The 216,232-nt window shown below is 36.9% G+C and overlaps 3 protein-coding genes across 4 annotated transcripts; 2 read left to right on the plus strand and 1 right to left on the minus strand.

Annotated features, from left to right (window-relative positions):
- Positions 1-3,579: 3,579 nt before the first annotated feature.
- Positions 3,580-50,700, plus strand: jakmip2 (janus kinase and microtubule interacting protein 2). 2 transcript variants are annotated; one of them, XM_038302211.1, is made up of 24 exons: positions 3,580-3,707; positions 19,465-19,701; positions 19,828-20,082; positions 21,593-21,835; positions 22,189-22,398; positions 27,803-27,901; positions 30,396-30,542; positions 30,632-30,772; positions 30,893-30,949; positions 32,163-32,285; positions 32,391-32,519; positions 37,194-37,277; positions 40,489-40,551; positions 40,689-40,787; positions 42,602-42,703; positions 42,802-42,855; positions 42,938-43,003; positions 43,119-43,187; positions 43,598-43,675; positions 45,079-45,129; positions 45,579-45,731; positions 45,819-45,884; positions 47,039-47,112; positions 49,328-49,465. In XM_038302211.1, the coding sequence occupies exons 2-23, from the start codon at positions 19,573-19,575 to the stop codon at positions 47,087-47,089; spliced, it is 2,469 nt and encodes an 822-aa protein (XP_038158139.1). In that variant the 5' UTR covers positions 3,580-3,707; positions 19,465-19,572; the 3' UTR covers positions 47,090-47,112; positions 49,328-49,465. The 2 variants fall into 2 exon arrangements, with proteins under 2 accessions (XP_038158139.1, XP_038158138.1); XM_038302210.1 differs by lacking the exon at positions 47,039-47,112 and having other exon boundaries at positions 49,328-50,700.
- Positions 50,701-69,399: 18,699 nt separating this feature from the next.
- Positions 69,400-120,190, plus strand: dpysl3 (dihydropyrimidinase like 3). Its single transcript, XM_038302216.1, has 14 exons — positions 69,400-69,598; positions 83,038-83,126; positions 84,002-84,186; positions 87,049-87,213; positions 88,537-88,598; positions 89,520-89,600; positions 92,390-92,458; positions 93,993-94,113; positions 100,350-100,506; positions 104,035-104,176; positions 104,860-105,030; positions 107,609-107,788; positions 113,079-113,232; positions 118,692-120,190. Exons 1-14 carry the CDS (start codon positions 69,560-69,562, stop codon positions 118,784-118,786), a joined length of 1,710 nt encoding a protein of 569 aa, XP_038158144.1. The 5' UTR covers positions 69,400-69,559; the 3' UTR covers positions 118,787-120,190.
- Positions 120,191-121,707: 1,517 nt separating this feature from the next.
- On the minus strand, positions 121,708-197,356 carry stk32a (serine/threonine kinase 32A). Its single transcript, XM_038302230.1, has 11 exons — positions 197,297-197,356; positions 195,464-195,615; positions 174,760-174,933; positions 152,211-152,248; positions 146,063-146,152; positions 143,224-143,327; positions 139,972-140,088; positions 138,845-138,970; positions 136,741-136,869; positions 125,325-125,389; positions 121,708-124,424 (listed from the first exon to the last, which is right to left on the minus strand). Exons 2-11 carry the CDS (start codon positions 195,580-195,582, stop codon positions 124,313-124,315), a joined length of 1,074 nt encoding a protein of 357 aa, XP_038158158.1. The 5' UTR covers positions 195,583-195,615; positions 197,297-197,356; the 3' UTR covers positions 121,708-124,312.
- Between the last annotated feature and the right edge of the window lie 18,876 nt (positions 197,357-216,232).

The raw sequence follows: 216,232 nt of genomic DNA on the forward strand, positions 1-216,232 counted from the left end.
TAACCATGACCCTAATGAGGAATAAGCGGTATCGATAATAGATGGATGGATGGATGGATGGATGTAAGTTAGCTAAAAAGCACAGTGGAAAGACTCCAGAGTCATCTAACTAAGAAAGTTTTCAATTCTGTAATGTAATCTACAGTCTAGAAAAAATTCACAGAGGACCCTCTTTACTCGATTGATTTTAACTAATGAAAATTTCAGATGAACATAAGTAATCGTAAATGATTTGACTGGTGTTATAGTGTGCCTGTGTTGCTGTATCTAGAGGCAACTTGCAAACCATTTTGGGAATCCACAATGTATCTTAAATACAATTGACCTCAAAGGCAATTCATGTTTGTCAGAATAATCACACATTTTTGAAAGATTTGAATATTTTTTTTTCCCATTTTGGTAGGAGATGCACTTGATATTGATGACACCAGTCTGTCCTCATCTACTGAGAATGACAATGAGACCATCAATAAAGAGATGATGCAGTATGTTGATAATGATGCACCATCTGCTCCCATGGATAAAGTTAAAGATGCCAAGCAGACACATCCACACCAAGAAGACACAATATCAAATGATGATGGCGATGATGGTGATGATGTCATCCAAGATCCGGACTATACCCCAACCTGTGATGAGTCCTCTTCTCCTGAAGATGAAAACAGCCTATCTATGGTGGCAACAACTTTAGAACAGCAGGATGAGGATGTTGAATTAAAAGATGTAGGCAAAAAGAAAAGAAATAAACACCTCAGTCCAAGAACATGGAAGCAAAATGAATCCAAGCAGAAACGTCTAAAAGGAATTTCATACAAGAGCAAAAGTGGCAAAGAAATAAGTGCAAAGACTATGGGTCCTCCCTGCAACTCCAAGTTCTGTCAGCGAGTCTCAACTCGAGACTGCCAAGTCCTTACAGAAGAGCAGCGGCAGTGGGTATTTGACAAGATTTGGGCAATGAACACCTGGGAAGAACGTCGGTTATACGTCACCACTTTGGTCACAAAGACTAGCATAAAGCAAAAAAAAGTTACGGAGGGATCCCGACGCAATTCATCATTTACCTACCAACTGAAGCTTGAAGATGGAACAAGAGTTAAAGTGTGCAAGGCACTTTTTTCTTCTACAATTGGTCTCCCTGAAAGAACCATTACAAAATGGCTGGATGACCCCATCAACCCTGAAAAACAAGCAGAAGTGCCATCAAAATCTGGACCCAAAAGTGGCAGGCACAGAAAGGTTGAAACTGATGTCAAGGATTTCCTTAAGAACTGGTTGAGGGACCTGCCCAGTGTTGACTCACACTACTGCAGAAGCACAGCTACCTACAAAGACAAGAAGTTCCTTTACCAAGGCACAACCATCTCCCAACTACATCGTGAATATGGACAGGCAGCTGCAACTGCTGGAGTGAGAGCTGTTGGAATCCAATATTTCACAGCTGTGTTCCATGAGGAGAACTACTCCGTATTTATTCCAAGAAAAGATCAGTGTGATGTTTGTGTTTCATTCAAACATGGAAATATCAGTAAGGCTGCATACAACGCACATGTCACCAAGAAGGATGAAGCGAGGCAAGAGAAATCTAGGGACAAGGATTCTGCTGATAAAGAGAAGTCCGTTTGGACAATGGACTTGCAAGCTGTGCTACTGTGTCCAAAAACCCAAGCCAGCAGCCTGTATTACAAAACAAAACTGCAGGTCCACAACTTTACCCTTTTCAACTTGAGATCAAAGGAAGGCTACTGCTATGTTTGGGATGAATCAGAAGGTGACCTCTGTAGCGAGGTATTTGCACATCTTCAGTATCATCATTTTGAAGGTGTGATCAAAGGCCATCCAGACCTCAAGGAGATCATAGTGTGGAGCGACGGTTGCGGTTATCAGAATCGCAATACATGTGTAGCAAATGCATACTCTGAGCTTGCAAGGAAATATGGGGTGCTAATAACCCAGAAATACCTTCTTGCAGGTCATACACAAATGGAGTGTGACAGTATGCATAGTACTATTGAACGAAAATTAGTTGCAGATATCTTCACCCCAAGAGACTATGTCGTTGTACTCCAGACTGCAAGAATCAGGCCATCACCTTACTATGTGAAAGAGCTCAAGCACGATGAGTTCCTGAAGCTGAATGGATCTTACTTCTTCAGCATCAGACCAGGCAAAAAAGTTGGAGACCCGACTGTGCATGACTTGCGGGGTCTTCAGTTTAGCAGTGACGGCAAGGTCCATTTCAAGCTGTCCTTTTCAGAAGACTCTGTGTGGGAAGAACTGCCATAAAGAGTGCAGGTGCCAAATGGGCCAATGGCATGGATAAGTTTGTTTCCATGTGCTCTGCCAATCAAAGAGAGAAAGTTCCAGGACCTCCAGTCAATGAAACCCATCATGCCTGTCGAGTGTCATCACTTCTTTGACAATTTGCCACACTAATAGGCATCAGACAAAAACTCAGCAAAGAAGAGCTGGAAGGAGAAGTGGAAAAAATGCACATGCCTCCTCAGCATTATGTTTTGTTAGTTTGTGCTGTAAAATTGCCTAGGTCACAAAGGCATGTTCAGAAATTTGCCTAAGTCATTTAATTCTGTCATGTTCCATGTTTGACTGACCTTGCTGTTTGTATGTCAAAAGACATCTGTTGTTACAACTTTTTTGATTAAAATTGTTCGTAAATATCATTTATTCAACAAATGGTTCAGTTTTTTGTGTTTCCTGAAAAATTGCAAAAAATGACTTAGGCAATTATTTTAAGAAGGTGACGATATGATGAATTTGAGATTTTCATTTGTTGTCATTTGTAATCATCAAAATTAAACAAAATAAACATCTGAAATATATGAGTTTGTATGTAATGTATGAATATAATATACAAGTTTCACTTTTTAAATGGAATTACTGAAATCAATCTACTTTTTCATGATATTCTAATTTTATGACCAGCACCTGTAGTGATAAACTGAATTTTCCAATTTGCTTGCTTTTAAGTCATAACAGTCAAAATTAATATTGTACGGAAGAGGATTAGGGCCACTGAAAAAAAAAAGTTAACTGATTTTTAAATCTTATTTATTTAATATGGGAAAAAGGTCAGAATTCTGAGAAAAAAGTCAGAATTGTGATAGTAAAGTCAGAATTCTGATATTAAAGTCAAAATTCTAAGATAAAAGTCAGAATTCTGAGATTAAAGACAGAATTCTGAGATTAAAGTCCGAATTCCGAGATTGAAGCTGAAATTCTGACTTTTTTTCCCATATTAAACTGAAATAATTTTTTTCTAAAATCAGTTATCTTTTTAAAAAAAAAATTTCAGCGACCCTAATCCTCTTCCGTAATACAGGCCTAAGCGTTTGATGTGATTATTTTTTTCCTAATGGAACTATTGAAATGAACCAGCTTGATGAATCACTACACTTTAAAAGCTTTCCAAATGAAAAATACATAGAGTGTGAGGATGCTCTGAAGAAGGACGTTTCTATGGAGGAGAAGCGCCTCTTTGCACCGTGAGCTCATTGTGGCTGCATGCAGAGGAGGGCGGGGCTCCCAGCATCATCGCCACCGGCCATCACTGCTTCATTGTAGGCTGCTGCTGCTCCTGCTGCTACTCATCCAGACGGTGGAAGCCGATTTGAATTTATATAAAGATAAGATGGCATCTACAGGCTTTGATTGTCGTTAGGATCCCACAGCTGATGAGGAGTCGCTCCGAGGTAAGTGCGTGGAAGCGCTGCGTTATTCTCGCTGTTTGTATTATCATCGTGGGAGTAAACAGTCAGGATAGCGGGCCTAGATGGAGATATAGCAGCGGGGATGTTATTCACAGAGAAAGCTTCGGCAATATCCGGGTAGTTGTCAATGCCATGCATCGTAACATAAGCGGTGTTATTTGGCCCTGCAGCGGCTGCTGATCGGAGCCTGGCCTACACCGGCTGGGCTTTAAAGATGCTGCTGGGATCCATCCTCTGTGCTTCTGGGTTGTTTTTTTTTTTGGCAAACAACTGAAGCTCAGGCTTCGATCCTGTTTCCATATTTGCATGCATTTGATGATAACATCAGAATCTGTCGTGCAGGTAGGATGTTGGACTGTTATCAGGTGTCTGATATTAAAATAATCCGGATTAACGTCAGTGTGAGTTGTGATTTGTAACATCCTGTGCGCTCGGTGCTTCTGTTACAACACATTAGTGACCATCATTGTAGAAGATGCTGCAGTGATGCTGCAAGACGTGATGGTCCACAGTGGGTTGGCAGGGCCTGCGCTCTCAGCTGAGCCTTCATCAAAATCTAGGTGCTATGAGAGGGGAGAGATTATAATTTATTTATTAAAATTTTTGATAAAGTTTCATCAGAAATATGGGCTGCAATTAATTTAAACCTTATAGATCATACTGAACCCTGTTTGATTAGAAAGTAGCATTAATATTATATACAGTATAGTTGATAACTCCATATGTTTTTTTTTTTTTCAATTGCCCCCTGAATTACTTCCTGTTTCTATCTGAAAAACTCACACTGAGAGAAAAGACAATTAGAAGAAATTAATTGATACAATTACTTTGACCTCGGCAGGAAACATTGCGCTGGATTTTGATAGATATGCAAGAAAAGGAGTAAAGAATAGGGCTGTTATTACCCCAGGCCTGATACTGATGGTGGAGTGGAGATAGATGAAGTTGGTCAGTTTGTAAGCAAGCATTAGGCAACAGTGGAGAGAAAAAACTCCCTGTTTGGAAGAAACCTCTGGCAGAACCAGGCTCAACATGGCCGGTTTAAATGAGACGCAGTAAGAGTCCGGGAGGAATTATACTCTGAGGAAGTTTTAGCTACGATGGTGGAGGAGGGGCTGGAGGTGGGTTGAAATGGGGTCATCTGAATGAAGTCACACAGTGCTACCACCGCCTGCGCACTAGTAGCAGACAAGTTGCAATTCGGAGGCCTTTTAAGATGAACTTTGGATACCGATTGGCTTTCGTTAAGGTGTGGTTCAAAGGTGATTGGATGTCGTAGGCGGATGAAGGCGAGTAATCCGTTTTTTCAGTTGAAGTTCCGCCTAGGCTCCATTTTGAGTCACAGTTAAATGATTCGAGTTTTTACCTTCTGATATTTTTACTATTGATTTTTCAATATATTCTTGACCATTTTAAGTATTTAATATTTTGAAGTAAAAATAAGCAAACGCAGTCCAGGATTCCGAAAGAAATAGTGAAATAACCCATATGGGGCAAAATTTAGTTTGTATTATTATTATGAGTAGCATTTTGTACCTCATTAAAAACAACAAATTTAGAGTGACTCAAAAATAGATAAAAATGAACAATTAACGCTCTTTTTACTTGGATTTCTACCCTGTGTGGGATTTCCATTGATTTCGATTGTAGGATTTATATTGATTTTATTACTATATTGTTGTGTGTCACTTCAGATAAATAAATTTTTTCAGAGCAATTCTTAAAAATAAACATTAATAAATGCACAGTATTAAAACCGTAATAAACTGGTGATAAAAACATATAATTTGGAACAACCAGACAGATACATCACACAATATAACTTTAATTCTCTACTTACTTATGTCCTGGAATTAATATTTCACACATAGGTGGTTGAATATAACAATGCATTGTGATCAGAAGCTTAGCGGCAGTTGACCGAAACCTTTTTCTCTGTAAGAGCTAATGCTGCCATCAGACAGAATGGCACCCTGGATGGTGAACCATACGCTCACATAGGGCTCATAGGGAAAAACAAGTTGCCTTGCAAAAGTCGTCATTGGATGGAAGGTAAGACACCAGATGAGTTATATAAATCCATGTCATTTAAATTTTAAAAAGTGCCTCTGCTTACGTTTATCATGAAAGGCAGTTACACTTGATTAATTTTATTAATGAAGCATTTGCTATTTCTAATGCTATAAGCATTTTGTTGCTGATGTTATGAAAACCATACATTCCTTTCCATTTATCTGTATCCAAAAGAATTGGATGGAGGGATAGATGGATCGATATAAAAAAAGTGAAATTTACGTTAAAAAGCACGTTACGTTAGAAATTTATGTTAAAAAGCACTTCTATAGAATACACAACATCTACCAGTGAAAAGAGGGATAATGTTGTGATGCAGCTTTCAGCAACTAGTGGGGGACAGGCTAGACGGGACTACTTTAAGCAGTGGGATAATGTTTAGGGTCACTTTGAGGGACACATCGTTTCACTGCATTTTTCTTAATTGGACCTTGATGTTAAATTTCAGCTGTTTTTCTTCCATACCTGCTTCAACTTTGGTTTATAACATACTTTAATACAGGTTACCAACCAGAGTCATTTAAATTAGTCAGAACTTGTCCTGTAATTTTCTTTCAAAATTTTTGTCCTTTTTTTTGTGCCCGTTTTTGATTGAATTTGTAACGTTCATATGTTCTAATTATAAATGTGATACTTTTTCTTCAGGGACAATCATCTTTTGTGTGCGTTTCATTTTAGTTTCTGTCAAATACATGTGAAACACTCCATATAGAATCCAATGAGAGATAAATAAATATTTTTCATTCCAGCTTTACTGTAATGGTTATAAACAAAGGAAATTGGAATGGAAAGAATAATGGTGGATAAAATTATATTGAAAACTTTTACATGAAATTAAACATAAACTATTTTGTAATTAATATTTCTGAACACTGATGAGCCACAGGATTTGAACCCCCACTACATCTTTTGCACATTAGATTAAAGATGCATTTAAAGTTTTATTGACAATTAACAGCTGCAAAATGTAAGAGTGACCAAAAATAAGGCAAATTCAAACTTTAAAGCATTTATTTAACCCAAGGACTTTTTATGCCCAATCCTGTTATGTTAACTGAGCTCTGCTTAAACACTGTTTTAAAAATGTGATGGCAAATGATTACAAAAGTCCTTCTTGGCTCGAACTAAAAAGTAATTCAAAAATCAAATCGCTGACTGTGGATGAGTGTGTTATAAGCTGCTGAGGTGGCTCGGGCATCTGATTAGGATGCCTCCTGGGCATCTCTCTGGTGAGGTGTTCCAGGCTCCTCCCACTGGGGGGAGGCCCAGGGTGTGACCCAGGACATGCTGGAGGGACTATGTTTCTCCCCGGAGGGGCTGGCCAAATTGGCTGAGGAGAGGGACGTCTGGGCCCCCCTACTGAAGCTGCTACCCCCGCGACCCGACCGGAAGAAGATGGATGGATGGATGGATGGATGGATGGATGGATGGATGGATGGATGGATGGATGGATGGATGGATGGATGGATGTTTAGCACAGGCATAATGAATTCCACAAAAATAAAAAAAGATTATATTGCATTGTTGAATTTGTCATATGTCAAACATCAATAGACAATTTAAAAGAACAACAATATTTACCTACAGTAGATGAATATTATATGATATACAAAACTGCAAAAAGATGCTTTACAATTAGATTTTTTTTTTTATGTTTACACCTTGTATCTGTCATGATGATTTTTAAAGATCTCACCCACATGCAGAGATTCACTCAGAGAGCCTGGGGAAATGTTAACAGGTTTATTAAGAGGTTGACAAAAAACAGAGAGAGAGATTGTATGCAGGGTTATCGCAGTGGGACTTCAGCGGTCTGGTGAACCGGAACCGGAAACTGTTAGGGGAGATCACAAAGATCAGTTCAAGGTCCGTAGGGAAAATAACTGATGAATTGCTGGATAAGACTAATGTTAGGGAGATTATGGGTTTCCCTTGGGTCCAGTTTGTGGGGGGTTTAATCCAGAGATGAATGAACTCGTTGGAGGACGGACAGGCAGACTTGCGTTGGGTCCAGAGGAGCAATGGAACGGACTGTCACCGGGTTTTCCTGAAGTGGGCTTGAACAGATCTGGTAAAGGTTTCCCCTTGCTCAGTGTGACTCGAATTAATCCTTCCAAGGGGGGTAGAAGGACCAGGCTTATCCAGTGGATCAGGAGGGCCTCCTACCGGAGAACAAAGACAAAGGCAAGGCTTAGACTCAGAGAGACAAAGCAAAGGTTAGACTCAGCTAATCTCAGTTAGGCTAGAGTACCCAATACTGGCAAACACTCTGGCATCGAGGTGGTGACAGTCTGCAGCTCAAGTACTCCTCTGGTAATGACCCAACGAGTCGCAGGTGTGCAGGGAGGCCCAACGAGAACAGGGCACCGCCTGGTGGTGGGGAGAGGAAAAACACAGAAAAACAACCCACACAAACTGGAACCCTAACAGTATCTGCATGCGGGCAGTGCTGCCCTCTTTACCTGGCCAAATTCGCGTACATTTATGTACCATTACATTATTGGTATTATAGGCTTTTAAACATTTTTAAAACAACTATAGAAACCTGACAGCTAATTTTTAAAGAGCATTTGATTATACAGCAGTTTTTGTGATCATTTTTAATTTATATTTTACCTGATTACACAAACATTTTGGATAAAAGAATGAGTTTACTGTCTCTAATGTGGAATCCAGAAAATTGGAAATGGAAATGAATGGAGTCAATACACCATAAGATTATTTTTGTTATCTAATTCAACATGTCTTTGCTTTCTTTAAGGGTGACAGTGGCGTTGGATGTAGGAGTTTGCCCTGAAATCGAAGGGTTGATGGTTCAAGCCCCGACTCCGACTATCAGTGTCGTTGTGTCCTTGGGCAAGACACTTCACCTGCATTGTCTACTGATGGTGGTCAGAGGGCCTGGTGGTGCCAGTGTATGGCAGCCCCGCCTCTGTCAGTGAGCCCCAGGGCAGCTGTGGCTACAATGTAGCTTGCCACTATCAGTGTGTGAGTGTGTGAATGGGTGAATGTATTTAGTGTAAAGTGCTTTGTTCAAGTCTCCTAACTTGAATAAAGGTGCTATATAAGTACATGCCATTCATCCATTTTATGACACGCTTTATCCCAAGCGGGGTCGCAAGGGCTGCTGGTGCCTATCTTTAATGACACTTATTAGCATAATACTGAAGTTTAAGTTAGTTGGGTCAGACATGTACAATTTCATGATGCTTACCTCTTCAATAAAGCAGAAGGAGAGGAAAGAAGTAAGGGGAGAGCCCAAGTAGATAATGTTTTGTCAGAGACCAGGTTACCTCAGGGAGTTTTTGGCGCATTCCTGAGTGACTTCCAGCCAAGTCAAATTGGCTGGATGTCGCAATGTTTTTTTTTCCACCCCATGAAACACAGCACGTTATAGCAAGCATTAAAGGGAGTTACAACAGTTAAGTAATAAAAGATGCTAAAAACGGCTGCTCAGTGGCGCAGGAGTAGCCCTGCCGCCTGTCAGCAAGAAGATCCGGGTTTAAGTCCCAGCCTGGCTCTTTCTGCATGGAGTTTGCATGTTCTGAGCATGCATGGGTTCTCTCCAGGTACAAAGACACAGTCCAAAAAATATGACGGGTTAATTGGTTTCTCTAAATTGCCTTTGGATGTGAGTGTGCATGAATGGTTGCTTGTCCTGTTTGTCTCCATTCATCTCATCAAGTAATCATGTTAAGACTGGACTTACTTGATGACTGGAGTCTGGTGTGCTATTGCTTGGTAAGAAAGAAAACCTGCAGCCGCATGGCCCTTTCTGGAACCAGTTTGAGAGGCCTGCATCTAGCCAAACTGAGCGTCATTATGATTAAAGGTTAGTTAGCCAAGGTGCTTAGGGCAATGCTCGTCTGCAAGCAAGCTGCTCAATGTGAAATTGATTTCCTAAATGGAACCTTGTATTATTATCAATAAATAGACCTGTATCTGTTCAGAGAATCAAATATAACTAGAATAAAAAGAAGTTATCTACTCTTCAGTGAGATTTTGGACTAATCATACTATTAATTATATTATTATTCCTTTATGAAGTATATTCAAGCTTTATTTTAAAAGAAAGGTGGTAAGTATAAACTCAGTTTGAACTGGCATTGCATTCTGTAAAATTACCAGTTAGCCATTTAGTATTGCCTATATAGTCATGCACCGGTGCTAAAATTAATCTGTACATTCAGAACTGGGTCATGGTGTCAGTGTGCTTCTTGATTATTTCAGATAAACATCTCATACTAATGTGCTACTGCTGCATTGCAATGCATGTACACTCAACTTACATTGACAGGGGAGAGAGAGAGAGAGAGAGAGAGAGAGAGAGAGAGAGAGAGAGAGAGAGAGTGAGAGAGAGAGTTCAGGAAATTTCTGTCCTCTCTTGACTGTGAATTTTCCCAGAATTTAATGAGCCTACTGAGCGAATGGCTGTTATTTCAGAACCAACTTTAGTTACAGCATAACTCAGGCAATAAAGTCATCAATGAATGGTCTCATTTATGGCTTTATTTTTTTCCCTTGCATTTTAGAACAGAGTAACTGAAAGAACAGGTCGTCCAAATGCAATTTATGTGAGTTTACGTGCTTGAATTTGCTTGAAAGTCACCCCATGCTCCGAAAATGTATTCTGTTTATTGAATTTGGTCAGCCACAGTAAATAGCTATCCATCTAAAGAGTTATCTATTGTGAAATTGAATAGGTAAAATTGTCTTTTAAACAAAAGCTAAATTAACACATGTAATTTAACATCACTTTCATACTATACAAAACAAAGCAACAAATCCTTTCATAGTTGTGGGGGGCACTTTTTGTACTTTTTGTCATTCATACTTGTAATTTCTGTTGCCCTTTTGTGAATATAAAAATATAACGATAAGTGCAAAAAATGATTAATGCATGGAGTAGGTGCCTGCAAAGAAGTGAGATTTTGGCATCCGTTTAAAAAGTTGGTCAGTGGAACTATAAACTGCAGAAACTATAGTTTATACAGAAGATCAGCCCACAGTTCAGAAAGCATTTTATTTCTTTTCTTTTTTTTTAAATGCTCAAACTTTAGATATAGAGCTCTAAATACCTTATATGCTTGCTTAAGAACATAATACTGTCAGAAATGTATAGGGGGAGTGGTGGCCTAGTGGTTAGGGCATTGCCCTTGGATCCCAGAGGTTCTGAGTTCAAGCCCCACTCTCACGGACTGCCACTTTGGGTCCCTGGGCAAGACCCTTAACCAAGACCCAATGGAAGCCCACTGCTCCCCAAAAGGATGGGTTAAATAAAGAGAAAGATTTTTGTTGCTTTGTACTTTTTACAATGTAATGACAAACTTACATTTGATTCTATTCAATGACAATTTTATCTAAAAACTAAGCAGTGTAGTTTTTAGTTTTCACCATAAATACCATTTAATAAAAAGGAATATAATATAGTTCTAATAACACAGGCACATGGAGAGAGTAAGATACAAATTACACCTCCCTAGGTTAAAAGTCAAGAAGAAAATGTGTGTTTTTAAGTAAGTTTTATTGTCAGTTGAAGAGTTGAGCCTCCCTGACCTCCAGCGGGAGCTCATTCCACATTTTTATGAGCCAAAACTTTGAAGTCTGTTTCCTCTGGATTTATGGAAAGACATTGGGACGGTCAAAAACATCTGTTCTGCTGATCTAAGAGCATGCAAAGGCATGTAAAGAAGAAAAAGCTTAGACAAATAAGAAGGGGCCAGACCACTAAGACAACTCACAACTAATTAAATGTTTTTAAAGTGGATTGTCAACTTGTAACTTGTGTGAGAATACAGTATACTCTGAAAAACCTTGGAGAACCTTACAGACCAGCTGTCTATATACTGCAACAAAACTGGAACCACCTGGGCTTTATTAAGCTTTTCATTAATGTGCGGAAGAGTAAAAGAAGGCGAATATACATGCATATTAGGGATGCGACGGTTTATGAAAACCGTCCGAACTGTTCGGTTCGACTGTCTCGGTTCGATTCGCGTGTGTTGCGTTCGGTTCATGCGCTGCTCCTTTTTCTCATAGGCGAAGCGTGTACACTCCAGAGCAGAAGGTGGCGGTACTGTGACCAAAGCCAACCACCAGTAGTAAACAAGAAGAAGAAGAAGCGAAGCGGCATAGCCGGGTGTAGCAGAAAAAAATCAGTTGTTGTGGAGAATTGTGTGGGTATGGCGAGTGGGAAAGAACAGGAGTTGGAAGATGCGCCAGCAGCACTTTATAGGTCTGCTGTATGGGACCACTTTGCACTTAGAGTGACCTACGATGACGGCGGAAAGAAAGTTGTGGATAAAAGTGCAACAGTGTGCAAGCATTGTGCAACACGTTTTGTTTATGCTAACAGCAACATGACCAACATGTCATGCTAACCCCGAAATCCCACATACTCCGTCAGTGCTCCGCTCCGCCCCGCTGCGCCCCAGACCGCCTGCACAAAGCAAAGCATTCATTCTCCACTGTGGCTCCCGTCCGCTCCGCTCTGAGTTCCTTGGAGATCGTAGAGGGCATGCGCGAGATGATTAAATTCAAAGCTGCAAAACATGCGGAAATGATCCAGGGTTTCCGCAGATCATTGAAAATAATTACAATTCATTAATTTTTTTGGATTTTTTCATTAATTTTTTATGGGATTTCGTTGTAACAATCAACATATACCGTACCGAACCGAAAACTGTGACCACGAAACTGTGAACCGAACCGAACCGTGGATTTTGTGAACCGTTCCACCCCTAATGCATATTGCACTTCACAGATTTCTGTGGACAGATCAAACAATGTGTCTTGTTTTTAAGTAATATACTGTTATGCAGTGTAAATCTTTTAGGCCAAATCCCAATAAAAACATTGAATTTTGTAGTTGTTAAAGGACAAATTGAGAAAATATTCATCGCTGGGAGTCAGATTTCAACTAGTTTTGCTTCAGATTTAATATTTATATAAATATGAGTTAATAAAAATAGTGTTTTAATACATTGTATGACATGAAATGATAGTTATCACAAGTTCAGGTTGTGTACCTTTTCACATTAATGATGAGATTAATTATGTTTCATGACACAAATTAAGCTATGTTTAATTATAAGCGTGATACTTTCAAACTCAGACTGACTCCCCTGAACCGTACATAGTGTGTATGAGCCTGGAAAGGAGCTAGTAGAGAGCAGTTTCAAACATGGGACAAGGACAAGACTAACAGAGTCAGCAAAAACAGATTACAACCAGTCAGATAACTATGGATGCTATGCAGAAACATATTTTTAAAAAGAGAAGCGCTTACAGTGGCAAGTTGCTGACATTTTATAGATGTATCCAGCTCATTCGAGATATATAAAGGGCATAATTTAGATTTTGCTGCGATGCGGCATTATTGTGGCTGAAACCCTTAATGTTACAGAGAAGAGCTATTGCATTATGGGTAATTTGTAAAGTCCCACCTCCAACATGATCTTGTCTGTTTTAGACTGTAGAGTATGAGCCTTTGCAAACTGACTTACATTGGTATAAGTCAGTGTGGCCGCCAAGGCTACATATCTACTATAGGCCGACCATGGTATTCAGTTAAATTTCTATAGAAATGCAAGATATTGACCAGTATATAGTTAGGGCTGAAAGTTTTTGCGACAAAACAAATTTGCAATTGCAATTTTATCACAATTTTCTTTTGCAATAAGTACAAACATATAGATGTTCTACTCCAGGTGAGCATTTTTTTTTCAGGACCTTAAAAGCTTGCTATCCAAGAGTCGTTGCAGGGACTTTAGTTTGATCTTTGCATGAAAAGTTTCTTAGTTCTACTATCATAAAGGGATCAGCGTGCTAGCTGCAACTCTCTCATCCATTCTGTTTTGCAGCAAACCCACTGATTTATTATTTTGTATTGCTTCCACTTAAAGGGCAGAAGGGAGAAATTAAGCGTCTTTCTCTTGTTAAATGTAATCTGACAAAAAATTTGTTCCTCTATGATTTGAAAATTGTGTTTTGCTAAATTGCAATTATATTACAAAAGCCGATAATTGCCAGACCATAGACTAGTATAATTTCAGACCTACATCCGGTCTTATCTTCGTTGTGTTATATAAATTCTGGTAACAACAGATATCCTTATTTCATGTTTAATGGAAAACCAACTATTTTCATTTAAATCATCATCTGGTTATAAACAAAAGCTTTCTGTTGTATTGAGGATGGAATTCCTTTAGGCAAGCAAAATGTTACCATGTGAGTTTTAGTTTCTCCATAGCATTAAATCAATTTTTGTTCTTCCTCTGTCCTAAATTTTTTTACAATGAGCTGTCTACAATTAGTCGTGGAAGGGTCAGGAGACCAATGTGTAATATCTGAATTTTGGTCTGACTTTATGGTGAATAGATGATGTATGTGCCTTTGGCTTTATTGGGGGTTGGGGGGGGGGGGGGGGGGGGTATCGGGCTGCAGTTATGAACTAATAAAACAAACAGGACCTTTGAGTGTTTTTTTTGTTTTTTTTTGGAAATATGAAGGTTTTTCTGTATACTATATTACCAGATGAAAAATAAGCTGAAAGTTTTTTCAAATTTATTTAAGTTGTCATTTGAGTTTTTGATGTGTCCGTCTTCATCAATGTCAAGAAACAGCTCAAGACCCATGAGTTTAAGCCCAACTTTGCATGGATCAAGTTGACTAATCAAATCTATGATGAGTTGAGTGTCAATCCATGGTAAAGGTGATATCACACTGATCAACATACTGGAAAATAACAAAATCCGAAAGAGTGATGGAGAGAGCACGTTGAGGATTTAGAACTCCAAAAATTGTACATTTTGCTCCATATCCAAGGAAATATATCTGAAACCTTTTCTCCAGGGTACCTGTTTAACATAGGTAACTTTATCCTAATGTTTATTGGTAATTTTTTTTAGATACCCTCATAAATACAGAATCTCCATTTTGCCTCCGGAACCCTTAAGTTTGAGAATATTGCATAATAGCAAGACAATTTCTCCCATGCCACCCCACCAGCTAAACTGTTTAAAAATAGCAGGATACATAGTTGCTTTATTATTTATGTGCCAAAATCCAACTCTACTGTCTGAATGTGGCTACAAGAATAAATGTTTTCCTATTTTGAAGCTCAGTTTAAAATCCAGCAAGTCCCCTTCACCACATGCCTTTTTGCCAAAAACCAGTGAATATCTGTCATGTGATTGTTGATTAGTGTCACAAGCAGTAGGGATATCTCCACTCTTCTGGAATATTTGCACATTAAAAGAAAACTTCAGACCACCTTAAATTATTGTCGTATTGTGTTTTGTTTGGATTACTTCCTTGCATTTATTTGCACAGTCATTTAACTACCATCTGTTATTTAATCGAAAAAGCATATCCTATGTTATTATTAAGTAAGGTGTTTTTTATGCTAATAGAATATTTTCCAAGGCTAATTATTTACCATGTTTTAGCTTAGCGTTAATGAAACCTGCAAATATGTACATCTAAATATGTATGTATTCGGCTAAATATGCACTACCACTCTTTGAAAATTAAATAGTTAAACATTATATCTTTTTTTCTCCACATTTTATTTGAAAGGAGAAAGGAAAACACAAATTATTTTAAAATGAATCGACACTAAATCTGAGGAAAGGGTTTTGCTGAAACTTGGTGAAGCAGAGGCTAGATAAAACAGTTTCTTCAAAGTGTGCTCCTGTGTGGAACAAATATCGTTATTTCACTAATCAGCAGGTGGTTTCCAGCTCCAATCCTAAAAGTGACTGTAATGCTAATCAGATTGACTTATGCTTCTGCCATATTTCTATCCAACCAGGCCATCAGAGCAAAATCTGGCATTAGTGGGCCAAATGTAGGTTAATGCAGCATTAGTGTTAACGGTGAACTATGTTTGGCTTTGCATTATTATGTTATCATCTGGTCAGGGTTGGTGGTCTTGTCCTTGTCTTTCAGTGATCAACTCATTCTTTCTTGTAGATATACTATAGACACAGTAATAGCTAAGCCAATAGCTAACTGTATGTGCTCTTTCATCCTTGACTTGAAAACTACTAAAAATTTCATGAAAGTTTTACAATTTGAATACAATTATTTTTGTTTGTTCCGCACTAGATTCATAAAGCAACCATGAAGAATGTAGTGATGGAGATATGTGCTTGTTTTTCTTGAGATGCTCAATGTGTTTTAACATACTGCTCTGATTTTATAATGAAAAAAGTAATATGTTGTAAATATGTATGAACTTCCTGTGGTTTGGCTGCTACCTTGGTCAGGTCTCTGTTGAAAAAGAGATTCTGAATCTCAAAGGGACTTCCTGCTTAAATAAAGGTTAAAAAATAAAAATAAAAAAATATAGTAGAACTAAATGAGCTGACAGAATCTGTTTTCATCCAGTTTCTTTTTTAGTAATGATGTCATTCAATAAATTGTTGGTTGACTTTAAAAAATACCCCCAGGTGTATTGACAAAGTTTCTCCGTGGCTGCTTGGCATTACCGTTGCCTAGGTTTTTGCAAACATGATGTACCTAAACTTTAAATAACAAAAATGGCAAAAGCCAAAAAACTTATGGAAAATGATGGTTTCCCTATTCCTTTTCTTGTCCAGCAGTGCAAGTTTGTCTACAATTAGTTGCAATATTCTACATAAAGAAGGTTTGTTTTTCACACTACACCCACATACCACAACTGAGCTTAAATTGTCTGTAATGTTGTCCTAATAGTTTATTGTTGTTGTCCATGTATAGTTATACTGCTATATAGTACTTGTAAATAATGCGGACCTCCTGTTCAGTAGGCCTGTCAAGATAACACATTTTACTGGACAATAAACTGTTGCAGACGTTAGTGCGATAAATTATACTGCTGTTGTTCCGTTTGAATCCAAAGTGCTTATACACTTCAGCTGTCATGTTTAGCTTTGAAACCGATTTCTTTTGTGTTTTTCCAAATCCCAGGAAACATTATTCTGGCTTGCTACTCTTTAGTCATGAGCCTGTCATGCTGCACTCACAGTGCTAAAGAAACAATTAGGGGAGGGGTGGTACTGATGCACCAGAATGAAGCCTTTTGTCATCTAGACTCTTTACCAAAAATGTATGGGTTTTTTTACCTTCTACATGGAAATAAATAGTCAGAAAATGGCAGAAGAGACTAGAAATGTGTCATTTTATGCCATTTGGAATATTCAGACATAGCATCTAGCCACTCACAGAGGAAATACGTTGATGTGGGGTCCAGAGGGGGAGAGGCAGAAGCCAGATTGAAGGTTCAGGCTTGTGTCATACACAGTAGACAGAACAATCCAAACAGGGACAGTGGCAAAGAAACTTGCTTTGAGCAGCAAAGAAGCGTCTGCTGTTTCATCTTTGATAGTGTCCACATTGAAGGTCTGATGAGTGTCTAGAGCATCAAAGATGCTCCATCTCCAATGTGCATTCAATAATGGTCAGATGCAAGTTAGGAGGAGCTACCCCTTCTTCTTTCCAGTTTCTTGTACAGTGCCGGATAAAATTGAAATAAAAAAAAAATAAAGGTAGAGAGTACAATTCTTGGAACAAACATTGCTGAATTTCCGACTCACAAAAGCAGTTTTCAAAAATCTGTTATTTACCTACTGAGAGCCAGAAATATAAAGTTCTCGTTCAGCTGCAGTTACTTTGGGTAATTGAAGCTGCCGCAGTTGTAACTGCTCAAACCTGATTGCTAATGCAACAAATGGAGAGGGAAGTGACATCTTGGCAGCAGCTTTACAGGGAGGAACAGGAATCATAAAAAGTTGAGTTTGGAATGTGACCTTTTGAGACTGTGAAGATACGTATTTTATGCAGATTACAAGTTTAATTAGGTGCCATTAGTCATGGTAACTAGTGGAGGATAAAAAAGCTTCTAGAAGAACAAGTTACAGGTCTGTGAGGGTCAAAAGTTGCTTGTTCGTGGATGACCAATTACTTAGTTGAGTTTTATAAATATATTTAAAAAAATCTTAGAATGTCATATGTTGGATCTCTTCCCTCATTTTGTCTCTCATATTGAAAGATGCGTATGACTTCAAACTACAGACCTCTTTCATATTTCTAAGTTGGAGAACTTGCACAATCAGTGGCTGACCATCCTTTTTTTTTGCCCCATTGTAGGTTAACTTTTGAGTAAATGACATATGCATAGCAGGCAGTGTCAACAGTGGCCGTCAGGTGCAAAAACACAGCAAAAGACTAAATGAGCTGCAAAAATGTGTGACAGAAACTCAGAAACATCTATCCATCCATTTTCTTTCGCTTATCTGGGGCCGGGTCGCGGAGGCAGCAGTCTAAGCAAAGATGCCCAGACTTCCCGATACACGCACACTTCCTCCAGCTGCTCTGGGGGGACCCCGAGGCCACACCAGGCCAGCTCAGAGACATAGTCCCTCCAGCATGTCCTGGGCCTTCCAGCATAACTATGAGATAGCTCAGGATAACCTGAGCCAATTTAACTGTAAACTTTATCGTAAAGCAAATTTTCAAGCATTGCCTTAAAAGTAGACAGGGGGTCTTCTTCACAAACTAAAACTTAGACTTATTGTCTTTTTTTATACACAGTGTATACAAAATGAAATTTTGATGCATACAGCTTTCAAACAGTGAATGAGCAGCTTAGCAGTGAAATGGACATTTCCATTTATAAAGTGCAGCAGTGATCAAAATGTAAACAGTGTAGGAGAGAGGGTGCAAAAAGGATTGATGTGGAAGGTTCAGAGCAGTGCAAAAATGAATAAATGATTAAGGAGCAAAACTGGTAGTTGTTTGGACAGGAGAGGAGCCTGATAATTAAAAGACCTGCTTCCTATTCTAATTTTAGAAATTCTGGGAACCTCTAGTAAACCTGCAGCATTCTATTCTGGATTTTACAGGAATTCAATGAAGAGAAGCCAAGATAGGAGAGATATGATCTCTCTTTTTAATTTTCATCAAAGCTCTGGCCACAGTATTTTGGATCAGCTGAAGGCTTTTAACTACAGTTTGTGTACTTCCTGATAGAAAAAATTGCAATAGTCAAACCTTGAAGTAACAAATGCATGGACAAGTTTCTCTACTGTTCTGTACTTTAAGAAATATCTCTATAGTGTTTTGTTTTTATTTTTTTGCAAGCATTCTGCAGTTCTTTTGTGATCCATGAAGTTTCAGGATATTTATAATTTTTCATCAATTTTATTATTAGACAGTGTTTATCAAATCATCTCTTAAAAATATATAGGAACATTATGTAAAGTCCAAATCTGATAATTCTTTTCGTCTTTCATCTAAAATTCTTAGATTTTTTCATTCCTTTTAGGTGAATGTACTTGGTGCCATTTTTGAAAGCAGACTGTCCTTCATGTCACACATCTAAATGAATGTCACCCACTCTACATATTTTCACCTTTGCAATATTAACCGTCTCCGTCCATCTCGCACCCAGTGTACTACTGATATACGCTTTTGATCTGTAATATGATCCATGCTAACATTTGATTGATTTTATGTTAAGAATGATTTTATGCAATGTATGCGGCTGAAAGTAACCAATAGTACTACAAGGCCTGAGCTGAAAACTCCTAGGTGAACACAAACTGAAAGTGCATAATTCTCTATAAAGTTCTTTCCATACATCTTACACAATGTCCCTTCTGTTTACCTTCCACTCCCTAAGCCCTTGAGTCTAACAGGAGAATGAGGAGGAGGAGGAACGGGAAAGACTTGGAAGGTTTCTTTAAAGTCTCAATGAAAGCCTCTGGAGTGCTTCTTCAATGATATACTGATGGCTAAGAAAGGCCGCACGAAAGGCGAGAAGCCTGAAGCCCTCATTTCTGCCTTACAAGCAGCCAATGAAGATCTCAGGTCCAAGCTAACTGACATCCAGATAGAGCTGCACCAGGAAAAATGCAAGGTAGAGTCAACAAGAGGCTGAAGTCTTTACTTTATTGTGGCTTCAATCACTGTATAATTAGAATCAGAAAGAAAAATGTTAGTCTTTTAAAATAAAGGTTTTCATTCTCCCCTTAATCTCCCAAAGGTGAGCAAGCTGGAACGAGACAAGGTGCAAGAAGTGAAGCGAGTGCGAGAGCAGGAGCAGCACCGTCACACTGCCATGTTAACAGAGCAACGGGCCAAGTGGCATGAAGAAAAGCAGAAAGAGCTACAGGCTCTGCGGGAAAACCTTACCCGGCAGCATGAGCAGGAACTGGCACGTCACGCCAAGATCAAGGACCAAGAAAATCAGCGCCTCAAAACTGCCCTGAATGCAATGCGAGATGGTAGTGGAGAAAAGGTGAGTTTTGATCAGGATGTTTCACCTTCACCAAAGTTTTTCTTTTCAGTTGTGTTTAGGCTTGTGTATCTGGTGTAAAACGGGTATTGATTATATGATAAGTCATATTAAAAGGGAAATCAGTTGGGTTTTTTTCTGACATGCAATAGAAACATATGATATGGTGCCCAGACTGCAAACTCCTACAACGTTTAAATATCACTTTTCACGGATCTTGTCTAAAAAGGTATATATTTGAAGCCTTGTGACCAGCATGGTCACTCTGATGTTTATGGGTGTGTGTCTGACCGTTTTTCCTAACAGCTCTGTCTCCACTGAAGCCTGCTTGACATTTGCCATGCGTTCACTTTTTTCCACATTATAAGTCCTTTTTATACTCATTTGACTTGGGTCTGTCAAAATGATTATACAAAAAATAACAAGTTACTCCTGATGCTAAATGTAATGCAACCTAAATGCAATGTAACCATGCAACAGTTAGTTATTGGTTTATTTAGTTAGAAAAGATATATTTTGCAAAATTATCCCCTGCAAGAAACGTTATGCTCACAAACAACATTCCTGCTACTGACTCAAGAGGAATCAAACATATAGCGTGTACAGTACTGTTGTATTTCTGTTGTTTATCTTTACTCCTTCTTTTGTATTTAATTTTTTACTTTTTTCCTAATTATGTTTCCAGACAAGTTTGTTTTAAAGGGTGAGGACAAATACATTCTCATCACTTCCTCAATCCACTCATTCTTCCTGCAAAGATAGGAAAGGTCAGAGTGCTCACTAGGGTATTTCTTTGCGACAGGACATCCATTTTACGTACTCCAGTCAGAATTGTATCTTATATTTTGTTTTTTTTGCCAAGAAAAATATTTTTTTGTTTAAAGCTGCAACAAATGATTATTTTGCAAATTGATTAATCTATTGATTTTTTTTTTGTTTAACCGATTAATAATCAGACAGCCAAAGGTTTCTTACAGAAGATTTATTATAAAATGAAATGAGGTGAAACAAAAAAAAAATCCACTTGATAAGTTCTGAATAGAGCATATTGACAGAAGAAAAATATTTTTATTTTTTTTAACTTCCCGCTTTCCCGCTTTCAGCTAGAGTCACATTTTAGAGTCTCTGTACTCCAGTTAACGATTAACCGATTACTAAATTATTTGATAATTATTTCAATAATCCATTCATCATGATTATTCTGATTAATTGTGTTCAGACCTGTTTGTTTTTACACACTAGGATACAGTCACATTATCCGAATACAATGGTGCCTCTTTTTTGCATGTACGTAAGTTCAAGTTTTTTTGGGTGCATCTAAAATTAAATGTACATTTTAAAATGAATCTGCTTGGAAACAACAGAATATGTGGCTTTTGGCAGAAAAAAATGTCTATTTGGACAAAAAAAAAATAAGTAAAGTGGATGATTGCTGTACTGTAGATGTAAAGAAAAAAACAAGATGCAATTGTTTTTTGTTTTTTTTTATAATACGTTTCCGATGCCTCTTCAGGTACGCACAGCACTGACCCTGGAAGCTAAAGAGGAGGCAAGGCGTTTCTTTGACCAGGAGAGAGTGAAGCTCCTGCAGGAAATAGTTGAGCTGAAGGCTTCCAAGAAACAGACTGACGAGGCTCTGAGCAACATGATCCAGGCGGACAAAATGAAGGCTGGAGATCTGCGGGTCGAACATAGACAGCATCAGGAAGAAATCTCTAAGATCAAGTGGGACTGTGAGAAGGACATCCGCAGACTGGTATGCACAGACACAGTAGCTAAAAACATGGGAAGCCAGACAAAAGCAAACTGATTCTGTTTAGGTCAATTTATTTAAGTGGCTCCAGTTCAGATGAAAAGCCATCTCTGGGCTTAAGGTTTCCTGGAACAATAATTTTTCTCTTTTTTGGGAATCTTGCATAGCTTTAGACAAATAATATTTTGGAGGATTTAAAAAAATATTCAGTATCATGCAAAGTTTTATTGATATGTATTTTATTATTATTTTTTTTATATTGTAGCTGAGCTATGATGTTTGGAACAAGAACCTCTTCCGTCAATTTTTCACACGGTAGTTTTTTTATATTGCTATTCCATTTTCTCTTTCAATAGGTGGATGAAATCAAATCCAAGGACCGCACCATTTTCTCTTTGGAGAAGGAGCTGGAGTCAACAGCTGGGTGCCTACAGAAGCTCCAGCTGCAGAAGGATGCTTTGGATGAACAACTTTTCCTTGTAAAAGAGTCAGAGTGTGGCCTGGGAAGTCCAAAAAGGGAAATTCCAGGAAGAGCCGGCGATGGTGCAGAGCACTGTGGAAGCCCTGTAAGCAAAAAAGCTCATTATTAGAATTTAACAAAAAAGGTGACTTTTCATGAGTCAAATTAAAAGCATCCCAAAGTTCAATTCCTAAATTTCCAGGTTCTCCCTTTTTGTACCAGTGAAATCATTTTGTTTAGATCTTCCCTGTTACACCATTCTTTTGTTTTTTTTAAAAAAAACTTATATTTCAGTTCAGTTCTATTTCTTTTCATTCATTTTCCCTCATCAGCTTTTCTGCTTTTGTTCTCACCTCCTCCAAATCTCCTTTAATTAGATCACATGGTCCCTTCCACTTCTGGCTCAGTATATAAGCTCCTGATTTGTCATTGCTCACTGCTGTTCCTCTGTTAGTAACACACCAGTTTCTCCTGTGATTCCCCTTAAGTGAAATGAGTTCAGTCAGCTGAACTAAGCAAAGCTGGTTTCACAAGAGCTTTATGATGAGCTGTACCTCTGTTTACTAGCCCTGACTGAGGGTGGGCTCAGACGTCTTACATTAACCAGGGTTTGATGTTGGAGGAGGTTAAACGGGGCCACAAGCTACCACTGTCTCACCCACAGCTCCATTACTTTGTAATCCTTTTGTACTTTGTAATCCTGTCGCAGAAAGTGTGGCGTCTTCCACTCTCCCTATTACTATAGCGTCACCTTCAGGGAAAAAGGAAAAAGGTTGAAGCCTGGAAGGTTCAGGGCAAACTACAATCTTGTCCAAAGTACCTGAGCCTGGTTGTCAACGATGGGAGTACTAGTACCCATTCACGAGGCCTGACAATCAAAGACTGTAAATAATGACTTGTGCTGTAGGTGATTGACAAAGAACTTTACTAAAACATGCCGCAATATTTAAGTTCACCCATTTGATTGATGATTTGTCAGTTAATACATGTTTCTTTTGTGGCCATGACAATGGAAATTTTTACCAGACTTACAAACATGCGAAATATAGATGCAAAAACTGTGCCCAAAATCAAATTCAGGTTTAAAAATTGGTGTGCAGGTAGTAAGTATTTGAATTTCACATATGCCATGGTTGTAATTTTTCTTGCCGCTTCTGTATAACAAGAAGCAGAATAGTGACCTGTGTCGGTTACTAATGGCGCTCAGGTCAGATGAATGCAACCTAATCATTCACACACAGGTCGCATTAGAAAAGATCAGATTCGGATCGGATTCAGGACCACATAGCCAAGTGGTCTGGGTCGCATTGGAAAAAATCGGATGTGTGTTATTTAGACAGCCATGAAAAGATCAGATCCAGGTCGCATATGGGCAAAAAAATCGGATTTGGGTCACTTCAGGCTGCAGTGTGAACGTAGCCAAAGTGTTTCTAAACAATCTGTACTGTAATGACTCATGGCCTGTAGCCCCCATCATTACACCCACAGCAATGAACCAAGTATATCCATCATCTGTCACTTGATCCAGTTTTATCACGTGTTCTTCAGCACCTACTGTTCCATTATCATCTCTGACGTGGACTGCACCTCCTTATCAGCAGTAATGGTGTTACTTAAGCCTCATATTCCTGATCCAAAGCTTTTCAGGGAGGTTGGGAAGCCTCTCTCATTTATCTGATTCCTAACTCTCAGATGGGGGGGCAAAGTCCCGTTTTATGATATTTTAAAAAATGTGTATGACAAAATCTCCCTGTGGTGACAATGTTTTTATAAACGATTGCCATGTCGTGTTGGCCTTTTGTTTATTTATGTGCTTTATACTTTTTTTTTCACTTTGGTAGTAAATAAAGCACACTGTGTGTATTTACATTAACAACAGAGCTTGCCTGGAAGTGCGATACTGTACAGCCTCATATTCCTGATCCGAAGCTTTTGAGGGAGGTTGGGAAGCTTCTCTCATTTATCTGATTGCTAACACACAGATGGGGGTCATTTATAATCTTTACATACCTCATTCAAAGGTCTCCGAGGGATCCAGGAGGGATCTGGTCCCATGTTCTCCGTGGGGGTTGAGGATGATGGGTATCAAGTTTGATTTTAGTTAGAAAACATTGGATAAAAAAAACATTCTAAATTAAGTTTGTAAAGGAAATTGGGGATTGCATGAGATTTGGCTATTCATGGAAATATGGCAAGATATGGCCGATAAGGCATAAAATTCAAAGAAATTCCATGGTGAATATTTGTTTAGTTTTGTTGATCTAATAAAGTTAAGCCTAAAATGATTGATATCTTTGGCATACTTAGATTTGCAGTAAGCACCCCTGGCTGGAGGTAATATTCTTTTTATGAGACTCAAGTCTCCACTTGAATCTGAAAGAGAGTCTTTTTAAGTATCTAAAGATAACTTAAAGGTTGAAAAGAGGTCTTCCAGTTTCAAACACTTTAAGCTCCTCACCAAATACAATTAATCATATTAACAGTAGAAACATGCACAGAGCTGGTCAAATTAGAAAAAAAGGTTAGACTTCTGTCAAACTTAAAAAGACTTTCAATTGATTATGCCAAGGCTATGGATAATTCAATACGCAATTGTTTATTTGAATAATAAGCAGGAGAAATTGGCTTTTTGCTTCTATATATTTTATTTGTTCTCTGAGATGTCCGTTATCTTTTATATCTAGTTCATCCTTTGTTTAATCATTCTAATATCAAACAAAACTTAACAGGGTTAGAAGGATTTTTGACCTCTGAACTGTGTTAGGCATGTACACCAATGGAGGCAAAAATTTAGAGGATTAAGATTTCTGAGGATTTTTTTTTTCTGTCTTGATTAGGATTGTTGCAACTTTATCTTATTCTACTGTACAATTTTGACTTTAATTTGGTATCTCAAGCAGAAGCGTGCACAGACTTTTTAAGGGCAGAGGAAGGGAGAGAAGGATACATATAGCACTTCCTTATCAATGTGGGGGACACTTTAGCATCCCTCCCAGTGCACACTACTGTATCTTTCTGAAGTATGGGGCAGTAGTGCTGGGAATGTAACTAAAAATGTAACTATCTAATTTCTGGAGTCTGTAGATACTGTAGAACAACTTCTCATGATTTTGCCCTTTGTGGACCTCTGTTTCTGTTTATTTTTGAGTTTTCAGATATTTATGTCATTCTGTTTTTTTTCTGTTCCATTGTCTGTTAGATTTAAGCTATGTTGCATTTTTTGAGTTACTCTCTGTTTCCCCTTTGTGCCTGTCTCTTTCCCCTAGCTCCCTTCTACTCACATCTATACATACCTGCTCCATATCAGCTGATTAGCCAGTTCTTTGTTCCTCCCTCCATATATACACCTCCTGTGCAGTTCCTCACTGCTAGATCCTCTCCATTGCTTTGCTCCTCATGCATGTTTCTCCCTGACGTCTCTCTCTTTTTTTTTTTTTTTTTTTTTTTTTTTACGGTTCCTTGATTTGTGCTTCTGTTGCCATCTGCATTTAAATTAAATCTCTTATCAATGCATTTGGGTCCTCAAAAAACTCCCCCCAAACCTGACACAAGTTTAATAAATATCACAGGTACCCACAACTACAGTAATATAAAAAAAGGAAAACATGAAAAAAGTTGCACTGTAAAAGATATTCAAGATAAACATGTCTCAAAAAATAAACGTTGTGTTTATTACTGTAGAAGTTAAATTTAGGTAAAAGTTTGAAACTACAAGTATAAAAAAAAGGAAAGCAACAGATAAACAGCAGATGAAATTATACAGTAAGCATGATTGTGGAAACACTGCTCAAATATCTTGTTTAAAAAAAACTTCTAGATGGTCAAAAATTAGTCAAACTTCAGTTAAATATCTATGCAAATAGTAGGAAGGATGTACAAAACAATTATCAGAAACTGTTCAAATCATGCTTGCAAAAAGGGTTAGATACACTATATTGCCAAAAGTATTTGCTCACCTGCCTTGACTCACATATGAGCTTAAGTGACATCCCGTTCCTAATCCATAGGGTTCAATATGACGTCGGTCCACCCTTTGCAGCTAGAACAGCTTCAACTCTTCTGGGAAGGCTGTCCACAAGGTTTAGGAGTGTGTTTATGGGAATTTTTGACCATTCTTCCAGAAGCGCATTTGTGAGGTCGCACACTGATGTTGGACGAGAAGGCCTGGCTCTCAGTCTCCGCTCTAATTCATCCCAAAGGTGTTCTATCGGGTTGAGGTCAGGACTCTGTGCAGGCCAGTCAAGTTCATCCACACCAGACTCTGTCATCCATGTCTTTATGGACCTTGCTTTGTGCACTGGTGCACAGTCATGTTGGAAGAGGAAGGGGCCAGCTCCAAACTGTTCCCACAAAGTTGGGAGCATGGAATTGTCCAAAATGTCTTGGTATGCTGAAGCATTCAGAGTTCCTTTCACTGGAACTAAGGGGCCAAGCCCAGCTCCTGAAAAACAACCCCACACCATAATCCCCCCTCCACCAAACTTTACACTTGGCACAATGCAGTCAGACAAGTACCGTTCTCCTGGCAACCGCCAAACTCAGACCCGTCCATCAGATTGCCAGATGGAGAAGCGCGATTCGTCACTCCAGAGAACGCGTCTCCACTGCTCTAGAGTCCAGTGGCGGCGTGCTTTACACCACCGCATCCGACGCTTTGCATTGCACTTGGTGATGTATGGCTTGGATGCAGCTGCTCGACCATGGAAACCCATTCCATGAAGCTCTCTGCGCACTGTTCTTGAGCTAATCTGAAGGCCACATGAAGTTTGGAGGTCTGTAGTGATTGACTCTGCAGAAAGTTTGCGACCTCTTCGCACTATGCGCGTCAGCATCCGCTGACCCCGCTCCGTCAGTTTACGTGGCCTACCACTTCGTGGCTGAGTTGCTGTCGTTCCCAAACACTTCCATTTTCTTATAATACAGCTGACAGTTGACTGTGGAATATTTAGGAGCGAGGAAATTTCACGACTGGATTTGTTGCACAGGTGGCATCCTATCACAGTTCCACGCTGGAATTCACTGAGCTCCTGAGAGCGACCCATTCTTTCACAAATGTTTGTAAAAACAGTCTGCATGCCTAGGTGCTTGAATTTATACACCTGTGGCCATGGAAGTGATTGGAACACCTGATTCCAATAATTTGGATGGGTGAGCAAATACTTTTGGCAATATAGTGTATTTATGGCTTTTAAACCTTTTAGAATTTTATTTTCATGAAGTATGTCTTTTCCATTTCTTCACCATTTCATTACCTTGAAATATATTAATAAAACTTGTTGAAAGAAAAGGTTATATGGGGACAAGATGTGAAAAAATTAAAGGACTGTAAAAGCCTCTGAAAATCACTGTACTGTATGTATTTGTGTTGCTTATTCTGTATTTATTTTCCTACATGTATCGGAATCTGAGCTTTAGTTTTCTCCAATGTGGAAGTTTTCTTACATGATAAAAGTGAAAGGTATACTTTACTAAATTATAGAAATATAACGTCTATTCTCTGTTTGTTTCAGGACCTAAGGAGAAATCAGCGGCGTGTTGCCGAACTTAATTCAACCATACGCAAGTTGGAAGATCGCAACTCATTGCTGGTTGACGAGAGAAATGAATTGGTATCAACAAATAATGTTTTTCATATTTATACACTTTATTAATGGTGCCAGATATTTGAATGCACTGTAAAGCAATTCAAATAAATACGTCACAATCCATCATTAAATCATACTAAACTTTTCCTGTTAGTGCTAAGATTACAGAATTATTTCCATTTTTAAATGCCAGAAAAAATAGGCAGGAATAAACTGGAATCCTTTTTTATTACTGTATTTTAAGGAAAGAAACTTAATTTACAACATATGACTGAAACAAGGTAAAATCATGAATTCATTTAAGGGTAAAACCATATGCACATTTATAAACTGTGTGATATTCAGAAGATATATTATATTAGAAATACATTTGTAGATCCCCTCATGTATGATTCACTCTCAGATTTAGTTTCCAGTTTTCTAAGGCTGTTGAATGTATTTGTTCTATTATTATGGTGTATTTAAGGGATTGATTTACTTTGTAAAAATGATTGGGGCATTTATAAAAAAAACATTAAGGGGTAGTATTCAGAAAATCATCTAAATTATTTGCAAAGTTATTCTGTAAGATTGCCATATCCTGTTGGCCTATTTGTAACATGTAATTTACACTTTTTGGGAGTTCAGTTTTGTAGTAAATAAAGCACTTCGTCATATTTCCAATAAAACAGTGCTTGATTGGAGATACGATAACACACAGGTAAGGGTAAGCAAGGAAGCAACAGGCTAAATTAGTTATCATCTCCCAGCAGAGTTGTAAAGAAAATGAAGATTATTGTTATACAAACAATGAATAATGAAGACGACTCAAGATCAGATATAATTCATGGCTGTCCTTAGTGGAAAATTGCTGTTAAATACATTTTATTTAATTAAAATAAACAAATTTTGATGATATGACCTGGTTTATTTTTGGCAGGAATGGGAATGTTATTTTTCCTAGATGCCCTAATTGATAGGAGTCTTTTGGAACGATACACTAGATCTTAAACTTGCTACTGATTGGTCTGTTTATTCAACGCAGTCTTCAAATATGCCAAGCTGTCACTTTTCCTGTGGCGTTGCTGGACGCTGGGTCTGTTATTTAATGGGATTGTGGAGGATTTTTGAGTACTCGCCCTCTCCACTGAAAAAAAAAAAAAGCACATGTACAGTCCTCCACCTGCTCCTGAGATGGAACGCCTATTCAACGTGTGGGAGAGCATGTACGAGCCCATTTCTTCTCATGCAGGCTCTGTTGAAAAGTTGGCTGATTAATACTCAGAAACCAGCGTGTGTCCTAGTGAATGCAAATGTGCCTCCGCCCCTCTGCTGCACCTCTCCCAAATTGTAGGTGACCGAAAACATAGCCGCAGATAGGAGGCCTCTGATTGGTCAAATCTCGAATACAAACTTATTTTGTTTGTATGACCGCCATTGTGGAAAACGACTTGTAAAGTTGGACCAACTAGAAGAATGAGGTGCGCGAGAACACTGGGACTCTTTTTTCCACCCGGATCCCCACTCTTTTCCGCCCTCATGTCCCTCCGTTGTCGCACAAACTTGCCCCCACTGCCTCGGCGGTATCTAGACCCACAGCTAATTCCTGATTGTCCTTCTTGTGTTGTGGCGTGGAATAACACGCAAAACTATCTGTGACAAGTTCACTGCAACACACTGCTTCGCGGAGTATAACCAGCCCGTTACTGTGTCCGAATGTCCACTCTAACCCCTAAATCCTTCAATCACTGGATAGAGCAGGGACTATATAGTGGACTTTATAGTGAACTCTGTTAACTGGCTTTTCAGACAGATAATCACCGCTCTTTGCTCCCCGTTGGTCACGTAACTCCTTCTTCACCGTGCGGTTCCTGTGCCATCTTTGTTATTAAACGGGCCGATGTAATAGCAAGTCCCATAATGCTTTGCGAGGAGAGCTCTCTGCTCAAAGCATTCCGGGATACATCTGCCTCTTCTGAGGCCTTTCTTTTCTTCTCATACACTTCATAGACACTTTTTCTCTTATGACTCTCGCCATTTTCAGAGAACCAAGGTGAGAAAGGTGAGCTTCAAGGACTGTCTGAAACCGTAGCTATATACGGCTGAAAGTGCGCATGCGCAGAAAAAGATAGCTAACCGGGGGCAAGCACGTAGGACGGCCTTACGTAAACATATCACAAGAATGAGTGACAATTAGGAGGACAAATTATTTAGATGATCCACCTGGAAATAAAAATACCTCTATACCTTAGCTCAAAAAGAACTATACCTCCAAAGATTATCAGGACTGATGCTTGATGTATATAGACTTATTTGATCACAATCAAATGTTTTTTGTTTGTTTTTTGACTGGTGGTTTGAAAATATAAATAAGAAAGAAGCCAAAAACAAAATCTCTTACCAATTATAGCACAAATCAAATTTTGGTAACTGGCAGACAGCAGGAAACGTTTAGTGTAACTTAATGATTATTTAGTTAAAATATGCTATGCTTTTATTTTCACCTTTTTACATGCCCCTGTGCTTTTTTTCTCAATAGCTAAAGCGAGTTAGAGAATCCGAAAAGCAGTGCAAGCCCCTGTTGGACAAGAATAAGCTGCTGAACAAGAGGAACGATGACTTAACTCAGACCATCCAGAAACTAGAGGAGAAGCTGAAAAGCCTGACAAAAGAAAACAATGAAATGGTTGGCAAGCTAACATCCTAATCACAGTGTTTATAGTCTCTAAATCAGCTGCTACATGTGGTGAAATCTATTTTCTTGTGCGTTCGCAGAAGGAGAGGATAGGTTCCCATCCACCTCTAAAGAAACTGAAGTCCTTAAATGACCTGGACCAGGCACATGATGACCAGGAAATAGCCTTTCTCAAACTTCAAGTGCTGGAACAACAAAGCATGATTGATGAATTAACAAGAGTAGGTTTCCTGTTAAAACACTTTTACGCTACGCACAAACAATCATAGGTAGATAGACTGGTGGACAGATCAGTATCTTGTGTGTTTATTTGTTCTTTATATCTGTCTACTTACTTTTAGGATCGTGAAAAACTACTGAGGAAGAAGAGACATAAAAGAAGTTCAAGGCCTGTGAAGGTACAAAAAATATTTGTTTTCTTAATAAAAAAGAAGGCATACGTATTTTTTTGAATTTGTATTTTGCTTTTAATACCAAATGTTCAAAACTCAAAGGGCCTGATCTTTAAAAAGTTTGCCCGTATTAAAAGATTTGCAAACTTGTTTGCATTTGCAGAGCAGATCTTTAAAGAAGGTGCAAAGTAATATTGCTATTGCATGTTCAGTTCAGCAGGCGACACAAACCTTTTTTGACTGGTTGCCTTCTTTAATATGCATATCATATTCTAATGTCCAAATTTATGTAGAAAATACAACTGTAAATATTTACCTTCTGTAATGCAATGTTCAACATTTGAAAATGAACTGCTGCAGGTGATTGCGCACTTCGAAAGGACAGGTGCAAAATCACATTTAGAATAATGAGCAGTTATATTTTATGGCAGCTAGTTAAATTTTTTTTCCCATCAAATAGATTACTGAACTAGAAATCTTCAATGAAAGAGTTTTTGTTTTCCTTTTCTGACAGTTGCTACATAGTTTAGTATCGACTCTGTTAGATTATGCTATTGGAGAAGATTGAGAAAATAATCTTCAGTGAGATTTTGCCCAAACCGGCCCCTGAACACTAACCCTGAGCACTAACCCTCCGTTTTCGGGTTCCCGCGGAGGGTGCACCACATTAAGTGTCGTCCCAAACCAGGTAGTGGGTAGGGCGAGTGGACTCATATATATATGCCTGGGAAGGGCTATTTTGAAAGGCTGCTATTGTAAATACAGGGAAAATCCAGGATAGAATCATGCAAGACACAAAACAGACCACAGATTAAGGTGGAGCTTCTAGTTTCAGCAGATAGATGACAGAAATCATGCAGCTAGAGCCTCAACAGTTGGTTTATATCCAGAAAACCTTCTCATATAGATATTTACAATTTTATTCTAAATGGTATTAAATTCAATTATTAGCATTTTTGATGTGTAAAATTATCTACCAAGGCCAAATTATGATAATGAAACAGTTAAAGTTTTGTGTGAGGCATTATTTTATAAATTCCTGAGGGGGAAAAAAAGGTATTTCCATTGCAGATTAAATCCATATATTAAAGAAGCGTTAATCAACCCTAAAGTGGTGTACTTGTTGATGGCATTAAAAGTATTTCTAAGAGCATTAAAAGAGCATTAAAAAGCATTAAATTAGAACTACTCAAAATATGTTTACTTAATTTATCTCCAGAGACACATTGTAGTAGACACCTTCTTTGGCTATGATGAAGAATCAATGGATTCTGAGTCTTCCTCAGTGGCATCATTTCGCATGGACAGAACCCCAGCCACTCCAGATGAAGACCTGGGTGATGTAAGACCTTGTTTTCAGTTATCAATGCAATTGATATATAAACATTACCTTTAAAAAGTGTGATATAAATCCAGTTAATTTCTTTCTTACTGTGTGTCATACCAGGGTCTTGCAAATGAGGAATCCGAGTTACGTTTTCGCCAGCTGACCCGGGAGTATCAGGCACTACAACGAGCCTATGCCTTGCTGCAGGAACAGAAAGGAGGCCTTCTGGATGCTGAGATGGAAGCAAAGGTACTATGTTTCAAGCAATCTTTATGTTGTCTTATGTTGCCTTGTGGTCAGCTGACTTGGATGCTACTAAGGAGTACCATTCAATAATACAGCTCAGGCATAGTGCACTGATTTACAACATTTTGGATTTCAAAGCACTTCATATAGGGCCAAATTTAATAAAAGTCTGTTAAATGCATATCCTGTTTTACTGCTTCCTGTTTTTGTCAGCTAAAAATCAGGGGCTGGGAAACGTCATGGAATAGTAACAGCTGCTGTATAAAATAAGTAAATAATGGCACTCTGAGCATATCATTAGAAGTTTTAGCAGCAAAGCAACGTTCATCCCAGAAGGCTCCATGGCGGCAGTCCTAAATAAAAGCTTAAAGTCTTTGGAACACTAATAAAAATCTGTTTTCTTGGATGCATTAAAAGTCCACTTTCTTTCCTTTAGTTTCTCAACAGTTACTGCAGCACCAAGGGAAATGGCTTAGTGGAAACTGTATGAAAATAAACATATTTTTGTTCAAAATAGACCTTAATCTTTAGGGCTTTTAACAAGGAACCAGTGCAGGTCATGTGAGTTTAGAGAATTTAATGATGATCTTGTCTTCAGATTTTATCACGTGTTTAATATTATGAGCTTTTACTGTAGATAATAATTGGGTTCAGTATTACCAAGTTTTTCTGGTCTTGAACTTGTTTTTTATTCTTATATCCCTTTGGAAAATATTTTTGCAATATTGTAGATGAGGTGAAACATGGGGGAACAGATTAAAAAATAAAAATAAACACTATACTGTAACATTGTGATTTTAATTTGCCTTACTAAAATGGAGTAGCTCTGCTAGTTTCACTACATACATTATGACTCAAAACGATTCCAAGTGAGGGGTGCTAAATTGTACATGAAATAGTTTTTTTTTAGTATGTGCAATAAGTTGGCATGTTGCGGGTGATCTACAAAGATTGATGTGCAAATATTAAGATGTGCAAACCGATTTCCTTCCACCCATTAAAATTTGAACTTGATGTGTTTTACTGGCAGTTTGAAAGTGGCCCTTAAAGAAAGATCAGGTTCTAAGCTATGAGGTTGGATGTAAAAGTTATTTTTAGAGCATGTTACTTATGGAGCACTTTACGTAGGTATCTTATCTCTAAGTGCTATGAACCAAAGTAAACAATGTAAATGATAAAAATAACTAAAGCTAAATTTAGAAAATTATGTATCATAAAACATGAAAAAGTTTTCTTTGTGTTTTATTAAAAAAAATAACTGGGCTTCGTGCATGTCCAGGATTTCTTAAAATAAGGGAGAAAAAAATTTCTGTTGCGATGACTTAGAGAAGCGCACTTTTTCTTTACGTGCATTGTCTAGTCTGCCCTACTCAAAAACCCAGCTATGTAATGTGAGGGTCGGGTCCATGATTAAATAAGTCATGTGACTTAGAGGATTGCTTTCAAAAGGCCATTAGAGACTGTTAAATCTTGCGACAATACAGTATTGACAGTTGAGGGGGGCTTAAACTCAGTCACATGTGTAGCACTCGGAGTGGCTAAAAGTTACACAGTACTGCTTTAAAAATACTTCAGTTTCTCCAGTTAAGGATGAAATTTTCTATTTCTGTTTTTTTTGTTTTTGTTTAATGCTTTTAAAGTAATTTAGCTAATAATCTTTTTATTTTAGAATATTGTTTATGATACATAACTATAGCAGTTATTGTAACTTGTTTTAACAGCCAGGAACAGCTTACTAAAATATCGAAAGTACAGTAAAAATAAAAAAAATACTTTACACATTCTCTCTAAGTCTTGGATAAGTGCAAAAGGAGACATTTAAATTACTGAGCAGGGTCAAAGAGAAGAGAGAGAAGAAAGAAATGCAAGCTATCACTTCCTTCAGTTATATTAAACAATATGGAATCATTAGGAAACAAGGTCGATCAATACCAGCCAGAATACTGGTAATGCAGTATTGTGTTCCACTGAAACATGGCACCAGTGTGTGTCTACATGGCTTTCAGACCACAAAAGCAGACATTCAAAAAGCATAAGTGCACGTGAACAGGGGTCCGTTTCACGAAGTAAGTTTCATAAACTCAGATTCAAATCCAAAACTCTAAACTGCTTTAGCCTAAAGTAGGGAACTCTGAGTTTTCGGTTTCACAACGGCTGCTATGAATTAGTTTAATCAACTCCAAGTAGAACCTCTCAGAGTTAGTCGTGGGGAGCGAATAAAGTGAATGTGATTGGTCGTTTATCAAGGGGGTGGGATTGTTGTGGCGGAAGGTTCGCAAGCAAGTTTGATTGTGACCGGTCTCTCAGAAGCATCGTGCTAACCAGTTAGCAACTTCGTGCCAGTAGGTTACCAATGGGAAATTACATTGGGAACAAGTAGCACTAAATTGGTGACTTTGCAATTGGTGACACTGTCAAGGAACGCTATGGAATATGAAAACATAAAAGAGGAGGAGAGTTTCGGAGGTTGTGGATGAGTCTCCTCCATCATACATTTTGTATTTAGAGGAGGAAAGCGGGGACGAATTTGTTGCGGAAGAGGACGCCAGGGCGGCAGAAACTTTGTTTGGTGTAGAAGGCTTACAGCCGTACATGTTTGAGGCCTTGCCTCGCACTCTGCCAGTTCTGTTAGCTCTAGGCCTGCCAAAGACAGAGACGTCCATCTCCATGAACACTGGGACGGAACTCAATGGTAAAATAAATTATTCTTATTTCAAACATTGCGTATATTAGCTCCATATGAATGAAAAAAAAAGAATGAAGAAGCTATGACCGAAAAAATTAGATTGACAGATGACCATTGATATATGATTGGCCGAATTTAGGTGTACAAGCTGACGTATAACTAACTGGCCTGCATAAGATAAAGGGAAAAAAAACACAGAATTTAAGACAGGATTTTTCTAACTTTTGGGACAATATCGTCTGATAAAGAGTCTAAAAGAGTCATTATTACAACAGGCAACAGGAAATTCCTTTTTACTGGAACTAGAGATTTTAATGCAGAAATGAAAAAATAAAAAAAGGAGAGCAACAGAGCTACAGCTGCAAAGGAGAGGAAGATGGCAGGCTGTTTTATCATTTATTAAAAGCACTCTGCTTTCCATTGTTCCATTTATAGATAACTAAAATAAGATTCTTCCTGATAAAAATCACACTCCTACACCGAACTGTAATAATTCATTTTCTAAATTACATTTTTTGTAGCAAAAATAAAAAAAAATCTACTAGTAAGAATTAATTTTTATATATCTAGAACTTTTTACACATTTTAATTGGCCGTTCTGATATTTATCAGCTTGACTGAAAATGTATTTATCATATCTGAAATACATTTCTTCATAATCAAATTAGTATAAATGCTGAGCAGTAATATTAGGAAAATGGAGATCTGAAATTAATTTCTAGACATCCAGAATGTTTATTCTAGATGTGGAGAATGTCATTCTGTTTGAAATGGTCATTTAGACAAAGAAAAAAAGTTTTTTTCAGATATTAGAAATAAATATTCAGTAAAACTAGTACATATCAAAACCTCTTGCCATGGATGTTGTTACCGCAGTTATATTACAGATTGTTTCTTTAATGATAGTAGATCAATGTATCTATTCAGGTCAAATCTTCTGGCAGCAGCAAAAATGAAGTCTGAAAACATTGTTCTATTATATATAGAACCTGTGCATAATCTCAGGGTCCCTTCTCATGTTATTGACTTTAAATACTAAGTGGCTGTTTGCAGAACCAGGCTCAGTGTGAGCGGCCATCTGCCGAGGCCGACTGGGGTTAAAGGAGAGTGAAGCAGGGATAGATAAAGAAGCAGAGATGCAAAATGTAACTGTTAACCAGCTCCACAAACAGGAAAGACATCAAGGCAAGACACAGCCAGGCAGACAAGTTCCGACGCAGCTCGCAGGTCAGAGGATGAAAAGAGCACACCCAGTTAGTCACAGCCAAAAAAACAGGACTACACTGAAAAAAAGGGCAAACTTCAACATCTACAGTATAAGCAGCACAGCTGATATTTCTATCCAGGATGGAGTCACAGCTACTATGATGAGAACAAGGAAAGGGAGCATAACAGAGGTTGAAATAACAAATACTTTAGAAAGGGAGAATAAAATGTAGGAGAATGATGAAAAAGGGTCCCTATGTCCTCCAGCAGTCTAAGCCTAAGCCTTAAAGCTCAACAATGCAATAAGAAAGACCAACTCTGTTCTGAGAGCTCCTCTGGAGATGATTTTACAAAGAAGAATTATTCATGAAATAAAAAAGGAAGAAAATCCTGTGTATCCTCTTCGTCTGACTGTTGTACAACAGCCAAGCGTCTTCGTCAGAGGCTTCTCTTGACCCTTTGTAAGAAAGTCTGGTACAGGAGATCTTAATAGTCTATAGCTATTAACATCTACATATCATTAAACAAAAAAACTTGTTACAACATTTACTCACCATTTGGGATCAATAAAATATTGTTTTATTGAATTGAACTGTACAAATGTATTGTTTATTTTCTCTTCCCCACTTCTACACATACCAATTACAAAATGTTGATGCACCAAAGAAATGTAAGCAGAGGCACAGCTCCAGATTCTAGCAATGTCAACTTGAGAATAGATGAAATCACTATTGGTAAAAATGTAATTTACTACATAATTGAGTTTGGCTTTGCTGATGTTTCAGGCTCAAGAGCAACTGCAAGCAGATGTGCTCCGGTACAAAGCCAAAATAGAGGATCTGGAGAAGGAACTAGCCTTCAAAGGACAGGTGAGAACAAAATGATTAATGCTTCTTTAATATATGGATTTAATCTGCAATGGAAATACCTTTTTTTCCCCCTCAGGAATTTATAAAATAATGCCTCACACAAAACTTTAACTGTTTCATTATCATAATTTGGCCTTGGTAGATAATTTCACACATCAAAAATGCTAATAATTGAATTTAATACCATTTAGAATAAAATTGTAAATATCTATATGAGAAGGTTTTCTGGATATAAACCAACTGTTGAGGCTCTAGCTGCATGATTTCTGTCATCTATCTGCTGAAACTAGAAGCTCCACCTTAATCTGTGGTCTGTTTTGTGTCTTGCATGATTCTATCCTGGATTTTCCCTGTATTTAAAATAGCAGCCTTTCAAAATAGCCCTTCCCAGGCACAAGACAGCCAAATGGCAGCAAAATCCCCTCCAAATTCCAGCCACCGGAGCGACCCCCTCCTTCTTCTGGGAATGCATATTTTTTTTACTCTGACTCCACCCTTTCACTGAATTACAGATTCTGACCAGGAGATAACGCTTCCCTTTAGATCTAATGTCCACAAATCATGACCGAAAGAATATTTTAGATGTTTACAAAGGAATTGTAGGGGACTAGCCAAGAGCCCATCAAGGAAAGTGGGGACATTTTAAATGGCTACTACTGTACCTCCATTTACTTTCGAATGACCTTTTACTAGCTTTGCTCTCTCTGTTGGGAAATAGTAATTCCAAAGCACAATGCGTGTATTTGGAGTAACGTGTACTGCTACTGTCTCCACACACGTTTTACAAACCTTAAAGGGCAGACTGTTTCACTTACTTTCTTTTTGCCACCTGGCCAACAAGGCTACTTTTGTGAGGACTAAAAGACACAGATTTTCTGCCAGAGCTTTGGATCTATGTAACATCTACAGGTTCAATATATTGGATATTTAAGATTGCATGTTGGTATTTTACAAAAAATAGGACAAAGGTTCCCAACAAAAAAAAGGGTGGCTTGCCATCTTCAGGTTTGAGGAGGATTCCTGCCTCAAGTGGAGGAATTCAAGTGTTTTGGGTTCCGGTTCAGGAGCGAGGGGAAAATGGAGAAGGAGACACCAAATGGATTGGTGTGGTTGCTGTCGTAATGTGGAGACTGCAACTGTCTGTGACCGTGAAGACATAGCTGAAAGGAAATCCCTCAGTATACCCATCTGTCCACATTCCTACCCTCACATAAGGTCTCTAAATCTTAGTCTTGACCCCAAAAATATAGATTTTGGACAAGAATAGCCAAAATGAGCTTTCTCTGCACCATGCAATTTTGGCATTCAAATAAGACATGGAATGATACCCTATATGAATTATTAATCTTTGGCACATCAAATTTGATGTGTTAACATTGTATAATCACTGTTTACCTTTAAATAATTCATGACGCATAATTCAGCAAATTCATTAGCAGGCCTAAATGCCAGTTTAGGATATGACATCCATCTGTGCTACTAGAGACATTAAAATATCTCTGATAAAAAAAAAGAATTTGGACTAGTTGTGGCTGGAAAAAAGAGATTAACCTTGGATGCTGGTTACAATTTGAGGGGTACAATAACTCCCTCTATGGGTGATTACAAATACATCAGCCTACTGGATTAGACATGCAATGAAGCAAGCAAAATCAGCTGTTCAGCTGCATCTTCAATCTCAAATCCTCCTAAAGCATAGGCACAATAAAATAAGCTCATTAGTAATTAGAGCTCTGTAGGATTTTAGAGTAATTTGAGCTCTGTTGGATGAATATGTCCTCAATGTCCTTTCATAAATACATATTAAATTAAAGTTAATCAAATTGTCTTTCAATATTCAGCACATTACAGTCCGCTACAGACACATACAGAAATAAATAGGGAAAATATTGTCTTTCTTGATATAAAGTAGGTCTTCAACAGCGGGTCCGCGACCCCTAGGGGGTTCACGGAGGTACTGCATGGGGGTCGTGAAAGTTTTGGTTGATTAGACATTTTTTTATAATTAAATTTAAATGTCTTTAAATAAACATTAACATGAATTCAACACACTGTACAGTAGTAAACAGACAAATGGAGGCAGAAGATGTCTTTCAGTTATCAATGCACACATTCAGCGACTAACAGGAGCTCTTTCAAGCTGGACACCGTTTCATTCACAACACCTGTCCCATCAACGAGGAATCAGAATCAGAAATATGTTAATAATCCCAGGGAGAAATTACTTTTGTTACATTACTCCATATGTAATAGAGTGACTATAGGACCAGTTTGATATAACATAATTTCATACACTATATATAATTAGGGGGTCCCCGCTCCATCTCGCCATCAGTTTGGGGGTCCTTGGCTTGGAAAACGTTGAAGACCCTTGCAGTAGGCTATAGTTAGAGAACAGGCAGGGTCTTTAAATGCTGTCATTGGTTTGTGACTGAACCCTAAAGTCACCTTAAAGTACAGAAACGAAATAATAAAGAATGCCGGTTCTGTTCTAGGAACCCTTCTAGAACCTCTAGAGATAATTTCACAACGAAGAATTCTTCAGAAGATGATCATGGACAACAGTGACCCTCCTCTTCAGAAGATTATTAAACAACAAAATTACTGTGAGCAAACACTGGCATTCAAACGTAACTTCTGCTGGTTTGCTGCGTCATTGTCACACAGAAAATCTTATGAAAAACATCATTAATTCCAACAGGGAAGTTCCTCTTTCAAATTGATTGCATGTCAACATGCGCCATAGAGCTAAAAACATGTACACGGCGTCACCGTGTTGCCATAGCAATGACTGCTTTCCTTTTCCGTTGGAGGGAAGAGGCCATCCCATGCTTATTTAAACCCCTCCATGCCCACCCCCCATTAAGGCGTGTTCCGCAGCTGCCAGTGTGACTTCATTAGGAGTCATACTTGATAGTTAAGGGTTAGTGTTTAGGTGGCTTTTTGGGATTGGGCCCAGCTGTGCAAAAAACACCTCTCTAGAGGGTCCAAAGCCCTAGGTCGGTAGATTTACCCCCTTAAATGTGTTTGTAAATGTTACCCAGGCTCCAATCCTTCAGGCTTTTGAGTGGCAATGGAAAAAGGTCTTATGTTTAAATTAAACATTTCGGGCTCATTAGACGTTTCTGTGTAAGTCATTGGACATTCTGTTAAGCTTTATCACTTCACCTCTTATTCGTCTTTTAAGCGGATTGTTATTCATGTCTTTTAGGACTCCAAATGGGTAGAGGAAAAGCAGCTTTTCTTAAGAAGAAACCAGGAGCTGCTGGATAAGGTTGAACTTCAACTTCTTTTGTTTGTAAAAAGTTTAGAAATATGTTTTTATTGTTGTCATAACAAATGACTCATAAATATTAGGAAAAATATTGTAAGTTAACTTGTCCTTAATCTATAAATGTGACTGTTTTTTAGGTGGAAAAGTTGGAGTCAGAATGCAGTCGGCTTGAGGAGGAGCTCCAAGACTCCAGGGACCAAAATGAGCTGTTGGAGTTTAGGATACTGGAGCTGGAGGTAAGTCATGTTGTTTTCCAGATGAATGTTTTTTTTCCTACACTACAATGATCAAAGTTTCCCAGAGTTTAGCCTGAAGAGACTTACACAGACATTGCTCAATAAAAAAGTCCTACATGCTCCAATTTGGTAAAACTGTCAGTCTTAGGATGTTTTTGGGCCATCAATTTGAGCATTATTAATGATCTAACTCTTAAAATGCAGTTTTTCTCAGAAGTCCTGTGAGTGTAACTAATGTTTTATCTACTGCAGATAATTGAATTTGACATTGCTCAGTTTTTTTTTTATTTCTCTTTTATTCATGCGGCATTTTTTCATTTTTAAGAATAATTATATTAGTAAGTGGTTCAAAAATGTTTCCCTGTAAAAAGGTCAGCTTTGGTGCTTGTACTTGGTAGAGATGTTTACTACTGGTCAGCAAAGTAAAATGAAGACTTTAAAAGTAATTGACATTAAAAAGAATTGACACCATTCAATGAAATAGTTTTTGACAGGAACAGGGAAAAAAAAGGGGATTTGTAATTATTTGCTTGTGGTTTTTATCAAATTTAAAACTAAAGGGAAAAAAAACTAGGTTTAAAGGTATTTTTGTTTAATGTGATAGAAGCTTATGAAGATATATGTACCATCTCATTATTAAAGAGGAAAGAACCAGAATTATTGGTGATTTATTTATTTGGTGTATTTTGATTAAATTAAAATGCTGTTGGGAAAAGAAATGATTCAGGGAAACCTGCTAAGAAGATGTTTATTTTTGTCAAATTTTGCTGGCTTGATTTTAGCTTAAACTAATAGGTATATATTTATGCTTTTACAATCTCTTTTGCAATTAATTTGAATCAGATATGATGGATCAAAAAAAGAAATACAGAAAGAAGCAAGTCCTGAGAATGGTGTGCAGTCTCTAAAGTATTTTGCTACTTAAAGCCATCAGAAATCGCCTAATCAGTAAATACAGTCCATGAAGGTATAATTCAGAGAATGTTAGTAACCATAGAGCATAAAATAAAATAAAAGAACACAATTAAGCCAGAAAATAAGTTCGAGAGAGGTTACACCATAAATAAACAACCATGTTTTAAATTTTTCATGAAGCATTGGTCAATCCATGATCTTTAAACTGAAATAATTTAATACACCTGCAAGATAATAATTACTATCAAACCTAAGGAATGCCTTAATCAGAGCAGCCAAGAGGATAATGGTAGCTCTAAAGAAATTGTTGAGAAAATTTGCAACAAGCCATGTAGGAGAACACAGAAAACATGTGGAAGAGGGGTCTTTTGGATAGGAGAGACCATACAGTAGGTCAACTTTTGGGTTCAGATGTAAAAGATTATGTGTGGCAGAAACTAATGCTACACATCAACATAGTGGTGGTATAATTTGATTTATTTCATTAACTTTTATGTGGTTCATATTTACTACATTTGAAACAAAAATTCATAAAAATCTTTAACAAGACTCAAACTGAGATCAAACTGTTCTACTGTAGAGTTACTTTACATATTTGAATAAGCAGAGGAGATTCTAGTAACTCAAAGGTGTGGAAAAAATACAGCTGTAACTGAAACAGATTTCTCTGAAGCTCTGACTGAAATACACAAGCTGAACACCAATTCATGCCACACAATTTTAGATTTGAATATTAAAAACGTGTTTACATACTACATATCTTTGTCCATCCTTCTGTAAATTTGTAGCCTTTGCGTTGTCATGGAAAATCCCGTAAGAAAATATTAGAGTTTCTGGTTATAACCTGAGAAAATGTGATGAAGTACAATTACATTTTAAATTTAAATGTTTCTTTGTAGGAACGTGAAAGGAGGTCTCCACCTTTTAACCATTTGCGGATGCATCCGTTCTCTGAGGGAGTCAGCGCGCTGCAGATTTACTGCATGAAGGAAGGGGTCAAGGTGCATATTAAGAAGAGCAACCAGAAGTGATAAATATGTATCATTACAAATTCAGCACATTTACGCATTCCTGTGATCATATTTGCTTTTCTTCACAGGATGTGTGCATACCAGATCTTATCAAGCTACTGGATATCCTCGGGGACAATGGGGTAATTATTATATATCTAACTTAAGTGTGCGGCATGCAGTTGTAAATTAGGAATATTAACATAAACTTAATCTTTTTTGCAGAACTTGAGGAATGAGGAGCAAGTGGCAATAATTCAGGCTAGCACTGTTTTGTCACTGGCAGAAAAGGTAAAAAAAAAAAATATATATTTTTTTTTAGTCTAGATAATGAAGCAACTTCCATTAGGTACATACAGTTTTCTGTGTTAGACGTACTTAACTTTGGCTAAATGTCGTCCTCTAGTGGATTCAGCAGATAGAAGGGACAGAGGCAGCACTACATCAGAAGATGATGGACCTCGAGATAGAAATGGTGGGTCTTAAAAGATTTTATTTAACTAAATGACTAAATATGCTGGAAAAATTGTTACAATAATGAGAGATACCAACATTTTATCCAATGAGAGAAGCTGATTCAAAAGCATTTCAAGGGTTTTTAGATTTTTAGACTTACATTGTATTTATTTTGCTTTAATATCACATTAGATATCAAAGCAACCCTTATTTGAAAAGTTGCAAATATCTAATACCTTCAAAGGCAACGTGTCCAGTTGCCTTTGAAGAAATGCAACTGAACTAGTGACATTATTAACAAATATCTAAAATATGTTTCTTACATTGAGCACTGTCTGTTGTTACTGTTTATCTTTAATAGATTAAGGTAGCTTGAATTGCAACATCAGTTCAATCTCATTTGTGTGATAACATCATCTGTGTGTACAGGACATGTTCTGTAAACAGAAAGGATATCTAGAAGAGGAGCTAGACTACAGAAAGCAGGCCCTGGACCAGGCTTACATGGTAAATCTAATTTGGTGCTTTATGGATACTTTGTCACTTTTTTAAAGAATGTACAGTATGTTTTTCATACTTAGCCATACTTCCTTGCAAATCTCTAAAGTATCTTGGATTTAAAATTCTCTGGGATTCTGAGAGATTATCAAAAGACTTTTTTGGCCTTTAGATGAAATTATCACCCAGTTTCTTTCTAGTAGATTTTACAAATTCTTCTGGAATAAACAGACTTAAACTTAGGTGAGTTTTTGAAAACAGCAGCCTGCACAGAGCATCAATACTGTACATACCAAGTAGTTTTTATTAAATCATTTTATAGATCTCAAATTACATATAGTACTTTGGGAAAATCAGCTGATTGCATTGACTCGAATACAATCCCTCACACTAAGCATGCTTGTAGCGACAGTGGAGAGGAAAAACTCCCTTTTAACAGGAAGAAACCTCCAGCAGAATCAAGCTCAGTGTGAGCGGCCATCTGCCGAGGCTGACTGGGGTTCAAGGAGACAGAAGCAAAGATGCAGAAAGCAGCTGTAAAAGGCAGCCCTGTCCAGGATACACAGTCACAGTCAGAGAAACGGGACTACACTGAAAAACAAGGCAATCTCCAGCATCTATAAACAGAGGGGTTGATGGCAGCAGCACAGCTGATATTTCTCTCCAGGATGGAGTCACAGCCACACGGGAACAGACGAGACGAAGCTACTATGAGAAAAAGCAGAGAGAGCATAACGTTAGAGATTAAACTAACAGATTCTGCACAGTGGGAGAATACTTTCTTTAAAGAGACCCTTAGACAATAGAAAAACACCCTTAGAGGAAAATGACTAAATCACAATTTATAGAATGAAATTTGAATTAAAAAAAAGAATAAAAACCTGAAACCTTAAAAAAAAAAGATTTTCTACTTTAACTACCATAGGACCTTCCATTACATTTGAGTGTTTCCTTTGAAATTACTTCCTTTTGCTTTTGTTCTCCTACTGGACGGTGGACCTTTTTTCCAACCTTAAATCACAGGCAGACTTCTACAGATTCTGATCAAGAATATTAGCTTTCAATTTGAAATGTAAAAAGATGTTTCTGAACTGACTTTAATATTTTTGTTATTTATAGTTTTGTTCTTTCATGTTAGAGAGCTAGTTATTTGACTTTTGAAGGCGGTTTTTAGTGGCTACTATATGATGCATTCTCATTTAACAACAATATGTGTAATAAAGGGAAAGGGGGAAAGTATTGTTAAACGATTGCAAGAAAGTCTGGCTCTAAGAAGCAAAGCCTTTAAGAAATTAAAAGTAATCAATGAATAATGTCAATAAATAATTCCTTTTTAAATACAGGTATTTTTTAAATGTTTAGATTTGCTTGTGTTCGTATGATGAGTAAATTTACAACCGTTTTCTCAACAGCAAATCCAGGAGTTGGAAGCAACCCTATACAACGCCCTGCAGCAGGACAAGGTGTTTGATTTGATTTTTTTAAATGTTTTAATGCATCACATCCTCATGCTATGAGAAAAAAATATAAATGTTTAGAAAACTCCAAGGCGTGCATTATTAAAAACAGTAGCTAATTCATTCAGTAAATCTGAACACATGCTTGCGATCATCCCGTTCTCATTAAGGAGGAGATTTAAAGCTATTTGAAATGGTTCTCCTAAAAAGATAAAAGCATTCATTGTCAAAACTTTAAATCACTTGAAGTAGTTTCACAGAGAATGAAATTAAGAGATGCAAGATCCCTGCAGGGCTCTTAAAATGTTCTCAGAATCTTGTGATTTCTTGAAACCCTTTTTTACATGGAAAGAGTTACTTATCTAAAATAAGTAAAAATTCATCTTGAAATGATTAGCGGCGATTTTTCTAATGCCAGAGGATTTTTCTAATGCTAGCTGATGCCTTTGCACCAGGTGATAAAGTACGGCGAGCCTCTGAACGAGCTTCAGAAGGACGAGCTGAGAATGGCGGTGGAGAAGCTGAGGAGGCAGATGCTGAGAAAGAGTCGCGAGTACGACTGCCAGATCCTCCAGGAGAGGATGGAGCTGCTACACCAGGCCCACCAGGTTCTTAATATATACTGAAACCTTAACAAAAAAAAGGTTTTCTAGCTGACTGGTTGTATTCATACATTTGTCTCTAAATAACAACAGAGAATCCGTGATCTTGAAGACAAGACAGAAATCCAAAGGCGGCAGATTAAAGATCTAGAGGAAAAGGTAATTGCTGATACACCTGTGTCTTAAAGCAGTACTTACTAAGGATGTTGCTCACAGATTAAAAAGTTCAAAGTAATAGTTTAGATAGCCTAAATGCTGAACACATACTGACATCTAGTGGTTACAATGGTGCTAGCACCCTTGTGAAATGACTTTCTGTGACTGAAGTGCTTCCAGATCTTATGACAATATGTAAGATGGTGTATTATTTATCAGGAATTAAAGGCTTACATCCAGGGTAAAAAAATCTAGCGTATAAGATGCATATAATCCGCATAAAAGATAAATCTTATTGCTAACATCACTTTGCATCTCTAAACCCCAGTTTGATTTGCAATGGCGTTCACTGTAAATCATCATTCAAGTTAGAATGTCACATAGGTTATTATTTTCATTTAGTTTAATAAATACACTGTGATAATATTTCAAAGATTTCTCTGTGAGATTTTTTAGATCCTGTATTTGAAGCACATGGATGGGAAATGGGGTTGAGGTAAAGGGGTGTCAAAGACGGAAGCTCCCAATATATCCCTGAGTTACATCTATCCCCCTCTTTGATCATTTTATCACTTTTTGATCACAGCAGTTAAAAGAAAGCTACATTCCTTTAAAAAACTGGACTATGTAAAAAAACTTTAAAAAAGAAAAAAAAAACACAAATTCTTACACAAATATTGTCCATGTACTGTTAAGTAGATACACTTAGTATGTAGTTGGTGAAGGTTTTTATAAGAACTGCTGCCGTGTTAAAAGGGAGCCTGGGATCCAGGAGCCTTCAACATAGCGGACATTGTGTGTTCTGCTTTTTTAGTTTCTCTTCAAATATGAATGTATAAAGGAACAATGAATGTGAAAGAGAACATCTAGGATGTGGTATCTATGACTACAGATTTCAAGTTTATTAAAAGCAAACGAGCAGCTATTGAGCAACCCAGACAAATTGACGCATTGCGTCTTTGTTTAGAAATAAACACAGAAAGTTCTGAAGACCTCAAAACTTTTGGACGGAAGGACACAAATAAAATATTTATAATAAACAGAGATATAATATCATGAAGTTACCTCAATATAATTAGTCTTTTTTGGCACAAATATGTTAAGTGTTCCTCTAATTCTCTGTCTTTCTTTCATTCTCTTGTTCTTTCATGCTGCAGTTTCTCTTTCTTTTCTTGTTCTTTTCTCTTGCCTTTATCCTTTGGCCTTGAAGTCTTTGGTGGCTGTAGCTGAGGTGAGTCCTGCTCTCTTTGTGTTCGAGCTAAGAGCATCTCTTCTCTCAACCTTTCAAAAGGAAAAGTGTTTGGAACAGCCGAAACAGTTTTATAGAGCAACACCCTGACATGGGAAATTGGCATTTTGCAACGTCAGTGCTAAATGATTAGATAAAACAGTTTTCTGTTGTTCACTGTAATGAAACAAAGTATAAACAGTTGTAGGTAACGCTGCACTGATAGACAAACTGAGTAGAAAAGCTAAACTAAATCATTCAGTTGATAAAACATGACAATAATTATTAACACTTTCATCCTTGCTGCAGGAAATGTCAACATAATTAGTGTTTTGTACTTTAATAAAAGCAAAAATCTGCAGAATAATGCTTTTAACTTCATTAGAAGCTTCATCCCTTCTAACAATAATAACTTTATACAACCTTGGTTACGTTAATTCTTCCTATTTATCCTTACTTCATTTTTCTTTTCATTTTTCTTACTTTGATATTGTTTTCATCTAGTATTTTCATGCAGTTTTTGTTGTTTTTATAAAATATCTGTACCCGTCATCTACCACATTGAGGGGGGGCAGCAGTCTCTGCTCTAAGAGACTCACAGACTTTCCTCAACCCAGACACCTCCTTCAGCTCCTCTGGGGGAAGACTGAAACATTCCAGAAAGATAAAGTTCCCCCAGCGTGTCCTTGCCTGTACCTCGACACCCCCCCCCCCCCCCCCCCCCCCCCAAGGCCTGAAAGGAGGCGTCCAGGGGGCATCAGAAACAAACATCTGAGCAACGAAAGTGCTCTCGATGTGGAGAAGCGGCTCCACTCCTGTCTCACCCCATCTCTAAATGAGTGACCAGCCAACCTGCAGGAGAAAAAGAAGAATCTTTTTTGCAACATTAAGATCAGATATTTTGGGGAAAATATTATCTGCATTATTTATTTTAATTGCCACCTATTTCAATCGGGTTCCATGACTGAATTTTATCATTTATTACAGCCATGTCATGATCTTTGGGCTGACGACTGGCTTGATTACTCATTTCATTTACTTGCCTCACTCTTTTACTCATAAGCACCCTCTCTTTCACCTGCTCTTGCCTCTATTTAACCTGCCAGTCATAACTGCCAGATTATTAAAGCCCTTGGTGAGAGTTTTCTAGTGAAACTAAGTGGATTCTGATTGCCTGACAGCAGAAAAGGGAAATCATCCTTTTGTTTATTGAATAATGTGATATCAACCAAAATTGGTAGAAATACTTAATTGAGCTCTAAGTAAAATTAGGATTATTCCTTTTACTGTTTAACTACTTATTTCATTGCCCATAAGACCATCAATGGTCATCTATGTCTTGTCTGTATCAGAAAAGAAAATTCTTTTTTTATTTACCTAATAATTACCAATTTTTTTTATTTTTTTTTATAGATCTTTTTGGTATTAGAATTATGTAATTGTTTTCAAGTGGTGCATCAGGGGCCTTCCTTGATTATTAGTAAAATTTGCTTTTAGAGCAATGTTTTGGTTTGTGGGACATGGCTGGTATTTAGTCACAGATGATAATAAGTATGATGATAATGGAGGTAACTTATTTTAAAAACATTGTTTTGTTTTTTTACCAATACTGAAACAAATTCCACAACATTTCCAAATAAAAGTCCGTACTGCCTAGTCCTGACACATTACCTTCAAAATACATGAAAAATAAGATTGAGAAACTAAAACAATTTTTTTTAACCTTTTAAAATTTTATAAGGGTTCAATCCCTCCCTCTCTTTATCCACCCATCCATCCATCAATCACTCACTCACTCACTCACTCACTCACTCACTCACTCACTCACTCACTCACTCACTCACTCACTCACTCACTCACTCACTCACTCACTCACTCATTCCCTTCCTTTCACTATCCCTTCCTCCCTCCCTTCCTCACTGCACATCCATCCATCCATCCATCCATCCATGGTGATATTGTCGGCTTTTTTGGAAGGTATAACTTGGATTTACGGAGGGTTTGTTCATTCCATTCTTTCAATTTCACTAAACTTGATGAATAAAAATGTTTGTAGCTAATCCATGTAATTAACTAGACTGAGTGAATTGACCTTCAGCGAATTCGAAAGGCTTAATATATTATAAAATATATATTTGTTTTTGTTTGTTTCTGCTTTGTAAAACTGTACGTTTTTACCTCCTGTTAAGCTTTTTCTTTTTTTTCCCTTTCTTTCCAGGTGCTGCGTCAGCTCAGAGGTCTTGTTTGGGTCTCCAATGTTGATTATGTGTTGGACAAGCTGAAAACAGTGTGTGTAGCAGTGGCTGTTGAAAGATCAGTGATTCCAGATGTTGGTGGATTCAGCCTGTGCGCACTTCAAACTTTACTAAAAATGTTGTTGATTTGGTTTTGTTTTATTGACTGGACTGGAGTTAAGATCTTCGAGATTCCGCCCAGGACTGTTTATTTTTCTAGCAAAGTAACACCCAATGAGACCTTCAGAGGCTTGCAAAGAAATCTATAAACACATAAATAATCTGACATACATAGTTTACAGAGACGCATGCATATGTAAATGCAACACACGCACACACACACACGTTTTGCTAGTTCAAAACCAAAGCCTGGAAGATGTTCTCTCTGCCATGCAGGGTTATAATATGTCCACGGCCATAAGGGGAACATAAACAGACTGAAAACTCAAACAGTGAAAAATACAAACCACAGGACCACAGCTTTCCCTCTTTCATGTGCTGCCCAAAGCTGTAAGAACATTCTTTTGGGATTCAAGTCATCGATGAGTAGAAACAAGCCAACTCAGGGCCCATGAGTGCAGAAGCTGTCGGAGCAGAGCTGACCTCAGGCCAGATAATAATAAGGAACATTTGGGACACGCTGCCTTACTTTCTAGCCTGTGGTTGCTGCTTCCAGAATGGTGCTTAAACTGACTGCTTGCACTTCCCCCAGAAGGTTATACCTGCTATAAGGCAAAGCTGTCCTGTAAACAGTGGATTCTGAAGAGGAACACTCAGGTTCATCACTGAAAAAAAAGGTCAAAAGTGAAAGAGATGGCTCCCTTACATCCAGCTCCAGTCAGCACCAATTTTCCATGAGGAAACCTGTAGATTGTGGAACTGCTGTGAAATTTTTTTTAAAGCCAGAAGAGTAAAAAGGCGCAACTGTCCAGATTTCTTTGTAGTGTTCCAACCAATCAATGTTTCCAAGAGTTCCAAAAACACCTGTTATGTAATATATATATACTGTTGATATGTACATGACTCTCAATTATTTTATGTAGTCTTATTATTTTTTTGTGATAAGCTGTCATTTTTTTACTCTCTGAAGCAGCTTGAACAGTTAATGTACTTAGCAGTTTTCAAATTATTTAAAAAGGATATAAACTGCTCTGGTCTATTGTGGTGATGGCTGCAACGATGAACTTTATACCCCATAGATGGTTATAACTGAAAAGCTAAATGAATGTGGATATAAAATGAATTTTGGTCTTTTCTTCCCCATTTTTCTCCTTCCTACATATTGTTCTAGATATATCAGGCTCCAGGTCAGTTTGCATCTTTGGTTAAAATAAACCCTAATTTCATGCCTAAGTGATATCATTTTGTACCCATAAACAAACCTTTTTCTACCTATGTACCAAAGAGTACATTCGATTTATTTTGGTTATTAATTGGAGTATAATGAAATGTCCTCCTCAGGAAAGATGCGATTTTAAGAACACTAAGGAAATCTTATTTTTAATTATTGGAAACTGAATTAGGGCTTCATAAATCAAAAAACGCCCCTTTAAGAATTTTTATTTTTTTTAAAGAATGTTGCTGTCCAGGTTAACTAGTCCATAAATTGGGGTTTACATGCTTATCTTATTTCAATGCAGTGTTTGCAAATAATAAGAATGCAAAATCATCCAATTCTTTCCAAACTAAAATCCAAAACTGTTATAAAGAATATTTGATAAATTGTGACGCAAAACCGGTCTGTCTAAATCCTTGGTGTCCAAAGTCAGTGTTTATACCCCTGAATCTGAACACAACAGAACAATTTAAGAACAAATAAATTTAGTATTCCAAAACATGAACCAGTTCATGTTTTAAGAAATACTGAAGGTTTTCAGCATTTTTTACCATTTAGAAAATGGATTTGACTTTGTGCATGACAATGAACCTAAAGGTACCAGTATTGTTTGTTAGTGTGGGTGCAACAATTGCGCCTTAAAAAAATTGACATCAATGAAACAAGAAGTACTGAACTGCCCGAAATATAACACTCAAATTAAAACAAAAAGCAACGACAACTCTTTCATATCCATGTTTCCACTGACCAGCGATCTCCCAAAATTAAGGAAATCAAGGCCAAAATAGCTGCCAATCGATCAATTGGTGCCCTTCCCTATTTTTCAGTGACCTATTTCTCATTTCGTTAGGTTGGAAACAATATCTTTCACTACACCTTTTTCCATGAATACAAACATCCCATAGAAAAAAATATTTATTTTTTTGTGAAAAAGTGCTACCCACCCATCTATCCATCTGGCCATTTGTCCATCCATCCACCCATTCGTCCTTCCATCCACCCATCTTCTCCTATATTGTTGGCTATTTTGGAAGTTAAAGCTTGGATTTATGGAGGGTTTGTTAAATCCATTCTTTTAATTTCACTAAAGGAGATGCATGTATTTTTTACCGAATTGAAAAAAAAAAAAAAATTATTTAATCCATGCTATCAACTACACAGAGTGAATTGACCTTCAGTGAATTGGAAAGGATTAATATATGGTTTAAAAAGTTTTTATTTTTATTTAGTAGACCCCTGTTCTAGAAAAACTGTCAAACATAATGTCACATTTAATTTATTCAGTTGTTATATAGTTGATACTATAATTGCACTTCCTTTGCAAAATGAACAGCTTATAATGGAGATTTAATACTAGGAGATCTTGTGCCACAAGATCTCATTACCCTTACACTGATGACCTCATTGCATTATGTGGATAAACAATCATAGAAAAGCTCAAACATCATCCTTAGAACACGTTGCTTTCATTGATTGTGGATAAGAATCAAATTAAAATAACTGACTTAACTTTGCAGATATTCAAATTAATATAAATTTCCATTAAGCAAATTGCAGAAGAAATCTTTTCATCGTAGGTCATAAAACATCTCAAAAGTGGAGGAAAATTTTTTTCCTTTTTTTTCTTTTACTGTTCTTTAAGAAAAAACAAATCTGCAAATCAAAGTATGAAATTGTGAAGTAATGAAATGACCAGCCACTGATTTTGCATGTACTTAAAACCTGTTACCCCTCCAAACATGTTGGGGGGGTGTTCTCAACATACCCTTTAAAGTTGTAAATATGTTAATACTTCTTTGCAAAAATATGCATATAAAAATATCTTCTGATTTGAATCTAGCTTTAATTCATTCTGTACTACAGGATTATTTATATTTTATATTTTTTTCTGGGAAGAAAAGGCTTTATTTCCCACTTGAAATATTGAAGTTTTCTTGCTCTGATGTGATTCCAATCAAAAGTTTGTTTTTTTTATACTACAAACTTTATTGACTAAGACCTTATAGACATACAGTATAAAGGTCTGCCTATGCAGGTTGAAAGAAGAGAAAGTGAATGCAACACTACACCCACATTATTCTCTGAAGTTTCCTCTGACCATAGACTGAAATATTCACTAGCTGAAGGCTCCTGTTCTCCATTTACCTGAACAGGAGTAAAGGGATCTGCCATCACTTAAACCTCCTAGCTTCATTAACTGGTCATGCTTCACAATGTTAACTAATTACAATCCAGGCCAGTAACTACTTCCTTACCTTTTTTGTTATTTTTGGGGACAATTTTTTGTCAACTCATCTGGCACTTGCATTGAATACATTATAACCCTTTATCTTTTTTTATTTTCATAAAGTCACATGTGATGTAACATTTGTCAAATTTAAGATATGCTCGGTCTCTTGGTTGTCTTCCATTAAATGATAAAACCCTTCAAGATTTTCTTTTTAAGAGCAAAGAAAGGAAATAGAGTTGAGGTCTTTAGAATAAGAATGATTATTTATATGACTGCCAGTTTTTACACCTTCATGGTTTTATGTTAAAGGGGAATATTTTTATTACACTTTTTCACTACGGTGATACAGAATATGATGTCATTTCAAATTTGCCATATAAACAGATTTTTTTCAGTTTATATCTTCAATTCCTTGCAAATATAATCATTCTAATTGGGGCGTTTTATTTTTATATTTCAGCTAAAATATTAATATTTTTATTGTTTTTTTTATGTGATAGATAAACACAACACCTTGACCTTTGTGTTCCCATTTGGTGTTTCCCTTATTCAGGGTTTGCCACAGGAAGTCATTATAAATGTCACACAGGAGTTTTACTACGGACGCCATGTCTGATGAAACTTGGATTTAAAATCAGGTTCTCTTCATCAAAACCTGGAATGACCCTGCTACTGTACACCACATAGGAACTAGAACAGCTTTACCCACACAGGCATGGGTCATACACACTGAAGACAGTTGGTATTACTGGATTATTTCTCAAAAGGATGTCATGTTTTTCAGATTATTAGTCGTAAATAAAGAACAAAACTAGGTTTCATTTAAATTCCATACCTGGATTGAAAACTGTTTTATGTAACCTGACATGTTTCGATAAAACAAAATTGTTTTGCTGAGACAAAATGTAAAGATGTTTTACATTTCTGCTTATTTAACTGGATTTAAGACACGGAGAAGGTCATTCACGTAAACATATGTTTTATTTCTTTATTTTATAAGAATAAGTCACATATATTTGAGAAATTTGGCTTATCACAATTAGTTTTAGATCATACACCTATTTTTATCTGGCTTTATTTTGAAGCACATTTTATTGTTTATTGTTAATAGAAACTATCATTAGTATCTCCCATGGTAGAAAAGTCTGTTTTTTTACCTTTGAGAGACCCAAATTGATGACTCAATTTGTTCTTATGCTCCACTGATATTGAGGAAATAAAATTTGTACCTCCTTCAGACAAGGGCCAAATTTTTACCCACTGTAACTGATTAATTCTACATAAAATGTTGTTCTGGGGAGGTTGTTTAAGCACTCATGCTTAACAATGTCCTTTTCCATATTTTGGCCTCTAAATTGCCATCCTTTCAGGGTAAGACTCTGTCTTTCCACCTATTTACAGTCCTTGCCAAGAAGGACAGAAATGGGAAGGTTGAAACTGGTTTTGGGCTGCAGACCAGCCCTGCTAAAGGATGTCTATCCTTACAAAAAATACACCCTTTTGTTTCTTATTCTCTCACCATTCATGCAAAGGGCAATCTGTGGACTAATTTAATAACTGCCTTCTAAAACTAGTTCAAAACCGGAAATAAAGTTTCAAGTGAAACCCATCTGTATGTATCCACCTTTTTTTCCTACAGTCTCCACTGATTCTGTATTTTCATCAGGTCTCATAGATATGTAGTTTTGTATTGTGAGGCTTTCTTGAAGGTTCGCTTACCTCCTCAAATATTGTAAACATACACTACATAATTTAGATGGATGCCATCCTAAATTAAGTTAATGCAACCCTTCGTTAAAGGTCGGATTTGATCTGAGTGAGAGATCAGACTGACATGACAACATCTACATCCTGAAAGGCAATGAAACTTCATTTGGGGAGCAGCTGGTCAGCAGCTAAACCATCCCAGGCGGATGCAGCTGCCCAATCCACCGTGTTCAGCCACCGGATGCAGTTCCCAAACTGGCAACTTACAAGAGCAATGTTGTTTTATATTGAATGCAAGTCATTCTAGATTATTAAAACAGCCCTGTGTCCATAAAACAATCAGTTGACTGAAACCATGGTTTAAAATCTATCTTGTGTCCTTTGAGTTCAGCATCCAACACTAACTCTATAGACATTTAATGAGTACAGCTGGTATCTGGCTGGACCTCATTTTTTCGTTCTTGAATTATTAATTATCACAAAAAAAGCTAAATATTTCTTGTCAATACTTTCATTAAGCAATTCATTTTTTTTTTACTTGATGATTATGGCTTATAAGTAATGAGAAACCAAGTCAACAATAATGTGCAATTATTCTTATTTGATTATTAATGTTATTTATTCATGTAATATATTATAATTAATAATCTATCCTTCTAATAAAGGGTAATAATGAAAAAGATATATTTTAGATGATTTGAATTAACAGTAACCAGCTCTTAACGATTACAATTAACCTATTTTTAACCTGTTTTGGACCCAGAATTGAAATAACCACTTTTAAATGTTTTTTTTAAATAATAACTAACTAATTAACTAACCCAAAAGAAATGTCTCTATATAATCAAACTGTTAACTGTCAACACTGGTCAACTGAGACAATAGATCACTGATATAAGATAACAATAATCTCAGTTTATATTACTAACAGTTATTAAATAAATCATTTTCTGTCAAAAAATTACACTGTTCAATAATATTCCTAGAACTCGCTAAGCTACCGAAACAAGAAGATGGCACCACCAGATGATGCCACCTTCTCAGAGCATGGTGTGCACCGTGTAGACAGACAGTAGGCTAACAGGCTAGCTCAGACAATAGGCTAAAAGAGCAAAGGATGGCTACCTTTTATAGACAAACAACACAAGATTCAAAATTAGAGAAAATGAAGCAAAAAGAGGAATTTAGCTTATTTTTTCACAGGAATGATAAAGAAGTAGTCGCATACCTCTGCCAGCAAAGATGCTGGACCACAAGCTGTTCCGTTTTATCGTTTTTAAAGGTATAGTGGAGGATGCTCTTTTTCTGGGTGGATCATCTAAATAAGTGGTTCTTCTAATTGTCAATCATTCTGCTGATATGTTTACATAAGGCCGTCCAACTTGCTTGTCCCCATTTTTACTGACAGGTGTTATACTGAGAAATGCCTGCCTGCTGAGAATTACCTCCCCTCTCGCACATTGATGAGAAAACGGATTCAAATATGAACAGAAAGGGAACTTTTAAACATATTCTTAGTGTTTTCATACTTCAAATGCATGGATGCTCTAAAATCAATAGTGGGTAGACAAATAAATTCGAATAAATATGGTTTTTACTTAGACATGTTTTAGTCGATTTGCTGCAGTCAGTGTCCAATGAATATATTTTCTACTCAGTGGATGCATTTCCCTCTTTTGCTATCAACGTCATTCTTTAGCATTTTTGAGAAAACATTGAGAATATGTTTAAAAGTTCCCTTTTGGTTCATATTTCAATCCATTTTCTCATCAATGTGCGAGAATTTAGTGAAAAGCATGCTCCCGTTACTGGGGAGGAAATTCTCGGCAGGCAGGCATTTCTTGGCATTTATCTGTCCTCCAAAACTCTAAATATTAGAGCATTCATGCATAAGAAATATTAAACCTTTAAGAATATGTTTTAAAGTTCCCTTTTTGTTTATTTTTTAACTCGTTTTCTCATGAGTGCATGAGATGGGAGGTAATTCTGGGCAGGCAGGTATTTGTCGATGGTAAGTCTGACAGTGGAAAAATTGCAAATCCTGTTTACGAAAGCAAGCTTGTATGAGCGATGCAAACAGCAACTTGTAAACAGAGCGAGCATGAGGAGAAATGGGCTTGTGCACGCTCTCACGCATTTAATAGTTATACCTTTTTTTGTATTTTCCTTTTACAAAACAGATGAAAAAAAAACCTTTTAGCTCATTCTCTAACATTTACAGATAGTTAATTGAAGTGCATCATCACTACCATAGAAATAAATCCTGTAACTTTATCCATTATAACTAGGTACTGTTATCAATTTATACAATTCTCAACACAAATTGTGAAAAAAAAGAAACAGGACGAACCAATGGGGTTTTATTTTATTTAGCTTTCTGAGCTTTTCTGCCTTGTGATCATAAATTACTTTATATCTCTTAAGTCTTTCAAATTTGTTATTTATTATCTTTACGTTTAACCGCTTATTGTATGATTCAAGCCTACTTGCTGCTTGTCAGACTTCCTTCATTCCTCTTACATTTGAAGTAATTTTCATTGACTTGTCTGTGGAAGGGTGGCCTACTTACCTCCTCTAAAGGTCTCAGCCGCCGTGAGGCTTCTTGTGCCAAATCTGTGAAGACCAGTGGGGGTGAATTTGCCAAACTCTGTCCTATCTGCCATCAATCCATCATGCATGAATGTGCATCCACTTAATCCAGTGGAACATGAAAGCTTTTCTTTATAGGACATCAGTTTTACTAGCTGGCCCACCTTGCATTCATCTTTAATAGGAACATAGGGGATAGTATCCTGCCCTGTTAGAGCAAGACAGTCACTGTTTAAAAGCCTCATTAGCCAGAGCAATATCTACTGTACAGTAGTTAAGGTTTTTTTTTTTTTGATGTACTGAGCACATCCCTGTGTCATGGGGTTTGTTTGTGGGAAAGTGCAAAGCCGGTAAAGTTTCTTTCTGATGATGAAAAGGGATTTACTTTGACAGCGTCCTACAAAAATTAAATAAACAACTAAGTCATGACATCTCCAAAAAAAGTCGATGTGGGCTGCTTTCCCCTGCCTCCCTGTCGACAGCTCTGCCCTAACAGCAGAAAAACAAACTAGGCCTTGGGAAAGACACCCTTTGTATGCCCTCCAAGCCCTGGAATTTTTCTTTCACATCATATTTAAATCTTTAGGGGCAACAACTGAGCTTGAGTCCCTTCATTTTGCAGAGGGTAAGCCTGCATCTTTTAAAGGGGGAAGGAAAGGGTATAGGTCATAGTCTGGGATGAAGACATCAGGAAGGGTATCCAGTGTTCTAAGGACTTTCTGTGGTATAATCTGAATGTGGGAGCAGCTGAAAGGACTTGCAGTGGCAGCTTGACTTGATAGTGTCAACATGTAAATGTTAGCCTTATTTATTTACTCTATAAAATATGTATCACACTGGAAAGAAAGGAGTCTGCAAAGCAGAAAGACATCTTGGCTTTATCTCAACAGGAACTGATCATATGTAACTTAAAGGAAAATTCCGGTTTTTAACACTTTTAGCCCATTTTCTGTAGTGTCCAGGATGCATTCAAATGATCGACACCAAAACTTTGACAATTGGTCCTGTCTCTGCTATTTGGCTCATGCAGAATCCCCCCCTGGCTGCTTCAGAATGGCTTCCATAGTGCATGTCCGATAATGTCCTTAAAACAACCTTAAACGTTCTTTTTTTTAAATATGCTACTCACCGGGTCGTCAGCGCTGTTCAATGACGTTCCAAAAAAAGTTTCGTGAAGAAAAACCGTTCCTGTCTTGTTTTATTTAGCATTTTGTAAATCCCAGAACTATTTTTTCCGATACATCACAACCGCTTATAAACTTCCGCTTCCCGTTCGAATCTGAAGCGTTGCACACTCCAGACCACTAGTTGGCGACAATGTCTCTATATACTCCTCCTCAGTATATTCCGGTTCAAAACGGTATCCTCTACCGTCAAACTCAAAGTCCAATATGTCCTCCTCAAGAATCCACCTTTCGTATTCCATTTTCAGAGTTTTTTAAAGTGTTTAACAGAGACGTTAGCACCTCAACGTCGGAGTACACAGAGTGAAGCAAAAAGACTACAACTAAGTGTAAACAGGCCCCATTTCCGTTTCCGGTGGCGGAGGGATATTGACTATTCCAACAGAACTCAATGGGATTTACAAAATGGTAAATAAAACACTACAGGAACGTTTTTTCTTTACGAAACTTTTTTTGGAATGTCATTGAACAGCGCTGACGACCCGGTGAGTAGCATATTTTAAAAAAAGAACGTTTAAGGTTGTTTTAAGGACATTATCGGACATGCACTATGGAAGCCATTCTGAAGCAGCCAGGGGGGGATTCTGCATGAGCCAAATAGCAGAAACAGGACCAATTGTCAAAATTTTGGTGTCGATCATTCGATTTCATCCTGGACACTACAGAAAATGGGCTAAAAGTGTTAAAAACCGGAATTTTCCTTTAAAATAATTGGTGATGTTTATCATTTATCACATCTTTCACTTCTTTTTACTGCACCAGTTGGCCTGTAAAAGTAATTTCATGTCACATCACAAACAGGAGCAAACCAATTTTCTCATTTATTTTGTAATCTTAAGATCACTAAAAAAGCTCATTTCACATGTCATTCTAAAATCATTATTAATGCCTAACCCGACAATCCTAACACATTTTTTAAAAGCTGTTACTCTGTTTCAATCAAAAATTTGTTACATTTTACAGTTATAAAAATGTACATTACCCTTATTAAATTAAACACCAACTAAACCCATTTTGCTTTAAAGAAATAACTCATCAAGAACTAAAAGATATTGATCGTAAGTAAAAATAGCCTCATAGTTACTTCACACGTGTCTCACTATCAGTAAGTTTTAATGGAAAGTACTGAAAATTCTTTTTTTCATGATTATACAAAAGGTTTATAAAGCTAAACTTAGGTTTTAAATAATCCCTGTTCCCTTAAATCTTCTTTAAGGTACAACCAACCTAAATAATTGTTAAACCCAACAAAATAAAATCTGAAAACCCTCCAATATAGATAGAAGATTAATATTTCCTGATAGAAATAGTAATGTTTCATCCCAATGTACATGGTAGTTGGAAAGGCTAGGAGTTAGTGAGTTATTTTTCTACTTCCCCCACCACATGGACATACCACCCTGGGTAAAAAGCCATCCCACCTTTGTTTAAAAACTGAAAAATGAAATTAGGGACGCACCTTTAATTGTCTGCCACCCTACAGAGATTTTTGTCAGCATTTAAATAAAATTTCAAATAAATCAGACATCCAATTTTGTTTCTCAATAAAGGGACACTTCCTTTTCGTAAAGGAAAGTTGGCAACCTTAAATTTGCCACAATGTTTTCATAAACAAAGTGTTGCAGGAGATATAGTCTATTTTGAAGTTTAAAGTCTCCCCCACAGCACCACCTCTTTACCTTACTTCAACTCCTGTCTTCTCTACTCTTGGTTTCTGCCACACAAGCGCATCCTCTCATCACTTCAGCGCTACTTTCCGCCTTCCTCCTCCTCGCACTGCAGCGTCAGCGATGGCAGATCGCAGAGGTAACCGAGTAAAAGTGGAGGAAGACCTGCCGGTGTATCTCGCTCGTCCCGGAACGGCCGATCAGATCCCCCGACAAAAAAGCGGCGGCTTGTTTTGCAGCGTGGAGGACGCGTTTGACAGTAAAACCATTGATTTCGAAGCTCTCAGCGTCGGACAGAGAGGCTGCCGCACGGAGAGGAGGGAAGCCGGTCAGGGGGAGAGTGGGAACCCGGCGAGCAGCCCGGCAGGTGCTGAAAACCCCGCGGGGGTCAGGCATGAAGGGGAAGACGCTCATCCAGAGGGGACCGAAGAAAAAGGTGCGCCTCACAACCCGGAACCTGCAAAGGTTAGGAACTTTTATTCTGAACAAATAGATGTTTAGAAACCAATGGAAAGGTTACTTATTTTTTTATTTTTTGGTAACATGCCCACAGTGCTGTATTTTAGGTAACTGAAATAAAACAAAAACATTCGGTTTTAGTTGTAAAGACAAGCAGAAGTGAACTAAAAATAAATAAATAAATGAATTAATTAATAAGATAAAAAAAATCCACCAGTTTGAGGGGGTTGGGTTTATTCCATTAGTAGCCTACATAAAAACACCATGTTATGACACTACATTCCACCAATAGGGTGATCATTTCTAATTTTCCCCTTAATCAGCTCCGATTAATGCAAGACAAATATTTGGGTGTTCATAAAAAAAAAAAAAAAAGTGTAACTTGTCAAAACAAACTTTAAAGATGGAAAACACAGGTGTTAGCATCGGAGGCAAAACCTCCAACCATTAGACAAGTTTCACTTGGCCTGCAAAGAATTATTTTTTTTTTATACATCTTTATATTTCCCTTTAAGGCCATTAATCTTGTTATAAGACCGTTGTCAAAATAACATCTATTCCATTTATAGCGATTAATCCTGCGTAGGCGGTTTCATAACTCTATAAAGAAAATTCAAATAAAAAAACATGAAACAGTTCAGTACACTTATGTTGGATACTATGTTTTACGATGATATGCATGAATTTAAATTATTAATTTGAACTATTACAGATCTGCTGCTTTTTGTATTTGATTATTTGTGAGTAAAACTTCTAGCTGCATCCAGTGTGTTCTTTACCTGATATAGTATTTAGTATTTTGGGTTGTTCTTGATGTTTTATTGTTGTCTTATTTGTGCGGGACATAATACAATATAAAATATATATTATTTTTGTGATGCATGTGCCTATATACAGGGAACTGGGATATACACTATATTGCCAAAAGTATTTGCTCACCTGCCTTGACTCACATATGAGCTTAAGTGACATCCCGTTCCTAATCCATAGGGTTCAATATGACGTCGGTCCACCCTTTGCAGCTAGAACAGCTTCAACTCTTCTGGGAAGGCTGTCCACAAGGTTTAGGAGTGTGTTTATGGGAATTTTTGACCATTCTTCCAGAAGCGCATTTGTGAGGTTGCACACTGATGTTGGACGAGAAGGCCTGGCTCTCAGTCTCCGCTCTAATTCATCCCAAAGGTGTTCTATCGGGTTGAGGTCAGGACTCTGTGCAGGCCAGTCAAGTTCATCCACACCAGACTCTGTCATCCATGTCTTTATGGACCTTGCTTTGTGCACTGGTGCACAGTCATGTTGGAAGAGGAAGGGGCCAGCTCCAAACTGTTCCCACAAAGTTGGGAGCATGGAATTGTCCAAAATGTCTTGGTATGCTGAAGCATTCAGAGTTCCTTTCACTGGAACTAAGGGGCCAAGCCCAGCTCCTGAAAAACAACCCCACACCATAATCCCCCCTCCAACAAACTTTACACTTGGCACAATGCAGTCAGACAAGTACCGTTCTCCTGGCAACCCCCAAACCCAGACCCGTCCATCAGATTGCCAGATGGAGAAGCGCGATTCGTCACTCCAGAGAACGCGTCTCCACTGCTCTAGAGTCCAGTGGCGGCGTGCTTTACACCACCGCATCCGACGCTTTGCATTGCACTTGGTGATGTATGGCTTGGATGCAGCTGCTCGACCATGGAAACCCATTCCATGAAGCTCTCTGCGCACTGTTCTTGAGCTAATCTGAAGGCCACATGAAGTTTGGAGGTCTGTAGTGATTGACTCTGCAGAAAGTTGGCGACCTCTTCGCACTATGCGCGTCAGCATCCGCTGACCCCGCTCCGTCAGTTTACGTGGCCTACCACTTCGTGGCTGAGTTGCTGTCGTTCCCAAACACTTCCATTTTCTTATAATACAGCTGACAGTTGACTGTGGAATATTTAGGAGCGAGGAAATTTCACGACTGGATTTGTTGCACAGGTGGCATCCTATCACAGTTCCACGCTGGAATTCACTGAGCTCCTGAGAGCGACCCATTCTTTCACAAATGTTTGTAAAAACAGTCTGCATGCCTAGGTGCTTGAATTTATACACCTGTGGCCATGGAAGTGATTGGAACACCTGATTCCAATAATTTGGATGGGTGAGCAAATACTTTTGGCAATATAGTGTATATCTGCATACAGGTAATGGAAATACTTGCCAGATATTAAAATTTGTACAGATAATCTGTAATACACTGAGGTGCAGCTGGTCAGTTTCATATCTTAGCATAAAAGTAGCATATTGTCAATGAATCACAATAGAAAATGTGTGAATAAAATGCCAAGACATAACTATGGAAAACCTCCCAAAAAGTAAAATTACAGGACAACTTTTCCAGCTTCAGCACCATGGATAGAGACACAAATTAAGGTAGGTCGTGAACTCTTTGCATGACACTAAGTAACTATTTTTTCAAAAGAGAAATTCTGAAGCAATGGTTAGTAAAGTGTTTACCTGTTCAGGTTCTGGTATTTCAAACTTCACACAACTGCATTTCTTTTGCAATTTAGAATTTTTCCCTCAGCGGATCCAGAAGGTGTTTTTATTGTATTTTCAAACCATCTCTTTTGTGAATTTCCTTTCAGGCGATCAATCTCCTTAAAAATACATTTTCAAAATAAAGTCTCTAGGTCAGTCTAACATATTTATTATTTAATTTATGTTTTAATTTAGCCATCTAGTCACATCTGAATGACTAGACAAGCAAACAAACAAACAAAAAACAAAACAGCAGCATTAATAACTTATAATAATAATAATAATAAAACTAAATATTAATGCAAATAATTTATGGTCAACTAAGCAAGGTTTTGAGAGACAAAAATCTGTTTTAGTACATCTACATACAAAGACCATGTAGTTTAAATTGCATTTGTGTCTGCAGTGTATTTGCATCAAAAATGTAAAGGAAGCAGTACTTCCACAATGGTTTAAAAAGGAGGAACTAAAAGTAAAAAGTTTGTGTTTTTTCCTTAGCAGGTATTCCATGTATTTAGTATCTTAAAGATTTACTCACCTGCTATAGACAAGAAATTTCACTCTTCTATATCACGGTGAGATCACTGTTGGCACCAAAACTGATGACTCATATTTTCTGTCTCTCGTCTCTCTTCGTCTGATTGACTCAACACAAACACAACCCTACCCCACCCACCACCACCCCACACATATTTGTTCTGCTGACTCCCATTGTCTTCCATTGATTTTCAGTCATTTTCAACCCTTTATATGCCCTAACCCTAAAACTAACCCTAAACCTAACCACTACCATTTCATACCTCACTCTAAACCTAACCCAATTGATACCTTAGACCTAAACCTAACCATAAGCAAAATGGCTTCTGAGGACCAGTAAAATGTCCTCACTTTGCAACAACTGGTCCCCAATCTGATGGTGAAATTGGAGAAATGGTCCTCACTCTGAGGCCTAGATAGGTACACACACACATACAAACATTCTGCTATATGTAGTGAAGACCATGTGTTTACTCTCATTGACTTCCATTGAGTTTCAATCATTTTCCACCTCTCCTATACCCTAACCCTAAATCTAATGTTACCAGTGGAGACCTCATCCTAAACCTAACCCAAATGACACCTTAGCGCCAGGTAAATAGCTTGTGAGGAAAGACAAATGTCCTCACTTCACTCTTATTATAAAACAGGAGCACTACCCCCCCACACACACACACTCAGAAATACTCTATAATTTACCTCTGATAATTTTAAAACAGTTCTTCAAAGCAAAATTTGGTTATTTTTTATGTGGAATTGCCTGTCTAATACACAGGTAAAGCAGATATTAATGACAGATACCAGTACTAGCAGGATTGTAGGGTCTAAGGCACATACACAACACTACCCAAACATTTAAAATCATTCATCATCAACCTTAACAGTCTATTATAGTGTTAAACGAAGCATAATCAGAATGTTATCTATGAAAAAGTGTCTACTTTACTGTGTATCTAAAAGTAAACTACAATAATGTTATAAATAAAATATCAGGATTTATTACTTCAAGACTCATAAACTGTTTTAAAATAAAACTGATAAATCACCTTTACAGAGCAATGTCTTATATTGAAGTCAAACTTGGGTTGAAATTCCACTGTGTATGAAGTACATTTTATACAAAGTGGCACAGAAAAACAATTGTTAAAAAGTTTATTTCATATATTTTTTTGGTATTATTTTTTAGTTTGTCTGGTTTATTACCAATAATTGCATGCTTCAGATTGCATACAGCTAGTAGTGCTTTTCTTATTGTTTAACTTGACTCTTTGTGATGATCTGTCTTAAGTTTTAGATGTAGTAAACTTTTTAAGAACACCCATAAATCTGCTGTTTAAAATCAGTTCAAGGACTAAATACAGTATATCAATATATTTAGATTTGTATTGTTGATTGCTGCTGTTTCATGTATTTTATTGATAACACCAAGCTTAATTGAGAGAAGGTTTGCCTTGATTACACTCTCAGGTTTTGTGCTGCTGTTTCCATAATGGTTGATGATAATAATTATAATTATAGATTTTCCTGCTTCCTCCTGTCTGGTGAAACTAATAAGCTGCTGTGGTAAAGTGAATTAAGTAGGATGATCAGCCTCATGTCTGGGGTAGTTAGTTCAGAGCAGGAACATTTTGTTCATGGGGACGCAAGTAAGAGTACTCTGATACGCAGATCAGAGTTAACAACATCTATTTTTTTCTGAATTATATGTAGAATTTATTTGATTTTTTAAAAGTTTGATGTTATTTACTGCATGAATAGATCAATATGGATTTATAGAATTTCGTTCTTGAAAAATAATGGGGGAAAAAAATCACAATTTGATTCCAATTATTTCATAAAACATAATTTATTGTTGTGTCTGATCAAAAGTGTTAGAAGTTTATGACATTGTAACTGCAAACGTCCATGTTGATTGAATGGATTCTATGTATTAGTCCACCACGAGGAACATAACACATAACACTTTTGTTTTGCAAACAACACAAAATAAAAGTACAAAATCATGAAAAAGCAAAACAAAAATTATAAGATACATTGCTGTATAAAGTAACTTTTAAAGCTATATTAAAATACAATAACAACTTGACAGAAAATAGAAATATTTATATATATATATATATAAAAAAAAAAAAAACTGTTTTCTCACCCCTCGTGGGGTGGTATGTGTCATCCTCAAGCTCGGGTCCTCTACCAGAGGCCTGGGAGTTTGAGGGTTCTGCGCAGTATCTTAGCTGTTCCTAGGACTGCGCTCTTCTGGACAGAGACCTCTGATGTTTTACCTGGAATCTGCTGTAGCCACTCTCCCAGTTTGGGGGTCACAGCCCCCAGTGCTCCAATTACCACTGGCACCACTGCTGCTCTTACTTTCCACATCTTTTCTAGCTCCTCTTTCAGCCCTTGGTATTTCTCAAGCTTCTCGTGTTCTTTCTTCTTGATGTTGCTGTCGCTTGGGATTGCCACATCTATCACTACTGCCTTCTTGTGCTGTTTGTCGATCAACACGATGTCTGGTTGGTTAGCCATCACCTGTTTGTCAGTCTGGATCTTGAAGTCCCATAGGATCTTAGCTCGGTCATTCTCAACTACCTTAGGAGGTGTCTTCCATTTTGACCTTGGGACTTCCAGCCCATACTCATGGCAGATGTTCCTGTACACTATGACAGCTACCTGGTTGTGGCGTTCCATGTATGCACTTCCTGCCTGCATTTTACACCCTGCTGTTATGTGCTGTATTGTTTCAGAGGCATCTTTGCACAGTCTGCATCGGGGGTCCTGCCTGGTGTGGTAGACCCTGGCCTCTATTGATCTTGTACTGAGTATATATATATATATATATATATATATATATATATATATATATATATATATATATATATATATATATATATATATATATATATATATATATATATATTGATGAAGACTTAGCCGCCCAATACTTATTTTTTTTTCTGTCTCCATCCTAGATCTGCCTCCCTCCTGTCTGTCTGTCAATGTCAGGTGCTTTATGTGGTCTGCAGAGATAGCAGGATTGCGAACAGAACAATGCATGGCTAATGTATTCTCCAGGGTGTAAAACTGCTGATGTAATGCCTCCTTTCCTGCTTCACTGCCATGGAACAGCATGTCAGTTTGCAAGTGATGTGTTTTCTAGTTTTAAATGAGGATGCAAGTAATAAGTAACTCTTTTTGAAGTAAAATTAGTGTAAAATGAATCTTATTTTACTCTCCTTTAAGAAGTGGTAATGCCACATCACTTTTTCTTCAATTTTGTCACAATGCAACTGCAAACTTCTATGTATTTACAATCTAATGCATAATTATTAAATAGAAAGTACGTGATACACGCTTTGATATTTTAAAAAAATGCAAAATGTCTGTTTCCGGTCCCCCTGAATGTCTTTGGCAGCTTTACAGACATAGACAAGCCTGCTCTGGGCCAGGGTAGCTGTCAAGAATGATCAGAATTCTAGAAAAACATCCAACCACCAGCCAGTCAGCTCTATGGTCGGGAAACAATGACGTACACTTTCATTGATGATCCAATAGAACTTAAACAACACAACATCACAATATAAGAACTTGAAAACCCAAAAGCAGTTAAAACATTTTCTTTCCTCCTTTTTGACATACCAACCTTTTACTGTTCTGCATTTCGTGGGGGGTGTTGGTTACAGCACTGTGCTTATACTCTGAAAAGGATGCAAGTACCTGGTTTAATCCCCACAGCCAGCACTCTGGGTCTCTGAGCAAGACTCTTAACCCCACACTGCTCCCTGGGTGCCATACAGTGGCAGTCCACTACTCGCGTCTTGTATAATGCCCTTTTACACTGGTATTCACTTGTTTCTTGTATAACTGATATATGAGGCTAAATGAATAAAAAACATAATAAAAATCACAGCGCAAATTTTGAAAATGACCTTTGGTTCATGATGACAATTACTTATATAAATAAAAAATATAAATGATCCAGGTCCAACATATGTCAGAGATCCTGATGTACTACTTTCTCCCATAAATGTAGGCTAATTGTTCTCAGGGCTACTTAAAATTAAATTGGGGGATAGGACTTTTAGTTTCAGGCTGAATTTCTGTGGAACAAAACTTTCTACTTTAAATTGTAAGCTTAAAAGTGTCATATTGGAAAAGGTGTATCAATCAAATAGCTTATCCAGATCTATTTCTGTAGTTAGGATATTAAGGATTACTGCGAAATAAACAACAGAAATATACAAGCAACTGTTTATTGCCTTTACATGCTCAGTCAGGACTGGAATAACTTCAGCAAATCAGTAACTAGATGCAACCTGCTGTGCTACCTTAAGATTTTTTTAAACCATTTTTCTGTATGATTTGAAGGAATTGACTCTGTAAAGTACATTTCTATCTATTTGTCCTATATAAAAACTCTGAATTGATTGGATTAAACTGCCTGGTGTGTTTCTTTGTCTTCGTAATGTCAATAATTAAAAAAAGTTAAAGTATCAACTTGACCATCTTTACTCAAGTAAAAGTGAAAAAGTATGTGCTCCAAAAACTACTTAAATAATAAAAGTATAAAGTAACCTTAAAAAAAAGCTAAATTTTTCAACTATTTTGAAGAATTCTTTGAGATAGGGCCAAGGATGAGGGAGGTCTTGTTGGTTTCCGTCTCCCGATACGCTCTCGCCTGTGTCCGACCTTTCAGACATTTCAACATCTTTTTCTGAATCCAACATTGTAGCATGGCATAGACAATTCACAGTTTGAAGAACACCTGCTTGCTTCTGACGATTTCCTTTAGCTAACCAATGATTGTTTGCGTTATATGACTCATCCAATTACACTAGTTTTCACTAGATGTGGATGGTGCCAATGATCTGCATTGGATGGTGCACATGACATGAAATAAATATTTTAAAACATAAAACCAAAGCCAAGAGTAAGGAGTAATGTTTTTTTTTTTTTGCAAATGTAAGTAATAGAAAGTACAGATACTTGTGTGAAAATGTAATGAGTAGAAGTCAGAAGAAGAAAGAAAAATAAGTAATGGAGTAAAGTATAGATACCTAAAAAGTGTACAGTACAGTAAAGAAGTATCTGTTCTTCGTTACTTGACACCTCTGCATTTCTTTGAAGGGAGTCGGTTGTATTTAGGGTAATAGAGCAAAGGGTGCTGAAGTGGAATTACATTTGATCTCTTTTCCATTTGTCCTCATAAATTATGCAAGCTATGTAAAATAAATTAATTTTAATGTCACATCTAAACATTTGAAGGAAAAGAAAGCTTTTCTTTGTACCTTTGATATTAGTTAATTACTAGAGGTACTGGATGAAATATTCTGGGTTATAAAGGTTTTTTTTTTCATTTGAGTGTCTGCTCTCACATGGACATCAGAAGCTCATTATAGCTGCATTAGTGCAGAGCAGGAGAGTGGTGAGTGAAGGAGGGGTCCATTTTAGGTTCAAACAATAAGGACAGAGGGCTGGGAGGGGACATGCAGAAAGGGAGGGGGTAGCATGTATGTGTGTGCTGGTCAGGCTCTTTAACAGCTGCCACATCACAATATTAATTGTAAAGTAGACATCCATGTTCCTAAATGCAGATATTTTATTCAAACTCACCAACAGGAGTTTTTAAGCAGCTATGGGATAAAGATGAAAGTGAAAAGCTTAGAATAGATTCCTACCTACTCTCTGTGAAACAAACATGCAAAAACTGCTGTCATGAGAATGTTAGTGGCCATGAGCTCTGGCGCGCCCTCTGGCGGAAAGATCGCGACACTGTAGCTTCTGTAGTCGATCATCCGGAGGGAGGGGCCGCTGATCGGGAGTACAGACGCTCCTATAGCGCTTTGCTGAGGCACTGACTGAACAGCGCACTGTCAGGAGGGGCCACCATTCCTTGAAGCTCCCATCCGGACCAGAGGGCCGCTGCAGCATCCGCAAAGAGAGGGAAATACCGCTTTGTTAGGGTCGTTTTTTGTTTGAATAAAGGTGGAATCGGAGAGAACATGTCTTATCAAGGCAAAAAGAACATCCCAAAGATCACCGTAAGTAAAGATATTAATAAAAGAGTTATTTCTGCTTCAATGGCTGCTGGAACTTTGATGCGCGCTCCTGCAAATCACTGCGTTTCATTTCATTTAGGCTCTAACTGGGGGAAACAAATAATGAACAGCTTCGCTCTGATGTTTAAGATGGAAGAAATAGAAGAAGGAAAATATAATGTAGGTTATGCGCACAGAGAAATGACTGGCTGCCATAGTGACAGACAGGCAGAGGGAGTTAAGGCGTTTTCTTAAAGGTGTCCTGCATCTCCTTTGTTGAGCGGAAATGTGGCTTAATGCTGGAGAGTCTGGACAGTAAAATTCACATTTTTCTCTTTTTTTCTTCGCATTGACATATTTCACAGGAACACAATTTAAAAACATTTTTATATGCATTCTTGTTTTTAGCTCAGCATCAGAGTGATCCAATAAGGTGGATGATAGTGCCATTTAAAATATTGTCTCTTAGAATGAAAATATGTTAAATTATTAGCTTGAAACAAATTTAATTTTTATAATTTTTATAATAACATATATGTATTTCTTTATTTTTCACACTTATTGATCTCTGCACTGCAAAAACAATCCAGAAATCAGTAAAAAATGGCTTAAATTAAGTATATTTAGCCTTAATTTGAGCAGGTAAATAAGATGATTTGCCAATGGAATGAGTATTTCTACTCTTAAAATAAGATAGTTAGATAATATTTACTTGAAATAAGACGATAAAATAGTTTTTTCTTATTTTAAAAGGAAATTGTCTTGTTCCATTGGCAAAGTGTCTTACTTACCTCCTCAAATCAAGGAAAAACACACTTATTTTAAGAAAAAATAACTTATTGAGATTTCTATTTTTTGCAGTGTGGGATGATATTGATTGACCAGAATCCTCTGGTCTCGTTTGCTGTTTTTATCCAGTTTGTGCCTGTGAGATAAAAAAAAAGAAAAGGAAAATGTGATTTTCATTTTAATGGGATCTTTATTTTAATTAAAAATGTTCTTTAAAAAATCGAATAAGCCCACCCTGCCCACCTCCCTTTTGGCAGGCTGACATGGGGCTTGTGTTGCAGGCTGGTGCTGCAGAGAAAGTGAGAGGGCAGAGCATAGGAGGAGGGGGAAAACATGCACGCCCATTTGAGATGAGCTCTGATTATCTGGCCTTGTGGTGTAGCCCCTTGTTTTTCTGCATCCCCGAAGACGAGACGGATTCAGGCTCTTGTCACAGAGAACAGGGTGGGGGGTTGAATTCAGAGGAGGGCTGGCGTTGCTCAGCAAGGCAGCTGGGTGCTGGTGGGGTGTTGCAGCAGTGGAGAAACCTCTCCCACTCCCACTGCCTCCCCGTCTGCATGTGCATGTGTGCATGGATGTGTGCGTGAGTCTGAAATGTCTGCCTTCCAGTTTTCATTGTTGGAGCTCAGGCTGCAGTCAGGGGTGTGTTTGCTTTGCCTTTGTCTAAGCTTCTCAGCTGATTTTACACCACATGCATGCTCTCTGGAAAGAGCTAATCAATCAGATTTTGACTCTTATTCTGTCAAAAGCCTTTTAAAGGTACCCTTTGATTAAAAAAAAAATGTTCTCATTAATGTGCTAAGATCACCGCTAGATCAGCATTTAAAGTTGGCATTGCTGTAGAATTATTTTTAAAAATCTTTCATTGCACAGATTATACCAAAATTGACATATAAGGATATTATAAATGATCTGAAGTTGACTGCAATTATCTAATTAGATTAACTCATATCACTTATATTAGATTAACTCATCTAGATAAAACCCTCCTCTTGAAAAATAAATCTTAGTTGTATAAGTAGGGGTGTGACAATCCATCCTGCTGATGGGGGAGACAATACTGGGTTTATGGGAATGAGATAAGATAGTTTTTCACTGTATTTTTGGAAAACAATGACATTTTGTTTTCATTGACTCATTTAGTACAAATATATTTCAAACTCAGTTTTTGTTTTAGAATTACTATTCACGCAGAAACAGTCCAAGCTTATTGCCATAGTATTTTAGAGGTTGAGGTTGAATTAGATAATTAAATCTTTTTTTCTTATCATTTTAACTTTTTTTTGTTGTAATAACCATATTGTTTGGACAAAGACAGTTTTTATTTTTGAACAAGCAATTTAGATAATACTGCTAAATATGATGAGTCGATGACATACATGAGTTATCTTCCAGCCTTATTTTAAATTGTATCAAAAATCTATATCCTCAACATTCTGCAAGCAGTACACCATTCTGTGGAAAATAGTAGTTTTTATTGTTGCAAAATGTTTAAGAACTAGATAGCTAAGAAATTACATTCAGGAAGTATTAACACCTTTTATCATCAAGCTCAAGATTACACTTTTTCTTCTGCTCATCATTTAGATGTTCTGACAGTTTATATTGGAGTCCACCTTTGGTAAGTTTGGTTAATTGGGCATTGCCATGAAAGCCTTAAACTGACCTTTATAACCTCTGACACGTGAAAGTAAAGATTAAAGCACAAACACCAAGCATGAAGCAAAAGGAACTGTCTGTAGACCTTCAAGACCAGATTGTCTTAAGTCACTATTTAGGGAAGGATACTGTAGCATTTCTGCTGCTTTGAAGTTCCCAATGAGTCCAGTGGCCTCAATCAATGGATAAGGTTTGGAGCCACTAAGACTCTTCTTTGGGTCAGTAGCCTAAACTGAGTGAATAGTAGGAAAAGAACCAAAGCCAAGGAGATGACCAAAAACCCCATGTTTACTAAATCAGATCTCCAGCCTTCTTTTGTGGTGAGAGAAGGATCCTCAAGAAGTAGAACCATCCCTATAGCAACCCACCCGTTAGACCTGTATGGTCGTGTGGCCAGATGATAGGCGCAACTTAATAAAAGGCACATGGCAGCCATCTGGAGTTTACCAAAGGAAGAACTCTCAGACCATGAGGAAGAACATTCTCTGGTCTGATGACACAAAGATGAACTCTTTAGTTGGACTGCTTGGTTTTATGTTTTAATGAAAACAGACATCAGCAGAACCATACCACCCCTACAGTAAAGAGTGGTTATTGCAGATTCAAGGGGATGTTCACTCAAAAAAGGATTCATGTATCTGCTGGATTTATTTAAGCATCTTTAGTTTCTTTAAAACTATTGTTTCATCTCAGCATGATAGGACATGAAATAATAGTTTTAAAGTAACTAAAGATGCTTAAATATATAACACAGATGCTTCACTTTCTTTTCTTAGAAGTTTCTGAAAAGTTTATCTTTGACTCAAAATAAGTTTGATTCTCTGCATAGCTGTGACTTTTTTGAGCATAACACCCCATTATGCTGAAATATGCTGGCAAGACCCCCACCCAACTGACTACTGATAAATCCAAACTAAGTTTGAGCAACGTTTAATTTGTAGGTGAATTTCACTGGTCTCCTTTACCCACAATACCTTATCATAGGTTATAGAATATTTTTTTTATCACTGGTTCTCAAAGCTAGAATAAATGGTCTGAAAAGCAATGCTGGTCCAAAACATTCAGTTGTAAGTGGCCTCTGAAAAGTCACAGGTATGAAAAAGACCAAACAACTGGCATCTTGACTGGTCCAAAAGGAGATTAGAAATGAAAGCCTCAAATTTTAGATGCTACATAAAATAATTCCTAAATAAATGTGTATTTATAGAGTAGGTCTGATATTGAGGGAAATTTCACATTCTTTTCTCCGTCCTAAGTCCTAAAAAAATGTAACCACTAACAGAACGGTAAACAATCAACTTCTCCTTTGGTCACAGAGATCACAAAAATCATTAATCCTGGCCTATAATTTCAATTTCTTATAAACAAGTTCTTTTGGAAATGTAATCTTCAGTAAAAATCCCAGCTGACATGACTATACCTTTGGGAGAAAATTTGTATTTTATCTGAAAGTCTCAAACTACATTCTGCGTATGTTAGAAAAATGTTTTAGAAAGATGTTCGTTTCTGTTCTCAGTTCCTCGTAGGCAACAGAGATTTGTCACATAATGAGGAAAAATCACTCAGGTCTATAATAATAATATTTCTCAGTTTAGAGATATTTTAAGTCAATAATTGAAAAGATAAAAATAATTTTCTTTCACTTCAGGTGGAAGCTCTTCATAATTCACATTAATGACCCATATTGCAATCTCTGACCCCATCAGGGTTGCCTTCTAACCCAACTGTGCACCCAGATTTTCTCTTTATTTCCTCTTCTCTCCATTCTGGTCCAGCTGTTTTCATGTGTCAGCGCTCTACCCAAGCAGCTCTGTCAGAGTTTTAGGTGTGGTTCTTCCTTTCCTCTCACTGCCATTCACAGTAGTCTCAGTGTTATTCCAGGCTGGTACGTTTTACCAGTAATCCCACCCAGCTGGAATGAGCATTTGTGGGCACCAACCAATCCCAGTAAACAGCAGCAGGGTCCAAAACAACTATCCTTCCTGTTGAGGCACCCCAGATAAGCTCATACCATCAGTGAGAGAAGACACAATACCCCCAGCCCACCTAGAAGCTGCAGCATGAGTTACCGTGGTAACAAGTGTACACTTGTGACAGCAGAAGAATGGTGACCTGGAGATCCATTAATACGCATACAGACATTTCTTAGGCCGGTGGGCTTAGTTTCATGGTGCAGACACGTTTGTTTCTTCTCCTTGCTATCTTTACAAGGATACATTACACCACCGTATCATCCGATCAGCATTCCAGACAGACAGGATCTCTCCCTGACCATGACTGGCGGTGGCCACCATAATTAATTTATACGGAATAACGTCTTGTTTTCTCTTTTCCAAAAATGAGAAAAAAAAAGATGTAAATATTTTCGATTGCTAGGCAACTAGACTTAACAGAGGCATGGTGCATATTCAAGATGACTTTCCTCTTCCAGTGATTCCAGTCTGCCTGCCTCTGTGCAGCTCCCTCCACCCACACAGGGGGCTTTCATTCTCTCTGTTGAAGCTAATGGTGGTCTCCTCTCTCATATCCACACACAACCCCTCACCCTCCTTGTCCTCTTATGCGGCCTTGGGGTTTTCCAGAACCATTCCTGCTAATTAACCGCAGAGTGACCATTTAGCAATTTGCATCCATGCTTATGAGCGCTTTCCCCTTCAGTCAGGGGAAAATGGAAAAACCTTGTCAGTAGACATCAGCGTTGTATTACAAGAACAACATCCTGTCGTCTATTTTTGATCTCAGCTGGCTTGTGTACAGAAAAGACAATTTCCTGTGATATGAAAGACACTTCACTTCAGGATAATTGTTTGTTTAAGGAGTTTAATGACTTTTTAGATGAACTTTGCTCCAATTTGTTGACAGAAATTTAGCAGATGAGCCTATTAGCACTTGCTTAAAGAGGAAGTATAATTGTTTGAATATAGACTTAAAGCAAAAATAAAACAGACAGAAACACATTTGACAAAAAAAAAAAAATCTTGACTCTATATGGCTGTTTTGTTTCACTTAAGGCCCATGCATTTGTTCTGCTGGCTGGTCAGTTTGATTTTCATGTTTTATTTCATATTTGCAGAGCTTATATCTTAGAATATTTTGGGCTCAGAAATTTTAACTGTATTCAACTACAAATAGCCTTTTTTATTTTGTTTTGTCACATAGCTTGAGCTTAAAGATTAGACACAATAGACACAGGTGAGTGTGAGAACTAGTTAAAAATCTAGCTAAAAAGTGTTTTTTTCCCCATCTTTCTGTTTTTTTTTAGTTCATACTGGAATTATTTAATTTGCCTTCATTTACAATATTTTAAAGGATTTATTCCCACATGTTTTTTAAAGGAGAAGTCTGTTCAGCAAGGAATGATCAAATGATCATTATCTATACCTGAAACTAATACATTTGCGGTCACTTATTGGTTTTAGCGTTGATTAGTAAAAAAATTAAAACAATAATTTTCATTGCGATTACTGAGTCTGGGAACGGCCATTTTTGCCCAAGAATAGTAACACCTCACTCCTGACATCTTCTGGCAGTGACGTCACTGTGCGGTAAGACGAAGGCTATTCTCCCCGCTTTACAAGCAAATTTAATGGGAACTACTAGACACGCCTGCAATCAACAAAAATTATTTAAGATTTCCAGAGGACTTAACAATTGAAATTCACGAGAGCTATAGTTAAATTGACAATGCCCACATGCATGGCAGTTGTGAAAAAAAAAGAGTTATTTCACCTTTCCGATTCCTGATCCTCCACGGACGTGTTCGTCGTTGGATTGCCAACTTGAAGAAGAAGGATTTGCCATCGAACTTCTGGCCAGAGAAAAAACACGTAATATGTAGCTAACATTTAGAAGAAAAATGTTTTCAGGATGACTTGGATAATAGTGCGTTGTGACAAACACCAGATACAGCATTGGGACTTGATCAACAGCCAATACCGCACCATAACAAACCAGTAGGTGGCAGTAGTTTTCTTTGACAAACATGGATGCCTCCAGTAAAGCACATTCAAATGAAAATTACATAAAAACATGTATCAGTTATTGAACAGTATGTAAAATTTCATATTTAAAGTACTTTCATAAGTGTGAATTCTGAATATGACCGGACTTCTCCTTTAATGATGAATGATACAGTGTAGCTGGATATCCATTGATGTTTATAAATGAACATAGGTTTTATCCCATGATTATCAGCCTGGGTTTACGATGATATTCGGGCTGAATGTGAATGAGTGATTAGAACACTGGAAATCTCAATCCAGCAAACTCTGCACATATATTCAATATATTCACAGCTTTAGTTCGGACTAAATCTGACCAAAATACTTTATTAACATTGATCAACTCAACTAATACAACTAACAAGGCCAGTGATATTTAACTAAAGTGATAAGCAAAATTTATATGATTAAACAAAAACTGATGAACATGTAAAAAGGGACAAATAAAAAGGTTGAAAATTATTATCAATAAAGAGTATGAACATTATGTACAGTTTAAAAAAAAATTAAGTGTATACAGTATATATATATATATATATATATATATATATATATATATATATATATATATATATATATATATATATATATATATATATATATATATATATATATATATATATATATATATATATATAGTCCAAATAAAACAAGACACTTGAAATACTGTTGATAAAACTAAGAATCCTAAGAAATAAGAACTAAGAAGAAACTAAGTACTATGTATTTGGTGACAGACACATTCATGTTTTCACAAATCCAAACTTTAATATGTTGTAGTGTTTCTGTAGAATGCTTTAGAGATTGTCTGACTGGTTGAATTATTGCCGTTGCTTGTCTCAATGTCACAATGCTTGAATACCAATGAAGACAGTTGCATTAATCGAAATTTTGTCACAGATATTGTTTGTATAAAGTTTTGAGCTTTCTACAGCAATCACAGTCTAAGAGCTCCTTCTGTTTAAAAATAGACCAAGCAGATATAACCTAGTATATTTAAATCATTGCCTTTACTGAGATTTTAAGCTTATATTCAGCAGGTTTTGTCTATCAGACAATTTTTCTGTACCAAAGTTGAAGAAAATATTTAAAATATTGTGTTTTCACAAATCTTATCTTTTTATACGCCACAGTTAATCAATAGCTACTCTTAGCAGGGATTCAACAAATGCAGTTTAAATTGCATAAAAACAGTTTGGATGCCAATGTCAGTTCCTAAATGTGGTTTATGGATATAATTACTAAAAAATGCTTGAAAACCAATCTGTTCCACAATTTAAATGAGATCCAATACCTCCACATAGGATGAATTAAAAGTAATGGGGCTTCCATAGTACCTCTTGTACTTGTGCCAGCTATCTTAGCAATCCAATAATTTGTAACCATATGTTCTGGCAGTTGACAACCAATTGGTTTGATAAAGGTCGACTTTGTCAGCTTATAAAGTTGACAAACTTGACCAAAGACATTTCAATGGCTACAAGCCAGGCAGTGCAAGCTTACACTAGAGGTAACCCTCATGCAAAGTAGGTGGTGATATTCTGGTGGAGAGATGCAGGTTTAAATAGGCAAAATAATAGCTGTTAGGAATGAGGATAATTACAAGGGTTGCAGGTGCATCTTCTTGCACCAATCAGCAGAGAGTGGAGAAATGGAGAGGATTATTTCAGGAAAAAAAAGGATGTTTTGACCTAGTAGTAGTAGTAGTAAGCAATTACTCTGAGTAGTGCTCCTCCATACTCTCTCCTCCATACTCAGAGAAAAAGTAGTAATTACACTAAGAGGTGTGTAAAATATATATATTTTTTTGCTATATTTTTGCATTCTGCGCACCGTAATTTTTTGGTGCATGCATTGTACTTGTCTCTACTGTAGGCACAAAAATGTTTAGCAATTAAGGATACGAGCCCCCTGAGAATGTGTAGCAGCCCTGTTAATAATTTATAATCTACATGTAATAGTAACTTGAAACACATTGTTGTGCAGATCTCAGCTCAAAATTAGAAAAAATTATCATGCATAGTCCAAACAAACCTGCTGTTTCTGATCAGGGTTGTCTCAGAAAGTAATTTGTTGTCACACCCTTACTCAGGGTAATGACTTCTTAGTTTTCTGAAATGGAAAAGCTAGGCTGTGTGGGAATTAACCCAAAAACTTACTCTGGATTGTCACGAACCCTGCTTTGAAAAATGGGGGTGGAGGCAAGCAGCCAGTCAGCGCAAAAAACAAGTAACAGAACAGAGTCATGACAGAACATTGATTCTAGAGAATTCCAAACCAGACATTTGTTTTTAATAAAAATCACAAGTTGGTTAATAGTCCTCAAATGGATTGACAGGAAAGGCTGCAGTATATACATACCTGGATATATCCATTTAGAAATAAGTAAAAAAAAAAAGGTAAATGTCAGCACTATACAGTGGCAAAGATGTATGCATGTTAACCTTTGGTTTGCAACAATATCAGATCAAAGTCCTTTATGTAGAAAACTAAGCCATTGTCCTACAAACAGCTGTGCCCCAGTCTCAAACTTTGGACATGCACAATAAGCTGCACAGCAGTGAGTCAAAGGCATTAAATGTCCAAACTGGAGCTGTAGTAAAAATTCAGATGAAGGCCTGTGCTGATAATGAGGATAGTGGTGTCTCGTTAATGTTGTAACAAATGGTCAGGGGTATTCCCATGACCACATAATAGCACATATGGTTTAACTCCAGCAGTGTGAGTGTTGCAAAACCACAGTATTCATGTTACATAGAGAGAGAAAAGTTGTCCATTGTCCATCATAGTGTTCATAAAATGAAAAATACTACAGAAGTCATGTGTATGAAATAATTGCTAGTAATATGAATTACTCTTTAAGCAGCCTTCTGACATCAAAATGGCAACCTGCCGATGTATGGACACAGCAGAATTTCACAGCTAACATTTATCATCTGTGTGCAAAAAGGATCAGTGCAGCATATAGCTGCCTGTGGTTGGATAACAAAGGTCTCAGCTGGTGAAGGAGTTTGAAACTCTTTTCAGTAGGTTATCTGGCAAAGCCACAGTAAATGTTAAGTCTTCTTTTATGATTTGTGTGCTGAAATTTAGAAATGTAAGTAAATGTGGTTTCAAGGGTAGTTTCTAACAAGGTCTGACAAATGGCAGAGTCAATGAGTTGTTGCAATCAACTGGGATTATTTAGATAAAAAAAATTGAATCAATTTGACTGTACAGTATGATCTGGTGAATTGTAAAGTGCCTTGAGATGACATTGTTGTGAATTGGTGCTATGTAAATAAACTGAATTGAATTGAAACAAAGAATCAACAAGGGTAATGTGCTCTTAATGTTCCTTTAAGTTTAGAAGATATTACTTGCTGTTGATCTCCATTTCTGTTTTTATCATTCAGGGTTTTTCCCTCTGTGGTTCAACTTACTGAGGTCAGCCCAGAAATACAGTTGGTTAATGGAAAGCTATTGATTTCTAAGTTTATATGGCTCTCCCTCAATGTTGTCCTCAGCCAGTGGGCAGAAATGAAAATAATCAATAGGTGTGCTTTCCCTGATGCATGAGGCTGCACCCTTGATTGCAGTGTTATACATATTCTCTATAGAGAAAAGTTCATTAGGGAAAACCCCTATTGCTCCAAATTATCCACCAGTTTAACCTTCAACAGAAATGGTGACACAACTGTATTTGATTGCACAACTTGTAGAATTTTGGTGACTATAGACCAATGCAACAATACTGCTGCGTTTAATGGGATAGTAAGCCATGAGTATCCCATTTATGGGATAGTAACCCATCTGATGGTTACGCTTGTTTTCAGCTTTCAATTGTTTGGACATCCTTCAGAACCATCTTATGACTACTTCTCCACTCTATTCAAAGGTTGTGCTCTGTAGCTGCTGGAAAAGCATATGTATTCACCTGCCTGTGAAGAAAAGTGACTGTGTATTATTCTGCGTCAGTGGTTTATGAAGTATGAAGTGCGTTTTTATCATGAGTTTGTCAAGTTTGGCGTTCGATTAAAAGAGGTTTAAATTAGATAAGTGACCACAGTAATAGCTCACAATGGGATTTGGTGGTAGGCCCACTTAAGGGGGCTAATAAATGTATTACTTTATCCAAAAATATTGACAATTACTGCATGATTTCATTGGGTGCTGGTCTCATTGGGTTTGCGACGAGTGTGGAGCAGCGCAACTATAGAGGAAATGCTAAACCTTAAGCTAGAAGGACACCTTAACACATTTCTCAAGGTCCTCCAACAGACAGGATTTTATGTAGATCATACATTCAGATTGATTCAAAGTTTCCTATCAAATGAAAACAAGCTGATTGCATCGACTCATTGACCCTTCAGCAATCCCTTAAACCAATACTGTGTAATAATGTGTGATAAAATCTGTCTGATTACCTTTACCCTCCATTTTCACCATCTGTTGAATGCAAAATAAAATATATTTGTCCTGCTGTTGTATGAGAAATTGCATGTTGGGGACAATAAAAACTCTTTAACCTTAACCTTGAAATGCCTGATACTACGATTGCTCTGGTGTTGACCTAATGTGAACCCTGGTGTTCTTGATATGCTTACTCACTAACCTGCTTATTTTTTGCAAATCAAATAATTGACACCCGTTTTGGTAATCTGACTGTAGCTCAAGTTATGTTGTAAGTAGAAAAAAGTAGCTTTTTACATTTAATACATAAAGAAGTGTTACTCAGCTGTCTAAGTGAGAAAATATGTTTAAGCTTCCATCACTATTGTACTTTGGAGTAACTTAAGTAGCATGTAGTTTATTCTTTTGAGCAAAGCTTTGCATTGGAAGAAAATGTCACAGAGTTTTAGGGCATGGAGCTCTGAATTCTAATGAGTGCTGGTGCTCTGTTACAGCCACAGATTTGTGTGATGTTATGTGCTGTTCGGGGTGTGGTTGCTTACAGGCTTACAGGCAACACTGTTGGATCACCACATACATCACCATTCACAATTTCCAGGACATACACTTACGCACACTTAAGGAAACAAGAGCATTCACTATGAGCAAACCTTGCTTATGACCTTGGAACAAGATTATTTTTTTAATTGTATTTGTGGAGCTACGGCTGCAGTTTATTACCATGATCAAGCCATTGGTGTTCTGCCAAGGGTGTAAATCGACTTGCACATACAGTATGCTGACGGAAAAATATTGAAGTAATTTCTTCTCATCAGGCCTAAAGTCTTTTTTTGTTTTACACATGGGGGAATTTCAGATTAAATTAAATGATAAATTTCTATCTATCTATCTATCTATCTATCTATCTATCTATCTATCTATCTATCTATCTATCTATCTATCTATCTATCTATCTATCTATCTATCTATCTATCTATCTATCTATCTATCTATCTATCTATCTATCTATCTATCTATCTATGTTGTTTTCACTGGGATTATCTTGCTCCTCACTTCTGACCTTAAAATTGTAAAGAATTTTCATATCTTAAAGTTAACAAGAACTTCTCCTAAATTGATTAGTTTCAACAAGTATGCTGCATATTTGAAATAAATTATGTTACTCCATGTCTGGGGAGCCTTTTCATCAGTGGTGTTTTTTCCTCATAATATCCTGGATTAGGCATCAGCTTAACTTGACAGTTTGCTTAGAGCCCTCCCAACCAGCTGTCCAGTTCTCCAACTATCCTCTAATGGGCCCCACCCTGTTCCACAGGCAGCTTTAAACTTGACCAAACCTACTGCATCAGCAAAACCTGGCACTTATTCTTCCTTCCTGTCCAGGATATTTTCTTGTCACAATCTGCTTGTAAGATGACTATCGGATGCACTGCTAAGGAAGCATCACAACAATGTACAAGGAATATTTTCAACACAACTGGTGTAGTTTGAGATTTCTTTTATTTATTTTTGATGCTCTTTATGTTAGCAATGTTTATCTTGGACTAGATTTAGTGTGTGGGATTTATAGATTATAGTGAGAGTAAAAAATCCAGAGCCTGCTATGTTGCATGACAGCTTCTGATAAAAGTGGCTTGGAAGTTATTATAGCATAAGAAGCTTAAGCAATGGCTAAAATCCAAATGACCATTTGCTGGCAATGAAAAATTTCAGCGTATGGTATCAAGTAGACATTTGATTGATTGATTGATTGATTGATTGATTGATTGATTGATTGATTGATTGATTGATTGATTGATTGATTGATTGATTGATTGGTTGGTTGGTTGGTTGGTTTACATTCATTAGGTCATCAAATAATTAGTTGTCAATGCAACTGAAAATACAACAAATAATATCAAGACAATAATGACTAATTGTTGCAGGCAGAAGCACAATGCAAACACAAACCATCTAACCACACACCCCTAACCATCAAAATGCAAAATATAGAAATATGAGCACTTATTATCACTTAAATATAAGAACCAATAAGATGATTTGGAGAAAGTTAAATTAAATATAGTGGAAACTATTGTATTGCTACCAGACTAGATCTAAGCATTAAAAACATGAGTAAAATACATACTTTTGTTAATATACATTTGAGCCAATTTCTATTTCTGTATTAAAACAGACCAAATTCTTCATATGGACCAGGTTTTAATTATCTCCCTTTTGATTCTTAGCATATAACACTTGCTATTCCGCAAATCAGCTTCTGAGGACATGAATTGTTATATTTGGCAGGCAACACACAGGGTGGGCTTTAGTGAACTGTGAACGTTTGTATGGGAAAGTAATGAATGAGTGAATGAAACATTTTTCATATCCTCTGGGTGGAAAAAGGAGAGACAAAATTCAGCAACAGAGAACTAAAGAGGCACTGTCTATCTCTAAATATAGGATTGTAATGATCTTGTACAGCGACCATTTCTCATGTTGATATTTGCTTGACAGTGTTTTTAGTCAAACTGTGTCTTTCTTGGAAAGGAAGTCCATTAAAGTCTAACATTCTCCCTCCTTCTTGTGTCTCTTTCTCTCATCTTACTCCTCCTGCAGAGCGACAGGCTTTTGATCAAAGGTGGGAGGATTGTGAACGATGACCAGTCCTTCCATGCTGATATCTACATGGAGGATGGCCTTATTAAGTAAGTCCACTGCACTTTTTCCCCCCCATTTACTTTGATCTGCGTAATACATTTTTATTACATTTTTTCTGTCGAAATGTAGTTTTTTTAAAGGTTATCTTTAACCTTTCATTTATAACTAGGGGGGATATAGAACATACAATTTAAATAAGCTAGATGTGTTTTTATTCATAAATAAAGAAACAGCTTCTAAAAGTATCTCCTTGCATATAGTTGCCTATAAATTACAAAGAAGACATAATTTGTGTTGTCTATGAAATCTTGCCTGGATACTTATGAAGGATGATGGTTCAAGATGTAAAGCCACTGCAGCCAAAACGGAGGCTATGTTAAGTGTACTTCAATAAGATTTAACAACCACTCAAACATCCAATTTTTACCTTGGTTAACTTGAAAGATGAAAGTTAGAGAAGATTTGCCTTTTATTTTTAGGTTGTAAATGTTTTGTTCTCATTGCCATGGAGTTTAGTGAGAGAGTCTGCTAGGAAACCCTGGTGTTGCATTATAAACACCCTGTTGCTTCAAGCACAAGTTAGCTGCTGGCATAGAAACACTTGCTTCTTCCCACATGGATGTCTGGCTTGTCTCGTCTGCAAAGTTTGACCCACAGGAGGTTTCTTACGTTACGTTAAATAAAACATTGACATGACAACAAGTTTGTTCGTTGAAATTTGCCGACTTCACTTTTGATTTATTTGTAGAAGTAAATTATTTTTAATATATATTTTAATGTTTTCTCTTCTCAAATGGCAGATTGATCTATGTACAGAAATACAGTATAATGTTAAGGAAACTGTTTTTATACTTCAAATTAGGACACATTTTCAATAGAAGTATCCTCCCTCATGTGTGACTCTAATTGATCCTTTTCACAGGCAGATTGGCGACAACCTGATTGTTCCAGGAGGTGTTAAGACCATCGATGCCAACGGGAAGATGGTGATCCCCGGCGGCATTGACATCCACACCCACTTCCAGATGCCATATCGTGGAACCACAACCGTGGATGACTTTGCTCAAGGATCAAAGGCTGCCCTCGCCGGAGGCACAACCATGATTGGTACGAGAGTTTTGGAACAGTCCTCTGCACGCTGTGACACTGACTGCAAGCAAATCCTTAATTATTATTCAGAAAGTGGGAGTAAATGCTTCTTGTTTACCTTTTGTATGTTATATACATTATATATGCTTTATTTACATAATTTGTTTTTATCAATTATTTCTTGTTGAAAAGTTACTTAAAGGTTATGGTGACAGGAACTCAGTGCTGTGGCCAGTATTAACAATGCGTTGTTTACTGTTATGTGTATTAGTGATGGTCAGGTTTAGTTATATCCAATTGCAATAAAGAGATTAAAGTGTCTATAATAAGATTTAAAAAAGCTAGCCAGTTGCTGAGCCTGCAGAAGGAAATCTTTTAGTATTGCTTAGATGAGTTAGGAAGCTCACTCAGTGACACTGTAACACAAAGGAAAGCATTGATAATTAAAGGCACACTATGCAACATTTTTCAGTTAATTAATGTGTTCCATAACGTTTTGGATGATTAAATGAGTCATTTCAGGTTGAACAAAGGTATTCTCGGCCGCCCTGGTGGTCTGTGGGGGAAATACCGCACTTGCAATTGCAGGAGCCCTCGGCCAGCACCCACAGGCTCAGAAGTCTCGCGAGAGTCGGTCTTGCTTTACGGCGAGAACTGCTACACGCCCCCAGTTAAAAGCATGCTCGTTGCTAGCACAGTGGCGATCTTTGTGCAGTTATGCTACGTTCACGCAGCAAAAGCAGCAAAATCGCGTCTGCTGCTTCATTTTTGCTGCTTGTACCAGTTAGTTCTGACGCGCGGCTGAAGCAGCTTTGCTGCTCTGGCTGCGCGGTGCAAAAGTGTGTCTGACGCACGTTGGGCGGAGCTTCACTATCCTTTCTCTGCCTTGCAGCTATATTTGCTGTGATCAGTGGGAATAAAGTAGTTTTAATATGTTTTTAAGTGAGAAAATACACCTGAAAACGTAATCAGTGCAGTCAGTTCATTTAGATTATCATCCTGCCTTCCAATATTTTTTCTGTCGGTGCCGCTCAGACCCCCACATACCATTGGTGTGCCGACAGAAGGAATCCCTTCATCAGCAGCCTCTGGCCGGGTCGCCTCCTCGCGGTTCACCGCGGCAGCTGGTAGGTGTTTTTCATCTAAATAATCCAAACTGCAGGCAGCAGGATAATAAAAGCCAACATATTCTGCCGGCAGATTTCTGCATTTTAAGTTAATTTAGGCGTCAATAAACTGTTTAAGAGGAGTGATCATAGCGCTCTGATCATCAGCGCTGTGTCTCTCTCCCTGCCAGCTCCCAGATCAGCTTCTCTGATTGGTTGACGCGGCGCATCGAGCAGCAAAAATTAAAATTTTCCATCTCGAGCAGCAGCGCGTTTGCGGAGCGTCACGCGCGTCAGATGCTTAAACGCGCCCGACGCGCTGCTTCAGCTGCTCAGACGCGCTGCGCCTGCTGCTCAAAACGTGCCGCGGGACCTTTTGCTGCACTTTTACTTTCGCCCTCTGGGGGGAGCCTCGCTGGAAAATCAACACCGGTTGCATAGTGTACCTTTAATATTTTCAATGGATAACCCTTGCAAAAATAAACCCAAAAACTAATTTAAAAAAGTATTATGTTTAAATACTTCACTTGTTAATAAGAAAATTAAATGATAAATGTATAATTAATTTCCTGTTTGAATTTGCTGGTTCTTCTATGCTCCTATCACTTCTAAATTTAGGGTGTTATAATTTATCTTCAGGAGCTAAAATTACCAAGGTCCTAAAAATATTTCTCTGGCTTTTCTGCCGGCATTAATTATATGTTCCATTTATTTTTGACAATTATTTACAAAAAAAATTTCAGCTAAAAGAAAAATGGAAAAAATCAATGAATCAATTTAAATTCAGCATCAGCCATGTGATCTTTTTGGGAGGACATGTCCCCTGCACTTTTTCAAATGTCCGCTTTGGTGGCCTGCACATTTTACTGCCAAAAAACAACGTTACGCTACATTACACGGACATTTGTCGAGCACTAGGACCAAGCCGAAAACTGCAGCTCAAGTCCGCTTCCCTGAGTTTAGACCGCCCACAAGCTCCTCTTTGGCCCACCGTCTTTTCTTGTGTGATTGGCTGTCACTGCTGTCACTCCTGAGATCCTGAGAAGTTCACTTTACAAACTTTACAAATCTAATGCGCCACTGAACTGGGTCTGTGGTTGCGTCCCCCACTTCTGAAATCAAAATTTCATTAATGATGTCAGCTGAAAATTAGGTCAAGTTAGCTTCAACAGAAAAACAGGGAAACGAACTAGAGCAAATAGAGGAATAAACATTTGATGAATTCAAACTGCATTATTTAGAAAAGATTACCTCAATAACATAAGTGGTTAGTGCTCCTTTAGTTATAATACTGTTTCAAAACAGAGTAAGTTTAAGAGAATGCCAGTGCATTCAATCTGGATATGGTGTTTTAACTAATAAGAACAATTTATAAAAAAAAAAAAATCTAAAAATCATCCAATTATGATCAAGAACAGAGAATTAGGTGACCAGTGCCGCCAAAAGATCATGCAAAAAGTATTAATCATGGTGACATAACTAAACACAACAGGCCTCAAAATTTGCAAGGACATGTCCGCCCTAATCGGCAGAACTCACTGTGATATGTATTCATCCCAGCTGACAGTGTCTGAGTGCCGCAGGAATCCAGACAGCTGATTATGCAATGTAAACAACTTACAGGGAAAGTAACACAGCCAGCAGGAACGTTCACCTCACCTCAAACTTTCACTCATCTTTCTGTCTATTTTCATTAAAACTGTTGCCATCATCCCATTATTTTTGTGTATGATATTCTGCTTTCCAACCATCTGTATCCCTTTTCAATCAATAGTGGATCATGTGATCCCAGAGCCGGGCAGCAGCCTGATAGAGGCCTACGACCAATGGAGGCAGTGGGCAGACGAGAAGGCCTGCTGCGACTACTCTCTCCATGTGGACGTCACCCACTGGGATGACAGCGTAAAGCAGGAGTTGGATAACCTCATGAAGGAGAAAGGTAGGTCATAGTGGCACCAAATTACATCTGCAGTGTCCTCAATTCATACCACTTTTTCACATGTTACCTCTTTGTTCCAATTTCTGATTTCACTCTTCTTTATCAGGATTAAATGCAGCAAATAAACACCAACTAATGCATCATTGAGAAGATAAATCTTTTATATGGCTTTTAGTTTTTCTTTTAATTTCCACAGCATCAGAAAACTAATATTGGAGCATCATTGTGTCCCGAGGGTGATGTTTATAATGTACAGGAAAGGAGGCTAAATATGAAGGGAAGATGGATGAAGCTAAATAAAGGCTGAAGCTTGCTCTCACTACCCTATTCGTCCCGGAAGCACGATCCTTACCATCAGCACATTTGCGCATGCACAATCAGATATACATCCACGTTTCAATATATAATGTAATTATGGTATTAAGGTTTTTAGGATTTTTCTGAGACAATGTTGATGCTTTTTACATTTTCTCCGTTAGAACGCTTGTATGATGTCATCATCAGACATGCAAAATATGATTAAACCATGTTTATCTGCATTTTAGTTGTTTTTTTCTTTAGGTTGGACATTATATACCATAATCCTAAACCAGAAAAAAAAAGGTATAAATCAAAAACACTATATTTATGTTTAAATCCGAAGCCGAAAAAGTTAGCTCCCGGAAGTAGTGTAGGATTCCATTTCTGGTACAGATCGGGTACAGACGACTGATAAAACAGAAAGTATTTTAAGGCATTTATTTTCTCAGAAAATAAATTTTTAACCTTCAAAACATTATAGTTTAATACACATACTATTTTTGGGGTGAGAAAAATATAATTTTGGTCTTTTTACAAAATAATATTGAGGGCGACCTGGATGTATATCTGGCTGCGCATGCGCAAATGAGCTGATGGTACCGATTGTGCTCCCGGGGCATATCGGGTCGTGACATTGGCCAAAGACTTTGGGTGGAGGTTCAGTTTCAAGCAGAAAATTAAACTAAACATACGGTTTAATGTGTTTAAAGAAATGCTCATTCATGTATCTGTGGTAACCTTTTGAAATACCTTTATAAAGACTTTGCTGCTTTGGACTTTCTGTAGTAGAATGTGCAAAACTCAAGCAGAGACATACTGTACCACATCCAGAGACAAGTTTGTGGTTGTAATGGGAAAAAATATATAGAGTAAAGAACCTTTAGGGTGTATGAATACTTCTATAAGCCACTCTCTGCTTATGATATTCCAAGTTGGATATTTCTAATAAGAACACAGTGATAAGAAGTTGCACCTTTAGAAGTAAAGAACTGATTTTTTTCTACTATATTGGTGTATTTGCAGGTGTGAACTCATTCCAAGTTTACATGGCCTACAAGGATTATTACCAGATGAGCAACAGTGAGGTAAGAATTCTTATTAAAAATGAAAAAAAAAAAATAACTCCAAAGTTCAGAAAGAAGTCCAGTGATTTCTCTTGGTGATTAAAGAGCCTCTCGTTTTGATCTTGTTTCTTTCCCTAAAACACAAATATTTACATTTTATTTTTAAATATGAAATAGTTTCAGTTCTCTGAAACAATGAGGATTGGGTCTTTTATTTACTGTTGTGATTAAAAGATACAATCCTGCATAACAACAAAATCTTGTTTCTTTTTTGCGTTTGAAAAATTTCTTAACTGGAATCAGTTATAACCTCAGTTTTTGTCGAAATATGGAGACGTTTTCCTACAAATTTATGATTCAAACATTACAAGAGCAAAATCCCACATGCTTCACTACATATCTATTTCATGCAGTCAACTTGTTCAAGTAGGATAGCAAAAAAAAAAAGATATGATAATGATAGTCTTATAATTATTGATAACTTAACCCCGACAGAAAACTCATCTGTGAAACATCCCTTGTTTGTCCAAACTGTGGTCATGAGTACTATGACCCCTTTTGTCTGTATAAAAAAAGATCCAGACAGTCTGAGCATGGACTCTGTGTTTCTCATGCACCCATGCAGCTAATTTTGTTTTCGGAATAGAGCAAGAGGGAATCTAAATAGCAGAGTTTGAAAAACTGATGTCATGCACCTCTCTGAGGGACTGTGGTACAACAGTTTATATATAAACCATAGCTCATTCCACTCCAGATTTGCCATTTCTAAGACCACACATGATAATTGCAGTGTAGGTCCTGGTGACTTCAAGTAAATTGTTGGCCTCTTTGTAATTGGGGCTTATAAGCAGCCACTGAGTTACAAAGTCCTGTCTTCATCTTGTCTTAATAGCTCAGCTTCATTTCAACAGTTCAAAGAAAAGTATTTTCTTTTCCATGCAGCTCTATGAGGTCTTTACCTTTCTGGCAGAGAGGGGAGGGATCGCCCAGATCCATGCTGAAAATGGCGAGATCATTGCTAAGGTAACAATAAAAAAATCTTGATCTTCTTCTTAAAACTTGTGACATCTTCACCTGTGTGATCTGTTTAAGTTTAAAGAGATTTATTCTGTTTAACTTATCATCACTGACCTTTCTTAACCTTCCCACACTCTAAATTCGGACTAAAAGCACTGCCTTTGATGACTGCATTTCCTGTTGGATAGTAATGTGTAGGTGTAGTTTATAGAAGAGTGTACTGCATGAGGTCAAAAGATAGTGAATCAACTGTTATACTTGATGGATTTAGGTAGTCGCTATTATTCAGAACTACGGGCCGAGCCTGGATTCTATCACTATAAGTGCATTTTGGATCTGATTCATGATAAATCTTAGCCGCTGTTTGAAACTTGGACTTGAAAGGAGTCTGATTTTCATCAGCTGTAAGACCACAACCCGGTTGAACTAAAATACTATATCTCGGCCTGTCGTTCCATGCATAACAACAGATATACATTTTATACTGATTCAATGACTGGATAGATTTTATGCTTGTTTTATTAAGACTTCAATTTTAGAGAAGAGAAAGGAGTAAAAAAAATCCCCCAAACAGCGGAAAGCTAAGAGTACTTTATATAAACCCCATATAGACATTTTTAATTCAAATCACCATCCATCCATCAGTCCACTTTCTATACCAACATTTCTGCCAGGGTCATACACCCTGCAGATCCCCAGCATATCGCATAAACTGATAATTCTAGGATTCAAGGATTTTTGTCATACTAAGTCATCCACTGCAAAATTTGAAATCTAAGTCAGTTTTACTGAAAATAGGTGCATTTTTCGTGGAAGGTAAGTTAAACCCTTAGCGGATGGAATAAAAAAATTTACATTTAAAATAAGAGAAAAACAACTGCTGTCTCTTATTTCAAGAGCATAATATCTAATTATCTTGTTTTAAGGCAAAAAATTCTCATTTCACAGGCAGATTATCATATTTACATTCTCAAATTAACTTTCTTTTAACAATTTTTTATATCATTTTTGCACGTCTGAGGTACAAAGGTTGGACTCAACTCCCTGTTCAATAAGCTTAGTGTTTCAGAAAAGAAAGAAATAGATGAAGCTGAGTTAAGTGTAGCTGAAATTCAGTAGTCTAATGCTGCGTTCACACCGGGGGCAGCTGGCGCGACAGAAGCAGCGAGTTTACATGCAAAGTCAATGGTTGACGTGCGTCAAGGCGCAGCAAAAGGTCCCGCGGCGCGTTTTGAGCAGCAGGCGCAGCGCGTCTGAGCAGCTGAAGCAGCGCGTCGGGCGCGTTTAAGCATCTGGCGCGCGTGACGCGCCGCAAACGCGTTGCTGCTCGAGATGGAAAAATTGAATTTTTGCTGCTCGACGTGCCGCGTCAACCAATCAGAGAAGCTGAACTGGGAGCTGGCTGGGAGAGAGACACAGCGCTGATGACACAGACCGCTCTGATTACTCCTCTTAAACATTTTATTAACGCATAATTAACTTAAAATATATACATCTGCCGGCAGAATATGTTCGCTTTTATTATTCTGGTGCCTGCAGACCGGATTATTTAGATGAAAAACACCTACGAGCCGCCGCGGTAAACCGCGAGGAGGCGACCCGGCCAGAGGCTGCTGATGAAGGGATTCCTTCTGTCGGCGCACCGCTGGTATGTGGGGGTCTGAGCGGCTTCGACAGAAATAACATTGGGAGGCAGGATTGTAATCTGGATGAACTGACTGCACTGATGAAGTTTTCAGGTGTATTTTCTCACTTAAAAACATATTAAAACTACTTTATTCCCACTGATCACAGCAAATATAGCTGCAAGGCAGAGAAAGGATATTGAAGCTCCGCCCAACGCGCGTCAGACACACTTTTGCACCGCGCAGCCAGAGCAGCAAAGCTGCTTCAGCCGCGCGTCAGAACTAACTGGTACAAGCAGCAAAAATGAAGCAGCAGACGCGATTTTGCTGCTTTTGCAGGGTCCGGTCTGAACGTAGCATAACAGCTGCAGCGCTGAAAGTGTTTTTGAGCTCGTTAGTACCGTTCTGGATCCTCCTCAGCCGCCTTCCTAAGCCCTTTAACTGGGCTCATTTCTGTGAGATGCACTACTTTATTTTTGTGAGTTAATATTTGGAACTAAGGCCTTGCCATGTATCTAAATAGACGTTAGGATTTTGTATTAAGATACATCATTCATGCTTTTTATTAACTCTGTTTTCTCTAGAAAAAGAATTCCAGCTGACTCATTGCCAAATGAGCAGGCAGATTCGTACTACATTGATACTCCCAAATTCAGACTACTTATGTGAATGCTTCAGTGTTAAATGCTTATTTTAAATATGCCTCCAAATTTCACCAATTAGAGCTCAAGTACTTAATGAATTTCTCCCTATTAACCCAAACATTAAATATTAAAGTTTTCAATGTGTCTTTATTTCAAAATACCCATTTGAAAACATCAGGCTTTCCAATATCTATTATCTCTGCATTCCTAAAAAAAAAAAATCAGCAGTACAGACATTATAAACATGTCTAAAGTTTCATGCATTGCAAAGCAAAACTCCTGCATGTGTGGAGGCCCTCAGGGGCAGATTCCTATAGATAAAAGCATTTAGCCTGACTGAGAAAAAGGAAAAAAAACCTTGTCCGTGAGCTTAATGAAAAAAGACACAGTGAGAAGTAGATTATTATTCATGAGTGTGACCACAAACCTACATCTGCTGAAGCTTTCACAACACTGAAAAGGAGAGATTAAGCATGCGATGGAGGATATCACTGAACTGTGTTGCTTTTTTTTGGGTGTTCAACAGGAGCAGGCCCGGATGCTGCAGACGGGTATCACTGGACCGGAGGGGCATGTGCTGAGCAGGCCAGAGGAGGTACATGCTTCACTTTACCACCTGATAACAATTAATCAAAAATAATCAGATTGTCAAATGAAAAAATGCTGTTTGTTGTATTAAAATGTGTTTAAGCACATTGTCTCATGAGCTGGCATCATGCATATTGTTTTTGGGGGTTTTTTAACGCACATTTGGTTTCAGTCACATTAGAGCTCCCAGGGGAAGATTTTTTTTAATTTTCACCAGTTATTGCCTCTAAACCATTGTGCTAAATCAAAAGGCCACAGTTTCAGCTGAAGGGCTTTTGGCTGTCTTGTTTTTTCACTTACTGAGATTAAAATCTTGGTAAACTTGATTTTAGGACAACCGAAGCCAAGCCGGATCATATCTGTCAACACTGTTCGAATGAGTCAGATGACATTTTTTTGTTGTCATATTTTGGTTAGTGTATCCAAACTGAGCTTGCTGACAGGAACACAATAAACAGCTGAAGTGTTTACAGCCCTGTTTTAGAGTACACAACAGCTGTAGGATAGATCTACTGCTTTTTTTACCATTCTGACCCAAAGCTTATTGTCACAGGAGTGAAGATAAAAATAGATATAAAGACAAACAACCATTGGATAAAAAAAAATAAAAAAATTGTGTTCTACTTTTAGGTGACGTTGCTTTTGAAGTCTTCGATGTGGCATAATAGAAGAACGTGGTGCTCAACTGATTCTATTTAACTACGTTTCAACATTTGTTTGCTGCTTTTATTAAGTTAGTTTCTAAGAAATTCAATTTGGTTCTGAGAAAGCATCAACAACGTTTCCAGAAAATATTGTGCAGTTCAGGCGTTTTCTGCTCCAATCCTTACAAGTTGATATCCTTCATGTTTTAGAGGTTTGGTCTGACACAACAGAAAGAAGTCAGACAAATAATCCTTTGAAAGGCTCATTTGAATCACCTTTGCTGGAGGGAATAAGCTCGTGTTGGCAACCACTGGTTAGAGGATTAAAATCTCTTAACCTCTATATTTTGTCAACCTTTATATTTTGTCACAGAACTGTGTCAGGAAGTTAGGTTACCAGGAGAAAACCCACTCATGCATCAAGGATTTTTGCAGTAAGGCAGCATGACAACCAGCTTACACTCTGCCAACACTTTTTTTAATGTTTAATTGAACCCATTTACACTTGTACACTGATTTATTAGCAGAAATCCATGTTCTGTAAAGGCATACCAGTTTTATTGTGTAAAGGAAGGAACATTGCTACTTGTTCAGGTGGTAAACCTATTATCTGAAAATGTCCGTCTATTTAAACTGACAGGCAAGGGAAGGAGAGCATTAATCTAAGTGGAAGTCAAGTATATGTGAGAAAGGTCAAGTCAAATTCCAGACTCAATTGCAATGGTACATTAAGGTTATGTATACATAAATGCAATTCCAAGCCACTGCCTGCGCTCCTGCTATGGTTTTCTTAGAGGGTAATAATTCAAATAATCTTGTCTTGACAGACAGTACATCTTTTGATATTTCCAGTAATCTGTCTTTTTCTATCGCCTTGTGCTTTTACTTCCTCTGCAGCTGGAAGCTGAGGCCGTGTTCCGAGCCGTAACCATTGCCAGCCAGACCAACTGTCCTCTCTACGTAACCCGTGTCATGAGCAAGAGTGCTGCTGACATAATCTCCCAGGCCCGAAAAAAAGGTATTGAGAAGAGTTTGAAACAAAATGGGGAATTTGCATTGAATAAACAGCAGGTTGATGGCAAAAGGCATTTAAACTGTTGCTGTTTATTTAAGGGTATAGTGTAGGATGTTCTGGTATTCTGGTTATATGTTTACATAAAGCCGTCCTACGTGCTTGTCCCCATTTTCACCTACCGGTGGTGAGTCTGACATTGTGGAAAAATTGCAAATCCTCTTTTAGAAAGTAAGCTTGTATGAGCGATACAAACAGCAACATTTAAACAGAGCGGGCACAAGGAGAAATGGGTTTGTGCATGTTCTCACCCGCTTTTAATCCGCATTCCCTCTCGGGGGGCGGGTACAGGGTTGTGCACGACATTTTTTTTACAAGTGGAGAGAGTGGATCTTTTTTTTAAAAATTCGCAAAAATCCTATCCTCCATTATACCTTTGAGGACTGAGTTTTTGTTTTAATCGTAAATTGAAAAATAACAGATTATCAGAGTGGGATGTGAAAATCTGTGGGGACGCAAAAGAGGAAGGCTCATTTGTTTTGTTTGGCTAAATGAGATAAAGCTATGCTAATATTGTGTTGCATTCTTTCATGTTTATATGCATTCCCTGGCTGGTTTCATAGATGAAAACCTTTTGTTTGGATCTATTCCACTGCATGAAAAGTGGGATTTTCGTCAATATGCGGCACTGTAGATTTTCGTGGAACTTCAGGTTAGCGGCAGTTTACGACAATTTGCAGGCTTCGCCGAAAACTCCCGTAAATTGTCAGAAATTGACGTGGACTCTCTTAGGCAGTGTTCCCCCCATGCCTCCCCCCCATGGAATTCTAGGGGAGACTTTAACATGTAAATGAACATGCTGTGAGCTATACAAATGCAAACCAGGGTTGCAGGGAGGGGTTTACCCCAAGTGACATCTTTCTGGGTAAGAAAATCTCTGATACAAAGAGATCAGGCTCAGTATAGACTCTTACATTTTAGCTTGAATTGATTTATTTAATTAAAGTATAGAGACCAAAACAGATCTTTAGCTGACAGAGCAATACATTTAGAGCAGTAATTATAAAAAAAAAATTGCATTTAAGATAAAAAATAAAATGTCTATCAATAAGTGGAAAAGTTTCAAGAAATGATTCTGAGATGATTCACTTTATAACATGGCGCATTATCCTGTTGGAAGTAGCCATCAGAAGCAGGGCCGTGCAGAGACCGCTAAAGGGGCAGGTGCTCAAAAAAAAAAAAGGGCACATCTTATCGCATTTTAGGACAGAATATTAACAAAGTCACATAGCTTTCAGAGTTTAATGAACAATGATAAATTACAAAATTGTGAGACATACAATCAAAGCTAAGGGAAATCTCTACATATAACATAGAACTATGCATATGTAAAATATTTTATTAGTAATTTCGTTCTGCAGGTCTATTTTGTTATAGGAAAGTATTACAATATTCAAACCTGCAATTTAGCCAAAGATGTAAATCAGAGCTGGACCACCAGACATATTTTGTCTTTACAGAATTAAACTGTTAAAAATGCATACAAGGGCACAATGCAACCTTTCAGTGTACTGTAATCTATAAAAAAGAATGTCTGCCTGGTTTGCTGTACTGACAGTGGAGATGGAGACGGTCCATTCAGAAAAGCAGAGCTGCTGCATCAAACTTTAACGTGGAACTGCAGAAAAAAAAGAACAAAACAAACATTTTATTAATGCATGTCACCATGAGAAAAGCCTACTCTGTTTGTGTCTTAGTGTATTTTGTAAGTACCTATATACATTTTCTTCAATCTTTCCCCTTCGTTTTTTCTTGTCAGTTTCTCTTTTCTTTTTTTCCTCATTGTCTCATCTTTTCTGTGTTGAGTGAAGGTCAATGTCTTATTTATTTCAGTCTCTTGCCTTTCTTTTTCCCCCAAACTAAATCCAAGATTATGATCCAAAAACTTATTTTCCGTCATGGTGATTTAACTGTTTAAAAACAAATTTCCAACTTTTAAGTATTTTTGCTATTTTTGTTCTCTTTTGTTCACAGCAGCAGTTTTCTGTTAGCCATGTCTTTAAAAATGTTAACCTCACTGTGAATGATTGGCACATCCTTCTCGATTGCCAACAAAAGAAGGTCTGACAACCGATCCTCCTTGCATAAGCTGCGCAGTTTTGTTTTCACCAGCTTCATACATTATATCTATCATATATCTATCATGGTAGTTCTGGATGAGTTCTCCTTTAAGATACATTTACCTAACGCTAGAATAAATGAAATTTACATCATGCAGCAAAGGAAATGAGAAAATCAGACATATATCCATTATGGAGATAATAGGTTTTTGACGGGCGATGTGCCCCTATTGCATAAGTAATACTGAAGAATGTCCTACTATCATTACCGATACAGGGAAGCTTTTTAGTTATCTTGCTTTGCTAGCAAAGTCATTAGCTAGCAGCTAGCTCATAGCACAAGAACAACAGCCTAATGTCTGTATGATAAAAATACTGAATCGATAGATAAGAACAGCTTTTCCTCACCTGGCTGTCTCCTCCCGTTCAGTAGTTCTTCAGAGAAAGGCGCGCCACGTCCTATACTTTCCTCCGTTTAAACCGCTACTCTTTGCTAAAGTAGAGAAATTATACAAAGTTCAAAGTTTTCCGTTGTCTGACAAGTAGCAAGCCTACTCCAGTATTTTCACCAAAAATTATGTTTTTTAATTCACAAAAAAACTGTTCTGTAATCATTACAGAACAGTTTTTTGTGAATTAAAAAACATAATTTTCAATGTAAAAGACTAAAAGCACAGAGTAAACAGTGTTTTAGATCAAACAATACTGCATCATCCACGGGGCTCATTTGGTTTCACTTACATCTCTATTCAGGTTGACATTGGAGAGGCGGTGCAGACTGAAGACATAGCCATCCGTCCGATCATGGTTGATCTTGCTTAGGGCCAAATGAGCAGCGGCCACAGTGTAATGTGGAATATTCGCTACCTTTAGCTCCGCAGTTAGCCGCCTTATCTGACTGTGCGAGAGGCAAGTGCGTCGTCACCGGCAAAAGGTCAAAGGTAACAATGTGACCGGAGGGCTTATTGTATTGTTTTTCTTGCCAAAAAAAAAAAAAGATAATAATAATAATTTCAGTACATGTGTCAAATAAAAAAAATAAATAAATAAATAAAAAAAAAAAAAAAAAAAAAAAAAAAAAAAGGGACCAAAAGGGCACATTGGGATCATGGAGCAAAAGGGGCAGGTGCTCAAGCCCCCTTAGCCCCCCCCTCTGCACGTGCCTGATCAGAAGATTGGTACACTGTGGTCATAAGGTCCGGCCAGGTCAAGATCCGCAATTGCAATCGCACCAAACAGGAAAAAGAACATCGATAAATTCCGGTTCGTCAAATTAAATATAGCAGCAACAGATCGGTGACTAGAAATTATAGCACAATTCTTATATATATATATATATAAAAAAAAAAAAACTAACACCGTTTATTTAAATGATTGGATCCAAACTATTGGTTATTCACCAACGAGGAAGCAGATTTCTCATCTCCATCAAAATATTTATTTTATACCGAGGGACTTAAACTTTAATCAAATCCATTCAAAAGAAACTTCTTATTACAGGAATGAAAAGAGATGATGAGTTTGGAAGTAGTGAACAAGTTCATTAAAAAAAAAAGCAGTTTTGAATTATCCTTATCCCCGTTACAAAAATCTACAAAAATATATATATATATTTGGGCAGAAACTGAACATATGCTGGATGATGGTGGGATTTTTTTAATATGTCATATTAAATTAAGCGTTCACAGGGTTCATACAGGAATGAGTGACTCTAATTTAATGCTATTTTAATGCTATTTGAAATGATTTTAATGCCATCATCAAGAACCATGTACACAAGTTATTAGTGTACATGAAATATGAAGAAGCTGCAAGCAGAGTTCCATGACTCCTGTATGTATGTAAACACACACACATATACGTATATATATATCCTCTAGCTTTTTCTCCGCCTGGAGCGATATAATATATCTGACGAAATTGTTTTTATAAGCATTTTTTATTAAAGAATTATAAATACTTCGATAAACATATTTAAATAATTTTAGTGCCAATTAAGGCCTTGATAAAAAAAAAAAAAAAAGAATGATTTTTTAATTATTTTTATTGATCCGCGGACACCCTGGTTCATCTCGCGCATGCTCTGTACGATCTCCAAGAAACTCAGAGCGGCGGGGTCTGGATCCACAGTGGAGGATGTATGCTTTGCTTTGTGCAGGCGGTCTGGAGCGTCCGGATTTCGGGGTAAAACTCCTCTTGGACGCGATGGCGACTCTGCATCGAAAAAGACGAACTCAAAGAAGAGATGCTAGCGGTAAATATATGTTCGATTACTGCCTGCTAAGCTAAAAGCGGCCTAGCCTGAGCTACGGCTAATAGCGGCCTAGCCTGAAGCTACGGCTAATAACGGCTAATAGTAGCCTTGCAAGAACAAGCTTTATTAAAGTGTATTTTTTGTGATTTACAGGAAGCAGTACGCCGTCTTAACAACTCGGAGACTAATTGCAGGCGCTATGAACCGGAGCAAGGGTAAGATTTAAAGAATATGCTTTCATTCTGCGGTAAAAGGCAATGGATACGGATAGATACCGATCATAGCTCTACATTTTGTTTTCACAGACCTCCTATTTGCTCGATGTTGATAAAGACGACATTGTGTGTAAGTGACTTGTTTTAATGTTTTCTCCTTCCTTGTTACTGTGACTTGCGTTTGATTTTTTATTTATACCACTCTCATTTAATTGTTTTCTAGCTGCCTGTAAGACGTATTTTCAGACGGTACGCAGGAGCTTCAGATATATGCAGCCAGCCAACACGCTGCGTGCGGAGGCAATCTGCTCGGAGTCGGGCCAGAAGAAAGAGGGTAAGACTTTATTTGGTGACTATTTTTCAGGTGCATTAATAGATGCGTTGTGTCCATACGCAGTGCGCTGATTCATTGTTTTTTTTTTTCAGCTGCTGAAAGCGAGGCAGAGTGTGCTAGCAGATGAGGAAGTGGAACCCTGGAAGTCCGCCTTCCTCGGCGGTGTCTCTGGATGGATTGTACGGTCGCCGCCATTTCGTAGGCCGGATCTCAATGAACTCTGTGTTAAGCTGCAGTCCCGGTTAGAAGCGATGCCGAAGTACAGGGCCGCGCACAGTAGGCGTCTGCACATCGGACCTGCCTCGGAGGGAATGCTGCCAGTTACCTCCAACCCCGAGGAAGCAAACGGACAGATCACGGAGTTTTAATTTTTAGAAACGCATGTGTTTGGATACGCGTTGTATATAGTTGTGTGTGTTTCAATAAAGCTCTTTCTTTGCATAAACAGCTTCCTGGCAAATCTTCATTTCCTGTATAAATTCATTCATGTCCTTGATGGTAGCCTAATAATTGTGTAGTAGTGTAGGATAACATAAATACACACCATATGAATGAATAAATATATGAATGAATTAATATATATATATATGAATAAATATATATATGTAAATTTATATGTAAATATATATATATATGCCAACCAATCACGAGCGACTTTACTTGTTTAAAAAGAAGTGGTTCCGTCCAATACTCGGTAAGAAAATTAAAGCCTGGCGTGGCCACGTGTGGTTTTGCTGCCAATCACGAGCGATTTCACTTGTTTGAGAATAGTGGTTTCAGCCAATACTGAGAAGGTTATTCAAGCCAGACCTGGCCAGCCGCGCGGGTTTGCTGCATTCATATGCTAATTAGGGCCATTAGTACAGCTGATCGCTCTCCACATACGTCATGGTCCGTTTCCGACAATTTGTGGCACGACAAACGCGGACAAGCACGGGTTGCAAATTGTCGGAAACTGACGAAAATCAGGCAGATCTGCGGGAGTTTACGGGGGTTTACGGGGACGAAAATCTCACTTTTCATGCAGTGTTCCCAACCTCCTTTTGTATAAATCAGAAAAACCTGAATCATTAACATTTGCATCAAAAGCAAAGGACTGGAAAAAAATCCGAGAGAAAAAACTATTTATAAGAATCAATTCTCCATCATCATTCAAACTTAACAAAAAGTACAATTTTAAGATAGTAGGAAAAATACCTAAATCCTTATTAATTGAGATTATTAAGTAAAGTGTATCTGTAAAAATCATAATCGTAATAGTCAGAATCGTAAAGATATTCTGAAGGTGTTTTAATCATTTTTATGGTGATCTCTTTCAGGAAATGTGGTGTTTGGGGAGCCAATCACAGCCAGTCTGGGGACTGATGGAACACATTACTGGAGCAAGAACTGGGCCAAGGCTGCTTCTTTTGTTACATCACCTCCTCTTAGCCCTGATCCTACTACCCCAGACTATTTGAACACACTGCTGGCAAGGTGAGTCACACAGCAAGACTCTCTGGTTTACGAGTGCATCTCAAAAGAATTATATTACCAAATGTTAATATTTTGTATTAATTCAGTTCCTACTTTGAGGATTTATTGCAGAAGTGTAAAAAAAATTCAACAGCTTATGTCTGTTTCTGTTTATGGTTTAGAGTTACTTAGCACTAAGTAACAGTCCAGTCTTTTTTTACTAATAGACCACATATAGTTTTTGTGAATGGCTACAGTTGTTCTGTGTGAAGGAGCTCCTGAAACATTGACTCCAGCTGCAGTTCTACAACTGCTGATTCATCATCTGTTGCAATCCTCTAAAGTTAAACTTTTTTAACTTTTTATTAATGTTCACTTATACAGCACTCCTCTAGCCAATCCTTTTACCAGTTAAATGTGTGCCCCAGTCTCCTTATCTGCTGGATAATAGTCAAATCAACTTTGCAACAAGACATAACATTTTTGTATTAAAAATCATCCGTATTCAGTCTATTGAAAAAGTGAATTTCAGGTTTTTATTTGGACACATCAAATTTAGAACTTCAAAAAATATCACTTCAGAGATAATTAATTTATTATAATGAATTGCATTATTTTGTTAAATCTTAATGCTGCTTAATATTTTGAGCTGGATCTGAAATTGGTGATTTTCCTTAGAACTTTGCAAGGAACATTTGTCTTTGTTATTTTCCATGTTGGATACTTATATTTTACCAGACTGATAATTCTTAAAAGAAAATGAGTTAAATTCTCTGACAACGTGTCTTCCTCTGCTCCTTGTATTGCGATGTCCTGCAGATCGCAGCTCTTTATTTTTATCCCACTTGTTATAATTAGAAAACATGGACTCGGATTTTACTTTTATGCATTACTTATAGATCTAAATCTCTTCAGAAAAAAAGAAAAACCTTACTGTCTGTCCTAATGTCTTGAATACCTTTAGGGATTAATGGTGCTAAACCTTCTCAAATCTGATAAAACATTATAAGAATATGGTTTTTGGTAACCTGAGACCCCATTTGTTTTTAGACTCCTTGACCCAGGATAAATAATCTTCAATGCCTTCAGCGTGCTTGTCGACTCTTTCGCCAAGTATAGTGAGCCAGTTGTCACTAACCTGGGGGTTAAAGTAGACCCTGATTTTAGATTTGTTAGATTAAGGCATTTATTTCATTAAGACTTCCAGAAGAAACACCTTGCTAGAATGGAGCCATTTATTTTCTTAAGCATCTGTTTAAAACAGTAATAACACAGTTGTTACCATTTGGCTGGATTGCAAATTGAACTCTTTCAATGAGCACTTTTCTTTTGGAATTAATTTTAAACTTATTGTAGTAGTTGCAGCCCTATACACTTAGCCTGCTCTCCTAGCAGCAAGTTAGCAGCTCTTAGTGTACATGGGAATAATTGTACATTTAAAGGAGACCATGCCTTTGCTGTAGCAGCCAAATGTGGAATCATCTGCCCTCGATTTTGGGAGCTCTAGCTAGATTATCACTCTTTTGGGAGCTGTTTTCGGCAGGGGCAAACCGGGCAGCAAATCAGGGTGGGAGTTTTCTCATGACTCATAATAGGGGAAATAACCTAAAAATGATCTTGCCCAAAAACACGATTTACTATTATTATATTATAATGTGGGGAGTAGGCACTCTTTGCAGCTGCTGGTGCCCTCCTTGCTTTGAGAAGATGCTGCAGCCATGCATACTGCAAATAGGTTAACAGGCTGTAGACATTAATGTAAAAAAATGCGTATGCACTATGCGTCTCTTAGGGGCACGGTGCTAAAGTTGGTAAAAAGTGATAGTGGGAAAATGCAGAGAGAATGAAGAGGGTGAAGCATCAGTATGTATAAAGCAATACACTTTACAATTTTTTTTGCCCTTTTTGGGCCGATTCTCCAGTCGTGCGAGAAATTCTTAGGTCGGGCCAAGTTTCAGCCTCATCATTTATCCTGCGTCGTGTGGTATACAGGAGGCAATGAGGGATGATCAGCTTCTCACAACCTCCCCCAGATCAGGAATCATAAGGTTGGGAGACAATCAAACATGCTTGAACTTAGGTTGACCGTCGTAAGGTGTTTTTGGGCAAATTTTGCTGTTGAAGCAGAGCAACAGTACGAGCGTCTGAGCAGATTTACCAGAACCTCGAGCACTGTGCATGGGCAAAAATGGGAGTTCTTCTTCTTCCAGATTGACCAGTCTGACCAGCGTCATTTCTCTGCGCTGAGTCCAGCCTGTGGTTTTTGGATGTGCAGTATGAGAAGGTAGATCACATCAGAGCGTAGGGCCGTACACAGTGTACGAACATACATCGTGAGCCATGAACTTTTAAACCCTACGGTTTTGTCGCACAGTTTGACCTGTAGCTGTGTGTAGCAATTGAAAATATCGCACAGTGTATGCCCGGCTTAAGAGATAAAAAAGAAAAAAAAATTGAAGTGGTTGAAAGACAGCAGGTAAGATACTGTATGTTAGTGTGTTAAGATGAGGCTTCTTTATACTTTGCATAAAGCTACAAGTATAATGACTGTTAGTCTTGCAGCTGTGCACTGTTTGTATAAAGTAACAGATTATGACAATCATTTATGTAAATGTAAATATATTAAGAGGATGTATAAAATATGTAAAAGTACAATGCTTGTTTAAAAAGGCAAAAGGCTGCAGATTGCACAGATGAAGTCAGCATGGGCATCTGCTATAGATGAGACCAGAGATGACAATGGGTAGGAAGAATGAATCTAGTGAGAATACAAAATGCCTATTAGAGTTGCCCAGTATAGTTTAAATTTAAACTGACCAACACTTTACTGTGTCTGTTATGGGACAATAATTGTGAGCAGACATAGCAAGTAAAAGTAAGTCTGCTGAACTAAAAAAAGGTTTTTCATGTACATGCTCTCACCACTAGAACCACCTCTGCACCCTTTGATACGTCATAGGTGCTGGTTTACTCATTTTTCTTTCTTTCTTTCTTGAATTTATGCTGATTTATATTGCTCTCTTATATCACTTTCATTTTGTGTATTCTGTTTTTTTTCATTTCATAATTTTGCATTCTTGTTTCTAACTTGTTTCAACCGTAAAACAATTGGTTGTTTTGAAATCCTTTGCAAAACAATGCCGATTTTGATGATTTACCAAAAACCAAAAATCAACCAATGTCAATTTTAAAGCTTCTAAATTCCAACAAAACATCATCTATATGTAAGTCCTGTGACTGGCCTTGGTTTTCATTACTGTCTCAGTATTAATATTTCTCAGTGTCAGCAGGCTGCATGGGTACTTGCATTTTAACTTCCCCTTTAAATAAAACTCAATTGCTCATGACTTGTTTATAACTGTTGCTACCTAGCAAGTAGTTTTGGAAAAACAGGAAACGCTGCAAATGTTTTTTTCTCCTGGAAGAACAAACTTTGGCACGCAGCTTACTACTTCTCCTGCAAAGATAAATAATCACATTTCCGTGTGTTTGCAAAGCTTTGCTTATGTGAGCAAACTTCTCACGTCATACTTTGCCCTCTCCTCACAGTGGAGACCTCAGTGTGACTGGCAGCGCTCACTGTACCTTCAGCGTGGCGCAGAAGGCCATTGGCAAGGATGACTTCACTCAGATCCCGGAAGGAGTCAATGGAGTAGAGGAGAGGATGGCGCTCATCTGGGATAAAGCTGTGGTGAGGCCTAGTTTCTGGTATTAAACTTCTGAAACAATAACAGTCAGCCCGTCCAGGTTCTCTGAGAGAACCTTGGCTATGAAAGGCGTCCTGGGGGAGGGTATGCCACTGATGGGCCTGCGGGTGAAGTTAAATCTTTTTAATTTGAGGTTAAGGCGGGAAACGCTATGGTTCTGTGTTACCTGGATGATTTGCTGACCTGTCACCAGTGCAGGGCTCTATTGGCGGGTGTGTCTGCTTTTCATGTGGAGACATTGACGTGTGTGTGTGTCATTGCCCCCCTGAAACCATAAAAAAAACAAAAAAAAAACATTAGAAGAGACACACCAGGTCTTTTAAATGATCTATTTGTTTTTATTTTGTTAAAATCTTGTACATTGTGACAAAACGTATTTTAACACACCAGCAGACAAGTAGTACTAGCTTTTTTTCCTTTTTTTTATACTGTCAGTAAAATTTCTACATGTCACCAGATAATTTTTTATACTTTGACTAGAATACAGTGTTTAAAAAAAAAAAGAACAACTTCTGAGCTACTTTCTCTTCTTACTTAACCTTTTCTGTATAAGCAGAACAATGAGATCTAAAGTATGCATTTATCTTTTGTCTGTAGCCACCGGGATATGACTGTTACAATCCCATTTATCTGGAAGTCTATGTTTGTGTTGTTTTCTTTTATTCAGACTACCGGTAAGATGGATGAGAACGTGTTCGTGGCCGTTACCAGCACTAATGCTGCTAAGATCCTGAACCTTTACCCTCGCAAGGGTAGGATTGCAGTGGGTTCTGATGCTGACCTCGTCATCTGGGACACAGACTATGTTCGCACAATCACTGCCAAGACTCACAACTCGGTATGTATACAGGTCAAAGCCATGGATGCTTTCAGTTTGTTCTTTCTTTACACTCTTTATGTTCATTAATCTTTTACTACCTTTGAATAAAAACTTTTTTAACACATTCAGATTCTGTAATTGACTTACTTCAATAATTAAAGAACCTTAGAGAAAAACATCAAAACTGTAAATTTGCTAACTAGGACATGCTTGGGAAAACAGCAAGCAGTAATATGTGACATGTGTCTACATCTGTGTGCGCAGGATAGTATGTCAGGCAGAGAAAAGCAGATTTTTGAACAGCTTCCAGGGCACTCTTAGTTCCCCTGAGCGGAAATGAAGTCTCAGTGGATGTTCATGACTATTTCCACTCACACTGCTGGTCGCATGACCAGCTTTTATTGTAAAGCTGAGCCTCTGTAAATGACTGAGGAAACCAAATAAATTATTGAAATAAATGTTCCAAAATCTAATCTGTGGTTGAACAAGAGCAGATTAAGCAGGGATAAGATCCATGAGATGTTTGATCCAGGATTTATTTTTACCTGAGTGGATTATAAAAGAAAATATCTATAACTACAGAACTAGACGTATAGAACTTAACATAGTTTGTTTTGATTGGGTTATTTCTTTCCCCTTACAGATTCCAGTTGTTGTGTAATAGACTATGTACAGTATATGCGAGAAAAATCTGCTTTTAAGTTATGTGGAAACAGCAGAACCTTATCAGTATAACATAACTCACCACTGATGTACCAAATATTTCTGCTTCCACTGACCTTTAGATGTCTTCTCATAACAGGAAAAGGCAGTCAGAAATGTAGCTGTATACAAACAGGCTAGTATATCTCTTTATCAGAAAAATGCTGTATACAAACAGGCTAGTTTATCTCTTTTATTTTATGTTCTCTATATTTTCATGATATATACATTCTTATAAAGTATTTTTCCATATGGAAGTTAGAGTAGATTGAGGAAAATATTTGTTGGTAAAGAAACTTGATTTTTTAAAACAAAAAACTATGTACATCCTATAATAATACTGTTGAAAATTAAACACGCACATGAAAATATGAAATGTGTTTGCACTGGGTCAGTTTTGTATCAGTAACATAAATATATCTAATTTGTCTGCACCATCAACACCAAGTCAAATTCCTCGTAAGTGCAAACCTACTCGGCAATAAATCTGATTCTGAATTGTTTAACAATACATTGATTGAAAAGTTGCTAAATTGACCCCAATACTTATTTGAATGAGCTAAAAATTGTTTATTCACTTTTTTACTTTTTTCTTAAATGTTTTCATGTAATGTTTCTAGAGATTTAAGGGGGGAAATGACTACCTATATTTAGATGAATATTATCCAATGTATTTAAAAAAAAAACAACAACAAAGAAACAGAAGAAAATGTTGTGCAATGTAGTTCAAAGTGGAATTAGTAAGTCTAACTTTTGTTTCATTTCATGAAGTGATGGTAGAGAGATTTCTTTTCAACCAAAACCAGGTATTAAATACCATCTGAAGTTGTGCAGGGTTTGAATTCCATTTTATATTCCACATATTATCCACCTGGCACATTTAAGAAATTCAGTTTCAGATGCATATACAGTATACAGGTATGCATGAGAGGATTGCATATAGGTGACTCAACAGTGCAGGAAATTAAAGCTTCAGCAGCCAAAGGCATATCCTACTTTTATGGATGAGCATGAGTTCAGGATTTTGTTTAACTGAAATGAATAGGTTCTTGTTTGATAAGGATTAACTGGTGTGAAAGGACACTTTCCTCTTGATGCTGAAACTAAGTGAGACAGAGGGGAGCACTCTCCATTTTCTAAAAATATGGAGTCCATCCACTGAGGATTTGTGGGTTCTTACATGGTGATGTCACCTTTCTCTTTCCTGCTAGTTGTCCCTTCAGTTAAAACAAGAACACTGCAGCTATTACTGCAAAAAACATTACCATAGCAACTTGGCGAAATATGAATGCCCCAAGTTACCAGCCCATTGTATTGGAAAAGTACCTTTCTTACACTGGGCTGTCTCATAGTTTATCAATTTGCCTGCATCTGGTTTGGATTGATTGCTGTTGTCAATGTAAAAAGGGGATTTCTGGATACATACACGAGAAGTGGACTCAACACAAACACTAAAACACACTCGGCTTAGTCATGACATCATATTTGGCATGCAGGGAGCCTTAGTTATGTCCTGTTCTGGCCTGAAATTGGACAGCAGCAAAAAAGGGGGGCTGGGGGGTGGTTTGGTTGTCCGTGTGCAGAGGAAATATGTAACAATAGAACAGGAGGGGGGGAACCATCAGAGATCACAGACACACTGAGAAAGCAGAGTTGGTGTTAAATGGATTGGAGGAGATGAGAAATACGTAAGGAAGAAAAAGGGAGAAGTGTGTAGAAAAAGTGTAGAAAAAAAGAAAAAATGTGAAATAATCAGAAAAGAGAAACCTGAACAAAGTTAGAAGGCAAGATAGAGAAACAAGTGTGCAGATGTTTCATCTTTTTCATATGTGTCATAGTTTCACAACTGGTTCATTAATAAAATCAATTTTCTTCCTTTCCTTGTGTGTTTAAGGCCGCTGAGTACAATGTCTTTGAGGGCATGGAGCTGCGTGGTGCCCCACTGGTGGTGATATGCCAGGGGAAGATTGTGCTGGAAGATGGAAACCTCCATGTCACCTCCGGAGTGGGACGTTTTATTCCCTGCTCTCCCTTCCCTGATTTTGCTTACAAGCGCATTAAAGCCAGGAAGCAGGTGAATAACAGCTTTTCATTAATTCTCACTGCAGTTATCTATTTACATTTTTTCTAAAGCCAAAAATCCATAACACATTTTCAACGCATGCTGTTAGTAAACGTCAACTAAAATGTATATCTGTCATTCAATTCAATTCAAAATTTAGAATTGTTTTAACTTTGGCAGAAAAAGACCCTCTGTAGTGGTCTGTCTTGCATCGGATCTAGAAAAGTTGTTGCTTAACAATCTGATGAAGAGGATGCTCATTGTTATCCATAATGTCTCTCACTTTATGAATAGTTCCTCTTTGTGAAATAAGTTCCAGAGTTTCTAGAGGAGTTCCTAGAACAGAGTCAACCTTCTTTATCAGCATTTGCTCTAATGCTGTTACCCCAGCAGATTGTGGTTTAACAACCTTCTAGCAGATACAGTATGCAGCATCTTGCTGCCAATGCTAAAGGAGCTAAAATTCCATAAGTAGTACAATCTGCTCTGTCCCTTCTTGTAGATGGCTTCAGAGTTGTGTATTCAGTCAGAATAATGTTATTTTGTAATTATGTTTCCCTAAAAAGTTATAGGTACTAGCTATATATCACCTGGTTGCTTGGGGATTAAACCAGAGAAATACTGTCATGATGTCTTAGCAGAAATGAAACCATTTTCCTTTAGATAAGATTAAGATTGATAATCATTAAGGAACGGATGAAGATGCTGAAAAGCAAATCATGGTGGGAAGTATTCTGATGCTACGGACCTGTTTCCCTTTCATAGGCTTGTTACCTGTTATCGGGAAACAAAAGGTCTCAGTCTAATTTGACAAGAACCAGATAACTGGTCCTCATTCAACAAGCATATTTTAATTCTTGCAAGGCAGAACGGAAGCAGTTTTTTTGCCAATGTCCTGTCTGTTCTGGTCTGATAAAGGGTTGCACTTGTACTAAACACTCAAGAGAAAACTGGAAGGGTTTTTACATAGAGCTTCATCAAAACAACTTACAGACAGTTTAGGACAAACAGGGGCATATTGCATAACCTTGGATCTTAAGGAATCTGGCTCCCTTTCCTAAACCTCTCAAACTGGAAAACAGCTTCTCATCCGAGGAGAAGCCTTTAGGCCTAGCCTTGTCTAGCAGGTGTGCAGTCTGAGCCAATATTGTGGAATATAGAAAAACAAAATGAGCTCACATTAAGGTTTTAAAATGGAGGAAGAGATAGGAAATAATTTGTCCCACCACACATCCCTAGAGAGCATATCGTAAATCTTTGAAGTGAAGTGAAGTTATTTCCTCATACTTCAAGCATTCCTCACTTCGCTGGTCATCTGACTCTCTCCATGCACACTGGGAGTCAGAAACTTTTATAAATCTTTGAAGTAATATCTAAGCCTAGACAAAAAAAAAGATAACATCTGCTGCCACTAAACCCATGTTTATCTCGTCATTATTCATCTGTGGATGATATTAACAGGGGGGAAAAAAAGATCTCCAAAGTTGCAGAAAAGAACTGAAGAATATTTTTCTTCTTCTTTTATCCATGTTCATAATCTTACATTTTTGTGAGATTATTCTGCAGCAGTAGAATATACATTTACTGTATCTTAATGCTTTTTTACATCTCTACTCAGGGCGCAAATTCACATGTTTGAGTCAAATTAAAAAATATACTTTGAATCAAATTTAGATTTGAACAAGTTAAGCTACAGTTAAGCTTACTGAAAATATATATGAGTTGCAGAATGTAAACTGGAGAACCAATTCTTCACTGCTCCAACAAAAAGAGAGAACTGAAGGAAATTAAGGAGGTTAGGAGGTACACGTTTACCTTTTAAAATACGGATGGAAAATAAAATCTAGCTGGAATGCTTGGGATACAGTTGGTCTGAGGTCATAAGAAAAAGTACAGCAATGGTGTCATTTTACATCTCCAGGTCAGTTAAAGCCTTATTATGTTTTTTAAAATGAGATTAAAAGCTCTCTGTGACTCCTTAAAATTGATTTCTGACAGATTAAGGATCATGTTCACCTCCTGAAATTGCTCTGAAATGCAATGTCAGTGATTTGTGGTTGATTCTGATCTTCGATTGGTTTGAAGCCTTAATCTTCCATTTTGTGGTTCTAGTGGGTTCAGATTTCCCTCTAAGAGGTTAATTTACCATTGTTTAAAACACTTGTAATGTAACCTAATTTATTTTAGCAGCAGAGGTGAGATGAGGTTACATATTTTGTTTGAAAGAGTAGCCCCGGATTAGGGTTTAACTAATCTAAAAGAAAACAAATAGAGTTGTAGTAGGGAGTTCACATAAAAATACAATTAATCTTTCCTTAACTCTGGAGTTTTCAAAAAGTTGCAAACATGATCAAATTTTACACACTCCAAGATAGGTAAAGTCTAAAGCACAAATGCGGGCCGTGTTTCAGTGGAGCAGTAGTTAGCGCGTAGTTCGCACGCATGACCCATATGCTTAGTCCTTAGTTCTCGATTTCGTTGCCTTGTACCTGTACCTGTGTACTGACAATAAAGTTGAATCTAATCTAATCTAATTCTTGGCCACATGTTCCCCCTCCCACACCTATGCATACTCTCTCATACCCCCTTTCCTGTCAGCCAACTGTCCAAAAATAAACAAAATCTAGCCCCTAGTGCCGTAAAAACCTAAAAAAAATTAATTAATTCAATTTCAAAAGCATTACAGGCTAACCTTACTGTAATTTGTTGAACCGTCCGTGGTCAGTTTGCATCTTTATCAACTCAATAAAATGTCCCAGAAAAACATTGAGCCTTCAAAAAATGTAACAAATAGAGAAAACTTTGCTCTCCCTCCCTTTCGGAAAGTGAAACTTCATTACACATGGAATGAAGGAAATCTAAATTTTTTCCAGTTGTAAAAATTATAAAATGAGACCCAAAATTCTGTGTCTCAGAAACTAAAGGAAGAAATCTTAAACAGGGATGTCAGGCTTCTGAAAGATAAGTTTATTTCTTTGATTTCAATGAGCCTTTTGCTTGAAATGCTGCAACAATGTTTTATGGCACTGCGTACAGTAGTTGTGATGGAGGCCCAAATGTTTTTTTTTAGAAGCCTTCAGGTTATTCCAAATTTGCCTGTGGTGTCTCTCATCTACTAATTGACATAACATTATCATGTCTTATTGCGTTTGTTTAATGTTATTACTTTGTGTACAGCACATTGGTCTTGTGGGTGTTCTATGTTCTATATAAATGAAGCTGGTATGGTACGGTATATACCCCATGGTGTTTTCTATCACTAAAGCAGCTTTAGGTACATTTAGCAGAATGGGAAATGTGCCAAATCCAGATTGCAAAAAATAAAATGAGTTCTCCTTGAAGCTCCACAGCAGAAGGAAAAATTGTTTTATCTCTAATGTCCAGTTAGATTGCTGCATTGCCTCTGGAATTCACAAAACATTAGCAGATAGCATTACCTCCTAAATCATGAGTTACTTTGGAAAATTCACATTGTACTTTAAAGTTTAAAGAAATTATAATTATATTATGTGACTCTTCCTCCAGACTCCGGAGAAAACATGTTAAGTTCTGAAACAGATTAATTTAAAAACATTAAATCCCTTTATTGTATTTGCCATGTTCTCTTGAATGAACAGAGATGTATAAATATTAATTTTACACAAGGAAGAAAAATCTTGTTAATAACATAAGATACACAATTTATTTATTTCATTTCAAAATGAAATGCAGACTTCAGATTCATTTGAAAACAGGCTTTTAGCAACAGTTCAATTCTTTCTTCTGCTTGTCTGAGATTGTCTGTGATTCAGCAGTGGCTAAACATAAGGAATGAGAACGTTGTCACCAATGTGCAGGATTTACCTGTGCTCAGTGGCTTGTAGCCTCAGTCCACAAGGTTTTTGAATGCATTTTTTCACAACAATTTCAAGACATTTAGTGCATTCTTTCCTAAAACAATATTTTCTTCCACCGAATTTCCAATGAATATGCTTTGATATGGCACTTCATGAGCAGCCTGTTTCTTAAACAACACTCTTTCATAGCGCTTGTAAAATATTCCCATTGCAAAACATGTATACATCCAAATGTACTCCTACTCCAATTTTCTGAAACAGTGGAGGTTTTCAATTTAAGAATCAAAATTACAAATAATAGAGTGAAATATTTCACTCTTAAAAATGAGTCTATGTGACTACTGTATAGGTTTCACTTAATGAAAAAATGTCCAAAAATATGAAACCATTTTAATATATTCTCATTTGTGAAGATTTAACTTTAGGTGTTTTATGACAGTCAGCATATTTGAACTGAAATTTGAACAAACTGTGAAAGTACTAATTTAAAAGAGGAGAAAAATGACTGCTGCCCACAAAGGTCCTGCTGTTATCTGCAGGAGCAATGGTAGAAAATTAACTCCTTTGAAAATCTTCGTATAGCTTTTATTAATCACCTGGCTTCCTTTTTCAGCACCTGAATAATATTGATAAAAAATAGCTGACACCTCATTGTAACAATGTACACAATCGAGATTGTTGATTTCAGAACAAACTACTAGTGATTATTATTCTCCTTTTCCCTGTTCACATTTACCTTTTAGCCAAAATCAAGCTGAAAACTTGCGGATTCTGGTCACTATTTGGGTTATTGGACATACAGATAGTGTGCACACAAATAAGCGTGTATGTATTGCATGCAGTAGTCATCTGTTGTCATTTACAGCAGTGTAGGATTTATTTATTTTTCTCTGAATAGCTGCAAATTAATTAAAGAGTTGTAGAAGAGTAGCAACGACAATAAATAAAGCCTAAGCACACTTAAACAGCTTAAGTTGAATAATCTTATACCAAGCAAAGTCTGTTTTGCGTTTTCATGCGGTGCCAGGGGATTCTCATTTTCCGACGTTTCCTAATTTGCTGCTAACTGCTGATGAGAAAATGGAGCTGCAGCAACAGTGTGCTGTTTATCTTGGTAGCAGTTACTGTTTTGCCTCATGGATCACAGATGTCTCTTTTTAAGTTTTAACAGAGCTTCCAAGATTCCACTGAGTCACCACACAAACCGTCAGACATACAGAACGATAGCCTTTTCATTCACATTAACTTGATTTGAAAACATAAATCTTGTGTTTTTTGAGTTTTGGGAGGCTGAAATTTATACAGGGAATTTATTCTTTGTGTTTTAAAGCGATTCACCAGTGAACCCAGAGGTGTATTTTTTCAGCAATGTAAAGCATAGAAACAGTTATGTGTAAAATCTTTGGTATGCTCGCTGACTGTACTTGCCTCACTCACTCCATCTCTTTCATATGTCTTTCCTGTAGCTGGCTGTTCTGAGGGCTGTGCCTAGAGGAATGTATGATGGCCCAGTTTCTGAATTTTCCATGTCCCGCGGTGGTACTCCTTCTGCTTCGGCACGTACCTCTCCTACCAAACAACCAGTCAGAAACCTGCACCAGTCTGGATTCAGTCTAGCAGGTAACCTTATGCCACCACGTTATCCTGACATTGTAATAGAAAAAAGAAAAATCAATATTCTGTCATTATTTATGCTTTGATTACTTCCTAAGCTGAAGTTATGTTTTGGTTATTCTATTTATCATTAACATATAGGACCTAAACCTCAAAGATTCCAAATAGGAGGTGCTAAAACTGAAGTAGCCTTTTTTTTATCATCTATTTTTTCAGTACATGCAGTAAGTTGGCTGATTTTGGATGATATGTAAAGACTCCTGCACAAATTTAAGATGTGCAAACCTTTTTGGTTCCCCCCCATTAAAATGAGATGAGGTTCTAAGCATGGCGATGGAGGCAATAATGAGAAAGGGGATTTAAAAAATATAGATACTTAATAATATATAGAGCACTTTACAAACAAAAGCACATAATGATAACTTAAGTTAAATATAAATACATGAAATAGCATTAAACATGAGAAAATTATCTTTGTTGATCGTCTTGGTTGTCTTAACACAGGTGAAAATATGTAAAACATAAACATGCTATTTAGTTTTTTGTTATATCTGAAGGCCTAAATACGTTTCCATTCACACAGACCTTCACCATCGCCTGGCATTGTACTAAAGGCATCTTTATAGTAACCATGACCGCTGATATATTTGCCTGTCAGTTTATTCCTGACTATTAGGCTACATTCACACTGCATCTTTTTATTTCAGTCTAAACAACACAGATCTGATTTTTTCCATTGTGACACAGGCCACTCGGCTATGTGGTCCTAGAACCGATACATATCTGATATTTTCAAATGCGGTCCTGTGTGTGAACGGCCAGGTCGCATTCATCCGACCTGTACGCCATTAATACTCAACAAAGGTCACTATCCTGCATCTTGCTATGCAGAAGCTGGAAAAAAAGGACAAACATGGTGGACAATAATGCAAAGAGCATTCTTTCTTTTTGACCCTCTTGAAAAGATTGCTTTGTTAATGTACTTGTTCCCATTGGAAAAGAAATAAAGATCGCTACAGTAGATGTACTCCAGCGCTACTGCCCAAGTTTACTTCCGTAAACACAGAGCAAGCTCTAAATACTTGTGACATCATCGCATCCTCTACTGTGCCTGCAGAGGAGACAAATTTATTTACCAAGTAAATAAAATGTTTAGAACTCGCTTCCTTATTGTGTGGCTGGACAAAAAAATAGTTTGCAACACTTAAGAGTAGATTTGTAGACATCCAAAATACACATCTGTCTGAGAAACTAGTACTGTACTGTCATGTTTTGGTGTTGTAAAAGTTTTTTTTTTGATCAACTGATCAAAATGTCAAACATCATAATCAAAAAGGTAATATGTTCTTAATTAACATGGATAACAATAGATGTGAGCCTTTAAAGTGTTGCAACACTTTAAAGGCTCTCCTACACTAAACAAATAATGCAACCGCTTTTGGCATTTACGTAATCATATTTAGTTACTTTAACACAACTGTTTTATGTCCTACCCTGCTAACATGAAAGAGTTGTGTTAAAATAATGAAATATGATTAAGTAAATGCCAAAAACAGTTGCATTATTTTTTCCTGTGAATACTCCGAAGTAAAGGCAAAGGTTTTGTTTGTGCATAATTATTTAGTCTCTGAATAGAAAATTGAATATAATTTTTTTCAATTAGATGCCCTCTTTTTACTTTTAATAAAACCAGATCATTAGAATCTAACTACAACCACTTGCAATCATGTTATTCACCAATAAGAAAGGTTTCCCTGATAGAAACACATGCTGTTGTTGAAGTGGTGCTAGATAGTTGTTCTTTGGCCGAGAGCACGGGACTTCTTTTGAGTGCAGACATCTGGACATGGTCTGTTAAGAAGGCCTGTCTAATGTGTGAGATCACCATAATATCATTGTTTGGCATTCATTCCATCATGCAGAGCAGAATGACAGTCTGATTGTGCCCACATGTCAGGTAAATGAGGAAAAACTTAGATATTTCAGTAATTTTAAACAAGTACCAACTATGACGACACCTTGATGATCTAAAAAAGAAAACTGTTACATAGTTACAGTTATTCGAACAAACGCAGCACCGATTTAAAATTTAGTAGGATCAGCCTTTTTTAATTAGATGAGAAAACAGCTGTTTTTGCTTTTGAAAATATTGTTGTAATGTTTATTGCAAATAGTTTACTTTAAAAGAGATTTTGTAGAAAGCCTCCTTTGTCTATATAAGCAAAGCCAATGACTGATACTTAGCTGAAAAAAATGTGACCTTTGCTGGAAGGAATTTCCACATTTGATTGCATGTATCTTAGGCTGTTCCTGGTTCCCAAGTCTTTGCAAAAGATTCTTTGATCTTGTATATATATGTGTCTATCTGTGTGTGTGCGTGGTGGGGGTGCATATTTTGAAAATGAGCTGCACCCCTCTATTTTAGGCTTTGCAGAGCTACCACCTGCAGAGTTGATTTACTTGTCTGGAATAAGATGGGAGGGATTGTTTGATTAGTCACTGTGTATCCTGACATCATTCTGCTTTCCATTATTGCACTGGAAGATTTGGTTCAGCTTTTGGCTCATCCCTTGAGAACTATACTTTATGTCAAACTTGCAATCTTATAATTGATGCTTCAGAAATACTGATGGAGCCACATATGAGAGGTTAAAAATCCAGGGGGGAAGATATAAGAAATATATGGTTTGAGTAACAATTATTTGTGTGCTAACTTACTAAGAGGTTTTTAAATAACTTAAATTTAAACCATTTGACAAATTGCATCGTTGGTTTCCAGGAGAGGGTGCCAGATTCTCATTTTGGCGGCTGTTTTGTAACACTATAATGATAACATAGGGCTGTGTCAGTCAATAAATTACAGGAGCAAAGCTTTTACACTGCTAAAAAAACCTTCGGTAAAAGTGGTGTATTTATGAACCTACACAGAATCGTTTTACATCTGGCATATTTAGTTAAAGAAATTCATCAGTGTTAAAAATTTGATACTCTGGAGTTTTTAGCAGGCATAGTTAAGTACCTACCCGCTCTAGCCGGTGAACAATACCTCCTTAACGACCAACCCTTAACAATCATGGACAGGTTTCAGGTATTACAGGAGACAACCCCCCCCTTAATGACAATCCCCCCTTTAACGACCGACCCCTAGAATCATAGACAGGTTCAGATATTACAGGCTAACGATGGAACTAACGACCCATTCATCGGTTTCCATTGCATGTTTCCAAGCGATACAAGGCGTTGTCTATATAAGACTTTCCGTAAAAATTCAAAAAATATCCACTGGACTTGGTTTTCAACTCAATTCTATATAAGACTCAAACTCACTGCGGATCCAGACATTTGAATTGAGAAAGCTTCCTGGAGAGGTAGCGAAACGTCTTCAAATCTTGAAAACCAAGTCCAGTGGATATTTTTTGAATTTTTACGGGAAGACTATGACCTGGATGACTGAGAACCTTCATCAGCACATAGTTAAGTAGTTTGGCCGTGTTAATCATTGATTTGGTGTTGCAAGTCATTACTTACTTACTTAAGTTTTTAAAACACAACACAACTCAACCTGTGCTGGAAATATGTAAAAAAAATAAAAATTAAAAAAACTGCTAAATGACAAAAAATCCACAAAATCATTGGATTGCATCTTGGGATAATTATTTTACTCACCATAGACCTCTTAGTCATATAGTATTCAATAGGCTATTATCAAATTGGTGTCAGAAATCTATGTCAATATTTTATTTTGGAGATCTTTGGAAAAAGCAAGCAATGTAAACCTTAAAATGATTGATGCGTGCAAGGTTATACAACATTTTTTTCATATAGTTTTTAAAAATTTTTACTCATTTTACAGCCCTAGAATTAACACATAATTCCACCAAGTGTAACATCTTTATTTTCTGTGATGGCAAATGGAGCCTAGCATTGTTTAAAGGAATAGTACACCCAAAACATGATTAGCCTTCATTTTCTACTAACCCCCATGCTGAACAACACTCTGGAGTACTTTTTTGATATCTCAAATGCATCTGGAGATCTGGGAGGCTTCTTGCTGTCTGCTGACATTCAAATAATGGAGGTCTATGGTGCCCGAGACAGAAAGGTCCATAAAAGTCCACAAAAAACGTGTCAATATTCCTCCATACTGCTCGTCCAATGTATTCCAAGTGTCCTGAGTGGGTAGCATCCAGAATTTACTCGAAACGAAGTCATTTAGAATGTTTTTAGAGCATAAACAGTAGTGAATAGGATTTCCTAAAAGCGTGTTCACGACGCTACGGAAACCGCGGCAGACCAACCCAGATGAAAGTGCGCATTCAGCTCGGCAAAGAACTCATGTTCTTCCTCAACACTGATGTCCTCAGACATTTTTCTTTCGTTGTTTCTTTCTTTGCACAGGTAAACAGCACATTTCTTCTTCTACGCTTGCATTATTGGCAGAGCAGACGCTGAATGCGCACTTTCATCTGGTTTGGTCTGCCGGCTTCCGTAGTATCGTGAACGCGCAGGTGCGCGCTTTCAGGAAATCCTATACACTCATGTTTATGCTCTAAAAACATTCTAAATGACTTCGTTTCAAGTAAATTCTGGATGCTACCCACTCAGGACACTTGGAATACATTGGACGAGCAGTATGGAGGAATATTGACACGTTTTTTGTGGACTTTTATGGACCTTTCTGTCTCAGGCACCATAGACCTCCATTATTTGAATGTCAGCAGACAGCAAGAAGCCTCCCAGATCTCCAGATGCATTTGAGATATCAAAAAAGTACTCCAGAGTGTTGTTCAGCATGGGGGTGAGTAGAAAATTAAGGCTAATCATGTTTTAGGTGTACTATTCCTTTAAGGTCTTTAAACAATATTGTACCTGACCAATGAAGCGCAGTCAGTCCATCACCCAAAAGAGGGAAACAATATAGCACAGCTGCAAACCTATATGCTGACCACCTAACCTGACATGCTGGGTAAGGACAGCAATTATCCTATATGTCGGTTTGTGGATCCCTGGAGTTTTGGAGAAACTGCAGTGTCCACTGTTCACGTGAGTTGACAAGAGAATTTAAGAGTTGATAAGAGAATCTTACCTGGAAAAAAGCCTGGTATATAGTTCTACAAATCAAACCATCATTTTTTTTTTTTTTTATATAATGTGCTTATTTGGGTTGATCTTTCTCAAGCAGGCTCCCTAAACAATACAGTTAAACAAAGGGTGTTATAGGAAAAAAATGTAAGATAAAGATTATAGTTTATGAACTATGTTTAAATGATAATTTTATTTTCTTATTACTTCTGTTTAGTCACTAAGCCCACAATATTGAGGTTCTTTTTTTACTATATATATATATATCCCCAGCTTAATTGATTCCAAAAGGTCATGACAAAGATTTACACATATGTTTTCAGTATTTTCTAACTGCCTTTCATATCATTTTTATTCCTTTCTTTCTCTGTCTCTGTGTTTAGGGCCTCCCACCCCAGAGGACCTCCCAGTCAAACAACCTGGACGCCGTATAGTAGTGCCCCCTGGTGGTCGCTCCAACATCACATCTCTTAGTTAAACAGCCAGAAGACAAAGCACTCCGAGAAGAACAGCCAGAGTGGATGATAGTGGGATGGGATGGGCGGGGGGGTGGGGGGGGTGGGGGGGGTAACCAGGGTTAGGGTTTAAAATACTTGCAGAGGGATGCCTGAGTTTAAAGAGCAACACACTGAATCCTCATGCCTTACCTGTCACAGTGCTACTATGCTCTGATGAGAATTGTATCCGTTTTCCTTAACCGTGCAAAAGGTGGTAGAAGTTGCCAACAAAGCTCATTACACATGAGCAATGTCAGCCTCAGTTTATGTCAGCTCAGAGTAGTAGCTTTTTTTCGAAATGGAAAATGGATACAGATTTTCTTGGGATTCTCCTTTTCTCCTACTTGACTTTCATTATCCCTCCTTATTCAGTAGCTCACTTTCTCCATAGTCAGCAAGACTTAACAATAGACCCCACATTAGCCATGTTTCGTCATGCAGTGCCGTTGATTAGCTCTAGGTGGCAATGTAAATATGGTAGATGTAATGTAGCTTTGTGAATGATGTGGTTGCAAACCGTTTGGAATTTACTGGACCAATTCAAATACTTTGATCACCTCCAAAAGCCGGAGGGCTGATGGACATGGAGCTGCATGGGCCACATTAATATGGGCGACGTGATCCATGATCCTTTTCCACCTCCTCTGAGATGATATTTACAGTCCTCATAATGTACTGTATTGATGTTAAAAAAGAGAGAAAACAAGACCTGAGAAAACAATACAAGGAACCATAAAGACAGAAGAAATATTAAAAGCGTTTTTTTTGTTCCTCATTCCCAAAATTGGTTTGTCAGATTTTTTTTATCTTGTGTTCACTTCATTTTCCTGCATAAAAGCATTAAAAGAAACCGTCCTTTGCATTTGCTTGCAGTAAATTGGTGACGTCTGCTTCGGTGCAATCATTTAAACAAAACAGAACTGGCACCAACTAAATACATACTCTGGGTATGTATTTAGTGGGTAAAATAAAGCTTTCCCATTAATGCTCTTTGCTGACATTTCATTTTGTAACTAACTTGACTCTTGTTTAAAGACAATTGGAAGATGATACTTCAGTTGTGATCCATCTCTACCCTTTAATAAAATCCTCATTGCATCAAACAGCAACATGTTCATTTTCTGATAAGGCAGAGGATTTTAGTGCAAGGAAGCCATTCAACTGCTCTTTATTGTGTGGAATTTAAACAAGATACTGTTTTTATTCTGCAGACTAAGGCAGTAGGGAGTTGTTATATTCTTCTTTTTGTATTTATGTTTGGAAGACAACCTTTGATTCCCTGTTTTTAAGTTTCTTTTTTTTTACTTTTGTGTCAGAACTCTGAGAGGTCAATAAAAGGTGTGCTGGTATGAAATGTTTCCTGAATAAACAGAAGTTGCAGCTGATGTTGGTGTTTTATTTTATTTCTCTGGTGCACTGAATGTTTTTTTTCCCGTTCTCCTTTTTTGTATTTTCACATTTAAAGACCTTTAAATATCTTGCTAAACTGGATTTTTAAAACATTTTCTCCCTATGAATGAAGAGCCTAAAACAAAAAACGACTATCAGAATAAATCAGATGTAATATAAACTCATTGAAAAAAAAAAAAAAAAAACATAGCACCAGATTAAAACATATCCCAGATTTGATCCCCTTAAAGGTGATTTTTGTCCATATTTCACTAGCTAGTTACTGAGAGAGGCTTATTATTGAATTGTACCTATGTTTTTATATTGACTGAAACTGAAACCAATGAGTCCAAATCTATTAAGGTTAACTATGGCAACATTTTCAATCCTTCATTTAAAAAAAAGAAGAAAATTGAAAGGCTTCCTTTTGACACAATTTGACGACATTCCTCTGTAACTGACCAGAAAAAGACTTTTTCAAAGTCAACATTTCGCCGCAGCTTCAGATTTGCTGATAAAACTGTAAATTAATTAATCTGCTATACTGTTTTTATGTACTGGTACTATAGTTTTACGTATATAGAAAGTATACATTGAAGTGTCCATATATTTTCTAAAGTTGAGTGCATAACATAGATGAGACTTCTCACCTTTATTTTGGTCAAATCTCCCTCTTATACACCTGTCTTTTAAATTCTAAAAATGGTGATGCACCTTTATTTTATTTTATAAATTTTTTTTTAAAACTTTCTGGCAATAATCCATTGTTTAATCATGTCTTAGCTTCCTACTTTCAATGGTTTTAATGCTTCAAGCTGTAGATCCATAAATTCCCATTTACTCTCCTTTTAAAAACTAGGTCTGGTTTCACAGATCATGAAGTGATAATTTTTTGTTCAATTTCCAAACATCAGCATCAAAGACAGTGTAGAAACCTTAAGCAGAAACACAAGCACTTCTTCACTTCTTTAATCTATAATTTTTATCAATGAATGTTTCTCATATGCTACTTTAAACATCTTCAAAATCCCTAACTTATATACTGTGGTTGCTTGCTTATCTGCAGCCATGCCAGACATGAGTGGAGGCATTAATAATCTAAAAATCCCTTCTCTTGTTCAGCCAATAATGTGGAAAGCGCTGCCTCAGCTAAGTCTGCTGTGGAGGAAGGAATGGGCTGTACCCTCTAGATGACCTCAGGGAGCAGTTTGCTTAAATCCTAAACGGTGGATGAGAGTGTATGTGAAAAGGTCATACAGCTTGTTAACTGCAGCCACAGAGGAAGTCTTTTGTTGCTCCATGTAAGTAAAATGATCTTTTGCCCTAACTTTGTATGTAAAATGTCCCCTTTGGCAAACACTCTTCAGGCATCACAGAGGAAAAAACTCCTATAGTTAATTTGTAGTAATACCAGTCAAACAACAGTAGGGGGCAGCAGGCTCTTTGATAAAAACAAAAAACAAATCTATTATCTCTAAATGGATATACTGGAACAAAATAAACACCATAGGCATACTGTTTCCAAAAATGAATTATATTATTTAAGGCACACATTAAAAGTTTAAGTTTCATCACGATTGCTCACAGTAAATACAGAGTGACAACTGAAGGACAGAAAAACATGGGTGAAATTCACAGTTGCAGTACAATTCTGGTCTCAAAATAAAAGATTAGAATTATATTTTTGCTTAATATTTTTCCTTATTCAATGAAATTGCCTGGTCTAAATCCTATTCATTAGTGATTTTTCAAACAATTCAATGTCAGATTGAACTTATATCGGTTAAATAGGCTCCATATAACTTTCCTTACTCTTCTTATTCTATAGTCATACATGGAATTTATTCCCAAGTATTATTTACACTGGATAAATCAAGCTCCGACCAGTCATTTAACTACCCAAAGTGATTCCCACAACCAAACAACGTACCAACTTTGGATCTGTAAGGTTACAACAGCAACAAGAACAGTCTTAATTAGAGACGAATTAGTATTAATGAACTTAAAAAAACTAATATATTTCAATGTCCTTACAGTTAATAACCAGGAAAGGATTAATTAATGCATCAGCTAGATAAGAGCAGGGTCAGTGGAGGAATGAGGCATAATTCATCATCTATTAGCTTAAAAGAAGATGAAGATTTCACTAGTTTACATACAGAAATTAGCTTAATGTGATCTATCAGGCATCCCCTCTGCAAGTACCAGCGCGTAAATAGGCTACTTTTTGGGGGATCTGTGATGGGAAATACTCTAACGTAACTATAGATTGTTATTTTGCCTTACACATGTGCCAGAAGCAGAATCCTGCATTATCGTTGATATCGTACAAATAGTTTGCAGAGACAGATAAAAAAAAAAAAATAAAACAAAATATAATATGGAACATCATATAATAGTACATGAATGGTTGAAAATAACTCAAAAGAGAAACAACATCAACACACATCTGGCAGAGAGTGCAGACATTGACTGATACAGTACAATCAAATTAAATGAACGTCCACCTCTAAGGGGGGAATCATTTATTCACACTAATATCTTGGTTGTTGCTTCATTTGTGCATAAATGCTACCATTAACGGAAACGTATGTGCAAAGTGAGATCTAGTGCCGAAAAAAGCCAAATTGTTCTCTCTTTCTTACAGACTAATGCTAAAGTCTACCCAAAATCACAGCATTTACTGTCCCGGTTCCGTAGCCTTAATGTATCAACATTTTCATTAAACATCATCATTTTAGAATAGACCGTAAACTGATTTTTAAATAGAAATAAGTTTTAAAAAATCTGAGCAAATCAAGAAACTTTCAGGTTTTGCATCTTTCTCTTATCATTTAATATGCTGCATGATGCTACGTGCTAAAACGCTATAACTGCTTAATTAGCCGAGCTAAGCATTAGGAACCCTACTCCATTCCTACTGCCCTGAAATAGCAAGCCATTCATTTTTAAGCTATACTTCTGTTCAGGACAGAATTTTATCATTAAAACAACTTGTTTTGTCTATTAAGCCTAGCAGTTTAAAATATGCTACTTCTGGCATGCTTGTATCCACTGTCACACAGTACCAATCACAGAGGAAAATGTTCCTACTCAATAGTTTTTTATAGGCTTCAAACTCAGGAGGATTGGATAACTACTCTAAATTGTCCATGCTGCATAATACAGCTGCTGTTTTCACAAAGCTTGAAGGATACTCTCTGGAAGAGACAGATTACTCCCCAAAACTAACCACTTTCTTTCCTAAAAACAACAAATTTCTTTCCTGGAATTTACCAGATTCTTTCCAGAACTTATCAGGTATTTCCTAGAAATGACAGGTTACTCTCCTGAACTTAGTATGTACTTTCCGCTAACGTAAATTTCGCTTTGCAAAGTATTTTCTAGGTAACTTCCAAAGAGTTTAAGTCTGAGAACATTACCCAGTAATTTCCAGAAAGTGCAGAGTTATATCTGGCAAAAGTACCAAAAATATTCTGTGAAATTACCAGGGAACGTACTAGTTTCTTTCTAAGAAAACTAAAGCAAGAAGACAGAAAGTTCAGGAAAGTACCATATAGGATTAGGAAAAATTTCAGAGAGAAACGTCTATCTTCCGTAACAATAACCTCTGCGCTTTGTCAAAGTGCGGCCCCATCATGTGGTAAGAAGACCCAACATTTTATTTAAATGATTATAATCACCTAGAAAATTTGTTTTAATAAAACCTTTTTCCATTACATTCTGGTGGAGGTGCCCTGTTGTCTTGTTTTTGTTTGTTTTTTTCTTTTAGAAACACCTGAGTGATGAATGGGAGCCTGATATGAGAGACAGTCTGCTTATCTGTTTGGTGACCGCAAACATGTCTATTAGCTTGCCTCTGATATGGCTGCCAATCAGGCAAACCATCTTACTTCATCGGCTTTTGATGTCTTGCTGCTTTTTGCATTGTGAAAAACAAATGTGCACAGTGCTGTTTTCGAGACTGTCATTTTCACAGACTGCTCTGGGGTGCAGGAACATAGATGACCAGATGTGAGCGCATGTGCTGACAGAACAACAGGTTTTGCTTGTAGATTGCTCAGCTGCAGGCTAGAGGCAAGTGCAAGTGATGAGGTGGGTATCTGAGAGTAAGAAGCCTATCCTGATAAATAGGCAGCTGGTTCAACATTGTTATTCTGTCCATCCTCTATTGCCTTGTTCTTCTCGCTTGTGGAGAGTTCAGAAGATTCCACCACAGCCTTCTTTGACCTGTTAGGAAAAGAACAAACACGTTTATCAATTTAAAGTAAATTAGATTAGATCCTGATCTTTCAGCTATTTATTATTCTTATGGTCCAAATAATATACTATTTCGCTATTACTAATATTATTACTAAAGTTATGTGTTACTTATATGTCTTATTTGAACTGTTTTATGTCAGATTCTTTTATATCTGACTAGGTGTTAATTATACAGGTTATTGGGTCTAAAATGTTATTAACAAAGGTCTTAGAAATGTTTTTAAAAACTTTTTTTGAACTGTTTTATTATATATATCCTAAATAACAGTGTTTTTGTTTTTATTCTTACATATCTCTATCAAGGCCAGTATATACGAGGGGGTGCTCTATGTAAAGTAGGAACATTTTTTCATTCTTTGCAGGTTAACTGGCAATGAATGGCTAATTGTCCTACCAAATACCTGCTTACCAGATCTTCTGCAATTACTTGACATAATTTGATCACCTTTATATATTTTTTAAAAATTCATTGCTAAGTGGCATTTCTTGGTTTTAATCTGTTTGTGAAGATTTTTTTTTTTTCTCCCATTATTTTTTCTAGTTTCAACTCGCAGAAAATGTGAAAGACTCTGGTGGTAAACACTAAGGTATACCGTAAAAGACAGGCCTCACTTTAAGTTCATAGTATCCCACATGATTTTATTACCTAGTGAGCAATTCTTTAGTCAATTCAGTATACAGTACTTCACTGAAATCTAAAAAGTGTAAAAATTAAGTGAAAAAAAAAAAAAAATGAATAGAGAAACTAAGATGTTCATCTTGACCCTCTGTAACAAATTTGTTTCATGGTATAACTGCAAGACTATCATTAGAATAAATGACACCACAGTAAGCGATATTGTTTTAAGAGATCATGAAATTTCTTACTTTTCTCTGTTGAAGACAATGAAGTCTCTCTGGACATTGTCCAACCGCTGCTGGAGCTGCCCATTCTGGGAAAGAGAGAAAGAAACAGAATAACTCAGGACGTTAATAATGGAAACTGTATAAAACAAGTAGAAACTAATTATTCATTAGAATTTATTTAAAAAAAAAGTCCATTATCAATTCTTTTTAAAGCTACAGTGTGTAATAATTACAGGCATATAAAGTCAGAAATTTAATATATTATACATAACTATGTTATTTATCATCACCTATGAGCTCAGCCTTTTAACCATAATATTTGCGTTGCCTTAGAATTCGTTATTTATAATTACATAGGAGCGGGTCTCGCAGCCATGGAGGCTGACATCTTTGCGCTACGGCAAGCGCAGAGGCAACAAACTAGCGATTGCGAGATCTCCCATGACGCTCAAAAATAACTACGGCAAGTTGAGAGAGATTAACTGAGACGGTACTGAACAGTAGATGGCAGTATAATGCCTGAGAAGCGTTTAGTCTGCCTGAAACCAAAGAAGAAGAAGAAGCAGGTATACTGCGCCTCAGTAACAAGAAAGGTGAACAAGGCGGCAGGCGTGAGTGACTTTGCAAACTGTTTGGCACTGTGTGGCCAAACATCAGACGAATGGAGGATCATGCCTACTCTGTATCACAACGAAAAGCGGCGGACACCGAACCCCCGTCATCTAAGAAGCGGAAACACGACGAGAATAAACGCAAGCGTGACAAGAAACGGCAAAAAACACGGATCAACATTGGCACGGCATTTACACGATGGAAGTCACTGATGGAGGAAAAAGGTTTTCAAAGTGACGCTCAAGTTGCCAGTTTTCTCTTGGACAGGTAATTAATCCTATACACACAATTGTCTAATATCACTGCAGTTTTTGGAGTACAGGATGCTCAGACCTGTCTAAAACAATAACATGCTGCGTGATGATGCTGTTACTCTCCAGTATACTTATTCAGCAACGTCCCTGACGTTTCACAGGTAATGATTCAGTAATTTTCTGTAAAATAATTTTCTGGATATATACCTCGGTTACTTCTCTCCGGCTCCTTTGGAGATCTTCAAGCCTTTCCTCCTCTGCTCTCACCCCGCTGGCTCCCCTCTCTCGCCTGGCCCTAGCTGCACGGCCTCCCTGCCTTCGCCCTCGTCCTCTCCCTCTCCCTCGCGTTGTAACCCCCGTGCCACCAAAATGACTTGGACTCTGTAAACGGGGGATATATATTCTTCCAGCGAACACAATCTCGCTGTTAAACTAATGACTACAATTACTTCGTCTGTTTATATCACCATGCAAAGCAGCTCACCAAGACGTCACAACGATGTAGAAAAAATAACGGGTATATTTATTATCTTAAGTCTACATGAAATCTATACCCTACACAGACTAATGAAATACTATCTGTAAAATTATCTATGTAAACAAACCTCATCACTTGAGAGGGTAGGTGATGTGGACGTCGTAGAAGAAATTTTGTCCCGTAACGCTCGCCGTACTGTTGGGGGGGAGAAGCGGTGGGGGGGAGATGTTCATGTTGCTGCGGTCTGTAGTCTGACCGCTAGATGTCGCTGAAAATTACACACTGTAGCTTTAATAGTCTATCACTATGAAAACCTTTTCTAAAGTTAATGTGTGAGACCTTAATGACTCCCCATTACAACGGATGGACCTGTTTCGGTTCAATTTGTATGTTTTCTAAGTCATAACAAGACTTTTGTTGGGCTATTCTATAAAGCCTGGAGATCAACACTACTCCAGACATTATGAACTCAGAAAGCTTTCTGGATGGGAAGCGAAACGTCTCCAAACTTGGAAATAAAAGTCCAGTGGTTTTGTTCTTAACTTTTTTTTTTTTTTATTAATGTTGAATTTTTCACTTTATAACTAAGGGCACAAGATGATAATTAAGTATACATATCGCTCTTCATATTTGATCCTTTGAAAAAAGGTTGCCTCACAAAAATACTTATACTTCTAAAACCTAGCTGTTCTGTAAGGACCTCAGAGGTTTTGTAGTGAGCAGTAATGGACAAACTATGAAAATTAATTAACACAGCAGGCATGTTAGGAATAAAGTAACAGATATTTTAGGCATGGTTAGGTTATAAGGTAATACTCAAAGGTTTTAACTCTCACTTAGAAGTAAGGTTTTTACCATACTTACATTTTAAACTCAATATTGAAACCCAGGGAAATATTTGATACTTGATACCATTTTTGATAACATAAAGATGATAAAAAATTCCAAGTAATTAAAGACAGAAAAAGAGTTTTATGAACATGAAAAACCTTTTCAATCTCAACATGGGATATGCTTTCTTAACAGAATTACAGATTCTAGTGAAATAAGTGTGCACAAAAATTCTAAATAAAAGCAATATATCACAACTGTAAATATTTAAAGGTTGTCCATGGTAATATTAATTTAATGCACAAATAATCCAAAAATCTAAATGCAACAAAAGCGAAAACATACCAGCAACACTTTTCTTTAGTATTGATACCATGCCAAATAACTATTCTGTACAGATATGATGTTTGAGTATTCATACTTTTCAGGGCATTTTTATTTTTGACAACCTTGTAGATCATTGGTTAGTCCATCAACATTGTACATCCCCTAAAACCAATGCCCTCCTTCCTTAGTTGGAATGTTGATTTAAGCATGTTTCTTTTCAACAGACACAGGGAAGTTTGTCAGAGTTGGAGCTGGGAAGATGGATGGAGCAAAATACATTAGAATCTAGGAAGGAAAAACAATTAGAGGCTGCTAAATACAATACAATAGGAGGTGTTCACCTTCCGACAGGTCAATTATCAAGATAAAGTATATTTTTGGAATATGCCCTAATAACAGGTGATCTGGGACATTTTTTACTAATCTTTTTTATTTTCAACATGATTTTAATTTATTGCTTTAAAAAGTATGTTAAGTATGCATGGGAATTTTTTTTAATGAAATGTGTACTGCTGTATTTGCTTTGAAATGTAGTTCTGCACTTAATAACAGTAGCTAAACACTTTGAAAAGTTTTTAACTTAATCTATTAATGAAAGGGAAAAAAATATGTCCACTACCCAAACAAAAATTACTTTCTATTTTTTTTTTTTTTTACATTAAGTATATCCAAATTAAATAACTTGAAATCTAATATACAAAATATACAAAAAAATTAAATATACAAAAGTCTAAATACTTTAAGCCTTATGAATACTTTCTTTGGGAAATGCTAATGCTTATGCTTCTGCTTAAGCAAAAATTATGAACAAGAGAACATGCAAGAACGTGCAATAAAAAAAAAATGCATTTTTCCTATTACAACTTGAACGTCATTAAACTTTGTTTAAAATATTAACCTTTAATAAATGCCAAAGCCATCGACTCGGGATTTGCAAAAGGTCTGTACTTTATTGAATTTACTAAGCCTATTGATTATTAGTGTATCTAAGGAGAGCCAGCTTTTATCCTGTTAAAAATGATTAAATACGAAGTCCCACTTGCACTGAGAGCAACTTCCTGTCAAAGCTTAGCTAGATTAGGTCTTTACTCTATGAAATTATAAATGTCAAATACAAAGGTTGAAGCCCAAACGCTAAAACAAGGGCAGGGGGGATGAGCTTTTGGGAAATAAAAGCTATCAGGTTTTAAAGGCAGAAAGAAAAGGTGTTTGAGGAAGATGGAAGAAAAGCAACGATTATAAGAGAACCTCATGTGTTATTCAGGAACTTACATTTGAAATTGCACAGTCACACAAACCTTCAGCCAGCTTTAAATAAGGCTTACCATAATGTGGATGGGAGAAAGGACAAATAAAATCCAGATACAGACAAAAGAGAAGCTAAAGACTGGCTGTCAGGACTCCTGTTTTGTGTCTGTGTTTTCTGTGTCTGTCTCCCTTCATCCACCAGGATGCGCCTGGTTCTGGTCCGCCTCCTCACACACCTGCGGATGGTTTCTTCGTTAAACGGAGTGCTCTTAAGCTGCTGACTGCCACTACTTCGACGCCAGAGTGTTTGCCAGTTTAGGGTACTCTAGCCAAGCTGAGTTTGCTGAGTCAAGCTGAGCTTTTGTCATCCTGAGTTTAACTTTGTTTTGTCTTTGCCTCTTGGCAGGAAGTTGTCCTGCTAACTGGATCTCTTGGACCTTCACACCCTGGAAGGATAAACTGAGCTTCAACCTGAGCTGGGATTCAAACAGGAGTTTTGGATCCACTTTCCCCATGAGATTGTTTGAGTTTTCACTGAGAAAGAGATTATTCTCCACAACGACCCGTTCAAGTCCCACAGGAAATCTGAGTGGCAGTCAGTATCTCCATTCTCCAACAATCAACCACATTCTGGGTAAAACCTGTTCCGCCCTCCACCGAATCAGACAGACACTGGAACCACAGCACACAGACAGGAGTCAAGGACACAACAACTTCACTGGAAACGTGAGTCGGCAACCAAAACCTCTTCAAGTTTCACGAGTAAAATTCCCCACTGAGCCTGAACTAACCGCTGTGTCTTCCCCTCACTTTGCGGTTCCGGTTCCTGTTTACTTCTTCAATAAAACCCTTTAAACATTTTACCTGGACTCTCTGTTCGGTTTTCTGCATTTTTGGGTCAGAACTTTGAAACATCATGACACCGGCACAACAGAGCATTTTAACAATAATCTTGTCTCTTTTGTTGTTACTATATTGCAAAATTGAAAAAAGTTGATAAGCATATCTCATAAACACATGAAAAATAATCCATACTTCACATACATTATTAGAAATTTCCCATTTGTGCTTCAGTTAATTGGCTTAAGACCAACATACATTCCCTTTTTAAAGTGTAGCATTCATGACAAGATATGAAACTTATGAATAGAAGAGGCTTAAACTATTATTGTGTAGCTAGTTAACAGATTACAAGCAAAATCTGGCTGTAAAGCTGCTTTTCTATGTGAAGAACACATGTTTGGAAGCAGGCCAGATAAGTAATATTAAACCAGCTGACAATATTTGTAAAACACAGTTGCAGTCACAAGTTTGCCCTTTGTAGACTTATTCTTTAAGTTTAAACTCTTTGTTTAAGTTTCTTTTTGAGTTTTCATTTACATCTTTATGTATATTATTCTGTGTTTTCTTGGTAATTGTTTTTTTTTCCATTTTGTGTCATTCTAGTTGCTTTCTAGTTATATTTAAGCAGTGTTGTATGTTTTGTGTTGCTCTCTGTTGTCCACTTGTTCCAGTCTCCTCCCCCTTGCTCCCTTGTAGTTACTTCTATCCACACCTGCTCCCTGTTAGCTGATCACCCCAGTCTTTGTTCTGTCTCCCATCTATACACCTCTTGTGCAGTTCCTCAGTGGAGTTTTCTCTTCATTGCTTTGATCGTCATTTGTGTTTCTCCCTGGCATCTCCTGGTTTTGATTAGTTGATTGTTGTTCCTGGATTTGTATTTCTTTTGTGCCAATTACATTCATTAAATCTGCAAAAACCCATTTCTGCCTCCTCATCTCTGCATTTGGGTCCCGACCAAATTCCACCGAACCCTGGCAATTGTGATACAAATGAGTAGATGAATGTAGTTTTTTGTCATATTGATTGTATTCTACAGGAAATTGAAGAAAACAAGGGACGTCTAATTGTACAGTTTCTGAAATTACATGATAATGTGCGAAAGTAATGTGTAATTTAAACAAAAAAACAAAAAAAAAAACTAAGCACAGGTTTTTGTGGTAGATTCTTCAAATGTGAATAAAAGTGTTATTTGCTTAAAACATCATGGTTGATTTAATAATTTTTATTATTTGTATTTTATTGTAATTAGTTTTATTTTAATAAGTCATTTTTATCAGTTCTGACTTGCGCCCTTCTTTATCTTCTATGTATACTTAAGTGGAGGATTATAAAAGGTTTCCAGCCGGTATATGTAGAAATGAAAAAGTTTAGTATGAAACGGTAATTTCTTTTGCCTCATTGTGTTAACTAAATCTTATGTTGTAATTCACTGAAATGTGTTTTTTTGTGTCTCTTTTAGAGTTAATATGAATGATGATTATATACTAGTAAAAAAAACAATACACTGGCCTTGCTGGAAGTCTAAATATGTGAAGACTTTTAAACAAACAATTTAATGCTTATAGCTCTAATGGCTAATAGTTCTATTTAATCAGACTATCCTTTTGAAAAGTGGTTTATTGGATAAAAGCCCAAGAGGGACATTTTTCTCAGAATCAGCATTTGAGCTTAAGAGTGTTTCTATCTAAAGGTGACTCTTAATGCTGGTGCTAAAAAGCAGTAGGTTCTCTCTGGGACCATGCTGGCTAGTTAAGATTTTTTATACAGTTTTAAATCGTAACTCATTTGAAAAAAGAGAAGTTTAAACTTGCTCTAATATTTATATAAGGTGATCAATTAAAGACTGTCATTTACCGAGCTGGATTCCCCACATAATATATACACTGTAGATATGAGTAACTGTTTTTCCATTACTCCAACCTGTTTCTGTCTGCATTGCTGAAAGTTTACTTTGAAAACCAATTCTAAATCAATAATATAATTTTTCCAAGACCAAAATGAGGAGGAAATGATAACCTCAATATTTTGCACTACTAATCTTATTCCTAAATCTAACAATACATACATCACAATTAAGTTTGACAGAGACAAATTGATCTGTTTATGGCACTGAAAGAGAAATGAGTGTAATTCATGTATTATCTAACACATCATTTTGCACTGATTACTGGGTTTTGAGCACTATTTACCTAGAAGCTAATGCTTGTTTATGTTTAACAATTAATAAATGCATCTTTTTATTGTTTAATTAGCAAAGACAATAGTAATTCTGTATTTAGGTTTGAAATATTTCACTATTTACTGTAGTCTAAACAATTTTCTTTTAAATCCAGTTTCACACATTAGAGTCCCTGATAACCAAACAGAGGGGTGTAAAGTACCCAGAAATTTTCTTCTGGTAAGATCAGCACTACCTCAATATTTTATTTAATCTAGTAAAAGTAAAATATGGTCACCTGAGAAGTTACTTAAAGGAATAGTACACCCAAAACATGATTAGCCTTCATTTTCTACTAACCCCCATGCTGAACAACACTCTGGAGTACTTTTTTGATATCTCAAATGCATCTGGAGATCTGGGAGGCTTCTTGCTGTCTGCTGACATTCAAATAATGGAGGTGCCCAGCGCCCGAGGCAGAAAGGTCCATAAAAGTCCACAAAAAACGTTTCAATATTCCTCCATACTGCTCGTCCAATGTATTCCAAGTTTCCTGAGTGGGTAGCATCCAGAATTTACTCGAAACGAAGTCATTTAGAATGTTTTTAGAGCATAAACAGTAGTGTATAGGATTTCCTGAAAGCGCGTTCATGACGCTACGGAAACCGCGGCAGATCAAACCAGATGAAAGTGCGCATTCAGCTCGGCAAAGAACTCATGCTCTTCCTCAACACTGAAGTCCTCAGACATTTTTCTTTCGTTGTTTCTTTCTTTGCACAGGTAAACAGCACATTTCTTCTTCTACGCTTGCATTATTGGCAGAGCAGACGCTGAATGCGCACTTTCATCTGGTTTGGTCTGCCGGCTTCCGTAGCGTCGTGAACGCGCAGGCGCGCGCTTTCAGGAAATACTATACACTACTGTTTATGCTCTAAAAACATTCTAAATGACTTCGTTTCGAGTAAATTCTGGATGCTACCCACTCAGGACACTTGGAATGCATTGGACGAGCAGTATGGAGGAATATTGACACGTTTTTTGTGGATTTTTATGGACCTTTCTGTCTCGGGCAGCATAGACCTCCATTATTTGAATGTCAGCAGACAGCAAGAAGCCTCCCAGATCTCCAGATGCATTTGAGATATCAAACAAGTACTCCAGGGTGTTGTTCAGCATGGGGGTGAGTAGAAAATGAAGGCTAATCATGTTTTGGGTGAACTATTCCTTCAAGAGTAAAAGAAAGTATTTTTTAAAAATGTTACAAATAATTATATAAAACATTTAAGTAAAATAAAATATTTTCCAAATTTAAACATCCTTACAGCTGACACTGAATATGTGTGGGAGCAGGGCAAAAACAATCCACTACAGAACATTTACCTGATGTCCAAATAGCTCAAGTTACTGGTGGTGGGAATAGTAGCCATAAATTTTACTGGAGTAAGACTGGTGATACCCCACAAGAGTATTAGTAAAAGTAAAAGTAAAGTAAAAGGTAGAAGTAAGGTATGGTAAAACTACTCCTAAAAGGAAATTATTTTCAAAATGTCATTCAAGTAAATATATATATATATAGTAACTGTAACAAAAATAGAAAATACTTGAAATAAACTTGCAGAAATGTCTCTGTGTAGCCAAATATCCTGTGAAACCTTGAAACATGCCTTTAAGAAACAAACCTCAAGCTGTTACTACCATAGCAACAATCTAGTTTCTCTTCTCAACAAGCCTTAGATATGCCTGCTTCATTTTTTATAGATCAGATTAATTTTAAATTGTGTAAGTCTGCTTCATGTATAGATAACTCACTCTTTGTAGTAGTGTTGGTATTTCCTTTATGGCGCAATCTATGTCATTTTCTATTTCTTTTTTGGATTCATATTTTGTTTTTATAAGTGTGAACAAGTATTCTTTCATTTGACTTCGTGTTTTGCCACTGGCACACCTGAATTTCCCCTCAACTATGCATATTTGAATATTTCCATATCCATATAACATCAGGACAATTGAGATTAAAATTCTTCTTCTGCACCTGATGGGTATGTTTATACTGGAATTATAAATGTAATTTACTTTGTAAAGGACTTTCTATGTAAATAATTTGCTTTGTAAATGACACACAAATGTGGATAAAATCGGATGAGGGGAAAATGTATCAAACAGCAAGCGCAGCACAGTGTGGCTTTTTTGTTTACAGACTGAGGATTCTGTAGATCAGTGAATAAATTGCAAACAGGAATAATCGAGATTATTAAAAAAATCTGAAAATCAATTTTTACAAAAAAGTATTTTAAACATTGAACCATTTCTCTGGAGTATATGTGGTTTTTAGATAGAAATAGAACTTTATTGATCTCACAATGGAGAAATTAACCCTCTACATTCAACCCATCCCCTTGGGGAGCAGCGGGCTGCCATTTTGTGGCGCCCTGGAAGCAATGTGGGGTTAAGGGTTAAGAACTGGGTACTTGCAACCTTCTCAGAGCACAAGCATACTGCTCTAACCACCAGGCCAACACTCCCTAGTGGTGGGATTATACAAACAAAAAGACAAAAATTCACTGAGTTTATATGCAACACAGAAAAATTACCAAAAAACTGCTAAACTTACTACCTTTGTCAATTACTACAGATGGGGAAACAGGTGCAGGATGATGAAAAAGGTAAAAGTTAATTTTACATAGTGTGTGAGGTTTAAAACTTAAAGTAAACATATGAGACAAAAGAACTATTTAAAGATGGCTGCAGGTATTTGTGCTCTTGTTTGAGTTTGAAGATAAGAAGTCCTACAGTATTTGTTTTATCCTCATGGCGCAAGTCTAATTTCCAGCAGTACAGTATCAGTGATTTAGCTGATCGGATTACATGCTTTATTATGAGTGTGGCAGCCAAAGAGACAGGGAAGTGGAGAGATGAAAAATAACACACACATGAGAAATAGAACACATACTAAAACTGAAGGGAGTGAGGGGCCAAATGATGAGAACACTGTAGGGGAAGTCTTGAGACAAAGCAATAGAAAAAATGGAAAGCAAGAGCATGAAGAGGAGAAGAAAGAAAGGAGATCTAAACAGAATACAGAGTAGCTGCAGGGTAAAAGACAAAAAGCATGCAGGGGAAGGCATAGGGGCAATTTCTTAAATCTATATTGATCCATTATGCTTTACCTGACATCTCTCTCATTCTTCACACTTAGATAAAATGCACTCTCTCTCTCACCTTTCACTCTGTCTTAAGTTCCATTTTTCACAAGTGGCCCCACAGGCCTTTGGTAAATGGATATGTTAAAGCGTTGCACAAACACGAGATTTATTTATAGACAGTGTCTATCTTGAATGATAGAAAAATATGATGCCAGAAAAGACTTTTTCCTTAGGTTTGTCCAGTTTAGATAAGCTCCAGATGATGTCGCTGGAATGACTAAAACCTCAGTTGCATTCAAATACAACCTATTTGTTGCACCCTCTGAATTGAAATTACGCTTTTGTGAATGACCGTTTCAGGTCAGCTAGCATTTTCTCCATCTTCTAAATTTCTGAAAAAATATGAGAATTTTTTTTTTCAGTCATAAATCTACCAGGTTTTCTTAGTAGTAATAACACTGCAATAACTTGTACTATTTATCTAATAATAGAATAGAATAGAATAGAAAATCCCTCTATTGCCCCACAAAGGGGAAAGGTGGTTACAGCAGCAAAAAGATTATAGAAAAAAATGGTCACACAAATGTGGACCTTGGAAAAATGTACAAGAATAAAATAATAGTGAAGACTTAAACGATAAATTTTAAAATACTGCACTGTAAAGTATGTTAACAATATAAAACTGTGCACCTGGAGAATAAATAACCAAAACACGGTACAGCTATGGACTGTTTTTACAGTAATGGATATTTGAAAATAGCAACAACAACCTTTTCCTCCTATGTGCACCTTCTGTTTGCTTATAAAAAGAAATGTCACAAGTGAATTTCTCCATTTTGAGATCAACAAAATTCTGTTCTGTTGAATTCTGTTCTGGTATTTGGGAGAATTGTATTTAAACTGTATAACTGGTGTAAAATATTTCAAACATTCTCCCAATGCAGCTTTTCCCATTCACTTTGCTGTTTGAGATATTCATTCAGTATACTCATAAAATGTTTCTTTACTCCAGATGCCATCTATTTTGTAAAGTGCATCGGTCCCTCCTGCTGGAAAACATCCTCAAATGATACCAGCAGTCCTGGAATTAGAATGCTATTTACAGGGTTGCAACTTTCCGCTTTTCACCTGTAAATATAACAGTAGATGGTATTGTTTTACGAGAGTCTTACTACTAGATGTGTGAAGGTTTAAAATTCTCTTTCTATTTCTCATCTAAAATTTTTATATCCAATAAGGAAGCATGGTTTTTAAGGTGAGGACTTAAATTAAATTCCCTTGTGTTAGTTAACTCAGATGTTATACATTCATCACAACTATGGATAGCTTGACTTTGAATTCTGAAAATAGTGGTTTGTCCTGCAAGACAAGTTGTTTTTAATACATCAAAGATAAGATTGTCTCCTTAGAGGAATGTGAAAGATGGATTTTTTAAAGATACTTTACATGATATACCGTAGTTATATATAGAAATGTATTAATGTCTTAGATGAATACATTAATTTCCTTTTCAGCATTGAATGAATCATTTAGAAATTCTTACCTGTGGGGAACCATCAGATCCGTGTTCCCTGGTCTTTCTTGCTAGTCTTTTCTTCTTCTTATGAAGTGGCTTGGACTCCAGGATCATTTCTTCCAGCTCAAAGGTAGGGTCACAATTTAGTCTCCGCCTCTTTGGAAAGGAAAAGGAATGCAATTAGACTTTAAAGGAGATGGATAAATATTATTTCTATTTTCGAAATATTGAAAGTATGAGAGTGAAAAAAAGTCAGACTGTAATTCCACTTCTTCCTATTTAACATTTCCTTTATGCAATTTTGCCATCAGGGATCAAATATCAAAGGGGATAAAAAATAAAAATAAACTCAGAGCAGGGAGTGCCTTTAAATTCTCTGAAGAAGTAGACATTGGCCAATCAGCACAGACTTCAAACTGATTCATTATATAATACTATTATAGTAAAGTATTATAGAGTAGTATTCATTCCCTTTTAGCAAAATTGAATGACATGATTTTTGGAAAATAAAACTCATAAGATGTTAAGAAAAGAGCTGATATAATTATCTTTCAATACAATTACAGCTTGAGGTCTTTAGCTGTTTGTTTCTGTCTTTTTCTAAAATCCAAAAGTACTGTCTTGCCAGGTTTTTCTTTCAAAAACAGCTTAAAGTATAACAGATTGCATCTTAATCTGATTTAGTTCTGTATTCTTAATGGGTTTTTTCTGGAACATTTGTATGTTGTTATCCAAACTATTTAATTATAAGCTTATGTAAAGGGCCAGAGTTGTGCTAGAGGGCAACCCTTTACTTCCATGTTTTAAAGAATCTAATAGGTTATCTTTAAGGGTAAACTTACAGTAAGCAACCATCATCCCAATAGACTCTGACCAACTTATCTGTATCCTCTGAAGAAGCATCACATTGCACAACACTGCCACCATCATTTTTATCATGCTAATGATGTGTTTAGGGTGAAGCCCAGCTATAATTATTTACATGTTGCTTAAAAGTTTAACTTTGCTCTCTACTGATCAGAGCAACATGTTCAATATTTGCTTAATTTAATGTAACACCGAGATTCACCAGCTCCCATCAGGGGTGACTACCACACACAGACTTGGTTAAGATTGTTTGCCCACTAGACAACAGAGGGACTTTTACCTAAGATAAAATATTATGGTTTGATCTAAATCTATGCAATAAATAAGCAGGTTTTAAATATAGTCTAGTATACATGTAAATTCGAAATAAGAAAGAAAATAACCATTGACATTAGGGTGGGCCCACTAGCTGGCCCAGTGGGACAAATCTGAAATCTGATTGGTTTAAGAAAATGTTCCTCACTAGTATTGTAAAGGTTACATCAGCCAGCACTGCTGATTCTGAGGGCCCTGGGCAGATTTGATTGACATAGCAACACAATAACGCTGAAACATGACTGGACAAAAATTCTAGCAACCACATAAATGTAATGGAAGCAGCACAGCCAAGACAAATGCTGCAAAATTAAGAGACTGGATTTTTTGGAATAAACTAATAACGGTTGGAAAGAAAATTAAAGTTTAGGTTGTGAATGTAGGTTAGTGTTTCTGGTTGATTTTAGTCCAGCAATTAAGTTCTTAAACACTCACAGCCCACCACTGCATAAAAGAAAGTTTTACAGTTGAGCCACTTACAGCTGGTATCATATCTGATTTATCTGGGTTAGGGACCACAGGGGTCTGATTTGGTGACCAGCGGATTCCGTCCCTGTTTTTGTAGATGACGGGCTTTGACTTGCTGTCTCCTGCCCACAACTACAGCAAGCACTAGGGCCATTCTTAGCCATACAAGGATCAGGTCCTGTGTGTCCGAGGCAATGGTTCTTTCAGGTTGGAGGAGAGTTTGGCCTCAAGTGGAAGAGTTTAGGTATCTTAGGGTTCTGTTCACGATGGGAGGGGAGAATGAAGCAGCAGATCAATACTGTAGGTGGATCAGCACAGCTGTCACTATATACTATGACACTGCACTGGTGTGTGGTGGTGGAGAGGGCTGAGCCAAAATGCAAACCTCTCGATTTACCGGCCAGTCGATGGTCAGAAGATATATACAGCACTGTAAAGGGAGTCTTTGTTTTAGTGATCTAATTTGTTTTTGGATCCTTACATTAGGAATAAAGCCTGGAGCAAGCTGTTTGCTGAGGACTGCATCCCAGTTGACGTCTGACATGTAGTCCAGATCTTGGAGCTCTGCAAAACAGGATACGCGCTTCTGGACATCCATGCATAGCAACTGAAGAAGAGAAGAAGATAACAGTCAGAAAAACAGTGTCTAAGTTAGTTTCACTAAAACACAGACATGAGCACATGTTTAGCACCAAGGGTGAGTTCAGGGATTTTGCACAGAGAGTTAAACAGGGGGGCAAAGACACAGACATATATTTAGATGGACGGAGTGAGAGATAAACATTAAGACAGGGAGGAGAAGAGGGAGATTAGAAAACAATGAAATGCATTCATGTAGCAAATGATAGTGCAGCGAATTCAGTGGCCTGAGAAGTTTAAAAGATGAAGGACAAGATCTATCGCCAGTGGAATTTTCCTTTTTATTCTCACCCCCCCAACTCAACTACTGTTTTCATCTCTCTTGCTCTCCCACCCCCCGCCGCCTATACACTCACTCACACACATGCAACAGGAATGCCAATGAACTCAGAGGAGTCTGAGCACGAAGCAATGCAACAGTTTGACTGCGGTAAATTGCTGGCAAGGGAAATGTTTAAACAACAGGGCCTGTTAGTTTTTCAAACACACTTAAAAAACAAACATTTAAGAGACTACGGACATCTGCAGTTGTTGTAATGCTAAGCTGGTAAATTGAGACATGTTTTGTCACAGACAAGAAAGATCCACCTTACAGACTTGAGCCTCTTTGTGCAATACTATGCCCTCTAATATACTTCTGCAAGAACATTATAATTGTAAGGCCTCACTGCAAACAAGAAAGGCTAACAACATTAGCAGTGAACCCCTAAAAGGACCCTGTGGCTACTGCAGAAACTTATCAGACCTTAGAGAAATACATCACCAGTGACTCATTAGAATAAAGTGAAAAATTAAAGCTTTAGAAGCTAGCATCACAGTGCATCCAGGGACCTTCTTTTGAGTGACATGCAGTCATTTCATTGCACTCTGTATAGTGAAAATTACATCTGAAATTATTCTAATATCAAATATTAAAAGAATAACATTAGTGTTATCTGATCGTAATAACCTCTGCTACACATTATGTACCTTTCTGAGGAGGGACTTCATTTCCACAGACCAGGCTGCTGGGTATGTGGGGTGGACCTTGTGGAACATTTGAAGAATCTCATTAGATGGTGTGTTGGATCTCATCACATATGGTCTCTGGACCAGAAACAGAAAGGAGAGAAGAAGAGATGATAAAACATCTATCCTGATCCATTCACTTGCCTTGGACCAGTGGCGGCTGGTGAAAAATATTTTTGGTGGGGCTGATATAGCCTAGTGTATGTCTCCAACTAATCCGGAATAAGAATTCAAATAAACATTTGGACAATACATACAATTTAACAGTAATGATTTAATTTACTATATAATAACAGTAACAGGAATGATTTGGGTCACTGTGACGGGGTTCTTTGGCCTCCAAGAATCCAGGCTCAGTCGGGTTACCGGTGTTGGTGATTTATTGTGCTCAAAAACTCAAAACAGGGTGCAAAAGAAACTAAACATGTACAAGATACTCTGGGCCTCAGCCTCCCTCCAGTTACCAGCAATGTAACAAAGAAACAGAAAACAAAAATTGCCGCTTTTCTTCCCACAGCCCTCATTAAATAGTTTAAGCCCCTACAGGCTCTCTTATTTCTGATTTCTTCTCATAAATCATTTTTGTCCATATATTACCTCCACAAACAATTGATGTACAAAAACAAATAATTTTTACAACTTAATTCTTTTACACAGATTCATTGACTTATTCAATTACACCAAACTGGGTTTGAACCCAGCAAAGACGCAGCCAGACTGAAGATGACAAGTCCCCGTAGCATAAACACGTACACACACACACACACACACACACACACACACACACCCCCCCCCCCCACACACACACACACACACACACGGCTAACCCCACTGAAATATTAAGTGTGCACCCTCAATACGCCAGCAGGTAACCAGGACAGCTTGTGTGTTTTAAGTTCATGGAGCTACTGGTCTCAGCGCGAGTGTATTGGTCCTCACAAACACAGTATAACAGGAATGTGTGTGTGGCGCGCAAAGTTAGAGAGGTTGTTTTAAGCGACGAGGTGGATTCCTCACAGTCACAATAACCATGACATGAAATGTTCATATCCTACAACAGGGATGTTCTTCTGGCAAACGGGTAGATAAATAAGGATCTCACCGAATTTGGTGGAAGCTGCATCTCGGTCGTTACATTCGCCATCTTCCCTCTAACTGTCTGCACCTGCGCTTGGGTTCAGAAGCCTGTTAAAGCGCAGTATTTTCAGAGCCCCAAGACCATAAAGTTCCGAGACGCTGATTGGCCATTAAATTCACCTAGCAATAGTACATGATTGACAGATTCTCTGCAAATGTGGGGCTGTCTGATCACAGCCCCCAGAACAGAGACGGTAGGAGTCTGTCTGTGGAAATCCACAAATGAATGACAGTAGATAGGGAAATGTAGTTTATATAATTTGTTTTGCTTATAGGTACACACTCTAGAGAGTAAAACTGACATTTATGAGTTAATTTCTAAAAATATATTTTACGTTTCTCTCTTCTTATCAGGGAGGGCGGTGCCCCAGCGCCCCCTATGGGCCGGCCGCCACTGCCTTGGACATTATTATTATTAATATTCCGCACATTTCTTTTACATTTTTCATCTCAACAGTCCCCTTCGTCATACTTTTTAGTCTCATTTTATGCTCCTATAATGACAAACTAGCAGTGAGGACAGGGGAGAATAAAGCATTGCTAAAATAAACAGAATCTTATCAGAGTAACTCATAATGGAGAAGTGAAAAAGACTGCAAAAAGATTGCATTTGTTTAATCGTACATTGTTTTGATAAAAAAAAACAAAAAAAAACATGATGTTTAAAAGACCCATTTTCAATTAGCAGTAACTGGATGGATGGCATCCCTTACGTGCCTGTTCTTATTATTGTGTTAACTCACACTGAAGTTTAAATAGTTTACTGAAATGTAATGGAGGTTGGAAGAAATAAAACAGACTGACAGGAATTGACTTGGTCCTCTGCAGAGGTAAGCATTGTGCAGCTAATGGTCAGATAAAGGAGAAATGAAGTGAGGCGTTAATGTGCTGAGAGGTGGCAGGGCAGCTTAGGTAAGACAGTAAAAGGAAAGATGTGAGAGGATTTACAGCCATGTGAAAACAGCTACCCTCCTCCACTTTGAAGAACGCTGTCCTACGTCTCCAGAATCTCAGTGCTCAAATGTTTTTTTAACATACCAGGAAATTTATATATATATATATATATATATATATATATATATATATATATATATATATATATATATATATATATATATATAATGTAAAAGTTAGAATGATCCTGCTCTGCTCTTTATACACTGATGGCATCTGCTTTTTCAGGTGCAAAAATGTTAACTAGTGGTTTGTGGAATTCTCCTTCATATACCAAGTTTCTGCCCCGTCATGAGCAGTTTTAGCAAAATCATCGGCAGAAACTTCATCAGTTTATTAGCTGTGTTGGGATGCAGAAAAAGAGGTTTCTTTATATTGAACTTTACATACTAAAATCTAAACTTCATCCCAACAATGCAGTATTAAAACAAATTGATGTAAGTATTGATAAGGCTTGTTAGCATCAAATCCACAGACCCATGCATCCTTATATTTACATACAGTTCTATGACTAACAGGGAAAAAAATATAATGGGAAATCTTTTGCACTTTAAATTTTCAGGAAATCAGAATTAAACCCCACAAGACCATCATAAAATCTACAGAAATCTGAAGACTTCTGGAATCAAAGGGCACTGCACAAACTCATCTCCCATCAATAACAGAATACTTAAACATCTTTACAAAATATTATAAAATTATTTTATATGATTAATCTCAGAGCTGCACAGTGGACAGTGGGTAGCATTGCTGCCATGCAGCAAGAAGGTTCTGGGTTCGAGTCCCAGCCCAGAGTCATGTTCGCCCTGTGCATGTGTGGGTTCTCTCTGGGTACCCCGGCTTCCTCCCACAGTCCAAAAAAATGACTGTTAGGTTAATTTTCCTTAGGTGTGAGTATGTGCCCTGTGTCCATCTGCCATGGACTAGCGTCCTGTCCAGGGTGTACCCCGCCTCTCACCCAGTGACTGCTAACTGCCCCCCTTACAACCAAAATAGAGATAAGTATGACAGAAAATGGATGGATGGATGATTCATCTTAGTCAAACTAACCAGATTACTGATGTTTTTTCACCTTTTTTGACTGCGGATATGTGAGAGTACTGTGTATTGTGTGCTTGTTACCTGTCCCCTCAGTAGTTCATAGGCTGTAATCCCCAGTGACCACCAGTCCACAGAGAAGGAATACCCGGGGTGGGATCCTTCGAAGCTCTGAAAAAGCTCTGGAGCTAAACAGAATAAAAATAGATAATACAGTCAAGACAAGATAACATACTAGGTTCTTTATTATAGGAAAATTTACAAATATATATTGAGATACTTTAGTCATGATATGGTACAGCCATTGTACTTAACACTTTTTAATGTTTTTTATTTGACTGTTGAAGGGTTATAGAACATTTTAAACCATCTTTCACAATAATGCTTCATACATGTTTTGCATCAGTTGTAATCTGTACTAGATCAGACATTATGATGTGGCAGACTTAAAATACATCTGGAGACTTTGGATACTGGGTCATTCCTAGTCACTCTGTTCTGTAAGAAAAATTATGAATCTAATCTGTTTTGGCAGCAGTCTGAATCAAAGCTGCGAGGCTCATATAGCATCTGATTGCTTATGTATTAAATATGTCCCGTAGCAGACAGTGCAGTCAGGCAGAACTTATTCTTTTTACAAATAGAAGACAATTATATATTTTTGGGTGAATTGTAATCGTTTTGTTTCTTAAAGTTCAATCAGAAAAACGAATTAATGTATCAAAGGTAAAATACATTTAATAATACATTTTACTATGCTTATGTTTGCTTATATATTTTTTTTAAAACTTTGACTTTGACTGAGTCATTCCAATGCTTCAAGTGATTTAAAGTCCAACATTGCCCTGTGTTTAGTTTTATCCATTTTCCATTAACTCTTAGCAGCTTTCCTCTGTCTGCTCATGAGAGCATCTCGGCAGCATGAAACTACCACCACCATACTTCATCATGGGGATGGTGGGTGGGTGATGTGATGGTGGGTGGTTTTTGAATAAAAATACTTCAACTTCATTCATTTTGAAAGGATTGTTCAGGTTCTGTCAAGAAATGTTCTTTATCCTTTTGGAATGATTTCTCAACTCAAATTTAACCCTTTTAAAAAAAAATTTCACTGTGACACTCTGGGATTTAAATGAAAGAGGTTTATTCAGTTAAAGATTCTTATACACAACTTTATCAACAGTGTTATCATGCTTTATATTGAGCTTTGAATTCTAATATTTAGTATGTAAAGTGCAATATAAAGCATAATATATAAAGCTACCTAATATAAAAAAAAGAAAATCTGTTGACCATTTTATTCCAATTTAACTGGTTACACATGATTTAATTTCAGGCACCATCACCAACATAGAATTCAAACATTCAACACAAAAAAAAAAAAAAAAAACTGCTTGTGTGGAGTAAAAATACTCACATGGTAAAAAAACAGAAAAGTAAACATGCTAGTTTATCATTGTGTATTCCCCAGAAATCCGTTTAACTCCAATAAATGTCACAAAAGCTGTTTCCACATCAAAGCGCTGTCTGTTGCATTTAGAGTGACACAGCGAAGATAGATGCGTCTGTGCTTCAAACACACGCAGTTTAATTTTCTAGAGAGTAATTTAAAGAAGTTATTAGCTTTTCAAAACAAAAGATGTTAAGTAGGCCTAATACCATTTAAACCATTTTAGTTTTTTTATTTTCAAGAGTCGGTAAAAATACAAAAGATTTAACCTATTGAACTCTGAATGGATAACCAGCACTTGCAGCTGCATTTCAGAGTGAGTCAGTTTTAAATGTGATGGATAAATACTTAACTCCTCTCAGGCATTAAATCTGATTTTGTACTGCTTGCAATCTAGTTGCCAGGTCTGCAAATGCTAATATTAACCAAACCAAACTTTGAACTTCCCAGTTTAGAAAAAAAAAATTCCCTTAGTTAATACTAAACTATTTTGTTTGGCTAAACATATATAGTAGAAATTGACTAATAACAAGTTCTTGTTTGGTTTTATAAAAATGTAGCTACTCAAGTCTATATATGCTATATCTCAGTTTTGGTAGACTTAAGTGAGAATTTAAACCGACATGACTGAAGTGAAACAAGGACTCAAATGAAAGTCTTCTTAGTTAATAGTTCTTGACTGAACAACCAAAATGTACTGAAAAAAAAGAACAATTCTTGAGCTAATAAGGAGTTTTTTCACACAAGATCAACTTGGTTTGGATACCTAATTTTTTAAATGTATTACTAGCTTTGTTTACACACACAAAAGTTCCCAATCGGATTGAAAAGTGTTCGGATTCAAAAAAGCAAAAGATAATTGGATTTTACCAGTTTTATTAACATAAATATTCCGAATAAAATGGTCGATCAGATCAAAAATGTCTCCTGTAAAATGCCAGTCAGAATATTCTTATATCATCAAGCCAGATCATCTAGCCGCTCACTAAATGGAAATATGATCCTGATGCGGTGTGCAGGTCAGCTTGCCTCATTCAGAATAATGTGATCCTGAAAAACGCTTGCATGCATGCTGATCAGATTGTCAAACAGCATTAACCATCCATCTCAGTTGGATTGCAAATTGTATTCCCCTCCTGCCGTATCCCATCAGAATACTCCAACTGTACGGAAGCCTCGCTTCTGTCAATGAGCCCCAAGGCAGCTATGGTTACAACTTAGCTTACCGGTACCACCATCAGAGTTTGAGTATGTGCGTAAATGACTGAATGCAGTGTGAAGCACTTTGGTCAAGTCTCCTGACTTAAAAAAAGTGCTATATAAGGACAGGCCATTTACCATTTGATTAGCTTAATAGGGAATTAACTTTGAAGATTTGGTAAAAATCTTAAATTTTCACTGTTGTAAGCTGCTCATTCACTGTGTGTGTATACAAGATCACAGAAAAGTTTGTCTAAGTCTAAATCTTCTTACCCATGTATGGCTTGGTTCCAGCGATTGATGTTGCCTTAAGATCTTCTTTCACAATAGCCGCAATGTTGAAGTCTGTTAGATGGACGTGTCCTGCAGATGAAATTAGTCATGTTATATATTTTAAGGTTTGGTAGAATATCGGTGTAACTTTTGGCAGCTTGATCTTAAAGTTTTAGTGTTTTAATAAGAGAAGCAGACATTTTCTGGGCAACCTGGCCGAAGGAAAATTAATGAGCTGTTACTGATTATTCCAATACTGCGACGGAGGAAGCTGAGCACTGTAGGTGGTTTTCAAAGTTATAGCACTGACCTGTGTCTAAGCATGCTGAGAGTTGGCCCAGAGTCTTTGCTATGCTCACTGACCACACACTAATGAGCTGGATGTGGGATATTTGACTGCATGCACTACATATTTCTCTGTCATGGTCAGCCAGGGAGCAGCTGTGGATTTAGAGCAGTTTGATGGCTCAGATGAGTTTCCCTCCTAACCCTATGCACAGAAAAACTGTCATGCAAGTAAGCAAAAATTATGGCTTGTAAAAATACTTCACTGTTAGAAACATTTAGGTAAAGTGGTTTTCTATTTTCCCCTTTTCTCACTTTAAAGTCTTCATTTTGGTGGACTAGATGTTTTTTGGGTAAACAATGAAAGCAATACCGATATACCTTATAAAAACAGCATAAAATCCCTCCAATAACAGGCTGCCTTTTTTAATAAGCTGACTTTATATAACTTTGTACACTATAGACTTGTTTAACAAACATTGTGCTGTACATGTTTTCAATAGATCCAATTAAATACACAAATACACTGATATAACGCAGGCAACGTGTTACAGTGTTAAATAGATGTATCTAATTTTTGATTGATTTAAGCAGGTCTATCCATGAGACAGCTGATTAGCTGTTTACATGGAGCAAAACTCAATAAACCCAAATACAGTAATGTCAAAAACTCAGGAAACTCTTTGAATCTGTTTGTGTTTTTTAAAAGAAGATTGTTGTAGCTTATCAATCTGATATGCTGCTCTAAAAATATGAAATCCACTTTTCAAATGTATGAAAAAGGTCTATTATTTCAAGCACGTCTATGCAGAAAGAAGACCACCACATTCTTAATAATGACCTGGAAAACTCCAGAATGTCATCATGTGACAGGGGGGAGGTGGCCTAGTGGTTAGAGTATTTTGCTTGGATCCCAGAGGTTCTGAGTTCAAGCCCCACTCCTACAGACTGCCACTCTTGGTCCATGAGCAAAGACCTTTAACCCTACACGGCTCTCCAGGTCCCACACAATGGCAGCCCACTTCTCCAGAAAGGGATTGGTTAAATGCAGAGTGAATTTTCATTTATTTGTGACTTTGGCACCATTGGAGTGAAAGTGTATGCCTGTAAAATCAAAAAGATACTGCTCATGTTTAACCTTTACTGGATGTCTGTATGGGAAGAAAACTTTGTTTTTTTTTATTAAAAAAAGAAAGCCAGATGGAAGTAGACAAATACACAAAAATCTGGAATGATGTTCGTTAAAGAAAATAAAAAAAATCAATTACTTGAAAAGCCAGTTCAGAAAATATTAGAAAAACATCATCCATCTAAGAAACAGAGACCATTTCTGCATTATGAAATATTTCTATCAGAGTGTGTTAGAGGAAAGTATGAGATTAGAATACTTACAACTGAACTCAACTCAGCTGCATAGTTATACAATGAACCTGAGAAGGTATTAGTATATTTATCAGGGAATAAAGGAAAACTTGGAAATGGAAAGTTTGAATTCAAGTCAAAACGCTGCTAAGAGATTTATGCACTTGTTACACAAGTCTCATAGGAATACAAAGTATTAATAAGTCCATACTTTATTTGCAATGTTGAATATAGCAAATCCCTTCATGCTGAATGCTGGAGTGGCTAACCTTGCATGGCAGCTAAATCATTTAGGCTTTTATTATTTCACTAAACAATTAATTAACCCCTCAGGGTCCATTATGAAATGCAAATGTGTAGCAGATGTTATATTTGGTAAAATTCTTATCATGCATTTTAAAGGACAAATGATATATTTAACATGTACGCGGATATGGTAAACCTACTTTAATGTGAGGAAGTAATAAAAAAAACAGTGTAACAACATCAGAAAATAAGGTATTTCCAGTTCTTTTTTTTTTATTGTCATTACACCGTCACAAGTACAGAGCATCGATATTAACTCTCTGCATTTAACCCATCCCCTTCGGGAGCAGTGGGCCGCCATTGTGCGGCACCTGGGGCACAGTTTGTGGTTAAGGGTCTTTTGCTCAGGCATCCAGAGTGGTAGCCTATGGGAGTGGGGACTGAACTCAGATCCTCAGGATTCCAAGATCTATACGCTAACCCAGAGGCTACCACTGCATTTATTTTTTTCTCCATGTTAACTATATAAAATTATAGTAAAGAAATGATTTTATTAGATATACAAAATAAAAATAAAACAATAATACAAAAAGATTAGGCAGAAGATTTTCCAATCTATGTTACACACAGTAACTAAAATGAAATGCTGCGGCTCAAGGACTTATTCATCCTCATTCAGCCTATTATTTAAACATATTTTTCCCATTCTGCTCTCCTGCATCTGTTCAAACTTTTTCTTGTGTTCTATATGACAAGGTCATCACAGTGAAAACTGAATTACCTAAAACTTCTAAGGTTCAAGATATCATACATTGGAGTTAATGGAGCAAGCAAACCAAAGAACACTTCTTCAAGTCTGTCTGGGGTTAGAGAAACAACCTGGTGTTACTTCACAACATTCACGTCACAGACTGTGTCTGTTTTTAGTAGGAAAACGTACACATGAGCTTTCAGTCACTATCCTAGACGACAGCGCTCCAGGTCCTACTCTCTGCCTCCCTGGGCTATGTTGCTGAACAAACACCATCACTTGGGCATGTTTAAATTGTTTTTCCCCAATACGTAGCAACTCCCCGAGGAATAAAAGGATCACAGCTCAATTTGTGCTTTCAAATGTGTGAAAGCACATAGCTAACTTTCCTTACTAAAGGGTCTGTTGTTTTTCCGTAAGGATAATTTTTATTTTTGTAGAAGACTATAGAGAGTTTGCAAGAACATACAGAGAAAAAGACAGAAAGATTGCAGGTACTGTGAGTATTTGTTGTCTCATTAAATCCTGGTTGCTTCCCACTAATCTACTCATATATTTGTCTTTTCCCTTTTTCTTTGACTAATCCTTTAAGAAATGTTTGGCCATTATTTTTATTTTTCTTGTTGAGTGACTCATCCCATTTGAGTGGCTATCTCTCTCTCAGCTCTTATTGGTTTCTTCTTAGTTTGCCTCCTGTCTATTCTGACAGCAGGACCTTTATCCTGTGTATGCCCTCGGCTCCCTGAGCAGATGTCCAGTGGCCTGTGAGATCTCAGGACTTCTGTACATGTGCTCATATGTCACATTGCTATAGTTTCTGGCAATCTTTTCAGAATTTCAGCTTTGAAATCCTAATACAGTTTGGATTGTTTAAAAATCAATCACCTTACCAATAACTGTAAGCAGAATGGGAAAGATGTTTCAGAATGACATTCTTACCAAGGTCATGTTTCTGATAGCCAAAATTTTCTGATAGAAAAATGTTACAAACATCATATTTGCTTTTTGTCTTTATATGATGCAATGTCTAATAATGTACTGAAAGAGAATGTGACCCAAATGATTTGGTTTGGCTTCATCAAACAGGACATAAAGATCGAAGCTTTAAGCCAGGTAAAGGTCTTTCTTTTAGAAATATGGAAGATACAACAGATTGTTTTCAAATGTAAAACACTACCAACACATGCTGGCCATCCTTTATTGTTGCTGGCTGGCTCTGGGTAGCATATTCTGAATACTCCCTCTATACATAGTTATAAGAAAAAAAAATTCTTTAAAACTAATGGGCTAAACCATTTCCTTAAAAATGTAGATTTTTTTCAATTTTCTTCTGATAATCAACAAAAAGAAATAAGACTTATACTAAAATACTTCTCCAGCATAACATGCGTATATAGATTCCTGTAAGACAGAGCATATCATGATCTTGGTGCTGATGTCTGGTCTCATTACTTATTTCGCTGTCCTGCTTATCTTTGCCCAGTTCTAATTACTGCTCATCTTATCCGCCTGCTTCATTCTCTATTTAACCAGCATTCAGACTAGTCATCAGTGCCAGATTTTTTCGAGCCAGTGATTAGAAGTTTTCAAGTATTCCTGTGTTTCTGATTGTTCTGACCCCTTCTGCTGCTTGACCTCTGAGCCTGCCTGTCCCTGTTCTGATATGTTTGCCTGACCTGTCTTCAGACTCCTGCTGGATCACTGCCTGTCTGTGGACCCAATCTGGAGCAGTTTCCCGACTCCGTTCTGGATTCCCTCTCAGCATCTCTTGGTATCTCTGATCTCCAGGCTCTGACTATCAGCACGTGATGCTTTAAATTAAGAAAAGAACCCAGATGTTATAAAAGGGGTCTATAGACTTTTAAGCCACTTCACCTGTTTCTGCGTGTCTGCAAACCTGAGCCAGCATCACATCGGTCTATTTTTCTTTAATGATGGATGTAGGTCAGTTGCTTTAACGGGTGGTTGACCTCTACTGTTCAAGCTACAAATTAAAAAGTGTAACTGCTATGACTTGCTCCTTTTTCCATTAGAAACTTCAGTCAAAAAATGCTGATGAAGGTTCTCAGTCATCCAGGTCATAGTCATTCCTTTAAAGTTTAAAAAACAATCCACTGGACTTGGTTTCCAAAATTTGAAGATGTTTCGCTACCTCTCCAGGAAGCTTTCTCAATTCAAATGTCTGGATCCGCAGTGAGTTTGAGTCTTATATGGACAAGGCCTTGTATTGCTTGGAAACATGCAAATGGAAACCGATGAGTGGGTTGTTTGGTTCCAGTGGATTGTTTTTTAAACTTTTACGGAATTCAGTAAAAAAAGTAATAGCTTCGATTATTCATACTGAGGTATTTACACCACTGAGATAAACATCTAAAATGTGATTGTATTATTCAAACTTAAGGAATAGAGGCATCTTATTTTATCTCACATGCTTTAGTTCACAGTACATATTTATATGCAAATCTGCATAGTTCACCTTATCTGAAAATGTTTGTGCTGAGGCTTCTTACAGCAAATCATTACTTGGACTTCCTTATATTCCCTGTTCATTAGCATATTGATGAAAGATTTTATAGTCTATATAATAATACCTGCTTTGATTTACTATTGCCCCCTCCCACTAGTCTTACACAAACACACACAGACTTCTCTTCCAGCACCCCTTTTGGTCATGCATTTGTTGCATTGTGGGGACAGTATAAGGTCAAATTCCCAGGAATATGCTACATTGTATGAACTTGTGTGTACTTGTGGGGACCAGTTGATTGCTAACTATGAGGAAAAGTTATCTTCATGGGTTGGGGTTTAGGTTTAGGTCTAAGCTGTAAACTGAGTTTAGGTTAACTATATGTAGTAATAGTTTTTTGGATAAGGACCTTTTAGGCCATTGAAATGAACAGGAAATGGTTGAAAGTAAGTTCCCATATCGGGACATACTGTAGCAAGTGTGTGTTTGTGTGTAGGGGTGTGCCTGTCCCTGTGAGACAAGGTCCAGAACTAAAACCTAAGTGATTCTGAGCAGACATGACATGAAAAATACAATTTTGAGTTATACTTTTCTCATAAACCAATTCATCCTCATTTCATGTCAGGATTCAGAAAGGAAGTAAAAAATCAATACAAATGACATCCTGCTCCCTCCATGCTCTGGAGGAAGAATACAGCTCTAACTTGAATGAATTGCTGCCGCTGGTAACATAAAATAGAAGTAAGTTTATCCAACTTATTTTTATTTTTATTTTATGGTTTAACTTGAAATTATTAACTTAATTTCTATTATCAGTTAAAGCAATTCATTGGAAGTTGGAGCTGAATGCATCTCAGACTGACAGAAGAACAGTAGGAATTATCTGTATGCATTCTCTGTGTGATATTTCCAATAAATTACAATATAAGACTATGAAGGCTGTTCTTGAATTACAGTTACAGTACTTTGGTTTCTCTTAAAAAAAAAAAAAACATTTCAGGGGTTATTTCTTAAGATAATATAAAAATGGATCTTACCGTGCTCATCCAGTAGTATGTTGTCAGGTTTGATGTCTCTGAAATTGAAAACAGAATGCTGTAAGATTATTATCCACTGGTGTTAAAATGGCTTTATTTATATAGAGTATTAAAGTTTGATACAGTCAGCATATTTTAGATTGAACTACAAAAGCAACTCTTGACTGAATGGCTTAATCTTAAAACAAAATAAGCAGACTGTTTTTAAGTTAATGTCTTGTGAGAGAGATGGAGAGTTTGATGAACGGATGGTAGATGTGGTCTTGAGATGTACGGTACAGGTGTGCTTGTGTATTAAAAGGAGATTTAGCAGAACGTCGTTGTTTTGGTTGATGGAGAACTCATTAAGCATTTATAGAATATGTTGCACCTCTTTTCTCAATAGTTTTCTAATCAAATTATTACTTTTTTTTATTACAGGTGCTGGTCATAAAATTAGAATATCATGAAAAAGTAGATTGATTTCAGTAATTCCATTTAAAAAGTGAAACTTGTATATTATATTCATACATTACATACAAACTCATATATTTCAGATGTTTATTTTGTTTAATTTTGATGATTACAAATGACAACAAATGAAAATCTCAAATTCATCATATCAGAGAATTAGAATATTACTGAAGACCAATAAAAACAAAGGATTTATAGAAATGTTGGCCAACTGAAAAGTATGAACATGAAAAGTATGAGCATGTACAGCACTCAGTATTTAGTTGGGCCTCCTTTGGCCTGTATTACTGCAGCAATGCGGCGTGGCATGGAGTCGATCCGTCTGTGGCACTGCTCAGGTGTTATGATAGCCCAGGTTGCTCTAATAGTGGCTTTTAGCTCTTCTGAATTGTTGGGTCTGGTGTATTGCATCTTCTTCTTCACAATACCCCATAGATTTTCTATGGGGTTAAGGTCAGGAGAGTTTGCTGGCCAATTAAGAACAGGGATACCATGGTCCTTCAACCAGGTACTGGTAGCTTTGGCACTGTGTGCAGGTGCCAAGTCCTGTTGGAAAATGAAATCTGCATCTCCAAAAAGTTGGTCAGCTGCAGGAAGCATGAAGTGCTCTAAAACTTCCTGGTATGTGGCTGCGTTGACCCTGGACCTCAGAAAACACAATGGACCAACACCAGCAGATGACATGGCACCCCAAACCATCACTGACTGTGGAAACTTTACACTGGACTTCAAGCAACGTGGATGAAGTGCCTCTCTTCTTTTCCTCCAGACTCTGGGACCTTGATTTCCAAAGGAAATGCAAAATTTACTTTCATCAGAGAACATGACTTTGGACCACTCACCAGCAGTCCAGTCCTGTTTCTCTTTAGCCCAGGCAAGACGCTTCTGACGCTGTCTGTGGTTCAAGAGTGGCTTGACACAAGGAATGCGACAGCAGAAACCCATGTCTTTCATACGTCTGTGTGTGGTGGTTCTTGAAGCACTCACTCCAGCTGCAGTCCACTCTTTGTGAATCTCCCCCACATTTTTGAAGGGGTTTTGTTTCACAATCCTCTCCAGGGTGCGGTTATCTCTCTTGCTTGTACACTTTTTTCAACCACATCTTTTCCTTCCCTTCGCCTCTCTATTAATGTGCTTGGACACTGAGCTCTGTGAACAGCCAGCCTCTTTAGCGATGACCTTTTGTGTCTTGCCCTCCTTGTGCAAGGTGTCGATGGTCGTCTTTTGGACAACTGTCAAGTCAGCAGTCTTCTCCATGATTGTGTAGCCTATAGAACTAGACTGAAAGACCATTTAAAGGCTTTTGCAGGTGGTTTGAGTTAATTAGCTGATTAGAGTGTGGCACCAGGGGCCATCAATTTTGAACCTTTTCACAATATTCTAATTTTCTGATATGATGAATTTGAGATTTTCATTTGTTGTCATTTGTAATCATCAAAATTAAACAAAATAAACATCTGAAATATATGAGTTTGTATGTAATGTATGAATATAATATACAAGTTTCACTTTTTAAATGGAATTACTGAAATCAATCTACTTTTTCATGATATTCTAATTTTATGACCAGCACCTGTATTTAATTTTTACCTTTGTAACAGTGCAACCATGGTGTTTACACCCCTTATAATGTATTCCCCACCGTTTGGCTTTTTACTGGTACTATAATTATGCTGCCCAGCTCAGACCTTGAACCGCAAACCTTTAAAGTTTTTCTTCTTTGTCTTCCACGCCACCTGCATGTTCATTCACAGAGGTGTGGCAATTCGTTCCCTTATATGGAATAATCGGGGTGGTGATAAATCAGATTTACATTTCTCCGGAATGTGCGCTCACTTATGCACAGGTGGACTGTATGGATTATATGAGAAAAAATTTACGATAATTTACTGAAGTAAAAGCCCATGGTAGGAGAAAAAGTTGGAGAAATGTATGACCAGAATACAAAAATGTTGTTGCATGAGGCTAGTGATATTATAAGATCAACCGAGGCTTTGAGGTGTTAGTCAAGTAGTGGAGGGTGCGTTTCCGTGAAATGCGTATTGAGACTTGTTTCATTTAGGGGAGGGGCAAAAATCGATGACGTCCAAAGCCTCACTACATACCACGTGACTGCTTCAGGAAGATTGTTCTCTTCTAAGACATTTTACGCACAAAAACCTTACAAAAGATTTTATTATACACATTAATCAATTTCAAAGGAATTGAAATGGGGAAAAAAAAACAAGAAAAACAATTGCAAAACAATCACAGATTATATTGCCAAATATGGTCATGCACTTGACCAGTAGGTTGTGACATGTTCACATGAAGCTTCATGAACTGTGGGGATGGTTAAAGCAATTTGCCCAAACAGGTCAATGCCTAATGAGGCTTCCTCTCACCATCACTACGATGCGGTCCAATGACTGAAATAATGAGCTAACTGGGAGCAGGTGCGTGGAGAAGGGACTAGAAGGGACCTGGGGGGAAATGGAGAGTGGCAGTAGGGGGCAACGGAGACCAACAGAGAATTAACTTGGGACTGAAAAGTAACTAAGATAAACTAAGAAACACCAATAAGGAAATTAACCCACGATGAGACAATAAATAAAATAGGATGACCAAAAGAAAATTATAGGGTGGGGCAAAGGACAGGGGATAACAATAACACCAAGGTAAAACATGATCTAAAGATGACTGCAAACAAAGAATGACAAAAAAAACTACAGCTAATATATCAATTACAAAAATGCTAAATAAAAAGATAACTGGAAAAACATCAAGAAAGAATAAAACTAAGAAATAATTCCAGACAAGATCATTCTTACCAATAAAACAACATAAACAAAAATAAAGTCTAGCACAGTAGACCATGAGAAGACCGTTATCAAAAATGAGTCACATCTCATTCAAAAAAAGGTTTTTCTATGGAGTACAATTTGTATTCTGATTTAAATTAAGCCTTTTTTTATTTTTTATTAACTGTTGTGGTTCATAAGTTTTTGAATTTAACTGTATTAATATAAGCTACCCAAACATTGACCCAAAGTCACACTTGGTGGAACCTGTTACAGTAAATTCAGAGAGCAGTTGACGGGAATAAATACATTTTCAACTAATTCAAAGGAGAGACCCAGGATGAGTTCTCCCACTGTGACAAAGCCACCAACAGCTCTACCTGGATCCCAGCTGGTAAAGCAGTTGGTGGATGAATACTGTCCTTACAGGCTTCATTTAAATTCAAACCTAGAATTTTCTTTCCTTTTTATCTTAACTTTTATTTATCTCCTCACTTGCAGAGATAAATAAATAGACTTGCTGTCTCACACAGCAACACTGTGAGAGTGATAAAGTGAGACTGCATGTTGTGATTTAATTGTCTCTGTAAAGTGCCTTGAGATGACATGTTATGACCTGGTAAATAAACTGAATTGGATTGATTCAGTCTTTGAGTGTCTCTTCTTCCTTTTATCATGTGTTTTTCATACGATACTTCATTTCATTTTTTCCTCTTTTTTCCACCCCATTGCAGCTTGCTCAAAACAGGAACAAAATTTGTAACCAAGCAGATAGAGTACGTACTCCATGTACACCTAAATACTGTAGACTGATGAATTTGGATCAGAAGCCTCCTCCCCATCAGCGTGTTTATTGCTATGCTTGTGTGGCAACATGCTAAAACTAAAGAACTAAAGTACAGTGTGTTCTCTGCTTCACAGTATATAAAATAAATTGTCCCATGATAATCAATATTCAAAGCTATTCAAAAACTCTAAGAATTTTTATTTTAGCATGTCGAAGGCAACAGGAAAAAAAGAAGAAAAATGGACCTTTATGTATCTTTATGTTTCTCTGGCACAGTCTTTTAGACAAGGACGACCTGTAGCCGAGCTCTAGGGTGCTATGGCATATTTACTAAAATGGGCCCAAGCAGAGTTGAGAAAGGTTGACCATGTAACCCTTAATTAGCTGATATTTGCCTCAAAAGGTGAAAGTAAAGAAGATAAAGGAGGGGTGAAGCTGTCACTAAAAAAAGCAAGCTGCTCAGGAAAACGAAAGGCCATATTGTCATTGTGAGACCAAAGGGTCACAAGGGGCCAAGACAGTAAAAGTCAAAGCGGACATAGTATGTGTACATTTAAAAGACATGATTGTTTGTTTGGATTTAATCAAACACCAATTTCTGCCCACACATTTTCTCATTTACAGTTTCCCCTTCTGTTTATCATTATTTATTGGAGATGGTTTTGTATGTGTGAAGAAGTAGGGTTTCCCCAATTTTGTTAGGTTTAACAGAAAAGGAGTCTTTAATAATGAATAGGCAGCTTTTCTCCTGTTTCACTAAGTATTTTATAAAACTGTAAAATGGTACTTATATAGCACTTCTCCCAGTCAGGAGACTGACAAAAGCACTTTATACTATATTCATTAATTCACTCATTCACGCACACACTCACACAATGATGGGAGCAAACTACATTGTAGCCACAGCTGCCCTTTGGCTCACGGACAGAAGCTCGCACTGGCGCCACTGGAGATTCCAGCGCCACCTTTTCTTAGCAATTCTTGACGTCCACTGACTAAACCACATATGCACTGCAATAATATACCCTGTGAAGCTTCTGCTCCTGATCAACTTGACAAACAAAATTGTTCTTACTGGTTTTGTCATGGTTGTGCCTATTTGGACTTCTGTTTGAGTTTATTTTTAAGTTTTCAGTTCCATTATGGTTTATGTTATTCTGTATTTTCTTGTTCATTGGTTTATTCTCCATTCTGTGTTATATTTTGTCAGTTACTCTCTGTTTCCCCCTTGTGCCAGAACTCCCTTCCCTTAGCTCCTTCTAATTACCCCAGTCTACACCTGCTCCCTATCAGATAATTAGTCCTACCATTGTTTCTCTCTCCCATATATACACCTACTGTTTTATTACTCTTTGCTAGTTTCATGTTGCTTGGCTCCCTATGTGTGTTTTCCACTGTTGTCTCCTGGTTTTTCGTTCTTGGATTTTGGTTTCTGTTGCTTTTTTTTATTAAATTTGCAAAACTCATATATATATATATATTAGGGATGGAACGGTTTATGAAAACCTTCTGCGCTCCAGACTGCCTGCGCAAAGCAAAGCCTACAGCCTTCACTGTGGCTCCCGTCCGCTCCACTCTGAGTTCCTTGGAGATCGTAGAGGGCATGCGCAAGATGATTGAATTCCAAATGATCCAGAGTTTCCGCAGATCATTAAAAAAAAATTACAATTCATTAATTTTTTTAAATTTTTTCATTAATTTCATAAATTTTTTATGGGATTTCGTTATAACAATCAACATATACCGTACCGAACCGTTCCACCCCTAATATATATATATATCATCTGCTTCCTCATCTCTGCATTTGGATCCTCAACCAACCTCCACCACATGCTGACAGGTTTTGTTCTAAACCTGTTTTTCTTTGTCTTTCCAAAACAAACTCTAAACTGACTCTGAGAGCATAAGATTGGTGTGCCTGAAATCATAAAATGTATAGACCCCTAGAACAAATTTTTAGATGAACTGGAGTTGAACTAATGGAAACTAAAAAAAATAACTGAATGAATATAACTTTATACAGAACATATCCTAACTTATAGTGACACATTTCAGTTTCTTTCTTTTCCTTTTTCATTTTTAAGACAAAGCATTTTTGGGTGAACCTTTTGCTGCTCATTTTAATAGAGGTAGGAGATATTGTAACACATTAGGACATAGCTGATTAAATACGGGGGGGTGGCTAAACAAAAGCATATTTCAATTTAAAAAATGGATTAGAATTAGTGTACACAACTGCATCTTAAAATATATACACTATATATACTAATAGAGACACGGTTAATAAACACTGTTAAGACTACATGACTAGTGTTAAAGTTAAATATTAAGTTATACTACAGTTTACACTGCTGCTCAATGAAAATCATTTGTAGTAAAATACAATAAAAAATCAGCAACCTTTGAGTTTCAAACTGCATTTCTAGATTAATATGGGGAAATCAGGATACCTGTATACTGAAATAGGGAGATTATTCTTTGATCTAAGAACATAGACATCTTTGCATTATTATTCTCTTCAGAATCCCAGAAAAAAAGGGGAATAGTCCAATATTCCTCGCAGATGTTTATAAGGTTGGTTTGGCACAAAATATTCTCTCATAAAAAGCAATCTGGGCTGTGTGTTATCAAAGTTTGTTGCACTGTTATCTTGTAGAAAGAAAGGTCATGGGTTTGATTGCCTGCCTGAGTTTTTTCTGTGTGTCTCTCCAGGTACTCAAGTCACCTAAAAAACTGTGTGTAATAATGGAGGAGCTGCAAAGTTCTGAAGCTCATTTGGGTGGAAGCTATTGACAGAACAACTATCATCAGTTGTACACTTCACAAATCAGGCCTTTTTTTTAATCACAGACTTATATTATTTGCATCATTAACTCTTAAAATTTGTATATATTTTCAATCAATGCAGTGATAATTTCACAAGGGTTTGTCAAGAGATATTTTTCGTCAAAACACTTATTTAAAAAAAGCTATTAAGTATTAATTCTGTTACGGTTTGTTTAAAACTCAAAAGCCGGGGCATTTCTCCAAGTCCTTGCAAAAGTTTCAAAATCCAGCAAATGTATTTATTGATCTAATATGTTATCCTCATGTTTGCAGTTAATAAGCTCATTAGGTTCCAACTCTTCATTTCAACTGTAAAGCATACGACTAACACAGAAACTAGTTGCTTCCTTCCAGAAGTTTGCCACGTGTTGGTATCTTGGGTTAATTCAAGCGCAGCACACTCTGGTGCAGAGAACAGATGGGTCTATTGCAGCTCCGGTCACAGCAGGGTTATGTGAAAAATTGTTTTTGTTGAGGTGAAACCTCCACCATCTGCAGCAATTACAACTGTTTCTAAGAATAATTCAGAGGTGAACAAAAGATTTGTGAGAAAAACAGTTGAGCTGCTCCAAAATATTTAGTAAATTAGTGAAAAAAGGAGGCTCAAAGTTGAGCACTTTGTGGAGCATCTAGAGGTGGAAAAAACAGAGCCAACAAAAAAGTTCAATTTCCAATAAAAAAAAAGGCAGAATGCCTTGGTCTGATCCTTTGTCTGATCAAGTGAGGTATAAGAAACAAGATGCCTCTTATACCTTTCTTACATCCTACACACTCAAAATTCAAAACACCTATTAGAAGACCATGATGAGGGGCCGGGTTTATTCAGTGTAAGCTGATCCCTTTGGCTTTTCTCCTGCTTGAATGGCCTTACAAGCTATTAGCAGGATCTAATGACCTCATTACAGCCTGCTATGAGAGGAATAAGGGTAAGTTAATCCCGTACCTGGACATATGATGCAGAACTGTTACCAGAGCTGACTGACACACCTGAGAATTGAGGCTTTCATACACTCACATACAATCCTTGAACCTCAAAGCAGTTTTCTCAAATTAGGTTAAGCAGTGGAAAAAAAACTGGGACCTTGCTAGAAAAGTTTAAGTAAGTAAGTTTACGTTTAAGATATTCAGGGTATTGAAAGAAAATTTAATGATCATTATCTTTTTTAAATAATCAAATTATTTTTTTTTTAACCAATTGGTTTATTTCTGAAAGAAAATGAGACTGAAAATATTATATATTTAAATTAAAAAATATTTTAAAAAAAGTAAAACAATGTTAAAAGCGATCAACTTTCAAAAAATATGTTTTTCGAATCACATTTTATTGAAAATTACATCCCTGAAACTGTTTACATCCTTCTTGAAAATTATCTATATGATGCTTACAAAACTTTTAAACTTTTAACTGTGTCATAATGCTATTCCTTCTATAAATTTATGCCCAAAGCACATTTTTCACTGCATGAGTTCTACTCTGAGTAGCAGCCTCTCCTTGAAAAACAAGTGCATCACATTTTACAGGGAGCAGTGATTACCTTCACCGTCCAAGATGCAGCTATCCTACTAACGCCTGACCAGCAAGCAGTCATATAAGACAGAAGGTGTCCATTTCTGCTCAAATATGAGATTCAAATGCATGTTTAAGACCTCATATGCAGTGACAGCTACTGTTTTTTTGTCAGCTGATGTTGAGTCACATTATTTTTTCTCAGCTCCAATAAGTCTCCAACTTTCTTTATCCTTCCTATAGAAAAGCCTAATCGCCAGAAGTGGCAAAACGCCAAGCTGCAGAGGTTCTAGGGCAGCATAATGAAATGGAGGAAACCCACATCGGTGAGAGAAGGAAAGTGTCTTCCATGTTGGAAAAATAGCAGCGGAAAACAATTAATATTTTATAACAAATAAATACTCCATAGTGCCAAAGGCAATATTACATCCTATAAATGCCTATAGTTTACTTTGAAAGTCTTAAAAACACATGATACATAAAATTTAATGGTATTACAGTGAAAAATGTGGATATAATTAAGAGATTACTACTATAGTTTTGGATTTTACGATAAAATGACAGTATTCCTATTACGGTAAGTTAATTACACATCAAAATGTTTGCATTATTTATATTATGTCAATTAACCGTCATAACTATGCTAGTTTACTTTGAAATGATTTTTAAATGTTTGTTTCAGCAGACTTTAAATGGTAAAAACTGTAAATATATATCATTCACATTGCTGATGTGTTTTGCAGGACTCATAACTAATTAAGATTGTCCTCCACCCTTACTGGCACCTCTAAAGATGTGTAAAAATAATTTAAATAGCTTTAGTTTTTTGCATCATCACCAGAATCTCACATTTCAATTATAAACATTTTTCTTATTTACAGTTTATTCTTTCACTTCATAATTTCTAGGAATTTATCTTAGAATTCCTCTTCCCATGTAATGTATTTGCATTATGAGGCAGAGGTCATTTTCTGAAATATGCTTCAATATACAAAAGAAATTAGAACCTTTAATTTGGTTCAGACATAACTGTGCTGATCTGTTATAATCAAGGCCGAATGTTTATCTTGCAAGCATGTCAGAGAGGAGAATGTAAGTTATAAAAAAATCTACTTAAGGATACAACTGCAGAAACTGCCTCTTTATCTCACCTTTCAAGTCTGGTATTAGAGAGGCACTGAGGACAGTGCGTGCCAACTTAAACTATGCCATCAGATCAATGAAGCACAACCACAGCCAGAAAATCCCGGATGTTTTCCACGCCGCCAGCAACACCAGGAGGATGTGGCAAGGCATACGGGCGATGAGAAACTACAAACTCCCCTCAGGGCTGCGTCCTGAGCTCCCTGCTGTTCACCCAGATGACACAAGAAAGCGTCTCCAGGTTCACCACCAATCAGATTGCAAAATTCGCAGACGACCCCACGATGGTGGGGTTTCTTTATCTAACCATAAACATTTTTTTTTTTTATAAAAATATCAAAAAACAATGTCTGCTTGCTAGAAAGTTAGAAATTTGCTAAATATTATGGGAGCTAAATTTGGAGCCTTGTGCTTTGGTCCCATAAAAACAAATACAAAGTGGAAATGAAAACTTTCAACCATGGTGGAGAGTCTTTAATGCTGTGGGCCAGTTTTATTTTTTTAAAAGTAAAAACAATCCAGTTGACTTTGTTTCCAAGTTTTAAGATAATTCGCTTCCCATCAGGAAAGATTATTCAATTCAAAATGTCAGAAATTGCATTGAGTTCAAGGCTTTATAGAGTGGACCAAAAACAAAGCCTTGTTTTGGCTTGATGGGCCAGTTTCTTTTCTAAAGATGCTGTGAAACTTGGAATAGTACATGTAACTGAAAATTAAAAAAAAAGCACCAGGACCTTTTAAATGAAAACTCTCACATGACCGCTGATTGTCATTGTGTTTTTCAGTAGGAAGATGATTCACAACTAATGCCTGAATCTTAACATAAAATTCACCTTGTTCAATGAGTGAAAAGAAGGAAAGAGTACATCAGAAAAAAATCTATAACTCTGGGGGATGCATATGTGCAGTGCCATTCACATGCATTTCAGTTTTTTATTTCCCCAACGCAGGATTTAAACAGCTGAAAAAGATGTAGATTTGTTTTATGCATTTTACATATTTTACCAAAGGTGTCAATAAGCGAGAAAAATCCAAATATGTATGATAATAAGCCGCCTATGCATAGATACGTGTCATCCACTCAGAAATGTGTATGCTGACTGAATCAGTCTGTTCTGAGTACTGACACCCACCAGCCACTTAGGGCCTAGTCAGGCAGCAGCTTTCTTTGAACTCCAAGCTCCACTCGACACACAGTGACTAACGGTTCCAAGCCAATAAACTGCTACTTTTCAAACTCTGCCTCTCTTCTTTGAGCTGAGTAAAAGTAGCTGTGAGAAGTTGGAGATTGGATTGATGTGCATTCCCTGTAGCACATCAGTGAGTGCAAATGTATGCATATGATGGCCAATGCACTGTTCATTAAGAGACACAAAGACTTGTGTTTAACATGTTTAATATGAGCTCAAGGTGAACCTTGCCTAGCAAGCAGAAAAAAGCAGCTACAGCAAACTGAGAAGCCCAGGTCAAAACTCGCACCACAATTATCATCAATGAATAATTCAGTTAGTACGAAACATTCTGTGTTAAAACCTGTCAACTCTTCCTGGCTCCTCTGACTCATTAGATTTTCTTTTTTCTTCTCTTTTTATGTACCTCAGTACATTTTTTAAATAGCTTATGTCATCTAAACTCTCCATTCTTTCCTTTGTTATACAAGCAGGCACGTGAGAAAAATACAAAAGCATACAATTAATGATCTTTCTGGTGCAGCCTCGCCCCTCAAAAAGTCCATCATGTTCAGATCGCTGTACTCCTCCCCTTGTTTAATCTGTTGTTGTGTGATGGGCTGAGCTAGGGGAGATTTTCGACAATGATAATACTCAATTCACCATTTCCGAAGTGGAAATTGGAGAGCTTGCACCAGCTGGCATCTTAATCTGCATTTATGAAAGAGGTGAATAAAAATTCTCCCTCCCATCCTATTCCTGTCTTTCTTTCTCTCTCGCTCTCTGTTCTGCTTCTGCTGTGAAATAAAACATTAACACACTCCATAAATAAGAAACCTCTACTGAAGACAACAATTTTCCATGTTTAGGACAGCTGTTTTAAGAAAAAAAGAAAAATGACTTTACACGCTTTCTAATGAACAATTTGATTGGAAATCTATATCCTTTTATCTACATCTTATCAAACAGGTTAATTATAACTATATTCCATTTTTGGCAGCTTGGAAGAGGGCCAAGTTGGATGGAAGAGGGGATAGATTACTAGAGGATGAGTTGTCATGAGAGACAGAGCGCATATGAAAAACTAAAAGAAAGCATGGAATCTAAAAGCAAAAGAGAAAAGGCAACTAATCTAAACATTTAAACAGATTATTAAAGCAAATCTCTAGAGTTTAACCACATGCATATTACATTTTTCAAGGCGGTGCTGCATATACCTGCCTTGGTGTATAAGTCTGTTTTTGTTGTTGTTGTTTTTGTGTATACCTGTGCATTTTAATGTGATTTCCTGCTATGATTCTCATATCCCTTTTACCAGAGAGGAGCTCATGACCATCAGTGGACTCTCCACAGGTGACAGTATTGTCCCACTTTGAAAATATGCTTTTAGTCAGCCAGTTTTCTCTATTAGAACCTCTTAGAAATGAAACACAATTCCAACAACAATCGGAGACAGCGATACACACAACCTATCTCACGCAGATTTAAAATGTTTGCTGATTAGAAACCAGAACTGTCAACATCAGTTATCTGCTGCTGCCATCTTGTATTTCAGTTATGGACATTTCATTTATGTATTTATTGCCTGTCTCATAATTCTTTCAATAACAACGTTTATAACTTTTTTCTCATGTTTTAATCTCCTCCTTATTGCATGACAGATACATTGTTGCATAGTATGCATTTGCTAAACCCTTTGTTATTGTTGCTTTTGCTTAAAAAATAGTTATGCCTTTTCAAAATAGATTTCCATGTAATATACTTGATTTTTTCTTCTCTCTGTTGCAGCTTCTACAATGTAATGGTCTAACAAACTATTTGAATATTATCCATTCTTGTTTAATTATCTTTTTTTACAATTTATTGTTATTATAATGATTTCTCTAGGATGCTATAGCCCATCCGCTCAACAGGACTAAAGAGGAAAACTAACTTGACTAATTATGGCATGCTGCTGGCATACTATTAAAGATATGTAGGCCTACTGTCCAGGTAAATAAACTTAAAAAAAAACTAAAGTGAAAATTTGACAAAACACAATTCAGAAATTTCAGAAGCACTGAATTTTGGTCACATTACATTTAAAAAGACACTGACTGTGTCCGAACATCCACCCTAAGCCCTAAACCCCTAAATCACCATATATAGAGTGGTGACCATATAGTGGAATTTCTAGTGAACTTAGTTAACTAACCGTTTGGACAGATTATTTCTACTTTTCATGCCCCGTTGATCATGGACTTCCCATACGGTGCCATCTTTGTTCTCTCTCGCCCCCAAAACAAATCCCATGATGCTTTGCGAGGAGAGATCTTGTAAAGCATTCTAGGATATATCTGCTCATCTACAGTAGTGACTATGGATGCACACTACTTTTCAAAGTGCATTGTGGGAAGTTTGAGTCCAGAAATTTCTCATCCACTAGATATTTGGACACTCAAAAAATGGCGGAACCACTAAATAATGTTCTATATACGGGTTAGGGCGGACGTTCGGACAGAGGGGAAGAGAGAGTTGCGAGTAGTGGGCAGATCCAACCATGCAAGTACAAATAAGTACATTTCCAAGCAACATTAACAGAAAGTCTTGTGACAATGGACTCTGGAAAAGCAAGCTTTCAAGGCCATGAAAACAATGAAACCCTGGAGTAAAACACCTACATCCTTTTGGTTAGTACAAAGTATGATGTATTGCAAACAACACAACATTTGTCTGGAGGGGGTTCAGACGGATGACAAAGTAGAAACCCCATAAGTTCTACTGCCACTTAAAAGGTTGATTATTCACCAACCCCCATGAATCCTCCACTCTTTTTCATTACTGTGCTGCAGATGACACCACCCTAATTGGACTCATTATATGGCGGATGACTCTGCCTACAGGTGGGAGATTGACCATATTTCTTTTGATAGAAGTAACATCTGACCTGGTATTGCTCTTTAGTTTGGGCATTCTCTAAACTGTTGCTGATAAAAACTAAAAGTCTTGTCTAATTGTCTTCAGGGTTAATGTGTTGTTATTTGCTTGATCCTCTTTATTTTCTTAAGAAAGCCAGTAAAAGAACTACAGTATTAATGCTAACTAAATCCAGCCTGTTTTTCATTTTATACACGTTACTGTTATTTCAAATCTTATCTGTCAAACAGTGCTTCTATCCTAGATGATGGGAAAACAGATACTGCTGCCATTAACTGTTACATTTTCCTTTCACCTAAAGAACCTCTGGATAAGTGTGTGCAATTGTGTGTGAGCTCCCTCCTTAACCTCAGTTGGTTGCAGCATATAGCCTCTCACTCTGAGCCAATTTCTGGAGGTTTCTCCCTGTTAAAAGTGGGTCTTTCCCTTCCATTGTTGCTTAGCACAGACTCAGTATGAGGACTGAAGGAAGTTAATGACTCAATGCAATCAACCGTCCACTCTGGGTAGAGGCTTGCTCTGAAGATTGATGCAAAGTGAGTCATTTGCAGAATTGGATCTGGTGTCTCATAAAGTGCCTTAAGCTGACATGGGGTCTGAGTTGGCACCACATAAATAAACTAACCTTAATACACCTATTTTTGTGGTGTACAAGCATTTGGGTTGTGATTTGCTGTTGAGCTAAGTTGGGGTTTTGAGCATCAGGTCAGAGAAAGAGTAATTTTCTTAACCTTGTAGCCATAATTGGAAATCTCAGGGGGCTCAGGACCCACTCAATCTTCAAAAGATTTTTTAAGACAGAAAAAAGTAAGAAATCTGTCCTACCCAAAATGAAAAGCACGAGGCTCCAAAATGAAAGGAAAATTTCTGCCCTTGCCCACATTAAAATGTCAGTTTTACACAGAGCAGGTCATCAAAGAATCCAGCAGCTCAAAGATGTAATGGAATTTCATTTTTTTTTTTTATATATGGTCAATTTATGTACCTTTTAACATATGTGACATTTTTATTAGACATTCTAACATACCTGGTAAGAAATAAAAGAAAAAAATCAAGTCAGTTATACTTCATAAATGATTAAAAAAAACTTTCAGGAAAATGTGTTCCTGAAGTTGCATCCTCAGAGTTAATATAACCTTAAAATCTAATGTAACTATGTGTTTTCCTTGGAAACTCTAATAAACATTTAAAACTTTAAGGGATGTATACTGGAAAGTCGCCATTTTGTGATTCATTGCTTTTGTCTGCTAGACACCAAATATATTTAATGTGCACTCAGGGTCTTAGATCAACTACAGCTGCATACTGACTTGCTAAAAGCATCTGTAAACAGACTATATGCTATATAGTCTTTCCATTATGAGGATTCCAGGAGGCACCAACATGCCCCTGAGGATTTATCCATGGATAATCATTGTTGACGTAAAAGAAGCAAACAACCAATGCAATACAAAGCACACACACACTTGCTTTTTTACACACTCTTTCCATTTGCCTTGTTTAGAAAGACTTGTCAAGTCTCTGAAGATGTTATCTAATTGATGTTCAGTCTATTGTTGATCATTCAAAGCCCCCAGAGAGAAGCATCTAAACCAAACTAAAACCATCCCTTTTGTTTGAAGGTTTGAAAGTTTTAAAAATGTGTCTGTACTTAGCTTACATTGGGGACTTTGCATTATTTATTAAATGCAAAGCAATTCAGTTTATTATTATAGTGCCACTTTGTTTTAAGGCACTTTTTAAAAAAACATGAAAGCATATTAAAATTGATAAAATCAAGACCGACCCTAGTTAACAAACAATGAAGACAGGTTTAGTTTATTATCGGAATTTGTTAAATCGTTTTTAATGTAAGGAAAACCAGGCCATTATATCAACCCACTGACCTACAGCATTGTGGCTAAAGATATTGGCTCCTATATTGACTAATCGGATATCAGTGATTTGACATTGCAGCTCCAATCCACTGCACTTTACATGGAACTGCTATTTCTTACTTTTTGCAGTTTATTTGTTAATTAATAATATAAATTACATTGATTCCTGTGTAAAATTGGTTACCTTTTTTAACAATTTATGTTCATGTCCAAGTTAAAACCCTAACGCACAAGGCAAGATATACATGGTTTATTCTAGCATTAACGTGCTGTGTTAATGCCAGACTCTTATTGGGTGATAAAAAAAATATTGCCCTTAATCTATTCTCACAGTTTGGTTGGGAGCTGCGTCTATACTAATGATGACTATCTGATGTATATCTGGTGTTTGATGTATACCTGAGGCCGAGAATGAATCAGTCTTCTAACCAGTGTAGGCATATTGTGAAATTACCACATCGAACATGTCATGCTGACATGGATGCAGCTATAAGCATTGCTCTATCAGCTACGCAAACCAATCTCCTTGCTCAATGGATAGCCACAGGCTGTAACTGAAGGGCTTGAGCTCCTCCAGGCTGCCACAGGCGACCCATCTTACAAACTACCTGTGAGGCAAACTATCATGAGGAGAATGCCATGAAAGATGAGAAGTTGATCGGGCGACGTGTGTGTCAGATTTTTGGAGAGACTATACTATTAAAGTGGGACATCTATAGTTGTAAGTGGGACACTGTTCTTTGCAGCAAAAACACAGTAACAAATTAGCAAAAAAAAAAAAAAAGTATATATAACATTGTCAAAATCTCAAGTAAGAAGACGGAAATACATTTGATTTTGCAAACATAAAAAAGCTAAACATTTTCTTTTAAAGTCTGGAGTTAGCACACACATATCATGAATTCCTTTGGCAGAATTGAAATTAGTACTTTTAATCTAGATTAAACTAGATTAATTCCAAGATTATATTGAGATTAAATCAGATTAATTCCAAGATTATATTGTGATTAGTATAGATTTAAAAAAAAATCTATACACACCACTAGCTCATTCATTTAAGAGTTGAATTGGATCGGTATCGGACATCAGCCAATACACTCAGCCCAGGTATCGATATCAGATTGGAACCGAAAAAACTTGATTGGTGCATCTCTAATTGTTGCTGGTATTGTGTCACTGTTATTTTTCTTCCTGTAACTCTTTATTTGCACGGATGTTTTAGCGTCTTTACTAATATACATTATACAATAGTTACAGTATTTAATAATTAATATCCATAAATAAAAATATAGAGAATATGAACAAATCTCACTTATATTGCATCTATTTTTTCACATCTCTCCTTTTCTCTGATATAATGGTGGGCCAAATATGCCACTTTAAGATCTTTCAGGATGCCGTTTAGCTTCATTATGTACTTGGGGAAAAAAAGGGCACACAGAGCATTGCACTGTTCAGTGAACAGGTGCCCCTTAAGTTGTTTGCATGTTGGAAAGCAAGCCTTTTACAAACCCGTTACTACCATTGTTCTGAAAGGCTATCCTGATAAATAATTTGGGCTGCCACATATTCTTCTTCCTGTTGGATTATTTATTTATAAATCTGAAGCCATTTGATGCACTAAAGACATTTGCTGAACTTTTTCAAAAGAACACTTAGGTTTAATTAAACGTATTAATTTAAATACAACTCTAATTTGTATTATTTTCATTCTAAAACTATTTGGATAATGATATTTGACAATTGCATTAAAGAGTAGCTAGATCATGAGCCATAAAAACTAAATTTTGCAAGCAAACGATATAAAATAAAGCTGAGTACAATCCCTGTTAATTTTTTTTTTGCAATTATTATACCTAATGTGGTATAGCAAGTAAAATCTGTTCTCAATTTCTTCATATTTTGTTACGAAATTCGGAGGGACGCCAGTTCAGTTCGTGTACATTGAACCCGGTTGTTTCCCGTATTTTCATTGTTGGTTTTAGGTTGCAAAATGAATTATATGCAGATTCAAAATGATACAGAAAAATATGCCATTAATCCCATTGATTGATTGTTTTAGTTGGATTTTATTTTATGCCCCGCATAGATTTTCTTGTGTGCAAAAAATGCATGAGAAGTGCGCAATTGAGCAAGCATGAATCTTAGAGAGAACATGGCTTAGGCCTGGTGTAGTTCAAACATAAAACAAGGATATGCTTAGGTTAGGGCGGGGCTATTTGCAGAACCTATAGCAACCGGTTCATTGGTGGAGAGGAAAAATGACACTACCAATGATAAAGGCAGGCATAACCTAACTTAAATGGTTTAGATCATTCAAACACTTCGTTATACAAGATAGGAAAGAAAAGGGCAAAACATGTCGAAGGCTTAAGCATTTGTCAGGTAAGTTAAAGGGTTAAGCAACAGCAGTAGCAACAAATTATTTATGATCTAAAACCTGGGATTTGTACTTTAATGTGAAAGAATAAACAGGATTAAAAAAAAAAAGCATTCATAACCAAGCCTTAATTTTAAATAGAACTTTAAAATGTATTTTTCAAAACAGAAAGGGCAATTCTAAAAACATAAAAAAGGTGTTTTTTGTTAGCCTCACAAGACCATCCTGATCTCGCGAGCTTTCAAGGTTTCACTCACAGATCAGTCTGGCTACTCTCCGTTAAAGAAAATTTGGAGCAGTTCACCAAACGAACGTCCAATCAGCTTTGGCTTTGAGGCGGGTTGAGGTGTGACGCAACGAGAAGCGCGCAGTTCATTCTAAAGAACATGGCGGCTTCAGCCGATGAAACTAGCGTTAGCGTGGATATCGAGCAAGTTTTATCGGAATTACAGAGTATTTCTTCACTGAAAGAAGAGCAAAACACTGCTCTGGAGGCTTTTCTCAGAGGAAAAGATGTTTTTGCTCTTCTCCCGACTGGTTTCGGCAAGAGTTTGATCTATCTTTTGGCTCCTCTTCGTCGTCGCTCAGTTAGTACGTCATATGCTTCGTTGATCTGATTGGTTTATTTGGCCCGTCTATCACCAACATTGGACAATCAGCTAACCAGTATTTTCGCCACTTTCCAAAATTACTTCAACGGAAGGTTTCCAGATGGATATGCGGAGCAAATCCATCTGGCGGAGTCAGGTTAGTTTTTTGTGTGTGTGCGTGAATATTGGACAAAAAACAAGTTTAACAAGAAGGTTACTCTACTAGATAATTTAAGAGCAATTAGAGGGAGAGAGGGTATGAAAAAAAAGTTTTACTTTTCATACCCAATTATAGACAATTTACATTACATACATTACATTTAATGTCATTCATAAATGCTGCCTTTAGGAAACTTCTTTTTAAGACCCTGTTGGAAAGGATTTATGTTGAGGGTGTTTTCTAACCCTTTTCTACATCTGATTTTATTGTTTGCTTGTTTTTTTATATTGGACTGTCAGCTATTATGTTAAATACATACAAAGATGATGATTAAACATTATCCGATGTAAGATATATTATTCCAGAGTCATTAATCGCAAAGCAGATATGCAACAAAGTGACTGAGTAATAAAATATAGACCATCAAAATTCATACATCTAGGAGAAGTATTGCTTCTTATCACATATTGCTACAATCAAAACTTGGTAAGAAACTCACTATGTTGCCAAGTCAAGTCCACCAATCAAAGTGCATTAACATCCCCATGTTGCATGCAAAATAATAATGATAATACAAAAAAAAAACACATTGTAATGATATTCAGCATTCACTTGTCATCCTGAACTCTATCTGGAACTTATTTATTCAATTTACATAGAGATGAGCTGTGAATTACTTTCGTCCGCTCTTCCAATCTGAAGCTAATGAATGCAGATGGAAAAGATGTTGTTGATGTTATCTAAACAAACAACATCCAGCACCTGCACATCAAGTGGAAAGTCTGTCCTCTCCTGGACCAAAATAGAAAACACAATTGAAATATTCATATTCCACAGATGAGTGCATGAATAACCAAATTATTAATCTGTCCTATTTATTTCCCTTTCTCTACTCTTCTATAGAGGTTTAAGAGCACAGACCGGAGCAAGCATTCTGCTTAACCCTAAGTGGTGTAATTTGTTATGAGTGGGTGTTGATAAATTAGCGTTTCCTGCTCCAGTGATTTTTCCTATTAGTCATGATCTGAGAGAGCTTTTATTTCTATGATTACCTCTGCTCATTCAACATAGTGGAGGAGTGACTCTGTATGCAGACACATAAGGCATACATTTTTAAAACCTTTATTTTTTCTGCTGTCCATGTTCTAGGACAACAGATATTCATCACACTGAATCATTCCTTCCTCACTGACATGAAAATGAAATATTATGTGGTCAAAACTTTTCTTTTTGGTTCATATCTTCACTCAATGTATTAAAGTTTACCAAAGGTCATTCTGGTAATTAGTCTAATTTAAAAAAAATGGCAATTAAGTTGAGTATAAAGCAAGAGCAGGGAATCAGTGATCACATTCATGACAAGCTATTTTTCTGAATATTTTAAGCCAGTATTCTGAAAAAAAGCTTTAAACTGGGGAAGTCAAAGGCATAGCGACATGCAGGGAGGTGGGTTTTGAGTATTAGTAAATTCATGTGAAATGATATATTTAAAAATAGAGCTTGTCTGAACTTAAAAGTTTCGATAGGCCATGTGTCAAACTGTAGAGGCTAATCTTTAGCTTTTTTCTTCATTTTCCATTTAAACCCTTTATTGAACCTACTGACACAGAGCCTGTTTTAGAATGTGCGATAAAATGTCCGTTGCAGCAAACGGTAAAGCTACCGTTTATCATTTATTATTATTTTTTCAAGACAAGTACAATTTCTTCTTTGTGGGCATGTTACAGAACTGCGCCCTCTATAGCTCAAGTGCATACTACAACATTTTCTAGACAAAACTCTTAAAAATCTTCAATACTGAAAACTAATGTATTTGTTTTTAACTAATTCATAAAAAACAAGAACACAAAAAATGAATACATAACATATATCATTTATGAATGTACAAGCTTCATAAAATGGTGCTTACACAAACCAAATGCTTCATCAAGTCCCAAAATAAATCAATCCTAATGTTATAAATAGGCTTTGAAATGATAAACTTTCATTCACCAGGTGTGATAACTGTTTATTAACTACTTTTGCTTTTCTATGCGGCTATTGTTTCTTTTTTTTTTCTGGTATTCTGTTGGCGTTTGTAACAGTTTTATCAACCTGAAAATTATTGATTTGACACCAACTACTATGTGAAAACCTTTAGGAGACAGAATAAATGTATGAATGCTTTGCCATATGGCTACTAAAAAAAACAGGCAGATCTTCAACCTATTAGATACTAGGTTAACAACATTTCTGTTTCTATGCTTTGGTCTAGACTTAATGTAATAATTTTCTGATGTGGAAACCTTCAAAGTTGAGACTGTCTGTCTGAATGATATTGATATAACATGATGTACTGCTCACTATTTTGAACAGTATTTTATTTTCAGATCTTTTTACCTATAAGGTATATATGGGTTTATCTGGGGGCTGTAAGTGTATTTTTTTCTGCACAGCTTTTTTCATATTCTGAGAGACAAAATATTGTTGGAATAACTATAAAGACCTGGAACAAATATCTAAGTATATCTATCATTTAAGCGTTAGCTTAAACTCAAGCTGAAGTTTGTTTCTCTGGTGTGATTTAAAACTGATTTTCTTTTTAAACTGACTTTAATTTGATTGCAGTCTCACAGCAGGGGCTTAATAAGATTCTCCAAATGTTCTTAATACAAATTTACAGTATGTGGGCTTATGGAATAAAACAAGAATGTTTTTGTTAGTAGTTCTTCGAGATCAGCGCAAGGCACCACATTTCATCACCATGAATCTAAACTATCAATATTATAGCTAAAATTATGTGTGTAGTGACTGATGGGCTACTATTATTAGGCTATTTCAGTTTATTCCTCAGTTTGTTGTTGAAAAATAACTGTTTCTATTAAAGGTTTTATCCTCTAATGAAAATACCAACTTTGATCCTAAACTTAATTCTAGAAACATCCATAACATAACATAACAACTTTTGGTACAAGCTTTAATAATGGCTTCAACACAACACAGGTCCAGACCTAGTTATGTGTCTGATGGTTGGAAATAATCACTGAATAAAATGACTGCTTGCATTAAATAGTGGAATTTGTGAGTGTATTTAATATGGGCAATGGTTTAATAATCCAAAATATCCGATCAGGACAAAAGGGCAAATCTAAATACGTATAAGAGAAGTCATGAGCTCATCATTCACTATCCTCCTCATGTTAAACCAAATATCAGCACTTATTTATCAACCCTTTCAGTCTAATTGTTCCAATAAGCTGCTTATAAAAAAAAAAAAAAAAACATGGAAGTAAACTATAATGGATAAAGGGGCGGCCATTTAAAATGTGTGACTTTTGGAAAGTGATGCAAGTTTTTAATATTTCCACATAAGAGGCATGTTGTTGTCATTTGCTTAATGAACACTGCATGCTTTAAAGGACACTTGTACTTGCAAGTCTGGTACCTTTTGAAGATTTAAACAAGCAGGATGATTAAATTACTAAGTACTTGGCTTTAGTGTTGACTTCCTTTCTATCAGGCAGTTTACTTTACTGAGGTTTAAAAGATAGAAAAACATCAAAAGGCTCAAAGTATTAAGTTAAGGTTTTTAACATTTTTAAAAAACTTTTTAATGTTATATAATTTAATGTACTATATGTTATTGAAACACTCCAACAGCTTAAGATAATAACATTTGGCAGGAACGGGCTTTACTTGGCCCTGTGAGTCAGTGACTTTGCCATCGCAGCAAATATTTCTGTCAAAAAAGCACTTAACGTGCATCTTACAAATTAAAGAGTGTATAAACCTATCAGCATCTGCTGAACTGGTGGATTTAAAAATAATAATGGTGTCCAGACCAAAATAAAGTAAGAAGATTTGAGCTTAATGCAGAATCGTCTATAAACTGAGAAGTCGTGCCAAAAAATGCATCCAATCAGATTGCCAATGAAAAAAAACATTTTAAAGGAGAAAGAAAAATATATCAAAACCATCTTACCTGTGTATGATGTGCTTACTGCGGAGGTATCCCAAAGCCAGGGCCAACTCACAGACATACAGCTTCACTGTGCTCTCAGCAAAGTGCACGTTCTGCTGGAGGTGATATCGTAAGTCTCCCCCCAGTAGCAGGTCTACTACCATAAACATGTCTTCTTCATCTTGGAAAGAATACCTGTAAACAAACCAAAGGGTGGGTCAAACATAAATAGGGAGAAGAAAGTGACAAGATTGTAACCAAATAAAATGGAAACCAACATATTTGTTCTAAATTACAGAAACAACCAAAATAGATCTAAGTTATATTGGATATTAGGCCTGAAATAATTATTGAAATAATCGTCAACTAATTTGATACAGAGACTCTAAAACATGCCTTTATCTGAAAGAGTGACCCAGTAATTATACCAAAATTGTAAAAAAAAAAATATGTAAACATTTTGCATTTAAGATTAAAAAAGTGTCCGTCTGTCAATATATTCTATCCAGAACTTCTCAAGTTTAAAAGTTTTAGTTTCACGTTTTGTAATTTCACAAAAAGTCTTCTTTAAAGAACCTTTGGATATCCAATTATTAATCAATTAATAAAAAAAATAATCGTCAGATTAATCGATTGGCAAATTAATCGTTAGTTGCAGCCCTAAGGGATATTATTAAATATGAGTTTTATTAATTCCGTCCAAAATATACAAAACACACCCATAAAACAATGTGTAATAAACTTTGTTTTGGTTGTTAACAATCATTATGGCTTACAGCTAATAAAAAGATAAGAAAAATCTGTTTCTTTGAAAATTCAAACACTGCATAGGATAAAATCAATAGAACAACACAGAAAAGTTGCGATATAGCCTACTACGAACCACAGAGAGAAGACTGCTGCCTGCAGCAAACAGCAGGTAGAGCATGCTACAAAAGCTCATTATTTTGGAAATACACAAAATATTTGGATTTTAGTTGCTAGGCATTTCAGTTTTAATAAATATCTTTAATTGCTCTTCTATTTTAATCAGAAACATTGATTAGTTACCAGCTTTAAACTTATGGCATTCATTTTTTTTTAAATAAATGTATGCGGGAGTCTCTTTTTCGGATTGAACAACTAGAAAAAGACTCCCCCTTCAGTTATATACACTTAGATTTAGCAGTGTTTCCCACACTTGTTTTAGATAAATTAGATTTTCCTTACAATTTATAATTAAAATTTGTGTTGGTCTGCCTTTCAGGAACTTTGCAAGACTTTTCAAATTTCACTATAAGGCACACATAAGAGCTGAGGCAAATGTTAACAAAAGACTGAGCACAGAGCTCAGAAAGCCTAATCTTAGTTGAAAGATTCTCATAAATAAAATACATTTCTAACAACCTACTATAAAATGTGTCCTCCCTTTCTTTTCTCTAATCCTAATGGCTAAAGCTTACAATTTATCCTTACAAATCTGTCATTCTGTTGCAGGATTAAAATGTTTCATATTTAGGGTAACTTGAAGCATCAGCTGCACTTCCTTTCCAAATTGAAAGTACAATACCCTGGAATTTTGAAAGTCAAACGAGGAAAGAGAACACATTATTTCTCGATCTGGTTGTTATCAAGGGATTATATTCTATCCTGTTAAAGTGCACAATTTCAGTATGCATGTGTGTTTGTTTTACAGTGTTTGGGAAAAACATAACTGCTGAGCAGTAATATAAATAGTGACATTTTCTATTCAAATAATTTTATTTTCATATTTCTTTAAATAGGTTCCAACAAAAATACTGTATATTCAAATGTTTTTTTCTCTGTTTCATGAATTAATGATAACTATGCAAATGCCTGTTCTAGGGCTTCTGTATTTGCACCTTTCCTGGACTTTAAAACTAAAATTGCTGTTATTGATTTAGCAAATGTTTTTTTTTTCTTTAGAAAATACTCTTAGCTCAGTGCTTCTTTTATACTTTTCTTGTTCATTTGAGTTATTTTGGAGTATGTGCAAGATCCGTTTCACAAAAAACCTTTGAAGGGTTTGGCCACCAGGTGCAGTCTGAACAACTGTCGGTGATTCAGTCTTGAGACTGTTTGAGACATAAGAAGCAGAGAGACTGACCCCCAGATTCCACAACCTCCCTCCTCCACTCCCCCCACTCACGTACGTCTAGCAGAGAACTTGCACAGTCATGTTAATTGATGACAACTATTTGGGGGTGCGGGGGGAATTCCTGTGTTGGCCGCTCTTGGGCACCTTTACTTTAAGGGTCTCTTTGGGCATCTAGGGTTTTGGTTCCCCTGATGCCTGCCTCTGTGCTCTGGGTGGGGGGTGAGGGGGTCTTTGGTTCTTCACACCCACCATTGAGCATTTTCCCCATGGATAAACCTTATAAACAAAAGCACACTCTCGCAAATTTTTATCTTCAGCTTCCACTTTATACATTTCCATCCATTCATTATCTGACACGCTTGTCCCAATTGGGCTCGTGATTGGTGCTGCTGCCTATCTCCAGCAGTCAGTGGGCGAGAGGCGGAGTACACCCTGGACAGGTCGCCAGTCCATCGCAGGGCAACACAGAGACAAACAGGACATACACACTTACACCTAAGGAGAATCTAGAAAAGCCAATTAACCTAACAGTCATGTTTTTGGACTGTGGGAGGAAGCCAGGGTACCCAAAGAGAACCCACACATGCACAGGGAGAACATGACTCTGGGCCAGGACTCGAACACGGAACCTTCTTGCTGCAAGACAGCAGTGCTACCCACTCAATCAGCCTTGTGTTTAGCTACCCTTTCAAAATAGAATTATGGTCAATAGTGCAATTCCTACAGACTCTGTGACACTGCGGTATAACACAGAGCCCTACTTTATCATCCATCATTTATCATCAGAGACAGGGATCAAATCTATTTTTGATGGATGACAAAAGAGGGCTATCTATCATACCACAAAAGGTGTGAGCAAAAGAGGTAAAATTCTTGGCAGCAGATTAGCCAGACAGGAAGTCAAATACGAAAAAGGTCAAATTGATCTTTTAAATTTCAAAACAAGCAGGAGATATGCAGGCTCTCTGGGTACATTTTCAGATCTTATACGCACACAGTGGCACACCATGGACAATTTTCAGCTTAATATGCACAGTTAGATTCTATATATTTGGATATTTCTGGATAAAAAATAGTTGACGGTTAGGGTTAGAAATGAGAATGAAGAGTTTAGAAGAAGATAAAATCAAAAGTAAATCATCAATTAACTTAAAGAATTAATTATCCCTATGACAAACATGAGAACAATGAGAGGTCCCATTTAAATCCATAAATATACAAAATATGTACAGTCCACATAGGTTTTGGTTGGCAAAGAATCATAACTTTGGCTCAAACTCAAGACATAGTAACCAAGGAGTTTTTTTTTTTTGCTAAGTTGTTAAACACCCCCCCTGCACCAGCCCCCATGGGAGCTTCACAAATAAAGTGAACGTGATCTTTTTTCTGCACTGGACGGATGGATAGTGATTGATTGAGCTGACTCCAAACTGTCTGCTAAGGCTCAGATAATGCTGAGACCACATAACATTTGATTGCCACTGGCCTCTGAATGTGGAAAGACTATATGCAAGATGGTTTCACAAAGAAGCAGTCGTCCAAACAAAGACATATATGCCTGCAGCACTGTTTGTGCTTTTTCTCCAATGTGCGTAATGGAAAATTGATTTTAATCAATTGCAGAATATATTTTTTAAGTTTGTGAACTTATATAACCCTCTGGTAAGTTGTTTTTATCACTGTTGATGCAGACTATTGTTGTCTGTTAGAGCAAGTATCACTTGATCAAACCTTTGCTAACATTCTATGCTACAAACATGTATAATTTGTGTTGATATTGTATCAGTCAATATCTCAAGCTGAAATATCAGTATTTTATCAGTAATTAAAAGTTGCAGTGAGTCACCCCTAGAAGAGAAGACTACACTGACTACTACTGCTTTATGAGGCCCTAATGCACTTGATAATGCAGATGACATCATGAGGAAGTAACATCATGTAGAAATTCTAAAGCAACATCTGAAAACACCAGCCAAGCAGTTAACAATTGGAAACAAATGGATCTTTTAACTACAAAATGACACAAAGTTTCTGACATGATAAATTGGGTATCTGAGCATTTTTTCTATCAGTAAATTATGGTATTACAGAGTTTTGCTGATTTCCTGACACAGACCTGGCTTTTAAGTGCTATCCATATCATTTGAAAAGGTTACAGCTTGGGTCAGACTAACTGAATATTTTATATAGTCATAAAACACTTCTGATATGTCTGCTGTAAATCTCCCTGCATCAAAGTTTAAATTCTCTCGTTGTTTTCTTTAAGACAAGCTGAAGAAAATGGTTGGGCTGTAGTTCTTCTTCCTTCAATTTTTATTTTACTACTTGGAGAAGCACAAAAGTGCTAAAGACAGCAAAACAGACCATTAGCAGTATACTACAACTGTCTCCGACAACTACTGTAGTTTTCTTTAGGATGAAAACAACTTTGGCGTTGTGATCAAATAACTTATATTTCATTTGATCATAAAGCTTTCCTCCATAAGCTATTTCAACTCCATAACAGGTCTTTGCAGATAAAATGTAAAAAAAAAAAATTATTTAGTTTTAAGGGCAACAATATTATATTTTCATACTTTTTTAACATGGACTTATTTCTGTCATTACCCTATTAAACTATGCTCATATTAAAAATGCTTCCCTATTGTTGAGAGAAATGCTCATGAACAAAAATCAATCAAATGGAATATGCTTTTTGATAAATATTTTTTTTTTTAGATTAAAACTTTTCAGGTAGAAAAGTTGTCATTGAGTCTGCCTTTCTGTGTTTTTACTTTATTTGAATCATGTCATATTTTTATATTAAATGTCACATTAAAATTAATTCTCAGTGAAAAATCATCATACTTACCAAAACCACAAGTGTCAGTTCCATGCATATAAAATTCTATATGATAACTTTTGAATCATCTGTGCAACTAGAATTTTTAACAAAGCTTGTTAGCAACTTGCTACACAACACGGTATAGTGCCAAAATTTTCGATTTTGAGGAAATCCACTTCTTAAAAATAGTTTTACATTTTTTTAAATGACTGACTATATAGCCCTGCGATGGACTGGCGACCTGTCCAGGGTGTACCCTGCCTCTTGTCCATAGACAGCTGGAGATAGGCACCAGCACCCCTGGCGACCCCGCTTGGGATAAGTGTGACGGAAAATGGATGGATGGCTAGATGGACTGACTATATACAGCCATTCAAACCCTGAGGAATAAAAATATTTTACACCCATCTCTAAATTGTATCTAAAATGTAAAGCTTCTGTCAGTGAGCCCCAGGGCAGCTGTAGTCACAATGTGGCCTGCCACCATCAGTGTGTGTGTGTGTGTGTGTGCATGAATGGATGAATTACTGAATTCAGTGTAAAGTGCTATGATCAAGACTCCTGACTTAGAAAAAAGCTCTATAGAAGTACAGGGCATTTACCATATAGAACTGCTAATAATCAGAGTCTTTAAGCTTCTTAGCAGGACTGCAACTCTTTAGAAAGTGAACCATGTTGCAGATAGATATGAAAATAATGAAGAGTAATGCTTGAATCTGGGTCAAAACACAGATAAAAATAATCAAACTTAAATGTAATTTTTGCTCAGAAGTCTCATTGAGGGCAACTGTGTGAGAGCAAAAGTGAGAAAGCCTAAACTTTTTGACCAAGCTAAAGGCATGTGCTATGCTACAGTTTTTATTATTGAATAGAATAGAAAATCCCTTTATTGTCCCACAATGGGGAAATTCTGGTGTTTACAGCATTGTTGTTAACTGAAAATTGTTTGTTCCTAAGAGAAACCCAAAAAAGAACATTTAAGGTTCATTGTCTCTTAAGCACTTGTGACAGGAGTCTCTTGCATTGTTTACAGCCACAGTCACCTCTGCTGGGTTTGATTTATTTACACTGTGATAGGGAGGTAGAATGAAGAAGAGGGTAAGAGCATAAAAAAACTGAATAAAACAAAGAAAAGAAAAAAGAGGGAGGATCAGAGGTAATAGCAGTAAATTAAACAATTAATCAATGGTGTAAAGGAGCTCCTAATCTATTTTTTTTCTACAATCTTTTTGCTGCATTACTTCATATAGTTTTTGTCAGGGTTTTTTTCTCCAAATTAAAGGTAGTCTTATGTTAGGGCTTAACACTAGTTTGTTAATAATATCTTTATTATATGAATATCCTAGGCTAATCCTGTTAATGTTTTGAAAAATACCAACTTATGATAACTAGGGCAAGATACTCGAGGAAGGACCTCCCCAATGACCTGAAGAGGGCAAGCCATTTTTTCCAGCTGACATGGAGGGGCTGTGCTCCATCCTTGTCACTTCGCACACTCTGTGGGTCTTGGCAAGAGGGAACCAGTGGAACTACATCATCCGGAGGAAACAGAGACAAAATTCACCTTTTGCCAACCCAGACGCCTCCAGCTATTGACTGCACCTGGATAATCTGTCCATAAAAGTACACTGTAAAAACGACAACTCAAAATTGTTCACCTTACTAAGATTTTTGCATTCACTGACAATAAAATTGCCAGTTGGAACTTGAACTGTCTTTTGTGAGCCAGTTGAACTCACTTTCATAAGTTTTTGATGAAAAGTTCATCTTATTCAATAAATTAAGTTGAGTTTACTTAGAAGTTGTAGTTGACACCCAGTCCGAGCGAGGTCAACTTATCTGCGCATGCTCATTTCAAATGTGTCATGGCAACCGGCTGCTACAGGGTTTCCATGGATTTTCCCAAGAGCTCCCTTCTAAAGTTTGGTTCAGCCATCTGGTCACTCTGCTGGCGGTAACTTTCCCTGAGGACTCGTCCAAGAGAAGACTAAGGCACTGGTTTCCTGTCATCTCTGGCAATATTGCATTTTCTGTAAGGTTTTAACAGGAGTTGAAAAGTAAAAAAAATATGTGCTGAAACCTGATTTGCTTTAAGCATAAGATTACTTGTTTACATTGTAAAATTGTAAACCTGTTTTTGCCAAAGTGGTTCAAATAAACATGCAAAATTTAACTGGATTACTGTCAGGGCTGCTTGGTGGCGCAGTGGGTAGCACTGCTGCCTTGCAGCAAGAAGGTTCTGGGTTTGATTCCTGGCCTGGGGTCTTTCTGCATGGAGTTTGCATGTTCTCCCTGAGCATGTGTGGGTTCTCTCTGGGTACTCTGGCCTCGTCCAAAAACATGACTGTTAGGTTGATTGGCTTCTCTAAATTGTTGAGTGTGTGCCTGAATGGTTGTTAGTCCTGTGTTGTTGGTGACCTGTCCAGGGTGTACCCTGCCCCACTTGGGACAAGCTAGAAGAAAATGGATGGATGGTTTACTGTCAGTGGATGATTTAATGGGGGGGACTAAACTCAAAAATGTAAGTTATTACAGGGGATGGTAATCTGAATTTAAAATAACGTTTTACAGATAATCTGAACTTAAAATAATAAGTTTTTACAGACTTGAAAGTTCCAGTAACTTGAATTAAAAAAAACTTAGTTGGCAGAACTTGAAAAACTTAGCTGACACAACTTAATAAGTGTAGTTCTACAAAACTTAAAAAATTAAGTTGGTGCCTTCAACTCAAAAATTCTGTGCAGCCGGTTGCCTTGAAATTTTGAGTTGAACTAACTTTTTCGTTTTTACAGTGTAATGCACAGAACCAGTGACCGAGGGAGGCCTTTGAAGTCCAACAAGCACCAGAAAGAGGTCAGACTTAATGCTTTCCAGGCAGAGCAAACTCCAGCTCCACTGGTACAGAGACCAGTGCAATGTATAATGTGCAATCACTATTTAATGCCCTGTGCAATAACCTATTTCTTTAAATTTGACATCCACTGCAATATCCATCTATATAAATACCCATGCAAACACCCTGTGCAATAACCCTGTATAATAATCCTGCTATAAAAATTGTTTAAAAAAAAGCTGTCATATGTGGATATATCACTGTATATACTGTATATATCCCATGCACATTCTTCTCTTTTTGACTATTTGAGCTAATTTAACAAGTTCATTTCTCCACTAAAGTCAATCAATCAATCAATCAATCAAGATTGCCCCTAATTAAGGGGCAACCATTCCATACTAATGTCTTCTCTAGGTTCGCAAAGCACATAAGAACCGGTTGGGCAAATTCCCATGAACCATCAAACACTGCAGAAGGTGAAGAGCTGGCTCAATGTTTCACAGCTGGGATAGAACCACACTCATCCTCTTGAAGAGAAGTTTCTAAGATTAGTCGGAATCTACTCTCTGGTACCCTTGCATAGGCCTTCCCAGGGAGGCTGAGAAATGTGATTTCCTATATTTGTAACACACACTACAATCCCTATTCTTATGAAGGGAACCACCAATCCTGTCTAACACTCCAGGGACAGTCCCTGGCTGCCATCTTATAATAAAAAGACATATCATTCACAAAAGACCAACAATATCCACATACCTGAGGTCCTTCTGTTGAATCTTATCCTATCCCCCCAAAATAGAACAGACTAGAAAATCCCTTTATTATCCCATTAGAAAATGCTGGTGTTTACAGCAGCAAAACAATTACAGAAAAAATGGTCACAGAAATGTGTATAAGTATAACATTTTAGTAAAGAGTTAAAGATAAACAATAAAATACTGTACTGTAAAGTGAGTTAACAGTATAAAAACTGCACCTGGAGAATAACTAACAAATATACAGCTTTGGACATTTTTACAGTAATGAATATCTGAAAATAGCAGCAACATCAGAGATGTGCAAAATGGCAGCAGCATGTTATTTAACTGACTAAGGTAAAGACTGTGCAAAATCAGCATGAGAGTAACAACTCCTTGCCAATGTGGATTTTTTGACCACCTCAGTGACTTTAGCGTGGGTGATTAAGAAGTCCAATTTCAACCATCCAGTCTCTGATTCCACTAAGGAAGGCGCAACAGGAAAACCATTGTTAATTGCAATATTTGCAACATAAACTTTTTACTTGTTCTTTTCAAATTGCAGGTAGCTGAATCGTAGTTGTTCAAAGTGCATTGCTCAAATTTAAGATGAAAATACTAGTTCTCTTCTTTCATAAACATGGTCTTAGACATATTAAATGAGCTCTAAAGTCTGTTCATGAGAGAGTGATTTGTGCCGAATATTTGGGGGTAAACGTGGGTGTTATGCACAGCGCGCTTCAGTTAATCTCACTACTTTGCTGAGTCTCTGCCTTCGCAAGAGAACGAGGTGACAATTTTTAAGATAGGCATCACAGAGCAGTCACAAATTTACCTCAAACCCCATCACATAAGAGGAAGAAAATAAATTTTTTTTTATAGTGCTACAAAAAGGGCCAATTTGGAGTGTGATCTACGACAGAATAAGACAAGAGTAAGTAGTGTGGAAACATTAAAAAAAGATGAAGCTCAGAACTTAATGACTCAACACATATGACTCTGTTTTGACTAAAGACAGTGAGATGCTCTTTTTAATGTAATTTCAGTTTGCATAGCCTTCTTAACCCACATGATATAACATCTCAATAAAATAGACATGTGAAGTCTCAAAGAAAGACAGCAGTGTTTTTTTTCTTCTACGCATCTTCACAACATATATCATTTAACCCCGCTGCCAAAGGGGGAAAATGTTTGCAAAAACTTTAGAATTTGCACTATGCTCCTTTAACTAGTTTACCTCCTTTAACTAGAATATGCTCCTTTAACTAGATTAACTTTACCTAGATTATAATTATATTATTATGAGTATTCCATCCTATGATTTAAATATATGTTATTAAAAATGCTCTCAGCCAAAAAGAATCCCAAACAGTTTTTTTTTTAACAACTTAAATTCGTAGGGAAACGGCAGTTCCAACCATTGTTTTTCCAAATTCTCCAGTGTGGTGCACAACTGAATTTGTGAATTTGATTGGTCGTTCATTAAGGGGGCTGGATTGTTGTGGCGGAAGGTTCGCAAGCAAGTTTGGTTGTTGCCGGTTTATTGGAAGCACCTTGCTAACCAGTTACGGCTAGTAGGTTCCCGATGGGAAATTACAATGGGACCAAGGAGCACTTAGCAATGACACTGTCAAGGAAAGCTATGGACAGCGGAAACATGCAAGAGGAGAAGAGTTTTGTGTGGAGGTCGTGGACGAGTCTCCTCCGTCATACATTTTTTATTTAGAGGAGGAAAGCGGGGATGAAGATATTGTGGAAGAGGACACCAGGGTGACAGAAGCTTCATTTGGTGTAGAAGGCTTACAGCCGTACACGTTTGAGCCCTTGCCTCGCAACGCTGCCAGTTCTGTTAGCTCTACGCCTGCTGAAGACAGACGTCCATCACCGTGAACACTGGGACGTAACTCAATGGTAAAGGAAATGATTATTTCTTATTTCAATCGTTGCGTATATTAGCTGCGACATATTAATCAAGATGCTATGACCGAAAAAAATTAGATTGACAGATGACCGTTAATATGTGATTGGCTGAATTTAGATGTACAAGTTGACGTATAACTAACTGGCCTGCTTAAAATAATGAGAAACACCCCACAGATTTTAAGACTGATTTTTTTTTTTTTTTATAGAAATTTTCTAACTTTTGGGACAATATTGTCTAATAAAGAGTACATTTATATACATGTTTAAACCAGGATGATTTGACATTTAAATATGACTTCCCTACGACTTTAAATATTCTAAACAAAGTTAAAGCTTGTAGTGATTTTGAGATCTTGATCTTTAAATTCAAATATATGTTTATGTACTTTTATTTTCACATTCTTGTTCATTTAAAGAGCAGTCATAAGCTGTGGTTCTGGACCGAAATATAGCCTTACATTGGGAACTGGCATTGTGAGAATAGAGACTTAGTTATAGACTTAGACCAAGTCTGTTAGGTAGATGAAAAAGGCAACATGAGCTGAGTCATAGAGATTCAGGCCCCGTCCACACGAAGTCAAAACGAACACGAAACGCTGATATTTTCCAAAACGTTTGCCGTAAAGACGGAGACATAAAATAAATGTGAGCGTCCACACGAATGCATGAAAACGCTGCAAAATGTATGCCAGGCCTGTAAGTGGCGCTGTGGTGCCAAAGCAAAAATAAGCGACGAAATGTTGGGCATGCGCACTAATATTTATACATGGTTGCCCTGCGGTATGAAGGACCAACTCTGCCATATTTAAAAATAAATACAGAAATAAATAAATGCTCAATAAATGTATAAGCATACAATTAATTGCCAACAAAAAAGTGAGACATAAATGTATATAACTCTTAATTAGCTTCTTTATTTATTTGCCTTTGTAATATTTACCTTATTTATTTTTCTGTCCTTTATAATCTTCAACTTTATTTTTTAATTACTTATATTTTTAAGTATTTATTTATGTGCATGTTATTATATTTTTGTCTGTTTTATTCTTCCTTTGTATTTTTTTTACCTTAGTTATTTCTTCGCCGCTGTTTATTTCTCTCTGCCTTTTTGAGAGGACCGTGGCAACCGGCGGAGCTCCGAAGCTGACGGCAGCCAGGTCTATAGCCAGGCTATGATGGCGATTTTTTGTTGTATTTGGCAAAGTTTGGCAAAGTCCCTACTCAAGTTCTAATGACTTCAGACTCGACATCAGACTCTCCTCCTGTAGATTCAACCGATGTAGTAAAATGCTAACCAACACGCTTCACACACGGCTATGCCGAGAGAGGGCCGCTGCAGATGGGCTGTGGTCGGACCTGGCTGCCGTCAGCTTCGGAGCTCCGCTGGTGCCGCGGTCCTCTCAAGTTCGTCACATTTTCTTTTAAATTACGCATTAAATCTGTGAATGGGCCATATGGTGATGCTTAAAAGTATAAGGTTCTCGCCTCAAATGATCTTAAACATACTTTTATTGAACAACAGCAACAGAAAAGAGAACATTTAACTTAGTACTCTGAGCTCTGTGAGTTAAGAAGATGGACAGCCAAGCCAACCAATGAGCAGAAGTTGACTCTCTAGGACACACCCCCTCCTCATTTGCATAATGAGATAGAAATGCATAGAGAAATGTAAAAAAGGCATAGAGAAATGTAAAAAGGGCATAGAGAAATGTAAAAAGGGCAGAGAGAAATAAACAGCGGCGAACAAATAACTAAGGTAAAAAAATACAAAGGAAGAATAAAACAGACAAAAATATAATAACATGCACATAAATAAATACTTAAAAATATAAGTAATTAAAAAATAAAGTTGAAGATTATAAAGGACAGAAAAATAAATAAGGTAAATATTACAAAGGCAAATAAATAAAGAAGCTAATTAACAGTTATATACATTCATGTCTCACTTTTTTGTTGGCAATTAATTGTACGCTTATACATTTATTGAGCATTTATTTATTTCTGTATTTATTTTTAAATATGGCAGAGTTGGTCCTTCATACTGCGGGTCCATTTTCGTGGTTAAGTCAAATTCAGATGCTGAACTATGTCGTCGATATTGCTCTGTTCTTGCTGGAGATATTCCAGAAGAAGAAGATTCTGTTTTAAGCCCGACAGCAGGGTGAGTAGCATTAGCAGCAACGGCGCCATTGTTGTTGTGATACTGTGTTGCGCATGCGTGTTTAGAGGCGACGCTATGACGCATGCGTGTAAAAAAAGAAATGCGGTTAGGGCGTAAAGATGGAAACGCGAAAACGGCGTTTCGAAATCTTCCCACTCTGAAGGCTGAATAAAAAAAAGATCGTTTACAGACCCCCGAAACGCCGGCTTCGTGTGGATGAGAGGCTGGTTTGGTGAAAAATTTGTCGTTTAGGCCAGGGTTCGTCTTCGTGTGGACGGGGCCTCACTGAGGACCCGAGGAGAACTACCCACTGAGAGAGAAAGAGAGCTTAAATAATGGGGAAAACAGTTGCAGAAGTAATAAGTGAAAAACAGGTGCATCTAATTGACAAATTAATTAGAAGCTTCTGGCTGAGGGAGAAATGAGTGAGCATGGAAAAACAATGCAAGGAAGTGTTAGACTATTTTTTATTTCACAGTTTTACAGATAACTTCATGTAATAACTCTCCTCTACATGCAATATGTATATTTATGTACTCCTCTCATAGCGTGAGACCTATAAGCCTGACTGTCCTTATGTGGTTTGTCAGTTAGAGACATTTCGTAGATTATAACTGAAATAATGTCTTTAAAATAGCTCATTAGTTCTGCACTGATGTATCCATAAGCCTGTTGCCCATTTGCCCTTAATTTACTTCAGGTCAGAAGTTCCCGCGCTGTTCTGCCGATGTGCTGAATGGCTGTGCCCTACCAAACATTCAAAGTGTTATTACCTCCGCCAAGCAGGTTATGTTTTTAGGAGAATTTGTGTGTTTGTATTTCTGTCTGTGTACAAGATAGCTTAAAAATTGTAAATACATATTTACCAAAAGTCCCCCCCAGTCCAACAATCTATAACATTTTGGTCATGATCCTGGTCTGGATCAGGAGTTATTTTTTTAAAGATTCTGTATATACAGGTATTAACTTAAGGTGTAAGTCACAATATGTCTGGGAAAATTAGCTACTTGGAGAAGGTATGCACCCTCTGAGTACTTTTCTTGTTTAAATTTTGTAATGATCAAGATCATCTGCAAGTTTTAGCTATAGTAGTAATTAACAATCTTGGTGCTTCTCTCATAATCAAGATAGATTTTGTTGATACTCAAAAGCGACCACCATCCAGCTCAATTCAGACATTAATGGGAACTCCAGGTTAGGATAATAAAGTAAGAGAAACCTTGCCAAGTATGAACGCGAGCTACGAGATCAACCAGAAGACTGCTGCAGTTCTGTATTTTGGCCACAGGTCATTATACAATTCTAAACTCTATAATGCCTATTTAAGGGTTGGATTCTGACCAATATTGTGGCCGTTTGAGTTAAAATTCTTTAAATAGTTCTACTTACATTACCCTTGAAATAAGAGCTTAGCTGGATACATCTCTGAATCCATATGTACTTCAGACTGAAATATATGACATATTTGAATTATATAACACAAAAAATAAAATAAGTTAAAAGTAGGGCTAGGCAAATGAACACCTTATTTTCACATTAATTCATTCGATTATTAACGCCGATATTTACTTTATCCCAAATGTTGTTCAAGTGCTTTTATTTTGCAAAAGTCTGTTGCCGAATGCTGCGGTGTGGAAGCATACTCCGGAAGACTAGGTGGCAATAATGCACCAATGAGCTGGCTGCCAGCCCAGCCGCTGTTTCAAACGAAGAGGAAGAAGGAGAACATAATTCGCTGCTGTACAGGTGGGTAAGAAAAAGGGAAAATCTGGAAACATTTTTAATTTACCAGCTTTAAAATTTCCGTTTTCAGGTCAATGTTCTTCCAGAGGGCAGTTATGACAGAAACAGGGTTACATGTAACCACTTCCAATTTAAACTTTCATATCACCGGTGTGATAGAGAGCTTTGGTATCTTCTGAAAATGTAAATAATATTGTTTGCCTAAGCAAAAAGTGTTAATTAAAAAAAAGCAGAAATCAAGTAAAACATACACTCTATTTTACTGCTAGTTAAAGGATTTTGTTGTTGCCTCAGAAATCATATGTTTAACCTGATTGTGCCTCAGGATTTTGTTGGTATATATTCTTTTAATTTCTCATAAAGAGTGTCCTGTCAGTGGCAATAAGCTATTATTCTTTGACATTTTTCAAGTTGAGATTTACACAAAATATGCATTACTGATAAGTGCTCATGTTAAAAATGTTTGCAATGCTAGGGCACTTTCCTTCCTATGGCAAGCTGAACATTAAAATTAAAATTCTCTTTAGACTACTTTTAAATTCATTCTTGGACTTTGCATATATTATTAGCTTAATTGTGATTAATCAGGAGTAAATTGTGATTAAAGCTTTTAATCTTTGCCCAGCCCTAGTTAAAAGATAAGTTACTTCAGAATTGTAACATGTCAAATCTAGGATTTGGATGAAATACTACAAAATCAAATAAATTAGGACAATAATAACTGATTAAATCTGGCAAAAATAGAGAAAAATGCCAATGAGAAGTTAATTAGGTACATTTAAAGGAGTGGCAGTGAGGGCATAATCTATATCGCACAAGATCACATTAAATAAAGTCATTTTAGTATAAAAACAACATCCCAGTTTGCCTTCTATTTTGTTTTCTATTTGTTTAAGTTGTGAGACGGAAAGAGGGCAGCTATCTTTACTGCAGTAAAGTTGTTCTGTCATCCCAAGCAAGGCTGACTGTCTTTCACATGACTGCTTCAGAAGAAAGCTGTACAGAGTAAAGCAGCACACTTTACACTCTGATTGCTTTCAAGTGCACATACACGTGAAACATGACATAAGTCATGCCCAGAAGACCATTATATAAGCCAGCAAAAGTTTCCCATGAAGTGTACTAAATATGATAGCTTTTCTGTTTTTTAGTAGAATAATTGTGCCTCATTATATTCTTAAAAATGTATCAGATTGGGTTAAAATTCATATTGAGATGAAAATATCAAAATGGAAATTGGCTATAAATCTTTAATCGGTTCATCTTTTGTCTAAACTATGTTTATTAATGCAACCACAAAAAATAGAATACGCACACATGTCTTTGGTTATGCAATCTTGTTCTTGTTTTTTAACTGAGGTTACTGACCCAATTTATAATTTATAATTTTTAATCTTTATCTTATAATCATACTTATTCGTTTTTGATTCACAGTGTTAGTTTTGCCATATTTGCTTTTTTACATTTTAGAGCCACATTAAAACAGAAAGCACACATTAGAAAAGCAAGAGAAGCTGTTGTATGAATTCTGAAAATACTTTTCCAAGTAGAGATCAGAGAACAGTGGTTACGCTTCAGATCAGCACCTTTGTATTATACAGAAATGCTGCAGACATTTCATTAGCCTTTTGGCATCAAGCCAGGTGTGCAGGTTCTCTTGCATCTTTTCACAACTTCTATCTGGTCTCCTGTTTACAAATGCTCTCTTTATTTTTCATTTTTTTTGCTCCTATCTTTGTTCTACTACACATGCATTTCAATGTGACCCCTTGGTGGCCTCCAGGCACTCAGTCTCATGGGAGAAGATCCTGCATGGAGCTTTTAGAGTCAAAGGTACCCCCAGGCAACTTCAGTAATGGACATTTTAAGAAACTACAGGAGCTCTGGAGCTAATGGGAACATAACCTTACAAAAGGCGTCACTGCCCCCTCTCTCAAAGGTAAAAGTTCTGTCTTGTAAGGTAAAATATATAAAAAATATATATATATCTGAGGCTTCTGACTCAATTTCATCTAATCATTTGCTGTCTAAAAAAATATATTTTTTGTGACAAGAGGTTTTCCTTTTTATGTCAATTATATAGGAAAAAACGTCTCAGCCTGCTTGGCCGGATGTGAAAGCAATTAATCATACAGTAGCTGTTACTTGAAAAGTGAAATTTCAGTTTAATCAGTGATGCCCTGTTTTTATTACTATTTTATTTTATTACTATTCATTTGCTGTTTCATGACCTGTTAAAGTTGCAATTAATTATTGATGGAAAATTGAATTCAGCATGAGCAAAAGAGAATACAACCAACTTGTAGGTTTGGGCTGAATTGCATGAAGCACAAGCTTACCTTGGAATAACTTAAAGATAACAAAACGAAGATGTTAAAAGTTTGAAAAAAGAACCTTTGATAAAACACTATAAAAAATGCAAGTGATGAAATACAGCTGCACAGCACTGTATGTCAGGTGCATTTCAGTTACCTTTATTTTTATACTCGCATTAAATGTAAGCAGGATAATGTTAATAGCAAAAAAAGAAGGATTAATTACACATTACAACAGAAATCGTACGCCACACTGCAAAAGACTCAGTAAGCCAACCTTGCATAATGGGATAAGATGAATCAATAAACAGCCCCCAATCTTCTTCCTATCGTATCATCTCATACATCCAATGAGGTTACCTGAGGAACCTGACACATCAGTCTGGGTCTGAGGCAAATATTACAAATAAAAATCCTATTCTGCTAAAGCCCTTGCCATCAGGCAAGTTGGCCAAAGTACACAAAATAGTGCATTTTAAATCAGCTTTTTATATTTTATTTGAGAAAGTAAGGCATGATTCTATTTGTAGTTTGGTCACAATATGGCAACGAGTGTGTTTGATTACAATATTTTTCACAGCTTGCAAGATTGATTACTGTGATCTTGCATTTCACCAGGTCACCTTGACATACTTGCCAAATAATCAGTATGCTGACAAACTGCTTTCAAGTGTCTGCTAAATTCTGCAACACTAATAGTAAATTGAAGCATTTATGTAATTATGTAAGACTTTTCTTCTACTTGTTTTCAGTATTTGTTGGTCATATCAAAATTTGACGTGTACATTTTTAAACTATTCTGTTGTTGAATCAACCACAAAGTTGAGTGAATAAGAAGTAACTCAATCTTTTTTCTAAGGATAAATGTGATGCATTAGTGTGATTATGTAAGGACTGAGCAAAAAGATGGGGGCTCCCTAAGGCAACTGAGGCTTTTAACGTACAACCTTGGGTGATACTTGCAAGATTAGTTATCTAAATTCTTTTAAAAGCACTGCTCGTTCCCCAGGACAGAAATGATTTTATACCTTAAAAACCCCTATAGAATCTGCATTAAATGAATATCAAAATAAAAAAAAAACAATTATTATTATCAATAATAAGAATAATCTTTATTTTTATCATGGCTTTATTGGGAATGGAATCTGAAAATGTCTCTAAATATATACTTTTTTATACAACTTTCTTAACAACAAAGTTGGGAAAACTGCTATTGTTAATTCAGTTAATTGTTTACAGCACCTTAAAGATGTGCAGTACATTATACACACATCAGTAAAGTTTACTTGATACAATGGGCTATATCCACAGTTTGATGAACATGTCTGTATAACTTAAACAAGACCTGAATCCAGTACAGTTGCCCTTTTAACTAGAAATCTGCCATTTCCTTGGATCTGCCACAACTCTGCACTGGACTTTTGAAATAGTTATATGTTGCTAGAAGAAGGCTATTGAAATGCAGTACTTAAAATCAATTTCCACACAGCAATTGCTGAAGCTTCAAGATCTAAATATGCTCTCGTGCAAGAGCTATCACAGTCATTGTTACAGTCAGCTTCTGGTAGAGGAAGACTTGAGCTGCTAATAAGAAAACAGGATAAGATCTCACAAACTAGTGAAAGGATAATTGAAAATATTAATATTCCGCCGTGTTCAATTTTCTAAACCAGGAAACTTCCAATACCAAATTATATTCTTTTGCAGTGCAAAAAAAAGACTATGGTTCCACAGAAACAATGGGATCTTTTAGAATAACTGGTTGTCCCAAATGTTGATTTTTCTTTTTTTTTTTTTTTTTATAATTTTAATTTGGCCTGATAAATTTTTACCTTTTCTTTGATGCTTTGAAAATGGTCCTAAAAGTTTTAGGTCATACTTAGTGGCAATGGCTACGCAGCCTGAAGTGACCCAAATCCATTTTTCGGTCCATATGCGACCCATATCTGATCTTTTCTAGCCTTGTGAGACCATCCTGATCTCGCGAGCTTTCAAGGTTTCAATCGCAGATCAGTCTGGAGACTCTCCGTTAAAGAAACTATGGAGCCGTTCACCAAACGAACGTCCAATCAGCGTTGGCTTTGAGGCGGGTTGAGGTGTGATGCAACGAGAAGCGCGACAGTTCAGTCTAAAGAACATGGCGGCTTCAGCCGATGAAACTAGCGTTAGCGTGGCTATCGAGCAAGTTTTATCGGAATTACAGAGTATTTCTTCACTGAAAGAAGAGCAAAACACTGCTCTGGAGGCTTTTCTCAGAGAAAAAGATGTTTTTGCTCTTCTCCCGACTGGTTTCGGCAAGAGTTTGATCTATCAATTGGCTTGTGCCTGGCTTGTGGTTGTGTTTTCGTCGTCGCTCTGTTAGTACGTCATATGCTTTGTGATCTGATTGGTTTATTTGGCCCGTCTATCACCAACATAGGCCAATCAGCTAACCAGTATTTTCGCCCCAAAATTACTTCAACGGAAGGTTTCCAGATGGATATGTGGAGCAAATCCATCTGGCGGAGTTAGGTTAGATCTTTTCATGGCTGTCTGAACAACACAGATCCAATTTTTTTTTCCAATGCGACCCAGGTCGCTTGGCTATGTTGTCCTGAATCCGATACCAATCTTATCTTTTCAAATACGACCTGTGTCTGAACGGCCAGGTTGCATCCATCCGACCTGAATGCCATTAATACCTGACAAAGATCACTATTCTGGGTCTTGCTATGAAGAAGCAGCAAGAAAAACGATAACCATGGCAGACGTGGATGCGGACAGCAGTATTTATGTTTAACCATCTCGAAAAGATTGAGTTTTTATGGTTGGGAAAGATCGCTAGATGCACTCTGGCACTACCATCCATGTTTACTTCTGTAAACAAGGAGCACGCTGGCCTGTGATGTCATTGCATCCTCCACTGTGCATGTGTGACACTTCCGTTTTATGACTACGGTTCACGCAGGAGTTTACATACAGTTCGCATATATTTGGAAATGTGAACAGCAACGCAAAAAAAAAATTCGGATTTCACAGAAAAATCGGAATTGATCATCATGGCCTGCAGTGTGAACGTAGCCAATAAGTGGTAATATCATATGCATGACGGCAAGAGAATGTGAAAGGAAGTAGAGCAGATGGTAAGAGGAAAAGGGAAAGTGTGAGAAGAGAAGGGTAATGAAGGAGGACAGAGATGAAAGAAAACAGGGACAGGCCAGTGGGCTGTTTTCTGCATGTAATTGGCTCAACTACTTGCAGGTGGTCTCTTCCTGCTTTTGACCTTGAGTGCTTAGCACAGGCCCATCATACCTTCTGCAAACTCAACACAGTGAGAGAGACAGAAAGAAAGAGGAGAGGGGAGGGGTGTGGTGGGGTGGGTGAGTGGTCACAGCGCTGACCAAAGCACATCTCTAGAGGAAATCACCCTAACCCATGGGGGCTCATGCTGCCAACAAATAACTTCCAGTCTTTTTCTGGCAAGCGCAGCATACAATCAAGCAAAATACAAGCACTGGTATTGTTTATCTGATGAGTTGGTGCAAAACAATTCTCTCCAGTTCTCTGTTAACATTGTTCCAATTTTCTCATGAATTTTGGAGAATATGTTTCTTAAATATGGTCTTTACATCTCTAGTATATTCCTGAATGTGTTTTTACTCCTGTCTGTGGACATTAAGAGATATAGATGACTGAAAACGACAATTTTATGTGGATTTAGAAAAAAGTAATAACTACTTTAAACTTTTTTGTTGACATTTAGTCATTCAAGTGCAAAAAATCCCCGTGTTCTGTCAGATGAGCATACCCATAGACAATACGAAGGCGCACAAAGTCAGATTTGCGTTTATCTCTTCAGTTTTGTAAGAAAAATAGACTTTAAACTACCTCAACTGGCATGTATCCCTTTAGTCATGTACAAAAAAATTAATTAAGATCGTCATAAGCTTTAAAAAAAACATTTAAAAGTAAGTAATTGTTTTTTTTTATATATGATATAAGTAATTAGGATTTATTAAAAGAGATGATACTACAAAAGAAGTAAAGACATTCATATAAAAAAAGCTGATCTTTTTTTTTTTTTTTTAAGTTTAGAAAACCATGCTTACCAGAAATTCACCAAGAAGGGATGCTCGAGATTCTGCATTATCTGCAGCTCTTTCAGGACATTTCTAACTTCATTTCGTTCCACACATTTAAGCTTGTTCATGTACTTCATGGCGTACATCTTCTTAGTGTCCTTCTTCTGAACTATGCAGACCTGTTAAGATCAAATGAAGGTGAATTAGTTATTGCCACGGAACACTTGTCCCTCTAGTTGCCCTGAAAAATGATAAATATATATATATATATATATATATATATATATATATATATATATATATATATATATATATATATATATATATATATATATTTTTTTTTTTTTTTTTTTTTTTTTTTTTGATTGGAAATTTTGATTAAAATATTGTATGCTTTTAAATTCACAATCAATAACAATGCACACAAATGAGCAAAAATAATAAAACCACCTCGAAACAGCAGTGAATTGACAAAAAAAAACAACCTCTGTTAGCTAATTATCTTATTAATATGAAAATATTTCTGTGATTTAAATCTTTATTGAATTTTCCACACCAACATCAACAATATATGTAACATCCCTGGATAGAGCTGGGCAATTAATTGCATTTGAAATATAACCATTCAGCCCTACTGCATAGCTCCTTAAAACACTTTTCTTAATTCTCCTTGGTCATTAATTGGCTTGAAATTTAAACATTTTGGAAAATAATTGGGGAAATGCATGTCGAAGAACTGAAGAAATGCTATGTCTATGATTTTTTGAAGTAGTGTTGTACATGATTAACGTAAACAGCAAAAAAAAACAAATTATATAAAGCGTAATCTCAGATTCTGGTTACCTTTTGCTTACCAAAATGATAGAAATACACATTTTAGATATTGATGTTGGGCTTTAATATGTCCAATTTATTTGCAGTAGTTTTTTTTTTTTCCAAACCATGAGCAAAAATAAGGCCACGATAGCTGCAATCTAAGCAAATGATCGGTGGAGCAGCTGGCACAATTAATCAGTCAAGCCTTGATGGCGTCAATCCTCACATCTAACAGCTTGTCTTTACTTTGATTAGACAGCTTATCTGTGGTTGGACAGTGCACTGATGCTATGTGGATTTGTGACGTGTCTACATGAGTGGTAATGCATATTTGCATACATACATAAGTTACCAAAGGAAGAGGGAATTAGTTTTCAATAAATGTCTTAAACAGTATAACCCAACAGCTGTTAGATTGTTTCTGCTGTATCACTAGTTCATCTTGAAAAAATGGTAAGGTAGACTTAACTGGAATGTATATGATAATGTTGTATAACCAGATAAATTACAAGATTATTTTGTAATATGTTTCCTTGTTCTCCAGGGATCAAATGCATATACATGGGGATTTACAGCTCTATGCAGAGGCATTATACATCATATTTCACATTTCAACCATCGCCCTGCCTGATTTCCATTTCAATCTTTATCCATGAATGGATGCAGAAAGCTGCTTAATGATTTTTTTTCCATAGAAAATGCTCTCATTACATATCAGATTATTGGAAAAAGGAATGAAAACGAGATTTTTATAGAGTGTTAAAACATTATTATTTCACTCACATAGACAAACAGAATGTAAGAAAATGCACAGTTATAGTTTTACTACTGCAGTACAAAATGCCACCACTAATATTAATCCTTGGCTGATTATGATATGATATGACTTAAGCTTTGCAGACTTACAGCAATTTGTGATGCAGCACAATGAAAACATAACATGGGTGTATAAGTATTGGTCATTTTACACATATTTTTTATAATAAAGATAGTGGTCTAAAATATGTTTAAGTTGAAAATAAAGCAAAAAATAGTTTTTTTTACCTTTCCAAAACTCCCTTTTCCAATGGCCCTCAAGATTTGGAAGTGGTCAAAGTTGACTGTAGATGGAAAAGAGGAAAAAAATATTGTTAAACAGTGAGAAAAACTCAAAGAATAGACAGGACATTTTTTGTTTCTATGTTCTGATAATAAGATGAAAACGTTGGGAAAAAGTATGTTTTCTAAAACTGCAGGCAGCTAGAAATACGCTACAGCAAGATCTATAAGAATTCATATTATTTTATGAAAAGTAGAAAACTTTTCCAGTGGAATGAAGTAAAAATCTACTTCTATTATGAAATATATGAAAAAAAAAAAAAAAAAAAACTTCTGTATCATCATTGTTAGTGGTTTTGTGTTAAAAGAGATATTAGTATCTCAATAAGACAACCTGTATAATTAAAGGTTAACAAAAATAAAATAAAAAATAATGAATCTCCTGTATAGGAGAGATTGTGAGGATCAAACCCGGCAAATATGATTAGTTCAGTCTAAACTGATTAGCTGCTGTCAGTCAAATTTCAAAGGACTCCCAGATGAGCTCCACGGTCTCATGATTTCCTCCGCTGATTTACACAAGAGAAAGACCGTCAGTCTGTCAATTCCACTCATGTGCAGATGTTGATTATTACACGCTGTTGTCCATCATTTATTTCATTACATCAAACCGCAGCAGATAAAATATGAGCTACCTCCCTCTCTTCTTCCTTGCCAGCTACTGCGTCTTCGTATAATCACATTATCTCGCATCTAATCCATGAATGCAGCTGTGTCTCTGATAAACCCAAATGAGGACCGGATCTCCCAGTAGCTAAGCAGTGATTATCTGTTACTAGGACTTAGTTGATTTAAGACAGGGCTGACTTTAAATCTGCATGAACATAGGTTGTATATAGTGGGTCTCACATGGACTTTATCTGGACAGGTCTGGTAAAGACTCCAGCATAGTGTGAAACAGGGAAGCACCACTGATACGTGACTAACAGAGCATAACATCAGCTGTCACATCCAATAGATCTAGTGGCTGCAGTCTGAATGTAAGTGTTTATGCCTGTGCCTGCCACAAAAGCAGCAGGTATTCTTTTGAATGCCCTGGAAATGGTTGTATTTGCGCCCGTGGTTGTGAATGTGCGTGCAGCATTGTTTCAGTATGTCATCCGATGAGAGCAAACAGTGGGCAGCAGCTGTTCCATCCTCTGGGAAAACAGCAGAGAGGGAAAACCATCTGTCCTTGTTGTCATGACAGCGAGAAACAAAACAGCCTCTATCTGGTTCCAATAGCCGATAAAGTGACTGATAGACGGAAAAGAGTGAGGCAGGGAGAAAAGCTCTGGCTGTCTTCTCCTGTGTATTTTCAAATCTCAGTATTGCCTATTAAGGGAAACCATGCAGCTCTTATTTTGGAAATCTTTTGTGCTGAAGGTTTTTTCAGCTTTTCCTTATAATGTCAGTGGCTACTCTTGATACCTTCAGCCTTACAGTTTGCCAAAGTAAATGTTAAATTTTGAAGACCGAATTCAACAATTTATCCACCTTTTAATGACTGCTTTTCCCAGACAGTATAGGCCTATTTTTAGAGATTATTTAAACTAATTAACTGGATCTTTATTAAGAACGGTTCACACATCAATGTCTAATATTATTTAAAATAACTAGAAAAAGGTATGTTTTTTGTACTTCAACAAATACAACAGTTAGTTCTTGGTTGCATTACTGGTCTCATTTGGTTAATTATCTTGCAGAAGAATGCATGACATTTTTTGCCAAATGTCATGCAGAATGCAAAAGATTTTTTATAGATGGTCTTACGTTTTCTTCAAGCACCTGAATTAAATGATGGCGAGGTGAGCAGTTTCAGCTAGCCCAAAACAGACCACTTCCATTATTCAATTCTCAAGAAATAATAAAAAAATAATTCTTATTTTCTGTTTTTATTATTTGTTTATATTAGTTGAGTGTTTCAATTTAATTAAGCTTGACATTAAATAACAATGTGTTTGGATCTGATAGATAAAATACAGACAGGTTGTCATAGTTCCCAAAAATTTGCCCATGACTGTAGATGTAGCCTGAAAGGATTTGGTCCTAAAAATGAGTCAACAGTGAGAATAATTTCAAAAATAGAATTCCACTCATCTAAAATTTGACACAATTAAACAGAACCAATAAAATAGCAGCTGAAAAGAACCATGCGTTGTTTCTTATGTCAACCTTCCCGTAACAGTAATTAGACTCAGCCTCCGATCATTGTATAAACCATAGTATATATAGTGCCTCGTGAAAGTATCCAGCCCCCTTTGAGCTTTTCAAACTTTGACACATTTCAAGCTTCAAGCATAAGGATATGAAATTGTACTTCTTCGTGAAGAATCAACAACAAATTGGAAACAATCATGAAGTGTAATCAAATTTTTTTTGAGATTTTTAAACTTCTTTAACAAATAAAAAACTGTGGGGGATGCAAAATTAATCTGTTCCCTTGAGTTAATGCTGTGTAATGTCACGTTTCTCTGTGATTACAGGTGCAAGTAGCTTGGGTATATCTCTATCAGTTTTGCACATCGAGAGACTGATAGTTTTGCTCATTCTTCCTTGTAAATTACAATTTTACATCTTTATATTTGAAGCCTGAAATGTGGCAAAAGTTAAACGGGGCCAAAACATTTTTCAAGCCACTGTACCCCTTATACCCAACATATGATAGTGAGGACATATTATATTGTAAATTGTTATTATTTTTGTTTTAAAACATTGCAGTACATGCAGCTTGACATGTCTGACGTTTAGCTAAGAATATGAAAATACAATGACCACTCACCAGGATGACTATAAAAATACTTTCAGGTAGGGCTGCAACTAACGATTATTTTAAAAATCGATGAATCGGACGATTATTTTTTCGATTAATCGATGAATCGGACAAAAATATTTTTTATATTAACCTCTTTATTCCAAAATAAACATTTTAGACAGAACAAACAAGCACACAAGTACAGGTTGCTCATTAAGTGTACTGGTGCAATATGAAAAATAAATGTTTGTGTTAAAACTACGCAAACTTACATGAGAAATGTAGCTGTACATCCACAAAATATAGGGTACTTTGTTTCATAAAGCGCAAAAAAGACATTTTTGTATTTAAAAGCCCCTAAGGGGTTCAAACAATAGGTCCCCCCATTTCAACAAATGAGTTTTTTTAGACCAGAAGAGTTCTGCCTTTTAAGACAGGAAAGTATAGCAGTTAAAGTTGCTACTTGAGAAAATACTGAACCATAGAGATAAAAATAGCCCTGTGATTCAAATTATAAATTGTATTTGGAATAAAAATGAAAGAACTAGGGGTGGTAAAAAACACATCCTCCAAAGACAGATATTTACATGGGAATGTGGCATATAATTAATTGACATATTACTGATCTTGCTGGATTTTATTCTGCTTTACTTCCATAAATTGCAGGATCTTCTTTACTTTATCTTTGCCAGAAGATTTAAACTTTAAAAGCCTTGCCCTCATAATTTGCAAGTTAATTTATTTATAAAGTAAATGTAAACGCTGCTTAAGCTAATTCAAATGAAATTAAAAGTAAAATAAGTAGCCAACCTTATCACTGTCTGTAACCTACTAACACGGTAAGGAAAGCATCAGATGAGCTACCTGAGAAACTAACGTTACGTTTCCCCACTTTAAAACCAAACAAACATGGTGGTTCCGTGCCATGTTAATTTCTTTTGAAAAAAGTTGCATGTTATCACTTTTTTCGCTTTACAAAGCGCAGGCTATTTTAATTATTGTGATCAATTTGCGCCGTCAATCCCGGTGCATGCGCGCTTCATTTGTAGTCTGGACGCTGAGGCTCTGACTGCAGCGCTGAGAGGGACTCCTGCGGGGAAACGCGGTTGGGATGGGGGAGGCGCCCCACGGCAGAGTAGGAACGATACATGCTTTCACGTAAGAGTCTCCAAAAGCCGCCAGTGACACCGAAAAAAGTCGCCAGATTTGTCGGTAGTCGCCTTTTTGAAAAATAGTCGCTGGAGGGGTCTGAAAAGTCGCTGAGTAGGCAACACTGCACCTGCGGCGCTGACTCGCTCTGCCATATTTTTTTTTCTTCCTCTTTCAGTCAAGAGGCAGTGATGACGGCGCGGCGGATGACGCAATAATCGCGCGACACAACTAATCGATGATGAAATTCGTTGCCAACGCTTTTAAAAGTCGATTTTTTCGATTTTATCGATTCGTTGTTGCAGCCCTACTTTAAGGGCTTTATATCTTATTATACCAGAGGTTTTCAAAGAGAAAATAATAAAAACTGCTTTTAGTATTTCAAGACTTTAGCAACTAAAGATTGGAAATTAACCACCAAATTATGATTTATTTATTTCTATAAAATGAAGACCTTGAAACCAGAAGCAGATAACAGCAATTCATTTATTCATTTTAATGCAATCTACTCAAAGCGGGGTTGATAATGCATATTCTAACCTTTCTTTGTCTTTAATCAGACAATGCAAAGGATTTTTAACAATTTACTGCAGAGAGAATCTGGTTTCACCCTGAGGTGGATGAGTTGCTGCTTTGGCTTCACTTTTAGTGTTGGTCTGCTGGCAGGCTTAAAAAAATGAAATCCTCTCAGAACCCTCTTAAAAAGAGACATTAACTATGAAAACATTGGATTTGTCCTCCAGGTACACATTAATGTCAGTCTCCTTTTTTTCTGCTCGGATGACCTGATCTTACAGAGGGTTTCTACAGTGATCAGACAAATCTAGCAGGAGTCTAGCCGTTGTTTCATCAGCACACCCAACGGCTTATGAAATATTTCATATCTTTTCCACACTTTCATATTTTGTCACATTAACATTTAATGCAGCAGACTAGCAAATAAATAGTGCATCATTGTGAACAGAAGAAAGAAAGGTTACATTATTATTCTACTGTACATGGAAGTGTCTAGAGGTTTCTATCTTGTACCTTTGCCCAGTCGTCTTAGCCCGCTATACAATTATGATGCACAGATCCATCCACCATCGCTGTGACCAGCGATTGTCAAATCTGGAACGTGTTAGACCTGGAACTCTTTTGACACAGGTCAGTGAGCTGTTCCCTCTGCCACTAAAAGATAATTATTGCTGGGTTTAAACAGATTTTTTTTTCAGCCAATGGGAAAGGGGTATATGAGACGCTTGTCTTACGTTTTATCAAAACTTTTTTAAACTATTTTAAAATTGAGCTGCATGGTGGTGCAGTTTGTAGCCCTGTTGCCTTGCAGCAAGTAGGTCCTGGGTCTTTAGGGTCTTTGTGTATGGGGTTCGCATGTTCTCCGTGTGCATGTGTGGATCCTCTCTGGATACTCCAGCTTCATCCCGCAGCCCAAACACATGACTGATAGGTTATTTGGCCTCTCTGAATTGTCCTTAGGAGTGAGTGTGTGTGTGTGTGTGTGTGTGTGTGTGTGTGTGTGTGCATAGGTGTGTGTGTGTGTGTGTGTGTGCATGGTTGTGTTTCTGTGATGCCCTCGGATACAATAGGTGACCTTTCCAGGTGGTCCCCCACCTTTTACCACACACTGCTGAAGACACACACCAGTCCCACCTTGACCCTGATGGATAAGCGGAAGGAAAAGGATGGATGGATAATTTTAAATCTGCTACAAATATTAATAAATTGTCATTGAAGTGTAGACCGAACATGCTTAGCTACATATTTCCATTGCAATATAGATATAAATGTGCTTCAATATTTACCACAGCTTAAAGATTAAAACACACTCTTTTCCTACGTATTTCATATAACATTTTATTTCTGTTTCTGTTTACTGATTCAGTACACCTAATTCCAAACTAATTTTAAAATATATAGGTCTAATAAAATTATGCAAGTAGAAAAAAAAGCAATAAATGGCTAAAAAGATAAAGCCTCAAAATTAAATTCTGATTTATTAATTAGTTGTAAATTTCTTAACCCTTTAAGGTTAATTATGTCACAACCCAACCATGATCAAGGTTTGGTTTAACTGTGTCAAAACAGAACTATTTAAATCAGCCCAAATCAATGGATAAGAATTCACAGGGTTTGGCTTAAACTTCTTTATATATATATATATATATATATATATATATATATATATATATACACTATATTGCCAAAAGTATTTGCTCACCCATCCAAATTATTGGAATCAGGTGTTCCAATCACTTCCATGGCCACAGGTGTATAAATTCAAGCACCTAGGCATGCAGACTGTTTTTACAAACATTTGTGAAAGAATGGGTCGCTCTCAGGAGCTCAGTGAATTCCAGCGTGGAACTGTGATAGGATGCCACCTGTGCAACAAATCCAGTCGTGAAATTTCCTCGCTCCTAAATATTCCACAGTCAACTGTCAGCTGTATTATAAGAAAATGGAAGTGTTTGGGAACGACAGCAACTCAGCCACGAAGTGGTAGGCCACGTAAACTGACGGAGCGGGGTCAGCGGATGCTGACGCGCATAGTGCGAAGAGGTCGCCAAATTTCTGCAGAGTCAATCACTACAGACCTCCAAACTTCATGTGGCCTTCAGATTAGCTCAAGAACAGTGCGCAGAGAGCTTCATGGAATGGGTTTCCATGGTCGAGCAGCTGCATCCAAGCCATACATCACCAAGTGCAATGCAAAGCGTCGGATGCGGTGGTGTAAAGCACGCCGCCACTGGACTCTAGAGCAGTGGAGACGCGTTCTCTGGAGTGACGAATCGCGCTTCTCCATCTGGCAATCTGATGGACGGGTCTGGGTTTGGCGGTTGCCAGGAGAACGGTACTTGTCTGACTGCATTGTGCCAAGTGTAAAGTTTGGTGGAGGGGGGATTATGGTGTGGGGTTGTTTTTCAGGAGCTGGGCTTGGCCCCTTAGTTCCAGTGAAAGGAACTCTGAATGCTTCAGCATCCCAAGACATTTTGGACAATTCCATGCTCCCAACTTTGTGGGAACAGTTTGGAGCTGGCCCCTTCCTCTTCCAACATGACTGTGCACCAGTGCACAAAGCAAGGTCCATAAAGACATGGATGACAGAGTCTGGTGTGGATGAACTTGACTGGCCTGCACAGAGTCCTGACCTCAACCCGATAGAACACCTTTGGGATGAATTAGAGCGGAGACTGAGAGCCAGGCCTTCTCGTCCAACATCAGTGTGCGACCTCACAAATGCGCTTCTGGAAGAATGGTCAAAAATTCCCATAAACACACTCCTAAACCTTGTGGACAGCCTTCCCAGAAGAGTTGAAGCTGTTCTAGCTGCAAAGGGTGGACCGACGTCATATTGAACCCTATGGATTAGGAACGGGATGTCACTTAAGCTCATATGTGAGTCAAGGCAGGTGAGCAAATACTTTTGGCAATATAGTGTATATATATATATATATATATATATATATATATATATATATATATATATATATATATATATATATATATATATATATATATATGTATATATATATATATATATATATATATTTAGACAAGTATAGGTTAGGTTTTTAATATCAACTTTGTATTTTGAATGAAATTCCTCATTTATTGTTGCTCTTTCAAACCTTTGTATGAATGTTCCTACATTTCCATCTTTGTCAGAATATCCTATTTTTTGTATCCAAAACATAACCTGCAGGTCTGTGTGCAGCCATGAGTAAATTCTGTTGGGCACTAAATGTAGCCTATCAATTAGCCAAGGTCTCTTATGGCTGCATAGTGTGCGAAAGCAGGAAATACACACATGTGGTGACGCATGATGTATAAACATCATTCTCTGGAGAGAAAAACAAGTCTTGACAGAGTCTTCCTTCTTACAAACACCTCTAAGAAAACCTGCCAACATATGTTGATGAGAGATGATCAGATGTGCGACTCTAAAATGTTTTTAACGTTTTATTTAAATATTATCTTTTTGACACCTATACAGTGTTTAATATACAAAGAATTATATGATTGCTGCCGAATTGCTTTTTTTTTAATAAACATTGTCGGGAATTATAATACATTGTACACAACTCACCCAAATTTATTGTCAGCTGTTTTTGAACTGGTGAGTATATCACGGGTTTATGTGCTACTTATTATTTAAAGTGACATCCTGTGGACATGTTGCTGCAGCAAATGGATTCACAGCTATACGGTGGAAAGCAGAACAGAAACTGTTGCCAATGTCACCTTGGAATGACAGGGAAAAAGTCAATTTTCATTTTTATTGCTACTCAAATCTGTATTTACATGATGGGTCCTAATATGTATACTCAACATGCAGAGTGCTGACACTGATGAAAATATTAGAATTGGAAATTCTGGGTGTATCAGGAAATGATTAAGTAACTTTGTCCCCAATCATGTTTCATCTCTATTTTTCCATAGAATTGGAGGCTTTTAGGCATTTCAGAAAGTTAGCTGAAATTGCAGTTTAGCTTGTTTTGTTTGCAGCTAGACATATGGCGATAAAAGATACAGTAGTGAGGCAAACCACAGAGTTTCACAGTTGTAGTTTCAAGTTGCTAGAACTCTTTTAAAGAATTACGGTTTTTTCCCATGTTTCTACAGTTTTATAAAGTGTATAGTAATACAGGACTGCCCCTTCTTCAACTGTTGCTGCACATGCTGGCAGTGCTGAACGAAGTACTATATAGTAGTACTTGAGTAAAAGTTTTGATACTCAAAGTGAAATCTTACTGAACTACAGGTAAAAGTTACTCGGTCAAACATCTTCTCAAATTAAAGTGATGAAGTACTCAATTTTGAAAATACTTAAGTATTCAAAAGTACATGCATTTAAAAGTCCTTAAGTATTCAAAAATATAAATTACATTACATGTCTCCACAATTTTCAGAGCAATTTTAAAGAACCTTGTAACTTTCAGAAACCAACTGATGAATTGATGCATATAACCACATGCTACAGATTCTACACTTATTTCTAAAGAACTTCAGCATAAAAATGCCACAGAAAATATTTCTTATTTAAAACACCAAAAAGAAAACAAGAGTGTCTTGATTCTTCTCACACTTTTACTATGGAATAGAGGTTTATGGTTGAATGTATTACAACAAAGAAACTACAACTCCATCTATATAAATACCCATGTAAACACTCTGTGCAATAACCCCGTATAATGAACCTACTATAAAAACTCATTGTATATACTGTATATATCCATGCACCTTTCTCTTCCTTTGGCACATTCCTCTTCTTTGACTATTTTAACTGATGTAACAAGTACATTTCTCAACTGTGAGATCAATAAAGTCAATCAATCAATCAATCAACTCTGATTTGAGAACTCCTCCTACTGAACAACTTGGCCACATGGCAACAACTAACACCTTAATAGTTACACCAAAAGTTACAATTACCCCCACAAAAAATTACTGAAGTAGAGTAAAGATACTCAAAAAATGTAATTAAGTACAGTAATCAAGTAAATATACTCTCTTACTTTCCAGCAGTGCATGCTGGTGAGTTGTCGCTTTTAAATTGCTTTTAGGACAGGCCATTTTGAACTATTCCCTATTGTAAAATATACCGACAGCTATGGTGAAGAAATTGAATAAGCCAACAGTTTTTGGTAATTACACAACCCTTTGTAAAATGACCAACTAGGAGAGTAGAAGGAGTAGAGTAGAGTAGAAGACCTGCATTTGTATGCCTCAGACTCACCAACTTAGGTAGCCACAGGCTAATAAATTGGCTAATTTATATTTATTTATATTTTTATTTTTATTTTTTTGGAGTAAGTGTAGTTCAGCGTAGTCCTGTTTCTCTGACTGTGACTGGCTGGATGTGCGTGCTTCATCCTTTAACATGGGAGCTGGGACGGAACTCGTCTGCCTGGCTTTGTGTTTCCTGGACGGGGCCGCCTGTGGAGCTAGTTGACAGTTGCCTTTTGCATCTCTGCTTCTTTCTCTACATCTGTTTCTGTCTCCTTGAACTCCAGTCCAACTTGGCAGATGGCCGCTCACACTGAGCCTGGTTCTGCTGGAGGTTTCTTCCTGGTTAAAAGGAGTTTTTTCTCTCCACTGTCGCTACAAGCATGCTTAGTGTGAGGGATTGCCTTCGAGTCAATGAGTCGATGCAATCAACTGGTTTTCCTTAGATAGAAAACTTTGAATCAATTTGACTGTATGACCTGGTTGAGTTGTAAAATGCCTTGAGATGATGTGCTTTGTGAGTTATCGCTGTATAATTAAACTGAATTGAAGTAAATTGGCTTAAGTGATGTTGTTATAACATGTTGCTATTTAAAAGTGATACAACTGTCCCACACTACTAGCATATTTTAGCCCCATATTGGAAGAATGGCCAGAAGAAGACAGGTTAACGATGGAAGTAGAAAATAATTATTTTTTGTGTTGTTTACGTATTTAAAAGATGTCCTAAAATAAATTCATAGAAAATAACAAAGAATATTATAGATAACATAACTACAAGTCAACAAAATAAGTACTTTTTTTAATAAATACATTTTGGTAATTATAAACAGAAATGTTTTTTGTAAAGTTATCATACTGTTAGAATTTAATGGCAGACCAAGTACGTTACGACCCACAAGACAATAAAGTAACACACCTGTGATCTTTTAATGATCAGTTAGAACAGTAAAGTAGGAGATAATCTGTTAGGTTCCCAGATCTTCAAAAGAAAAACACTTTCCTTTCTCTTTTCCAAGTTTCATCACTGAGAGGATTACATTGCTGCCAGGGCTTTTTTTTTGAAAGTGTTATTCCCTTTGTCACTCCCCTGCTCTCGGTTAAGATAAAAATTGTGCAACTTTTACAAAATTGCTTGCAAGATGACTAGGCTTTAAAATTAACCATGAATAATGATTTTTTTTTTCTTTATGAAAAAAAGACCACTGAAAAATATAACTGTTTTTGCAATTACACCTTCAAGCCAGTGACAAATTAACCATAAAATCTAAAGCTGATTGGTTTGAAGTTCTTGGGTTGCTCCCAGAGGGGAACTCATTTTAGGCTCTGACTCATATCGGTACATCTCCCTGTGTTTTATGTGTTATCTACACAAGACACATACTAGAAAACATTAAGCAAAAGCAAGAACTCTGCCAGTTAGAAGTCCTTTACCATTCACCTAACTGCTAAATGCTATACTTTTGGCGAATCCTTGAATTTTAAAGGAATATTTATGTGGTGACAAACATTGCCATGTGATGGAGATTTCTGAGACTGAAATGTATTTACTGAATTAGCATTCACAAACTATATTGGACACGTTAATATAAAATAACATTTTGCCCTTTTCAATATAATTTAGAAATTTTGTGTGATAGTTTTAAAATAATTTCAGACTTTTATCAGAAGCTCACAATCTCAGACAATTTGTTGCAGCTGCTTTTCACATCTGCCTGCATATTAAAAATATTAGTGCTGTGATTAGTTTAATCAATAATAAAGGAAGTCATCTCTTGTATTATCAGTTTCTAATTGGTTATTGGTTGTTGGTTGGACTTTATTTTACATAGAATATTATGTAAAATAAAATAATGAAGTGAGTTTGATAACATTGTCTATAAATAGCATCAACTTTGATTGACTATTAACAGTCCATAGGATTGACTTCAATGGTCTAGCTATTTATGTGTGTATTAGAGTCTGACAAGAGCAGCAAAGAATGATTATTTCGCAAATCAATTAATCTGTAGATAATTTTTTCGATTAATTAATTAATAATCCAACTTGTCAACTTGAGGAGTAGACAATATTGACAGATCTTGAATGCAAAATGTTTACACCTTTTCTTTAAAAATTTTTATATAATTACTGCTCTAAGTGGTTTGCTCTGTCAGCTATAGGCATGTTTTAGAGTCTCCATACTCCAGTTAACGATTAATCGATTATTAAAGCAGTTGACGATTAATTCCATAATCAATTAATCACAATTAATCCAATTAATCGTTTCAGCCCTAGTCTGTACCCAAGCACAAGCCACTCCTATTTACTAATTGCAATTAATTAGGAGCAGACTGGCAAAGTGTCTGCTGTCAAAAGAAAAAAATTATGCAAAATAAAACACACTTATGAAGAAAATACTGTTTTAGCAGGTGTTAATTCATTTATTTTGCTATGTGTTACATTCAAAGTAAGTATGGAGAAGATGACGCTAATATAGTTTTTTTTTGTAGTGGGAATTATTGTTTATTTCCTCTTAAAAATGAAATCAGTTTAACTGTGGCAATAAAATCTATATATTTACAAAATGAGTAAATAATCCTAAACAAAGCTAGTATTAATAATGGTTTTCAACCCGAACAGCCTTAAGAACACTGCTAAATGTTCTCAGTGTTTTAAGGCAGCAATAGCACTTTGTTAAGGCAGCGTTAAAGAGACACTGAATGCTGCTCAAACAACATACAACCTATAACTAACATTAGTTCATTTCTGGGAAGCAAACAGGAAATGATTTAAAAAGGATTATCTCAAATGAAACACTCACCCTCATCCGTGTCGTCAGTGACTGGGGTCTTGCTAGACTGTCCGAGCCCCATGGCTACCCGCTCCTCCTTCAGATTGTCTTCTTGCTCAAGTTAGGCGAGTTTGGAGCAGCTCTCCTTCATAGCCTGTTCAACGACTCAGCTCACAGGAAGACTTATGGGCTGGATCCCGTTTTGCTGACTTAAACTGCTCCTCTTAGACCACACATCACCACACACACATAAACACACATACAAAGACAAGGGCTGGGGGCTTGAACTCTAAATGCACCAACACACACTCTCTCTCAGTGGGAGGACCCCCTACGTTTGCTGTCTGTCTTCACTGATGCTTCTGAGCACTGCAGGCAGATGGACAGCTCTTTCCAGCTGAGGGGAGGCGGAGGGTGGATGATTGGCTTGTGGCTATGACCCTCTGTCGACTGACAGTCTAACCTGTGAGGGGAGGCAGGAAAAACATGACACCACCTGCTGACTGAGGGGAAGAAAAGCACAGGGAAGAAAGAACAATAAGGAGCACTACCACCATAATGTTATCACTTATACCTAAGCTTCATCTTTCCCTGTCTCTACTAAAGACTTTCTTTTCTATGCCATTGTTTAATGATCTAATTTACATAGTTTAATCAAAAGCCCATCCCAGAGGAGTACCATCTAGAGAGCATTTGTTAATAATTAGAACCAGATTTCACATTAACAGCACATAACTGGAGGCTTTGATTAACTATTTAGTACATTATAAACATAAATAATTTTAGACTTCCTTCCAAAAACTATTCAAGTTATAAGATGATGTTGGTTCCATCAATAGACAGAATTCTGGCACTTCTAGGTCTTCATATGCTTTAGTTTAGGTCAAATATTGCAGCTTACATCAAAATTACTCAGGAAAAAAACAACGGTTTCGGTAATTTCCATTATGTTTTCAAACAAGTCTTTTTTATTGACATTATCGCAAAAGAGGAATAACTGAGCATTAACAGAATATGATAGACACCTCTGATTGACTTTTTAGAAGTCAATACGGGGGTTCCAGATGCAAGAAAATCCTATTCCAACTTAAATGCATTGATTCAAATTCGTAACGAGTTATTAAATTAAGTTAATCAACTTTTTTCCTTAAGTTAAATAGACTTAAATAGATTAAGTTTGACAGTAAGGGCTAGCAAAGCTTTTTTCTATTTATCTCTTTATTTATTGTTTTTTTTTTATTTAACCACTTTTAGAATTGTGAATTAAAGCTATTCAGAATTCCCTGCCAAGATCAAAGTTCAGTGAAACCTCCCAGGCTTTATATTCCAACCTCGTTTAGAATTACTTCCGAAATGTATCCTTAATCGATGACAAAGGAAAACTAATTTGCGAAAAAAAATAATGAACCGTAAATATACAACCTTTGATTACAAATAATTAGAAACCCTGTATGAAATAATGCAACAGTCGTCCTAAAAAGGCAGAGGTCAATTACAGTGTTCCCTATATTGGATTATATTGATATTACCAATGTAAGACTTTTGAACTCATTTCGCCAAATTTAGCAGTGTTAAAGTAACATCTTATGTGTCAAATGTAACACCAGTCCGAGTGCATTTGGTCCCATTATAAATTACTGTTAAATTAAACTCTCTACATAGTGTATATGTTACTCTGTCATATACACAATGTAGAGAGTATGCACTGTCACACTTTATTAATGCATATTTAACACAGTGCAATTCATTCCACCAAAGGCTTTAGAATATCTTTAAGAGAGATTATCATAACACTACAGGTGAGAAAGGGACTTGTCAAAAAGTAGGAGAGATGTTTTCTTTAAACTAAAAACTTCTCATGTAACATGATCATTTGTATACGTTCTAAACACATGTTAAGGTCTTAAAAGGTTTTATGAAAGGAATATCTGTTTATGTTTCATATGAATTTTAAAAATCATCCCATTTGTTATACTGCCAATGCAAATGCTTAGGGGCCATGTGAGCAAACGCATTCTATGTTGATCAGGTCTATCTTGCAAACGACACTTCAGACTCAGATGGGACAAAGCTTGTGAAATAAAATAAATTAATTGAGATGCATAACAGGGTTCTTCATAATATAAGCTGTCTGATTTCAACTAACATATCCAGACTGCGGGATAAGGTCATCACTGCACATATGATCATCCTCTCTGAGTTCAATGAAATATTCAAAACTATAGTGCGGGACGCCGCAGTGCTGAGATCCCCGCAGAGGACACTGTCCCCTATCTGATCTGACCAGAAGAACATGCGCTAAATAGAAAGTACCCCGGGGCAGTAGGGCTAGGGGTGCACCCACCTCTTCAATACAGTTTTATTAAGCCGGGCACCGTTTCCAGCCGAGCTTGCTGCAGAGAAGCGAAGAGTCGTAAGCAACAGTCCAGATGAAAGCAGTAGTTGCAGTTCGGACGTTAACGCACCGGGACACCAGCCATCCGAAAAATGGGTTCGCGCAGCGGGACGTGACTCGCGAGATGCGGCGCTGGAGAGCAATGCGAAAACCCGAGCAGCGTTTCTGAAGGACAAAGGCAACACAGACGGGGATTTTCCAAGAGGAGGAGTGCGCCGCAGGTTGCTCTGATGCGCGACTGACTTCCACATCTCAGCCTTAGTGAATGGGCTGGACACCAACACGGTTCATTGTTAGGCTCCCCGCTGGGGAGACTGGGCTGAGGTTCCCCCGTGGGCGCCCCCTCCACAACACACGCATGCAGACACACTCACCATCATCATCATTATGTGACTTACACCTGGTTATGATGTAACATGTCTTTCTGAAAGTGCCGAACATCCATCATCCACCGATGGATACTGTTAAATGTACACTGCAAAAAATCAAAATCTAAATAAGTAATTTTTGCTCAAATTAAGTGCATTTTTTCTTGAATTTAGGAGGTAAGTGAGACACTTTGCCAATGGAACAGACAATTTACATTTAAAATAAGAAAAAAAATTGATGTGTCTAATTATCTTATTTTAAGAGTAAAAATACTCATTCCATTAGGAGATTATCTTATTTACCTGCTCAAATTAAGGTTAAATACACTTAATTTAAGACATTTTTACTTATTTCTAGATGTTTTTTGCAGTGTAGAAGTTATTGGTTGTAGGTCTGATTTTTTATTATTATTATGAAATAATTATATTTTTATAAGGATAGCCACCCTAACATCAGGATTTCTCAACTTTATGTTTGTATGTCGATGATTCCTTTAAAACAGAGTCCTAGGCAGCACCTACCGGGAGGCCACTTCACATGGGACTCAGCTGATATTTCAAGCAATTTTGCTTCTCCTCACACTTTTACTATGGAATAGTGGTTTAAGATTGAATCTATTACAACAAAGAAACTACAACTGCATTTATATAAATACCCATGTAAACACCCTGTGAAATAACCCCGATATAATGAACCCAGAGGCGTAGCCATAAAATTAAATGGATGGCCAGGCAATAACCGGTGTATACTGGGGTGGCCGAAAATGGATAAGCACCAGAACCTCAGGGTCAATCTACACTGTTCCAACAGGAACCGGGACTGAGTGGATGTGCTCTCTTCGTCCTCTGGCATGGGAACTGGCTCGGAGCTCGTCTGCCTGGCTGTGTGTTTCCTGGACGGGGCCGCCTTTTAAAGCTGCTTCTTGTATCTCTGCTTCTGTCTCCTTGGACCCTGGTTCTGCTGGAAGTTTCTTCCTGTTAAAAGGGAGTTTTTCCTCTCCACTGTCGCTACAAGCATGCTTAGTGTGAGGGATTGTATTTGAGCCAATGAGTCAATGCCATCAACTGGTTTTCCTTAGATAGAAAACTTTGTATCAATTTGACTGTATGATCTGGTTGAACTGTAAAGTGGCTTGAGATGACATGTGTTGTGAATTTGGCGCTGTATAAATAAACTGAATTGAATTGAATTGAAAATGAACAAGCAAAACATCCATATTTTCTAAATAAAGACAAACTATACTTTCCTACAGCCTTTGCTAACAAATAGGACGTATATATTTAAACATCCATGCTTTTTAGATAAAAGGTAAAATGGATCAAATTCTTTCAGGTTTGAGTTCTGGGGCAAACATCTTTGCCATTGTCATTACTTACCTACTTTTATCAATAATCATCCTGCATAAAATTGATATTTACAAGTACTAATATCTACATAAATTGATTATTTAATAAATTTTTATAAAAATAATTATTTATCTATGATTTCACTAAAGACTCCTAGATGAATGCAGAGACACATCATTTTCTCTTTACCCCATAAAACAAAAAATCTAGTTCTGAAAAGAGCAGGAATTGTGTACTTACCACCTTTAATGTTAGTATATTGATGTGCAGAATTAACCACAGTGTTTCCTTTTATCAAGTAATTATGCATATATGAAAAAATACTAAGTAATATATGAAAAATTAAAATGTTTGGAATATTCCACTTGATTATTAGGGGCAAAACAATGGTTGGAGTGGCCACCCCTGGGCCCCCATCTAGCTCCGCCCCTGAATCAACCTACCAAAAAAAAAAAAGTATCTATCATATGTGGACACACTGTATGTACTGTCTATCCTATGCAACTTTCTTTCCATGCACCAATTTTGGCCCTTTCGGGTTTGACCGATCCGTTTTAGGGTGTAGATAAATAAAGGCAGCCCTTCATTGTTTTTTGGATGCAGAATCATGCATAAGCGCTTCTATTTTCACACACCGTGCAGAAAATAAATCTGCAAGGAGGTCTACAATATTAAAGAGAATGAGACTCAAAAAACCTCCTCAACTATCCTAAGATAGCATTATTTAGGCTCATGCAATGCTATGCAGGTGTCCATTTACTTCGACATGCTGGAAGCTTGTATCTGAAAGTGAAATTAATATTGTGAATAACTTTTTAATAAGTTTGGTTATTAATAATCTGATCTTTTAAGGAAGAGGTTTTATAGCCTTAACAATATTTTTTTCTTACTGTTCTCTCTATCCTCATTTACATATGAAAAATGAATTTAAATGAGACACAGATGTCCAGATGTCTGTGGTGTCAGTAACATATAATTCCCCTCAAAACCTCTTTGCTTTTACAAAATGTGGGAAAAACTAAGAGGTATGATTTTTTCTTTTTGTGTCCATCGCTTTGATTTGTCCTCAAACCTGCAAGCCAGAGCATTTCTTTGATTAATCATAGTTTGCAAAGTTTTGAACCGTTTGTAAACTCGTCACCATCCATTAACTGGTGATGCCATTAACTCAAAAGTGTAAAACACATCCATCCATTAAAATGACAGCAATCTCATATGTGCCCCCCTGTTAATTCAGAGGGCCAAGGTCAGAAGGAGAATAGCTGAGTGGTGGGACTGGGGGATGAAAGATATGCTGACAGTGCAGACTGTTCAGTTTTTTTGCTTCTTGCTGTTCAGTCAAGCCAAAGCTTTTTGTGTGTATGCGGGTATGAATGTGTGCGTTTGTCATCAATCTTCATTCACTCAAGATCTCAGCATGCTTTGAAGAGTGACAAACATCATTCAAAACCTGAACAATTCCTTATTGGGATTTTGGAAGTATTTTAGGAGCCGTACCAATCTTATGGTTTGGGTGAGTGATGACTGTGTCATATCATATCTGCAATGAGACAAAGGAAGGTACTTTTCATGTGGGAGGCCTCAGCAAGTTTTGTAAGTGGATATAATTTGTTGGCCTGCAAAGTGAACTATGTCTATCGGATTTCATAGGTTTATTTTGAATATCAATGGCCAGTATTGTAAGTGTAAAAGAAAATAAGCAGAAGAGGACATTGAAATAAAAGTTTCTTGAAAATCAACCCCACCTAGTGGATAAAAAAAAGAATAAATTAGCAGAAGGGAGCTTTACAGTTTGAGCTTACATGAATTAAAGCTTTAAGGAGGTCAGGGTTTAATATTAGAGAAAAATCCATTATTAATTTTCATACATTTTATTTGTACATTGCTAATTTAAAGGATGAAAGAGAGCACATACAGTAGAGAAACTGGGCTACACTGAAAAACAGGCCGAGCTCCAACATCTTTAAACAGATATCACTGGCAGCAGCACAGCTGATATTTCTCTCCAGGATGGAGTCACAGCCACATGGGAAAAGAACAGATAAAGCTACTATGATGAGAAAAAAGGCAGAGAGCGCATAACGTTAGAGATTTAACTAACAAAGAGTGCAGAATGGGAGAATAGAGAGAGAATAAAACAGAATGATGAAAAAGGGTCCCTATGTCCTCCTGCGGTCTAATCCTATATCAGCATAACTATAGAGATAGCTCAGGATAATCTGACTCTAATCTGACTTTACTCTTAATTTGAGTAGGTAAATGAGATAGTTTGCCAATGGAATTAGTGTTTTTACTCTTAAAATACGACAATTAGATAATATGCACTTTAAATAAGACAATGCAATTGTGTTCTCTTATTTTAAGTGTGAATTGTCTTGTTCCATTGGCA

Source organism: Cyprinodon tularosa, unplaced genomic scaffold, assembly GCF_016077235.1.
Source record: "Cyprinodon tularosa strain WSP-4 unplaced genomic scaffold, ASM1607723v1 ctg484, whole genome shotgun sequence".
Taxonomy (NCBI): Eukaryota; Metazoa; Chordata; class Actinopteri; order Cyprinodontiformes; family Cyprinodontidae; genus Cyprinodon; species Cyprinodon tularosa.

Coding starts and splice junctions, on each gene's coding strand:
- jakmip2 (XM_038302210.1), top strand. CDS start 19,573: ATGGCTAAGAAAGGCCGCACGAAAGGCGAGAAGCCTGAAGCCCTCATT. Junction 37,278..40,488: donor AACTAGCCTTCAAAGGACAG/GTGAGAACAAAA, acceptor CATGTCTTTTAG/GACTCCAAATGGGTAGAGGA. Junction 42,856..42,937: donor ATATCCTCGGGGACAATGGG/GTAATTATTATA, acceptor TCTTTTTTGCAG/AACTTGAGGAATGAGGAGCA.
- dpysl3 (XM_038302216.1), top strand. CDS start 69,560: ATGTCTTATCAAGGCAAAAAGAACATCCCAAAGATCACC. Junction 69,599..83,037: donor AGAACATCCCAAAGATCACC/GTAAGTAAAGAT, acceptor CTCCTCCTGCAG/AGCGACAGGCTTTTGATCAA. Junction 104,177..104,859: donor TCATCTGGGATAAAGCTGTG/GTGAGGCCTAGT, acceptor TCTTTTATTCAG/ACTACCGGTAAGATGGATGA.
- stk32a (XM_038302230.1), bottom strand. CDS start 195,582: ATGTACGCCATGAAGTACATGAACAAGCTTAAATGTGTGGAACGAAAT. Junction 174,934..195,463: donor CCCTTCTTGGTGAATTTCTG/GTAAGCATGGTT, acceptor GTTTGTTTACAG/GTATTCTTTCCAAGATGAAG. Junction 146,153..152,210: donor CATACTACTGGATGAGCACG/GTAAGATCCATT, acceptor TTTCATCTGCAG/GACACGTCCATCTAACAGAC.